This window comes from Drosophila subpulchrella, unplaced genomic scaffold, assembly GCF_014743375.2.
Source record: "Drosophila subpulchrella strain 33 F10 #4 breed RU33 unplaced genomic scaffold, RU_Dsub_v1.1 Primary Assembly Seq50, whole genome shotgun sequence".
NCBI lineage: Eukaryota > Metazoa > Arthropoda > Insecta > Diptera > Drosophilidae > Drosophila > Drosophila subpulchrella.
This window is the reverse complement of record NW_023665687.1, coordinates 98,364-386,721: the sequence shown is the minus strand read 5'-3', so window position 1 is coordinate 386,721 and position 288,358 is coordinate 98,364. Positions and strand designations below refer to the sequence as shown.

Genomic DNA, 288,358 nt, shown 5'->3' with positions numbered 1-288,358 from the left:
CAGAGGTGCGTCCCTAGCTTCGCGACCATCGTTCAGCCAGTGACCACGCTACTGAAGAAAGGTCGGAGTGGACCTGGGGACGGGAACAGCAAACCGCCTTGGAAGAGATTAGAAGATTAGAACCCGGGGTGGCAACGCCAACCGATAGTTCGCCAAGACATGTTAAATACTAGAAAAGCAAAGGAGCTAAAATCCCAGTAGTAGGAAAATACTAGAAATCCCGAATGAAGGGAAATGGCGAAAAAGGGAAGGCGGTCACACAGCGATCGTGGCGTAGGTTCTACTCTCGGGATCGCGGATCGGGTAAGACGTGTGATTTGGACACGGCTTAGCGAGGCTTTGAAAACCACGTGTGCTCCTCGAGCTTTTCCGCCGGTGGAGAATCGCAGCACAGGCCAGCCTTGACGCCTGACGCGACCACTCTCGGCCCTTCTGATCGCGCGTGTTCCGACAGTCGAAGGCGACCAAGTTCTACGCGGGTGATTTTAAGGAATATATATATATACAAACAAGTCAGCTGAGGTTAGTACGACCAGATTCTCATGTGCTCAAAACGGTGTAGCGGACCCGAAAGAGGATAAATTGAGTTTCCTTCTCGTAGTCAGGTACTAAGTCTAACATAACCTTACCTCATTCACACAGCTGCTTCTGACCTGAATGTGGACCCCATTCCCGTTTGGTTCAGTAGTTTTTGCTGCCTCTTCCGTAGTTTTAGGATTTGCGCGTGGACACCCTTCTCGTCTTATCCGGAATCCTAGTTTTTCCTGCCTCTTCCGTAGTTTTGGGATTTGCGCGTGGACATCCTTCCCGCCTTATCCGCAATCCTAGTTTTCCTGCTTCTTCCGTGGTTTGGGATTTGCGCGTGGACACCCTTCCCGCCTTATCCGCAAGCCTAGTTTTCCTGCCTCCTCCGTAGTTTTGGGATTTGCGCGTAGACACCATTCCCGCCTTATCCGAAATCCTAGTTTTCTCGCCACCTCCGTAGTTTTGGGATTTGCGCGTGGACACCCTTCTCGCCTTATACGAAATCCTAGCTCCTTCGCCTCCTTCGCCGTTCTGGGGCTCGTGCGCGGCCCCGCCCTCGTGCTACCTGACGCCCGCAAAGTATCCTCCCGGCTTGGCGTAGCCCAAAGGTCCAGCCCAGTGGATTTTTCGCCTCTGACGCGAAATACAAGACTCTTACGCCCGCAAAGTATCCTCCCGGCTCGGCCTCGCCCGAAGGTCCAGCCCGGGGGATTTTTCGCCTCTGACGCGAAATACAAGACCTACCCCCGCAAGGCATCCTCCCGGCTTGGCCTCGACCGAAGGTCCAGCCCGGTGAATTTTTCGATTCTGACGCGAAGTACAAGACTCTGGTCACCCCGTCAGGTCGCAGCCCAGGAATTGGATTCTGCATAACCAACGTCGGCTGCGTTTTCCTCGACGCAAATAAGGACCTCTGGTGAAGACTCCTCTCAAAATTACCCATTACCCTGTGGAGTGGTACCCTCTAGTCCGGCGTTTCGGTGATTTACAAATTTTCTTGTAAAGGACTCTGGATCCGACTGAGATCTGTATCCCGGCCTAGAAAGCATCCTTACAAGTGGCGCCCGAACAGGGACGCCGAGACTAGCTGGACATTTATCCAAGTGGCCTAAAGAACCACCGTGAAAAGGGAAGAGTCTCCCGGAGATTCGAGACGACTGCCCCTATCCAGAGTCGGGAAGGAATAGGAGGATTTAAGAAGGAAGTCCGCCCAGGAAAACAAGACGATGAGTACCCCTAAGGAATCAGACGGTGAGTCCGAAGAAACTGATTTTATCAAAAACCCTGGTGTAGGAGTTCGCTGGATATATGCTCGCCGAAAAGACGAACTCAACTCACTCGCCGTTGAGTTTGGCTTTAAAGCGGATGGTACCGTCGAGGAGGCCAGGGAGGCGTTCGCTAACCTAGTCAGCTTTTTTTTTTTTTTTTTGTGCTAATATTTATTTAAGCGTTGATCAGCCAACTTAATGGCTATAAAACGCATGGAAATAACAAAGGAAAAATAACATGAAACATAACAGAAAACCTAGTCAGCGCAGGATCCTTCCCACAGCGGGTGTGGACCCGACTAGCTCAGTTACAGGAACAGTATAGCAGTCGGGCCCCGAGCCCCTACCCTGCGGGGAAGAACGATGAGATGGGACAATTTGCGGAGTCCCTCCGGATCCCCGTCGGCTCTGACGCCGCGCCGATCAAGGTTCCAACGCGTCATCGAGGGATACATCCAGGAACGACACACGGCGTCTGGGTGCCGCCATGAGATGTTCGCCCAGCCACCGGCCTACAGGAACAAAATGTACGAAGTAACACGACTTCCACTCAGCATTTGCTCCCCGAGAAGATGCATAAGTGGAACCTACGGTTCGACGGTAGCTCAGATCCGTTGGCTCTCGTCGCCGCACTCGAGGAGAAGATGACGACATATAGGATAAATCCGGATGAGACCCCCCGGGCTATGTCCGAAATTTTCGAGGGCCCGGCGGCACGGTGGCTCCGCACTAGCCATCTGCAATCTGCCTCTTGGGAAACTTTCCGAAGGGAATTTCTGGATTTCTTCCTACCTTCTCGATATTTCGAAAGGTTAGAGGACGAGATTCGCACTCACATGCAGAGGAAAGGAGAGTCTTTCAAAACATAACTGATCGAGCTTAGGACGAAGATGCAACAGGCTGGGTACCGAGAAGAGGAAGAGCTGTACCGGGCATACGAAAACATGGCTCCCGAGTATCGGCTGTACATCAAGCGCGGCGAATTCGCGTCATTGAAGCAGCTGACACACATGGCTACCGAGTACGAGAGTGTCAAACAACTCGAGTTGAGTCGAGGTGGAGCCCCAGGGGTGACGGGCGGAAACCGCGAGGGATCGCAACATCGACGGTCGCCGAATCCCTTCCGGAGCTCGGAGAGTACTACACAGGCAGGTCACGTGACCCACCGCATGATCGAGCAAGGAACCTCCCGAGTAGACTTGCAGCGGGCCTGAGGTGAGAACGGACACTTCCGTCGAGACTGTCCCAACCCACGCCGCGACTTCTGTTGGGATTGTGGCCGAGTAGGAGTTCTAACCATAGAGTGCTGCCGTCAGGATGCCTCGGGAAACGGAGGACGTCCGCCGGAATCTGGGTGCGGCGGAGACGAACAAAGCGTCGGCTCGACCCCAGCAAACCCCCCATGCGTATCGATTTAGCGTCGCTTGTGAACAGATGTGTTTACTTTTGTGCTCTGAGTTTTTGTCTTTTTCGGTGATTTTTTGCGAGTTTCTTGTGTTTGTTTTTTAACAAAGCTTAGCCTAATAGTTGTGTTAGTGTTTTTGACTTGATCCCCCATTAAACGGGTATGTGGTTATAGATAAAACTCTTTTTATTTCCACTCTCTCTCCCGCTCTATATTACAACTGTAGTTTAAACTCTCTTGGAACCTGCCGATTTTCTGGTAGATTTTTGGAGTGCTTTTCTCTTATTCTCTCTCTCTTGCTTGCTTTACATTGTAACTGTTCGTGCGTAAAGTTGTCAGTGTCCCCACAAGCAACGCTCAGTCGATAGAAGATTTATTCTCTCGTGCTCTCTTACATTTAAACTAAAACGCGATCTCGCGCTCTTATTTTTTTTCGTGTTTTGTGCCTTTGTGGTTTTGGAATTTGATCCCAGTGCCAAATTTACTTAAGGTATTTTTCATATTTTATTTTATTTTTATTTCATCTCCTAAAATGGCTCTTGTCTGCTGTAAGAAAAATTGTACTCTTTCGGCTTCAACTAAAGACCCTTTTATTTTCTGCTGGCTCTGCGAATCGATGATGCACGTTAAATGCGCAGGATTTACTGGCAGAGTCAAAGACTTCATTGATCTGAATTCTGGTCTCATGTGGTCATGTGGATCCTGCAAGGAAATGGTAGTTGAGATGAGCGGCTTTATGAAGCAGACTCGAGACAGCCTTTTGAATCTCTCAGGTGCTTTTAAACAGCTCAATGAGGGGTTCAATTCCGTTTGTGCCCAATTTAATTATAAAAAATTACTAACTGAGTCGCCTAAACGCAAAAAAGCCAGCTTAGCGGCAGTTAACACGGTCACGGTATCCTCCCCTAATCCGAACTTGGTAGCTGCAGCAGTTTCTGTCGACACTGGGGTAAGCGAACCAACTGCGCCTAGGGATACAGCTGATTCAGGTGGAGTCACTGTTTCTCGAAGTCTGGTGGTAAAAAAACCTTCAGTGCCGGCTACGGTGCCGACCGTACCTATAGGTACAGTAGGAACCGATTCTGGCTCTCAGCTTAGTGTGGTTCAATCTGCTGCTGGGGGACGTAAGAAACTGTCAGTTGTTCCTCATAGGAAGCAATTATTTGTTTCTAGGTTCACCCCAGATACTACATCTGAGGATGTTTTGGAATTTATACGTGAAAAATTCCCATCCGAGAACATTTCAGTTGAACAATTTCGATTTTCATACGCTCGTAGTATATCCTCTTTTAAAATATTTGCACCGCCTGATGTGTTTAAGGTACTACTTTCTGAAAGCTTTTGGCTTATTGATGATTTAGTAATAAAAGAATTTGTTCCCAATAAACCGAGAACAAATAACAGACCCTCCACTGCGCCAAAAAACTAAAATGTTTATTTTTGGCTTATCAAAATGTTAGGGGACTAAATATGAAGCTACCCAAGCTTTATGCTGACTCCTCTGCATTTACTGCAGATATTTTGGCTTTTACGGAAACTTGGCTGAAACCAGAGATATCTGACTCTGAAGTTCTGTCTAATAACTTTAATGCCTATAGGACCGATCGCTCCTCACGTAGGGGAGGCGGTGTGCTGATTGCCGTTACCACTAGCCTCACACCTGAAAAAATTTACTTTGATACCCATAACGAAATTGAATTTGTTAGTGTGAAAGTTTCCTTGCAATCCATATCTATTTTTGTAACATGTTCCTATATTCCACCTGGCTCTGATTTAATAATTTATGAGCACCATCTGTCTGCCATAAAATCTGTTCTATCCCTTCTTTCTAACAGAGACCTTTTGATTGTTTTGGGTGACTTTAATCTCCCTGATATCTCTTGGTCTTCTCCTACTGACTCACTTGTCGCTATACCTCTATCCGCCCATGATTTTGTAGATGGTCTTCTAGAATTATCGTTACAGCAAGTAAGCTTTATACGGAATTCATTAAATAGACAACTAGATCTCGTGTTTGTTTCAGACCCGTCTGAAGTCACGGTATCTAGAATTGACGCTCTTGTTGTACCTGAAGACCGATATCATCCAACAATGGAATTGACAATCTGCCTCCCATGCGTTGATACCCTCTCTCCTTTAGTTCCTCAAACTAAAATGAGATGTTTTCGAAAATGTGACTATAAAAAACTTAACGATATGATTTCTCAATATAATTGGACAGACTTGTACAATTGTATGGATATTGAAAGTGCCACTGAACTATTCTATATAGTGTTAAATACTTTTTTTAATGAATGCGTTCCTGATAGGCTTCCTTCAAAGCTAAACAGGCCTCCTTGGTTTACCAATGCGCTTCAAAGACTTAAAAACCTTAAAACAAACACCTATAAAAAGTATAAAAAATCGGGTAAGCCATCTGATTTTTCGAAATATGTGGTGGCTCGATCGGACTTTAATGTTCTCAATAGTCATTGCTATTCTATGTATTTAAGTCGATGTAAATTCGAATTTTCAAATGATCCGAAGCAGTTTTATAACTTTGTTAATGCCAAGCGTAAGTCGTCGGCATTGCCTTCATCTGTACGTTTTAACTCAATGGAGGCATCGACGGATTCTGAAATTGCTGATTTATTTGCCGAGTTTTTCCAAACTACTTATAGTTCGGTTGCTTGGTCAAATTCTAACTACCCTAATCCCTTAAATAGGGCAAACTGTATTTTTACCCCTGAAATTACGGAAAGTTCTCTCATAAGAGACTTAGCAACAACAACGCCAACTTATTCTCCCGGTCCAGATGGACTCCCCGGGTGTGTGCTTCAGTTTTGTGCGTCAACCATATGTAAACCGATTCTTAAACTTTTTAATTTGTCTATTTCATCATCAGTTTTTCCTACTATCTGGAAGGACTCTTTTATCATTCCACTTCACAAAAAGGGTGCGAAGGCGGATGCCCAGAATTATAGAGGTATTTCCAAATTGTCGGCAATTCCTAAAGCATTTGAACGTATTATTACTTCTCATTTGCAACATTTATGTTCCTCGCTAATATCACCGTGTCAGCATGGTTTTGTTAAGCGAAGATCGACCACCACCAACCTTCTTGAATTGTCATCTATTGTAATAAATGGATTTAAGAAAAAAATGCAGACTGACGTTATATATACAGATTTTAGTAAGGCCTTTGACTCTGTCAACCATTCTCTTCTATTATTCAAATTAAATCAGCTTGGGTTTCCATTTAAGCTATTAACTTGGATTTCAAGTTATTTGAATGGTAGGACTCAGAGGGTTATATTCAAGAACGCTGTTTCAAAATTGATCTACGTGACATCTGGAGTGCCTCAGGGTAGTCATTTGGGTCCTTTGCTGTTTACTTTGTTTATTAACGATCTTCCCTCTACCATAAAACATTCTCGTGTACTAATGTATGCTGATGATGTTAAGCTTTGTTTATCATATAACGATATAGCGTCGGGTTCCAACTTACAGTCAGATATTGATTGTTTTCAGGGATGGTGTGAGTATTACCTTTTAAATTTGAACTGCCTTAAATGCAACGTTATGACTTTTTATAGGGGTACTCCTACTTTTGTTAGTTACTCTCTTCAAAATACGTCACTCGACCGTATATATTCCGCTAATGACTTAGGCGTTCTTCTGGACCCAAAACTTAAATTTGACTGCCACATAATGTCCACTGTCAACAAGGCCATGAGTGTTCTTGGGTTTATAAAGCGTTGGTCAAAAGAATTTGATGACCCTTATACAACCAAATTATTATTTACCTCCCTTGTCCGTCCTATTTTGGAATATTGTTCTTCGGTTTGGAGTCCACAATATCAAGTGCACATTGACCGTATTGAGTCGGTACAAAAAAAATTTCTTCTTTTTGCCCTTCGTAGTTTGAACTGGGATCAAAACGTAAGGCTACCTTCCTATCAGAGTAGATTACTATTGCTTAATTTACCTACACTTGTAAATCGTAGAACAATGCTTGGTACTATTTTTATGCAAAATCTTATTAGAGGTGATATTGATTCTGTAGAACTTGTAAACCGCCTAACTTTCAATGTCCCTGCTAGACTAACACGAAATTATTATCCCCTAAATTTGCCACGATGTACATCAAATTTTTGTCTGCACGAGCCCTTTCGCGTTCTATGTAATAATTATAACAATCTTTACCATTTAATTTCCACATCATCTTCTATCCCGGTATTAAAAACTAATATTTTAACTCATTTGCTTCATTCTTAGTTGCTTCTTTTATTTTCATTTGTGTCCCGTCTCTATTTGTTTTTTTGTATCTTCCTCGCGAACTCGCATTTTTGCCCAAATTTATAGAAGGGCCCCGCGCGTAACAAGCACGTGCTTGGTGTCGTTGGGCCACTTGTTTGTACTGCTCGTAGTGCATCAACGTCCATCATATATGTAAAAAAAAAAAAAGGGTACACGGTGGGCTCATCACGGCAGCGATAGAAGTCGGAGGGAGATGGGTGGACGCCACCGTTGATACCGGGGCATCGAGGAGTTTCGCCAGCGAAAGTTTTACAAACCTGGTCGCCCGAGCCGGCGAGGTTCGGGATGTGGTCACTAGAATAGCGTTGGCCGATCGGTCATGTCTGGACGTGACGAAATTGTGGCGAACTCCGGTCACGTTGGCGGGCACCACAGTACTCTTACCCATGTTGGTGATGCCCAACATGTTGGATCGAGTAATACTTGGGATGGATTTCCTCAAGACCGCAGGCACGCGCGTGCGATGTGGGCAAGCCACCCTTGACTTGCAGCCCGAGCCACAAGCCAACAAGCCATTGTTACTCCCAGTGCTCATACCACCGAGGGACGATCGAGGGGAAGCAAGTTTAAGGTCCAATTGGGGACTGCCAGACAAGGAGGTCCAGAGGTTCTCAGTCCGACGGCTACGCGGGCCACGGCTGCGACAGACGACACTGGGATACCCGTAGGGATGGAAGCGGGAGAGCACGACGGAGAGCGACAAATCGTACCTTTGAGCCTGGGGCAACAAAGCTTCATCAACCGGGAGTTAGGCCATGGGTAGTCGCCAATACACGGCCTTCACCGTTCCAGGTCGGGGACTATACCAACGGAAGGTCATGCCCTTTGGGCTGCACTCCGCCAGTGCCACGTTCCAACGTGCTCTGGATAGCGTAATCGTGGCGGAGATGGAGCCGGTCGCCTTCGCTTATTTAGATGACATTATTGTCATTAGCGCTACGGAGGAACAGCACTTCGTTAACCTCGCCGAAGTGTTCCGCAGATTGCGGGCGGCAAATTTGAGGATAAATCCAAAGAAGTGTACTTTCTTCAAGCAAAAACTGGTTTACCTCGGTCATGTGATCAGTGGTGAAGGGATTCAGACTGACCCCGAGAAGGTGTCCGCGATTAATGGGTTGGAGACTCCCACCAACCTGAAGGAACTCCGCCAATGGATCGGGATGGCCTCATGGTATCGGAGGTTCGTCCCTAGCTTCGCGACCATCGTACAACCAGTGACCGCCCTACTGAAGAAAGGTCAGAAGTGGACCTGGGGACCAGAACAGCAAGCCGCCTTGGAAGAGATTAGAAGATGCCTGACTACCGACCCCGTGTTGGGTTGTCCGGATTTCGACCAGAAGTTTGTTTTACAGACTGACGCGAGTGACGTCGATTTGGGAGCGGAGCTATCTCAGGACATCGAGGGTCAAGAGAAGGTCATCGCGTATGCTAGCCGCCGGCTAACTCCTGCGGAACATAACTATACGACGACAGAGAAAGAGTGCCTGGCCGTCATATGGGCCATCAGGAAGATGCGGTGTTACTTGGAGGGCTACCGATTCGAAGTCATTACCGACCACTTGGCTCTCAAATGGTTAAATTCTATCGAGAGTCCTTCCGGCCGAATAGCGCGCTGGGCCTTAGAACTGCAACAGTTCCAATTCGACGTGCGCTACCGACGAGGGAAGTTGAACGTCGTGGCCGATACACTTTCGCGACAGCCCTGTGAGGTGCTTCAAGGCGCTGTCGAGATCGAGGACCACTGCGAGTGGATCGGTAAGATGAAGAACAAGGTACTCGACGAGCCTGAGAAGTTCGCGGACTATACGCTAGAGAACGACCAGCTGTACAGGAATATGGGTTACCGAGCTGACGACGAGGACTACTTCCCGTGGAAACTCTGTGTGCCCACTCCCCATAAAGCCCGCGTCTTATATGAGTGTCATGATTCCCCGACCGCAGGACATTTGGGGGTCCGAAAGACGATTAACCGCCTGTCACAAAGATATTTCTGGCCCGGCATGTACCGCGACGCAAAACACCATGTTCGACACTGCGAGTCGTGCCAGAAATTTAAGACCGTTCAGACCAAAGCAGCAGGGAAATTGCTAACCCGCGTAGTAAACGAACCCTTTGACATTCTTTGTGCCGACTTCGTGGGTCCACTGCCCCGTTCGAAACAGGGGAACTCTATGCTTTTTGTTTTCCACGACGTGTTCTCCAAATGGGTAGAGTTGATCCCACTCCGGAAAGCCACCGCCGCTGTAGTACAGAAAGCGTTTCGGGAACGCATACTCGGTCGAGTGGGCGTCCCCCGGAAGTTCGTGTGCGACAATGGGACCCAGTTCACAAGTCGGGCCCTAAAAGACTAATTTGCTAAACTCGGCGTGGAAGTCCAGTACACGGCTCCGTATTGTCCGCAGGAGAATCCCACCGAGAGGACCAACCGTACTGTGAAGACGCTGATATCTCAGCTGTCGGAAGACGACCAAAGTTCTTGGGATAGTATGTTGCCGGAGATTTCCCTCGCTATCAATAGTAGCATATCGGATTCGACGGGCTATACTCCCGCATTTCTCACCCAGGAACGGGAGTTACGCCTGCCTGCGATGTTGTACAACGAACTTACCCCTGGATCGGGGGTCTTACATACAGGTCCTGAAGACAAGGCGTCGCGTCTCAAAGGAATCTTCGACATCGTGCGATCGAATCTACAACGAGCACCTCTAGAGCAGGCGAGGCACTATAACCTTCGAAGGCGCGAATGGAGACCAACGCTAGGGAGTCAAGTGTGGCTGCGACAACATCTCTTATCAAAGGCCGCTGAGGGATTCGCCGCCAAACTCGCTCCCAAATACGACGGTCCCTATACCGTCGCGAAGTTTACGTCTCCAAACTTGGTTCGCCTGCGGCGTCCGGGAGACCGACAGCGACGGATCGCCAATATATCACAGCTTAAACCCTACTATGCGGTAGACACTCCCGACACGATCGACGACGGCATCACCGGGGCGAGTAACGCGGCACGGTAAGTTAGTTTTAAGATCAATGCTTGTAATAGGTTAAGATTGACGGGTCCTATGTTAGCTACACCGTTAGGTAGGGAGTTCAGAAGGTAGGGTTATACCAATAAGTCTAGACTAATATTCCAGATGGACGAGGTAATCATGGTATCCGACGACTCCGGCGACACCGAGGCCTTCCACCCGGGGGCAAACTACGGGGACGGCCGTGAAGAAGAAGAGAAGGAGGAGTCCCCCACCTCCGAAGGTGAAGCCGAGGGCAGCTCAATGGGAATGGACGGCGACGATTCCCAGGATCCCGGCGACCCGCACTTTGCTGGACTCGCGGAGGTCTGTGGAGTCCCCGACCCGGGGAGTCGCGGCGATGCTACCAGCCAACGTCGCCCCAACCAGCCTCGTACCGCCTCGACGACGACGAGGATAGCGCCAGCGACCACGATGCTGACCAATTCGGTCGACCCCCACGCTCTGGATACAGCTCACCGTACGGTCATCCACAAGGACGACGGCCCGGGGAGCCGTACTACGCCGAGTCGCGACAATCCGAATCGGAGGAGGACTGCCCGTGGACCAGGCGCGATCCCCGGGCCGGCCATCCGAGGTATTCACGGCCCAGACAACCACAATTCCCGGACGAAGAACACTTCTACCACCATTCGACCGAGGACCAGGTGTGCAGATACGCCGGACACGTGTCACTCATGCGCATCGACGTCCGCTCGGTACTCATAAAAGTACCTGGGCTACACGCACAAGGGCCATATGCGGACGAACCTCCATCCCCACCCCCATGCCCGGCACTGGAAGCCGGCGAAGGAGGTAACCTCGAGGCCGATCGTTCGCGGTACGACGTAGCAGCCCAATCAGAGGGGAAAGCTATTAAGGGGTCCGAAGGGCTAACAACTCCTCCCCGACGAGTTTCGACGACCCCAGCTACGCTTACTCAAGGGATCCAGACGTCCCCAGCAAAAGAGGACCATTCGCAGGAGGTGTCCGACCAGGGAACCCAAACCTCACCGCTCAACCGACAGGACCTACGCCGCTTGATCCAGACGCCCGAGATGCGGGTGGCTTACGACGAGGGGCCTATCAGTCCGAGACGCGACGTCGAAGCCTCAACACCGATCGTTCCGTGTTCTGAGTATCTGGCCGGCTTCGAGTTGGTCACGGACACCGAGGACGATGAAGGAGAAAGGCCCCTGTTTCGCCGTTCCTTTGTGGCGTCGCCTCAGCAGGACCAGACGGCTGAGACCATACCCTCCAGAGCCTACGTCGAACGTTCTCGCCCGGAGAGCGGGAGGAACCTTTGGTCCACGACGCGAGAAGATGGGAACCCCCAACGAGCCCCCAGTTGCGCCCACCCTGGCGAACCACTTACTGAATGGGAGTATCAGGTGCTCGAGCAAGTCCTCACGGATCTGTCGGGAGTTAGGTTCCCCGAGCCTACCGTTGACACGGTTCTCAGACGCGCGCAACCAGCGACCGAAGCGAGCGCATCACATACTTCCGCGGCGGAGGTAGATCGGTCGGCATACACGGAGGACGACCTATGCCCACTACCAGAAGGTTGGATCGGGGGCAACAATTTACCCTTCCTACCCCGACGCGTCATAAGCCAGATAGAGTCGAAGGTGGCTACCCGTATCAGTCGCGGACGTCGAGTGCGAATAGCCGTCGGAGCGGGCGCCTATAAGTTCATCGTCACCATCAAGGACGACGCGTGCCTCTACATTGCGCCGCGGGAAGAAAGGGGGGGGGGGCGTGTGACGAACCCGCCTAGAAGACACGTGCGCCACAATAAGTACTACTTTCTTTATTATAGCTTTAAGAGAAATACAGTGAATTACAATAAATATTAAGTCGAATTAAGAATAAATAAGTCATAGCTTAGTTCAGAACCCGGGGTGGCAACGCCAACCGATAGTTCATCAAGACATGTTAAATACTAGAAAAGCAAAGGAGCTAAAATACCAGAAGTAGGAAAATACTAGAAATCCCGAATATAGGAAAAGGCCGGAAAAGAAGGGGGGGTCACGCGGCGATCGTGGCGGGTCTCTTGTCTCGGGATCGCGGAACGGAAAAGACGTGTGATTCGGACACGGCTTAGCGAGGTTTCGAAAGTCACGCGTGCTCCTCGAGATCGCCAACCGGAGGCGATCAAGTTCTGCGGAGTGGCCACGCGGACGATTACAAGGCACACATATATATATATAAGCAAGTCAGCTAAGGTTAGTACGATCAGATTCTCATGTGCTCAAGACGGTGTAGCGGACCCGAGTGAGGACAAATTGAATAAACGGTGAAGAATATCTAGTTGCATCTTTCGATCTTGTGTTTCCTTCTCGTAGTCAGGTACCAAAGCTAACCTAACTTTACCCCGCTCACACCGCTGCTTCGGACCTGGATGTGGACCCCCTTCCCGTCCGGTCCAGTAGTTTTCCTACCTCTGTAGTTTTGGGATTTGCGCGTGGACACCCTTCCCGCCGTATCCACAAACCTAGTTTTCCTGCCTCCCCCGTAGTTGTGGGATTCGTGCGTGGACACCCTTCCCGCCTTATCCACAATCCTAGCTCCTTCGCCATCCTGGGGCTCGTGCGAAGCCCCGCCCTCGTGTTGTCTTACGCCCGCAAAGTAATCTCCCGGCTTGGCCTCGCCCGAAGGTCCAGCCCGGTGGATTTTTCGCCTCTGACGCGAAGTGCGAGACTACGGCCAGCCCGTTAGGTCGCAGCCCAGGAATCGGACTCTGCATAACCAACGTCATCTGCTTTTCTTCGACGAAAATAAGGACCTCTGGTTAAGACTCCCCCAAAGTTACCCGTTCCCCTGTGGAGTGGAACCCTCTAGTCCGGCGTTTCGGTGATATACAAATTTTCTTGTAAAGGACTCTGGATCCGACTGAGATCTGTATCCCGGCCTAGAAAGCATCCTTACAACTCCTACACACCCTATTCGGGTAAAGATCACTCTAAACAACCACAAAATCCTACGCATGACAAAACACCCCTATTACACACACACCTTTAGGGTGAGAAAAAGACAAGACAAAACAAGACATATCAAAACACCCCTCTCTCACACTCCTACACACCCCTTTCTAACCTAATAAGAAGGCCGCTGCGACCGCCAGATCGCTCGCGCGGATTCTCCTGAACACAAGGGGCCCAAAGCAGGAACGGAGGAAACTCATAGCGAGCGTCGTCACGTCCCAAGTACTTTATGCCGCCCCGGTATGGGCTAAAGCCGCCACGACGCCCTCGTACATGAGTGGCGTGGCTCGCACGCACAGACTATGTGCAACAAGGATATCGTGTGCCTTCCGGACAATCTCTGAGGAAGCTGCGCTGGTCATAGCTGGTCTAGTTCCGGTGCAAGAACTGGTAAGAGAGGCAGAAGAAGTGGAGGGAACGGTCACGACCACGGACGACCAAACTAGGCGCGAGGCAAGACGGCCCGCGAGAGAGAGATCCATCTCTCGGTGGCAGGAGAGGTGGGATTCCGCAACCTCTGGACGCTGGACCCACGATCTGATTCCCGTCTTGAGTCCGTGGCTGGAAAGGAGGCACGGGCAGGTGGACTTCTACCTGACCCAGATCTTGAGTGGGCACGGATGCTTCCGGTCGTACCTGAAGAAGTACGGTCACGACACGAGTGACGGATGCCCATCCTGCGGCTCTGGAATCGAGGAGAATGCACGCCACGTCCTGTTCGAGTGCGTGCGGTTCGTAGAGGACAGGACCGCCCTGGAAATAGCGACCGGTGTCAGCACTAGCCCCAGCACGCTAGTGCCGACCAAATTCGCTGCGTCTGTAATGCGAAAACTCAGGATAGCTGAGAGAGAGAGGAGAGGCCTGGACACGTAAGCTGCCGCGGTTGTGCGAAGCATTGCTTTGCGGCCGTACCGCACAACATCTGCAGTTTACGCCCATTTATCTTCTAAATGTATATTTATTAGTTGTAGTAATAAAGTTAAAAAAATGGAATACAAAAAAAAAAACCCTTTCTAACCTCATTAAGTGACTTGCGTGCAACCATGCGTGACTAATTAGGGTCACCCTTTTTTGACATGATTTATTACCTAGTGAGCCAGCTCCCGTATTAACTATCAACTAGACACAAGCGGCCGTCATTAATATTGTAACCGGGCTAAAAAGGGGTATCGTCACCCCAGCGTTAATCTCAGTGAGACAACTAAAAAAGAGCCGACTGTACGTCACGCAACATACCCTGCATGATATCTATCATGTAATGGTCTCAGAGAGACGTGCACTACTTGTATTTTAAAGTTACCGTCCATACGAACCAAATCCCAATGGATGAGAGCGATGTTGTCTACATGAGCTTTGATTAAGTCGAAGCTGCTGCTTCGCGGTATATGTGATACCACCAAAAATATCGTGTCCAGCGCCTCTGAAAGTGATACACAGATTTTATCCATTAAAGAATCATCGTTTGCTAGACGAACAGATGTAAAGCTCATATTACGCCGCACAGTAACTAGGACGCCTCCACCTCTAGGGCACTGCGTTTTTATAGCATCCCGATCTTTGCGAATTACTTGACAAAGTAGTAGAAAGACTGCGATTCGGTGCGCATACCAGCGATGTTTTGGAAATATATGCTAAAAGATGTATAATTTCGGCCTGCCTTTTCAATCTGACCTTCACTCTCAATGTTATTCTCCGCAGCAAGACCTGAGTCCGCCAAAGAGCTATTCAGCAAAGTCCCGCAACTTCCTTAGGGCTTACACAGAATCTTAAGTAACGTTGAAGTGTAAAAATAGAAAGCTGATCATCAATGCATTGGTTGGGAATTAAATCCAAAAGACTTATATCCGAAAGACTGCGAGTAAGCTAAAGAGCGTCAAGTATTAGATTGCATTGTCCTGAGAGAACGCCCTATTGAACAGAAGTAAATCCATTCCAGATGATAAGCAAAAAAGCGTCCAAAGCGTGGCGATAAAAGAAGAACGCGCAAACATGAAGAGCAAATGTCTTGGGCGGATTCCGCTCAAATTTGTGCAGGATAAAGAAGAAAGACTACTATAGGAAAATGGAGATCGGAGGATTCTGGAATTTCGTGAATCGTTTGTAACATGTATAACATTTTAAATCCCTTCTTCAGCAGAAAAAAACAAATACTACAGTATTGCTTTATTGCCTGTGAGTGGCATACCGAAAAAACTGTGTACTATTTGTTTTTTTGTAGATAGCGAGATAGGTCAAATTGAATTGAAAGCAGCTCTAAACCAGACCAAAAATAGCTAGGTCTCTGGAATAGATAGGATTTCAACAGAGTTCCTTAAAACACTCCATAAAATTTCGTCTCATGCCTAGCAACACAATCTGGAACTGAGAGCAGGTTCGGAAACGTTTAGAAAAAGCATTATTCTGCCAATCTTTAAAAACGACGTGACCGATATTATAGCTGCCCTCCCAAGAGACATGGATATAGTTGAGGAGCATGTAAAAGTTCATATGTACGCGGTCGTCATGGCAGAATCCCTGTCCATGCTACAAAAAATGACCGAAGCCGAGCAGCACTACTGCCAAACTTGGAGCCTAAGAATCAACGCGGAGAAAACCAAAGTAATGGTAATAAAGGATAACTAAGGACGCTCTGCACAAAACGAAAGCTGGCAGCTGAATGGACAGGCTCTGAACACCGTCAAAGAGATCAAATACCTTAGAGTCACACTCACACATTATGTGTCTATAAACTACAGATGGAAAGAGCTTGGTGAAGACCCAGTTCCTTCAAGTACGGAGTACAAAATTTACTCGGCCACAGCGCGCGCTCACGACATTTTACATTTACAATTTACTTTAAGAACAAGAGAAAACGCTAAAGTCGACTGCCTCGACTGTCAGATACCCGTTACTTAGCTAAAGGTAGTTCGAGATTGCACGCCTCACAAAATCGCCACCTATTGTTCGTTCCTACTCCTTTAACACGCCACCTAGGTTTCACGTATGCGGCGTATTAGTGAAATCTCGTTAGCAGCTGATTTGCCGCATGAATATATCTCCATCCTCCTCGCATTCGATGGAATTTGCTAATTATTTATTATTTTTTGGTTATACCTTTTAATAAATGGTCCGATTTTTTTTTTTTTGCTTGTATATTGGTATTGATAAAAAGAACAAAATCTCATTTACATTTTTAAAAAATATTAAAAAAAATGTTGGAGCTTGACGGGTTTTAGCGTCATGGGCGTTAGATTGGGCGTAGCACCCTGCTGGTTCCCAACACTCTAGCTCTTATAGTTTCCGAGTCAGTTCATACGGACAGACAGACATGGCTAGATCGACTCTGCTAGTGCTCCTGATTAAGAATATATGTACTTTATGGGGTCGGATATGCTTCCTTCTACCTGTTACATACTTTCTGACGAATCTAGTATACCCTTTTACTCTACGAGTAACGGGTATAAAATTGTATCGACTCCCACAGAACACATCTACCTATGCGATTCATTTGGAAACGGTGTCGCCACACCGGTAAAGTAATGGAAATGCCCTAGGATCGACTTCCAAAAAATGTAGCTTATGATCTTGTGAGCAGCAGCACCTGATATTTTGAACACTGGGAATCGCTAATGAATGAAAAAAACGTTGTCAAAACCAATCTCTGTGAAACAGTATGCAACTCCAGATTACTAGGAATGCTAACAAAGCAAGCGGACAATAAAACAGCCCGCAAAAGCACTTCAAGACCACTGTCGCCGCGAACTATTTCACCGTCTCTCTATATCGAACGCGACGCCGTGCAGGAACATGGCCTCCACCGACTAAACGTTGTGCAATATGCATTTCCTAGAAATATGTCCCATTATAAAAAGGATCCCTCAGTAACACTACGGAAGAGTGAGTCTCACTAACATCGAGATTATCCTGCTACTCAATGGCACGGGCTGCCCCAAACTGGCACAGTTCGTGAAAGATATGCTAAGATATAGAGAAGAAATGACAAGAGAAACGTTCTACATTTAACAACGTAGCAACTACATATTAAACAAACGGGCAACCATGCCATGCTATAAAATAAGTTCATTAATTATATTATATCTAAACTAAATTACCATTTTAAAACTATCTTTAATAAAGAACTACTAATACTACCTCTACTACTACTATATATAATAATTTATTTTTATGTTTTCTGAAGTAGTAGTATTAAAAAATAGTTAGTAGTAGAATGGGTTTTTTAATAAAAGCGATACAAGTTATTTTTTTAAGTTTTGGGATATTAATGAAATGCTTTATTTCTGTGAAAGCAAATTCGATGCCATTATGTATGGAACTAGATTTATTTTGCATGGCCACCACGGGCTGACTTTCAGAAGTCCAGACCCTAAACCCAATTTTCGACGGTTTCGATTTTAAAGCATATATCGGACGAGCCTACTGCAATTTCACATTGGATATTCGTATTAAGTTCATCAATCATCGCTGGCTTATTGGCATGGACTTAACTTAGCCCCACAGGAATTGGAATTGACTGGGCCATTTCGTGGTATAGCACGTTCACCAAACTTGGTTTTCAATAATAATTCAATAATGCGGCTTGTTGCGCCGTCCTGTTGGAACCACATATTGTCCAAGTTCATATCATCCAATTTCGGCAAAAATCGGTTATCATTAAGCGGTAGCTCGCCGCAGCCGCATTAAGCGGTAGCTCGCCGCAGCCGATCTATAAACCGCGCCAAACCGTAATTTTTTCGGGATGCAAGGGTGACTCATTGTGCAAGTGTGTATTGCTGACCAACAACATATTTTGCTTATTGATGAAACCATTTAGCCAGAAACGAGCTTCGCCGCTAAAGATAAAAATCCGTCTAATTTTCAAGTTGTTGCTCAGCCCAATTCACGAACTTATGACGATTCTGGTGGTCAATCGGCTTCAGTTCTTGCATCAATTTGATCTTGTAGGCTCAGACATTTTTGAAAAATTCGCCACAACGACGTCACAGAGATGACCAATGCTTGAGGACAACGTGTGAGAGACTGATTTGGGTCTTCCTCAATTGATGCGCTCGCGGTAGCAGTATTTTCGACACTACAGGCACTTATTTGTCCCACTGACACGGGAACATTTTGTACTGTACCTGTGAATTTAATTTTTTCCACAACACGTTCAATTGTTGAACTGACAGGACGATTGTAATGAGGACCATAAATTGGAGAACATTTTAATTATTTTCGTGTCGTTGCTGAATCGTATATCTTTCCAAACCTTACTTAAGAGAAACGTCAAAACAGCGTTTTGTAGCGTCCCTATTGAAAAACCCGTTACTAGAAATCGAGCTCGCATGAAACCAAAAGTAGTGGAAAGGGAGATAAAGGCCACTTGCTCGAAACCCTACTTGGCTCAACTGATTGTAGACAAGGCAGCACACCGCCTACTTGCATTAGGTAAAATGTCCCCAGAACTTGCCTAGATGTAGAAACAACGCCATTCAAAAGATCCGAAGCCGGTTCAGAGTATAGCCTGTCCACATTAAGTGTGTGTCTTAACAGGCCAAAATAAAGTGGACGAGTTATTGGGTTAACCTAACCAAACCCAACGTATGCTATAGAAACCGTATAAACCGTATAACTGCGACAGATTTGTATATGAATATACTGAAATATTTGGCAAATCAGTCGAAATCAAGATTGAAAGTTTCGCAAATAGATCGGCTATATCCTTTTTTTGTCTTGTCTTTATCTATGCTACTTGTGGTTTTACCAAGAGGCACATTCCGCGATTACTATATTTGAATAAACTCAATCCTTTTAATATCGAAGGATTACAATTTCTATAAAACTTCCCTAAAAACGATTTGGATTTTAAAATCTGAAAGCTCTCAACGAAACGAGCCAGACACCATTTCCTATGGCTTAGCTCGCGTTTGTATATAATATCGACTTAATGAAGGAAATTCCTCCTAAGGCCATTAGAATATCAGGTTCGAAGAAAAAGAGGTTGGAGAGTGCGGAGAATGCGAAGAAGAGTTTGGACAGTACGGAGCAAGAGAATTTGGAGAGAAGAACGGAGAGAGGCGACAAAGCGAAGCAGCAGTCAGCAATAGTTAAGCAGGAATTCAGCAGGCATGGCACCGATGTATCATGTCGATCCTGACGTCCGGAATCGGAGGCGATCCATCTTCTTTTTTTTTCGCGCGGTATCCCACGGTTACACCTTCCGCCCAACAGACCGAGGGGCGCTGCCGTGTGTCGTGCGCGAGATGATAGACGCGAAGAAAAATAAGGATTTAGTTCCAGGAAAAAAAGTAGGACCTAGTTCTAAAATGATTTAAAATTAAGGGAATTTAATTTCTTATTAGTCTGCATGGAACAGAAAAGTTTAGCTGGCTAACCAAGTCGGGGCTCAATTTCACCTCAAATAAGGTTATAAATAATTCCCACAAAGAACTCCCATACAAAAAGGATGATGTCGTCCAATGCCACTGGTGTCAAGCATTTGGACACACTATAATTGTTGCCAAAAGCTCTCCGACTGCGTCAGATGTGGCCTACAACACGGTTTGGAGGCCAGCGTAAAGGATGTTCACCCAGTCAAGTGCGTAAGCTGTGGCGGAAACCATACAGCAAGCTATAAAGGCTGTGTCGCCTATCAGTAGGTTGCATTTCGACGAAAAAGTGTCACATCAGTCAACTAATTTGAATGTTCGGTCAAACTTTGTGGGTCCGAACTTCCGCCACGCCACGCCGTCCGTGGTCAAGTTAGTCGTCCCCAGCACCAACAAGCTCCTATGACTTTCCCACAGAGTCAACAGCTTCCTTCAATGGGCAGCAACAATAGAAAGCAAAGTCAGCTACACCATCAAGTAGTACCACCTCGGCAGCAGCAGCAGCTATCACAGCAACAACAAAGGCCTCAACAACAGCCAAGTCACCAGCAGCAGTCTTCCCCCCAACAACTGCGACGCAGCTCGCAGCAGTTGATCAACGACCAGCAATGGCAGCGTCAAAAGCAAATGATCAAGCAATCTAACCAAAATCTGTCGGTCCTCGTCGCTCAGATTGACAAGCTGTTCCAAATGATGGTGTCTATGGTGGGACTTGTCTCAAAACTTTTGCCTCAAAATTTTCCTGGAATCTCCTGCTCAAGCATTCGCTGAGTTTCTCCCAGTCAATGTTGCACAACCATGAGTCAAATCGGCCTCAACATTGGTGTGTGGAACGCTGACGGACTTGCAAAAAAAGCCCCTGAGTTTGAGCCCTTTGTAAAATATCATAATATTGACATTATGTTGGTTAGTGAAACACACTACTGCTCGAGGTCGTACTACAAGTTGCACGGATACGATATACATCAAGCAACCCATCCGTCTGATCGGAAACGCGGTGGCTCTGCAATTTTAATAAAATCCTGTCTTCAATGTTACCAGTTCTATAGTCTACAAAGTCCAAATGTTCAATGTGTCGCCGTCAAAGTTAAAACAGACCTTGTTAAAACAGCTATTGCGTCTATCTATTGTCCACCAAACTTTCAATGTACTGCTGACGACTTCGAAAAACTCTTCGACGATCTGGGAACAAATTTCATAATCGCAGGAGACTGGAATGCTCACCACCGTCTCTGGGGATCCCGTAGCTCAAACACCCGCGGAAGAGCACTAGCAGACTTTATACAAAGATCAAATGTCCATGCCATTGCAACCGGAGGGCCTACACATTATCCGTACAGCCAACCGCCATTGACTTTGCTGTCTACAGAGGGATTCGTCCGAGAGTCTATCCATCTCAGAAAGTCTTGAACTAAGCTCTGATCACATCCCATTGATAGTGAAACTAAGAGTCGCTGCGCAAAAAACTTCCCGTAGGCCTTGCATCCCTCCTCGGAATACGAGCCTCCCACGCTTTCAAGAAGCAGTCAACCGGCTTGTTATCCCAAATATGGTGTTCCGCTCTCCTGACGCCTTCAACGACGCCGTCGAGCTATTTGTCCGGAACATCCATATCGCTGCCGAGTCCTAAACATCACATCCCATTGATAGTGAAACTAAGAGTCGCTGCGCAAAAAACTTCCCGTATGCCTTGCATCCCTCCTCGGAATACGAGCCTCCCACGCTTTCAAGAAGCAGTCAACCGGCTTGTTAACCCAAATATGGTGTTCCGCTCTTCTGACGCCTTCAACGACGCCGTCGAGCTATTTGTCCGGAACATCCATATCGCTGCCGAGTCCTAAACCTCAAGCTCAAGCCCCTCCAGTCCACCTCAGGCTCCTTTAAAACCTGGACCTGGTAAGGCTGAAACGATCCCTACGTCGCAGATATATGAGATCTCAAGATCCTGTCGACAAAAGCGCATATCGACGAGCGAAGGATGATCTTAAAAAGCTTCTTTATAAAAGCAAACGGAAATACATTGATGAGATGCTCCTGAGTGCTGACCCCACCAAACCTCTTACCTCTGGAAATCCACACGGAATATGAAACGACAGCCCCTACGAAAGATCTCCATAAAGAAATTTGATGACACATGGTGCAGATCCGACTCAGAAATTTCTTTCTTTCCTTATTCTCCTGTTTAACTCAATGCTACGTATCCACCATTTTCCCTCTCAATGGAAGTGTGTTGCGATAACGATGATACCAAAGCCAGGAAAACTGGAGAACCTTCTCCAGTCTTACCGACCAATAAGCTTGCTACGCACATTCTCTAAAATATTCGAAATAATATTTCTTAGCAGAATCATGGGAGTAAGAAGCGTGCAGGATGCCATTCCCGACCACCAGTTTGGTTTTAGGCATCATCATGGAACTCCAGAGCAAGCACATCGAGTTGTCCAGCATATTTTAGATGCTTTTGAAAATGTTAAGGGGGTATTCTAGTCTAGAGGCTCTAGTTTCGAGCCTTTTTTTTACAATTAATTTGGTTAATATTTTGCATAGATCCCGTTTGGATGTTTTTTTATCTGAAAACTCAAAATAAATAATAATTAATTTTTTTCTTTATTTTTTTATTAACTTTGCTTTTACTTATTGAATCTCCTCTTAATTTTGAGAGTAACAATAAGTTTATGAATCTAATCCAGCTTCACAAGACTCACAGCTTCATCCAGCTTCACAGGATACGCTTCTTCTTCTAGCGTCACAGGAACTTAGCTTAATCCAGCTCACAGGACTCACAGCTTCATCCAGCTTCACAGGATACGCTTCTTCTTCCAGCGTCACAGGAACGTCAGCTTCATCCAGCTTCACAGGATACTCAGCTTCATCCAGCTTTACAGGACACACAGCTTTATCCGGCTTCACACGATTCTTTGTTTCCAAGACACACAACATGACTACTTCATTCATAGAGGAAACAAGTCACACAAGAATCGATTTACACAATCGATTACTAGACACCCAAAACGAGCTGCAAGGGAAAATCCAACAGCTCATTAAGAATTATGGCAAGGATTCTGTCGACCGACGCCACCGAGACGCCTATTATTCCGGTAAGCTAACTCAGTTAAACGATCTCTGGCAGCAGTTTTGCGACCTATATGAAGAAGTTCAACAAGCGGCATTATCCACTGTAAGTGAGTACTCTTCACGACTAGTAGCACTTAAGGAGCTGGTCGAAAAATATCAGAATATCTTTCTGGACAACATGCCGACTGGAAGCGGGCTTCCGAAGGCCCCCAGACGAACTTCGGCTAACATCAAGATCACAACAAGAGATCAAGTCAAAGGAGATTCCCCAATTGACACGGTGATCCGACAGTTGCAGAGAAGATGAAACGAATTGGAGTCATCATTAACATTAGTCTCGAACGTCCCAACCGTCACCCCAGCCCTACAAAGGCACCTGGATCTCCATTGGGCGTTACTGAGGCAAGCCCACGACGAATTGGACAGCACACCTGGGGAATCAGAGCTAGCTCAATTCCACACATTATACGAGGAATACGAAATGAACCGGCTTCGAGAAAACGACGCGCCAATGAGCTTAAACTTGGCACTTCCGCCAATTAGCATTCCGGAGTTCAACGGCCAGTATCTAGACTGGCCACGGTTCCATGATCTTTTTGTGGAATTGGAACATAATAAACCATATTCGGCCAATCAAAAACTACATATTCTACAGAGCTCGCTTCGTGGTGAAGCCCCTACGAAAGATCTCCATAAAGAAATTGGTGACACATGGTGCAGATCCGACTCAGAAATTTCTTTCTTTCCTTATTCTCCTGTTTAACTCAATGCTACGTATCCACCACTTTCCCTCTCAATGGAAGTGTGTTGCGATAACGATGATACCAAAGCCAGGAAAACTGGAGAACCTTCTCCAGTCTTACCGACCAATAAGCTTGCTACGCACATTCTCTAAAATATTCGAAATAATATTTCTTAGCAGAATCATGGGAGTAAGAAGCGTGCAGGATGCCATTCCCGACCACCAGTTTGGTTTTAGGCATCATCATGGAACTCCAGAGCAAGCACATCGAGTTGTCCAGCATATTTTAGATGCTTTTGAAAATGTTAAGGGGGTATTCTAGTCTAGAGGCTCTAGTTTCGAGCCTTTTTTAACAATTAATTAAAACTAAACAATTGATATTTCTACTGTCGGGTTTTTTATCATTTGTTTATTTAACTTAGAAGAGTACATAAAATAAAATTTAAAAAAAAAAAAGTTTTTTCATCGAGTTATTCGTCCTTGAAGTAGAGGGGAAAAGAAAAAGGCCGTGTCCTCGTCGCCATGATTTCTACCCTTGTGGTCATCTTAAAAATAAAAAAAAAAAGATTCTTAATCAGTACGAATGTCGCTATGTCATGAACCAGCAAAACTAAAAAAAAAATATTTTTCATAAAATGTCGGCCACCCCAAAAAAAGGTCGATTTTTTTTACTAATTTTTTAATTTTATCGAATTTTTTAAAAATATTACAAATTTCAAATTCTTATTTTTTGTTGGTTCATGCGATAGAGAGATATTGAAAGAATATTCATGCCAAATTTTAAGTAAATCGGCTGATTAGAACTTGAAATATTATGGCTACCGTATCAGAAAAAGTAGTTTGGAGAAAAACGCGTTTATAGTTTTACGTTAAATTTCAGGCAGTGTAACTGATAGAATAGCACGTATAACTTACATTCTCTTAATCAGCCATAATTTTAAAAATAATTTGAATTTTGGAAAATCCGTTTAGGGAGACATTTTGAAATATCTAAACTATCGAATTATGAAAAAAAAAATTTTTTCGATTTTTTTAAATTTCTAGACTAGAATACCCCCTTAAGGAAGCTTTCGACCGCGTGTGGCATGATTACTTACTTTATAAGTTGAAGTCCCTACTCCCGACTAGCCAATTCCTCCTACTAAAATCGTACCTGCTTGACCGAAGTTTCATGGTCGAAGTGAGAGGGGAAAGGTCAAGAATCAGAATCGTTCAAGATGGCGTTCCTCAGTGAAGCGTTCTGGGTCCCTTTTTTTACACCCTGTTCACATCAGATCTGCCGTGTCCTAATAAGCCGGACACGATTTTGGCTACATACGCTGACGACACTGCCTTTCTTGCGACAGCCTCTTGCCCAATCGAATCGTCAAGGATCACCCAGGAATTCCTCGACTCCTACGGGAAGTGGACAAATAGGTGGAACATATCCATAAATGGAAGAAAGTCGCAACACTACAATTTCACCTTGAGAGGAAAGATCCTTCCTAGAGTAGAGCTTCTCGATATCAGCATCCCACACCCAACTATGGGGCATGGCTTCAGACTCGAACGTCATGAAAGTCCAAAGGGTCCAAAACCGTGCGCTGCGTATGATTGCAGACGCGCCGTGGTACATCAACGTCCTAACAATTGACCTTCATGTTCCCTCAGTCAGGGAGCAGATAAACCAGCACTCCAGTCGGTACAATGAACGCCTCACTGCACACAGAAACCACCTAGCAGCTTCCTTGGCCCACCCAAGGACTAGAAGAAGACTAAACCGAATGCACCCCGGCGATCTCTGGACAAAAGGACGTCATGTCTCTCGAGTCCTAAGGCAGTAAAATTGTTTTTTTTTTGTTTAATTACTGTACATATTGTTAATCACCTTTTCTGTTATGTATATTATATGTAATTAATTTTCTTCGTATTCAACGTTTTATAGCCATTAGAATGGCTGATCAACGCTAAATAAATGAATATGTTATACTAAAAAAAAAAAAAAAAAAAAAACAAAGGTTGTACATAAAACATTTTACAATTTTTTTCAAAGACGTAATATGCCAATTGTCGAAAACCGCTGTTGAAAAATGTTTTCTAAGTTTGGTTAATATTTTGCATAGATCCCGTTTGGATGTTTTTTTATCTGAAAACTCAAAATAAATAATAATTTATTTTTTCTTTATTTTTTTATTAACTTTGCTTTTACTTATTGAATCTCCTCTTAATTTTGAGAGTAACAATAAGTTTATGAATCTAATCCAGCTTCACAAGTCTCACAGCTTCATCCAGCTTCACAGGATACGCTTCTTCTTCTAGCGTCACAGGAACTTAGCTTAATCCAGCTCACAGGACTCACAGCTTCATCCAGCTTCACAGGATACGCTTCTTCTTCCAGCGTCACAGGAACGTCAGCTTCATCCAGCTTCACAGGATACTCAGCTTCATCCAGCTTTACAGGACACACAGCTTTATCCGGCTTCACACGATTCTTTGTTTCGAAGACACACAACATGACTACTTCATTCATAGAGGAAACAAGTCACACAAGAATCGATTTACACAATCGATTACTAGACACCCAAAACGAGCTGCAAGGGAAAATCCAACAGCTCATTAAGAATTATGGCAAGGATTCTGTCGACCGACGCCACCGAGACGCCTATTATTCCGGTAAGCTAACTCAGTTAAACGATCTCTGGCAGCAGTTTTGCGACCTATATGAAGAAGTTCAACAAGCGGCATTATCCACTGTAAGTGAGTACTCTTCACGACTAGTAGCACTTAAGGAGCTGGTCGAAAAATATCAGAATATCTTTCTGGACAACATGCCGACTGGAAGCGGGCTTCCGAAGGCCCCCAGACGAACTTCGGCTAACATCAAGATCACAACAAGAGATCAAGTCAAAGGAGATTCCCCAATTGACACGGTGATCCGACAGTTGCAGAGAAGATGAAACGAATTGGAGTCATCATTAACATTAGTCTCGAACGTCCCAACCGTCACCCCAGCCCTACAAAGGCACCTGGATCTCCATTGGGCGTTACTGAGGCAAGCCCACGACGAATTGGACAGCACACCTGGGGAATCAGAGCTAGCTCAATTCCACACATTATACGAGGAATACGAAATGAACCGGCTTCGAGAAAACGACGCGCCAATGAGCTTAAACTTGGCACTTCCGCCAATTAGCATTCCGGAGTTCAACGGCCAGTATCTAGACTGGCCACGGTTCCATGATCTCTTTGTGGAATTGGAACATAATAAACCATATTCGGCCAATCAAAAACTACATATTCTACAGAGCTCGCTTCGTGGTGAAGCGAGGAACGTCTTGACAGACACAGCCTTCTCACAGGGTGGCTATGACGACACCTGGCTGCGTTTAAAGGCCAGGTACCAGAACGGAAAGATAATAGTATTCGCCGCTATAGCAAAAATGGTTGCTTCTCGCGCCAACTAAGGGCCTTACACTTTCAAAAACTCAATGAGTTCTATTCAAAACCTCGATGTCAGCACGAAATCCTGGGATCCACTCTTGTGTTTTATTATCAGAAGAAAACTAGACCAGTAGTGTCTAGCTGCAGTGGAAAATTCAGCGGATGCACCAACGGAAATTCCAATGTTAAGGAGTGTACTGAGCGGCGCGCTTGCATGCTGGAGACGATAAGCGCTCAACCTACAGGAACACTCCGCTATCAGTCAGTTCACAACGAAGAGAGCTGTAAGATTTGTCATCTAGGACCACATCATCTTAGAGCATGCAGCCGATTCCAGGAAATGGACCTCAAAACACGGCGCCAAGCCATTATTCAAGTAGGAGCATGCACAAATTGTTTATCTTCACCTCATAAGGTTGAAAACTGTGGATCACCAGCCACTTGTCGAGTCTGCCAGCAACGGCATCATTCACTGTTACACCAAGGACCGACTAGCAATCCAGGGGCCGGCGCAGTAACCATTGCAGGCTACGACAACCCTAGAGGATATACTCTACTCGCGATCGTCAAGGTATCATTACAAGGGCCAACGGGTCACCTACAAACATGTCGCGCTGTAATAGATGGAATCGGAAGAAAAATATCAACAGCAATCAGATCAAAACTAAAGCTCTCATTATGCACATCAGGATTTGAAACACTATTAGAGGTATTTATTATGCCCACAGTCATTACAGACAAACCGTCAGTACCGATTGCAACCGATCTTAATATTCCCGAGGGACTGCCGTTAGCAGATCCTGACTTTCGGCAACCTGGACCCATTGACCTAACCTTAGTGGTTAAAGTATTTGCTAGTGTATTAACCGGTGAACTTCTTGAACTAGGACCTAATTGACCGTTGGCCCAAGGCACAAGGCTTGGGTATGTAATCACAGGTTTTCTCGATAAAAAAACCTCATCTGGTAGAAGACAGAGGTGATTTTGCAGAACCGAACGCTGCTTATGAGCCAACGAAAGATAAAAATCCGATGAATAATAATCAATTTGATGCAGAAGAAAGCAAACTGAAAAAGGAGATTTCACTCGATGAAGAAGGGATTCATTTAACGAACGTATCAATGATGGATCATACAATAAAAAATACTGAAGTTAGATGTCTCCAATCAAGAACTAGCGACACTGACTCGACCGATCGAGAATCAACCGATACATAAAATGGTTCATTGCAGTTGACTGAACTTTATACTGCAAGAGAAAAACCAATTAATATAGAACCGACTTTTCATCAATTTAAAACCTACAAGAAGTCTAACTTTTGTTCAACATTTCTTAACTTAACCAAGAAATATCTTAGTTTTGTAGCAGAAGGTCCACATACCATAGACGTGCCAAATGATCAAGTTCTACGAAGGCACAATTTCAGTCCCCACGGTAATGTCAATTTTATCGCAAAGGGGATAAGCAGCATAAAGAAGATGTGAAGGACCTGAATCACAACCATAACCCGAAGTTAGATGTCTCCAATCAAGAACTAGCGACACTGACTCGACCGATCGAGAATCAACCGATACATAAAATGGTTCATTGCAGTTGACTGAACTTTATACTGCAAGAGAAAAACCAATTAATATAGAACCGACTTTTCATCAATTTAAAACCTACAAGAAGTCTAACTTTTGTTCAACATTTCTTAACTTAACCAAGAAATATCTTAGTTTTGTAGCAGAAGGTCCACATACCATAGACGTGCCAAATGATCAAGTTCTACGAAGGCACAATTTCAGTCCCCACGGTAATGTCAATTTTATCGCAAAGGGGATAAGCAGCATAAAGAAGATGTGAAGGACCTGAATCACAACCATAACCCGCCGCAGTTGAAGGAAAGATCCTCCTCGGTCAACGATTTGTTAGGAGCTTTCTATACAATTCGGCCAAGGGCTGACCGACATCACGCCTTAATTGAGCGTACCCCTCAATGGGGGGGGGAGAATGTTGTGAGGAGTTGAATAACTCCCCACAAATAGAAGCAGTAACAGAAGGCCGGCCGCTTACCAGATACGCGGCGAATTCGCGTAGTAACGGCGCGGCGAAGAGAGTTTGGAGACTTGGATGGAGATCGAGAGAGTTTGGAGACCAATGAAGGAGAGCGAGAGAGATTGGAGACCAAGGAGCGGAGAATGAGAGAATGGAGACTTGGCGGGCAGAGCAAGAGTGCCGTGTGCAAAAGCGGATAACGGAACTGCACCGGACTTTGGACTCTCCCGTGAACTTTGGACCGGGAGAAGAAGTGCCACATCTCGGCAGTGGAGTGGCACACAGGCGTGCCACAAGCATCACGGGAATCAGCGGGACTGCAGCAGTGGGCGGAGCATCGATTGGAAGCGGTACGTGAAGGACAAGTGGGTCAACCAGGAGGCACGGACTTTGGACCCGGAGTGGAGAGATCCAGCGTGCCGTGCGTAAAAGGGGAATAACGGTTCCCGGAAGCCCTATAAAGGGCGCAGAGCGCTGGCAGCTGGATCAGTCGATCACGAGGAGTCAAACCTTCAAGATCAGTCAAAAGTACCAAGTGAACAACCAGTCAAGCAAGTAATCTACGAGGGAGCTACAACCAAGCGAGTCGTCGGAAGCAGCGCCGTGGGAAGCACACAAGGAGCGAGATCGCCACGTCGAGACGTTCAGGATTGGGACATCAGGAATCTCCGAATTGAGACACAAGTGGCTGAGTTCCGAAAGGCATCACACGGCTAAGTCAAGGCGTTCGTTTTCCAACTTTGTCATGACCACACCCTGGCGAGTCGCCCGGCGGGTCTGTCAGAGACAAGCGGAAGAGTCCTACGACGAGGAACCGTCAGTTTGGGGAGGAAAATTGTCTGAGACCCAGCGTACCTTGCCCGACCAAGCAGGACCTGGCGTGACGGACGAGCGGTAGATCGATTTGCGGTTTCAAGAGGCGGACGCCTGGAGAGCCCTGCTATTACCGGCGAAGTTCCTGAACAGCAACCGCCCAACTCCCCGAGTGCCAGAACGACAAGCTACTGGTCAGGAGACAACGCAGAAGACATCGGCAGCGACCATCGCCGCGCGGAGCTCATTGGGGAGCGCAGGCGCGTCACGGACGATAAGCATTAGGGTGAAGCCGGGTGGAACGTTCGTCTGCGCTAGGCGTAAAGCGAAGTGAACTGCTAGGCAGCTTCCTGGCGACAGCCTGGACTGTCAGCGCGATCTGAGCAAGAACCTAGCGGGACCGTCCGGGACAGAGCAAGGGACAGGTATTGCCTCGAAAGGCGTCGGCCTGGAGAGCAAGGCTTGTTCACCCTAGTCTGAGAACGGTGACGCTTCCCTAAGCCCACAAGGCCGAGCTCTCTGCGAGTCTAAGGCGCAACAAGCGACCCCGAGGCAGCGCGTCGGCGAGTGAGCAGAGGCGGCCACTACGAGCGTCCCGAGACCCAGGAACCAAGCGGAAGCCGAGTCAACGCGTCGACAAGCCAGAAGGAGGAGCACCAGCAGCCGGCGGAACCAGAGCAAGGAGATACAGAAGCCAGCACAGCCATACACCCGCTGTACCAATACCACGAGAACAAATCCCACTGTTGCCATTTGAACCTTTTGTTTTCTCACTGATCTACGGGGCAGTCACGTCATATAAATTTGGTGGGACGAACACACAATCTTCTGAGCTAGCCGCACGAATCTCGTAGCGAGCAGACATACAAAATCAGTTCGTTACATCTGGCGCCCAACGTGATTGTCCCAACAGTGAGAACAGCACAGTAAAAATGGGAAAGAAGTGGATTTACCGCCTCAAGAAGGAAGACTTCGCCCATGTCGCACAGAGGCTCAATGTCGCCCTGGAGGGCAGGCTAGACGACATGAGGAAGGCACTATCGGAATACCACTCCGAAACAGAGAATAATCCAAAACTCGTCGACATCTGGGCCGAGCTGGAGGCAACATACTACGACAGAGCCGGCTCAAGCATTACGCTAACGAACGCTGAAGGGGAAAACCTGGTGGCAAGCCTGAGCATTGACAACATGCAAAAAGAGGCCAACAGGAGAGAATCAAGCCAAGAAAAGAAAACTGCTGCGCTGACCCCGAGACCAAGCCAGTCGGACTATGCAAAGGTCGCTAAACAGGTCCGCGAATGGTCGTTCAGGTTCGACGGGGCGGAAAAACCATTCGAGTTCCTGGAGCAGGTAGAATGGTCCGCCAACACGTACGGTTTGGAGCTTGATATGATCCCTCGAGCGATGCCGGAGTTGCTAAAAGGAAGGACTTTGAAATGGTTCATCGCCAACAATAAGCAGTGGAGAACTTGGGCAGAATTCATTGAAAGTTTCCACACATATTTCTTGCCAAGAGATTTCTTCACCAGGCTGGCGGACCAGGTCCGGCAAAGGAAGCAAGGCTTCAGCGAGTCGTTCAAGGACTACATGATCGACATGCAGACGATGGTGAGGCCACTTAACTATTTTACGAAAGAGACGTTAAGGGTCATTAAAGAGAACTGCACCTTAAGCTTACGGATGTTCTTAAGAGCTAATGATGCTAGCCGATGAGTACGAAGAACTTGAAAAGGAACAGGTGACATGCAGAAGATGCGAGGAGACAGATAACCAGGACACACGAGGAAACGACCAATGGTCACCACCACACCAAACCAGACGGCAGCAGGCAACAGACGCACCACGCGGCCATTGAACACCACCCCCACAGCAACAGAGACAGCCAAACAATACCTTGTGGAGGCCGCCAAGCAACACACAGAGGCCACAAGATGCCACCCATATCACAGACCCGCAGGAGGCCTGTCGGAAATGCTGTGGGAACGGACACTGGGCTAGAGGATGTCGAAACCAGCGGCTGCTGTTTTGCTGGATATGCGGCAAGGTGGGTGTTAGGAACGTCGATTGCTGCCAACGATCGGGAAATGGCCAGCGATCTCAGCCGCAGAGAGGCGAGCGGGGATCGCACAATGCCACCTCTCCAAACTAACGGGCAAGCTAATCGAGGAGGAGCAGCAGTTGTCCGCAGCTGTGATGATTGGTGGGAAAAGCTACAAAGCCACAATCGACACCGGAGCAACGGCAAGCTTCGTCAGCGAAGAATTGGCGGACAATATTGCTGCTCTAGGAAAGATTACCAGGACGAGACGGCAAGTTAGGTTGGCAGATGGAAGGTGCGGCGGAATTGATGCGCAGCACGAGGTGGAGGTCAAATTCGGCAACAAACAAGTGACCATGAGCCTGTTGATTTTACCCGGGGTAGTGGATCCATTAGTGTTGGGATGGAACTTCCTGAAACAAGTCGGAACCGAGATAAGGTGTGCTGGACACGAGATAATAATACCAGCCAGGAACCGACACAATGGATGGCTCGAGGAGAAGCTATCAGTAGCCGTCGTTCAACAAGTAAACGAGTTGGACGATACTACAGCGTTCCTTGAAACAGAGCTGGCAGACTTCAGCACAATGTCGGGAACATCGAATATGGCAGAATACCAGATCAAAATGAAGGACGACAAGCCAATCAAGCAGAGATACTACCCAAAGAACCCAAAAATTCAAGGGGAAATCAACGCAAAGGTGGACGAGCTTCTCCAAATGGGGTTCATAGAGCATTTAAAGAGCCCATACAGCTCCCCCATCGTGATGGTGAAAAAGAAGACAGGCAAGTGGAGACTGTGTGTCGACTTCAGGCAGATCAACGCGAAGTCAGTGAAGGATGCCTACCCAATGCCCCGCATAAACTACATCCTAGATCAACTAAGGGAAGCGCGGTACATCAGCAGTTTGGACCTGAAGGATGGATACTGGCAGATCCCACTGGAAGAAAGTAGCAGGCAATACACACCGTTTACGGCACCAGGCAAAGGTCTGTTTCAGTGGAGGGTAATGCCGTTCGGACTTCACTCGGCGTCGGCAACGTTTCAGCGAGTCTTGGACCAAGTAATTGGCCCCGAGATGTCACCTCACGCATTCGCTTACCAGGATGACATAATAGTGATCGGTCGCACGCTGGAAGAACATAAAAGAAACCTGAGGGAAGTGTTCCGGCGTCTAAAGGAGGCAAACCTGAGGCTGAATCCAGAAAAATGTCAATTCTTCAAAAAGGAGCTGCTGTACCTGGGATATCGAGTGACTAGCGAGGGAATAGAAACAGATCCAGAAAAAGTAGCCGCCATCGCCGAACTAGAACCGCCATCGACTGTCAAAGAGCTGCGGCAATACCTAGGAGTAGCGTCGTGGTACCGCCGATTCGTACCAGATTTTTCCAGAATCGTCAAACCCCTGAACGACCTGCTGCGCAAAGGCAGTAAGTGGGAGTGGACACCAGAGCACCAGATGGCGTTTGAGGAGGTTAAGGCAAGACTCGTGGCAGATCCAGTGCTAGCATGCCCGGACTTCAGTAGAACTTTCATCCTGCAAACAGACGCCAGCGACTACGGCACCGGAGCGATACTGACCCAGGACACCGAAAAGGGCAAAAGAGTAATCTCCTACTCGAGCCGAACACTGAACGGCGCGGAAAATAACTATTCGACAACGGAGAAGGAGTGTTTGGCGATCGTCTGGGCGATCCGGAAGCTCAGGCCATATCTGGAAGGTTACCACTTTAAGGTAGTAACCGACCACATGGCCCTGAAGTGGCTCAACAGCATCGAAAGCCCTTCAGGAAGGATCGCCAGATGGGCCCTGGAGCTACAACAGTACGACTTTAGCGTACGTACGATAGCGTACAGAAAGGGTCAGCTAAACGTGGTGGCCGACGCATTATCAAGATAACCACTTCCAGAGACGCTACGAGAAGTAAAAGAGGCAACAATAACTTCAGAAGGGGGCAGCTGGATCAAGGACATGGGCGAAAAGATAAGGACCCAACCGCAGAAGTACCCGGACTATGTTATGGATGGTGAGACACTGTACAGAAACATACCTCACCGAGCAGGCAGCGAAGACGTCGCGTCATGGAAGATGTGCGTCCCAAAGTCGCTACGAGAAACAGTGTTGAGGGAAAACCACGACGCACCGTCTGCGGGACACGTAGGAAGCCGGAGGACAATTGCACGGTTGGCAGCTCGATACTACTGGCCAGGCATGCATAGAGACGCCCGAGCCCACGTACGAAACTGCGAGATTTGCATGCGGTTTAAGCCCAATCAGATGCAGGCTGCCGGGAAGATGTTGACCCAAGTGCCGGAGGAACCATGGGCCACGGTATGTGCAGACTTCGTTGGACCCCTACCAAGATCTAAGCACGGGAACCAAATGCTGCTGGTCATGATAGACAGGTTTTCGAAATGGACGGAACTGGTGCCCCTACGCAGTGCGACAGCAGAGTCGCTCAAGAAGGCGTTTAGGGAGCGCATAATAGCAAGGTACGGGGTCCCGAAGGTGGTCATAACGGACAATGGAGTACAGTTTGCAAGCCGCATATTTACAAATTTCCTGGCTGAGATGGGTATCAGACAACAGTTTACCGCACCATACACACCACAAGAAAATCCGACCGAACGAGCGAACAGAACGGTCAAGACCATGATTGCGCAATTCGCAGGGCTGGACCAGAGAAACTGGGACAAGAAGTGGCCGGAGATCATGCTAGCAGTGAACACGAGCACATCGGAATCCACCGGCCATACACCGGCGTTTCTCACCCAGGGCAGGGAACCACGTCTACCCAGCAGCCTATATGATAAGGAAACCCTAGGCACTGGACGAGCCACGGAGACCCCTGAGGAAAATGCCAACAAACTGAGGGAGGTATTCGAGATCGTACGGCGAAATATGGAAAAGGCGTCCCAGGACCAAGCCAGACACTATAATCTGAGAAGAAGGCAATGGTCACCAGCGGTGGGCGACATAGTGTGGGCCAAGGAACATCACCTGTCCAAAGCGGCTGAAGGATTCGCTGCAAAACTAGCCCAGAGGTACGATGGCCCTTACCAGGTGGTAGATTTCGTCTCTCCAGTGATCTGCAAAATTCGCCACACACAGTCGAAGAAAGAAAGGACGGTTCACGTTGGCGAGCTCAAGCAACAACAAAACGAGCACTCAGCAGAAACGTCAGATGTCTAACAACAGGTACGAGGCGACAGGATGAGGCGTCAGGCCGAAGCGAGAGTCATCCATACGCCACACGGAAAGGACAATCAGGATAGCACATGGACATGGATAAGGATTTCACGTTGATTCAGACTGCGAGGCCACAGGATTATGCGTCAGGCCTAAGCGAATGTCATCCACACGCCACGCAGAAAGGTCAACCATAAGGATAGGTTACAAGGACGTGGATAAGGATGGTTGGTGATCCCAACCGCAAGGCAACAGGATTCAGCATCGGGCAGTTGCCAGAGTCATCCGCGATTACGCCAGGCGGAAGGGACACTTACAAAAAGGCAACAGATAGGCAAGGCAACAGGTTTCAGCGTCGGGCGCGAGCCAGAGTCAACCGTTTACGCCACGTAGAAGAGAGTATGCGCGGAGGGAGACAAGCAACACAAGGCGCGCAGTCCAGGCACACCGTAGCACCCGGAGATTCTTTACGGAAGGCGTCGCACGAACCCGTCTAGTTGTTACCCGAGGAAAGGGGGAAGACGGTGCAGAATCAGATCTACACCGTAGCCAGCTGGTAACAAAAGACAGAAACACGCACCGCACCAACAGTTAACAGGAAAAAAACACGAACAAACCCTGAAAGGAAAGGAAAGTAAATGCCGGTTCAACCAAAAGTGCAACTCACCTCGGGCAGAAAAGCTCTGCTACAAACGAAGGCCAAACGTTATTCAAGGCCGCTGGGGCCATTGTACTGGAGGTTGAGGGCAACGAACGGCATAGGCTGGAAGGAGCTGAGAAGATAAAATGGAAAAGACAGATTAGCCGAAAGCTGTGCGGGCAGATCAAAAGTTGCAAAATCACCACGAGCCAGGGAAGGGGGCGCCTCGATAGGCGATCGATTGGCACTAGACGACAGTGCGATCGATGGGTACACGAAAATGGTAATATCGGCCCAAGGTGGAAATATCGCAACGAGCAGGTGGCAACGCCGCACCGTCGATATCGATAACGCACATCGACCACGCACGAATGGTGTGACCAGGCGGAGGAAGCGAATAAAAGGAGTAGAACGCAGCAATGAGCAGCGAGCTGGGGATCGATAGCACACGAGTATCGATGTCCCAGTGGAGTCAGGAAAATATCGGCGCGGGAGATTCAAGTTGCTACGAGGAGGATGACCAGCGCTGTAGAAACTCAACGGAGTAAAGAGCGTCGAGGGAGCATCGAGGGAGCAACGAGGGAGCGCCGCGGAAATCACAAGGACTCGAAGGCTAGGATAAGCAAGGAGACGCCGGAGAGTAGGAACCAATTTTAAATGTTTCCCGAAAATAGAAGCAGTAGCAGAAGGCCGGCCGCTTACCAGATACGCGGCGAATTCGCGTAGTAACGGCGCGGCGAAGAGAGTTTGGAGACTTGGATGGAGATCGAGAAAGTTTGGAGACCAATGAAGGAGAACGAGAGAGATTGGAGACCAAGGAGCGGAGAATGAGAGAATGGAGACTTGGCGGGCAGAGCAAGAGTGCCGTGTGCAAAAGCGGATAACGGAACTGCACCGGACTTTGGACTCTCCCGTGAACTTTGGACCGGGAGAAGAAGTGCCACATCTCGGCAGTGGAGTGGCACACAGGCGTGCCACAAGCATCACGGGAATCAGCGGGACTGCAGCAGTGGGCGGGACATCGATTGGAAGCGGTACGTGAAGGACAAGTGGGTCAACCAGGAGGCACGGACTTTGGACCCGGAGTGGAGAGATCCAGCGTGCCGTGCGTAAAAGGGGAATAACGGTTCCCGGAAGCCCTATAAAGGGCGCAGAGCGCTGGCAGCTGGATCAGTCGATCACGAGGAGTCAAACCTTCAAGATCAGTCAAAAGTACCAAGTGAACAACCAGTCAAGCAAGTAATCTACGAGGGAGCTACAACCAAGCGAGTCGTCGGAGGCAGCTCCGTGGGAAGCACACAAGGAGCGAGATCGCCACGTCGAGACGTTCAGGATTGGGACATCAGGAATCTCCGAATTGAGACACAAGTGGTTGAGTTCCGAAAGGCATCACACGGCTAAGTCAAGGCGTTCGTTTTCCAACTTTGTCACGACCACACCCTGGCGAGTCGCCCGGCGGGTCTGTCAGAGACAAGCTGAAGAGTCCTACGACGAGGAACCGTCAGTTTGGGGAGGAAAGTTGTCTGAGACCCAGCGTACCTTGCCCGACCAAGCAGGACCTGGCGTGACGGACGAGTGGTAGATCGATTTGCGGTTTCAAGAGGCGGACGCCTGGAGAGCCCTGCTATTACCGGCGAAGTTCCTGAACAGCAACCGCCCAACTCCCCGAGTGCCAGAACGACAAGCTACTGGTCAGGAGACAACGCAGAAGACATCGGCAGCGACGCCAGCAGACATTTCCGGCAGCCACGTTACCATCGCCGCGCGGAGCTCATTGGGGAGCGCAGGCGCGTCACGGACGATAAGCATTAGGGTGAAGCCGGGTGGAACGTTCGTCTGCGCTAGGCGTAAAGCGAAGTGAACTGCTAGGCAGCTTCCTGGCGACAGCCTGGACTGTCAGCGCGATCTGAGCAAGAACCTAGCGGGACCGTCCGGGACAGAGCAAGGGACAGGTATTGCCTCGAAAGGCGTCGGCCTGGAGAGCAAGGCTTGTTCACCCTAGTCTGAGAACGGTGACGCTTCCCTAAGCCCACAAGGCCGAGCTCTCTGCGAGTCTAAGGCGCAACAAGCGACCCCGAGGCAGCGCGTCGGCGAGTGAGCAGAGGCGGCCACTACGAGCGTCCCGAGACCCAGGAACCAAGCGGAAGCCGAGTCAACGCGTCGACAAGCCAGAAGGAGGAGCACCAGCAGCCGGCGGAACCAGAGCAAGGAGATACAGAAGCCAGCACAGCCACACACCCGCTGTACCAATACCACGAGAACAAATCCCACTGTTGCCATTTGAACCTTTTGTTTTCTCACTGATCTACGGGGCAGTCACGTCATATAAATTTGGTGGGACGAACACACAATCTTCTGAGCTAGCCGCACGAATCTCGTAGCGAGCAGACATACAAAATCAGTTCGTTACAATGTTCGTTCCCAAAGGTACTCAACATGACCACACCCAACAAATCAAGCAGTAGCCAAGTTGGGAACAGTACCTGGCGCTCAGTAGCACCTCACTGCAGATGAGAATTGCTGATCAGCATATTATATGTCTCACTAACTCACCGTCTCACCGATTCAACGGCACACTGACTCGCCAATGCAGTCAGCACATTTTGCAGTGTCAGCCGAGCCAACTACGCAAACTGCTACCATAATCGAAACTCCCTGACCTACCTACCTACTTTAGAATATAGCTTATTTCACTAATCATTACACTAAGCAGCCGTGTTCCAAGTAGTATATAAGCATGTAGCAAATGAAGAATAAATCAGTTATCAACGCACACCATATCTCAGCGGTTCTACTTCCTACCTCTGGGAATAGGGCTTGTAATACACTATCTCAACTAGCAGCTAACCATCGCCTGTGATCCGGCATCGCAGTAACCATCGTTACCATTGACGCGACGCGATCGTCCTGCCTGCAAAGCGTCCCCGTGCCAGCGACAAGTGCTCATTACCCCCTTGTCCAGCGGTGTGACCCAGAAGTGTCTACTTCGGTTAGGCACAAACATTGGTGACCCCGACGTGATCCTTTACCAACAAATGATCACACTCAAGCAACCCCCTTCCCCCCAAGTCTGAACCTCTGACCGGTGAGAACACCCGTTAAGTTCAATACGTCGACCGACGCCACCGAGACGCTTATTATTCAGGTAAACTAACTCAGCTAAAGGATCTCTGGCAGCAGTTTTGCGACCTATATGAAGAAGTCCAACGAGCGGCATTACCCACTGGAAGTGAGTACTCTTCACGACTAGTAGCACTTAAGGAGCTGGTCGAAAAATATCAGAATATCTTTCTGGACAACATGCCGACTGGAAGCAGGCTTCCGAAGGCCCCCAGACGAACTTCGGCTTACATCAAGATCACAACAAGAGATCAAGTCAAAGGAGATTCCCCAATTGACACGGTGATCCGACAGTTGCAGAGAAGATGCAACGAATTGGAGTCATCATTAACATTAGCCTAGAACGCCCCAACCGTCACCCCAGCCCTAAAAAGGCACCTGGATCTCCATTGGGCGATACTGAGGCAAGCCCACGACGAATTGGACAGCACACCTGGGGAATCAGAGCTAGCTCAATTCCACACATTATACGAGGAATACGAAATGAACCGGCTTCGAGAAGCAACGCGACGAATTAGCATTCCGGAGTTCAACGGCGAGTATCTAGACTGGCCACGGTTACATTATCTCTTTGTGGAACTGGTACATAGTAAACCATATTCGGCCAGTCAAAAACTACATATTCTACAGAGTTCGCTTCGTGGTGAAGCGAGAAACGTTTTGACAGACACAGCCTTCTCACAGGGCGGGTATGACGACACCTGGTTGCGATTGAAGGCCAGGTACCAGAACGGTAAAATTCTAGTATTCGCCGTCATAGCAAAAATGATTGACCACAAGCCTATAGACGGCTCCTCGAGCCAACTAAGGGCCTTACATGACACTATCAAAAACTCAATGAGTACTCTTAAAAACCTCGATGTCAGCACGAAATCCTGGGATCCACTCCTGTGTTTTATTATCAGAAGAAAACTAGACCAGCAGTCTCTAGCTGCACTGGAAAATTCAGCGGATGCACCCACGGAAATTCCAATGTTAGGGAGTGTACTGAGTGTACTGGAGACGATAAGCGCTCAACCTACAGCAACATTCCGCCATCAAACAGTCCACAACGAAGAGAGCTGTAAGATTTGTCACCTAGGACCACATCATTTTAGAGCATGTAGCCGCTTCCAGGAAATGGACCCCAAAACGCGGCGCAAAGCCATTATTTAAGTAGGAGCATGCACAAATTGTTTGTCTACAGCTCATAAGATTGAAAACTGTGGATCACCAGGCACTTGTCGAGGCTGCCAGCAACGGCATCATTCACTCTTACACCAAGTACCGTCTAGCAATCTAGTGGCCGGAGCAGTAACCATTTCAGGCTACGACCACTTAGGAGGATATACGCTGCTCGCGGCCGCCAAGGTTTTATTACAAGGGCCAAACGGCCAACTACAAACATGTCGCGCTGTAATAGATGGTGGATCACAGGTGAATCTTATCTCAAGGAGGATGGCAGATCTGCTATCTCTTAAGGAAATGTCACCGATTGGAATATCTGGAATCGGAGGAGAAATATCAACAGCAATCAGATCAAAACTAAAGCTCTCATCATGTACATCAGGGTTTGAAACACTATTAGAGGTATTTATTATGCCCACAGTCATTATAGACAAACCGTCAGTACCGATTGCAACCGATCTTAATATTCCCGAGGGACTGCCGTTAGCAGATCCTGACTTTCGGCAACCTGGACCCATTGACCTAACCTTAGTGGTTGAAGTATTTGCTAGTGTATTAACCGGTGAACTTCTTGAACTAGGACCTAATAGACCGTTGGCCCAAGGCACAAGGCTTGGGTATGTAATCACAGGTTTTCTCGATAAAAAAACCTCATCTGGTAGAAGACAGAGGTGATTTTGCAGAACCGAACGCTGCTTATGAGCCAACGAAAGATAAAAATCCGATGAATAATAATCAATTTGATGCAGAAGAAAGCAAACTGAAAAAGGAGATTTCACTCGATGAAGAAGGGATTCATTTAACGAACGTATCAATGATGGATCATACAATAAAAAATACTGAAGTTAGATGTCTCCAATCAAGAACTAGCGACACTGACTCGACCGATCGAGAATCAACCGATACATAAAATGGTTCATTGCAGTTGACTGAACTTTATACTGCAAGAGAAAAACCAATTAATATAGAACCGACTTTTCATCAATTTAAAACCTACAAGAAGTCTAACTTTTGTTCAACATTTCTTAACTTAACCAAGAAATATCTTAGTTTTGTAGCAGAAGGTCCACATACCATAGACGTGCCAAATGATCAAGTTTTACGAAGGCACAATTTCAGTCCCAGCATAAAAAAGATGTGAAGGACCTGAATCACAACCATACCCCCCCCCCGTAGTTGAAGGAAAGATCCTCCTCGGTCAAAGATTTGTTAGGAGCTTTCTATACAATTCGGCCAAGGGCTGACCGACATCACGCCTTAATTGAGGATACCCCTCAATGGGGGGAGAATGTTCGTACCCAAGTTCAACATGACCACACCCAACAAATCAAGAAGTAGCCAAGTTGGGAACAGTACCTGGCGCTCAGTAGCACCGCACTGCAGATGAGAATTGCTGATCAGCATATTATATGTCTCACTAACTCACCGTCTCACCGATTCAACGGCACACTGACTCGCCAATGCAGTCAGCACATTTTGCAGTGTCAGCCGAGCCAACTACGCAAACTGCTACCATAATCATAGTTCCCTGACCTACTTTAGAATATAGCTTACTTCATTAATCATTACACTAAACTGCAGTGTTCCAAGTAGTATATAATAATGTATCAAATGAAGAATAAATCAGTTATCAACACACCTCATAACTCCGCGGTTCTACTTCCTACCTCTGGGAATAGGGCTCGTAATAAACTATCTTAGCTAGCAGCTAACCACGTTAGCTCATCCTCAGCGCAGCTCAGCTCTCGACGTAAGCGTCGCTTTTCGAGGACGAGCTGTTCGATTTCTGGATTTATCTTCTTTTGGTTGTTGTTGGTCTGCCAAAAGAAACATAGTTGAGCTTGTTTTTGGCTTTCATAATTGCATTATACAGCTGCTTTCTTTATGAAGTTACGGGACGAGATCCTCAGTGTGTGTGCTTGGCATTGTAGTCTCCTGCTGCTAAGAAGTAGTCTCCCAGTGAGTTGAAAAACTCATAATCAGCTATAGTGAAGGGAGGGGGTAGTATACGGCGGCTAAGGTAAGTTGATTGCCAGTATTTAGTTGTATATTTGTATATTTATTTGAGGAGCATTACGTCAATGTGAATGTCAAGTAGGAATTGAGCTAACTCAAGTTTACGCTGTGAAACGTCGTTAGCGTTCCACGTAGATATCCGTAGGGAAGTCATTATTTGGATTGTTGTGAAACCAGCATTTGAATCAGTAGATTTTTGTTTCGCATTAAATCTTGCATAGATGTGCGCATAAACGACATAAACTCCGTAAGGCTTTGTTGCAGGCTGCATATCATAGCTTCAAAGTTGCTTTTTGACAGAGGCGTCTGCCAAGATTTAAAATCGGTTTGTATTCATGGGCGATTCTATTGCACCTAGGCTAGCATTACCTCGGATTATTTTGCGTTGAGAATTAAGGGGGCTCAGCTTCCTTTTGATTCGGATGTAGCGATCCATACCAGTCTGCACAGCCGACTTAACATATTCATTGTTTTTGTTCTGTCTCTTTTATTTATTTATTAAATTTAAAGTTATAACAGACCATAACAGCATTTTTTGTGATGTTAGGGTCTCCATATCCTTTTCTCTCGCACTAGCCTCACAGCCGTATAGTACAGCATGTCAGTATGAAGAATATAGTGAAGGGTGGGTAGGGAAGCTTTCGGTAGCAGTTTTAATTAAAAGTGCGCCTTAAGGGGGGAAATACAATTAAAAGGCCTAAAATGAGGCCTATCTTTGGGAGTGGATTGCAAGTAGGGAATTAAATGAATCTTAGCGATTCTTTTTGCATGTTATTTGGAAATTATTGGGCAATGAAAATCAGTCAAGTTTTTTAAAAAATATTGTAATTAAGCCCATTTATGATCAATAATGTGGAGTCGCGTTTTGAGGGATCAACTTTGCGCAGTGCAGTCTCCAGGCCCAGGATCACGTCTAAAACAAAAAACAGCAACTGGGCATTAATCTTAGAGGTACAGCGCACAACATGAATTATTTCATATGTAAAAAAATGGTTTTTCCATGAAAAAATGTGAAGTTGGAAAAATTTTTTCAAAAAACACACTTTTTTTTCGACTTTGTTCGTAAAAAAAACATGTTATAACAAACAAATATGAAAAATCCTTTTATTCATGTTGTGGAAAATATCATTTCAAACATAAAGCAAAAAACCGCATTCGATTAAAATGAAATCTCTGACCTGTACATTGCACGGCGACTTTGAAAACACGACTTTTCAGTAGAAGCGTTTAAAGTTTACCGGAACATGGTAAGCGCGCCTCACGCGCATTTCAGCTATTTGACACGCACTCACTAAATTGCGTATTACTTTGAAAATAAGTACCGGACGGCTTTATGCTTTTAAAGGCTTATTCCCAGACATATTTAGAGTACATTAAGACAAAAAAAAATTTTTTCGAAAAAAATAAATTTTCAATTGTATTTCCCCCCTTAAAAGGAATTTGTTTAACTTTAAATTTAAGGTGAAGAAGGGGCCTATATTACGCATTTCAGTGCAATGTGAGATAGAAAGAGCGGTGGGGTAAAGAGGTAACAGAAAGCTTCTAAAGTAAAAGTTCATCTTAAAATTGTTTTTTATTTCGCCGTATAGTATGACCTAAGTAAACGGTGCAGAAAATACCACATTCACAACACCATCGGAGGTGTACTTTTGTTGTTCTTTTCTTTTTTCGACACTGGTGATGCTTTGTTTTTATTTAAATATTTATTTAACAAAAAATATTAAAAGGGCATTTAATAAAACAAAAAAAATGTGCTGAATAAATTAAAGCCAGGCGGCAAACTACTGACAACAAGAATACTGCTAACAATATATTTCTTAATCAAGTGTCAATGCTAAGATGTGATTAAAATTCGAATCGATTTTATCAATGCCTTTAAATTACAGGGTGTTTAGTCCTTGAAGCTAGCTGAATTAAATTGTGTACTTTAATGGTCAGTGTTATGTAGCCTGATCAAGAGTAAGCTCTTCGGACTCTTTATTAAAATTATTATTATAATTCCAGCACCAGAGAGAAAATCCAAGAAAATCGTAGGAAGGAAGGAAGGAAGTCTTACAAATATTGTAAACATTTCAAAATTCATTGAACAGAGTGTAATAGGAGAGAATGTATCCTGTGAAATATACCTCTTTGAAAAAAAAAACTCTATGATGGTGTGGAAATGAGGAATGATTTATGTCCCAGAGGGCTTTCGTTACAGCATACAGATAGCTGAAGTCTTTATTAATATTAATATTAGTTTACAAAATCATAAATGGTTAATCTTTTCCGCTTACACTTGTGGTTTACCGCTCTTTAGCGTCACCTTTCTTTTTCTTACACTCGTGTTATTAAACACTAACATATTTAGGTGGTTACACACTGGCAAATAGTGTTGAACAACTTAGGAGTGTTTTTAAACATTCTAATTTTTTAATTTAAATAAATCGGCTTTTTAAATTGGACCGTTAGCACGCGGCTGTACACGTTTACCAGAATCGCAACATTCCCCACGTCGGGATTCTTCTGTGAAACTACGAAGAGTATTTGAAATCCCCATTATGTCCAACTTAGCCAGTTTGACTGCGGGGAGAATAACGAGTCCACCAGGTGTACGCACAACAGCGCTACTTGTCCATGCTTTGCTCGATCAACATGCACGACGATCCGTTTTGGCCAGGAGTTCCGCTTGCTTGTTTCGTCAACGATAAGAACCACGTCGACCATCGAAATTGGAGCTGTGTTCGGATGAAACCATTCCGAACGTCGAGTCAGCGTCAGGATGCTAGCACTCAATATTTTCGATTGCATCGATTCGACCTTGCGTACGAAGAACCAATACTGAGTCAAGGTACGGTGACCATTTATATATATGTATACATATATTTATATGGTTTTTCAGTTTCCTTTAGGCATCGGAAAATTCCTCCTGTTGACATGTTCGTATAAAAACAGTGCAACATCACAAAGCTCATTTCCGTGCGGTTTCACAGAAAGAAGACTTAGGAAAACAAACACCCTTTTCATTTCGGAGTGTCCACTCCGACTCATCTTGCAACAGATAACTTGATACGGAGAGCCATCTTACTGAACTTTTTATCTTAATATTTGTTGTTTATTTAGTTCCCTCATCCTCTACATTTAGTACCGATTATACCCAACGCCATTCCTAACTTCGGATCCTTCAAGAATTTATCTGACTCGTAAAGCTTCGAGTTGCGGGTACTTGCGAGCGTCGGATCTTATCCATAACAGAAAATCTTGAGCATCAGTCCAGAATATGCGTTTTTCAATTTCTTTCAATAGCTCAGACCTAAAACATATGGCCAGGAGCGGTCCCAAAGCCACCGCTTTTAAATTTAAATAAGACTGATGTCAAGTCCTAACATGTCAGTCTCGGGTAGCCACCACATTCCTAAAACTTTCTAATGCAGTTTCTCCTGTGTGCCAAGATACTTAAGCGGAGCTTCGTAAATGTTATGTCAGAGAGTGTACGACGCGCTTGGAGTTCGATAGCCAATTTCTCATCTCAACTCCATCCATATTGTGAATATCGGTAACATTGTTCGCCAGTTGAACCATTTAATCCTCCGTATCAATCGACTACAACCAATCGTCATCGAAAGTGTTCCGGCAAATTTATTTAGCTACTTCAAGATGACTCATCAAATTTATATGCATTACGTCTCAATATAAAGTTGGCAAGTGACAGCGAACATGCAGCGCCAAAAGTACACTGCACTATGGTGAACTTGCCCACTTTTTGTGGCATTAATTAATAACTTAAAAACGAAACAACATTTAAGTTTTGTTTTTTGAATTAGGTATATAAAATTTAAAGGAAGTAAATTAAAATAGAAAGGGCGTGGTCCGCCTTTAAAAAAATTGTTTTCTTAATTTTTTTATAAAAGACCAAACTGAATTAAAAAAAAGGTAGGCGTTTTTTCCCCAATTTTTTATGTGAAATTGTAATTTTTTGTTTTGTTATCACTATAATTCTTAACAAAGAAACTAAAATCCTTTATATCAACGTTAAGTAAGTGAAATGATGTTGTAAAATAATTTTAAAATAATCGTTATTTAATAAGAAACTGGCATTTACCAGACAAAAATGCGAGAAATATACCATATTAGGTAGAGGCCCTTAAAGCTAAATTTTAGAGAAAGTGCGCAAAAGTGCACTTTTATACTAACCGAGCTCAATGAGAATTAAATACTTTACAAGATAAAAAGGGTTTCAGAGGTGGAAACAGCTGGAATTACTTTGTAGCTCCATTTAAATACACAAATTAACTTAAAGATTTTGTTTTTTTTTTGAGGTTAGAACTAGAACACCACAATCAATAAATACAATATCAAGGTCACAAACACAAGTTACAAGTCCCTCTGATTGGATGGTATTTCTAAAACTTCAGTGCTTTGTTTAGCTTAACACTTTTTGACAATTTAAACTAAACACCTCGTTGAAATAAAATCAGGCTTTTACAGCTAATAACTTAACAGTGGTGCGCACTGTTATACCTTATGTTAGTAACATTAGATATTGATGTTATCCTTATGCATTCTGATAAACAAAATCAACTTTTAACGACTTTTAAATAATGGGTTTTGGCCATAAAAAGTGGTCAAATTCCCCATAGTGCTCTGTTCGTTCAAATACAAACCAGAACAAACTATGCACAAAGAGACGGACTACAAGGTGCCATTTAATCGTCAGGTTAAAGCCGGAGTCAACGGAACACGCCACACATAGGCCAGGATTATGGAAACCCATCGGAGAGCGAAAGAGATCGATCGGATTTCAAAGTGGACAGAACTGGTACCACTGCGTACAGCGACAGCAGGAACCCTTCACTGACAACGGGGTGCAGATCGCCAGTCGAGTGTAATAGGTTAAATTGCTGAATTTCTTGTTCCTCCAATAATACGAGTCCGATTTGGTTTCTTTTTGGTATTCTTTATTAATGATTTTTATTTAATTTATATTTGGAGCAGAGCAGCCGTTGTTGCCGCTCTGAGCTCAAAAAAGTTTCACCACAAGCCTAATTTACTTAAGAGCTTAAGAGGTCTAGGTCTCGTAGCGGCGCTGCCAACAGCGGCAGCGGAGAGATGGCCTTTATATTCTTAAGTATATAGCAATGCTCACTTAGTCTGGAGCGCGGAGGTATATGCATGTACTTGAGTTTGGCTGAGCGCCCGGCGTGCAACAGAATGCTGACACTTGCACTTTCAGTGCTTTGTTTAGTTTTACACTTTTTGACAATTTAAACTATTAAGAATAATAGGCGCTTTACCAACGCTGCCACCTCATTAAAATAAAAAAAAGCTTTAACAGCTGATAACTTAACAGTGGTGCGCACTGTTAAACTTTTCTGTTAATAACATTAGATATTGATGTTATCCTGATGCATTCTGATAAACAAAACCTATTTTTAACGACTTTTAAAAAATGGCCAAAAAAAGTGGTCAAATTCCCCATAGTGCACTGGTCGGCATAAGTATTTTGAGAAAACCAAAGTGAAATATACTCATAATTTGAACTTACTTCTTGTAAACTTTGGCATCAATGGAAAGGAAATTTAAATACCGTTTGAATGATACAATACATTTCTTAACCCATTCAGTACTTATTGAAAAGGACAAGTTTGTGTAAAATTATATTTTTAAACTTTTTTCCTCGACTTGAAAACTTAAATGTTTTGTTGCAAAAAGTTTCTTCAAACAAAAAAAATAGTAACTGCTAAAAGAATTTTTCAAAAATTATTTATTATATTTTTATGATTCCTATAATGATGGTGTACTAGACCCCACCCAGTGAAGCAAAACAAAATTTGATCAATTTATTATGATTTATTGAATGAAACCAATATGGTTACATACTTGCATTCCCACAGTTTATCAAGAAATATTTATGTGTGTGTAATATCGAATGCGCACTTATCGACTTTAATATATATAATTCGATTCCAAATAGTGATGAAAAAAATAATCTCTTTCAAATCTTTAACAATGTTATCACAATTCCTACTGGATCATACGAACTGAATGATATCACCGATTTCATTTACAATAAACTGAAAGAACATGACCTTGAAATAACATTTAAAATTAAAAGTAACAATAATACACTTTAAGCTAAAATTTCTACCATGCGAGAGTCAGTTAACTTTAATAAGGAAAGATCAGTTGGACAACTTTTTGGTTTTCATCAAAGAGTACTACAACTACACCCTACAAAAACCTATCCATCAGATCAGACTGTGAATTGTTGGAATGTAATATAATCAGCGGTTTATGTGTATACAATACACCGGTTCACACGTTACACGAGTTCGTTCCGCCTTGGTATATAATGACAGTGACACCGCATAACCTAATTTATTTACCAACTAACTGTTACGAAATGAGCACACTATATATACGCATTAGTTGACCATACCGGTGATTTGATGATTATTTATAATAAAATACCTGAGTTATACCCTCAGACGATCTATACTAATTGTAAAGCTAAAGAAATAGGATAAACAGTAAAGCTCACTTACTTTGAAAAATTAATTATTTTTAAAGTCGTTAGGACTAAAGCCTCGAGTATAATATAAAAGAACGAAAGAAAAACATTGAACGGAATTTTACATCTTCAAAAAAGAATTACTCAGATGAGAGTATTTCAAGGAAAGAGTTTCATACTTATTTATCGTATAATCAAACATTTAAACCAAACGATAAAACATTATGGTTTACTTTTTGAATGAAATTAAGTACGAAATAAATTTATGTAAGATTAAAAAAACACGATTCGCAATAATTGAATTTTAACTTTTACAAATAATTTATCAAGCTTAAAAGTTCACTTAAGTTCTGAGGGAGGAGACCTGGGAGGCATTAATATGCTAACTGCCCCAGAAACCTCCTTTTCCATCTTCTAACGTGATCCAAGATGGTGGGAAGGTTTGCAGTTGAAGATTCCAACAAAAGGATAAAAATACTTAGGGAGCGTCCGTTCATGGCAAACTGATCTGTATTACACATACTTGTACTAAAAAATAATTTCTTGGGAAAGTGCACAACACATTTTTTGGAACGGCGACGTTCTTTATAGCGAGGTATGTAAGTTCATTACGTGGAGAATGAATTGGAAAGGACGGCTCAGACCTTGACCGATTGGTGAAACTTTCTTAACAAAGTCTATTTTGTTCGGAAATAAACTCAAACTTAAATCAAAAAGATTATCGGAGGCGACGGTGAGACTGTCAAAATAAACGAATGGATTTATTTTTTAATTTGTACTTCGACGATGTTTTGATTTTAACGTATCGTTTATTTTCTTATAAATGTTCTTAGGATACTCCTCTTATGACGACGCAGCTCTTTATTATTCCGCTGTACTCGTGTGGGGGACACCATTATGATAAAAAGCGAATTGAACTTAATTTTACCTCAATGGATGTGCGAAAGTGTTCGAATTTCTAAGACTTTAATTTTTGGGGTTGATTCAATGAATTTTATCTGTTATCTATTTTGAAACCCCATAATAGATGCCAATTGTATGCTGAATACAACAAAACTGTTTTTGAGTCGCAATTCTTATCATTAGCAGTTATTTGACGTTGAAGTCAAAGTTTTCATTTTGTATAGAGAAATGAAAGCAAATGTTTATATATATAAAGATACCAATTTATTTTTGAGAATTCTGTTGCTTTGGGGAAAGTTTGTACATAACCGCGAATTATTTATAAATTTCGGTGTACGTATGACTAGACTATTTGAATATTCTTTGGGGACTAATACAGCAGACAATATTTTTTGTTAGGAAACCTACATGACTTATATGGGTACTCATGTAGAATAATTAATGTAATTACTTCTATTGAAAATACTTAAAAATCATACTTACTTAATGCTTAACGCGGGAATGTTAAAATTCAATTATAAATGCGGTTCATCGAGGATAACTTTTTCCCTAGTTTCGGGGTTAAGTCCAATCCTCTAGAGTATTACCAAAGAAAATATGTGTATAGAGCAAAAATTTAATTTTTTACTCTATAAAAATGAATCTGAAACAGTTCCTACAGGAAGTCTTACCTGAACCAGAAATCGAAATAGAGATCTGCATTCCTTTATGATAAAAACACATGTTATGGTAAAGGTTTTAAAACGTTTTTAGAAATGATTTTAAATAATTTTTATTATTTCAAATGAATAATTATTTAGACCTGTCAAATTTCGAGTTATAACATATTTTTAATCTTAAATGAATACTATTAAGATAATAAATGTTTAATAAATACTTTTCTTCTTCCCCTTCGGCATGTGATAATATTCATTTTATATGTGCTAAATATTGATTAGTTATGTAAATCTTGGTCATCCGAAAAAAAAAATGTTAATGATAAAGTCTTATTAGATGTTTCCGAAAAATCGTTTGAAAGTGATTTAGATGTATAGATTTTTAAATTGGATAGATTTAAAATTTTTAAAAATGGTTAACATTTTTGCTGCACTTTAAAGTGGTTGAATATTTTATATCTTTATAGAATGTTTTTGTTTACATCTATTAGCCTAGTTATTATTAACTATTTATATTAATAAGAAAGTAAAATATGTAAATCACATTTTATATATTAAACACAAAGAGCCAGTTTCTCACCTTCACACTTGTGTTGTATTTGTTCAATTTGACGTAAAAATTAAGTATTTGTTGTCACGGTAGTCAGTGATCAGCCGGTATAAACATTCATAGCACTTAAAGAAGATCAGCATTTATTGTAAGCTTCCGGTAATTTCACATTATGACCAGTAATTATCGAACATATTTTTTCGAACATAATGTGATTTCTTACGTATAAATTCCAAATCGTTTTATTTACTTTAAAATCTGAATGAACATGAGAAATAGGCCCTAAGCGATACATTAATGAAGCAATTGTTTTTAACTCAATACTTAAATTTTCAAAGCGCATTTTCCGGTTGTCGTCCTTTGAATTTTAAAGTTTCTTCGAAAATCATTGACTTCAAGGCATCTCGAGAAATGTCATCATTTTCCATATTTATCCGAAACGGCACTTCAGCGACAGGCTAAGTGTAACAAACACATTGTTGTTAAATTATAATATTGTTTAAAGTTCTTATCAAAATTATAAAACGCTAAATATATTTTTAATTAACTGTTGTCAAATTTGTACCAATACAATATAGAAAATAAATTTGAACACAGATCGATAGAGCTCAGATTAATGAGTATACAATAATTACCCCTTGATCCTTTCTTTAAGAAACAATTATTTTTTGACACATTTTTTGTAAATAATTTCCATTTTCAGCCCATTGGCCACCAATGATTTTTTCCAAATCCAATGGTCGAACTTAATTCAGATGTATTTTATTCTTCTATGTAACCTAAAAGAGTCTCCTTTTAACGCCTTAAATTCTTCCAAGCTTCGACGAATACGAATTTCTCTATATTCTTTTAAAAATAACTTTTTCGAAGTTTGATCGAACCATATATCCTAATAACCGAATATAGTCTTAATAACCGAATATTATGGTCAATACACATTTGAATCAAATAAGGATATTGTCCAGTTCATGAAACAGATCACCAAAGACTTTTTATAGTACTTATAGTGTGCAAGAAAGCATTATAATGCTATAAGTAGGCTATATCGGTCGATTTTTTCTCAAAATGAAGAATTTGTTCTCCAATACCTTTACAATCATATTACTTTTCATGCCAAATCTTTTAATAATTTAAGTTATACATGGTTTACAAGGACATTGTTTTATGAACTCATTTAAATTTCAGGAATATTTCCTCAACAGTTTTGAAGTAAAACGTGTAGACTACAACAAAACATAAACCACTTATTTCAAAACAAACTGCAGACTCAAAAATTGGAAAGAAATAAAGCATTTGCTATTAACATACTATAAATATAATATGTCATTTTTTTAACACTTTAAGGCCTTTATCAAGATACCTGAATTTTCATAAAATGCGGTTACACTCGAAACCCCTAAAAATGTTGCAGTGTTATAAGAGGAGAGCATGTGAAAGCGACTTCTATATATGGGCATATCCGCCAAATGGTCAACCAGGACCAAACAAAATCTTCATAATCATCGGATTTATACCCGTTACTCGTAGAGTAAAAGGGTATACTAGATTCGTCGGAAAGTATGTAACAGGCAGAAGGAAGCGTTTCCGACCCCATTAAGTATATATATTCTTGATCAGGATCACTGGCCGAGTCGATCTAGCCATGTCCGTCTGTCCGTCCGTTTCTACGCAAACTAGTCCCTCAGTTTTAAAGCTATCGGGCTGAAACTTTCCCAAAAGTCTTATATCTTTTGCAGGTAGTATATAGGTCGGAACCAGCCGGATCGGACAACTATATCTTATAGCTCCCATAGGAATAATATAAAAAAAACTTATAAAAAAAAATTATATCTTTGGTGTTTTTAGCATATAACCTCCTAAGCTTGGAAATAACATTTTTTAATTAGTTCTGTATTTCGTAAAAAATTTTATCAAAATCGGAAGACTATATCATATAGCTGCCATAGGAACGGTCGGAAAATTGGTGGGAAAATAATATGAAACAAATTATAGCTTCGGTGTTTTTTAACATATAACCTCCTACGCTTGGAAATAAAATTTCTTAATTAGTTCTGAATTTCGAATTTAATTTTATCAAAATCGGACGACTATATCATATAGCTGCCATAGGAACGATCGGAAAATTGGTGGAAAAATAATATGAAACAAATTATAGCTTCGGTGTTTTTTTAACATATAACCTCCAACGCTTGAAAATAACATTTTTTAATTAGTTCTGAATTTCGAATTTAATTTTATCAAAATCGGACGACTATATCATATATCTGCCATAGGAACGATCGGAAAATTGGTAGGAAAATAATATGAAACAAATTATAGCTTCGGTGTTTTTTAACATATAACCTCAAACGCTTGAAAATAACATTTTTTAATTAGTTCTGAATTTCGAATTTAATTTTATCAAAATCGGACGACTATATCATATAGCTGCCATAAGAACGATCGGAAAATTGGTGGAAAAATAATATGAAAGAAATTATAGCTTCGGTGTTCCTTAACATATAACCTCCTACGCTTGGAAATAACATTTTTTAATTAGTTTTAAATTTCGTATTAAATTTTATCAAAATCGGAAGACTATATCATATAGCTGCCATAGGAACGGTCGTAAAAGTGGTGGGAAAATAATATGAAACAAATAATAGCTTCGGTGATTTTTAACATATAACCTCCTACGCTTGGAAATAAAATTTTTTAATTAGTTCTGAATTTCGAATTTAATTTTAGCAAAATCGGACGACTATATCATATAGCTGCCATAGGAACGATCGGAAAATTGGTGGAAAAATAATATGAAACAAATTAGAGCTTCGCTGTTTTTCAACATATAACCTCCAACGCTTGGAAATAACATTTTTTAATTAGTTCTGAATTAATTAGTTCGAATTTAATTTTATCAAAATCGGACGACTATATCATATAGCTGCCATAGGAGCGATCGGAAAATTGGTAGGAAAATAATATGAAACAAATTAGAGCTTCGGTGTTTTTTGACATATTATCTTATACTATTGGGAATATAATTTTTTGTGTTTTTAAATGTAATAATTATAGCTGCAAGGGTATATAAGCTTCGGCTTGCCGAAGCTAACTTCCTTTCTTGTTACAGGTACGTTAAGTGCAGTTAATGTACATCAATACTAACACAATAGAGTCAAAGTGAAAAACGTTACCGCATTACATTACATTACATTATTACAAATTAAAAATTACATAATACATATTTATGTACAATGTACAAAAATATGAAAAATAAATAAAATATCAATTATATGTATCTACATTAGGGCACACATAAGTCTCTGTACATCCCTTCAGTTCTAAAAAAAAAAGTTTCACTTGTGAATCACCTTGGGAATCACGTGGGACATGTCCTCTTGCACAAGTGAAGAACAATTGACGCTCCATATAGAAAATTGTATGGGATGTCCGCATTTTCACAAGTGAAAATTCAAATGAAAATTTTTCGAAGTCCTACGGGATTTCACTTGTTCCTTATACTCATTTTTCGTATGGCCTGTCACGTGCCGGTGACACGTCCCAAGTGAATCACTTGTGAAAATCAGAATTTTTCAATGAGTTTTCACTTATGAAAATATAGAATCTAAAATACATACATTTTTATTTACTTTTAAATTCATTTTAATTAAGTAGTGTTATTTAGGTTATCTGTTAAAGGACAATTATTATAGTAAGCCTAGTTTTATGTTACGTTATTGGCTTTTTACATTGGTCATCGCTTTCCTTAAACCTTTGTCCGGGTCCTCCGAATCCTTGGCCAACGCTTCTAAAAAATGTATGGGGATATGATTAAAAAATGCGTTTTACTTGTTTATTTGTATATTTACCTTTTAGAGCTGTGTATAAACCCTTTGCGGGATTATTTTTGCCACAAAACATTTCGTCATCCACTTTCGGCTAACGGAACCCATTGAATACCTTCAAAATATACGTACTTTAAACTAAGATCAATGCACAACATCTTAAACATAACGTAGCACTTACCTGACTTTATTATATTAACTTAAAGAGACGATTAAAGTAACTCTGCTGCGCACAATTAAAATAGATGCTTCCCTTTCAATCACTCAAACAGAATGCACCAAGTCTTCTTCTCACCCCTTTACTTGATTTCTTTTGTTTTCTCTTCGCTGTTGGCTCGTGCCACTGCACTTATACCCTTTCTAAGGCGAAATATATCCGACTATTTAATTTGTACTTCTTAAGTAAAAAATACAATACGAATTTTTAACAAATGTTAATACTAATACTACTAATGTTTTAAATATTGAAATCAATTTTAACGGATTAATTTTCTATAATTACACTAAAAACATATATTGTAATAAAAATGTATAATAAGTAAACATAACATTATAAGTAAATCAACATTTTTTAATTTTACTATAATCAAATAATTTACTTTTATAAAACAATATAAGTTGTAAATTTTCAATACACAATAATGCTCCTAAAATATTAGGGCATTCACATGTCGCTGCTCCACGAATATTAGTCGCTAGCCGAACATAACGGAGAGACGCAAAAAAAAAAATAACGGACCGGCCGAAATTTGTCTCTGCAAGCGCGGAGTGCAGGCAGATTATAAGACATGAAAGAGAGGGAAATATCGGAAAATCTGCCTCTCTTTGTTGCACGATCGTTTTCGTAGGCAGTCTTCTACGCTGCGCCGACTGCTCTGCTGACGTCAACAGCGGCACAGCGTTTTAGGCACAAAAAAAGCTTTTTGCCTTGAGCCATGTCACCGCGTCCCTAATGCAGAACTGAAGGGCATATATTGTGTGTCAACTAAATAAATTGCATATTCGTAAAATATTTAAATGTTTATAATTAAATGTTTGCACCATAAGTGTATTATAAAAAAAAACTTTATTTAATTTATTCTTACACTGGTTACAATATTTTGAGTTTGAAGAACACCGACTTGCTATTGACAAATCTCAAACTGAACTCGCTCTCTAACTCCTACTTCATTTACGATCATACCTCGGTTTGTAGCTTTAGAGCTGTTTGTCAGTGGGACTTGTTGTTATTGAGTGACTCTCTAAATTTGGACTTTGGACTCCAGACTTGGGTCCCGAAATCTGAGCATCCTGAATTGTGGGAACGTGCCGATAGTGTGAACAGCGGCTCGTTCTAATTCTTTAGTCTTGTTACCTACTTTTCGACGAATCTAGTATATCCCTATTCTCTACGAGTAACGGGAACAATAAATATTCAATGGAAATCGAGAATTCCCAAAGACAAAGAGAGGCGTTTTGTACCGTCCACTTTGAAAACAGTTTTAGCGACCTCTTGTTTATTCTTAGGGAATGACTAACCTTTAGTGTGTGTCCATCTTTCTGGACTTCTGCAAAATAAAAAATGTTCCGTGAAAAAATATTTAGGGACAGGCATCTCCCAAAATTGGCCAAATCCTCGCTTAAAGTAACTATGTAAGTCAAAGATACGTATGCGAGGCAGGTGTTATAACTATGTAAGTCAAAGATACGTATGCGAGGCAGGTGTTATAAATACTTTCTAAGGTTCAGACTGATCTAATTTGTTGAAACTCCAAGGGTGTAACTTTTCCCTAAATATGTCTCAATAGTTCTAATTGCATTTTTAGAATGTTTTCTGAATAAAACTCTCCTCCTTGACCAATTTGCCAACAGCAATCATTTGCCGCGATAAGCATTCCACGAAATTGTGTTTACTTTTCCGATGTAATGCATTTTCGGAAAACTTAATTTCCATATTCTCTTTGTCTTTGGTTTTCTTGACCGATCAGCTGTTTCCGCAACAGCGGTTTCTATATGAACTACAACCCACCTAAAATTGCAACAGAGATCTCAGTATCCCAGTCAAAAATGATCGGGTCTTAATTGCAATTAAGAAATAAACCGAGTTCCATGAAAAGCCCTATTATTATCTACATAAAAAACAAAACTTTTAGAGCCTATATCTTTTAAAGTATTAATTAGATCGATTTGAATTTAACAGTGCATTAACCGTCCATTAAAATATTTTTCCCCGAAATGGTAGTTTTTTATATTTAGTACCTCATCTCCAGGATCATAATACTGCTCCAAATAGGGATGTGCCAGAGCTTCCTCGACGGGAATCCGTTTGTGCGGGTTAAAGGATAACATTTTTCCTAAAAGGTCTAGAGCCAACGCATCAGCGTTTGGAAAAAGTTTGGTCCAGGGTACATTTGGCTTATATGGCAATGACTCCAAATAGTTCCGTGCCTAAAGCCCAAAGATTCATTTAGAAATGTTAATAAATACACTATTTTACTTGCCTTTTCATTTATAATACACTCTAAGTCTTCACGTGATGGTGACCCCAATACGCCAAGAATATGGTTAAGTTGATCGAGATAATGTTTTCCAGGGAATATTGGTCGATTACTTAACATTTCAGCCAAAATGCACCCAACGGACCAGATATCAATTGATTTTGTGTATCCCTTTGAGTTCAACATAATTTCAGGTGCCCTATACCACCGAGTAGCAACGTATTCTGTTAAAAATCCTGTATGGTCGTGTTCGGGATCTGCAATTCGAGCTAATCCAAAGTCGCATATCTGTAAAATAAATAAGTAAAATTATGTATTGTATTTAATAGGGCTACTATATTTAAACCAGCTGCAAGCAGTTTCCCATTTAGCTGGAACTGCTCGTTCTCTGCCGTTACACAAACAGTGTACAACAGCAGTCGTCACACTACATCGATATGCGCCCCATGAAAATTACGGGCACAAATAAAAGACAAAATGATAATGACAAAAATCGCAGATTTGTATATATTTGATAAACAACAAAAAGTTTTATTTGTGTGTGTTTTGTGAAACTCTATTCACTTTAACCCTTGGTGATAAGAACATGTGACGTAATAAAAAAAGACCATCAGAAATATTGAGCTATGCGGCAGTCTAAGTCTGGAAGTCCAGTATCCAATTGTCTGTTTAGTGAAATCTTTTTAGTTTTCTTCTGTTCATAGATCTGGAAAGTGTGGGAGCAAGACTGTTTGTGTGAGAGTCGAGTCTTAATCTGTATCAAGTGGCAGTCATAGTAATAGAAGTACAAACAGGATTAATTTTAATATCTCAAAAAATGGTTGCGTTCTTGTTTAGTATGGGGCGTTTATTATGTCTCCAAATTTTGGCTTGGCAGGATTTAATTCTTTTTATAGACATGTTACAGGCAGTGCCCAGAAGTGTATACCCCAAAGTAGACAAGGCATTAAAATAGCTTTGAAGAGCCGAGTATTCGCCGTGATCGACAGTCCTCTGCCAGGACGAAAGAGCAATCTCATCTTCCTAGCCTTTTGCCATGTGGAAGCACAGGTAGGCACAATGTGCAGCTTCCAGGTAAGCCGTGTCGGAGTGCTTAATTGGAGTCAAGTCCAGGGTGAGGCGATAAGTTTTCAGCCTGTTAAGCAAAAAGGTGACATGCTGAGATTTTGTAAGATTAACAGCGATATGCAACCTCGACGCCCAGGCCTTAAACTCATTTAACATGTCCTGCACCATATCTTTCGCCTCTTTTCGCAGAGCACTTGTCGCAAGAAATGCAGTGTCATTCCTGCTTCTAGGCGAAAGAAGGTATGAGTATGGTATATGAGACGGGGCCCAGAACACCTCCTTCTGGGACTTCGGCAATTACAGATCTTGAAGTACACTTAGGTCCTTGAACATCCACCTGGAAGGTTCTGCCAATAAGAAATGAGCGGAGGAGATCAAAGTACGTCGGGGGAAGAATGGGTGTAAGCTTAAACAGTAAGTTGCAGTTCCAGATTCGATCAAAGGCGTGCTTGACATCGAAAAATACTTCACAACAATATGTTACGCAGGCATATTAGTGCCCGAGTCCTGAAAAGGACTTGGAGCGATGTTCATGCACCATTTCGCCGGCATAAGCAACGTCGTATTTGGGTCATGGGATCTTGGTAAGCCTCTCCCTTTTCCAATAGAACGAGAATAAGTAAGAATTTTAGAAAGATGCGCTTAAAAATCTTGGAGAAGGTTGGCAGTAGGCTTGTAGGACGAAAAGAATCTGCACAGCGGGGAAAGACGCCTTTCCTGGGGATAAGAACAACATTCGCTTGCTTCCACTGCTCCGGGTAATATAAAAGAACAATCATAGCATTGAAGATACGCGTAAGGATCAAAAAATCTGTCACTGGCAGAGCTTTAGCCACTTTCCCGTCAATACTGTCATGCCCAGAAGGCCTTGTTCGGCTTCAGTCACTTAAAGTCACTATGTCACTATGATAAAAACGAAACAAGCTTCTAAAAAATTACTGAAAAAATTTCCGACACCTACTTAGAAATAGTTCCAAACACGTTGACACTAGAGTCGGGACTATATAAATAGATCAACATCTTATTCCAGCTATATATATATATATGATTTGTTCGTTAAAAATTTGTATAGCCTTGCAAAGGTAATATAATTTTAGTCAAAAGTTTGCAACGCAGTAATATTTCCGACTCTATTATGTAAAGTCGTGGAAGGCAAGACACGATTTATTTGTTAGTTTTCTTTGATTATTTCTTTTTAGAAAAATTATAATATTTTTAAAATAAGTCACTGTGGACGACAGTCTACGTATTGTGCGAAGGCGACTACTATTACTATATCGAATATTTTAAAGAAAGAGTAGTGAAAGTGTAAAAGTAAAAAAAAGTAAGAACATTTTATTTGTTGGGGCAATTTTGGGTAAATGCTCAGTTTATTCTTGTATTTTTACTGAAAACACGCGTCGAATGACACCTCACTTGTTGGAAGCCGATACATCGTTCAAAAGTTATAGCCAAAAAAAGCTTTTGAGGGACTTATAAAAATGAAAGTTTTATTTTCTTTGGCAGTCTCAAAATGGTGTTTTTGGGTCCAGGGAACTATGAGAAACTTAATTTTTACAACTTTTGGGAAAAGCTTTTTGTGTGGCCGGAAGACAACTATAAATAGCCAAATTTCGTACGCCCATGAATACTAAAGCTACAGACTTGTTATATACAGTGCGCACAATAATTATTCGAACACTAAAATCCTTATTTCGGAGAACCTGTCAAGGTTTACCAACTTTTTTTTACTTTTTATATTTTATTTGTTTATTTGTTGAACGTTGATGCACTAAGAGCAGTACAAACAAGTGGCCCAAACGACACCAAGCAAGTGCTTGTTACGCGCGGGCCCATTTTTATTTCGGGCAAATACGGATCGCGAGGAAGGTACATAGAACAAACAAGGACAGGACAAAACATAGATCAACAAGACTAAAGCAAATGAGCTAAGATTTTAGTTTTTAATACAGGGATAGAGGTTGAGGAACAAATTAAATGATATAGGTTGTTATAATTATTACAAAGAACGCGAAAAGGCTCATGCTGACTAAAATTAGATGAACATCGTGGCAAGTTTATAGGATAGTAGTTTCGCATTAGTCTAACAGGAACATTGAAAGGAACAGGAACATTTGTATAAACGAACTTTTTCTATAAACATGTGTACAAACAAAACGCATTGTTGTTATTGTCCACAAAGAAAAAGAAAAGAAGAAAAGCAAAAAAAAAATGTAAAAAAAAAGGAGGCACAAAAATTATTCGTACATCTTACTGTTATTATCAGCTATTTATAAATGCAACGGTAATCGGAGTTTCTCTTCGAAGCTTAACTTAGAGTGACATTGCACTTCTTTATTTCTGTTATGACTGAAGTCATTTTAACTGCGTTCCTTGTTGAGATCGAGCAAAATGGGACGGGAATGCCAGGATGCTGGGCGACTTCCAGCAGCATCAGCCGGAACAACCCCGTTCCCAATCCGGCTCCCACTTCCTCGAGGTGCTATATGCCTATTGGGACTCGGAGATGGACTACAGATGGTAGGAAAGATTTCGAAGCATCCGTGGGACGAGAAGGAAGCTTTAAACTACTAATTTACATAAATAAAACATTCGTTGATTTCATTTATTTTTATTTTAATTTTTTTGTTACGTTTGTCAACAAACCCCGCTGCTTGACAGTAAGACCATGCTACAAAGAATACGATTTTTCGACTAGTGAAACTCTTAGCCGATATGATGAGTACTAGGCTTTATCCTAGTACCCACATCGGCGAAAGGCGCGAGGTAACCATAGGAGTGAGCGAGAGGCAAATACGCGGCTAACGCTTTTCGTCGGGTCTGTTTTTTAGCGCGGTACTCAGCGAATGAATTTCGATGAACGCCGTTAGCCGCGGCCCAAATAAGAAATAAGAAATTTAATCTTTGGCGGTGTTTGTGCAAAAGCGTTGTAGAAACAAAAAATTAAAAATGGAAAATAAACCACAAAAACGCCTGCAGAATGTCAGTGCAGATGAAAAGGGACGCCTAATCCAAGCTGTTGCTTCTTATTGTGGGACTTCATTGACAGGAAGCAATACCACAACAGGGCAAATCCGCTGAATATTTCAAGTGCTGGAGGAGATACACCAGAGAATCCCAGTGGGAAGGAACATACGGAACGGGACTTTGCTCCCTACATGAACATCCTACCGAGCGTGTCCTCGCAAAGCAAGAAAGAAAAAAAGAACTTGGTTACGTTGTGCTAATAGACGTATCTTTTTAGCAGAACCAGCAGAACGAGCTCTCCATTGGGGAAGCACAGGACTCCACCTCCACCAGCTATTTGGCAGCTATAGCGGATATGGAGGACGAGCTGGTTTCTATAGGGAGGAGGGCGCCTGCTAAGGTACAGCTGGAGGAGCCATTGCACAGTGGTTGGGCATGTATGGAGCCGCGGCTAAAAATATTTCTAGTGGTGATATCGCAATGAAATGTTGTCCAAAAATCTATAAAAATATTCTAAACACACTGTAACTTGATAGTAAGTTGAAGGAAGTCTTACTATTAACAAAACTACTGTGATACTAAAATGCGCGTTCGCCACAATCATTATTACTTTAAGAGAAATACCCTGAATTACAATAAATATTAAGTCAAATTAAATAAGTTATAGCTAAGTTCAGAACCCGGGGTGGCAACGCCAACCGATAGTTCGCCAAGACATGTTAAATACTAGAAAAGCAAAGGAGCTAAAATACCAGTAGTAGGAAAATACTAGAAATCCCGAATGAAGGGAAATGGCGAAAAAGGGAAGGCGGTCACACAGCGATCGTGGCGTAGGTTCTTCTCTCGGGATCGCGGAACGGGTAAGACGTGTGATTTGGACACGGCTTAGCGAGGCTTTGAAAACCACGTGTGCTCCTAGAGCTTTTCCGCCGGTGGAGAATCGCAGCACAGTCCAGCCTTGACGCCTGACCCGACCACTCTCGGCCCTTCTGATCGCGCGTGTTCCGACAGTCGAAGGCGACCAAGTTCTACGCGGGTGATTTTAAGGAATATGTATATATATAAACAAGTCAGCTGAGGTTAGTACGACCAGATTCTCACGTGCTCAAAACGGTGTAGCGGACCCGAAAGAGGATAAATTGAGTTTCCTTCTCGTAGTCAGGTACTAAGTCTAACATAACCTTACCTCATTCACACAGCTGCTTCTGACCTGAATGTGGACCCCCTTCCCGTTTGGTTCAGTAGTTTTTGCTGCCTCTTCCGTAGTTTTAGGATTTCCGCGTGGACACCCTTCCCGCCTTATCCGGAATCCTAGTTTTTCCTGCCTCTTCCGTAGTTTTGGGATTTGCGCGTGGACATCCTTCCCGCCTTATCCGCAATCCTAGTTTTCCTGCTTCTTCCGTGGTTTGGGATTTGCGCGTGGACAAATCCTAGTTTTCTCGCCACCTCCGTAGTTTTGGGATTTGCGCGTGGACACCCTTCTCGCCTTATACGAAATCCTAGCTCCTTCGCCTCCTTCGTCGTTCTGGGGCTCGTGCGCGGCCCCGCCCTCGTGCTACCTGACGCCCGCAAAGTATCCTCCCGGCTTGGCGCAGCCCAAAGGTCCAGCCCGGTGGATTTTTCACCTCTGACGCGAAATACAAGACTCTTACGCCCGCAAAGTATCCTCCCGGCTCGGCCTCGCCCGAAGGTCCAGCCCGGGGGATTTTTCGCCTCTGACGCGAAATACAAGACCTACCCCCGCAAAGCATCCTCCCGGCTTGGCCTCGACCGAAGGTCCAGCCCGGTGAATTTTTCATTTCTGACGCGAAGTACAAGACTCTGGTCACCCCGTCAGGTCGCAGCCCAGGAATTGGATTCTGCATAACCAACGTCGGCTGCGTTTTCCTCGACGCAAATAAGGACCTCTGGTGAAGACTCCCCTCAAAATTACCCATTACCCTGTGGAGTGGTACCCTTTAGTCCGGTGTTTCGGTGACTTACAAATTTTCTTGCAAAGGACTCTTGGATCCGACTGAGATCTGTACACCGGCCGAGAAAGCATCCTTACAAGTGGCGCTCGAAAAGGGACGCCGAGACTAGCTAGGGATTTATCCAAGTGGCCTAAAGACCCACTGTGAAGAGAGAAGATTCGCCCGAAGAGTCGAGACGAAACGACTGCCCCTACCCAGCGTCGGGAAGATATAGGAGGATTTAAGAAGGAAGTCCGCCCAAGAAAATAAGACGATGAGTACTCCTAAGGAATCAGACGGTGAGTACCAAGAAGCCGATTTTATCAAAAACCCTAATGTAGGAGTTCGCTGGATATATGCTCGCCGAAAAGACGAACTCAACTCACTCGCCGTTGAGTTTTGCTTTAAAGCGGATGGCGACGATACCGTCGAGGATGCCAGGAAGGCGTTCGCTAACCTAGTCAGCGCAGGATCCTTTCCACAACGGGTGTGGAACCGACTAGCTCAGTTGCAGGAAAAGTATAGCAGTCCGGCCCCGAGCCCCAACCCCGCAGGGAAGAACGATGAGACAATTTGCGGAGTCCCTCCGGATCCCCGTCGGCTCTGACGCTGCGCCGATAAAGGTTTCAACGCGTCATCGAGGGATACATCCACGAACGACACACGGTGTCTGGGTGCCGCCAGGAGATGTTCGCTAAGCCACTGGCCTACAGGAACAGAATGTACGGGGTAACACGACTCCCACCCAGCATTTGCTCCCCGAGAAGATGCATAAGTTCGACGGTAGCTCAGATCCGTTGGCTCTCATCGCCGCACTCGAGGAAAAGATGACGACATATAGGATAAATCCGGATGAGATCCCCCGGGCTATGTCCGAAATTTTCGAGGGCCCGGCGGCACGGTGGCTCCGCACTAGCCATCTGCAATCTGCCTCTTGGGAAACTTTCCGAAGGGAATTTCTGGATTTCTTCCTACCTCCTCGATATTTCGAAAGGTTAGAGGACGAGATTCGCACTCACATGCAGAGGAAAGGAGAGTCTTTCAAAACATACCTGATCGAGCTTAGGACGAAGATGCAACAGGCTGGGTACCGAGAAGAGGAAGAGTTGTACCGGGCATACGAAAACATGGCTCCCGAGTATCGGCTGTACATCAAGCGCGGCGAATTCGCGTCATTGAAGCAGCTGACACACATGGCTACCGAGTACGAGAGTGTCAAACAACTCGAGTTGATTCGAGGTGGAGCCCCAGGGGTGACGGGCGGAAACCGCGAGGGATCGCAACATCGACGGTCGCCGAATCCCTTCCGGAGCTCGGAGAGTACTACACAAGCAGGTCACGTGACCCACCGCATGATCGAGCAAGCAACCTCCCGAGTAGACGTGCAGCGGGCCTGCGGCCGCTGAGGTGAGAACGGACACTTCCGTCGAGACTGTCCCAACCCACGCCGCGACTTCTGTTGGGATTGTGGCCGAGTAGGAGCTCTAACCATAGAGTGCTGACGTCGGGATGCCTCGGGAAACGGAGGACGTCTCCGCCGGAACCCGAGTGGGGCGGAGACGAGCGAAGCATCGGCCCGACCCCAGCAAACCCCCCGTTAAGGGTACACGGTGGGCTCATCACAGCAGCGATATAGGTCGGAGGGAGATGGGTGGACGCCACCGTTGATACCGGGGCATCGAGGAGTTTCGCCTGTGAAAGTTTTACAAACCTGGTCGCCCGCGCCGGCGAGGTTCGGGATGTGGTCACTAGAATAGCGTTGGCCGATCGGTCATGTCTGGACTTGACGAAATTGTGGCGAACTCCGGTCACGTTGGCGGGCACCACAGTACTCTTACGCATGTTGGTGATGCCCACCATGTTGGATCGAGTGATACTTGGGATGGATTTCCTCAAGACGGCAGGAACGCGCGTGCGATGTGGGCAAGCCACCCTAGACTTGCATCCTGAGCCCCAATCAGTAGCAGATCCGTTGTTACTCCCAGTACTCATACCACCGAGGGACGATCGAGGAGAAGCAATAGGCCCCGTCGAGTCCAATTGGGGACTGCCAGACAAGGAGGAGCAGAGAGACCACGGACACGACAGGCGGCACTACCTTTGAGCATGGGGCAACAAGGCTTCATCGACCGAGAGTTAGCTTTGTTCGAGAGTCTCCAGGGGGTATCGCATGTCGCCGAACACCGTATCGTCATGCGCGACGATAAACCATTGAAGCAAAGGTATTATCCCAGGAACCCCGCGATGCAACATGTCATCTATACCCAAGTAGACGAACTGCTCCGCGCAGGTGCCATCGAGCCTTTTGGTGAAGAAAAAGGGTTGCGATTGGCGCATGTGTGTCGACTACCGACAGTTAAACGCACACTCGCACAGCGCACATTATTGTCATTAGCGCTACGGAGGAACAACACTTCGCTAACCTCGCCGAAGTGTACCGCAGATTGCGGGCGGCAAATTTGAGGATAAATCCAAAGAAGTGTACTTTCTTCAAGCAAAAACTGGTTTACCTCGGTCATGTGATCAGCGGCGAAGGGATTCAGACTGATCCGGAGAAGGTGCCCGCGATAAATGGGTTGAAGACCCCCACCAACCTGAAGGAACTCCGACAAAGGATCGGGATGGCAACATGGTACCAGAGGTGCGTCCCTAGCTTCGCGACCATCGTTCAGCCAGTGACCACGCTACTGAAGAAAGGTCGGAAGTGGACCTGGGGACGGGAACAGCAAACCGCCTTGGAAGAGATTAGAAGATGCGCGACCACCGCCCCCGTGTTGGGTTGTCCGGATTTTGACCAGAAGTTTGTTTTGCAGAGTGACGCGAGTGACGTCGGCTTGGGAGCGGTGTTATCTCAGGACATCGAGGGTCAAGAGAAAGTCATCGCATACGCTAGCCGCCGACTTACTCCTGCGGAACATATCTATACGACGACAGAGAAAGAGTGTCTGGTCATCATCTGGGCCATCAGGAAGATGCGGTGTTACCTGGAGGGCTACCGATTCGAAGTCGTTACCGACCTCTTGGCTCTGAAATGGTTAAATTCTATTAAGAGTCCTTCCGGCCGAATAGCGCGCTGGGCTTTAGAACTGCAACAGTTCCAATTCGACGAGGGAAGCTGAACGTCGTGGTCGATACGACAGCCCTGTGAGGTACTTCAAAGCGCTGTCGAGCTCGAGGACCACTGCGAGTGGATCGGTAAGATGAAAGACAAGGTACACGACGAGCCTGAGAAGTTCGCGGACTATATGCTAGAGAACGGCCAGCTATACAAGAACATGGGTTACCGAGCTGACGACGAGGACTACTTCCCGTGGAAACTCTGTGTACCCACTCCCCATAGAGCCCGCGTCTTATACGAGTGTCATGATTCCCCGACCGAATGACACTTGCGGGTCCGAAAGACGATTACCCGCCTGTCACAAAGATATTTCTGGCCCGGCATGTACCGCGACGCAAAACACCACGTTCGACACTGTGAGTCGTGCCAGAAATTTAAGACCGTTCAGACCAAAGCAGAAGGGAAAATGCTAACCCGCGTCGTAAGCGAACCCTTTGACATTCTTTGTGCGTACTTCGTAGGTCCACTGCCCCGTTCGAAACAAGGAAACTCTATGCTTCTTGTTTTCCACGACGTGTTCTCCAAATGGGTAGAGATGATCCCACTCCGGAAAGCCACCACAGCTGTAGTACAGAAAGCGTTTCGGGAACGCATACTCGGGCGAGTGGGCATGCCCCGGAAGTTCGTGTGCGACAATGGAACCCAATTCACAAGTCGGGCCCTAAAAGACTACTTTACTAAACTCGACGTGGAAGTCTAGTACAAGGCTCCGTATTGTCCGCAGGAAAATCATACCGAGAGGACCAATCGTACTGCGAAGACGCTGATATCTCAGCTGTCGGAAGACGACCAAAGTTCTTGGGATAGTATGTTGCCGGAGATTTCCCTCGCTATCAATAGTAGCATATCGGACTCGACGGGGTATACTCCCGCATTTCTCACTCAGGGACGGGAGCTACGCTTGCCTACGACGAATTTACCCCTGGATCGGCGGTCGTACGTACAGGTCCTGAAGACAAGGCGTCGCATCTCAAAGGAATCTTCGACATCGTACGATCTAATTTTCAACGTGCAGCTCTAGAGCAGGCAAGGCATTATAACCTTCGAAGGCGCGAATGAAGACCAACGCTTGGGAGTCACGAACCCGCCTAGAAGGCGCGTACGCCACAATCAATATTACTTTCATTATAATAGCTTTAAGAGAAATACCGTGAATTACAATAAATATTAAGTCAAATTAAGAATAAATAAGTAATAGCTAAGTTCAGAACCCGGGGTGGCAGCGCCAACCGATAGTTCGCCAAGACATGTTAAATGCTAGAAAAGCAAAGGAGCTAAAATACCATTAGTAGGAAAATACTAGAAAACCCGAATGCAGGAAAAGGGCGAAAAAGGAAGGCGGTCACACTGCGATTGTGGCGTGGGTTCTTCTCTCGGGATCGCGGAACGGGTAAGAAGTGTGATTTGACACGGCTTAGCGAGGCTTTGAAAACCACGTGTGCTCCTCGAGCTTTTCCGCCGGTGGAGAATCGCAGCACAGGCCAGCCTTGACGCCTGACGCGACCACTCTCGGCCCTTCTGATCGCGCTTGTTCCGACAGTCGAAGGCGACCAAGTTCTACGCGGGTGATTTTAAGGAATATATATATAAACAAGTCAGCTGAGGTTAGTACGACCAGATTCTCTATAAGCAGTTTTTATAAAGCATACGTGTTTTTTACTTCCAGACGAACAATTTCGGGATGAACTGCATTTAAATTAAATAAGAAAATAAAACTAAATTATAATTCGTATATTCGTGTCAATACTATTAAGTCCTGCACTAAATATACAAAAACATACCAAACAAATAAGAGACAACCAAGACTTTATAGCCTCTGCACTCAGAAAAGGTTCACATAGAGAATCGCTGAGACGAACAGCTGATCGGTATAAGGAAACCGAATCCATATTTCAGTTGCTCCGAAAAAAAATGCCAGAAAATGCAAAACCAAAATCATTTTGAACGCTAGCATGTGAATATTGTTCAGCTTCAAATGATTATTTCATTCATATTAGCAAATTGATGATATTTCCTTCAAGCAAGCAATATGGACAATAGAAATTTTCACTAGTTACAACCGTTTGAACTCTTTCAAGTATTTATAGCACTTTTCTCGCACAGAGTTATTTGATTATAACCGTTCTTTAACAATAAATAATTTAAATGTATAAATAAATAATGTTCGTTTTGTGGAACAGGTGCCAGTTCTTGCCAAGAAGGACATAAGCTGGAGGCTGATCACTTCTTTTAAAAAAGCACAGCAATATTTCTTTTGAAGATAATATCAATTGCTGAGTTCCGAGCCGTTAAAAGGCTCCTTGGTCCAACAACGCACAAGCAACAATTTTCTTAAACCGGCTCCATTGCACTTAAAATGCATTTCCTTCTCAAAAAGATCCCGAAACGCCAAGTAAAAAACAAGAGAAAAAGCTATAGTCGAGTGCCTCAACTATCAGATACCCGTTACTTAGCTGAAGTGACCAAGTGGAGATGGAGATATGTAGGCAGATAAGCGCCTATGGGCGCCACAGTTTTGGGCAGTTTGTGGGCGTGGCAAACTTTTTTTCGATAGGAGTTGACAAGTCCAATGCATTTCAGTGAAAGAATTTTTCTAGCATGAAAATTGTGGGCGCCACAGGTTTGTGCGGTTTGTGGGCGGTAGAGTGGACGTGGCACACTGATGAAACAAACTTCGGCTGCGCAGGAATCTCAGGGATCTGCAAGCCTTATCTTAGTATTGTAGCTTGTATAGTTTCTGAGATAACAGCGTTCATACGGACAGATGGACAGACGGTCATGGCTAGATCGACTCGGCTTGTGATTCTGATCAACAATATATACACTTTATTATGGTCTTAGGGTCCTTTACTTGCATGAAGTTCGAAATAAGAAGCTTGATCTATTTGTTCAACCACTTTGGAAAAACCCGCTAGTTCGGTGGGTAACGTAAGAAACGACAGATTTCTCTTGGAATCTGAAACGATACAGCCCTTGACATTCAAAACTTGTGCTATTAAAATAGGTAATTGAAGCAAAAAAACTTGTTATTAAAAAGTTTAATATTCATATTAGATGTTTTATTCTTATTACAATGTGAATGTAAACTACCCATACCTTATTAGAAGTGGAACGTGAAAGTTTATTATAGTCTTTATGCATGTTTTGGAATTATATATTTATTTACTTAAAACTTATGAAAGAAAAACTTTTCTTACAATTCTTAGAGCATTTTAGTAGCTAAGTAAAAATGACATAATGTAATATATAAATATATAAATATATAAATATATAAATATATAAATATATAAATATATAAATATATAAATATATAAATATATAAATATATAAATATATAAATATATAAATATATAAATATATAAATATATAAATATATAAATATATAAATATATAAATATATAAATATATAAATATATAAATATATAAATATATAAATATATAAATATATAAATATATAAATATATAAATATATAAATATATAAATATATAAATATATAAATATATAAATATATAAATATATAAATATATAAATATATAAATATATAAATATATAAATATATAAATATATAAATATATAAATATATAAATATATAAATATATAATATAAATATATAAATATATAAATATATAAATATATAAATATATAAATATATAAATATATAAATATATAAATATATAAATATATAAATATATAAATATATAAATATATAAATATATAAATATATAAATATATAAATATATAAATATATAAATATATAAATATATAAATATATAAATATATAAATATATAAATATATAAATATATAAATATATAAATATATAAATAAATATATAAATATATAAATATATAAATATAGAAATATAGAAATATAGAAATATAGAAATATAGAAATATAGAAATATATAAATATATAAATATATAAATATATAAATATATAAATATATAAATATATAAATATATAAATATATAAATATATAAATATATAAATATAGAGATATAGAAATATATAAATATATAAATATATAAATATATAAATATAGAAATATAGAAATATAGAAATATAGAAATATAGAAATATAGAAATATAGAAATATAGAAATATAGAAATATAGAAATATAGAAATATAGAAATATAGAAATATAGAAATATAGAAATATAGAAATATAGAAATATAGAAATATAGAAATGTATAAATATATAAATATATAAATATATATATATATTTACTTAAGTTATTTATTTATTTATTTATTTATTTATTTCGCCAACAGTTGGATTCACTATATTGAAACACATCCAGACGGCCGCACAATGAACTGCACCTAGCGCGCACTTTTGCCTTGAAAAATTGTTATGCGTGCCGTTTTGGGTAAAAAAAAAAAGATATAAGACTTTTGGGAAAGTTTCAGACCGATAGCTTTAAAACTGAGAGACTATTTTGCGTAGAAACGGACGGACAAACGGACAGACGGACAGACGGACATATAAAAACGGTATAAAAATGACATATCACTGTGGACGGCAGTATACGTAGAGGCAAAACGCCCAAGAGAGCGTGCGAAGACAATTACTATATATAGCCGCAGAATTGAAAATCTGCCATTATGGTCCGATCGTAACGAGTGATACGCCAATCGAAAGGTATCGCAAAAACTAAGAAGAATGCATACCAAGACTTTCGAAATATAGATTTGTTTGGGAGAAAAGGCGGTGAAAGTGTAAAAGTAAAAATTTTAGAAAATTGGAGCTGCTGGATACGGTGGGGATAAAAGCCCCCGGCTGTTAAGCTAGTTTTATTCCGATGTCCCTTTTCAAAGTAATTCAAAAAACAAGATTTTCTTCTTCCCAAAATGAAAATGTTTGTCCCTTTGTTTGTGGGTTTGTATGCATCCCATCTTAGTTTTAGGGTTTTGGAAACCCTATGGGTGTATAAAGTAGCTTGAAACAGAAAACGTTTGTTTTACGACTTTTGGAAAAACCCGCTAGTTTAGCGGAAAATCAAAAAAAAAGCCAGATATAAAATACTTATAGTATCTAAACAACTAATGCTACAGAAATGTGCTATATATTTCTGAAAAGATAATTTAATTTGCTAAATACTCTTTATACAGTAAAATTGTCTGAATATAATAAATTTAGAGTTATGACAAAAGGTTATTTTTTAAAACTACTTTTTGACTATTTTCTCAAAATTGAGTCGAACGATTTCTATTTCAGTTTCAAATCATATAGCCCTTGAGATTCCTCAAATTTTGATATATAACACTTTTTGCCCCAAAAATTATCGTTTGGAAGATATTAGGCGATAAAAAGTGCAACTCGTTTCAGCTCCGTATACGAATTATTTATTACTTATTGGAATAAAGAAGAAAAAAAACCAATTTGATGAAATATATTCTTATTCGATTTTTTCAAACGGAAAATCTGTTATGGTTTTAGGGTCCTTTACTTGCATGCAGCTAATCGAAATAGAAAACTTGATCTATTTGTTCTACCACTTTGGAAAAACTCGCTACTTCGGCGGGAAATGTAAGAAACGACAGGTTTCTCTTGGAAATTGAAACTATACAGTCCTTGAGATTCCAAACTTGTGCTATTAAAATAGGTAATTGAAGCGATAAAACTTGTTGTGCCTAATTTAAGGTGGCGTTCAGCTAAGATTAGCCAAGCCATATGGGGACGACTCCTAGTCATGGTATTGGGGTACTTAAACTCTTGTGCAAAAAAACTTCTGATATCAAACAAAAACACCTCTTAACGAGGTAAAAGTAGTGGCGAACGCGCCTTTAACAAAAATGTCTGATATCAACAATTGTGACGAATGTGACGAATGAAATTACATTCGATAAAATAAAAAAACTATATTCAATTTATGTATTTGCCCCCGTTTTCTTTTACTCACATTCGGTTTCTTTAATAGGTTGCCATTTTTTGTTTTTTTAACGTAAGCACTTTGCAGCAAGTTGTCCCTCTCGCTCGCTCTCATTAGAACGTTATGGCGTTAAGAATGTGATCAATAATTGATAATGTATCAACAGTAGATTAACTAGCTTAGACAATGGACACATGTTGACAGAACTACATTACAACTAATGATATCCCCTCTCGATGATTTTTTGGAAAATTCAAAACGGGATTGGAAAAATTATTACTACATTCATTTTTATTAAGAAAGCAAAATGACCCTTCAGTTTCAAAAAAAAAGTTTCACTTGTGAATCACCTTGGGAATCACGTGGGACATGTCCTCTTGCACAAGTGAAGAACAATTGACGCTCCATGTAGAAAATTGTATGGGATGTCCATATTTTCACAAGTGAAAATTCAAATGAAAATTTTTCGAAGTCCTACAGGATTTCACTTGTTCCCCATACTCATTTTTCGTATGCCCTGTCACGTGCCGATGACACGTCCCAAGTGAATCACTTGTGAAAATCAGAATTTTTCCATGAGTTTTCACTTATGAAATCACTGGCGAGTGACACGTCCCAAGTGAAATCACTTGTGAAAATCAGATTTTTTCCATGAGTTTTCACTTGTGAAATCACTTGCAAATGACACGTCCCAAGTGAAATCACTTGTGAAAATCAAAATTTTTCCATGAGTTTTCACTTATGAAAATATTGAATTTAAAATACATACATTTTTAATTACATTTAAATTCATTTTAATTACATCGTATTATTCAGATTTTCAATAAAGGGACAATTATTGTTAGTATTTCTGATTTTTTGTTTTGTTAGTTTGTTTTTCACGTTATGCATCGCGCTTCTCAAACAACTTAGTTATTTTTTAAAAAAAATTTTAAAAATAGAGCGACAAAATTAATTCTTTCACTAATAATTTACGGATAAATAACGGCAAAATACCAGTTAAAAACATTTTGAAAAAGTTCAAGTTTAAGAAGTTGTACTGCTAACTTGATATCAACTTAGCAGAACAACTAAGTTTTTTAAAAAAATTAAATTTTAAAAATGGAGCGACAAAATTAATTTTTTCACAAATAATTTACGGATACGTAACGGCAAAATACCAATTAAAAACATTTTGGAAAAGTTCAAGTTTAAGGAGTTGTACTGCTAACTTGATATCAACTTAGCAGAACACCTTATAATTTTTAAAAAAATTAAGCGGCAAATTTATTTCTTTCACGAATAATTTACGGATAATTAACGGCAAATTGTCAATAGGAAAAAAGTTTGGATATCAAAAGTTGTTTTGCTAACTTGATGCGTATGAATTTTTTATTTTTATAAATTAGAAGTTTAACGCTTCCTTCTCGTCCCACGGATGCTTCGCCATCATTCCCGCGCCATCTGTAGTCCCGCTCCAAGCTGGCCTATAATGGCTGGTGATGGCTCCTCCAACTGGCCCTTAGCGGGCGACCTTATTTCCTCCTCCCTATAGAAGCCGGCGCATCCTCTATCTCCGCTACTTGGCAGCTGGTGAAGGAGGAGTCCTAAATGGAGAGCTCGTCGGAGATCGAGCGATGTCCCGTGTTCCTTCCCACTGGGATTCTCTAGTGGATCTCCTCCAGCGCTTCAACTATTCTGCGGATTTGCCCCGTTGTGGTATTGCTTCCTGTCGGTAAAGTCCCACAATAATGGGCATCAGCTTGGATTAGGCGTCCTTTTTCGTCTGCACTGAGTTCCTTAAGCCGTTTTGGGTGTTTTTTCACCATTTTTATACCCGTTACTCGTAGAGTAAAAGGGTATAGTAGATTCGTCGGAAGGTATGTAACAGGCAGAATGAAGCGTTTCCGACCCCATAAAGTATATATATTCTTGATCAGGATCACTAGCCGAGTCGATCTAGCCATGTCCGTCTGTCCGTCCGTCCGGATGAACGCTGAGATCTGGGAAACTATAAGAGCTAGGATATTGAGATTTGGCGTGCAGATTCCTGAGCTTCTTACGCAGCGCAAGTTTGTTTCAGCAGAGTGCAACGCCCACAACGCCCTTTATCGCCCACAAACCGCCCACAAACTTCAAAAAATCTTAAGTATGAACGTGGATATCTCGGAAACTACCTAAGATAGAGAATTGAGATTTCAGATTCCGTAGCCTTGGGCGCAGCGCTAGTTTGTCACGCGAATATACCACGCCCACTCTAACGCCCACAAGCTGCCCAAGCCTGTGGCGCCCACAATTTTCATGCTAGATAAAATAACTAAAATGTATTCGTCTCGTCAATACCTATCGATTGATCCAAAAAAAAATTTGCCACGCCCACTCTAACGCCCATAACGCTTAAATCTGTCTACCGCCGGTAGGTGGCGCATTTCAATCACGCTTTGCTGCTTGCATATCTCCATTTCCCTTTGGTCCCTTAAGCTGAGTAACGGGTATCTGATAGTCGAGGTACTCGACTATAGCTTTCTTCCTTGTTTAACATTTTAAAACTAGTTTTGAATTTCGAATTAAATTTTATCAAAATCGGACGACTATATCATATAGATGCCATAGGAACGATCGGAAATTGGTGGGAAAATAATATGAAACAAATTATAGCTTCGGTGCTTTTTGACATATTATCTTATACTATTGGGAAACAAATTTTTTGTATTTTTAAATTTAATAATTATAACTGCAAGGGTATACAAACGCTTGCCGAAGTTAACTACCTTTCTTGTATTATTATGAAAACGATCGGTCAAGTCGTTTTTGAGATATCGTGGCTAGCAGTCAGAGAATCGTGCTTTCGAGATATAGAAGGTCTGTTATTTTCAAACAACTTTAAATATTAAATAAATATTAACCAATATGCTACATATTTTATAAAAAGTTTAGCTGCAATACATTTCACTAAAAAATAAGTGTTCAAGCCTAGACATGGATCAACCTCCTTAAAAAGTGCTGAATTATACGCCATCTCTTTATAATCAACGCGCTGTGATGACTAAATACGAGATAAATATCAAAACTTGGTAAGGCCGACAATTTTGTTGGCAAGTCCTTGGAGGATCGCAACATTGACATTCTACTAATCTCTGAGACACTTTTAGCCAGCTGTTCTTCCTGATATGTAGTGCACCGCCCCAACCACCCTGATAATAGAAAAACAGTGTTGGCGTTCCTGTCATCAAATTGACTTGGGCTATAAGCGAGTAGAACAACATCTGCAATAGGCACATATAAGCAATTACCTTCAGCTTGGTCACCGCGCTTGTAAGAAATATGTTCGGCGTTGTTTATTATCTTCCTGATCACCTTATATATTTCTCTGTTGTTACCTCGGGGTTTAGATATTTCAAGTTTCGGTGAAAGGCTTACAGCTTTGGCTGAGAATAGCCCTTCGCTTGCCACTACGAATTATGTTGGTCCCTTTGTCCAGGTCTTGATAGTGAAGATCTCTCAAGCTGCCCATCCTCCTCCACCAACCTGTGCTTCTTCAAAACCCGAAATTGCAGTCTTGGTTAAAAAAGTCATACACTTCGCCGCGTTTGGATAAGGAATACCCTAGACACAGTAATTCTATAATAGCAGAAATATATGTAGACGATTTGAAAAGCGCAAACACTGCCCTGAACCTTGGACATTTTCAATCTTCTTAAAAACGTGCGGTAATTACAATTGTTTCAAAAAAAGAAAAAGACCCGTGGTCCCCAGAGTCTTACAGACCAATAAGTCTCCTATATACTTCCTCCAAGAGTTCGCCGTATATTAGGCGAAATCTGCTGTGATAATCCGATCCTAACGAGTGACAGAAAAATATAATTTTTTCAAAAACTAAAAGGGTTGCATATCATATATTTAAGTAAAATCATTTGGTTCGGGAGAAAAAGTAATGAAAGTAAGTGTAAAAGTAAAAACATAAAAAATATGCTATTTTCTTGATTTTGTGGTTATATACATTTGCTAAAAATAAGCTTAAAATAAAGCATATTTTATTCAAAACGATGCTACTTTTCAAAATGATAATTTTGTGACCTTTCGTTCTCTGTTTGTGGTAGTCAAATCGCTGTTTTAGGGTCATGTACTCATTTTTATTGTATTCAGCAGCTTAAAATTAAAAACAGTTCTAGAAAGAAGAAAGAAATAAATAAATCTAGATGTTTACATTTATATCTACTTTAAATTTTATACATCTTACACCTTTAATTTTTGCATAATGGTTTTTTTTTATCCCTTTTAAGAACTCTGTTCGTCCGTATAAACGCTGAGATGTCGTTGGAATTAAGCACGCAGATTCTAGAGATTTTGCCCAGTGCAAGTTTATTTCAAGAAATATACCTTATGTTTCCATGTGTTTCGAGTGCCTCGACTATCAGATGGGCGTTATTCAGCTAACCAAATTCGAAATAATTATTCTTTTTACATTTTATCTGATTTACAGTTTACATTTCACTTTTATCTACTGGCGTGAGCGCCAAGAGAGAACGCTATAGTCGAGTGCCTCGACTATCAACTTCGAAATAAATATAATTTTTGAATACTCTTCACTTTTATCTAGGGGCGTCATTGGCGATCTTCTTTCTAGATACGGTCATAAAACCATTACTTAATGGTTCGATTTTAACAATTTTCGTCGCTCCTGTAGGTATTGACAAGCAGAAAAAATTAATATTGTTTTAAATTTTAATCTTTGAAAATGCGTAAAAAACAGTTTTAATCGGTTTGTAGGCGTTAGAGTAGGCGTGGCATGTATTGTATGAAAATGTATTATTAAAATATACCAAATTTAAGGAAATATCGATAAGAACTCATTGTACTCATCCCTTATCGTGTAGTTCTCTAAGTCTTTTCCAACAGCGCATGTGTCGCGCGTATTATTGAATAAAGTATATATTATAATCTTACTACTCGATCCCTCGACTGATTTTCATCAGATCTACTATATAAATACACTTTCTAAATTTTCTCATTCGGCACGCCGCAAGACATTATGCCTATGCAAGCAATTAGCTGTACAATTTTAATGAAGTCTGTAGCTATTGCAGTCCACAAGATACGGGCGTTCGAAATTAAGGTATTTATAATTGTTTTCTCGCAAAAATATCGGTTTTTTCAAAAGTGGTGAACTTAAGTATCCTAACATTTCCAGGATCCTAAAACAACGTTTTGGATAAACTGACAAACAAAATAAAACTTTCATTTTGATAAGTCCCCCAAAATTAGGTTTTGACTATAACTGTTGACCGATGCATCGGATTTTAACAAATGAGGTGTCAGAAAAAATGTTCTTTCTCCCAAATCAATTCCAATTTTTCTTTTCCATCCACAGTTATTAATTGTCTTTCATTGCTGGATAACAAGACAAGATAATGCGCTTTATACTACTTTCTTTCTTAAATCTTATAAAAGGCGTGCCTATTATTTTCCAATAAATATAACCTAATACTGTCTCAAAAATTGTACCTGCTAAAGTAGTACTCGAAAAATCTAAAAAAAAATGAGACTACCCAGTCGTAAGTTGCGGAACGTGTTTTAAAAAAACATAGTTCTGGGTCGTACCTTTTTTACGCAAAACAGCACGCATGCAAATTTTTCAAGGCAAATGTGCGTGCTGGGTGCAGTCTTTTGGGTGCCATCTGGGTGTATTTCAATATAGTGCATCCAGAAGCATGCCCAAACGGTATTTCGGGAACATAAAAATAGTTCTGGATCGTATCTTTTCTACGCAAAACAGCACGCATGCAAATTTAACTAGCAAATGTGCGTGCTGGGGGCAGTCTTTTGGGTGCCATCTGGGTGTATTTCAATATAGTGCATCCAGGTGTATTTTAGAGGGAATGTAAAAAAACCAAACTCAAACCCGAAGTTTGCCGATGCCCATTTTTTTACAATCGTCTTTTTTCGGTACTGTTCTCTTGACAAACAAATAATAAAGACCAAAGGGAACACGCAAGAAAGCGCGCGGTTTTTCTTGTCTCTTGCATTTCTCGTCAGTTGCATTTTTAGTTCTGAAAAGTGAAGTTCGTGCCTCGTGTTTTGAAAAAGTTTGTTGCTTTCTGCCACCAATTTTACATCAATATTTTCACAGGTAAGCAAAGTGTAGATAATTTAGTTCAATATGAGCACAACAGTACATTGAACATTCAAACTAATAACAAATTAAATTAATAAAATAATAATTATTTGAATGTAAATCGTACAAACAACAGTGTTAATGTGACAAAATAAATATATTGTATATTTGTAATATATATACACATGTTTCAAAATATATAATATTAAATTTCCTTTATATCTTTCAGAATCGCAAGAAATGAATGGGCACACCAAGGACTGAACTGCGTAAAGCCTAGTACTCAGATCGGCTAAGAGTTTCACTAGTCGAAAAATCTTATTCTTTCTAGTGTGACCGAAGTTTTCAAAGTTCACCCACCATGCATGTGGCATGGTCTTACTGTCAAGCAGCTGGGTTTGTTGACAAACGGAAAACAAATCAATTGGAGCAATTTAAAAAAGAAGAGTCTGCTGGTGCACAAAGAAATTAAAATTAAAATAAATGAAATGTTCAACGAATGTTTTTATTTAGGTAAATTAGAAGCTTTAGGCTTCCTTCTCGTCCCACGGATGCTTCGCCATCTTTCCCGCGCCATCTGTAGTCCAGCTCCGAGCTGGCCAATAATGGCTGGTAATGGCTCCTCCAGCTGTCCCTTAGCGGGCGACCTTATTTCCTCCTCACTATAGAAGCCGGCGCATCCTCTATCTCCGCCTCCATCACCAGCTGCCAAGTAGCTGGTGAAGGAGGAGTCCTCAATGGAGAGCTCGTCGGAGATCGAGCGATGTCCCATGTTCCTTCCCACTGGGATTCTCTAGTGGATCTTCTCCAGCGCTTCAACTATTCTGCTGATTTGCCCCGTTGTGGTATTGCTTCCTGTCGGTCAAGTCCAACATAATGGGCAACAGCTTGGTTCAGGCGTCCTTTTTTATCTGCACTGACCTCCTTTAGCCGTTTTTCGTCAATTTTTAATTTTTAAATTCCCCACCGCTTCTGCACGAACACCGCCAAAGATCAAATTTCTTATTCTTTGGGCCGCGGCTAACGGCGTTCATCGGAAATTCACTCGCGAAACCTGGTATTTTTTCTGGTATTTCCTTAGCTCATCTGAGTACCGCGCTGAAAAACAGACCCGACGAAAACCTTTAGCCGCCTATTTGCCTCTCGCTCACTCCTATGGTTAGCTCGCGGTTTTCGTCGATGTGAGTACTAGGCTTAAATGATAAAAGTACATCAACAAGAAGGAAGCAGCAAAGCCCCGTACAGAAGGAGAGTGACTCCGATCAAAAATTAGTTGAGTTCTTGAATATTGAAAAAAAAAATAAATATGAAATTGAAATCCAGTCTTATGTATTCCTGGGGAAAACTTCCAGATATTTGATTTTTGAATGCTTCTAGGTGCATTCCTGGGTACATGTTACAGGTGCATTAAAAAAGAGTACACCCAGAAGGAGTTTAGTATGTTGCTTCCAGGTGCATTAAAAAAGAATACACCCAGAATGTGTTTAGTATGTTGCTTTCAGGTGCATTAAAAAAGAATACACCCAGAAGGTGTTTAGTATGTTGCTTCCAGGTGCATTAAAAAGAGTATACCCAGAATGTGTTTAGTTTGTTACTTCCAGGTGCATTCCAGATATATGCTTCCAGAAGCATGCAACGGGTGCATTCTTTTTTGTCCCGCACCCGTGTAAAAAGAATGGACAGACTCATCACTTCCGGAACACCTTTTTGATGCCAGTTCATAATGAAAGAACGCATGCTGGAATGCTGTCATTTACGACTGGGTAGTCAAAGAAGTGGGCACACCCTCTAATTTTCTATTTCTTATAGATATTTCCTATATTTGTACCTGCTAAAGTAGTACTCGAAAAATCTAAAAAAAAATGAGACTAGTCAAAAAAGTGGGCACACCCTCTAATTTTCTATTTCTTATAGATGTTTCCTTCAATAGATAAAGATGTATTATACATAATAAATACTTCAATAAGTACCTGCTCTTTGAACCCCTCTGTGATAATAACTTTGTTTTATTGTGTCCAACCGTGTGATATTCTTTACAGTTTATAAAATTGTTGGAAATAACCACATTATAACGAAAACAACTAGGAGGAATTTCGTGGCCCCCAACTTTTTTTCCTACACAATGAAACTTGATGTCGGTGCGATCGTTGCCGAACTATTTATTGTTCTCCTGTTCACATAAAAGATCAGGTGTTGAATTTGCTTGCAGACTTATTGAAAGAAAGAGACGCGTTCTGTGCGTGCCAAAATCAAGAGCAAGAAGTGCGTTAGGTCTGCTAAAAAGTCACCGTTTTGTAGCACTAGAAACAGTAGTTGTGACGCGTTAGCTTCAGCCGACAGAGTTACAAAAGGTATTTTAATATTACGTTATAACTCAATTGTGCGCCAGCATAATCCCTATGTTGAAAGTACGCAGATCTTTCAATTACAATCAAAAGGAAGAGGATCTAATTTGTGAATTGCACTGCGCAGAGGCCCTTTGGCGGTATGCAGATCCACGACTCGTACTCGTTGGTCTTGCCCAAGAATGACTCCAGTGACTTTTGGTAAGTTCCAGCATTGCGGAGGAAGATTGTCTTCGTGTACTATTACGAGTTGGCCGACCTGGATATTAGCTTGCGGCTTATCCACTTGCCACGATCTTGAAGAGAATGGATATAGTCCCTTTGCCAGAAATGTTGCTTCATGAATGTCAGGCGATGCCATCTAGTGAGGTAACGCAACTTGGAGTCTTCCTCTGCTGGATTTTGAAGAGATTCACCTGGTGCAGACAATAAATGTGACCCAATTAGGAAATGGGCGACACTGACCCGATGGGGCGTGAATTTAAAATCTCTTCCACTTCACCGAAGGTGGATGGCTTCGGGCTTTAGTAATGTAGTTTGGAACTCCGTCATTTTGTTGGCAACGAAGTTTTTGCATTGTCACAGTAAATGCGTTGCGTCGATACGCGGGCAATGAACCTCATATGCAGGACTAGAAGGCATTAGTTGTCAGCTCGGAAACTAGTTCGATGTGAGTAGCTTTCGTTGCAAAGCAATCAAGTATTGAGGTTTTATTTTTTATTTTATTCGGGGACTTGCTTCGAATTTTGTGCAAGAAATGGGCGCTCGCCGTCAAGTACATCCGAAAGGAGATTTTCCAAGATTTGGGACATGATGCGAGGCTTTTAGTGGAAGCAGTGAGTGCATTCCCGTACCACTTTACCCATTAACGCTCTACCGTTGATGACCTAAACTTTCTCGCGAAGTAACGAGAACAAGAACTTCACTCCTGCGTGTAAATTGGAACGATGGATGAATTCGGCTCATAGTCTTGTGAAGCGATGTTGACTAGGTAGAATGCCTAGATATTTAGCGCTGTATTCCTAGACGCATCCTCGGGATACGATGTCTGCAGGATTTTTGCTTGTTGAAACGTAGCGCCATTCGACGTTATGTGTGTATGACTGCAGGTCAGAGATCCTGTGAGACTCGAAAGTTGGCAATAGAGACGAATGCGGCAATCCAAAATTGTACCTTTGAGATGTAAGGCTTGAGCTTGTGTTTAAAGTTTTGGTACGTTCTGTTAAGCAGCACCGCTGCTCAGAACTCCAGCTTTGGGATCGATAAGGATTGAATCGGAGACTCTTGATTTTGAAACTAGTAAGCTAATCGTTACAACGCCATTGATTACACTGCGAATGTAAGGACAACAGCCTTATCCACGTGTCCTGCAAACCCGTGAAGCTCGCTCTGGTATTGTTATGAGGTTAATGCAAAACGTTAATGTTTCACTGTAGATAAGTTAAGTAAGTCATTTTTCAATTTGCCGTGTACAATACCAAGATGGTTGCGAATCGGCTCATTCCACGAAAGTTTCCGGATAACTAAATCCCGAATAAACACTTTGCCATTCATGATAATGGGGGCGATAAGTCCAAGCGAGTCGAATATCCGTGAAACTTCAGATAAGACAGTCCGTCTAGTAGAGGTCTCAGAAGACTTGAATTTGGCACTCCAAGCATTTTCGTTGATTTTATTTCCTTGCCGTCTGATAAATTGCCCAATATGGATGAATTGCTGTTGAGTTTGGTCATCGTCAGTCCATTCTTACTTAGTAGGTTTGAGACTTCCTCCTTCTATTGTAGTGCGGAGTGCAGAATATCTGCGCCTGTTAAAAGATCATCGACTTATAGGTCAGTTCATAATACTGTGAGAGCGCGAGGATATTCTAGTTCGATTAAATTGGCTATATGAAACAGACTTTAGAATGTCAGTATCGTTCACTCTCCAGAGAATCAGATTAAATTTTCTGTCCCGCTCGTCGACCACAAATTGCCAGTACAACTGTGAGGAGTTGAACAACTCCCCACAAATAGAAGCAGTAGCAGAGGGCAGGCCGCTTACCAGATACGCGGCGAATTCGCGTAGTAACGGCGCGGCGAAGAGAGTTTGGAGACTTGGATGGAGAACGAGAGAGTTTGGAGACCAAGGGTGGAGATCGAGAGAGTTTGGAGACCAACGAAGGAGATCGAGAGAGTTTGGAGACCAATGAAGGAGAGCGAGAGAGTTTGGAGACCAACGAAGGAGAGCGAGAGAGATTGGAAACCAAGGAGCGGAGAATAAGAGAATGAATACTTGGCGGGCAGAGCAAGAGTGCCGTGTGCAAAAGCGGATAACGGAACTGCACCGGACTTTGGACTCTCCCGTGAACTTTGGACCGGGAGAAGAAGTGCCACATCTCGGCAGTGGAGTGGCACACAGGCGTGCCACAAGCATCACGGAAATCAGCGGGACGGCAGCAGTGGGCGGAGCATCGATTGGAAGCGGTACATGAAGGACAAGTGGGTCAACCAGGAGGCACGGACTTTGGACCCGGAGTGGAGAGATCCAGCGTGCCGTGCGCAAAAGGGGAATAACGGTTCCCGGATGCCCTATATAAGGCCGCAGAGCGCTGGCAGCTGGATCAGTCGATCACGAGGAGTCAAGCCTTCAAGATCAGTTAAAGTACCAAGTGAACAGTCAGTCAAGCAAGTAATCTACGAGGGGGCTACAACTAAGCGAGTCGTCGGAAGCAGCGCCGTGGGAAGCACACAAGGAGCAAGATCGCCACGTCGAGACGTTCGGGATTGGGACATCAGGAATCTCCGAATTGAGATACAAGTGGCTGAGTTCCGGAAGGCATCACACGCCCGGTGGGTCTGTCAGAGACAAGCGGAAGAGTCCTACGACGAGGAACCGTCAGTTTGGGGAGGAAAGTTGCCTGAGACCCAGCGTACCTTGCCCGACCGAGCAGGACCTGGCGTGACGGACGAGCGGTAGATCGATTGAGGTTTCAAGAGGCGAACGCCTGGAGAGCCCTGCGATTACCGGCGAAGTTCCTGAACAGCAACCGCCCAACTCCCCGAGTGCCAGAACGACGAGCTACTGGTCAGAAGACATCGGCAGCGACGCCAGCAGACATTTCCGGCAGCCACGTTACCATCGCCGCGCGGAGCTCATTGGGGAGCGCAGGCGCGTCACGGACGATAAGCATTAGGGTGAAGCCGGGTGGAACGTTCGTCTGCGCTAGGCGTAAAGCGAAGTGAACTGCTAGGCAGCTTCCTGGCGACAGCCTGGACTGTCAGCGCGATCTGAGCAAGAACCTAGCGGGACCATCCGGGACAGAGCAAGGGACAGGTATATGGAGAGCAAGGCTTGTTCACCCTAGTCTAAGAACGGTGACGCTTCCCTAAGCCCACAAGGCCGAGCTCTCTGCGAGTCTAAGGCGCAACAAGCGACCCCGAGGCAGCGCGTCGGCGAGAGAGCAGAGGCGGCCACTACGAGCGTCCCGAGACCCAGGAGCCAAACGGAAGCCGAGTCAACGCGTCGACAAGCCAGAAGGAGGAGCACCAGCAGCCGGCGGAGCCAGAGCAAGGAGATACAGAAGCCAGCATAGCCACACACCCGCTGTACCAATACCACGAGAATAAATCCCACTGTTGCCATTTGAACCTTTTGTTTTCTCACTGATCTACGGGGCAGTCACGTCATATAAATTTGGTGGGACGTACACACAATCTTCTGAGCTAGACATACAAAATCAGTTCGTTACACAACTATGATATGCCATCTGATAAAGCGTAACGATGGAGGCGAAATGTAAATGTAATTAAGTTTTGTTCAATGTTCGATGCTACGCCGGACGACGTTTTCGCGCTAGCATCAAACACTACTCGTAGTTATGTGGTTAAGCTCTGAGGCCGTAGCACACAATGGTGGGTAATACAAAAAATGGGGCACTCCTTTATCAATCCCCTTTATTAATGATATGATGGCTGCAAAAAGTTTTTAGTTGCTGTTGGTACAGTCGAAGTGTGACAATTTTTAACTCGGTAGTCGGGAGTGGTGCGCGATTGTAGCTGTGTTGAGAAAATTAGAGTCGTGGAAGCTAAGGCGCCGGGTTCTGTTGATAAGTGATTTTAATTTCCTTTTTGTTTTAATAAATAAGATTTCACCTACGGCGCGTCCGTCGTCTTCGAAATCTAACTCTTCGATTCTAATTTGCAGCTGAAAAAGCTACCGAAAGTATGACTCAAGAATTTGCACATTGCCATCTAGAGATTTTGCTGTTTCCCTTGAGTTGGATTCTACGCGGTCAGCTTGTCGTTTTATGTTTTCCTCGAATTTTGATCGTTGTTGCCGCAAAGAAGGCAGCTGTCGCTGGGGTTCGTGTCACCTTTGTTGGTTGGACTCATGCTGTTAAGCGTGATTATTACTTTGTTTATGCGATGCCGAATTCACGTTTTCATTTTGCGATTTCAGCAGATTCGTGTGTGCATAAGCGCCATTTCGTGAAATCGGAAACACACGAAAGATGACTATGATTTTAGCCTCAAAGCATGAATTGGTGATGCGCAACCAACTTAACGCTATACAAATCAGGTGGCAACTCCGTGCATAAAAGTTGAAATTAAAACGCAAATTAAAGAAAGAAAAGGGAATTGTTATTGAAATAGCCATGGAATCGAACAGATCGTTTTGGTCAGACGCTGAGATAACCGAGCTGCTTGGCCTGGTGAAGGAGAATAATATATTGAGCAAGCTCGATGGGAAGACCAAGCGAAACAACCTGGCCTCGCAGAATCGATGACGGCTAAAAATATGATCAAATCCGGAGATCAAATCAAAACCAATCTGCGAGTGTCAAAGAAAACATATTTTGAAGTGAAACGCAGCAATGCAGTCAGTGAGGCTGCCAGGAAAACGTGCACCCAATTCGAGGAGCTCGAGGAGATGTATGGCACTCGCCCGGTGTCTCAGGCTGTAGGTGTGGACACATCGGAGGAGGGATTTGTGGCAATCGATGGCTTCGATGACCTGGTCAATGAAGTCTTTACTGAAAAAGAGGAGATTGATGAATCCAGTTCTACTGTTGATGAACCTAAATTCCTGGTAGAGACATATATGCCTACGAGCCGCCAAACTTCAAGTAAGCATATTAATTCTCATCAACGGTAACACGATGGTAATTTTTAACGATTTCACTTGATTTTTAGACAAGGCAAACGTCGTGCAGATGGCAAGACAAGACAGATGACAAGAAGGCGTTGGACGGGCTAGAGGTGCAGAACCAGGAGTTCCTTGAGGCTCAACGGGAAATCAACGCCACCTTTGTGCAGAGCATGCACGATGTTCTTGCGAAGGATCTTCAACTCCAATTAAAGCTGAAATATTTCGAAACAAAACTAATAGTGAAATTTTCATTTATTTTGAACAGCTTCGCAAAGGAAAGTTGGAATCAATGTACTTCTTAAGGTGTTCCCTAAGATCAGATGGATCGCATTCAGGATATTCCAATACTTGGATAACTTGCCAGTCTGGTGGTTGCTGGTTACTTTCATATTCGTTGATTGGCGTAAAAATCTTCTTTCTTATTTCCACGAAGTTATGAAGTGCCGCGCAAGCCAAAGCAACATATGGAACAAATTTATAGTGAATATCTATTCTTTTGGCCAGGCACCTCTAGCGTCCTTTCAATCGACCAAAGGCATTCTCCACTACCATTCTGCCCGAGTTAAGGTAGCAGTTGAACGACTCTTCCTGTGGAGATAGGTGTCCAGTTTTAGAGGCCACGGTAGCAATGGGTATGCAGAATCTCCCAGAATAATGAAGGGAATCTCTTTGTTGCCCACCAGTTTAACAAATTCCGGAATAATTCGGCTATGATTCCTGAAAATTCCAGATTCTTTAAAGACCGTCGCGTCGTGGACACTTCCGGGAAATTTCATGCTGACGTCTCTAAACCTAAAAATAAATAATATTTGGAAAAACAGCCAACATCTAAATAAGTTTTTACTTACTTAATTGTTGTCGACTACAGCTTGCATGACCATCGATGTCCATCCCATTCGATTAACGAAATCCAATCTTTGCCAATCTTTGGGGCTTTAACAGGAATGTGTGTTCCTAAATAATTGACACATAGCGTTTATAATTTGTAATTAATATTCTAAAAGGCATTTTACCGTCAATAGCTCCAATCACGTTAGGAATGTGACACATTTTTTTAAATGCACTTGCATTTTGAATGCTTTCATCCAGTTTTGGGAATGAAATTAATACACTCGTAAGTTTCAATATTGCAATAACAACAATATGAAAGTATGTACTTGTGCACAGTACTTTTATGTACTCCAAATACGCCAGTTTGTATACGCAGATCGCCTCTTGTTTCTCCAAGGGAACTGGAACGGTTACAAACATGCTCTGTACCGGTAAGTGGGGAACACTGGCACACTCTAGGTGTCCTCAGGCTTAGAGTCGCGGTTGCAGCCGGGTAAACCTGCATCAGCATCCTGTGACTCCTGGCCACCAAAAACCGCCTCGCTTTTAATAAAGCCATCGATCTTCTGTGCCTCCGCTCAGCGACTTTGGAAATAAATTTTCCTGTTCTTATTTGCCGATTGTAAATGAAGAATGTAAGTTTATCTATCGCGTTGTTTGGTTTGTTAACTTTGTGTGAAAGTGTGACCAGACTAAAATACATAATTTTTCACGTCTGGCATCTCTACTATATCTCGCTTTCAAGAAATCGTGATTCCCATAGCATAAAAATGGTATATATCTTGTGGGACGACTTGGTAATAGAGGTCTAAAGTTCGAAAAACAACAGTTCTGCTACAGGGAATCAATACCTGAAGTGCAGCTTGGCGTTAAAAATTTGGCAAATGCGTAGACACAAATTTCAGCAAAAGCTCCCTGGAAGCGGTAAGGCGTATGCGAGTTATTTGACACATTATTTAGGGGCATTTACCCAGTTCATAAACAACTTTGAGCCGAAAGCCAATCTCCAAATAACTCTGCCTGACTCCGAGATAAATCCGTGGTGTACCTATTTCTCTCAACTACGCCTCTAAATTATTCCCACCCAGATCAGTTTCACAGACTGCGCACCAAACGATTACTGTAAAAATTCAAGCCGATATCGTAAACATCAGAGTCCCAGAGTGAGCCCTACAGTCCGCTAACGTAAACACCAATCAAATTGCATCATCCTATTTTTCCGACTCTCTTGAGTCAATCTCTTCATCAATATTGAGATCAACAATTTTTAAATAAATCTCTTAAGCCGAGGTTTGATTATTGATCATTGAACTCTAGGTAGGGAAGTCCGTTTTTGAACATCTTATCGAGCAGTTAAAACGAGTGTAAAATAAAGAGCCGTGACTAAAAAATTAGTTCGACCTATAAAATTGTTGAAAAATATAAATACACTTTTTTAACAAATTCACAAGTGAGAAAGTTAATTTGCAGGTATCTATTTTCAGCGGTATGCACATTAGGGAACAGCCCAATCGTAAGTTCGGAAACGCATTCCAAAAAAAAAAACGCATTCCAAAAGCTAAAAAAAAAGTAGTTGCACAAAATGGCATGCATGAACATTTTCCTAGGCAAATGTGCGTGCTAGGTGCAGTTCATTACAGGGCCGTCTGGATGTGTTTCAATAAAGTGCTTCCAGATACATTCTTAAACGAAAATTGCATCCTGGTTCATTTCGCTGAGAAACCAGAAGGTTGCCAATGGTCGCTTTTCACGATCTTTTTTTTTTGGTACTGTTCCCTTGACAAAGATATAATAAAGACAATAGTCTCGTTAGTTGCACTTCTGAAAAGTGAAGTTCGTGCCACGAGTTTAAAAACATTTTGTTGCTGTCTGCAACCAATTTCACATCAATATTTTCACAGGTAAGTTAAGTGTAGATAATTTAGTTCAATATGAACACAATAAAATAACATAATACATATGTACAATTGTACAATTGTACTAAAAACAAATTAATTAAGCAGAATAATAATTATTTGTATGTAAAGTGTACATACAACAGTGTGACTGTGCCAAAATAAATAAATTGTATATTTGTAATATATATACACATGTATTTAAATTTATAATATTCAATTTTCTTTATATCTTTCGGAATCGCAAAAAAAGGATGGACACACCAAGGACAGAACTGCGTAAATGATCAAAGAACAAAAATAAGAAGGAAGCAGCAAAGCCCCGCACATATGGGGAGTGATTCCGATAAAATATAAGTTGCGTTCTAAAATTTTGAAATAAAAAAAATATGAAAACCAGTTTTATGTATTCCCTGAAACAGGGTACAGTTTATGGGCTTAATTCAAATATACAAGGTGAGTTCCAAAGTAAACAGGACTTTTAAAAAAAAGACAGAAAAAATAGTTTTTTCGGCAAAATCAATTTATTTTATTCAAAATAGTCTCCGTCGTTTTGCACCGTCCAAAAGCATGTCGAACGAGTTTTTTAGCTCGTTGCCCGGTATGGCCGCCAGTATGCCGGTGCAAGCCTTTTGAATGGCCTCTACGTCTGCATAACGCTTTCCTTTCATCGGCAAATGCATTTTTCCGAAAAGGTAGAAGTCGCACGGTGCTATATCAGGTGAATACGGGGAGTGGTTGATGGTTAAAATGTGATTTTTGGTCAAATAGTCGGCCAGAAGCGTTGATCGATGAGACGGCGCATTATCGTGCAACAAACGCCAACTTCCATCTTCGCGATATTCGGGCCGAACACGTCGAATACGGCGCACCAAACGCTTCAAAACTCCAAGGTAGAATATCGCATTAACGTTTTGGCCGGTTGGAACAAATTCTTTGTGGACAATACCCTTGGAATCATAAAAACAAATCAGCATTGTCTTCACTTTTGACTTCTCAAGGCGCGATTTTTAAATGTTCGGTCAAAATGCGATAAATCGATGTTTTGGAGATGTTCAATTCTATTTCCATGAATTTCAATGGTGATTTCGTCTGATTTCTTATGAATTCACGCACAGTTTCGATGGAATTTTTGGTGATCACGGATTTTGGTTGGCCCACATGTTCATCGTCATTTATGTCCTCACGACCACTTTGAAAACGTTGAAACCACTCGTGCACTCTGCTACGGGATAGGCAATCATTGCCATAAACTTGTTTCATCAATTGAAACGTTTCGGTAAAAGTTTTACCAATTTTAAAACAAAATTTAATGTTGGCTCTTTGTTCGAAGCTCAATTTCGCACCGATGACAAAAACATACTGACACTTAAAATGCAATAACCTCACTTCCAATAGATGAAATGTCATGAAATTTTTACTGGAAGTCGATAAACGATAACAGATTCTAACGCACCAGTTGACATATAGATGGCGCCACTAGAGGGCGCTAGATTCAAAAAGTCCTGTTTACTTAGGAACTCACCTTGTATGCGTACAGAATATACCTTTTTGGTGCATACAGCTGCATTCCTTTTACGCCTTAAGGGCGGTTTCTGAATTAATGGTTGCCAAAGTGTGTTTAGTTGGTGCATAGAGGCGCATTCCAAATATATGCATCTAGGTGTATGCAACGGGTACCTTCTTTTTGTCCCGCACCCGTGTTAAAGGAATGGACAGGGTCATCACATTCGAAACACCATTTCGGTGGTCATTTCATAATGAAAGATCGACGCTGGCGATGATTCGGAATGTGGGGGACCTGTCTTCAAACAGGCGGACAATGCTGCTGATGTCTCTCCGTTGATGATGGACTCCTTCTATGTTTGGGTTACGCAAAATCTACAGTCAATTTGCGTCCTGTCACGGTCGCCAAAACGTTTGATCGCTGCCAATATTGTTATAGTTTATAGTTACAAAAAGTATTTTAATAGTGCGTTACATTTCAATTGTGCTCCGACAATGTCTATGTGTATTTTACGCCTATGATGGATCGGGTTTTTTGCAATACGTTGCAAGCTTATACTTTGTGCCTAACAGAAGTAGACACTTCTGGGTCACGCCGAGGGACAAGGGGGTAATGAGCACTTATCGCTGGCTCGGGGACGCTTGGTTGGCAGGACGATCGCGTCGCGGCAATCGTAACGATGGTTACTACGATGCTGGACCACAGGCGATGCTGGAAGTGCTCTGAGGCTAAGCTAACATAGGTTAGCTGCTAGTTGGGATATTGTAGGACTACGAGCTCCGGAGGTGGAAAGTAGAACCGCGGAGTTATAAGTTGCGTTGATAACTAATTTATTCTTCTTTTGATACATGCTTTTATACTACTTGGGACACGGAAGTTTAGTGTAATGATTAGTGAAATAAGCTATATTCTTAAGTAGGTCAGGGAATTTTGATTATTGCAGCAGTATGCGTAGTTGGCTGGGCTGACACTGCAAAATGGGTCAAATGGGACCCGCATTGGCGGGTCAATGTGCCGTTGAGTCGGTAAGACGGTGAGTTAGTGAGACATTTAATATGCTGATCAGGAATTCTCATCTGCAGTGGGTGCTACTGAGCGCCTGGTTGTGTTTCCAACTTGGATACTGCTTGATTTTTTGGTGCTGGTCATGTTGAGCTCCCTTGGGTACGAACGCTGATGTTATCTCCGAAGATAGTTACTGTCCACAGGTTGGGCCAACCCATGTTTCCAAGAAGTCTTCTTAGATAAAAAGGTGTTGCAGCCAGTCGACTTGTTGTAATGCCATACTGATCTAACAGGCAGTGAATGTATCTCTGTTGACAAAGAGTTATATGTCCCGTATCACCATCTTTGTGGATTTCTCGACCCAAAAAGTAGTTCAGCTTGCCTCCGTCTTGCATGTCGAAGACGACAGAGATCTGGCCTTTGACCACGGGGATGATGATGACGGCAAGCACGAACACGGCTACGTAGCTATCCTTATTCTGACTTTCTTTGATGTACAAACACGGTTCGTTTCTGCTTCTTTAAAATCCAATACTCTGCAGGGCCTCGTCTAATGTGCTGTTCCATGCCCGTCCAAATTGTTTAACGTAGCTTTTAGCCGAAGTTTGGAGTTATTAAGATTGTCAACAAAGTTTGAAGGTTCTTTCTTATATATGTTCAGCATATGTTCATATACTTATATTTGCAGCAGGCAAATCTTAATTCTAAACTTAAATCTAAACAGGCCGAAATAACTACAGAACTATTACGATTTAAATTTTGTCTTGTTATTAAGGAAATAAGTCTGCCAAAAGGCAGCGTCAACACACATCTTCATCAAGTTCGGCTGTTAAGTATGCGTTTAACATAACAACGTGATCCAAATGCAGCTGCTTTTCTGCGGCTAAAGCATTACTCATAGCGAATTACAGGAGAGTACGTTTCTCACTCAGTAGCTTATACCAACCTCTCGATTTTGACGTCCTTGTTTCTTTTGATGCGAAACACCCATTTGAGCCCTTCTCCCGATGGGGAATGCATTGCATTGCCTTTTCCAGTTGTTGCTTGACCTGGCCAGACAGTGCATCCTCCGCTGAGTTGGGAGTCTCGGCGTCTTAAATGCTGTGCTGATGATTTGAAACTCCTCTTTCTGTCTGCCAGGAATGCCGGAATGACGGACTGCGAGTTAAATTTGTCGTCGTGGACTTCTTGCTTATCATCTTCCTGCTCTCAAGTACAAGGTGAGTTCCAAAGTAAACAGGACTTTTGGAATCTAGCGCCCTCTAGTGGCGCCATCTATATGTCAACTTGTGCGTTAGAATCTGCTATCGTTTATCGACTTCTAGTAAAAATTTCATGACATTTAATCTATTGGAAGTGAGGTTATTGCGTTTTAAGTGTCAGTATGTTTTTGTCATCGGTGCGAAAATGAGCTTCGAACAAAGAGCCAACATTAAATTTTGTTTTAAAATTGGTATAACTTTTACCGAAACGTTTCAATTGATGAAACAAGCTTATGGCGATGATTGCCTATCCCGTAGCAGAGTGCACGAGTGGTTTCAACGTTTTCAAAGTGGTCGTGAGGACATAAATGACGATGAGCATGTGGGCCAACCAAAATCCGTGATCACCAAAAATTCCATCGAAACTGTGCGTGAATTCATAAGAAATCAGACGAAATCATCATTGAAATTCATGGAAATAGAATTGAACATCTCCAAAACATCGATTTATCGCATTTTGACCGAACATTTGGGATTACAAAAGGTGTGTGCACGGTTTGTTTCGCACAAATTGACTGACGTCCAAGAATTGCTCAGAATTCAACATTCGAAGTACATCATTAAAGAGGCAAAAAAAGACCCGAACTTTCTTTACAAGATTGTGACTGGTGACGAAACGTGGTGTTTTCAATATGATCCCGAAACGAAACGCCACAGTGCTGAATGGAAGGCGCCGGACGAGCCGAAACCCAAAAAATCGCGCCAGGAGAAGTCAAAAATGAAGACAATGCTGATTTGTTTTTATGATTCCAAGGGTATTGTCCACAAAGAATTTGTTCCAACCGGCCAAAACGTTAATGCGATATTCTACCTTGGAGTTTTGAAGCGTTTGGTGCGCCGTATTCGACGTGTTCGGCCCGAATATCGCGAAGATGGAAGTTGGCGTTTGTTGCACGATAATGCGCCGTAACATCGATCGGCGCTTGTGTCCGACTATTTGACCAAAAATCATATCTCCTGACATGGCATCGTGCGACTTCTACCTTTTCGGAAAAATGCATTTGCCGATAAAAGGAAAGCGTTATGCAGACGTAGAGGCCATTCAAAAGGCTTGCACCGGCATACTGGCGGCAATACCGGGCAACGAGCTAAAACACTCGTTCGACATGCTTTTGGACCGTGCAAAACGCTGTATAAAAGCAGAAGGAGACTATTTTGAATAAAATAATTTGATTTTGCCGAAAAAACTATTTGTTCTGTCTTTTTTTTAAAAGTCCTGTTTACTTTGGAACTCACCTTGTATATCCTCCTCTAAAGCCGCTGTGTGTAAAATCGCAGAGTGCTGCTGGTCCTCCAGGGTGTAGTCCTCTGGATTTGGGAATCGTCCAGCATCTTTGTCTACTTCAGAATGACACTAGAAGCGGATAATATTTGTATCGAAGTTGGATATTTGAGTAATATAATTTTTCTTGGCAAGCTCGCCTTCAACAAATTTGACATCTCGTCGCTCAATTATGCTTCTGCACCCTGTGTCATTTGCTGAAAGAGCAACCGCCGAAAATCATGTGTTGCTTTACTTAAGGTAAACGCTTTTTTCACATCTCGAATGTTGTTTTTTCGTCTAGTGATTTTGATGGGCACCAATTTCTCATATAGCCATCTGTGCAAATGGCTGCAGCCCACAAAATTCATACAGGTATGCTAAATATGCAAACGTATTGCCATCCCTACGATGGTGCGGTTTACCTGTGCAGCGACACCGTTCTGCTGAGTTGTGTAGGGTACAGTCAATTGTCGTTTAATTCCGGAAGAATAAGAGTATTAAGAAAATCCGTAAATTCATTATTAAGTACTCGTTAAGTTCTTAAACAGCTCATTTTTCGCACGCATTTTAACATGGATTTTTCTAGAATAGTAATCTATGAATATATCGAAGTAGAGGTTTGCGGCCAATGACTTCACAATAATAGACCCGCAGGCATCGGAGTTAATCAAATCCAACACGCTTGTTAAAATCATGTCTGCTCCTTGTGGGTGTGGCACCGAGCATATTTTCGAATTGTTACATGTATCGCAGTTAATGTTAATTGGCCGTAGTTTCCGTAAAGGTGTTTATATAACTGCTGACATTATCACCAGTGCTGCCAGATCTATCCTATTTTAAACTGCCTCAGACGGAAAAAAGTCAAACATCCCATAATAACGCAGCAGATTGTAGTTGATGGCTTAATCGTTATTATAGAACTGATCTCGAATTTGTACAGAGTACACACATATGAGTGATTCTTTGTGAAACGTATCGAGATTTTCTTTATGGTCTCAAAACGGTTTCATATTTTTATCACGATATTATACCATTTATACAGGATTTTAAAAATAATAAAAAAATTTATCCATTTGACAGAAGCAAAGATATGGCGATACCTTTTTTTTGTTAAGATTGTGTATAACTTTAAATTACATGGCGTAAAAAATAAAAAAAAAATCTCCTTAATTATTATTTTTGCCAACCTTTCAGATAAAAAAAACTCCCATAACAGTTCTCAAGCAACTTATAGGCCAAACTTAAAAAAAAAAATTCAATCGCGGTTTTCTGCAAATCGGCATTTTTAATTTTTATAAAAAATTAGTATAATGTTCTAAACATAATCCTTGTTGAACCCTACAAATTTTGACGTGGGACCTCCATGGGTTTCCCCAGAATTAATTAAAGTAGTTTATATTAAATCAAAATCAAAGCAGTCTTTTCTTGTTATTATTTTTAAATTATGATGTAACGAACTGTTTTCGAACGTTCTACGCTCTACTTAAACGACGCGACTAACCCAGAGATATTGTACGTTCGTCCCACCAAATTTATGTTGCATAGCAGCCCGTGACCCAAGAAAATGCAAGATATCCGATTGGGACTAATGGGTAAACTTTATTGTTTGTCTTGGGCTGGAATTTTGACCTGGTCAGCTCCTTCTCCTTCGGTTCGTGACCCTCCTTTTTTCCAGTCTCAAAACTCGCCTTCTCCGCTGTTGCTTGGCGCTCTCCAGTCTTGATATTTATGAGTAGTTTTAGGACTCCCTACAACGTTTGTGTTTTGGGAAAACTTTTTAAATTACCTCCTATGCCATCACATGCACCTTTTCCATGAGCAGTTCCAAACGGGTTAGTCGTGTCGTTTAAGTAGAGCGTAGAACGGTCGAAAACAGTTCGTTACATCATAATTTAAAAATAATAACAAGAAAAGACTGCTTTGATTTTGATTAAATATAAACTGCTTTAATTAATTCTGGGGAAACCCATGGAGGTCCCACGTCAAAATTTGTAGGGTTCAACAAGGATTATGTTTAGAACATTATACTAATTTTTTATAAAAATTAAAAATGCCGATTTGCAGAAAACCGCGATTGAATTTTTTTTTTTTGTTTGGCCTATAAGTTGCTTGGGAACTGTTATGGGAGTTATTTTTATCTGAAAGGTTGGCAAAAATAATAATTAAGGATATTTATTTTTTTTTTTTTACGCCATGTAATTTAAAGTTATACACAATCTTAACAAAAAAAAGGCATCGCCATATCTTTGCTTCTGTCAAATGGATAATTTTTTTTAATATTTTTAAAATCCTGTATAAATGGTATAATATCGTGATAAAAATATGAAACCGTTTTGAGACCATAAAGAAAATCTCGATACGTTTCACAAAGAATCACTCATATATTAGGTTGTCAAAAAAGGTCTGGGGTATTGTTATTGAATTTTCATCTGTTCATAAAATAGGTTACAATAATGCGATTCAAGTCAAATATGCGTTTTTTTCAATGACGCGTTCCCAACGAGATGCCAACTTCATAATGCCCCTCTTATAGAAACTCGCTTCCCTATTGGCAAAAAACTCGGAGTGCCAATTTTCACAGGACTCTCTTGTGGCCAACTTCAGTCTACCAAGGGCGTTCGCCTTGTACAGAAACAGGTGGTAATCACTTTGTGCAAGATCCGGACTATACGGTAAATGCAAAAGAACCTCCCATCCGAGTTCACAGAGCTTCTGGCGCGTCTCTTAAGATGTGTGTGGCCTGGCGTTGTCCTGATGGAAGACAATTCGGTCTCTGTTGATCAAAGACGGCCTCTTCTGCATGAGTGGTGCCTTTAATCGATCCAGTTGTTGGCAGTACAGGTCCAAATTGAACGTTTGGCCATAGGGGAGCAGCTCATAGTGGATGATTCCCTGCCAGTCCCACCAAACACACAGAGGAACTTTCCTGGCCGTCAATCCAGGCTTGGCCACCGTCTGGGCCGCTTCACCGCTTTTCGACCACGACCGTTTGCGCCTTACGTTGTCGTAAGTGACCCACTTTTCACCATAAGCTTCAAAAACGGGTTGATTTTGTTGCGATTCAGATGCGACTCGCATGCGTCGATACGGTCAAAGATGTTTTTTTGCGTCAATTCGTGTGGCACCCATACATCGAGCTTCTTAGTGACTCCAAGCTTCTTCAAATGGTTTATAACGGTTTGGTGACTCATTCCCAGCTCTTGACCGATGGTACGGCTGCTACTATGCCGGTCTCTTTCGACCAATTCAGCGATTTTAACGAAATTCCGGGCTTCCGGAACGTGGCGCATCTTCGACCACCTCTACACTAGAACGAAAACGTTAAAACCATCGTTGTGCGGTGGAAAAGGAAACTATATCGGGTCCAAAGGCTGCACATATTTTATTGGCGGCTTGAGATGCATTTTCCTTTACCGTAAAAGTTTGAAGAAACAAAAATCAATCAAACACGTGCTAGCGCGTGAAAAGAGCTTTCCAAAAAGGTATAGCATGACCCGATGCGACGAATAAAACTAAACTACGCGCTGCAGCGACAACTAGCGAAAATACCGACTTTTGTGACAACCTAATATATATAAGTTAACACCCAAAATGATATAAAGATCCAGTCTTAAGTAGAAGTAAGCATTGATTGCACAACCAATGCCCCCAATAAAGTTCACACGAACTAAGCCACGTGCGCTGAGCTAGCACCTTTTGATTAGCGATCGTGGGAATGCAGAATAGCCAAAGTTGACCGAAGTAGAAGTAAGCATTGATTGCACAATCAATGCCCCCAATAAAGTTCACACGAGCTAAGCCACACGCGCTGAGCTTGCACCTTTCAATTAGCGATCGTGGGAATGCAGAATAGCCAATTTCCAAAGTTGATCGAACCCAGCCAAGTGCATACAACAATAACAATAACAATAACTTAAATGCATTGGCCAACGACAACTAAATTTGGTCTACAGCGACAGCGATGAAGAGCAGCAGCCAATGACAATGAAGAACGCTGGCAGAAACAGCAGCAGCGGCAGAGACGGTGGCAGCGATGGATCGACGCGAAGTCATAATGAATAATTGTTATCTTAAGTAAAATCAGTTCTTAATCCAACTCAATAAAGTGAAGTATGATTTTTTTTATACAAAATTAATAATCATTCTTTTAACTTATATATATAGTTCAGTTTTTGATACTTCTAAAGTAGACATTTTTTCAGTGTACCGTTCAATTTGTATTCCATTTTTGTACAAAGTTTCAACCATTCTTAAAGAAAAAAACAAAAATTTTTCACATCTGCATGGAGTTTAAGTGCGTAATTATCAGTTCTTCACTTTACTCTACAACTTTTAAAAGTGAAAAATATATTGGTTTACGCCAAGGGCTGTAGTATTTAACTCTACTGGAATTTTTCTATCGATCCTTTACATAATGTCAAAAGATGTCATGCTTTTAAAATTTTGAAAAAAATTGATTTTTGGAAGTGACATTTAAAAAACGAATCGATTGTCACTATACCATAAACTCCCCTACATATGAAGATATGGTTACCGAACACTGTTATATACAATTTCAACAAAAATGTAAAATCTCAAGCGGTGAAGCAAGAAAGCAATTGCTCAGTTTATAAACATCCTAATACCATGAACTACATATATTTTTCTGGTTGCTGTAAAGTTGGTAAACTAATTCCACTACCGAATACTAACGGAGAGTCTACCCTATTTCCATTCTACCATTCTTGTCAAAGGAAATGGGCGAATTCTTTTGAAATTATATGAACGACCTTCCCGTCATATATCTAATTGTGTTGTCCATTTGTACGCAGATGGTGTCTAAATGTATGTCAGTAAATTATTGTGTAATATCACTGATTGTATTAATGTTAGTAATAATATTCTTTTGAATGTCAGTGGATGGGGCATTAAGAATTAAGATTTTTGCTAAACATCGATGCGTACAGCTTGAATAAACTGAGATTTCGATCGATACTGGAACAATCTACCAATCTTATATAGTTGAACAGTATTAAAAATGCAATACTATTACATAAATATTTTTTCAAAAAAAACAAATTTAAAAAAATAGATTATACTTAGTAGTCTACTTTTAATATACGAATGTTAATTATAAGTCCATATACCTTTGTACCCTCAAATGAATTAATTGTGACCAATACTCTGCCATATAAGAATATAATTTATCCATGCAATCATTTTCAATTGGGCAAGACACTAATTAGTGACTTAAAGAAGTTGAAAACGATCGTCCGCGATATTGCACTCTTGAAAAGATTGACCACTGTGGCGACACTTGTTAAAGTCACGTACGCTGGAAAGGCACTCAGTAGATACCTAGATACCCGACTTATAGGAAAATATTTCTTAAGGTTTTTAGCATTATTTCTTTTACGCATAAGTTTTACTATATACTCGTGGGCATTTACAAAATACTGTCGTGCATTTTATTTATTTCCAGCTCTGTGATATGCGAAAATTTTATAATAGGCATTTCTCAAAGAAAGGAGAATATGTTCTTTTAATTGTTTAATAAGAAACCGGTAAAGATTTCCTTTATAATCAAAGTGGAGTAGATTAGAATGTTTGGTTTTTCCAGATTCCCACGCCACGTAACGCCTTTCCCTATCTGAAACATTGCTTCCTTCAACTTTTTTTATACACGCCATGTTCGTATGAACGCTGAGATCTTGGAAACTATATAATGTTGGGTTAGGGATGCAGATTTTAGAGATTCTTGCACAGTAAAAGTTTATTTCAGCAGGGTGCCACGTCCAGTGGCAGCGCAGTGGCGTGGTGTGCAATCTTGGTATCAGTCGCTTTGCTGCTTAAATATCTCTATCTCTTTTGTACTCATTTTAGCAAAGGTAACGACTATCTGATAGACAAGACCATCGACTATAGCGTTCTTACTTGTTAACTTTGATCTATTAGGATAAGCACAAATTCCATTATCAATTCACTTCACATTTCATTACAAGGACAGACATTTAAAACAAAATTGCACTAGTCCTAACAGAACTCAAAACGAATTGACGCTTGAACACAGAGAAACAACGAACTTTGTGGTAAAAAGAGATAGCTGAATCGGGGACTGTAGGCCAGAAAATACACAGAACCAAATAGATGACCTGCAAGTCCCTTTCTATTATCTTTTATAATTCCAAAAGTGATTCGGGAGATATGCTGTTCCACACATTATGTTTTTATACCCTTGCAGAGGGTATTATGATTTCAGTCAGAAGTTTGCATAAAGTATATATATTCTTGATCAGCATCACTAGACGAGTCGATCTAGCCATGTCCGTCTGTCCGTCCGTTTCTACAAAAATTTGACGACTATATCATATAGCTGCCATAGGAACGATCGTAAAATCGGTGGGAAAATAATATGAAACAAATTATAACTTCTGTGTTTTTTTTACATATAACCTCCTACGCTTGTAAATAACATTTTTTAATTCATTCTGAATTTCGAATTTAATTTTATCAAAATCGGACGACTATATCATATAGCTGCCATAGGAACGATCGGAAAATTTTTGGAAAAATAATATGAAACAAATTATAGCTTCGGTGTCTTTCAACATATAACCTTCTACGCTTGGAAATAACATTTTTTAATTAGTTCTGAATTTCGAATTTAATTTTATAAAAATCGGACGACTATATCATTTAGCTGCCATAGGAACGATCGGAAAATTGGTGGAAAAATAATATGAAACATATTATAGATTCGGTGTTTTTCAACATATAACCTCCAACGCTTGGAAATAACATTTTTTAATTAGTTCTGAATTTCGAATTTTATTTTATCAAAATCGGACGACTATATCATATAGCTGCCATAGGAACGATCGGAAAATTGATAGGAAAATAATATGAAACAAATTATAGCTTCTGTGTTTTTTAACATATAACCTCCTACGCTTGAAAATAACATTTTTTAATTAGTTCTGAATTTCGAATTTAATTTTATCAAAATCGGACGACTATATCATATAGCTGCCATAGGAACGATCGTAAAATTGGTGGGAAAATAATATGAAACAAATTATAGCTTCAGTGTTTTTTAACATATAACCTCCTACGCTTGGAAATAACATTTTTTAATTAGTTCTGAATTTCGAATTTAATTTTATCAAAATCGGACGACTATATCATATAGCTGCCGTAGAAAAGATTTGAAAATTGATGAAAAAATAATATGAAACAAATTATAGCTTCGATGTCTTTTGATATATTATCTTATACTATTGGGAATATCATTTTTTGTATTTTTCAGAATTTCGAATTAAATTTAATACTTATAGCTGCAAGGGTATACAAACTTCGGCTTGCAAAAGTTAACTTCCTTTCTTGCTCTGATTAACCGCTGCTAATTGAAATCAAACCTACTGTATTCTCTCAGTTTAAAGGCTATCAGTCTGAAACTTTTTCAAAAGTCTTATTTCTTTTGCAGGTAGTATAAAAGTCGGAGCCAGCCGGATCGGACAACTATATATTTTGGCTCTCATAGGAATAATCGGAAAACAAATTTTTTTTAATTAATTATTTTGTGTTTTTTAACATATTACTTCCTACGCTTGGAAATAACATTTTGTAATTAGTTTTGAATTTCGAATTTAATTGTATCAAGATCGGACGACTATATCATATAGCTGCCATAGGAGCGATCGGAATATTGGTGGGAAAATAATATGAAACAAATTATAGCTTTGGTGTTTTTTGACATATTATCTTATACTATTGGGAATATCTTTTTTAGGTTTTTTTAAGAATTTCGAATTAAATTTAATAATTTTAACTGCAAGGATATGCCTACTTCGGCTTGCCGAAGTAACTTCCTTTCTTGTTTTAGAATGTTTTCTATCGTGTTTTTATCATCTAAAGGCGACATATTAGAAGTAGATGTATTTGTTGTCTTCTGTCAATAAATACTTAGGAGTACTTTATCGCGATAGATATATATTTTGTTTCTAAAGCTAATTCTAAAAAGAAAATTCTTTCAAATTAGCAGATTATTTTTTCCAACTAAAAGTCTTACAAAAGAAAAAGAACAGTAAACTCTGTTGAACGACTTTGAGAGCTAGTTGATTTTAATTTTCTTTCGAAAATGCCATGAAATGGATAAATTCAGTGATAGCAGGGTCATCCGCTCAAAAAAGATCAAAAGATGTTTGGCCAAGCTGTCATTTTAAAAGGTGGCAAACAAAAGTAATTAGTTCGGTACTGTTTTAGAAAAATTTGTGGTTTTTACATATATATGTTGATGTGAATACGCTCAGTAGCACCCACTGCAGATGACAATTGCTGATCACTATCTCAATGTCACCACGGTACACTGACCCGCCAATGCAGTCAGCACATTTTGCAGTGTCAGCCGAGCCAACTACGCAACTGCTACCATAATCAAAATTCCCTGACCTACTTTAAAATATAGCTTATTTCACTAATCATTACACTAAACTTCCGTATTCCAAGTAGTATATAAACATTTATCAAATGAAGAATAAATCAGTAATCAACGCAACTCATAACTCCGCGATTCTACTTCCTACCTCTGGGAATAGGGCTCGTAATACCAGTGGCGGATCCAGAGACGATTCTTGGGGGGGGAAATTGAACTTATTCTTCGATTTGGGGTTCAAACTTATTATTGCGAGAGAAATACAGTACAAATTATAAAACAAAAATTATCCATCCCAATTTTTAGGTAAACAAAGTGGTTACAGAGAATATTTGCAGAGAATATTTTTCTAGCAAACAAGTAAAATTTTCAGGTTCTATGGTTCCAAGGGATGGGAAATTTCCCTAATTTCCCCCCTTCTTTATCAAAATATTAAAGTTTGTTTTTTTTTAAGCAGTAATTTCACAAATATCACACGTTAGGATCAAAAACTAAGTATGCAGATATGCTTAAATACGTCTATATTAACATAATTTAATGCCCACAGGACTGGACCAAAAACACTTCCGAGCAGTGTAATTCTTAAATCTAGTCATATTTGTACTATAAACAAGTTCGATTTATTAATAAAGTAAGAAAGTTGCAGGCATGATTTAGGGACGGATAATTCTTAAATCAATATACATATATTGTAAGTTTAAATTTGGAAAGAAAGAGGAATAAGTATTGGAAACAGAAAATTAAATAATTCCGCTCATGGGCATTAATTTTGTGTATTTTATACGCCTTATATACCGAACAGTTTTACAATAAAAAGTTGGGAATTTTTAGAGTTGACAGATATTTAAATCCATAATTAACTCATTGTAAGACCTTTTTCAGAACCAACGGTCTTAAAATGGCAAGCATGAATCGTTCTTAAATCAAGACTGTACTTCATTTTAGCACGGTGTTTTTCCCTGAGTGTAACATGTAATCTCCGCACGCATGGCTGGGCCTTTCGGCGGTGATCATCTTCTCGCTGCAGTATGTGGCCGTATTTGTGGCCTTTTTGGTCTTAGGGAAAACTACAGAATAGTCATTATGCCGCTGCACTCAACTTCGTTCTCTTTGGCTTTGTGTTGGCCATTGCGAGTGCCCTGATGGGAATTACCGAGAAGGCTATCTTCGGCATCCGAAACCTGATTTGTAGCAAGTAACGACTATGTAGAATTCGGAGTAACTCTTACTTATAATAAGATCACCACCAGTGCTAGGGCATTTCAGCGAGTTCTCAAATCGTACGGTATATAACTTCATGAAGAACATTGGCTTTAAGCTGTTAAAATATGTGTTATATATGCTGAAATAAAAAATCACTCGGGTTCGATTAAATTAAAGAAAACAAAGTGTTTCACCAAAAAATTTTAGTGGTGAATCAAGTAGAGAAAAAAATTAAAATAAAATAAATATTCTAATCGTAAAATCCTTCAATATTATTTTGTCTTTACTTTTAAGCCCGAGTGGGGATCTATACCATCACCCGCGCATGGTCAACATAGAAAATGTAACTTTAATGCCATCATTGATTTCATATTTTTGACCTGTTCTTTGACGGATAGAAATTAGTGAAGTCATTCCAAATTTTTCCAACATGGCAGAAAATGTAGCCGCTGGCGGACAAGGAAAAAAAATGGGAAATTTTTCCTGCAGCCATATCGACTTTACATAGGTTTGACCGTAAGTATGACCGTATATTTGCAATATACTTTTTCACTCTATATAATTATTTATTTATTTAATTTAGGATATTTATTTTTTCAACTTTTACAATACTGGTAATGGTTGCTTTTTATTAAAATCATCGGTTGGCAGCGTCTCATCAGCGGACATAGGAAATAGCTCTGCTTAGCCTGTTCCTGTACGCCTACAACGTAGGACAGCAGTCGTTACACAAACATCGATAAGCTAAGCCACGGTTTGAACGCGTGGAAATTACGCACACAAATGAAAGACAAAATATCATTGTATTCCGTGCCGGCCGCTGATTTAAATATATATATTTAAATATTTAAGAATTTTAAATTTACTTAAATATCTTAATCTCCCTCGCATTTCCTGAGGTCTCCCAGTACACTTAGCTGAGTAACGGGTATCTGATATTCGATGGCACCGACTACAGGGTTCTCTCTTGTCCTAAATGATTTTTACTAAGATACTGTAAACGAATAAACAATGTAATCTACTCTTATTTTACTAGCACCCGCCTTTGGTTTTATTTTGTCTGTATAAAAGAAAGTAGGGTTTTAAAGTCAATAGCCTTCTTTTCTAAAAAAAAAAAGAAAACGAATTTGGCAATAAAGAACTTTTAACATTTAAAAAAAATCACCCTGAATTTGATAAGATCGCCCTACTTTTGGTGTCCAGACAGTTACCCTTAATTTTTAAACAAACATATTTCTAAGGCCTAGTATTCAACCTAACAAAAGGTCGTCGAAAAAATCTTTATATAAAAATAAGTAACAAAATTGTTGTGCCCTTCCAACTTGTTGGATTTGGCTCGTCTTCGAAGACCCACGCGGTCGATTGCTGTTTTCTTTCGGGCTGTTTTCTTTTCGGGCTCCGTGATTCGTCACCTGTGACGACTTTATTAAAGTCTTTTTAAGCACCTCACTTGTACCAATCCACACGAGCCTTTTTTGAGCGATTGTCAAATAGCGCAAGATCCAACTAGAACAAACCTTTTTTATAACCTTAATTATAATAAAAATTGAGAATAAGACTTATTAGTCAATTTCTGAAAAATGGACATTGATCAAGAAGACACACTACAAAAACAAAATCAGTCCATAAAAACGGTCTTTAAAATCGCTTTTTGAAGTTGAAAAGATAGAACGGGATTCTGGTACTGGTACTTTTTCGGCTGGAACTTCATCTCCTTAGATGAAACAAGGAAGAACGCTACAGTCGAGTACCTCGACTATCAGATACCCGTTACTCAGCTAAAGGGACCAAAGGGAAATGGAGATATGCAAGCAGCAAAGCGTGATTGAAATGCGCCACCTACCGGCGGTAGACAGATTTAAGCGTTATGGGCGTTAGAGTGGGCGTGGCAAATTTTTTTTTGGATAAATCGATAGGTATTGACAAGACCAATACATTCAGTTAAAATTTTTTATCTACCAGAATATTGTGGGCGCCAAAGGTTTAAGCGGTTTGTGGGCGTTAGAGTGGGCGTGGCATATTCGCGTAACAAAATTGCGCTTCGTACAAGGCTACGGAATCCAAATTTGAGATCCCAATTCTCCATCTTTGATAGTTTCCGAGATATCCACGTTCATATTTACGATTTTTTCAAGCTTGTGGGTGGTTTGTGGGCGTTAAAGTGGGCGTGGCAAACTTTTTTTTTTGGTCAATCGATAGGTATTGACGAGAGCAACATACATTTCAGTTAAAATTTTTATTCTAGCATCAAAACTGTAGGTGCCACAGTTTTGGGCGGATTGTGGGCGTAAGAGTGGGCGTGGCACTCTGCTGAAATAAACTTGCGCTGCGTAAGAAGCTCAGGAATCTGCATCCGGACAGACGGTCAGACGGACATGGCTAGATCGACTCGGCTAGTGATCCTGATCAAGAATATATATTCTTTATGGGGTTGGAAACGCTTCCTTCTGCCTGTTACGTACTTTCCGATGAATCTAGTATACCCTTTTACTCTACGAGTAACGGGTATAATAACATGAAACATAACAGAAATAAGGAAAACTTAACAATTTTATAACAGGGATACTACGACGTTCTCGAGCCCAAAGATCGCCAGGGTGCCGGCGCTTCATTCTTCTTCTGGTAGTTTGATTAGGCAAGGATGCTGCTAATTAGTTGGTGTGGGCTAGTACACGGTCATTGTAACGGCTAGAATGCATGTTGATCTGCTCTCGATCCGTGGGGATGTGTGGATGTCGCTAGCTAGGACCTTGCTCTGACATACCACATCGCATTCGCAATCGTACGTAGCGCCCAGTTTTGCACTCTTTGGACCCTCATTACATTTGAGTCTAAGTGGTACCCAATATTTGGATGCAATATGTCATCGAAGGCTCCACAATCGACTTGTACAGCAACATCTTGTAGCTGAGGCTGAGTTTAATTGTTCCTTTAAGCATCCAATTTAGCTTTCGAAGCTTAGCACGACATGTTGATGTAAGCTTCGTTATATGCTGCCTCCACGTAAGTCGTTTGTCCAAAATCAAGCCCAAGTACTGAGCCTGGGAAGATTGCGGTACAGCTGTGTCCTGGAATTTTACTCTGTGGAGGATTTGCTTTCTAAGAGAGAACTTGCAGTGCTGGGACTTATTCTAGTTTATCGAGATGTTCCATCTATTCGTCCATTTGCAATACAGGTTAAAAAAGTTTTGCGTGATTTGAGTCGCTTTAATTCAACACGTGGAGTTGGCAATGAAGGCTGTATCATCAGCTTATTTAGCCAAAAGGGGTTTCCGGTTCCCTAGGGTACGGCAGGTTAGCGGTAAAAATTGTGTATAAGCCGGACCAAGTACGCTACCCTGAGGTAAGCCAGCTCGAATGCATCTGATAGATGGCCTTTCGCCTCTCACGCCTACAAAAAATGTAGTTCTAAAAGATACAATTTCAGGAGAAGATATTCGTTCTTTAACAAACCAAACGGATTTGGCAAAAATATTTTTTCACATTTTTGATTTGCCTGATACTTTTTTTACGTATACTATTCGGAAAATAAGTAAACACGTGTATCAGGATCTGACCGAAAAAAAATTATTTATTTCGTTAGAATTTTTTAAAGTTTGTAAAAAAAACCGCAAGATTTCTAAAAGTACCCTCTGTTTGAAAATTTATATCTCCAGCTGTAGTTATCCGATTGACTTCATGTCTTTTGTTTAAAATCCTCTAAAACCCCTTTTTTTAAATAAAATTTTTTTAAAAACACAATTTTTTTAATTCCTAAAAATAAAAACAAATTTTAATTGAAAAAATATTTGAAACTATTCCCCCAAAACATAAAAAAAATTTTATAATTTTAAAATATGTCCTCGTTTGTCACCTACAATCCAGTTTTTTTATATGTTGGAGCCATCTTTATTTTTAAGATATCGAATTTAATGTAATAAGCCCTCTGGTATTTTCAACGAAAACACTTTTCAGCAAGTTGTCCCTCTTGCTCGCTTTCATTAGAACCTTATGGCGTTTGAATTTCTGAGTTGTTAAAGAGTCTGTTGATAATTTCTAAATAATAAAAAGGAAACATCTATTTAAGAACAAAAAAATATTTATTTAACCAATTCGATATTTATACAAATTTTATTTAAAAATTAATTTAATTTGTTTTTGTAAGTCTTTTTTAATATACTTACTACCTTAATTGTGCAATTATTTTAACATTAGTAGATTTTTCTTGTGAAGAATAGAGCTTGGCTATAGCTAATTTTTGGGTTTTTGGTATGAAGCAGTGAAAGGATTAAGTTCCTTTAACAGTCATCGTTTTTTGGAATCTTTTTTCCAACTTTTTCTCTTCAACAGCATATTCCGCGTTGGTTGAAAATTTAACAGTTATAATTGGTAGTCACTTAGAAGCCCATTCAAATAATTCCCACGGCGTTTGTATTAGGTTAGTTACTCTTTGCAGACTAGCTCTGGCGGCTAACCTTTTAACTGTGCCGCATAAGCCATCGCACCCATCTTTCAGGTGATGCGATAAAATTGCAAAAAATTTTGGTTTTTGTGTTGTGCGCCATCTCCATCCGAAAAATATGTTGTTTTTTACTTTCGTCAAATTTTCTTTTAAAAAATCTACTAAGTGTCGTTGAAAAACATGTACAGCTGTTGTATCGTGATTCAAACATTCGGAAATAACTACCAGGCTTTTGAATCCGATTTCTCTTTCATAATTCCTGAAATAAATCCCTAACAGATGCACTGTTGCTTGGTTGTTATTCCAATGAACACCCTGCACCGAATCTTGAAGTACAAAAACGTAATTTTCTGAAAAGTCGCAAATGACAATGCACCCCTCTGTTGTTAGATCTTCCTTTTTTTTGGTCATAAACTCCCCTTCAGTTCTGCAGTAGGGACGCGGTGACATGGCTCAAGGCAAAAAGCTTTTTTGTTTTTTTCTTGTGCCTAAAACGCTGTGCCGCTGTTGACGTCAGCAGAGCAGTCGGCGCAGCGTAGATGACTGCCTACGAAAACGATCGTGCAACAAAGAGAGGCAGACATTCGGAGATTTCCCTCTCTTTCCTGTCTTATAATCTGCCTGCACTCCGCGCTTGCAGAGACAAATTTCGGCCGGTCCGTCGCCAACAGCGAAGAGAAATCAAAAGAAATCAAGTAAAGGGGTGAGAAGAAGACTTGGTGCATTCTGTTTGAGTAATTGAAAGCGAAGCATCCATTTTAATTGTTCGCAGCACAGTTACTTTAATCGTTTCTTTAAGTTAATATAATAAAGTCAGGTAAGTGCTACGTTAAGTTTAAGATGTTGTGCATTAAAGTACGTAAATTTTGAAGGTATTCAATGGGTTCCGTTAGCCGAAAGTGGATGACAAAATGTTTAGTGCCGAAAAAAATCCCGCAAAGAGTTTATACACAGCTATATAAGGTAAATATACAAATTAAAAAACGCATTTTTTAATCATATGCCATAACATTTTTTCAGGAGCCTTGGTCAAGGACTCCAAAGACCCGGACAAATGTTTGAGAAAGGCGATGACGAACGTGAAAAACAAACTAACAAAAAAAAAAAACAGAAATACTAACAATAATTGTCCCCTTATTGAAAATCTGAATAATACGATCTAGTTAAAATGAATTTAAATGTAATTAAAAATGTATGTATTTTAAATTCTATATTTTCATAAGTGAAAACTCATGGAAAAATTTTGATTTTCACAAGTGATTTCACTTGGGACGTGTCATTTGCAAGTGATTTCACAAGTGAAAACTCATGGAAAAAATCTGATTTTCACAAGTGATTTCACTTGGGACGTGTCACTCGCCAGTGATTTCATAAGTGAAAACTCATGGAAAAATTCTGATTTTCACAAGTGATTCACTTGGGACGTGTCATCGGCACGTGACAGGGCATACGAAAAATGAGTATGGGGAACAAGTGAAATCCTGTAGGACTTCGAAAAATTTTCATTTGAATTTTCACTTGTGAAAATATGGACATCCCATACAATTTTCTACATGGAGCGTAAATTGTTCTTCACTTGTGCAAGAGGACATGTCCCACGTGATTCCCAAGGTGATTCACAAGTGAAACTTTTTTTTTGAAACTGAAGGGTCATTTTGCTTTCTTAATAAAAATGAATGTAGTAATAATTTTTCCAATCCCGTTTTGAATTTTCCAAAAAATCATCGAGAGGGGATATCATTAGTTGTAATGTAGTTCTGTCAACATGTGTCCATTGTCTAAGCCAGTTAATCTACTGTTGATACATTATCAATTATTGATCACATTCTTAACGCCATAACGTTCTAATGAGAGCGAGCGAGAGGGACAACTTGCTGCAAAGTGCTTACGTTAAAAAAACAAAAAATGGCAACCTATTAAAGAAACCGAATGTAGGTAAAAGAAAACGGGGGCAAATACATAAATTGAATATAGTTTTTTTATTTTATCGAATGTAATTTCATTTTTCGTCACAATTGTTGATATCAGACATTTTTGTTAAAGGCGCGTTCGCCACTACTTTTACCTCGTTAAGAGGTGTTTTTGTTTGATATCAGAAGTTTTTTTGCACAAGAGTTTAAGTACCCCAATACCATGACTAGGAGTCGTCCCCATGAATATTAAACTTTTTAATAACAAGTTTTATCGCTTCAATTACCTATTTTAATAGCACAAGTTTGGAATCTCAAGGGCTGTATAGTTTCAATTTCCAAGAGAAACCTGTCGTTTCTTACATTTCCCGCCGAAGTAGCGGGTTTTTCCAAAGTGGTAGAACAAATAGATCAAGTTTCCTATTTCGATTAGCTGCATGCAAGTAAAGGGCCCTGAAACCATAACAGATTTTCCGTTTGAAAAAATCGAATAAGAATATATTTCATCAAATTGGTTTTTTTTCTTCTTTATTCCAATAAGTAATAAATAATTCGTATACGGAGCTCAAACGAGTTGCACTTTTTATCGCCTAATATCTTCCAAACGATAATTTTTAGGGCAAAAAGTGTTATATATCAAAATTTGAGGAATCTCAAGGGCTATATGATTTAAAACTGAAATAGAAATCGTTAGACTCAATTTTGAGAAAATAGTCAAAAAGTGGTTTTAAAAAATAACCTTTTGTCATAACTCTAAATTTATTATATTCAGACAATTTTACTGTATAAAGAGTATTTAGCAAATTTAATTATCTTTTCAGAAATATATAGCACATTTCTGTAGCATTAGTTGTTTAGATACTATAAGTATTTTATATCTGGCTTTTTTTTTGATTTTCCGCTAAACTAGCGGGTTTTTCCAAAAGTCGTAGAACAAACGTTTTCTGTTTCAAGCTACTTTATACACCCATAGGGTTTCCAAAACCCTAAAACTAAGATGGGATGCATACAAACCCACAAACAAAGGGACAAACATTTTCATTTTGGGAAGAAGAAAATCTTGTTTTTTGAATTACTTTGAAAAGGGACATCGGAATAAAACTAGCTTAACAGCCGGGGGCTTTTATCCCCACCGTATCCAGCAGCTCCAATTTTCTAAAATTTTTACTTTTACACTTTCACCGCCTTTTCTCCCAAACAAATCTATATTTCGAAAGTCTTGGTATGCATTCTTCTTAGTTTTTGCGATACCTTTCGATTGGTGTATCACTCGTTACGATCGGACCATAATGGCAGATTTTCAATTCTGCGGCTATATATAGTAATTGTCTTCGCACGCTCTCTTGGGCGTTTTGCCTCTACGTATACTGCCGTCCACAGTGATATGTCATTTTTATACCGTTTTTATATGTCCGTCTGTCCGTCCGTTTCTACGCAAAATAGTCTCTCAGTTTTAAAGCTATCGGTCTGAAACTTTCCCAAAAGTCTTATATCTTTTGCAGGTAGTATATATGTAAGCCGGAACCAGCCGGATCGGACAACTATATCTTATAGCTCCCATAGGAATAATCGGAAAAAAATTTTAAAAAATTATATCTTTGGTGTTTTTTGGCATATAACCTCCTAAGCTTGGAAATAACATTTTTTAATTAGTTCTGAATTTCAAACTTAATTTTATCAAAATCGGACGACTTTATCATATAGCTGCCATAGGAACGATCGGAAAACTGGTAGAAAAATAATATGAATCAAATTATAGCTTCGGTGTTTTTTGACATATTATCTTATACTATTGGGAATATCATTTTTTGTGTTTTTAAATTTAATAATTATAGCTGCAAGGGTATATAAGCTTCGGCTTGCCGAAGCTAACTTCCTTTCTTTTTTTTTTTACCCAAAACGGCACGCATAACAATTTTTCAAGGCAAAAGTGCGCGCTAGGTGCAGTTCATTGTGCGGCCGTCTGGATGTGTTTCAATATAGTGAATCCAACTGTTGGCGAAATAAATAAATAAATAAATAAATAAATAACTTAAGTAAATATATATATATATTTATATATTTATATATTTATACATTTCTATATTTCTATATTTCTATATTTCTATATTTCTATATTCCTATATTTCTATATTTCTATATTTCTATATTTCTATATTTCTATATTTCTATATTTCTATATTTCTATATTTCTATATTTCTATATTTCTATATTTCTATATTTCTATATTTCTATATTTCTATATTTCTATATTTCTATATTTCTATATTTCTATATTTCTATATTTCTATATTTCTATATTTCTATATTTATATATTTATATATTTATATATTTCTATATCTCTATATTTATATATTTATATATTTATATATTTATATATTTATATATTTATATATTTCTATATTTATATATTTATATATTTATATATTTATATATTTATATATTTATATATTTATATATTTATATATTTATATATTTATATATTTATATATTTATATATTTATATATTTATATATTTATATATTTATATATTTATATATTTATATATTTATATATTTATATATTTATATATTTATATATTTATATATTTATATATTTATATATTTATATATTTATATATTTATATATTTATATATTTATATATTTATATATTTATATATTTATATATTTATATATTTATATATTTATATATTTATATATTTATATATTTATATATTTATATATTTATATATTTATATATTTATATATTTATATATTTATATATTTATATATTTATATATTTATATATTTATATATTTATATATTTATATATTTATATATTTATATATTTATATATTTATATATTTATATATTTATATATTTATATATTTATATATTTATATATTTATATATTTATATATTTATATATTTATATATTTATATATTTATATATTTATATATTTATATATTTATATATTTATATATTTATATATTTATATATTTATATATTTATATATTTATATATTTATATATTTATATATTTATATATTTATATATTTATATATTTATATATTTATATATTTATATATTTATATATTTATATATTTATATATTTATATATTTATATATTTATATATTTATATATTTATATATTTATATATTTATATATTTATATATTTATATATTTATATATTTATATATTTATATATTTATATATTTATATATTTATATATTTATATATTTATATATTTATATATTTATATATTTATATATTTATATATTTATATATTTATATATTTATATATTTATATATTTATATATTTATATATTTATATATTTATATATTTATATATTTATATATTTATATATTTATATATTTATATATTTATATATTTATATATTTATATATTTATATATTTATATATTTAAATATTTATATATTTATATATTTATATATTTATATATTTATATATTTATATATTTATATATTTATATATTTATATATTTATATATTTATATATTTATATATTTATATATTTATATATTTATATATTTATATATTTATATATTTATATATTTATATATTTATATATTTATATATTTATATATTTATATATTTATATATTTATATATTTATATATTTATATATTTATATATTTATATATTTATATATTTATATATTTATATATTTATATATTTATATATTTATATATTTATATATTTATATATTTATATATTTATATATTTATATATTTATATATTTATATATTTATATATTTATATATTTATATATTTATATATTTATATATTTATATATTTATATATTTATATATTTATATATTTATATATTTATATATTTATATATTTATATATTTATATATTTATATATTTATATAATTATTTATTTATATATTTATATATTTATATATTTATATATTTATATATTTATATATTTATATATTTATATATTTATATATTTATATATTTATATATTTATATATTTATATATTTATATATTTATATATTTATATATTTATATATTTATATATTTATATATTTATATATTTATATATTTATATATTTATATATTTATATATTTATATATTTATATATTTATATATTTATATATTTATATATTTATATATTTATATATTTATATATTTATATATTACATTATGTCATTTTTACTTAGCTACTAAAATGTTCTAAGAATTGTAAGAAAAGTTTTAAGTAAATAAATATATAATTCCAAAACATGCATAAAGACTATAATAAACTTTCACGTTCCACTTCTAATAAGGTATGGGTAGTTTACATTCACATTGTAATAAGAATGAAACATCTAATATGAATATTAAACTTTTTAATAACAAGTTTTTTTGCTTCAATTACCTATTTTAATAGCACAAGTTTGGAATGTAAAGGGCTGTATAGTTTCAGATTCCAAGAGAAATCTGTCGTTTCTTACGTTACCCACCGAACTAGCGGGTTTTTCCAAAGTGGTTGAACAAATAGATCAAGCTTCTTATTTCGAACTTCATGCAAGTAAAGGACCCTAAGACCATAATAGATTTTCCGTTTGAAAAAATCGAATAAGAAAATTTTTTCATCAAATTGGTTTTTTTCTTGTTTACTCGAATAAGTATGAAATATTACGTATACGGAGCTGAAACGAGTTGCACTTTTTATCGCTTAATATCTTCAAAACGGTAATTTTAAGAGTAAAAAGTGTTATATATTAAAATTTGAGGAATCTCAAGGGCTATATGATTTGAAACTGAAATAGAAATCGTTCGACTCAATTTTGAGAAAATAGTCAAAAAGTGGTTTTAAAAAATAACTTCTTATCATAACTCTAAATCTATTATATTCAGACAATTTTACTGTATGAAGAGTATTTAGCAAACTAAATTGTTTTTTCAGAGGTATATAGCACGTTTCTGTAGCATTAGCTGTTTAGATACTATAGGCATTTTAAATCTGGCTTTTTTTTTGGTTTTCCGCTAAACTAGCGGGTTTTTCCAAAAGTCGTAGAACAAACGTTTTCTTTTTCAAGCTACTTTATACACCCATAGGGTTGCCAAAACCCTAAAACTAAGATGGGATGCATACAAACCCACAAACAGAAAAACATTTTCATTTTGGGAAGAAGAAGAAAATCTTGTTTTTTGAATTACTTTTGAACGGGACATTGGATTTCAACGAATAAATGTCAGACGACGCGTATTCTCAGTAAGAATAAAACTAGCTAAACAGCTGGGGGTTTTTATCCCCAACGTATCCAGCAGCTCCAATTTTCTAAATTTTTACTTTTACACCTTCACCTTGTTTTCTTCCAAACAAATCTATATTTCGAAAGTCTTGGTATGCAATCTTCTTAGTTTTTGCGAAACCTTTCGATTGATGTATCACTCGTTACGATCGGACCATAATGGCAGATTTTCAATTCTGCGGCTATATATTGTAGTTGTCTTCGCACGCTCTCTTGCGCGCTTCGCCACTACGTGTACTGCCGTCCACAGTGATAGATAATCCAAGCCAAAATCGTAAAATTTTACATAATTTTCGGTTTTTTATTTAAAAAAAAATAACTAGAAGACCCACTCAATCCATTTCCATACACGATTAAGTAAGAGAGAAAACTAGTTTAAAGAAAATAGCTCCACTATAAAATACTATGTCGTTAAAGATTTATGAAACGTTAAAAATTGCTACTTTCGGAGGCTCCCACTTCAACGTTTATTTAATAATCGACCTAACCAAATTTTCTATTTTTTTCTTCTTGTTATTTCTTTAGACTTTTATAATTAGAAAAAAATTGTTTATAAAATATTGTTTTTAATTTGTTTAATGTTAATTTGACATGTTCTGAAGTCAGCACAAAAGAATGATACATTTATATTTGTATAATATATTTTAGTTCTCATCGGAAGGAAGTACAAGGAATGCAGCATACCTTTAGGCATACTTAAGTCCTCCCTTAAGCGCTCTTCCAGGCATTTTATCTCTGCGTTGTAATTTCCTGTTTAATAGTTTTCGCATGGAAACTATACAGACTTCGAAAGTGACATGAACGGTTAGCGTTCCAATCACATGAAATCCCACATAAACGGTCATCGTGGCGCTCACAACATTTGTCAACAAAGAAAACGAAAAAGTGGGATTAGATTCGCTTGCTTTTAAGCTCAGCTCGCAAGCGGTATTGTAACAGAAACTGACAGTCTGTCTATTCTAGTGATCATGATCTTTCTGTCATATGTTGTGGGCGCCACGTTGACCGTTTATGTGGGATTTCGTGTGATATTTATATATTTATATATTTATATATTTATATATTTATATATTTATATATTTATATATTTATATATTTATATATTTATATATTTATATATTTATATATTTATATATTTATATATTTATATATTTATATATTTATATATTTATATATTTATATATTTATATATTTATATATTTATATATTTATATATTTATATATTTATATATTTATATATTTATATATTACATTATGTCATTTTTACTTAGCTACTAAAATGTTCTAAGAATTGTAAGAAAAGTTTTAAGTAAATAAATATATAATTCCAAAACATGCATAAAGACTATAATAAACTTTCACGTTCCACTTCTAATAAGGTATGGGTAGTTTACATTCACATTGTAATAAGAATGAAACATCTAATATGAATATTAAACTTTTTAATAACAAGTTTTTTTGCTTCAATTACCTATTTTAATAGCACAAGTTTGGAATGTAAAGGGCTGTATAGTTTCAGATTCCAAGAGAAATCTGTCGTTTCTTACGTTACCCACCGAACTAGCGGGTTTTTCCAAAGTGGTTGAACAAATAGATCAAGCTTCTTATTTCGAACTTCATGCAAGTAAAGGACCCTAAGACCATAATAGATTTTCCGTTTGAAAAAATCGAATAAGAAAATTTTTTCATCAAATTGGTTTTTTTCTTGTTTACTCGAATAAGTATGAAATATTACGTATACGGAGCTGAAACGAGTTGCACTTTTTATCGCTTAATATCTTCAAAACGGTAATTTTAAGAGTAAAAAGTGTTATATATTAAAATTTGAGGAATCTCAAGGGCTATATGATTTGAAACTGAAATAGAAATCGTTCGACTCAATTTTGAGAAAATAGTCAAAAAGTGGTTTTAAAAAATAACTTCTTATCATAACTCTAAATCTATTATATTCAGACAATTTTACTGTATGAAGAGTATTTAGCAAACTAAATTGTTTTTTCAGAGGTATATAGCACGTTTCTGTAGCATTAGCTGTTTAGATACTATAGGCATTTTAAATCTGGCTTTTTTTTTGGTTTTCCGCTAAACTAGCGGGTTTTTCCAAAAGTCGTAGAACAAACGTTTTCTTTTTCAAGCTACTTTATACACCCATAGGGTTGCCAAAACCCTAAAACTAAGATGGGATGCATACAAACCCACAAACAGAAAAACATTTTCATTTTGGGAAGAAGAAGAAAATCTTGTTTTTTGAATTACTTTTGAACGGGACATTGGATTTCAACGAATAAATGTCAGACGACGCGTATTCTCAGTAAGAATAAAACTAGCTAAACAGCTGGGGGTTTTTATCCCCAACGTATCCAGCAGCTCCAATTTTCTAAATTTTTACTTTTACACCTTCACCTTGTTTTCTTCCAAACAAATCTATATTTCGAAAGTCTTGGTATGCAATCTTCTTAGTTTTTGCGAAACCTTTCGATTGATGTATCACTCGTTACGATCGGACCATAATGGCAGATTTTCAATTCTGCGGCTATATATTGTAGTTGTCTTCGCACGCTCTCTTGCGCGCTTCGCCACTACGTGTACTGCCGTCCACAGTGATAGATAATCCAAGCCAAAATCGTAAAATTTTACATAATTTTCGGTTTTTTATTTAAAAAAAAATAACTAGAAGACCCACTCAATCCATTTCCATACACGATTAAGTAAGAGAGAAAACTAGTTTAAAGAAAATAGCTCCACTATAAAATACTATGTCGTTAAAGATTTATGAAACGTTAAAAATTGCTACTTTCGGAGGCTCCCACTTCAACGTTTATTTAATAATCGACCTAACCAAATTTTCTATTTTTTTCTTCTTGTTATTTCTTTAGACTTTTATAATTAGAAAAAAATTGTTTATAAAATATTGTTTTTAATTTGTTTAATGTTAATTTGACATGTTCTGAAGTCAGCACAAAAGAATGATACATTTATATTTGTATAATATATTTTAGTTCTCATCGGAAGGAAGTACAAGGAATGCAGCATACCTTTAGGCATACTTAAGTCCTCCCTTAAGCGCTCTTCCAGGCATTTTATCTCTGCGTTGTAATTTCCTGTTTAATAGTTTTCGCATGGAAACTATACAGACTTCGAAAGTGACATGAACGGTTAGCGTTCCAATCACATGAAATCCCACATAAACGGTCATCGTGGCGCTCACAACATTTGTCAACAAAGAAAACGAAAAAGTGGGATTAGATTCGCTTGCTTTTAAGCTCAGCTCGCAAGCGGTATTGTAACAGAAACTGACAGTCTGTCTATTCTAGTGATCATGATCTTTCTGTCATATGTTGTGGGCGCCACGTTGACCGTTTATGTGGGATTTCGTGTGATATTTATATATTTATATATTTATATATTTATATATTTATATATTTATATATTTATATATTTATATATTTATATATTTATATATTTATATATTTATATATTTATATATTTATATATTTATATATTTATATATTTATATATTTATATATTTATATATTTATATATTTATATATTTATATATTTATATATTTATATATTTATATATTTATATATTTATATATTACATTATGTCATTTTTACTTAGCTACTAAAATGTTCTAAGAATTGTAAGAAAAGTTTTAAGTAAATAAATATATAATTCCAAAACATGCATAAAGACTATAATAAACTTTCACGTTCCACTTCTAATAAGGTATGGGTAGTTTACATTCACATTGTAATAAGAATGAAACATCTAATATGAATATTAAACTTTTTAATAACAAGTTTTTTTGCTTCAATTACCTATTTTAATAGCACAAGTTTGGAATGTAAAGGGCTGTATAGTTTCAGATTCCAAGAGAAATCTGTCGTTTCTTACGTTACCCACCGAACTAGCGGGTTTTTCCAAAGTGGTTGAACAAATAGATCAAGCTTCTTATTTCGAACTTCATGCAAGTAAAGGACCCTAAGACCATAATAGATTTTCCGTTTGAAAAAATCGAATAAGAAAATTTTTTCATCAAATTGGTTTTTTTCTTGTTTACTCGAATAAGTATGAAATATTACGTATACGGAGCTGAAACGAGTTGCACTTTTTATCGCTTAATATCTTCAAAACGGTAATTTTAAGAGTAAAAAGTGTTATATATTAAAATTTGAGGAATCTCAAGGGCTATATGATTTGAAACTGAAATAGAAATCGTTCGACTCAATTTTGAGAAAATAGTCAAAAAGTGGTTTTAAAAAATAACTTCTTATCATAACTCTAAATCTATTATATTCAGACAATTTTACTGTATGAAGAGTATTTAGCAAACTAAATTGTTTTTTCAGAGGTATATAGCACGTTTCTGTAGCATTAGCTGTTTAGATACTATAGGCATTTTAAATCTGGCTTTTTTTTTGGTTTTCCGCTAAACTAGCGGGTTTTTCCAAAAGTCGTAGAACAAACGTTTTCTTTTTCAAGCTACTTTATACACCCATAGGGTTGCCAAAACCCTAAAACTAAGATGGGATGCATACAAACCCACAAACAGAAAAACATTTTCATTTTGGGAAGAAGAAGAAAATCTTGTTTTTTGAATTACTTTTGAACGGGACATTGGATTTCAACGAATAAATGTCAGACGACGCGTATTCTCAGTAAGAATAAAACTAGCTAAACAGCTGGGGGTTTTTATCCCCAACGTATCCAGCAGCTCCAATTTTCTAAATTTTTACTTTTACACCTTCACCTTGTTTTCTTCCAAACAAATCTATATTTCGAAAGTCTTGGTATGCAATCTTCTTAGTTTTTGCGAAACCTTTCGATTGATGTATCACTCGTTACGATCGGACCATAATGGCAGATTTTCAATTCTGCGGCTATATATTGTAGTTGTCTTCGCACGCTCTCTTGCGCGCTTCGCCACTACGTGTACTGCCGTCCACAGTGATAGATAATCCAAGCCAAAATCGTAAAATTTTACATAATTTTCGGTTTTTTATTTTAAAAAAAATAACTAGAAGACCCACTCAATCCATTTCCATACACGATTAAGTAAGAGAGAAAACTAGTTTAAAGAAAATAGCTCCACTATAAAATACTATGTCGTTAAAGATTTATGAAACGTTAAAAATTGCTACTTTCGGAGGCTCCCACTTCAACGTTTATTTAATAATCGACCTAACCAAATTTTCTATTTTTTTCTTCTTGTTATTTCTTTAGACTTTTATAATTAGAAAAAAATTGTTTATAAAATATTGTTTTTAATTTGTTTAATGTTAATTTGACATGTTCTGAAGTCAGCACAAAAGAATGATACATTTATATTTGTATAATATATTTTAGTTCTCATCGGAAGGAAGTACAAGGAATGCAGCATACCTTTAGGCATACTTAAGTCCTCCCTTAAGCGCTCTTCCAGGCATTTTATCTCTGCGTTGTAATTTCCTGTTTAATAGTTTTCGCATGGAAACTATACAGACTTCGAAAGTGACATGAACGGTTAGCGTTCCAATCACATGAAATCCCACATAAACGGTCATCGTGGCGCTCACAACATTTGTCAACAAAGAAAACGAAAAAGTGGGATTAGATTCGCTTGCTTTTAAGCTCAGCTCGCAAGCGGTATTGTAACAGAAACTGACAGTCTGTCTATTCTAGTGATCATGATCTTTCTGTCATATGTTGTGGGCGCCACGTTGACCGTTTATGTGGGATTTCGTGTGATTGGTAAAGAAACCGAGAGTTGAACGGACGAATAGATGGATTTTAGAGATTGAAAGCCTTTAAGATTCTTCTTCTGACAATTCTAGGCAATTTTGGTCCTCTGAGTCTGAATCGGAAAAGTCTTAGTCGCTTATGTATAAATTATCATTTGGGTTTAACTTGCAATTTTTTAAACGTAATGAGGAAATAAGAGGAGGTCGGAACAGTCCATTGATCTATAGAACAGGTCTGACATCGTTGATATGCGATCACACTTACTGGTATGGTTTATCGATCATCTTTGTAAAATTTGTTTTTAGCCTCAGAGGCTTCTTCGCCCAACATACCACCCGTAAAATACTGGTTCGAACTATATCTGCTCCATAAACCAATATTTTATGTAAAGTATCGGTCATTGGGTGCCACGGATATGCATCTATATAAAGAAGAGCTGTTTGTGAAGCATATTTTTCAAAGTTTTGATCATTTATGTCATGTTTTGAGTTAATAACTATTAAAATAATTTTTAACTTATAAAGGAGCTCGGTATTAAAGCCCGTTATTTTTGAAAGAACGTCGATATCCTTGAAGGCTCTTCTGGCAGTATTTCCTGTGTTGGTGTTGCCACACCCGCCGGGCTTTGGCTGGCTTACCCTTAGGCTCAATTTTAACCCAAAATTGATTTTGAATATAAGTCTTTCTGGAATTAAATTCCAGTTTGTCCTCCTCGGATCGAACGTGATGTTTTATATTCAGCCTGTACGATATTTGTAGGCACATTTCAAAAATCTGAATGTAGGCATGCAATGGGCTTATGCCGAAGGTATGTGCAGATTTTATTGGAACAAAAGGACGTCCCTCAATATTGGCCTTTACATTAAAATCCTTGGGATTTCGATGACAAATGGGACATGTTTGCATGGATTTTGTGCCTGTCAAAAAGTTAAGAAGTTTTCCGTCTATTAATGTAAGAGAAAGCACGAGTTCTACTGAAATATTGGTATTTTCAGTAATCATTTGGAACAGTTGTAGACTAGAAATCTCTTTTTACAAATTATTGTACTCCGATAAAATCAATTCTTTACTTTCCTTCAAGAAACTGTAACTTTATTGGCCTACAAAATTTGACGGACTGAGCCGATTTGTTGTTCCAAATTATTTCGCCGGATGGTCTTACTACAATTCTAAGAGGAATAGGAGTTGTTGCGAACAAATTTTCATCCATTCCAGGCCCATTCAAAAATTTTTGGTTGTAAGCTGAATGTCCCCTTCTACCGTCAAACCCATAGGAAAATATAGTCTGCAAGTAAAGTGAATTACTGCCTAAACTTATTATTTAGTCCGAACATAAAGTTAAAAGCCTTTGGGTCGTGTGATTCACTAAAGCTTGTAGCTTAACTTCAGCTCTGTCTTCGGAAATTATCAGTTTAGCCTCTCTTAAAGTATTATAATTTCTTCGACGATATTCGAATGGCAGTATATTGTGCTTTAGAAAACGAATTATTTAAAACACCTCTTTGCAGCATATGTCCCAGCTTCAAGAAACTTCTGTGAATCATCATTATGCTTGACACTTATATTTGAAATTTCTCGACGCTGCGTCCGGTTAGACATTTGCGAAAATTTTAATTTCGGACGACCCCTCTCTGATGGACCACGTTTTAAGGGCATTGGAACAAGAATAATGAATTTAACCAATTCGAATGACGTTCGTTAAATTGATATTTGATTTTTTCATATTACTCCTTTTAACATGGTATTTGGACCTCAGTTTCATACTTTAAGTTTTATAGCTTTAATGCAATTGTCATCCAAAATTCCAGCTTTAAATGCAATGAAACCAGCAACTAAAGATTTATCATTGTAGTATTTAGAAAGTAAATCCACAATTTCCGCTTTATTACATTCGATTGTTTGGTTTCAGAAATAAAAGAAGCGGGAATGAATGAAAAAAAGTAGAATTTAGATGTTAGCCAAACTAAAATCAAATTTTTGCGGGCAAAATGTACATTAAACCTGAAGAAGAAAAAATGCGGCATACTTTTGGGCATTCTTAGTAAAGCTCACCAAAATGGTTCGACTTTAAATTAAGCTTCAATTAAAACTAAAATTACTGAAAACTAAGGCAAAACCGCATCGAGTCGGCGATAAGCGATTTTAGTAAATTAATCAAAGAATTTATTTTTGATGTAATGACTCCATTTGGGGATGGCACTTAAAAGCAGTCGAAAAGCAAAGTACTCATTTTCTAAAAAAAAACAGTAGAAATCAACGAAACAATTTCTTTTAGTAAACAAGTAAGACATAGGAGCTATTTAATATTTTTTACTTGTTGAAAATAATGACTTCCAAAAGTTTTGTTAAGAAGTCGAACAGCTACATCAGCATCTTTGACTTCTAAATTTTTTTTTTCATTTCCCCCAAAATATGATGAGTTTTTCACTTTGAAAATACGGTAAAAGAAACTTCTTGCCCGAATTCTTTGAAACTTTGGCATAAATTCCTTTAATGTATAATAAAAAGGACTCCATACTCGGTCTGGTCATTTTCTTAAAAAAAAAAAGTATTTTTGGCCAAAAATCGGATCGGCTGGCCCAGTGTGCAACGTGGCAAACTAATTAAAACCCGAATACTGAAAACAAGATATCCCTATGTAAATTAAAATTCCCCAAAATTTAACGCCGTGCAACTTAGTCAAAATCTCTTTAATTGTTTGATAAAAAAAGAAGATACGCTGCAGTCGAGTGCCTCGACTATCAGATACATTTTACTCTGTTTCTAATTTCAAAGAAAAAAAATTCCAGATTCCTGAGCTTCTTACGCAGCGCAAGTTTGTTTCAGCAGCGTGCCACGCCCACTCTAACGCCCACAAACCGCCCAAAACTGTGGCTCATACAGTATTGATGCTATAATATGCTGAAATGTATTGTTCTCATCAATACCCACTTTAACGCACACAAACCGCCCACAAACTTCAAAAAATCGTAAATATGAAAGAGGATATCTCGGAAACAATCAAAGATAGAGTATTGGGATTTCAGATTTAGATTCCGTAGCCTTGAGCGCAGCGCTAGTTTGCCACACCGAACGCCCACAAACCGCCCAAACCTGTGTAGCCCACAATTTTTATGATAGATAAACAGTTTTAACTGAAATGTATTAGTCTCGTCATTCTCATCAATACCTATCGATTGAACCAAAAAAAAGTTTGCCACGCCCACTTTAACGCCAACAAACCGCCCACAAACTTCAAAAAATCGAAAGTATGAAGGTGGACATCTCGGAAACTATCAAAGATAGAGAATCGGGATCTCAGATTTAGATTCCGTAAAAAATTTTATCTGAAATGTATTGGTCTTGTCAATACCTATCGATTGATCAAAAAAAAATTTGCCACGCCCACTCTAACGCCCATAACGCTTAAATTTGTCTACCGCCGGTAGGTGGCGCATTTCAATCACGCTTTGCTGCTTGCATATCTCCATTTCCCTTTGGTCCCTTAAAGTGAGTAACGGGCATCTGATATTCGAGGTACTCGACTATAGCGTTCTTCCTTGTTTTAGTTTAGTTTACTATTAAGAGACATCAATGAAGTTAGTGGCATTAGATAAAAAACCTAGGCGCAAAACAAAAAAACCTAATTATATTACTCGATAGGTAGAACGGAGCGACGAGAGAGGGAAAGAGAGGCAAGGCCCAGAATCCATCCTATGCAGTTGCCTAAGAAATTCACCCCAAAAGAGCGCAAGAGAACGAGCGAAGTGGAACACAAAGTTCACCTCAGCGGATGCGCGTCTGTCGGCAAACGGAGAGCGCGAGAGATCGCCGAAAGCGTGTCAAAAAAACGAGAGTTGCTGCTGCCAAACGGAGAATTAGGAGTCCCGAGGGCGTCGAAATGTCAGCCTCTGCGAGCCCGGCCCATTAAAATGCCGAGATCAGAAAAAACAGATGTCACAAGCGAGAAGAAGCGAAGGATTTTAGGGGATTCAAGAGCGAGCATCGGAGCCGAGTGGAAGTATGTGAGACGACAGTCGAATTTATATTTTAGCAAGACCACACGGTTTTAGTCGGTAAGCGAAGAACACAAGAAAATTATAAAACGAAAACGTATTGTGAAATTTTGCGAACAAAACGAGGAGGGCGAAAAAAGCCAATTGTTACGTACGCCCTCCACATAGAAAGATTCACATAGAGAAACAACGACGTATCTTTAGACAGGAGGAGGGGTGCATGTGACTAACCAGACTTATACTGGTAAAGGCAGAAGAAAATGCAAATAGGCAATTCTCGGGTGTTGCGTAGCCAGAACAACGGCCACGATCGACCTACTGGTAACCATACTCCAGTAGCTTGCAAAGTGCAACAGCCAGCCGTTGACTCCCATGATAGCAGATATCGAGGAATAGTAATCCTAACTGGGAACACCTAGGTGATCCGGTGCATACCGGCAGCCAAGCAAAAGCTCTAGTCTGGTATAAAAGACCTTAGACAATTAGAGAAGAAGAGAGAATCCATTTGTGTGTCTTGCTGACGGAAGCCGGCAGCTCCGAGGGAAGACGACTTTCCCTGGGGTAGTCGTCCACGGAGTCTTCTGCCACCAGGACCAGCCACCATATCCAACAGTCCTTGAGAAGGACACAAAATCGCAGCTCGAAAGGTTCTAAGGTGTCGGACTAGCGCCGCCATTGTCATCAAAGAACGTGGAGAGGATCAACAATAAGGACGACATCTGTCATACTGTGATGTTTTGTAGCCGCAGTACCCGTGATCCCCATGCTCCTGAAAATTGTTCAGCTGTAGGAGCCATCCGTTCAGAGGCGTAGCGACCAATAGCATACGTCGGAGAAAGTTGTGATGCAACATAAATGTTTTAATCGAGCCAACCAAAGTGAACTCATGCATAACCAAAGACCAATATCCTCTAATAATACAATTGGAGAACAAGTGAAAATCAACAAAAAAACATTGGAAGCATTCAAACATGCACTGAAATACATTTAAACCAACCGAATCGATAGACAAAGTGCGAATCATGGTGAACAGCCGTTGAAGAAGTCGCATGCCTCTGGCATAATATAACTATATATTTTGTGTTTAAGTGAATTGGTATACTTAAGAACAGCCGTATTTTGGTGCACGTATATTTATATATATATATATCCAATATAATATTTTCCAAAGCCCAGGATCCGGAGCGTCGAGATCTCATCGCCCAGGACTTAAAGAGGGGGTAAATTTGTCGGAACACGGTTCCTTTCTTATAAACATACATATATAAATATCCGTGCAGTATCCTACAGTTTTATAGACTACTATAAACTTTTCCAGCGGCGAGTATCAGCCTTGTTGTTGTATGTACAATTGCAAGAGCTCTCTGAGCGACGTATTGTAGTCGTGAATAGTCAGCATTTTGCTGATGTATGCACCTTCACCGGTGGTAAAATCGATACTCTCTGCTAAAACAATAATTGTCAATTAATTTAACCCCCATATGAATTAGCCAAAATTATGTTACTCAACACCGGCACACGCCGACCTAAATATTATCCAATAAATTTGTAATGTGAAAAAGTATTCAAAATCATGGTGTGCTAAAGCTTTATTAAAGGGGTGTGCTGACGCGAGAAGTGGAGTAGGTCAAGAACCATGACATAACTTTTGACGGACAACCTTGTCAATAGGGGATCGTATTGCGCGGCCTGCGACGATCCATTGGCACACGAATGTGTGGAGGGGAGGGAATATGGCCAAAACACAGCCCGATCGTATTGCGATCAAGCTACAGCTAAGCTTGTGGGGCAGTGTGGACTGACGACTGACGAACTTTACGAACTAATATTATTTTCAAGGCACTTTTAATATTTATTCTCGTTATGTTGGAGATGAGAGGCTTACCAAGATCCCACGACCCGAATACGACGTAGCTTATGCCGGCAAATGGTGCCAGAAGATCGGACGCCTCTCCCTCGGCCCAAGTCCCAGTCAGGACTCGGGCACTAATATGCCCACGTAACACAATATTGAATAATAGTACGAAATGGTGGATTATAATTTTGACTAACGAGGGTGTATTTATTTTAACCTCCGACCCGACGTCACCAAGCTTGTCGAATAAATAAATAAATATATTAAGCGATAATAAACTTATCCCAAAAACTGCTCAAAGATCAAAACGTAACGGAACCGTAACCCCAGCATGCAATTTTGATTAATATACCGGTTGTTAATCAAGATTTATCGTAGTTAGTAATGAAACCCAGGGTTCGCCTGAGTTTTTATTGTAATTAGTAATAAAACCAAGGGTTCGTCCGAGTTTTATCGTAATTAAACCCTGCGTCGAACGAACTTGGTCGTAGTTACTAATAAAATCTGAAATTTTATCGCCTTAACCCCTCAACATATCCTGGCTGCGAAAACATCCTTACAAATGGCGCCCGAACAGGGTCCCATGTGGGTCTGATCACGATCGATCAGAATCAAAAACATCAGGCGAAATAAAGACTCGTAAAGTGTGAGGCTGGTTAATATAGTTAAGGAGTGAAAAACACGATCGAGACGGGGACCGCAAACGAAGCACACAGGACATAACGCAGAGGCGGAAAACGAACCAGATAAGAAGACTACTTTAGGTTCGACGGACAGTCGGATAGGGACTCGCTGGATTTACACGATAGGGAAGGACAAATTACCCATCTTCGCACAGGAATTCGTATTCGACAGCATAGAAATGGTGAAAGGAGATGAGAAGGCGTTTCGCAAAAATCGTCAAAGCAGGTGAGCTCTTTCCAATTCAAAGGGCCCGATTGGCCAAATTAGAAGCCGGATTCGCGGCTGGGGATCAAGTGCTGGCGCGCAACGAATAGATGAAGCCGACCTAGACACCAAGTCAATCCAGCTACAGGTAACTGGACTTTTCACCCCTAGGAGCGAGAGTCCTGTTGACCACGAACGTGCAAATACTACGGAGAGAGCCGCCAACCGTAATAACACCAAGCGGTATCCTACACACGAGAACGAAATGGCTTGTGGAAGCAACTATGGCCGGGCCACAATGACGGCGTCGTAGCAGAGCAATTCCGAAAATGGGGGCACAAATTCAACGGTCATACCGACCTGTTGGGGTTCCTAGAGGAGCTAGAGGAGAGCGCTACGTCGTACGCCCTTCCCTTAGCCCAACTGCCCAACAGAGTCTCCGAGGTCACAGACGGTGTCGAACCCCATCCAGGCGCGCAACACTTTCCGAGGTAACTCGCAAACTCCCTCACAACCACGTCCCATCATCATACCACGGGGAGGAGTCTCTAATAGGATGATGAACCAAAAGTCGCTACAGACACCACCCGATAGGCAGAGTTGTTTCAACTGCGGCGCAGAAGGTCACTTTGCGAGAGAGTGCTACTATCCCCGACGGTTGGTGTGTTGGGATTGTAGAAGGAAAGGGATCAGGACTATTGATTGTTGTAGACGTCCAGAGTCGGGAAACGACCAGTGTCCTTGACCAACCCGGGAACAGTTGGGGACGAGAATACCCGAGAACCAGGAATTGGCGCGGCCTAGTAGGCTTAGAGGGTGGGAAGATTGTAGCACAAGTATTAGTCGCCGACATCTCTGTGTTAGCCACTGTCGATAGCGGGGCCACGGAGAGTTTCATCAACGAAACAGTCTTCAAACAGCTGAGGGCATCAGTGACGGTGAAAGAGGTGTGCACCTGCATACGCTTGGCGGACGGGACCAGCGTCAGTACAACAGGAATGGTAGGTACCAATATTAACCTTGGAGGACAGATAATAAAACTAGCGCTGCTGGTTCGATCGGCACTACGATAAGATGTGGACGAGCACGACTCCATCTTCGGGAGGCGAGGCCCAGAATCACACGAACTAACAAAAACCACCACACAGGGAACCAGCCGTTCGTGGCTAACTTACAGGGATTCGGAGCAGAAGAGGCCCAAGAAGGATCTGCCGCAGACAAGGAAGACGCGTTCCCTCGGCGCGAAGGGAACTGGTGGGCTGCTGAAGGATTCGAGGGGATATCGGGGGTATCACACATCACGCAACACACGTTCACAATGCGAGACGATCGACCGGTGAAACAACGATCCACTCAAAGAAAGCCCATACAGTGCACCCATCGTCCTAGTACGTTAAAAGAACGGCGAGAGGCGGATGTGTGTTGACTTCCGACAATTAATCGCGAGGTCAATTATAGACGCGTACCCGACTCCTCGTAATAATTATATCCTAGAACGTCTCCAGGACCGAGTCTTGTCGAAATTATTCCTAAAAAGTGACTACTGCAAATACTCATGACCTCGGACAGTAAACAGTATACTGCGTTTACAGTCCCTGGCCAAGGTCTCTTCCAGGGGCGAGTCATGCCATTTGGGTTACACTCCGCAGCTGCTACGTTTTAACGCGCCTTAGATAGTGTCATCGGGCTCGAGCTAGATCCGTTCGCGTTTGCGTATTTGGACGACATAATAGGGAGAGACTTAGAAGAGGTATTTCGGAGACTCAGGGCAGCAAACCTACGTATTAGTTCATTGCTCAATGTTCATTCCTTAAAGGGAAACTCAAACACCTCTGCCACATGGTAAGTGAAGACGGCATTCATACGGATCCCAAAAAAGTAGCGGCAGTAAGGAGAGGACACTGGCAGTCAATTCCAGCCTTTCTGATACCACGAACTTCAGCCCAATTTTTTTGATCCAAGGTTTCGAGCCAAGGATGCCCAAGGCTCTGTACGAAGAAAATACACGAGGGAACGGGAATACCCCAGAGGACTTTACAAACAAGGCGACCAAGATGAAAGAAATGAATATTTATTTAAAAACTCACCCAGTTAACCCACATCGTCCACTGAAAATTTGTTAGTTTGGTTGCTTATGTTAGCTATTTATACCAATGTTGGGTATTGATGATAGCAAATCCGAGCAAATTACGAGTCTCCGCTTTTGTAACACAGGGTATTCGCAAGCTCAATAACACCAGTTTACAAAAAAAAAATCGATGAAATACGCCTTCAAGGAAACCTGATTAAAAAAAGGGCACTTAAAATTTTTTCTATGGTAGCAATTTTTTTAAAGTGTAAAAAACGTTGGTAGGACGATGATCTCGTAGCGATAACTTGACGAGCGTTAATGAGATACCGGACCATGGAGGTAGTAAACTGCGGAAGTATAAGTTGCGTTGGCAACTGATTTATTCTTAAATAGATACATGCTTATATCAGGTCAGTGAATTTTAATTATGTTAACAGCTGACACTGCAATATGTGTTGACCCCATTCCGGTTGAATATCGAATCGTTTTCGAGACTATTCTTTGAAAAACGGTGTTTTTAGAAAAACGCGTTTGAAAGTTCAAGTTCTCCTTTGAGCGTCCTGCAGGGCATTTCTACTGAGCGCTGTACATTGAATATTAAAAATAAAAAATGCTTTAATCAGTTACCGAAACTATCGAAAAACGGACTGGGATCTATATCTAAACACCCTTGGCAGACTAATCCCAGAGACTCCTACACCAACACCCGTATCTTCAATAAAGTCCAATCTACAAAACTGTGAAGGTACCTTTACCAGGGCGTTGGAAAAGTTATGTTCGATCTGCGTAATCAGGGGGACCAAGAAAATTTGGCCACCATGGGGGTAGTATGAACTTGTAGCCCTTAGGAAAAGCGCCAGCCAATTTTTAATCAAGCCAAATCACATAACACTGAGGACGCCTGGCAACTATACAAAGCCAGTCTCGCAGCCTGACATAGAGGAGACTTCCGAGGCATCCTGACTCAGGAAATCCTATCCAGAACTCCATCCAATGTGTGATACAGCAAGCGCTTTGACAACTCATAGACTACCTCTAGCAAGGAGTCGCTAGAAGTCCTTTCTGATGTCCACTTTCCAGGTTGCCCCGTGTCTTAGCGGACACAATGACCCCAAGCGCGTCGGGTAGCTCAAACCTTGACTATCTCCTTAGAAACAAAAATCTTAGATGGACTATCAACAGCTTTAAGCGCTCAGCTCGCCATCGCTCAAAAGTTCTCCATAAATTAGTTTCGTCAGCTTTTCAAAATTGTCTTCGATACCGGTATTATCCCGAAAATGTGGCTACGCAGCAAGGTGGTGTTCATCCCAAAAACTGGTAAACCATCCCACTGCATGCCCAAAAAATTTTAGACCGGTCGGTCTCTCATCACTTATGCTTAAAACGTTGGAAAGACTAATCTGTCTTCATATTCGATACCGCTTCCCACGGTCCGCTTTCTCCGGCGCGCAACCCGCTTACAGGAAGAGTAAATCTACCGGAACAGGATAGTCACGATCATAGGAAAGTCGCTCCATAAAAGGGAGATCACCCTTGTAGCCTTTTTAGACATAGAGGGAGCTTTTAACAAGATTCTGTCAGAAACCTGTCTAACTGAGTTGGATGTTGACCAACACATAGAGCAAGTGCAGGACCGTTGAGGGGACGCTGTAGTAGAGGCCACCGTAAGGCGGTGTACTCTCACCACTCCTGTGGAACGTAGCAGTCAATAAACTGCTGCGAAACATGAAAGGACGTGGCTGTCAATTGTCTTGCAGTTGTCTTCATAGGAAAGTTCCCACAGACTCTCTGTGAATGATTCACCGTCAGCCTAAGGTACTTATCAGACTGGACAGGTAAGAACAGACTGGGTGTGAGTCCAGCCAAAACGGAATTAATCCTCTTCAAGACAAAATCCTACAACAAATCTCCCACCCCTTTCCAGAGAAACTCTTTGACAGGGCTTAAAACCTTGTTCTTATTTTTGAAAAAAAGTTAGATTGGAAGTCCAACGTCGCCGATAAGGTGTTAAAGGCAACAACTGTACTCTACACTTGCCGGAAGGCCATTGGGTTATTCTGGGCATGTCACCAATGAGATGGCTCTACACAGCGGTTTTACGACCGATATTTCTAAACAGTGTATCGATTCGGTGACCTGCAATGGCCCAAGCGTCGTTGATGTACTTCTCAAATTAACCATAGGAAAATTATCGGCTACCCAATCCGATGAATGAAAGTTCTGGCCACAACGGATGCCGAAGCTCTCTATAGAACTATACACCGTCCACAAACCAGAGCGCGCCCAAGCCATTAGGGCTATCACGGGTCATTGGATAACTGGTTGGTGATTTACGCAGCCAGACTCTTGATACCCCATAACGACCTCTGTAAAAGCTGCAGAGATAATGACAAAGAGGAGACGATACAACACCTCTTCTACCACTGTCCAGCTCTAAGTACGGTCTCCCAAAAGCTTCATACGAAGGTCAGGCAGGCAATCCAAGTTCACTAACCACTCATAATCCAGCGAGTACTCTCTTCTTAGGCATAGGGGAGGAGAAGCGGTCAACCAAGCGTTAAAAATTATAATTGGAAGTTGGGAGCACCAGGGCCAGCTGTTTTAGTACGAGTTAGAATTACTGCGCTCCATTGCCTCTTTTCTACACCTTTGCATGTGTAGCACTTCGACTTACTATAGTCTTGTCTACAAGATTGGCTTTATTTAAGAAAATTTAAGCTTTTTAATGCTGAGTCGCCACCATACATATGCTCATCCAGAAGAGTTTTTATGCAGTTGGCCAAATAAAAAGCACAAGTAAAATAGGTGGAACAAAATGAAATATTTTAAATATTTTAACAGAAATGTTTCTGATATAAACGTCAAGATTCTTTTTTATGTTCATACTATCAAAGTATAGTCTACGGAACAGCTCTTCATTACGATTTAAGAATTGCGGATAACAAAATTCGGATAATTAATTGGGAAATATTGGGATAATAACACCAGTTTACAAAAAAAAATTGATGAAATACGCCTTCAAGGAAACCTGATTAAGAAAAGGGCACTTAAAATTTTTTCTATGGTACCAATTTTTTTTAAAGTGTAGAAAACGTTTTTCGCACTTTTTTATTTTCTAACTCGAGTTCTGATAAACCGAATTCGGACATTTTGGGTATATACATTAAAAATTGAAAAATCTGTAAAAAATCGATTAACCAACGGATTGTCGTGATCAACGGCGCATATTCTCCGTTAAGGTTCAGCCTTCAAGAAAACAACATAAAACTAATTTCGGTTTTTAGGCGCGTATTTTTAAAGAAGCCATTTATAACACCGTTTTTGCATTTTTTTCAACTTTTTCAACTTTGACGAATTGTAGCTTCTAAACTAATGAAGTGAACTCAATGATGTGTATCAGAAAGTTAAAGGGCAGTCTATTACCTGTAAAATGAGTCTTTAATGACCGAATTCGGTTTATCAGAACTCGAGTTAGAATATAAAAAAGAGCGAAAAACGTGTTTTACACTTTAAAAAAAATTGGTACCATATAAAAAATTTTAAGTGCCCTTTTCTTAATCAGGGAGATGTACCTTACCGGAAATCAAAGGTTTCCTTGAAGGCGTATTTCATAATTTTTTTTTGTAAACTGGTGTAATTAGCTGCCACTTCTGCCGTAAATATAGAACTATGTGCTGGTAAGAATGCTGTTTTCATTATTCGCGTAACAGTACCGATACTAAAAGATATTCAGTGTCCGTACTTGGATTCATATGTGTATCTGAATGTGTAGTTATTGTTTTTTATGTTAATAAAGTACTATTGAATATAGAATATATAATATACTTAACATAACATTACACAACTAAATCGCCCTCCTCGTAGCGATACTAAAAGATATTCAGTGTCCGTACCTGGATTCATCTGTGTATCTGAATGTGTAGTTTTTGTTTTTTATGTTATCTGCAAGGGTATAAAAAGCATCAAGGTGGATGCTTTTGCTTCTTTAATTTAACTGTAGTTTTGATTATTCCATTCTCATTAACGAATTTCCATACTTTTTGTAGAATTTAAAGGATTGTTGGTTTTCTTTTGGAATTCTTTATCTTCTGTAGGACGATTAAAAGTGGCCTGTTTTTGGCAAATGATAAAATCTTATAAATCATCGCTGTGGTCAGCTCAAGTCTAATCTCGATATCTCGCCTTTAAGTGCAACGGGGTGCTCCAAAGACAAATCTTAATGCTGCATAATAAACAGTTTTCAGTTTTCTTAGACGTGGGGGTGGGCAATTTCCATAGAAAGGGAGACAGTAAGTAATAATCCTTGGACATTATAAGAGCATTTGTTGTGTTTAGTAGGAATCTGATATCGCAGTTGAATTTTCGATTACCTAACCATTTAATTATGTTGAGTATTTTTAATGCTTCAACTGCCAAATAGTCTATATGTTCTCTTCACCTGTATTTATTTGATATAGTAAGAGTTTCGCTCCGGAGTATTCCCACCAGCTTAATATGTTTGAGAATAGACTGTTACCATTGTGTTACCATTTTTTTTTATGTTCTTCATTATAGTTGTCTGCAAAGGAAAATAATTTGAAGCCCCTATGGTGCGGTTTGTTATATGAAATTAGGAAGTGAAATACACACAGCGGGGAACTTTGTGGGATCCCATTATACAGAAGTCTGTTTTCAGAAAAAGTGTTAATGACTTCGGCTTTGATTTATCGACTCGTTAGAAAATTCTTTGCGAGTTTCAGCAATTTTGGTCCAAAGTGTTGAACGATATGGGACGATTACAGGTTACAGATGTTTTGGAAGTGTTGGGTTTATGGATCGGTATTATGGTACTGTTCTAAAATTGCTTTGGGATGTGGTTATTTAGGATGTTATTGAAAAGATTTATTAAGCGGTTTATTAATGGCTGACTGAAGTTTATAATCATGTGATATGAAATGCGACCAAGACCAGGCGTCTTTCCCTTGAAGCTTGTTAGTGCTGCACTGAGCTTTATGTACGTAATTTTGGTTTCTATTAACAATACCTCGGGTGATGTGTTGTGAGTGTAATTGAATAAATTAATTTTAATTAAATTCCTTTTGCGTTTATTCCACGGATTTAATCAGTTCATTCATTAGATCAATTTTTTCTCAGACTATACAATTTTACGTAAAAGCGAGAAATACAGACATACCCTAGCTCCCATGAGCAATTAATGAGCAAAATTGTCAAAACCGATAGGCACTTTAGGTATTATTCCTGGTATTTTAAAATTTCTCAATACGGTACTACGTGGACCGAAAGGTCAATGAGCAAAATGGAATCTAAAAGTAGAATTTTGCTCATTTATTAGAGCTACAGTAAAAATGTGATCGAGTATAATAACTTATTTTATTTTCTTTGCTTGATTTTTCAGCTTCTTGAGACCAATTTGGTTTTGGAAACAAATAAAAACAACAAAAGTCCGGGGCGACCAAAAAATTACGCTGCTACTTATAAAAAAGACTAACTATATTATAGCATATGGAAATAAAACTCGAAGGCTTTTTGAAAAAATTACTGCCGGAGATGATAAAATTACAAAAATTTACAAGTCTTTTTCAGCACCAAAATATTTTGGAGACGAATTAGTTTCCAACAATTTCATACCTATTTAGAAGTTTATTTTAAAAACTTTGAACATTAAAATGAGCTGTTTGAAGTTACTTGAGTTATAAAGTTATGGTTGAAACGCTTAAGTGACCATGACTTCTTATCCAAACAAATTCCAGTAAATGATATACAAGGGTGGTCAAAAGTATTTTCACAAAAAATAAGTTAAATATATTCATAATTTGAACTTACATCTTGTTAACTTTGGCATCAATGGAAAGGTAATTTAAATGCCGTTTGAATGATACAATACATTTCTTAACACATTCAGTACTTATTGAAAAGGACGAATTTGTGTGAAAATGTCCTTTTTGAACTTTTTTCCTCGACTTGAAAACTTAAATTTTTTGATGCAAAAAGTTTCTTCAAACAAAAATAATAGTAACTGCAAAAAGAATTTTTCAAAAATTATTTTTCTTATATTTTTTATGATTTTTTAAAGGTGACACTGTCGGAAAAAATTTGTATGAAAAAGAGAAAAATATGGCTAAAATGCATGTTTCTAAGCATTTTCAAAAAATCATAAAAAATATAAGCAAAATGATTTTTGAAAAATTCTTTTTGCAGTTACTATTATTTTTGTTTGAAGAAACTTTTTGCATCAAAAAATTTAAGTTTTCAAGTCGAGGAAAAAAGTTCAAAAAGGACATTTTCACACAAATTCGTCCTTTTCAATAAGTACTGAATGTGTTAAGAAATGTATTGTATCATTCAAACGGCATTTAAATTACCTTTCCATTGATGCCAAAGTTAACAAGATGTGAGTTCAAATTATGAATATATTTAACTTTTTTTTTGTGAAAATACTTTTGACCACCCTTGTATATTTTTGTATCTTTCTTAGTCTGTATTGAATGCACTAATAAATGAACTATAAAATCCCGTGGAATTACCGCAGATAAGCGTTCCATTTAGAAAATGTGTCGTATAAAGATATCTGTATGAGAAAGCAACGGGCATATTTTTAGGCAATTGAGCGCGAAATAGCTTGCGTGAGAAACAGCAAGGATTTTTGTCACTGGCTAGAAAACTTAACGGAAGCAATCTTATCAGAAAAATACAATCTGACGCTACTAGTCTGGTCGAGCACTTTAAAGCAGTCCTACATGATAGCTTCCCTATCGATCGAATATCAGCGGAATTTTTAAAATTTTCTTCATCACTTTGTGTCCAGCTGTTAATGTGGGCTTTTAACCGAATCCTGTTTTCAGAACAAACCGCCAGCACTCTTAAGGAAAGCATAATATTGCCTATCTATGTATTCTTGATCAGCATTGCAAGCCGCTTGAACGCTGTGATCTCAGAAACTATAAGAGCTAGAAGGGTTGAGATTCAAGATTAAGATTTCTTATTTTCGTAAGCAGCGCAAGTTATGCGAACATGCCACGCCCACTCTGAAGCCCACAAACCGCCCAAAGCTGTGGCTGCTGCAGTTTTCATGATAGAAAAAAATGTAACTGAAACGTATTGTTCTCGTCAATACCTATCGATTGATCTAAAAATCTAACGCACACAAACCGCATACAACATTCAACAAATCGCAAATTTGAACGCTGATCGGAAACAAGGGAGAATTGGGATTTTAGACTTAGATTTCTTAGCTTTGTGCGCAGCGCAAGTTTGCCAGCCGAACATGCCACGACCCTTCTGACGCCCACAAAACGCCCAAAATTGTGGCGCCCAGTGTTTTCATACTAAAACATTTTGTCTTGTGAATACCTATCGATTGACCCGAAAAATGTTGCTCTCGCCCACTTTAACGCCCATTACGGGTAAATCTGTCTACCGTCCACATAACCATATATTGATATCGGGGGTAGATGGCGCTTTACAATCTCACTTTGCTGCTTATACATTTCCAGATCCCTTTTGCTCCCCTTAGCTGAGAAAAGGGTATCTGATAGTCGAGGAACTCGACAACAGCGTTCTTTCTGTTTTACATAACATTTATACAGTCCCAAAATATTTTCACAACAATTTTATACCTATTTATAAGTTAATTTTAAAATCTGCGAACATTAAAATCAGCAATTTAAAGTTGCTGGATTGTCAAGCCCGTTTATAGGTCCGATCGCGATTTGGAACTTATTAAATTTCGGGGGATGATCTTGGTCACAGTAAGGTCAACTAAGTCCGGAGTAGGTTTTGTTTTAGCAAAGCTATTAGTTGTTTCGTCAGTGTGCCGCGCCCACTCTAATGGCCACAACCCGCCCAAAACGGTGGCTGTTTCAATGCTATAATAAAAATGTTAACTGAAATGTATTGTTCTCATCATATGATTGACCCAAAAGTTTGAAACGCCAGCAAGCCGCCCATAAACTTCAAAAATTCGTACATATAAACGCGGATATTTCGGATACTATCAAAGATAGAGAATTGGAATTTCCGGTTTAGATTCCGTTGCCTTATACGCAGATCAAATTTTTTACGTGAGTATGCCACGCCCACTCTAACGCCCACAAACCGCTTACACCGGTGGTGCCCACAATTTTCATGCTAGAAAAAAAGTTAAATTGAAATGACTCTTCAATACCTATCGAACGCTTAAATCTGTCTGTAGCGTTGGATACTTCCACTGAAAACCGTGATATGCAACGGACGAAAACGTTTAATTTTTTTTTTGTTCAAATAAAATAATGTAGTTTTAAGCACTGTAACGTTATCTTTATTGCAAAGCAAGCATGTTAAAAGTTATTTTTGGAATCCGTTCCGTAAATTGTGTCAGGGACACCAACTAGATTTTGCTGGACATTCAGTTGCAAGGGCGGTTCAGTGTATAACAGTACTTATAGAATTTTTTTATTCGGTTAGTTTTTAAGTATTTTAAAGAAATTTGACTAGATCCTGAATTAAACTGCTGTTTTTGCAATACTATGCCCTATACTTAAGAAACTCATTTTTTTGCGCATAGGTATGCGGCAATGAATTTCGAAAGTAGTTCTTGATATTGTCCGATATATAATAGTTTACATACTTTTAAATCACAAGTCTTGTTTAGCAGTAGATTACTTGGTTTTAGGTCCCGATGCAAGACGTTTGCTGAATGTATGTACTTCACTCCTCGCAATATCTGGTACAAGAAATAACAGATGTGATCATTACTCAGCCTCTGAAATAAACAAATATAAAGTAAGCAATTTATATTTTATTTTATAAATTTATAAATTTATTCATTTTTCATTTCATTTTTGATTTTTCAATGTCTTGTTAAGCTTATAGTCAGAAATTCGTCAGAGAATGTTACGGGGTAACAGCCTGTTTAAAAAGATGTAGGCACTTATACTACAGATGCAGCTTCTTAACGTTAAAATAGAATAATTTCAAATGGACATTTATATCAAGGGTCCCTTCTCAATATACTGAAATATACACTTACATTTCCGAACAATCATCGAGCATTCAAATACGTGTCCTTTTAATACACTTGCAAAGGGCAGTGAAAGAGACTTTTCGACTCTATAAGGTATATATATCTTGATCACGATCGCAAATAAGTCTCTCAGTTGTATTGCTATCGGGATATAACTTTCTCTAGTCTTCTTTTTATTTCAGGTATATAAGTCGAGCCGGATCGATCCACTTAGTCCAAATGCTCCCATACAAATAATCAACAAATAAAAGAAAAAATCGCTGTATTTGATCATGTTAATTTCATCTATGGGGTATTTATACCCGTTACTCGTAGAGTAGAAGGGTATACTAGATTCGTCGAAAAATATGTAACAGACAGAAGGAAGCGTTTCCGACCCCATAAAGTATATATATTCTTGATTAAGATCACTAGCCGAGTCGATCTAGCCATGTCCGTCAGTCCGTCTGTCCGCCTGTCCGTATGAACGCTGAGATCTCTGAAACTATAAAAGCTACAATATTGGGATTAGTTTGTTTCAGCAGAGTGCCACGCCCACTTTAACGCCCACAAACCGACCAAAACTGTGGCTCCTACATAAAAATTTTAACTGAAATATATTGTTCTCATTAATACCTATCGATTGACCCAAAAAAAAGTTTGCCACGCCCACTTCAACGCCCGCAAAATCAAAAGTTTGAACGCCGATATCTTAGAAACTATCAAAGGTAGAGAATTGGACGTCAGTACTAGATAAGCCTTGTACGCAGCGCAAGTTTCGTTCGAGAATATGCCACGCCCACTCTAACGCCCACAAACCGCCCAAGCCTGTGGCGCCCACAATTTTCATGCTAGATAAAACACTTTAACAGAAGTGTATTGGTCTTGTCAATATCTATCGATTGATCCAAAAAAAATATTGCCACGCTCTCTCTAACGCCCACAAGCCGACCAAACCTGTGGCGCCCACAGTTTTCATGCTAGATACAAAATTTTAGCTGAAATGTTTTGGTCTCGTCAATACCTATCGATTGATCCAAAAAAAAGTTTGCCATAACGCTTAAATCTGTCTACCACCCACATAACCATATATTGAGATCACGGGTAGGTGGCGCATTTCAATCTCGCTTTGCTGCTTGCATATCTCCATTTGCCTTTGGTCCCATTAGCTGAGTAACGGGTATCTGATAGTTTTTTTTTAAGATTTTGCCGCATATTCATCCTAACATAACGTAGCCAATGAAAATACAACTTTCATCGGATTATTTCTCGACGGCCCGATGACTAAACCAAAAAGACAAATGTAAGCAAATGGATACTGCATTACTAAAAGGATTAATTAACGACAACGATCTTGTTGGATTAATCCGTTTGTGCTTTTTATTTTTTGTAAACTTTGCTTTAATTTTTAGGTCTTCTCTTGACGAGACTAACAAAATGAATTCAAATCTTTAAATAGTATATTATTATTTCAGTTTATCTGAACTTAGTTACTAATATATATTGCTGGATAGGAATGTCATTACGGCGAACACGTGAGCGGCTGCTCACCCTGGTTAGGGCTCTAGCGAGGTGGTTTGGGTGTGCTGACAGTTTATTGTAGTATCTTTCCATGGTTTGCGCTATTTCATCTCTGACGGGGAGTATATTCAGATCTCTCTAAATGTTGTCGTTCCGAACGTACCACGGGGCACCGGTGATGGTTCTGATGATCTTCGAATAAGTTCTCTGCATAAATTCTACGCTGCTGTTACTGGAGCTCCCCCACTACTTGGAGCCATATGTCCAGATTCGTTTTAGGACTGAGTTGTAGCGCAGTACCTTGTAGTCCAGACTAAGAAGAGAGCGGGAGTTTATAAGCCAATACAGGCTAACAGCCTTCAGCTTTAATGTTCTCTTGGCTTAGATGTGTCTGCGCCAAGTGAGTCGTCTGTCAAGGTTTACGCCAAGGTACGTTTCTTCGTTTGCTTGAGGCAACACATTATGGTTAAATGTAAGCGGAGGGATATCTAATCTGTTTAATGTAAATGTAACGTGTTTACACTTTTGCTCATTGACCTTTATTCGCCAGTCGACCAGCCATTTTTTAACAGCAACTAGGTGATCTGCTAGTTGCGCTGATGCTTTTGATCGACTAAGGTTTGCAGTATCGTCAGCAAACGTAGACATAGTCAGTCGTCCGCTCCTGGGAATGTCGGAAGTATAGAGGAGGTAAAGGTTGGGCCAAGAACACTGCCTTGAGGAACTCCAGCTTCGCTGTTATGGTCAGCAGATATGGTGTTCTGCGTACTTCCTATTGTATAGGTATGCCTTTAGTAGTTTGTGAGTGCTGCTGGGGAGCATTAAAGTAATTTTATGCAGTAGGCCGTTAAGCCATACCCTGTCAAAGGCCAGAGAGACGTCCAAAAATATGGCAGAACAGTATTCCCCGTTCTCAAATGCGGTTCGAATTTTCGATGTTATACGGTTTACCTGCTCGACGGTACCATGTTTTTCGCGAAGCCGAATTTATGTGCTGGGATTATGTTGTGGTTTCTTAAAGCATTTGAACGTATTATAACTTCTCATTTGCAACATTTATGTTCCTCGCTAATACCACCGTGTCAGCATGGTTTTGTTAAGCGAAGATCGACCACCACCAACCTTCTTGAACTGTCATCTATTGTAATTAATGGATTTAAGAAAAAATGCAGACTGACGTTATATATACAGATTTTAGTAAGGCCTTTGACTCCGTCAACCATTCTCTTCTATTATTCAAATTAAATCAGCTTGGGTTTCCATGTAATCTATTAACTTGGATTTTAAGTTATTTGAATGGTAGGACTCAGAGGGTTATATTCAAGAACGCTGTTTCTAAATTGATCTACGTGACATCTGGAGTGCCTCAGGGTAGTCATTTGGGTCCTTTGCTGTTTACTTTGATTATTAACGATCTTCCCTCTACCATAACACATTCTCGTGTACTAATGTATGCTGATTATGTTAAGCTTTGTTTATCATATAACGATATAGCGTCGGGTTTCAACTTACAGTCAGATATTGATTGTTTTCAGGGATGGTGAGAGTACAACCTTTTACATTTGAACTGCCTTAAATGCAACGTTATGACTTTTTATAGGGGTACTCCTACTTTTGTTAGTTACTCTCTTCAAAATACGTCACTCGACCGTATACATTCCGTTAATGAATTAGGCGTTCTTCTGGACCCAAAACTTAAATTTGACTGCCACATAATGTCCACTGTCAACAAGACCATGAGTGTTCTTGGGTTTATTAGGCGTTGGTCAAAAGAATTTGATGACCCTTATACAACCAAATTATTATTTACCTCCCTTGTCCGTCCTATTTTGGAATATTGTTCTTCGGTTTGGAGTCCACAATATCAAGTGCACATTGACCGTATTGAGTCGGTACAAAAAAAATTTCTTCTTTTTGCCCTTCGTAGTTTGAACTGGGATCAAAACGTAAGGCTACCTTCCTATCAGAGTAGATTACTATTGCTTAATTTACCTACACTTGCAAATCGTAGAACAATGCTTGGTACTATTTTTATGCAAAATCTTATTAGAGGTGATATTGATTCTGTAGAACTTGTAAACCGCCTAACTTTCAATGTCCCTGCTAGACTAACACGAAATTATTATCCCCTAAATTTGCCACGATGTACATCAAATTTTTGTCTGCACGAGCCCTTTCGCGTTCTATGTAATAAATATAACAACCTTTATCATTTAATTTGCACTTCAAATTCTATCCCGGCATTAAAAACTAATATTTTAACTCATTTGCTTCATTCTTAGTTGCTTCTTTTCTTTTCATTTGTGTCCCGTCTCTATTTGTTTTTTGTATCATCCTCGCGAACTCGAACTGATAAAAGGGCCCCGCGCGTAACAAGCACGTGCTTGGTGTCGTTGGGCCACTTGTTTGTACTGCTCGTAGTGGTATCAACGTCCATCATATATTAACAAAACAAAACTTAACAAAACAAAACTTAACAAAACAAAACAAAAAATCCGTTTGTCTGTAATTGCGGTTCAGAAAAGGAAAAAAGCATTTTTCAACTTTCAGGTCATTTTCCTCAGAATCCTTTAGGCAAACACATTTCAAAACAAGAAAAACGCTATGGTCGATAGCCTCGACTATAAAATACACGATACTCAGTTTAAGGAAGTGCGAGAAAAATGGAGATATGCTTAAAGCATCTCTGCTTTTTTCACTAACAAACCTAGCCTCTTGCGCAACCTATTTTCTTATTCTATAACGCCACTTATAGTTTCACAGATCTCACCGTTCATACGGACAGAAGGACTTGGTTAGATCGACTCAGCTAGTGAACCTGATTAAAAATAAATATACTTTATGGGGTCGGAAACGTTTCTTTCTACTTCTTACATACTTTCCGACGAATCTGTTAAACCCTTTTACTCTTCGAGTAACGGGTATAATGACCTTATATATGTGAACGAACAGCTTTCAAAAGAGAACTATGTGATCTTTAAAGATGTGATGTGAATGAAGAAACATAAGCTTCAAGCTGCTGTTTTTTCGCCATAGCTCCTTTTGCATGTGAATCTAAGTAAGAAAGGCAGTGTAATATGCGTTGAAGGCTTGCAGAAACTATTGCAACTGCACAATGAATGCTCATTTGAACCTAATCAAGAACCCAACTCCACGGTCCATATAAGAAACTCAGAAGCTCCTCAAGCAGATGAGCACATTTTACGTGAATAGTGTTAGAACCATAGCTTGCAAATATCTCTTAACCGTCTTTCGTTTTGCGGTCTGCACTCTAACACAACTGAAAAAGACGATGCGCGTGTGCTCTCGCTCTAAACATAACTTTTCGTTTCTCTTTGTTTTGATTTTCGGTAAACTGTTCTCAGTTGCGTAGTTCTTGTTATGCTCACTCAGCAACAACTTAAAGAAAGCGAAAAAACGAAAGAATAATCGTAAACGGTATTTTGTCTTCAGTGCCTTTTTAACAACGCTTAGCATTAACTTTAACATACTTATTAGATCTAAACATTTGATTTATTACTTGTTCAGTATTAAGCTTTACAACTAGTAGGCTTACAAGTAGACCTATAATTCGCATATACACACTCATAGAAATTTTATTGTAAAATCGCCCTAAAAACAAGAAAATCGCCCTAAAACGGGGGTCCATGGCGACTAGGTAACAAAATAAGGGCAACATTTTCTAAAAATAGGCATGTATTGGTCTTACATTTAGGGCTATTTTTCTTAGATCTAGGGTTAATTTTCTTAAGTCTAGGGCGATTTTTCTGTTTTCAAAGGTAAATACCCTTAACATATGAAAAAAAATTGTAAGCATCTACGGCGGTATTTCTTAAAATTAGGGTGAAGCGCCCTAAAAAATTATAAAAAAATCGTGTTTGGACATGTTTGCTGGTTCTCGGCAAACATTATCTGCGGTACTTTTTCCAGGATTTTTTTTAGGATTATTTGACTTAGTGTCATTTTTTCACTATAATTTGAGAGGGTGAGAAAAGGGCAAGGTTATTATTTGGCCGCTCCACTCATGTTGGTAAACTGCTAATGAGAGTCATATGAACAGAATCAGGGAAATGACATTAATATAAAACAACTTACTTCTTGAGAAAAATTCTCGTGGTCGCAGCGAGAATCGAACTCACGACCGCTGGGTTCGCAGTCGAGAGCACTACCGCTGTACCGAAGACGCATCGCGCTAGGCGACACGCAAAAAGGGTACATATCTCAATTCAAATTCTCAATATAATTCTAAGAAATATTCTCACTATCGACAACAAATTATGTTTTATTTTACCCAATTAGACTAAATACATTAAAAAACTATTATTTTAATGTAATATACATTTTTTTATTTGTTATTTTGACGTGTTCTAAATTTTTTTTAGCCTCTGCACACAAAATTGTTTAAGAATTCAATTCTTAAAACTTGCACAAAAAAGAAAAATAAATGTTGACTCTTTGTGGGCTCGAACTCACGCCATTTAGATGAGTTTGAAAGTTTAGCGCATCAAGGGCGATTTTCTAGTTTCAAGGGCGATTTTGGATGATTTTTTGTTCTACGAAATAAGGCGATTTTCCCTAAATATGAGAAAATATTAAAAGCATATGATCGGAAAAATTCGCCCTAAATAATAGAAATTTAAGAAAACTTAACCCTAAAACATATTTTCTATGGCGATTTTTCCTATATTTAGGGCGATTTTTCTTAACGTTAGGGCGATTTCATGTTTAGGGCAATTTTTCTAGTATTTAGAAAAATAATTTTATGAGTGCACTCATAGAAATTGTACGGTAAAATCGCCCTAAAAACAAGGAAAACCGCCCTAAAACGGGGGTCCATGGCGACTGGGTAACAAAATAAGGGCAACATTTTCTAAAAATAGGCATGTATTGGTCTTACATTTAGGGCTATTTTTCTTAGATCTAGGGTTAATTTTCTTAAGTCTAGGGCGATTTTTCTGTTTTCAAAGGTAAATACCCTTAACATATGAAAAAAAATTGTAAGCATCTACGGCGGTATTTCTTAAAATTAGGGTGAAGCGCCCTAAAAACAAGAGCAAGTGCCCTAAATATTAAAACTAATTTTTATAAAAAAAATCGTGTTTGGACATGTTTGCTGGTGCTGGTTCTCGGCAAACATTATCTGCGGTACTTTTTTCCTGGAATTTTTTTAGGATTATTTGACTGACTTAGTGTCCTTTTTTCACTATAATTTGAGAGGGTGAGAAAAGGGCAAGGGATTATTATTTGGCCGCTCGATGGATGTTGGTAAACTGCTAATTAGAGTCATATGAACTGAAAAGTAGTCATTAAACAGAATCAAGGAAATAACATTAATATAAAAAAACTTACTTCTTGAGAAAAATCTTCGTGGTCGCAGCGAGAATCGAACTCACGACTGTTGGGTTTGCAATCGAGAGCACTACCGCTGCACCGAAGACGCACCGCGCTAGGCGACGCGCAAAAAGGGTGCATACCTCAATTTTTTCTAAGAACAAATTCTCAATTTAATTCTATCAAATATTCTTACTAACGACAACAAATTATGTTTTATTTTACCCAATATATATAGAAATATATTAAAAAAAAAACTATTATTTTAATGTAATATACATTTTTTTTTTTTTGTTATTTTGACGTGATCTAAAATTTTTTTTGCCTTTGCACACAAAATTGTTTAAGAATTCAATTCTAAAACTTGCACAAAAAAGAAAAATAAATGTTGACTCTTTGTGGGCTCGAACTCACGCCATTTAGATGAGTTTGAAAGCTACCGAATATCAAATTTCAAGGGCGATTTTCTAGTTTCAAGGGCGATTTTTGATGATTTTTTGTTCTACGAAATAAGGCGATTTGCCCTAAATATGAGAAAATATTAAAAGCAAATGCTCGGAAAAATTCGCCTAAAATAAAATGCAAATGCAAGACTTTTATTTTCTTCGCTCGTTGCAAAACGGTCAGCGATCAAGCAGAGCGAAAAAGGAAACGCGAAATTGGTTTTTGGTTAAGCACAGACCGTTCGTATAAGAGACACGGATGAACGGTTCTTGTCCGACTTTTTGCGCAAGAAGTGTGCAAAAAACAGTTTTTGGTGACTGCAAGAAACGGTCAACGGAACTGATAGGCTCTTAGTTAATAAAAGGAACTTAGCGTAAAAGCAACTATTATCAATATTGTAAGATGTTTAAACAATGAGCTATCCTTCTAATATAACATGGATTTTGTTAGTAAGAGGTCAAACTTAACGTCTTGGCTTTTTCCATTTGCCAGAGAGTGAGACAGGAAGATGTGGAGGCCATTATGTCACAAAGGACAAAAGGGACTCATTTATTTACTTAGTATAGATGTCGGATACAGGTGTGAGGAAAAGCCGTGAATCTATTTGTTCTAACATTTATATTTGTTTAAGCATTGGAATGCAATTTTAGTTAAAGACTAACAATATTAGTTTTTAATTTAAAATTAGTTTTGCCCTTTGAAAGAAATATGTTAAATCCGATTCGAAGTCTACTACAGGTGTGAGGTAAAATCGAAATACTATTTGTTCAAGCATTAATATTTGTTTAAACATAAGAATGAAATTTCAATTTGAGAATAACAACATTAGTTTGTATTTTAAAATTAGTTTTTCTCTTTGGCGGAAATTTTGTAAATCTGTTAAAGATTTGCAAATGAAATATTTTTTAGGAAAAAGGATATTAGAGGTAATTGTATTATTAGTATTATGTTAGTATGCGGTCACACTTAAGGGCTTGGATATTTCTATATGACAGAGAAGGAGACAGCAAGATGTGGAAGCCATGAAGTCACAATGCCCAAAACGTAATAGAACAATTCCAGCGATCTTATATTGGAAGAAATTTGAGTTCGAGTTTTATTTTCAATCCAAACTAGAAGGGAACCGATATTTATATACCCTTGCAGGTCGTTCTTATGTGAGTAATATACAAGGGTGGTCAAAAGTATTTTCACAAAAAAAAAGTTAAATATATTCATAATTTGAACTTACATCAAAAAGAATTTTTCAAAAATCATTTTGCTTATATTTTTTATGATTTTTTAAAGGTGACACTGTCGGAAAAAATTTGTATGAAAAAGAGAAAAATAGCCATATGTTTTTAAGCATTTTCAAAAAATCATAAAAAATATAAGCAAAATTTTTGAAAAATTCTTTTTGCAGTTACTATTATTTTTGTTTGAAGAAACTTTTTGCATCAAAAAATTTAAGTTTTCAAGTCGAGGAAAAAAGTTCAAAAAGGACATTTTCACACAAATTCGTCCTTTTCAATAAGTACTGAATGTGTTAAGAAATGTATTGTATCATTTAAACGGCATTTAAATTACCTTTCCATTGATGCCAAAGTTAACAAGATGTAAGTTCATTATGAATATATTTAACTTTTTTTTTGTGAAAATACTTTTGACCACCCTTGTATATACAAAACTCTCCGACTTTTAGAAAATTAAATATTATCAAGGAAATATCAAGATAATGTTACATTTCAATACACTAGCGTATAGCGTTTTTTTTACATTAGTTTTGCGATTTTTCCTATGGCAGCTGAGAGACTAGTTTGCGTAGAAACGGACATGGCAAAATCAATACGTCTACTGATGCTGATCAAGAATATATATACTTTATGGGATCGGAAACGTCTCCTTCACTGCGTTGCAAGCTTCTAACTGAAGTCATTTAAATCAAAAAGTAATCTTTATTTGTCAAGCGAAAAATAAAACTCAAAATAATAATGATTTATAGAGCTGAAACATAAACTTAACATATAATCATTATTTTTGGACAATTATATGAAACTTGAAATATAAGGATTATATTTGGATTAAAATATAAAACTCAAATAATAATCATTAGAAAATGATTTTTTTGATAAAACATCATTGCGGGTGGACGCTTTCTTCTACCCTTTACATTCTTTCCGACAAATCTAGTATACCCTTTTACTCTACGAGTAACGGGTATAACTAGTGCTCTAGTTGTTCTACGATCTTGTTGGGAAGAAAAGTGTACAACGCGACATTTCGCAGAGTACGAAGGGACCGGGTCATTACAATTTAAAGAGAGAAGGGCTAAAGGTAGGAATATTTTTGAACACGCTCAATCCGATTGATGTGGGTAGTACCAGTCGGACTCTAGACAAACTAAGCATATTCCAATCTGGATCTAATGAACGATACAAAAATTGGCTTAGTTTCGTGTACGGATCTTTAAATTGCGTAGAATTTCGTTTTACAAACCCAACACCTAGCGTATGCCTTTGGAGTTATGTAATTTATGTGTTAAATGAAAGTAAATTTGGTATCAAACATAACTCTAGGTCCAGGGATTCATTTCTTAAGGAAAGATTATGGGAACTAATGGAATACGTGCAAGGCACATTAATTATTCGTTTGCTGTACCTAACGAAGAAACATTTTGACTATTTCAGAGGCAACTTATTACGAGAACACCAATTTCCCACTCTTACTAGGTCATTTTGACTATTGATTTGATTTTCACTATCGGAGATTTAATTCACAGACCTAAATATTTTGAGATCGTCAGCAAACAACAGGAATTTAGAATTTTTTATGCAAAAGCTTATATCATTAATGAAGATGATGAAAAGAAACGGACCCAAGGCACTTCCCTGAAGAAGGCCAGAAGTTGCCACATACGGGTTTGAGAAAATACCATTGCACTCTACTCTGTAATTCCGGTCATTTAAATAAGATTTAAACCAATTTAGTATTGATGAATGAAATACCATTTTCTGCAGCTTTCGTAAAAAAGTATTATGGGAGACTTTGCCAAATGCTTTGGCGAAGTCGCTGTAGACTACATCAACTTGATGATGATGCAAAAAAGATTGAGCGTAGCTAAGTTAGTGGTAGTCGACAGTCCAGGCATGAAACCATGTTGGTTAGGACTGATGATCCGGTAAGCAAGATGAGTTAGCTGCTTAGCTACAATTCGTTCAAACATTTTTGAGACGTTACTTAGCTTTGCAATTGGCCTACAATTTAAAACAATACTTTAGAAACCAGACTTGAATATAGGAGAAACTGTGGCAAGTTTCCATCTATGCGCAAATACGCCAGTGGAAAGAGACTTGTTAAAGATCATTTTAAGGGGCTCACAAAGAACACATATATTTTTCCAAAATAAATGGACAAAGGCCATCGCAGTCTAATTTTCCTGAGTCGTTAAAACTCTCAGCCGCCATATAGCAGTCAGAATCAGTGCCATCTAAGCACCCAATATTTAGCATCGTGGCAATGGCACTGAGTGAATCATCGTCATTCCACAGCGAGCTCGGTTAGAGGAAGCTGAAAGACTTTCGAATGCCATATGGAAAGAAAAGTAAGAGGTTGTTCGTTTAAATTTGACAAAGAGCCGGAATAATTTAGGATTGGTAATAAATTTTCGCTCTATATCAGCAATATATTGGCTGTATAAGAATTTATTAAGGAACTCAAACTTACGCTTATGTTGCTTGTAACGATCAAATTCAGCAGCATCACCGCTTACTATGTAGCGCTTATAGAATTTATTTGTGAGATTTTTATATTTCTTTAGTCTTTGTGTGTACCATGGTAGTCCATAAGAATTTTGAACTCTAGTTTTAGCGTATATGCCTATAATAGTAGAGAGAAAAGATATAAAAACTTCATAGGTTGTATTCACATCCGCATGCGAGAGGACTTCCGCCCATCTGATATTAGAAATATCACTACGGATAGAATCTAAACTGCTAGAATTAATATAGGTAAGAGGCAAGCGAGAATTATTTGGTGAGAAAATATAACAAGTAATTAAGATTAATAGGGGCTTGTGATGAGCATCACACGCGGCTAGAGGATTATCGTTGCAACATAAATTAAGGCTTAAATCAGGATGTACAAAAATTAAATCTAGAAGCTTATTAAAGTTATTACATTCATGGTTAATCTGGACTAATCCCATACTAAGAAACTCATCGATGACTAAGATTTCGTAGGGCAGATGCAAATTACTGGGAACCATTGCTGAAGACTGAACATCATGAGCCCACGCGAGCGAAGATAGGTTGAAGTCGCCCAAAACACATATATACTGGCCATCTTCCAGCTCCTGGTATAGTTGGGCAATGTTGTCCACATGCGCTTTATATAAAACAAAACTGCTGCTTGGGGGTATGTATGATACTGTCAGGAAAATTGTCTCCGTGGGAGCAGAGAGAGATACACAGATTTGATCGAGCAGCATCGTCGATGTTTTGGTCGATTGTATGTGTCGAATATCGATAATAGACAAAAATTTTGGCTATAAAAACATATTTTAAAATAATAAAACAAATAAAATAAAATACAAAATTTATCAAAAATATCATTAAAAAAAATTATCAAAAAAGTACAGCTAAAAAAATATTAAAATAAAAAAACTTATAAAAAACAAGAAAGGAAGTTAACTTCGGCAAGCCGAAGTTTGTATACCCTTGCAGCTATAATTATTAAATTTAAAAATATAAACAAGGAAGAACGCTATAGTCGAGTACCTCGACTATTAAATACCCGTTACTCAGCTAAAGGGACCAAAGGGAAATGGAGATATGCAAGCAGCAAAGCGTGATTGAAATGCGCCACCTACCGGCGGTAGACAGATTTAAGCGTTATGGGCGTTAAAGTGGGCGTGGCCAACTTTTTTTTGGATCAATCGATAGGTTTTGACGAGACCAATACATATCACTTATTCTGGGCGTCGTAGGTTTGGGCGGTTTGTGGGCGTAAGAGTGGGCGTGGCATATTCGCGTAACAAACTTGCGCTGCTTACAAGGCTACGGAATCTAAATCTGAGATCCCAATTCTCTATCTTTGATAGTTTCCCAGATATCCACGTTCATATTTACGATTTTTTGAAGTTTGTGGGCGATTTGTGGGCGTTAAAGAGGGCGTGGCAAACTTTTTTTTTTGGATCAATCGGTAGGTACTGATGAGAACACATTTCAGTTAAAATTTTTATTCTAGCATCAAAAGTCCATAGAATACCAAGATGCGTAACGAGGAGTAAAAAAGGGTACACAGGCGGCGTAATTTTTGCAAAGCAAGACTCACACGAATGGGAATCTATTTTTAGAATGCCGTCGCTTTGCTTCCTTTTCTCTCCCTCTCTCCACCTATCTCACTCACGACACTCCGCGCTGTGAAAAAGTCAAAATCATTTTTTGTCTCAATTGTCGATTCTTGAATTATGTTGACGAAAAGGAATCGTTCTAAAAGACGCAATGCTCATGTGGTTTATAAGCGGGCTGTGGCGCTCTGCGTATGTTGGTAACCCGTGGATAGAGGATTTTAGTTCTAGTTCCAGGTTCGAATCCACTCTGAGGCGGGATTTAACTTAATTTTATTTTATAGTTTATTTTATTTTAATATTTTTTAGCTGTACTTTTTTGACTATTTTTTTTTAATAATGTTTTTGATATATATTTTTTTTATTTTAATGTTATTTTATTATTTTAAATTATGTTTTTATGGACGAACATTTTTTTAGATGTACCAATTGGGACATTAGGAATTAATCGCTCCTATAGATATACAAGGGTGGTCAAAAGTATTTTCACAAAAAAAAAGTTAAATATACTCATAATTTGAACTTACATCTTGTTAACTTTGGCATCAATGGAAAGGTAATTTAAATGCCGTTTGAATGATACCATACATATCTTAACACATTCAGTACTTATTGAAAAGGACGAATTTGTATGAAAATGTCCTTTTTGAACTTTTTTCCTCGACTTGAAAACTTAAAGCTAACAAGATGTAAGTTCAAATTATGAGTATATTTAACTTTTTTTTTGTGAAAATACTTTTGACCACCCTTGTATTTTTTTTGTGAAAATTACATATCAAAGTATTTAAAAAAATATATCTAATAACAATAAAAACATGAACACAATAAGCAATTCACTTTGAATCAAAGCGTAATGTGTACTGTGAAAACGATTTTTAATTATATTTTGATAAATATGGCATAATGCATATTTTACATACATTTAAAAATATATCTGAAGGAGCACTTAACTTTCCAAAGTCCGAATCGTTAGAGAAATTTTTTCTGCAATAAAAATTTCGGAAGGCGAATTTAACATTTCTCCCTGTTTTAAAATAATTGCTTCACATCTTTTGCAGTTGTTTGTTTCCTTAGCAATATAACCTACAAAATATCGGCTTGAGGTCAATTCAATGGGTATATTGGTGCAGACAAATTCATCTGCGGAGCTATCAAAATAAGCTTGAATTTCCTTCAAAATTACGGAAAAAAAAACTGTTTCATCATCGCTTGCAACTTTATTTTCATTAGGCTCGTAAATTATAGAGCCTAGCTCTAAGATGGATTCAGTTGTTTGCATTTTTAAAACAAGGGAGAACGCTATAGTCGAGTACCTCGACTATCAGATACCCGTTACTCAGCTTAAGCGACCAAAGGGAAATGGAGATATGCAAGCAGCAAAGCGAGATTTAAATGCGCCACCTACCGGCGGAAGACAGATTTAAGCGTTGTGTGCGTTAGGGTAGGCGTGACAAATTCATTGTTCAATAGAATAAGTTAGCCGCGCACTTTGCTCTCTCTGAGCGCCGGCAGTGCTTTTCTCTTTGCCGCTAAGTTCGGCCGGCAACTATTTACATACACACACATACACGCGTAAAAACATTTCGCACTGTCTGGCTCTGACGTCATAGCTTTTTTTCTTGGGAGGTTTGTGGGCGTTAGAGTGGGCGTAGAAAAATTTTTTTTGGGTCAATCGATAGGTATGGACAAGACTAATACATTTCAGTTAAAATTTTCTATCTAACATCAAAACTGTAGGAGCCACAGTTTTGGGCGGTTTGTGGGCGTTAGAGTGGGCGTGGCACTCTACTGAAACAAACTTGCGCTGCGTAAGAAGCTCAGGAATCTGCTCGCCAAATCTCAATAGCCTAGCTCTCATAGTTTCCGAGATCTCAGCGTTCATCCGGACAGACGGACAGACGGACAGACGGACAGACGGACATGGCTAGATCGACTCGGCTAGTGATCCTGATCAAGAATATATATACTTTATGGGGTCGGAAACGCTTCCTTCTGCCTGTTACATACTTTCCGACGAATCTAGTATACCCTTTTACTCTACGAGTAACGGGTATAAAAATCAATTGAAACATGGGCTGAACACCATAGAGATTGTTTAAAACACCATGACCACCACGTTCATTTTATTTAATTGTTTAACAAAAAGACCGATTGCAAAAAAAAAAAAAAGGTTGTTCCCAGTCGGAGGTGAACTCCGTCCTGCAATTCCAGCGGTTGAGCGACTAGACCCTTGGCCTACAGGCCATTGACATCTCGCGTTAGTCAAATGCGACATTGAGCCCTTGTTGCAGCAGACCACACGAAATGATACACCACCACAACCAAAGAGCTTTACACGGACAACGCACACTAGCAAGATCGAAAATCCACATCAAAAATTTTGCCGTACATTCCGTTGTATGGCTGTTACTCATCTTGTAGTTTATATTATCTTTGGTTTTGGGCGGTTTGTGGGCGTTAGAGTGGGCGTGGCACTCTGTAGGAACAAACTTGCGCTGGGTAGGAAGCTCACGAATCTGCATGCCAAATCTCAATAGCCTAGCTCTTATAGTTTCCGAGATCTCAGCGTTCATCCGGACAGACAGACGGACAAGGCTGATCATATATCATATAGCTGCTATAGGAACGATCGGAAAATTGGTTGAAAAATAATATGAAACAAATTATAGCTTCGGTGATTTTTGACTATACTATTGGGAATAACATTTTTTGTATTTTTAAATTTAATAATTATAGCTGCAAGGGAATACAAACTTCGGCTTGCCGAAGTTAGCTTCCTTGTGACATATTATTTTTCCACCAATTTTCCGATCGTTCCTATGGCAGCTATATGATAAAGTCGACTGATTTCGATAAAATTTAATTAGAAATTCAAAACTAATTAAAAAATGTTATTTCCAAACTTAGGAGGTTATATGCTAAAAAACACCAAAGATATATTTAAAAAAAAAATTTTTTTTCGAATATTCCTTTGGGAGCTATAAGATATAGTTGTCCGATCCTGCTGGTTCCGACTTATATACTACCTGCAAAAGATATAAGACTAATGGGAAAGTTTCAGAGTGGATTCGAACCTGGAACTCAAATCCATTATCCACGGGTCACCGACATACGCACAGCGCCACAGCCCGCTTATAAACCACATGAGCAATGCGTCTTTTAGATCGATTCCTTTTCGTCAACATAATTCAAGAATCGACAATTGAGACAAAAATTGAATTTTGACTTTTTCACGCCTGTGTACATTTTCTTACTCCTCGGTACGCATCTTGGTATTCTATGGTCTTTGGTCATGCTATCCATAACTGGTCCAGAATCATAGCCCGAATCCGTAAAAGGCCTCGCTGGGATTCTATCATAATTACTAGCAGATGTTATTGGTGATGATGAAAGCGCAACTCCGAGTAGCGCGCCAATATTAGAGTCAAGCGGACGGCGAATGTCGCACAAAGTGGATAACAAAAGCTCCGGCTGATGTTGTTGATAGAGTGTCAGGAGAGCGACGGAAAATTATGTGAGCGCAACTCCGAGGAGCGCGCCGATATTAGAGCCAGGCGGACGGCAAATTTCGCACAAAGCGGACAACAAAAGCTCCGGCTGATGTTGTTGATGCAACAGGAGAGAAGCGCAAGATGATGAGAGCGCAACTCCGAGGAGCGCGCCAATATTAGAGCCAGGCTGATGTTGTTGATTGTGCGTTAGGAGGGAGGCAGAAGATGTTGAGAGCGCAGTGAGAAAGGCAAGCAGCTGCCGATGTTGTTGCGAAAACGCCTCGGACAAATGCGGAAAGGCTTGCAGAAGATTTCCCGTAAAAGTCTCGACGTCAGTGGCGCCGAATACTAGGGGTTTTTGATGGATGGCTTGATGTTGAAGTTCGTCCAGGCTCCGGCTAATTGGATAAGATTCCGTCCCCTTCCACAATGGCCCGTTCTCTATAAATAAATCTTTCTGCCAGAAATCGTTTTTGAAGACTGAATCGTAAAGCTGATCGGGGATACCAAGCTAGAAATTTACAAACTTTAAAGTTGTAACGTCAACATCTTTTTTTTACAAGTTTTACCCAAGTGAAAGAATTAGCATATACTTCTAGCTCGGTGGACACATATTTTAAAACAGCATTCGGCTCTGTATCTGTTGCAAACTTTCCGACAGGCAAAAATTTCTTGCTCTGCAAAACATGAAGATCTTCGGCATTAGAAGCCACTCCAACAACATGTTTATTGGGCTTGTTGTTGTTCATTCTCTTCTTATTTCGAACTTGTATGAAATTGTCTCTCTCAATATCCAGAGCTTGATTAGAAGGGTCAACGACCGCGGAAAGACGTAGCAGCAGCAGCCGCATACGACTGGGGAGCTGCAGTTACGTTGGTAGGCCCCAGGAGACGAGGTCTGAGACTTAAATTTAAATTTTGAATTAATGCATTATCTTTAGGTGGGAACGCCTCCAAGAATTTATTATGAAGGCCCAGGGCTTTCAATTTATCATCAAGTTCAAATTGGATTTAATAGAAGTTTGAGCACAAAAACATGATTAAATTATCCTCCTCACAGCGAAAATATAATATTATCCCTATTAAAGCTAACTTAGCTTATTCTGATGGGAATTTTTATACCCGTTACTCATAGAGTAAAGGGTATACTAGTTTCGTCGGAAAGAAAGAAAGAAAGACCCTATAAAGTATATATAGTTATGTCGATGCTAGGGCCCAGTTTAGTAGAGGTCCCAGACGCGCCAGATCCTCTTCGATCTCCGTGTCTTTTAGGATTAGCTATTTCAGCCGGGTCCGAAGTCGATTGTAAAAGAGTTGATGCTTAGATGGCTCAATTGCTAATTGAGTTTCACGTTTTTAGACAAAGAGAAGGTTGCTAGACTCTCAGTATGACTTTATTGTTACGTCCGAATTCTTGTACGGTCTAAATTCCACTAACTACTAGCAGCGATCAGAAAGAGCTTAAAGTCTACTTACAGTGGATCTTATCTCTAATCTTTTGTGTATGTGTAGGTTACAATTAAGGGGATTAATTAGACAAGTTATAATTGTAGGTACAGTTATAGTTATAGTTATAGGTCTATGTGCCTCCCCCCGACAATTTTCGACAATATTAATTGATGAAAAGTAAATAATTGTTATACATATACATACGTTCAATATATTGTTAATATACTTGTATTTTCTTAATTTTGATTTTGGAATTTGTATTTTCTTTTTGCTTGATCTTTGTATATTCTCTTATTTATATTGTTGTTTGTGCCTAACCGAAGTAGACACTTCTGGGTCGCACCGCGGGACAAGGGGGTAATGAGCACCTGTCGCTGGCACGGGGACGCTTTGCTGGCAGGACGATCGCGTCGCGGCAATGGTAACAATGGTTACTGCGCTGAGGTTGAGCTAACGTGGTTAAGTGCTAGTTGAGATGGTGTGTTACGAGCCCTATTCCCAGAGGTAGGAAGTAGGACCGCGGAGTTATTAGGTGTGTTGATAACTGATTTATTCTTCATTTGATACATGCTTATATACTACTTGGAACACGGAATGATTAGTGAAGTAAGCTATATTCTAAAGTAGGTACAGTGGCGAAAAAAATAATAGCACCACTTCAATACATTTTCTTCTGGGTAACATAAAATTGTTTTCAGTGTTTGTTTTTTAACACAAAATTTTTTGTACTCTTTAGTATTCTTTCTAACCAAAAAATGTGTTTCCCTGTTTTTAAACCCTTCCTATAAATTTATTTTTAAGTGTTTTATTAAAAAAGCCCAAAAAATGGAGAAAAATAAAATAGCACCACTTCCACATTTATTAGCAAAAACCCCATATTTTGCCGAATAGCCTTAAAACAAAGCACGGGTCAATTAGATTTATCTATAATTTAAATATTTTGAACATAAAAAGTTTGATAATACCATTGAAATGGAGCGTGGAAAGCAATGCACTGAGAAAAAGCGTGATATCATACAAAAGTTGATAAAGGATGAAAAATCTTACAGAGAAATTGGTCGATTGGTCGGATATTTAAATAAAATGTTTAAAAACGCTCTAATCTTTAAAGAAAAACCTGAAACACGAGGACGAAAACTATCTATGACCCCCCTTTACGTCAATCGATTGATTCGTCAGAACAAGAAGGATCCTTTTTAATCTGCTACTGCGACGGTGCAAACTGTGCGTACATATCTCAGGGAATATAACCTAAAAGCCTGCAGCCCGAGAAAGGTACCACTTTTAAATGCCAGACATATTTCTAGGCGAATGAAGTTTGCCAAGGATCATGCAAATTGGTCACCCAAACAGTGAGGAATATTTTATGGTCAGGTCAGAGCAAGGTGATTATGTGATTATGTTTGGTGGAAAAGGATCAGGATCGTGTGTCTGACGTCCAAAGAACTCGGAATTTTAGCCCCAGTAGACCATAAAGCATGTAGGGCGTAGTGTGATGGTATGGGCCTGCTTTTCCTATTACGGAGTAGGCCCGATACAGTGGATCAAGGCCATCATGGATCAGCACGTATACGTGGATATCATGGATACCATTATGCTACCTTTCGCAGAGAATGAAATGCCGCTCGTGTGGGTCTTCCAACAAGGTAATGACCAAAAACATAGCAGCAAGAAGGCAAAGAAATGGTTTGGGGACAACTCTGTAAACGTTATGGAGTGGCCTCCGCAGTCTCCAGACCTTAATCCAATAGAGAATCTGTGGTCGGACGTCAAGAAGGCAGTCGCCAACATCCATGGGATCCCTTTGCGGAGTAATTAAGGAGTCCTGGACTCAAATTTCTATAAAGCGATGCCAGGACCAAGTTGTCTCCATCCCAAAACGCTGCGCAGCTGTTATTTCCAATAAAGGATACACCACAAAGTATTAAATGAAGAATATAAACATCGATTTAATAGTTCCATATTGTTATCTCATTAATATTGGTAGTTCCTATAATTTTAAACCCATTTTTGAAAAGTGGAGCTATTTTTTTTTTCGTAAAGTTTTTCGAGTTCTATGTTGCAATACGATTCAGAAAAGGTATTGCATGTTTTGACAGAGCTAAAAATATAAGTAGGGTGGCTATCCAAACATTGCTCGAGTAGGTGGTGCTATTTTTTTTTTCGCAGCTGTAGGTCAGGGTTTGCGTAGTTGTCTCGGCTGACACTGCAAAATGTGCTGACTGCATTGGCGGGTCAGAGTACCGCTGAGACGGTAAGTTAGTGAGACATATAATATGCTGATCAGCAATTTTCATCTGCAGTGAGTGCTACTGAGCGCCTGGTACTGTTCCCAACTTGGCTACTGCTTGATTTGTTGGGTGTGGTCATGTTGAGTACTCTTGGGTACGAACATTCTCCCCCTATTGAGGGGTATCATCAATTAAGGCGTGATGTCGGTCAGCCCTTGGCCGAATTGTATAGAAAGCTCCTAACAAATCTTTGACCGAGGAGGATCTTTCCCTCAACTGCGGCGGGTTATGGTTGTGATTCAGGTCCTTCACATCTTCTTTATGCTGGGACTGAAATTGTGCCTTCGTAAAACTTGATCATTTGGCACGTCTATGGTGTGTAGACCTTCAGCAACAAAACTAAGATATTTCTTGGTTAAGTTTAGAAATGTTGAACAAAAGTCAGACTTCTTGTAGGTTTTAAATTGATGAGAAGTCGGTTCTATATTGATTGGATTTTCTCTTGCAGTATAAAGTTCAGTCAACTGCAATGAACCATTATATGTATCGGTTGATTCTCGATCGGACGAGTCTGTGTCGCTAGTTCTTGATTGGTGACATCTATCTCCAGTATCTTTTATCGTATGATCCATCATTGATACGTTCGTTTAATGAATCCCTTCATAATCGAGTGAAATCTCAATTTGCCGTTTGCCTTCTTCTACATCCAATTGATTATTATTCATCGAATTTTTATCTTTTTTTGGCTCATAAGCAGCGTTCGGTTCTGCAAAAAACACCTCTGTCTTCTACCAGAATAGGGTTGACTTCCGTATCAGATGAGGTTTCTTTATCGATAAAACCTGTGATTACATACCCAAGCCTTGTGCCTTGGGCCAACGGTCTATTAGGTCCTAGTTCAAGAAGTTCACCTGTTAATACACGAGCAAATACTTCAACCACTAAGGTTAGGTCAATGGGTCCAGGTTGCCGAAAGTCAGGATCTGCTAACGGCAGTCCCTCGGGAATATTAAGATCGGTTGCAATCGGTACTGACGGTTTGTCTGTAATGACTGTGGGCATAATAAATACCTCTAATAGTGTTTCAAACCCTGATGTACATGATGAGAGCTTTAGTTTTGATCTGATTGCTGTTGATATTTTTCCTCCGATTCCAGATATTCCAATCGGTGACATTTCCTTAAGAGATAGCAGATCTGCCATCCTCCTTGAGATAAGATTCACCTGTGATCCACCATCTATTACAGCGCGACATGTTTGTAGTTGGCCGTTTGGCCCTTGTAATAAAACCTTGGCGGTCGCGAGCAGCGTATATCCTCCTAAGTGGTCGTAGCCTGAAATGGTTACTGCTCCGGCCACTAGATTGCTAGACGGTACTTGGTGTAAGAGTGAATGATGCCGTTGCTAGCAGCCTCGACAAGTGCCTGGTGATCCACAGTTTTCAATCTTATGAGCTGTAGACAAACAATTTGTGCATGCTCCTACTTGAATAATGGCTTGGCGCCGCGTTTTGGGGTCCATTTCCTGGAAGCGGCTACATGCTCTAAACTGATGTGGTCCTAGGTGACAAATCTTACAGCTCTCTTCGTTGTGGACTGTTTGATGGCGGAATGTTGCTGTAGGTTGAGCGCTTATCGTCTCCAGTACACTCAGTACACTCCCTAACATTGGAATTTCCGTGGGTGCATCCGCTGAATTTTCCAGTGCAGCTAGAGACTGCTGGTCTAGTTTTCTTCTGATAATAAAACACAGGAGTGGATCCCAGGATTTCGTGCTGACATCGAGGTTTTTAAGAGTACTTATTGAGTTTTTGATAGTGTCATGTAAGGCCCTTAGTTGGCACGAGGAGCCGTCTATAGGCTTGTGGTCAATCATTTTTGCTATGGCGGCGAATACTAGAATTTTACCGTTCTGGTACCTGGCCTTCAATCGCAACCAGGTGTCGTCATAGCCGCCCTGTGAGAAGGCTGTGTCTGTCAAGACGTTTCTCGCTTCACCACGAAGCGAACTCTGTAGAATATGTAGTTTTTGACTGGCCGAATATGGTTTACTATGTACCAATTCCACAAAGAGATAATGTAACCGTGGCCAGTCTAGATACTCGCCGTTGAACTCCGGAATGCTAATTCGTCGCGTCGTTTCTCGAAGCCGGTTCATTTCGTATTCCTCGTATAATGTGTGGAATTGAGCTAGCTCTGATTCCCCAGGTGTGCTGTCCAATTCGTCGTGGGCTTGCCTCAGTATCGCCCAATGGAGATCCAGGTGCCTTTTTAGGGCTGGGGTGACGGTTGGGGCGTTCTAGGCTAATGTTAATGATGACTCCAATTCGTTGCATCTTCTCTGCAACTGTCGGATCACCGTGTCAATTGGGGAATCTCCTTTGACTTGATCTCTTGTTGTGATCTTGATCTAAGCCGAAGTTCGTCTGGGGGCCTTCGGAAGCCTGCTTCCAGTCGGCATGTTGTCCAGAAAGATATTCTGATATTTTTCGACCAGCTCCTTAAGTGCTACTAGTCGTGAAGAGTACTCACTTCCAGTGGGTAATGCCGCTCGTTGGACTTCTTCATATAGGTCGCAAAACTGCTGCCAGAGATCGTTTAGCTGAGTTAGTTTACCTGAATAATAGGCGTCTCGGTGGCGTCGGTCGACGTATTAAACTTAACGGGTGTTCTCACCGGTCAGAGGTTCAGACTTTGCAGGCAGGACGATCGCGTCGCGTCAATGGTAACGATGGTTACTGCGATGCCGGATCACAGGCGATGGTTAGCTGCTAGTTGAGATAGTGTATTACGAGCCCTATTCCCAGAGGTAGGAAGTAGAACCGCTGAGATATGGTGTGCGTTGATAACTGATTTATTCTTCATTTGCTACATGCTTATATACTACTTGGAACACGGCTGCTTAGTGTAATGATTAGTGAAATAAGCTATATTCTAAAGTAGGTAGGTAGGTCAGGGAGTTTCGATTATGGTAGCAGTTTGCGTAGTTGGCTCGGCTGACACTGCAAAATGTGCTGACTGCATTGGCGAGTCAGTGTGCCGTTGAATCGGTGAGACGGTGAGTTAGTGAGACATATAATATGCTGATCAGCAATTCTCATCTGCAGTGAGGTGCTACTGAGCGCCAGGTACTGTTCTCAACTTGGCTACTGCTTGATTTGTTGGGTGTGGTCATGTTGAGTACCTTTGGGTACGAACATTGTAACGAACTGATTTTGTATGTCTGCTCGCTACGAGATTCGTGCGGCTAGCTCAGAAGATTGTGTGTTCGTCCCACCAAATTTATAGGACGTGACTGCCCCGTAGATCAGTGAGAAAACAAAAGGTTCATATGGCAACAGTGGGATTTATTCTCGTGGTATTGGTACAGCGGGTGTGTGGCTGTGCTGGCTTCTGTATCTCCTTGCTCTGGTTCCGCCGGCTGCTGGTGCTCCTCCTTCTGGCTTGTCGACGCGTTGACTCGGCTTCCGCTTGGTTCCTGGGTCTCGGGACGCTCGTAGTGGCCGCCTCTGCTCACTCGCCGACGCGCTGCCTCGGGGTCGCTTGTTGCGCCTTAGACTCGCAGAGAGCTCGGCCTTGTGGGCTTAGGGAAGCGTCACCGTTCTCAGACTAGGGTGAACAAGCCTTGCTCTCCAGGCCGACGCCTTTCGAGGCAATACCTGTCCCTTGCTCTGTCCCGGACGGTCCCGCTAGGTTCTTGCTCAGATCGCGCTGACAGTCCAGGCTGTCGCCAGGAAGCTGCCTAGCAGTTCACTTCGCTTTACGCCTAGCGCAGACGAACGTTCCACCCGGCTTCACCCTAATGCTTATCGTCCGTGACGCGCCTGCGCTCCCCAATGAGCTCCGCGCGGCGATGGTAACGTGGCTGCCGGAAATGTCTGCTGGCGTCGCTGCCGATGTCTTCTGCGTTGTCTCCTGACCAGTAGCTTGTCGTTCTGGCACTCGGGGAGTTGGGCGGTTGCTGTCCAGGAACTTCGCCGGTAATAGCAGGGCTCTCCAGGCGTCCGCCTCTTGAAACCGCAAATCGATCTACCGCTCGTCCGTCACGCCAGGTCCTGCTTGGTCGGGCAAGGTACGCTGGGTCTCAGACAACTTTCCTCCCCAAACTGACGGTTCCTCGTCGTAGGACTCTTCCGCTTGTCTCTGACAGACCCGCCGGGCGACTCGCCAGGGTGTGGTCGTGACAAAGTTGGAAAACGAACGCCTTGACTTAGCCGTGTGATGCCTTTCGGAACTCAGCCACTTGTGTCTCAATTCGGAGATTCCTGATGTCCCAATCCTGAACGTCTCGACGTGGCGATCTCGCTCCTTGTGTGCTTCCCACGGAGCTGCCTCCGACGACTCGCTTGGTTGTAGCTCCCTCGTAGATTACTTGCTTGACTGGTTGTTCACTTGGTACTTTTGACTGATCTTTAAGGTTTGACTCCTCGTGATCGACTAATCCAGCTGCCAGCGCTCTGCGGCCTTATATAGGGCTTCCGGGAACCGTTATTCCCTTTTTGCGCACGGCACGCTGGATCTCTCCACTCCGGGTCCAAAGTCCGTGCCTCCTGGTTGACCCACTTGTCCTTCACGTACCGCTTCCAATCGATGTTCCGCCCACTGCTGCAGTCCCGCTGATTCCCGTGATGCTTGTGGCACGCCTGTGTGCCACTCCACTGCCGAGATGTGGCACTTCTTCTCCCGGTCCAAAGTTCACGGGAGAGTCCAAAGTCCGGTGCAGTTCCGTTATCCGCTTTTGCACACGGCACTCTTGCTCTGCCCGCCAAGTCTCCATTCTCTCATTCTCCGCTCCTTGGTCTCCAATCTCTCTCGTTCTCCTTCATTGGTCTCCAAACTCTCTCGATCTCCATCCAAGTCTCCAAACTCTCTTCGCCGCGCCGTTACTACGCGAATTCGCCGCGTATCTGGTAAGCTGCCGGCCTTCTGCTACTGCTTCTATTTGTGGGGAGTTATTCAACTCCTCACATTCCCCCTTACTTCGGGAAACATTTAAAACTGGTTCCTACTCTCCGGCGTCTCCTTGCTTATCCTAGCCTTCGAGTCCTTGTGATTTCCGCGGCGCTCCCTCGTTGCTCCCTCGATGCTCCCTCGACGCTCTTAACTCCGTTGAGTTTCTACAGCGCTGGTCATCCTCCTCGTAGCAACTTGAATCTCCCGCGCCGATATTTTCCTGACTCCACTGGGACATCGATACTCGTGTGCTATCGATCCCCAGCTCGCTGCTCATTGCTGCGTTCTACTCCTTTTATTCGCTTCCTCCGCCTGGTCACACCATTCGTGCGTGATCGATGTGCGTTATCGATATCGACGGTGCGGCGTTGTCACCTGCTCGTTGCGATATTTCCACCTTGGGCCGATATTACCATTTTCGTGTACCCATCGATCGCACTGTCGTCTAGTGCCAATCGATCGCCTATCGAGGCGCCCCCTTCCCTGGCTCGTGGTGATTTTGCAACTTTTGATCTGCCCGCACAGCTTCCGGCTAATCTGTCTTTTCCATTTTATCTTCTCAGCTCCTTCCAGCCTATGCCGTTCGTTGCCCTCAACCTCCAGTACAATGGCCCCAGCCGCCTTGAATAACGTTTGGCCTTCGTTTGTAGCAGAGCTTTTCTGCCCGAGGTGAGTTGCACTTTTGGTTGAACCGGCATTTACTTTCCTTTCCTTTCAGGGTTTGTTCGTGTTTTTTTCCTGTTAACTGTTGGTGCGGTGCGTGTTTCTGTCTTTTGTTACCAGCTGGCTACGGTGTAGATCTGATTCTGCACCGTCCTCCCCCTTTCCTCGGGTAACAACTAGACGGGTTCGTGCGACGCCTTCCGTAAAGAATCTCCGGATGCTACGGTGTGCCTGGACTGCGCGCCTTGTGTTGCTTGTCTCCCTCCGCGCATACTCTCTTCTACGTGGCGTAAACGGTTGACTCTGGCTCGCGCCCGACGCTGAAACCTGTTGCCTTGCCTGTCTGTTGCCGTTTTGTAAGTGTCCCTTCCGCCTGGCGTAATCGCGGATGACTCTGGCAACTGCCCGATGCTGAATCCTGTTGCCTTGCGGTTGGGATCACCAACCATCCTTATCCACGTCCTTGTAACCTATCCTTATGGTTGACCTTTCTGCGTGGCGTGTGGATGACATTCGCTTAGGCCTGACGCATAATCCTGTGGCCTCGCAGTCTGAATCAACGTGAAATCCTTATCCATGTCCATGTGCTATCCTGATTGTCCTTTCCGTGTGGCGTATGGATGACTCTCGCTTCGGCCTGACGCCTAATCCTGTCGCCTCGTACCTGTTGTTAGACATCTGACGTTTCTGCTGAGTGCTCGTTTTGTTGTTGCTTGAGCTCGCCAACGTGAACCGTCCTTTCTTTCTTCGACTGTGTGTGGCGAATTTTGCAGATCACTGGAGAGACGAAATCTACCACCTGGTAAGGGCCATCGTACCTCTGGGCTAGTTTTGCAGCGAATCCTTCAGCCGCTTTGGACAGGTGATGTTCCTTGGCCCACACTATGTCGCCCACCGCTGGTGACCATTGCCTTCTTCTCAGATTATAGTGTCTGGCTTGGTCCTGGGACGCCTTTTCCATATTTCGCCGTACGATCTCGAATACCTCCCTCAGTTTGTTGGCATTTTCCTCAGGGGTCTCCGTAGCTCGTCCAGTGCCTAGGGTTTCCTTATCATATAGGCTGCTGGGTAGACGTGGTTCCCTGCCCTGGGTGAGAAACGCCGGTGTATGGCCGGTGGATTCCGATGTGCTCGTGTTCACTGCTAGCATGATCTCCGGCCCCTTCTTGTCCCAGTTTCTCTGGTCCAGCCCTGCGAATTGCGCAATCATGGTCTTGACCGTTCTGTTCGCTCGTTCGGTCGGATTTTCTTGTGGTGTGTATGGTGCGGTAAACTGTTGTCTGATACCCATCTCAGCCAGGAAATTTGTAAATATGCGGCTTGCAAACTGTACTCCATTGTCCGTTATGACCACCTTCGGGACCCCGTACCTTGCTATTATGCGCTCCCTAAACGCCTTCTTGAGCGACTCTGCTGTCGCACTGCGTAGGGGCATCAGTTCCGTCCATTTCGAAAACCTGTCTATCATGACCAGCAGCATTTGGTTCCCGTGCTTAGATCTTGGTAGGGGTCCAACGAAGTCTGGTTCCTGGTTCCTCCGGCACTTGGGTCAACATCTTCCCGGCAGCCTGCATCTGATTGGGCTTAAACCGCATGCAAATCTCGCAGTTTCGTACGTGGGCTCGGGCGTCTCTATGCATGCCTGGCCAGTAGTATCGAGCTGCCAACCGTGCAATTGTCCTCCGGCTTCCTACGTGTCCCGCAGACGGTGCGTCGTGGTTTTCCCTCAACACTGTTTCTCGTAGCGACTTTGGGACGCACATCTTCCATGACGCGACGTCTTCGCTGCCTGCTCGGTGAGGTATGTTTCTGTACAGTGTCTCACCATCCATAACATAGTCCGGGTACTTCTGCGGTTGGGTCCTTATCTTTTCGCCCATGTCCTTGATCCAGCTGCCCCCTTCTGAAGTTATTGTTGCCTCTTTTACTTCTCGTAGCGTCTCTGGAAGTGGTTATCTTGATAATGCGTCGGCCACCACGTTTAGCTGACCCTTTCTGTACGCTATCGTACGTACGCTAAAGTCGTACTGTTGTAGCTCCAGGGCCCATCTGGCGATCCTTCCTGAAGGGCTTTCGATGCTGTTGAGCCACTTCAGGGCCATGTGGTCGGTTACTACCTTAAAGTGGTAACCTTCCAGATATGGACTGAGCTTCCGGATCGCCCAGACGATCGCCAAACACTCCTTCTCCGTTGTCGAATAGTTATTTTCCGCGCCGTTCAGTGTTCGGCTCGAGTAGGAGATTACTCTTTTGCCCTTTTCGGTGTCCTGGGTCAGTATCGCTCCGGTGCCGTAGTCGCTGGCGTCTGTTTGCAGGATGAAAGTTCTACTGAAGTCCGGGCATGCTAGCACTGGATCTGCCACGAGTCTTGCCTTAACCTCCTCAAACGCCATCTGGTGCTCTGGTGTCCACTCCCACTTACTGCCTTTGCGCAGCAGGTCGTTCAGGGGTTTGACGATTCTGGAAAAATCTGGTACGAATCGGCGGTACCACGACGCTACTCCTAGGTATTGCCGCAGCTCTTTGACAGTCGATGGCGGTTCTAGTTCGGCGATGGCGGCTACTTTTTCTGGATCTGTTTCTATTCCCTCGCTAGTCACTCGATATCCCAGGTACAGCAGCTCCTTTTTGAAGAATTGACATTTTTCTGGATTCAGCCTCAGGTTTGCCTCCTTTAGACGCCGGAACACTTCCCTCAGGTTTCTTTTATGTTCTTCCAGCGTGCGACCGATCACTATTATGTCATCCTGGTAAGCGAATGCGTGAGGTGACATCTCGGGGCCAATTACTTGGTCCAAGACTCGCTGAAACGTTGCCGACGCCGAGTGAAGTCCGAACGGCATTACCCTCCACTGAAACAGACCTTTGCCTGGTGCCGTAAACGGTGTGTATTGCCTGCTACTTTCTTCCAGTGGGATCTGCCAGTATCCATCCTTCAGGTCCAAACTGCTGATGTACCGCGCTTCCCTTAGTTGATCTAGGATGTAGTTTATGCGGGGCATTGGGTAGGCATCCTTCACTGACTTCGCGTTGATCTGCCTGAAGTCGACACACAGTCTCCACTTGCCTGTCTTCTTTTTCACCATCACGATGGGGGAGCTGTATGGGCTCTTTAAATGCTCTATGAACCCCATTTGGAGAAGCTCGTCCACCTTTGCGTTGATTTCCCCTTGAATTTTTGGGTTCTTTGGGTAGTATCTCTGCTTGATTGGCTTGTCGTCCTTCATTTTGATCTGGTATTCTGCCATATTCGATGTTCCCGACATTGTGCTGAAGTCTGCCAGCTCTGTTTCAAGGAACGCTGTAGTATCGTCCAACTCGTTTACTTGTTGAACGACGGCTACTGATAGCTTCTCCTCGAGCCATCCATTGTGTCGGTTCCTGGCTGGTATTATTATCTCGTGTCCAGCACACCTTATCTCGGTTCCGACTTGTTTCAGGAAGTTCCATCCCAACACTAATGGATCCACTACCCCGGGTAAAATCAACAGGCTCATGGTCACTTGTTTGTTGCCGAATTTGACCTCCACCTCGCGCTGCGCATCAATTCCGCCGCACCTTCCATCTGCCAACCTAACTTGCCGTCTCGTCCTGGTAATCTTTCCTAGAGCAGCAATATTGTCCGCCAATTCTTCGCTGACGAAGCTTGCCGTTGCTCCGGTGTCGATTGTGGCTTTGTAGCTTTTCCCACCAATCATCACAGCTGCGGACAACTGCTGCTCCTCCTCGATTAGCTTGCCCGTTAGTTTGGAGAGGTGGCATTGTGCGATCCCCGCTCGCCTCTCTGCGGCTGAGATCGCTGGCCATTTCCCGATCGTTGGCAGCAATCGACGTTCCTAACACCCACCTTGCCGCATATCCAGCAAAACAGCAGCCGCTGGTTTCGACATCCTCTAGCCCAGTGTCCGTTCCCACAGCATTTCCGACAGGCCTCCTGCGGGTCTGTGATATGGGTGGCATCTTGTGGCCTCTGTGTGTTGCTTGGCGGCCTCCACAAGGTATTGTTTGGCTGTCTCTGTTGCTGTGGGGGTGGTGTTCAATGGCCGCGTGGTGCGTCTGTTGCCTGCTGCCGTCTGGTTTGGTGTGGTGGTGACCATTGGTCGTTTCCTCGTGTGTCCTGGTTATCTGTCTCCTCGCATCTTCTGCATGTCACCTGTGTTGGTGACGCCGACTTGGTCCTTGAGAACTTGTTCTCCTGTGCGAAAACTTCCCGTTCCTTTTCAAGTTCTTCGTACTCATCGGCTAGCATCATTAGCTCTTAAGAACATCCGTAAGCTTAAGGTGCAGTTCTCTTTAATGACCCTTAACGTCTCTTTCGTAAAATAGTTAAGTGGCCTCACCATCGTCTGCATGTCGATCATGTAGTCCTTGAACGACTCGCTGAAGCCTTGCTTCCTTTGCCGGACCTGGTCCGCCAGCCTGGTGAAGAAATCTCTTGGCAAGAAATATGTGTGGAAACTTTCAATGAATTCTGCCCAAGTTCTCCACTGCTTATTGTTGGCGATGAACCATTTCAAAGTCCTTCCTTTTAGCAACTCCGGCATCGCTCGAGGGATCATATCAAGCTCCAAACCGTACGTGTTGGCGGACCATTCTACCTGCTCCAGGAACTCGAATGGTTTTTCCGCCCCGTCGAACCTGAACGACCATTCGCGGACCTGTTTAGCGACCTTTGCATAGTCCGACTGGCTTGGTCTCGGGGTCAGCGCAGCAGTTTTCTTTTCTTGGCTTGATTCTCTCCTGTTGGCCTCTTTTTGCATGTTGTCAATGCTCAGGCTTGCCACCAGGTTTTCCCCTTCAGCGTTCGTTAGCGTAATGCTTGAGCCGGCTCTGTCGTAGTATGTTGCCTCCAGCTCGGCCCAGATGTCGACGAGTTTTGGATTATTCTCTGTTTCGGAGTGGTATTCCGATAGTGCCTTCCTCATGTCGTCTAGCCTGCCCTCCAGGGCGACATTGAGCCTCTGTGCGACATGGGCGAAGTCTTCCTTCTTGAGGCGGTAAATCCACTTCTTTCCCATTTTTACTGTGCTGTTCTCACTGTTGGGACAATCACGTTGGGCGCCAGATGTAACGAACTGATTTTGTATGTCTGCTCGCTACGAGATTCGTGCGGCTAGCTCAGAAGATTGTGTGTTCGTCCCACCAAATTTATATGACGTGACTGCCCCGTAGATCAGTGAGAAAACAAAAGGTTCAAATGGCAACAGTGGGATTTATTCTCGTGGTATTGGTACAGCGGGTGTGTGGCTGTGCTGGCTTCTGTATCTCCTTGCTCTGGTTCCGCCGGCTGCTGGTGCTCCTCCTTCTGGCTTGTCGACGCGTTGACTCGGCTTCCGCTTGGTTCCTGGGTCTCGGGACGCTCGTAGTGGCCGCCTCTGCTCACTCGCCGACGCGCTGCCTCGGGGTCGCTTGTTGCGCCTTAGACTCGCAGAGAGCTCGGCCTTGTGGGCTTAGGGAAGCGTCACCGTTCTCAGACTAGGGTGAACAAGCCTTGCTCTCCAGGCCGACGCCTTTCGAGGCAATACCTGTCCCTTGCTCTGTCCCGGACGGTCCCGCTAGGTTCTTGCTCAGATCGCGCTGACAGTCCAGGCTGTCGCCAGGAAGCTGCCTAGCAGTTCACTTCGCTTTACGCCTAGCGCAGACGAACGTTCCACCCGGCTTCACCCTAATGCTTATCGTCCGTGACGCGCCTGCGCTCCCCAATGAGCTCCGCGCGGCGATGGTAACGTGGCTGCCGGAAATGTCTGCTGGCGTCGCTGCCGATGTCTTCTGCGTTGTCTCCTGACCAGTAGCTTGTCGTTCTGGCACTCGGGGAGTTGGGCGGTTGCTGTTCACGAACTTCGCCGGTAATAGCAGGGCTCTCCAGGCGTCCGCCTCTTGAAACCGCAAATCGATATACCGCTCGTCCGTCACGCCAGGTCCTGCTTGGTCGGGCAAGGTACGCTGGGTCTCAGACAATTTTCCTCCCCAAACTGACGGTTCCTCGTCGTAGGACTCTTCCGCTTGTCTCTGACAGACCCGCCGGGCGACTCGCCAGGGTGTGGTCGTGACAAAGTTGGAAAACGAACGCCTTGACTTAGCCGTGTGATGCCTTTCGGAACTCAGCCACTTGTGTCTCAATTCGGAGATTCCTGATGTCCCAATCCTGAACGTCTCGACGTGGCGATCTCGCTCCTTGTGTGCTTCCCACGGCGCTGCTTCCGACGACTCGCTTGGTTGTAGCTCCCTCGTAGATTACTTGCTTGACTGGTTGTTCACTTGGTACTTTTGACTGATCTTGAAGGTTTGACTCCTCGTGATCGACTGATCCAGCTGCCAGCGCTCTGCGCCCTTTATAGGGCTTCCGGGAACCGTTATTCCCCTTTTACGCACGGCACGCTGGATCTCTCCACTCCGGGTCCAAAGTGCGTGCCTCCTGGTTGACCCATTTGTCCTTCACGTACCGCTTCCAATCGATGCTCCGCCCACTGCTGCAGTCCCGCTGATTCCCGTGATGCTTGTGGCACGCCTGTGTGCCACTCCACTGCCGAGATGTGGCACTTCTTCTCCCGGTCCAAAGTTCACGGGAGAGTCCAAAGTCCGGTGCAGTTCCGTTATCCGCTTTTGCACACGGCACTCTTGCTCTGCCCGCCAAGTCTCCATTCTCTCATTCTCCGCTCCTTGGTCTCCAATCTCTCTCGCTCTCCTTCATTGGTCTCCAAACTCTCTCGATCTCCATCCAAGTCTCCAAACTCTCTTCGCCGCGCCGTTACTACGCGAATTCGCCGCGTATCTGGTAAGCGGCCGGCCTTCTGTTACTGCTTCTATTTGTGGGGAGTTATTCAACTCCTCACAACATTCTCCCCCCCCCATTGAGGGGTACGCTCAATTAAGGCGTGATGTCGGTCAGCCCTTGGCCGAATTGTATAGAAAGCTCCTAACAAATCGTTGACCGAGGAGGATCTTTCCTTCAACTGCGGCGGGTTATGGTTGTGATTCAGGTCCTTCACATCTTCTTTATGCTGCTTATCCCCTTTGCGATAAAATTGACATTACCGTGGGGACTGAAATTGTGCCTTCGTAGAACTTGATCATTTGGCATGTCTATGGTATGTGGACCTTCTGCTACAAAACTAAGATATTTCTTGGTTAAGTTAAGAAATGTTGAACAAAAGTTAGACTTCTTGTAGGTTTTAAATTGATGAAAAGTCGGTTCTATATTAATTGGTTTTTCTCTTGCAGTATAAAGTTCAGTCAACTGCAATGAACCATTTTATGTATCGGTTGATTCTCGATCGGTCGAGTCAGTGTCGCTAGTTCTTGATTGGAGACATCTAACTTCAGTATTTTTTATTGTATGATCCATCATTGATACGTTCGTTAAATGAATCCCTTCTTCATCGAGTGAAATCTCCTTTTTCCGTTTGCTTTCTTCTACATCAAATTGATTATTATTCATCGGATTTTTATCTTTCGTTGGCTCATAAGCAGCGTTCGGTTCTGCAAAATCACCTCTGTCTTCTACCAGATGAGGTTTTTTTATCGAGAAAACCTGTGATTACATACCCAAGCCTTGTGCCTTGGGTCAACGGTCAATTAGGTCCTAGTTCAAGAAGTTCACCGGTTAATACACTAGCAAATACTTTAACCACTAAGGTTAGGTCAATGGGTCCAGGTTGCCGAAAGTCAGGATCTGCTAACGGCAGCCCCTCGGGAATATTAAGATCGGTTGCAATCGGTACTGACGGTTTGTCTGTAATGACTGTGGGCATAATAAATACCTCTAATAGTGTTTCAAATCCTGATGTGCATAATGAGAGCTTTAGTTTTGATCTGATTGCTGTTGATATTTTTCTTCCGATTCCATCTATTACAGCGCGACATGTTTGTAGGTGACCCGTTGGCCCTTGTAATGATACCTTGACGATCGCGAGTAGAGTATATCCTCTAGGGTTGTCGTAGCCTGCAATGGTTACTGCGCCGGCCCCTGGATTGCTAGTCGGTCCTTGGTGTAACAGTGAATGATGCCGTTGCTGGCAGACTCGACAAGTGGCTGGTGATCCACAGTTTTCAACCTTATGAGGTGAAGATAAACAATTTGTGCATGCTCCTACTTGAATAATGGCTTGGCGCCGCGTTTTGGGGTCCATTTCCTGGAAGCGGCTACATGCTCTAAAATGATGTGGTCCTAGGTGACAAATCTTACAGCTCTCTTCGTTGTGGACTGACCAGCATGCAAGCGCGCCTCTCAATAAACGTCAGTACACTCCCTAACATTGGAATTTCCGTGGGTGCATCCGCTGAATTTCCCAGAGCAGCTAGAGACTGCTGGTCTAGTTTTCTTCTGATAATAAAACACAGGAGTGGATCCCAGGATTTCGTGCTGACATCGAGGTTTTTAAGAGTACTCATTGAGTTTTTGATAGTGTCATGTAAGGCCCTTAGTTGGCACGAGGAGCTGTCTATAGGCTTGTGGTCAATCATTTTTGCTATGGCGGCGAATACTAGAATTTTACCGTTCTGGTACCTGGCCTTCAATCGCAACCAGGTGTCGTCATAGCCGCCCTGTGAGAAGGCTGTGTCTGTCAAGACGTTTCTCGCTTCACCACGAAGCGAACTCTGTAGAATATGTAGTTTTTGACTGGCCGAATATGGTTTACTATGTAAAAATTCCACAAAGAGATAATGTAACCGTGGCCAGTCTAGATACTCGCCGTTGAATTTCCGGAATGCTAATTGGCGGAAGTGCCAAGTTTAGGCTCATTGGCGCGTCGTTTTCTCGAAGCAGGTTCATTTCGTATTCCTCGTATAATGTGTGGAATTGGGCTAGCTCTGCTTCTGCCAGAGCTGCGGCCCCAGGTGTGCTATCCAATTCGTCGTGGGCTTGCCTCAGTAACGCCCAATGGAGTTCCAGGTGCCTTTGGGGTGATGGTTGGGGCGTTCGAGGCTAATGTTAAAGATGATTCCAATTCGTTGCATCTTCTCTGCAACTGTCGGATCACCGTGTCAATTGGGGAATCTCCTTTGACTTGATCTCTTGTTGTGATCTTGATGTTAGCCGAAGTTCGTCTAGGGGCCTTCGGAAGCCCGCTTCCAGTCGGCATGTTGTCCAGAAAGATATTCTGATATTTTTTGACCAGCTCCTTAAGTGCTACTAGTCGTGAAGAGTACTCACTTCCAGTGGGTAATGCCGCTCGTTGGACTTCTTCATATAGGTCGCAAAACTGCTGCCAGAGATCGTTTAGCTGAGTTAGTTTACCGGAATAATAGGCGTCTCGGTGGCGTCGGTCGACGTATTGAACTTAACGGGTGTTCTCACCGGTCAGAGGTTCAGACTTTGGTGGGAAGGGGGTTGCTTGAGTGTGATCATTTGTTGGTAAAGGATCAAGTCGGGGTCACCAATGTTTGTGCCTAACCGAAGTAGATACTTCTGGGTCACACCGCGGGACAAGGGGGTAATGAGCACTTGTCGCTCGCACAGGGACGCTTTGCAGGCAGGACGATCGCGTCGCGGCAATGGTAACGATGGTTACTGCGATGCCGGATCACAGGCGATGGTTAGCTGCTAGTTGAGATAGTGTATTACGAGCCCTGTTCCCAGAGGTAGGAAGTAGAACCGCCGAGATATGGGGTGCGTTGATAACTGATTTATTCTTCATTTGCTACATGCTTATATACTACTTGGAACACGGCTGCTTAGTGTAATGATTAGTGAAATAAGCTATATTCTAAAGTAGGTAGGTAGGTCAGGGAGTTTCGATTATGGTAGCAGTTTGCGTAGTTGGCTCAGCTGACACTGCAAAATGTGCTGACTGCATTGGCGAGTCAGTGTGCCGTTGAATGGGTGAGACGGTGAGTTAGTGAGACATATAATATGCTGATCAGCAATTCTCATCTGCAGTGAGGTGCTACTGAGCGCCAGGTACTGTTCCCAACTTGGCTACTGCTTGATTTGTTGGGTGTGGTCATGTTGAGTACCTTTGGGTACGAACCATTGTCATTTGATATTAGGTAATTTTCATCTTGATGGTAGTTTTGACATAGTTTATACTTAGGATTAGACTTACCAACTTTATTATTTTTTACATAGTCGTTTATGTTCATCAGTATTGTTATTCTTTACATTTAATTGTTCCTTATGGTGCTTAACAATTTCTGAAAGATCCTGAAGTTGTTCTGAACTGAGTAAATTGTTTAAAAAATCTATTGGTCTATATTTTGTGGTAGAGTGAATAGTATTATTATAGTGGAGAATTGCTTGATATACTTTGTTTTGAATTGTATCTTTATTTTTATCATCTGCGTTAAACAATCGAATAAGTTTATTTAGTGTCAAGTGTAGTATTTCTATATCTGAGTTTCCTGTTTTTTATAGGGAGGCGTATAATGTATATTTATATTGTTGTCTAGCAGAAACTGTTTTATACAGTTTATATTAAATTCATTGTCTGTTATAATAAGTTTGGGCTTACCTAAGTTTTGTATCCTATATTTTAATGCTTTCAAAAGAGATATCCACGATCTATCTTTAAGATAATGTGCAGTAGCATATTTTGTCAATTTATCGATGGTGGTCAGATACATGATGTTTCGCATGGGAAACCAAATATCCATGTGGATTATTTCATTGTGTTGGGAAGGATTATCGGTTATGTTTAGCATATATTTTATTGGGTTCCGATCGTACTTGGCTAAGTGGCATATTTTACAGTTATTGACGTATGTTTGAATTTCTTTCTGAAGGTTAGGATAATAATATATCTTTTTTATTTCTGAAAAAATTTCGTTGATACCCCCATGGATGTTTCTTAAATGTTCCTCGTCGATTACACCAGTTTACAAAAAAAAATTGATGAAATACGCACTTCAGGAAACCTTTGTTTTCCGGTAAGATACATCTCCCTGATTAAGAGAAGGGCATTTAAAATTTTTTCTATGGTACCAATTTTTTTTAAAGTGTAAAAAACGTTTTTTGCCCTTTTTATTTTCTATCTCGCGTTCTGATAAACCGAATTCGGTCATTAAACACTCATTTTACAGGTCATAGAATGCCCTTTAACTACACATCATTGAGTTCCATTCATTAGTTTAGAAGCTACACTTCATCAAAGTTAAAAAAGTTGGAAAAAATGCAAAAACGCTGGCATAAATGGCTTCTTTAAAAATACACGCCTAAAAACCGAAATTAATTTTATGTTGTTTTCTTGAAAACTAAACCTTAACGGAGAATATGCGCCATTGATCACAACAATCCGTTGGTAAATCGATTTTTACAGATTTTTAAACGTATATACCCAAGTATAGTATTCGGGAGCAGCGGCCGTTAAACATTATTTTAAACTTTCAGTGTTGGGGAACGTAAGAATTTGGTGCAAGTTGTAATGCATAACGTCAGTTTCCTTGCTATTAGTGCTGGGCAAGCTAAAAAGTATGCGATTGCAGTTACGAGGAAATCATTTTCATATATTTTTAGCAAGGAAATAGCAAGGAAACTGACGTAATGCAAAACAACTTGCACCAAATTCTTACGTTCCCCAACACTGAAGCGCTATGGGATATACACTTGTTCTTCACTCGAGCAAGGTTACATGTCCCGCGGTATTCACTAGGTGATTCACAAGTGAAACTTGTTTTCCGAACTGAATGGTTTGTTTAAGTAGCATAGGTAAAGACAAGACAAAATATAGGATGTAGCCGATCTATTTGCGAAATTTTCAATTTTGATTTCGAAAGGCGATGCTGTGGGCAACCTTCTGTCGCAGTTATAAGTTTCTATCGCATACGTTAGGTTTGGTTAGGTTAGGTTAACCCAATAACTCCTCCACTTTATCTTGGCCTGTTACGACACACACACAATGTGGCCGGGCTATACTCTGAGCCGGCTTCGGTGGTTTTCTGATGGCGAAGACCTGGAACATGGTGCATTGGCTCAGTTTTTGTATAGTATATGCCCGCTCCTAGTCCACCTCTAGTTGTCGGATCCTTTGAATGGCGTTGTTTCGACATCTAAGCAAGTTCTGGGGACATGTTACGTAATGCAAGTAGGCGGTGTCCTGCCTTGTCTACTATTAGTTGAGCCAAGTAGGGTTTCGAGCGAGTGGCCTTTATCGCCCTTTCCACTACTTTTGGTTTCGTGCTAGCTCGCTGTCTCGTAACGGGTTTTTTCAATAGGGACGCTACAAAACGTTGCCATATTTTTCCCCGCTCTTTTGACGTTTCTCTTAAATAAGGTTTGGAAAGATATACGATCCAACAACGACACGAAAATAATTAAAATGTTTTCCAATTTATGGTCCTTATCACAATCGTCCTGTAAGTTCAACAATTGAACGTGTAGTGTAAAAAATTGAATCCACAGGCACAGTACAAAATGTTTCCGTGTCAGTGAGACAAAGAAGTGCCCGTAGTGTCGAAAATACTGCTGCCGCTAGCGCATCAATTGAGGAAGACCCAAATCAGTCTCTCACACGTCGTCCTCAAGCATTGGTCATCTCTGTGACGTCGTTGTGGCGAGTTTTTCAAAAATGTCTGAGCCTACAATATCAAATTGATGCAAGAACTGAAGCCGCTTGACCACCAGAATCGTCATATGTTCTTGAATTGCGCTGAGCAACAACTTGAAAATTAGACAGATTTTCATCTTTAGCGGCCTTAAGCACCATCACTTCCTCCTTCGTAGCTAGGTTGTCGAATGGTTGATGGCTTGCTTCGTTTACGCTTTTCCTATTATGATAGGGTATTTAAGGGCGTGCCAGAAAGTATGTTGGCGAGTGCAATAATGTTATTCGTCTAAAAAAGCAGAATTTGGGGAGACAAGCACTCTTGGTTTTTGCATCACGGTAATGCACCGGCTCTTCGTGACCATTTCGCCCAAAATTCGACGCGTATCGTTCAGCAACCACCGTATTCGACTGATTTAGCTCCGTGTGACCTCTGGCTATTCCTAAAACTCAAGAAAGGGACTATTTGCCACGTTTCGAGGATTGAAAAAACCTTTTGCATTATTGTATTTTATCTTGAGAAGTTTACTTTAAAAGGGATGAAATGATTGAGAACAATACAAAATTTTCATTTAAGAAAAAAATTATATTACTTTTTGCCCATAGTAATATTGTACACTTCTTGTAGGGATATATAGGAAATACAAAAGTATTCAACGAAAAAGTATGCTGTAGTCGTTTTATCTGTCAGAGGCTTTTGCATACCATAATCGATTCAGCGTCGCTTGTCATAAGATGTGCTTACTCTTGTGCTCTGAGTTTTTGTCTTATTTCAGTGATTTTTTGCGAGTGTCTTGTGTTTGTTTATTAACAAAGTTTAGCCTAACAGTTGTGTTGATGTTTTTAACCAGATCTTCCAGTAAACGGGTACATGGTTATAGTTATTTTAACATCTCTATTAGATTTGTTTAATCTCCTTGCTTTATTAGTGTAATTTAAACTCTCTAAACTTGCTAATACTCTTTTATTCCCTCTCTCTCTCCCGCTCTATATTACAACTGTAATTTACACTCTTTCTGAACCTGCTGAACTTCTGGTAGACTTTTGGTGGGCTATTCTCTCTCTCTTGCTTGCTTTACATTGTAACTGTTTGTTCGTAAAGTTGTCAGTGTCTCACAAGGCACGCTCAGTCGATAAAAGATTTATTCTCTCGTGCTCTCTTACAATTAAATTAATAAGCGATCTCGCGCTCTTATTTTTTTCGTTTTTAGTGCTTTTGTGGATTTGGAATTTGATTCCAGTGCCAAATTTACTTGAGGTATTTTTCATATTTTATTTTATTTTATTTCATCTCCTTTAAATGGCTCTTGTCTGCTCTAAGAAAAATTGTACTCTTCCGTCTTCAACAGAAGACCCTTATATTTTCTGCTGGCTCTGCGAATCGATGATGCACGTTAAATGTGCAGGATTTACTGGCAGAGTCAAAGACTTCATTGATCTGAATTCTGGTCTCATGTGGTCTTGTGGATCCTGCAAGGAAATCGTAGTTGAGATGAGCATCTTTATGAAGCAGACTCGAGGCAGCCTATTGAAACTCTCAGGTGCTTCAATGAGGGCTTCAATTCCGTTTGTGCCCAATTTAATAACAAACAAGGAAGAACGCTATAGACAGATTTAAGCGTTATGGGCGTTAGAGTGGGCTTGTCAAACTTTTTTTTTTGGTCAATCGATAGGTATTGACGAGACTAATACATTTCAGTTAAAATTTTTTTTCTAGCATGAAAATAGTGGGCGCTACAAGTTTGGGCTGTTTGGGGGCGTTAGAGTGGGCGTAGCATATTTTTTTTGGAGCATTCGATAGGTGTTGACAAGACTAATACATTTCAATTAAAATTTTTTATCTAGCTTAAAAATTGTGGGCTCCACAGGATTGGGCGGTTTGTGGGCGTTAGAGTGGGCGTGGCATATTTGCGTAACAAACTTGCCCTGGGCTCAAGGCTACGGAATCTAAATCTGAAATCCCAATTCTCTATCTTTGATAGTTTCCGAGATATCAGCGTTCATACTTACGAAGTTTGTGGGCGTTAGAGTGGGCGTGGCACGCTGCTGAAACAATCTTGCGCTGCGTAAGAAGCTCAGAAATCTGCATGCCAAATCTTAATGGCCTAGCTCTTATAGTTTCCGAGGTCTCAGCGTTCATCCGACGGACAGACAAACGGACATGGCTAGATCGACTCGGCTAGTGATCCTGATCAAGAATATATATACCTTATGGGGTCGGAAACGCTTCCTTCTGCCTGTTACATCCTTTCCGACGAATCTAGTATACCCTTATAACGGGTATAAAAATTACTACAGCTGCGAAAAAAAAATAGCACCACCTACTCGAGCAATGTTTGGATAGCCACCCTACCTACATTTTTAGCTCTGTCAAAACATGCAATACCTTTTTGGAATCGAATTGCAACATAGAATCAGAAAATAAAAAAATAATGTAGATTATTATTTAAGAAACTTTACAAAAACTCGAAAAACTTTACGAAAAAAAAAAATAGCACCACTTTTCAAAAATGGGTTTAAAATTATAGGAACTACCAATATTCATGAGATAACAATATGAAACTATTAAATCGATGTTTATATTCTTCATTTAATACTTTGTGGTGTATCCTTTATTGAAAATAACAGCTGCGCAGCGTTTTGGGATGGAGTCAACTAGGTCCTGGCATCGCTTTATGGAAATTTGAGTCCAGGACTCCTTAATTACTCCGCAAAGGGATCCCATGGATGTTGGCGACTGCCTTCTTGACGTCCGACCACAGATTCTCTATTGGATTAAGGTCTGGAGACTGCGGAGGCCACTCCATAACGTTTACAGAGTTGTCCCCAAACCATTTCTTTGCCTTCTTGCTGCTATGTTTTTGGTCATTACCTTGTTGGAAGACCCACACGAGCGGCATTTCATTCTCTGCGAAAGGTAGCATAATGGTATCCATGATATCCACGTATACGTGCTGATCCATGATGGCCTTGATCCACTGTATCGGGCCTACTCCGTAATAGGAAAAGCAGGCCCATACCATCACACTACGCCCTACATGCTTTATGGTCTACTGGGGCTAAAATTCCGAGTTCTTTGGACGTCAGACACACGATCCTGATCCTTTTCCACCAAACATAATCACATAATCACCTTGCTCTGACCTGACCATAAAATATTCCTCACTGTTTGGGTGACCAATTTGCATGATCCTTGGCAAACTTCATTCGCCTAGAAATATGTCTGGCATTTAAAAGTGGTACCTTTCTCGGGCTGCAGGCTTTTAGGTTATATTCCCTGAGATATGTACGCACAGTTTGCACCGTCGCATTTATTTTAAGCTCCCTTTTTAAGCTCAGTAGCAGATTTAAAAGGATCCTTCTTGTTCTGACGAATCAATCGATTGACGTGAATGGGGGTCATAGACAGTTTTCGTCATCGTGTTTCAGGTTTTTCTTTAAAGTTAAGAGCGTTCTTAATCATTTTATTTAAATATCCGACCAATCGACCAACTTCTCTGTAAGATTTTCCATCCATTATCGACTTTTGGATGATATCACGCTTTTTCTCAGTGCATTGCCTTCCACGCCCCATTTTAATGGTATTATCAAACTTTTTATGTTCAAAATATTTAAATTATAGATAAATCTAATTGACCCGTGCTTTGTTTTAAGGCTATTCGGCAAAATATGGGGTTTTTGCTAATAAATGTGGAAGTTGTGCTATTTTATTTATCTCCATTTTTTGGGCTTTTTTAATAAAACACTTAAAAATAAATTTATAGGAAGGATTTAAAAACAGGGAAACACATTTTTTGGTTAGAAAGAATACTAAAGAGTACAAAAAAATTTTGTGTTGAAAAAAAACCAACACTGAAAACAATTTTATGTTACCCAGAAGAAAATGTATTGAAGTGGTGCTATTATTTTTTTCGCCACTGTAACTGAGTCGCCTAAACACAAAAAAGCCAGCTTAGCGGCAGTTAATACGATCATGGTATCCACCCCAAATCCGAACTTGGTAGCTGCAGCAGTTTCTGTTGACACAGGGGTAAGTGAACCAACTGCGCCTATGGAAACAGCTGATTCCTGTGGAGTCACTGTTTTTGGAAGTCTAGTGGTAAAAAAATCTTCAGTGCTGGCTACGGTGCCGCCGTACCTATAGGTACAGAAGGTACCGTTTCTGGCTCTCAGCCAGAATACCATATTTGAGGATGTTTTGGAATTTGTACGTGAAAGATTCCCATCCGAGAATATTTCAGTTGAATGATTTCGATTGTCATACGCTCGTAGTATATCGTCTTTTAAAATATTTGCTCCGCCTGCTTAAGGTACTACTTTCTGAAAGCTTTTGGCTTAATGATGATTTGGTAATAAAAGAATTTGTTCCCAATAAACCCAGAACAAATAACAGGCCTTCCACTGCGCCAAAAAACTAAAAAGATTATTTTTGGCTTATAAAAATGTTAGGGGACTAAATATAAAGCTTCCCAAGCTTTATGCTGAGAAGGGGGGCAGAATGCAAATTGTTAAGATGTATGAGCCATCCGTCCAGAGGCGTAGTGACCAAAAGCATTCTTTGGAAAAAGTAGTGATGAAATAAAAATGTGTTAATCGAGCAAATATAAAGTGATCTTATATATAACCTAAGGCCGAAACACAGCCCGATCGTATTACGATCAAGCGACAGCTCAGCTTGTGGGGCAGTGTGGACTGACGAACTTCACGCACTAATATTGTTTTTCAGGCACTTTAAATATTTATTCTCGTTATATTGGAGAGGAGAGAGGCTTACCAAGACCCAAATGCGACCTAGCTTATGCCCGAGAAACTGGTGCCTGAACATCGATGTCAAGCAAGCCTTTGATCGAATCTGGCACTGCGGCTTACTGTTTAGGCTTACACCCTTTCTTCCCCCGACGTACATTGATCTCCTCCGCTCATTTCTTATTGGCAGAACCTTCCAGGTGGATGTTCAAGGACCTAAGTGTGCTTCAAGATCTGTAATTGCCGAAGTCCCAGAAGGAGGTGTTCTGGGCCCCGTCTCATATACCATACTCATACCTTCTTTCGCCTAGAAGCAGGAATGTTCTAACAGCTACTTATGCAGATGACACTGCATTTCTTGCGACAAGTGCTCTGCGAAAAGAGGCGAAAGATATGGTGCAGGACATGTTAAATGAGTTTAAGGCCTGGGCGTCGAGGTTGCATATCGCTGTTAATCTTACAAAATCTCAGCATGTCACCTTTTTGCTTAACAGGCTGAAAACTTATCGCCTCACCCTGGACTTGACTCCAATTAAGCACTCCGACACGGCTTACCTGGAAGCTGCACATTGTGCCTACCTGTGCTTCCACAAGGCAAAAGGCTAGGAAGATGAGATTGCTCTTACGTCCTGGCAGAGGACTGTCGATCACAACGAATACTCAGCTCTTCAAAGCTATTTTAATGCCTTGTCTACTTTGGGGTATACACTTCTGGGCACTGCCTGTAACATGTCTATAAAAAGAATTGAATCCTGCCAAGCCAAAATTTGGAGACATAATAAACGCCCCATACTATACAAGAACGCAACCATTTTTTGTACTTCTATTACTATGACTGCCACTTGATACAGATTAAGACTCGACTCTCACACAAACAGTCTTGCTCCCACACTTTCCAGATCTATGAACAGAAGAAAACTAAAAAGATTGCACTAAACAGACAATTGGATACTGGACTTCCAGACTTAGACTGCCGCATAGCTCAATATTTCTGATGGTCTTTTTTTATTACGTCACATGTTCTTATCACCAAGGGTTAAAGTGAATAGAGTTTCACAAAACACACACAAATAAAACTTTTTGTTGTTTATCAAATATATACAAATCTGCGATTTTTGTCATTATCATTTTGTCTTTTATTTGTGCCCGTAATTTTCATGGGGCGCATATCGATGTAGTGTAACGACTGCTGTTGTACACTGTTTGTGTAACGGCAGAAAACGAGCAGTGCCAGCTAAATGGGAAACTGCTTGCAGCTGGTTTAAATACAGTAGCCCTATTAAATACAATACTTATTTATTTTATAGATATTTGACTTTGGATTAGCTCGAATTGCAGATCCCGAACACGACCATACAGGATTTTTAACAGAATACGTTGCTACTCGGTGGTATAGGGCACCTGAAATTATGTTGAACTCAAAGGGATACACAAAATCAATTGATATCTGGTCCGTTGGGTGCATTTTGGCTGAAATGTTAAGTAATCGACCAATATTCCCTGGAAAACATTATCTCGATCAACTTAACCATATTCTTGGCGTATTGGGGTCACCATCACGTGAAGACTTAGAGTGTATTATAAATGAAAAGGCAAGTAAAATAGTGTATTTATTAACATTTCTAAATGAATCTTTGGGCTTTAGGAACGGAACTATTTGGAATCATTGCCATATAAGCCAAATGTACCCTGGACCAGACTTTTTCCAAACGCTGATGCGTTGGCTCTAGACCTTTTAGGAAAAATGTTATCCTTTAACCCGCACAAACGGATTCCCGTCGAGGAAGCTCTGGCACATCCCTATTTGGAGCAGTATTATGATCCTGGAGATGAGGTATTAGATATAAAAAACTACCATTTCGGGGAAAAATATTTTAATGGACGGTTAATGCACTGTTAAATTTAAATCGATCTGATTAATACTTTAAAAGATATAGGCTCTAAAAGTTTTGTTTTTTATGTAGATAATAATAGGGCTTTTCATGGAACTCGGTTTATTTCTTAATTGCAATTAAGACCCGATCATTTTTGACTGGGATACTGAGATCTCTGTTGCAATTTTAGGTGGGTTGTAGTTCATATAGAAACCGCTGTTGCGGAAACAGCTGATCGGTCAAGAAAACCAAAGACAAAGAGAATATGGAAATTAAGTTTTCCGAAAATGCATTACATCGGAAAAGTAAACACAATTTCGTGGAATGCTTATCGCGGCAAATGATTGCTGTTGGCAAATTGGTCAAGGAGGAGAGTTTTATTCAGAAAACATTCTAAAAATGCAATTAGAACTATTGAGACATATTTAGGGAAAAGTTACACCCTTGGAGTTTCAACAAATTAGATCAGTCTGAACCTTAGAAAGTATTTATAACACCTGCCTCGCATACGTATCTTTGACTTACATAGTTATAACACCTGCCTCGCATACGTATCTTTGACTTACATAGTTACTTTAAGCGAGGATTTGGCCAATTTTGGGAGATGCCTGTCCCTAAATATTTTTTCACGGAACATTTTTTATTTTGCAGAAGTCCAGAAAGATGGACACACACTAAAGGTTAGTCATTCCCTAAGAATAAACAAGAGGTCGCTAAAACTGTTTTCAAAGTGGACGGTACAAAACGCCTCTCTTTGTCTTTGGGAATTCTCGATTTCCATTGAATATTTATTGTTCCCGTTACTCGTAGAGAATAGGGATATACTAGATTCGTCGAAAAGTAGGTAACAAGACTAAAGAATTAGAACGAGCCGCTGTTCACACTATCGGCACGTTCCCACAATTCAGGATGCTCAGATTTCGGGACCCAAGTCTGGAGTCCAAAGTCCAAATTTAGAGAGTCACTCAATAACAACAAGTCCCACTGACAAACAGCTCTAAAGCTACAAACCGAGGTATGATCGTAAATGAAGTAGGAGTTAGAGAGCGAGTTCAGTTTGAGATTTGTCAATAGCAAGTCGGTGTTCTTCAAACTCAAAATATTGTAACCAGTGTAAGAATAAATTAAATAAAGTTTTTTTTTATAATACACTTATGGTGCAAACATTTAATTATAAACATATAAATATTTTACGAATATGCAATTTATTTAGTTGACACACAATATATGCCCTTCAGTTCTGCATTAGGGACGCGGTGACATGGCTCAAGGCAAAAATCTTTTTTGTGCCTAAAACGCTGTGCCGCTGTTGACGTCAGCAGAGCAGTCGGCGCAGCGTAGAAGACTTGCCTACGAAAACGATCGTGCAACAAAGAGAGGCAGATTTTCCGATATTTCCCTCTCTTTCATGTCTTATAATCTGCCTGCACTCCGCGCTTGCAGAGACAAATTTCGGCCGGTCCGTTATTTTTTTTTTTGCGTCTCTCCGTTATGTTCGGCTAGCGACTAATATTCGTGGAGCAGCGACATGTGAATGCCCTAATATTTTAGGAGCATTATTGTGTATTGAAAATTTACAACTTATATTGTTTTATAAAAGTAAATTATTTGATTATAGTAAAATTAAAAAATGTTGATTTACTTATAATGTTATGTTTACTTATTATACATTTTTATTACAATATATGTTTTTAGTGTAATTATAGAAAATTAATCCGTTAAAATTGATTTCAATATTTAAAACATTAGTAGTATTAGTATTAACATTTGTTAAAAATTCGTATTGTATTTTTTACTTAAGACGTACAAATTAAATAGTCGGATATATTTCGCCTTAGAAAGGGTATAAGTGCAGTGGCACGAGCCAACAGCGAAGAGAAAACAAAAGAAATCAAGTAAAGGGGTGAGAAGAAGACTTGGTGCATTCTGTTTGAGTGATTGAAAGGGAAGCATCTATTTTAATTGTGCGCAGCAGAGTTACTTTAATCGTATCTTTAAGTTAATATAATAAAGTCAGGTAAGTGCTACGTTATGTTTAAGATGTTGTGCATTGATCTTAGTTTAAAGTACGTATATTTTGAAGGTATTCAATGGGTCCCGTTAGCAGAAAGTGGATGGCGAAATGTTTTGTGGCAAAAAAAGTCCCGCAAAGGGTTTATACACAGCTCTAAAAGGTAAATATACAAATAAACAAGTAATACGCATTTTTTAATCATATCCCCATACATTTTTTAGGAGCGTTGGCCAAGGATTCGGAGGACCCGGACAAAGGTTTAAGGAAAGCGATGGCCAATGTAAAAAGCCAATAACGTAACAGAAAACTAGGCTTACTATAATAATTGTCCTTTAACAGATAACCTAAATAACACTACTTAATTAAAATGAATTTAAAAGTAAATAAAAATGTATGTATTTTAGATTCTATATTTTCATAAGTGAAAACTCATTGAAAAATTCTGATTTTCACAAGTGATTCACTTGGGACGTGTCACCGGCACGTGACAGGCCATACGAAAAATGAGTATAAGGAACAAGTGAAATCCCGTAGGACTTCGAAAAATTTTCATTTGAATTTTCACTTGTGAAAATGCGGACATCCCATACAATTTTCTATATGGAGCGTCAATTGTTCTTCACTTGTGCAAGAGGACATGTCCCACGTGATTCCCAAGGTGATTCACAAGTGAAACTTTTTTTTTGGAACTGAAGGGATGTACAGAGACTTATGTGTGCCCTAATGTAGATACATATAATTGATATTTTATTTATTTTTCATATTTTTGTACATTGTACATAAATATGTATTATGTAATTTTTAATTTGTAATAATGTAATGTAATGTAATGCGGTAACGTTTTTCACTTTGACTCTATTGTGTTAGTATTGATGTACATTAACTGCACTTAACGTACCTGTAACAAGAAAGGAAGTTAGCTTCGGCAAGCCGAAGCTTATATACCCTTGCAGCTATAATTATTAAATTTAAAAACACATAAAATTATATTCCCAATAGTATAAGATAATATGTCAAAAAACACCGAAGCTCTAATTTGTTTCATATTATTTTCCTACCAATTTTCCGATCGCTCCTATGGCAGCTATATGATATAGTCGTCCGATTTTGATAAAATTAAATTCGAACTAATTAATTCAGAACTAATTAAAAAATGTTATTTCCAAGCGTTGGAGGTTATATGTTGAAAAACACCGAAGCTCTAATTTGTTTCATATTATTTTTCCACCAATTTTCCGATCGTTCCTATGGCAGCTATATGATATAGTCGTCCGATTTCGATAAAATTTAATTCAAAATTATTTAAAAATTGTTATTTCCAAGCTAAGGAGTTTGTATGCTAAAAAACACCAAAGATATAATTTTTTTTCATTTTTTTGTCCGATTATTCCTATGGGAGCTATAAGATATAGTTGTCCGATCCGGCTGGTTCCGACTTATATACTACCTGCAAAAGATATAAGACTTTTGGGAAAGTTTCAGCCCGATAGCTTTAAAACTGAGAGACTAGTTTGCGTAGAAACGGACGGACAGACGGACAGACGGACATGGCTAGATCGACTCGTCTAGTCATGCTGATCAAGAATATATATACTTTATGGGGTCGGAAACGTCTCCTTCACTGCGTTGCAAACTTCTGACTGAAATCAATATACCCTCTGCAAGGGTATAAAAATAAAATGTCTACGTGATATTGAACCTCCCACACCCTTTTACTCTACGAGTAACGGGTATAAGTACTAAGGTACAGAATAACGACATAATGCAAAAGCAATGAATTAATAGCCTGACATCTCAGCTGATAAAATACGAGATTCTTGATTGCAGGAGTGGGTCGAAGCCACAGAGAAAAAGAAGAAAAACCACGAAACAGACAACTATGGTCCTAGGCAGATTCCTTTTGCGAAGTCATTCCATGCGTATTACGTAGTTATAATATCGTCCAAAGCCCATGATCCGGAGCGTCGAGATCTCATCTCCCAGGATTTAAAAAGCGGATAAGTTTGTCGAAACACGATTCTTTTCTTATGAACATCCAGTATCAGACTAGTATTTGTAGGTACAATCACAAAAGCCTTCAGAGCGACGTTTATAGTCGTGAATAGTAAGCGTTTTGCTTATGTGCACCGGTACATAGGGTAAATTCGATACATTCCGCTACCAAAATAATTGCCAATTAAGTTAATTCCATATGTATTAGTCAATATCATTATTACCCATCCACAGCACAGGCCAATATATTATTTCATAAATTTATAATCTGAAAAAGAATATAAAACCATGACGTGCTAAACCTTTCCAGAAGGCGGGTGCTGACGAATGGAACAATGACATAACTTTCGACGGACAGCATTGACAATAAGGGATCGTATTGCACAGCAAGAATATGTGAAGGGGAGGATATATGGCCGAAACACAGCCCGATCGTATTACGATCCAGCAACAGCTAAGCTTGTGGGGCAGTGTGGGCTGACGACTGACGAGCTTTACGCACTTATATTGTTTTCCAGACACTCTTTAATTCCTTTATTCGATCAAGAATCAGGATCAAGGAAGAAAAATTTTTAATGTTGTGCGAGTCATTTTATTTTGAACAGCAAACTACCATTTCAGATGGTGAGCTCATTTGACTTTAAAAATGTCCACCTTAATGCCGACGTAACAGATTAGTCTAACTTGACACCAGTAACAATGTATTTCTTCAGAAATGTTTGTAACAATTGTTCGTTGTTTGAGAAGGAACGGGGACTTTTCGGCAATAATGGGATAAAGTAACTTGTAATGATGAAAAGAAGTTCAATGTAGATGGCTCTGATAGTTGAAAAATATATTGGAGAGATAAGCACCAAGATCGGCGATCTTTTTTAAGCGAGGGTTTGGCGGTGGCAGTGTAATGGTTTGGGCTGCGTTCTGCTATAGGGGAAAGTCACCTATGTGCTACACCGCTGAAATGTATGTGAGTCTCCTGGAGAGTGAGTTTATAGAGTTTGGTGGCAAGTTGTATGGCGACGATGGAGCTTTTCAGCAGGTACTTGAGTTCTTCGCAAATAACTAGAATTAAGTTCTTAATTTTTAAGCAGTGAGCCAACCAGTGAACTCGGGCCAAAACATTTAAGCTACGTTACGTTAAATACTAGCTTTAAGGACAACCCATCCGATAGTACTTTTACTACCAACTCACCAAAAGCACACACGCAGGCAGAAGAAACTCACCTCTAAAATTTGGCACGCGCTAAACCAAACCCTAGGAGTGAGCGAGAGAAATAAACGATCGCGCGTTCACAAGCAAGCAAGAGCTGACAAAATCCCAAGTCAGTCCTTGAGCAGCTGCCGATTGGCACTGAGTAGGTCAAGAAACACAGTGTGTGTCCTGTGACCGTTTGGCGCCGCAAAGAGACAGCAGCAGAGACGAGCAAATACCATGACGAGGATCAGCGGGATCTTGGACAGCGAACGCGGAAAGACTCAGCAATAAGCAGCAGGACAAGATTCCCGGCCCAGGCCCAGCGGCGGGGAGCAATACCTGCAGGAGAGGAATAGATCGTGTGCTTCTGCGGAGAAGAGAAGCGGGTGAGTGCGTGACCAGAAGGTGGCCCAAAAAGAATTAGAATGGAAACAGGAGAAAGCACCGATAAGCGGCGGATAAATCCGCATGCCGGCGGTTCGCGGCCACGAACACGTGATCTTGACGCAGTGCCAGATTGGAATTGGGTTAGATCGCCACCGATGTATACGACGAAAGAAAATCAGCATGGAAAGACTTTTGCGAATACCCGCCAACGGTTTTCGACGGTTCCTTCAAAAGTACCTAAAGGGTAGCAGGGACGGCGATTGTGAGAAGGAATCGACTAGCTACAAGAAGCTGGTGAGAAGAGATAATCTAGACGCACGACGACAGTCGTCTTCGCAAATTAAGTGGGGAACAGCTAATAAACCCTGTTCTCGGGAGCTACCAGTAGGTACCCCAAACTTGGTACCTCCAATGTAATTTGTACCTAAAAAATACTAAAATACTAGATTCGTCGAAAAAATGTAACAGGTAGAAAGAAGCGTTTCCGACCCCATAATGTATATATATTCTTGATCAGGATCACTAGCCAAGTCGAACTAGCCATGTCCGTCTGTCCTTATGAACGGGGAGATCTCGGAAACTATAAGAGCTTAAGTGTTGGGACGTGGCATGTAGATACTTGGGCTTCCTACGCAGAGCAAGTTTGTTTCATCAGGGAGCCACGCCCACTCTAACGCCCACAACCGCCCAAAACTGAGGCTCCTACAGTTTTGATGCTAGAATAAAAAATTTTATCTGAAATGTATTGTTCTCATATTATAGGGCGGCACCCGTTGTTGCAGGTCGCTACTACTGTATATGCAAAGCTTTCCAATTTTTGGAAAATTAAAAAATAGTCTCCGAATTTTTAGGATTATGTTGTATTATAACTTACCAGCGTAAATTGCTGTAAACATAGAAACTATAACGGCTTTTTCTTACATTTGGTTTTTGATACTTTCTATATGACATAGAAGTCAGATTTTTATCAAATTAAATTCGTATCTAAAAAAATTCTATATACCGGAGTAGAAAATTATATGATAAACAAGAAAGGAAGTTAACTTCGGCAAGTCGAAGTTTGTATACCCTTGCATTTATAGTTATTAAATTTAATTCGAAGTTCTTAAAAATACAATAAGAGATATTCCCAATAGTATAAGATAATATGTCAAAAAACACCGAAGCTATAATTTGTTTCATATTATTTTCCCACCAATTTTCCAATCGTTCTTATGGCAGCTATATGATATAGTCGACCGATTTTGATAAAATTAAATTCGAAATTCAGAACTAATTAAAAATTTTATTTCCAAGCGTAGGAGGTTATATGTTAAAAAACACGGAAGCTATAATTTGTTTCATAATATTTTCCTACCAATTTTCCGATCGTTCCTATGGCAGCTATATGAGATAGTCTTCCGATTTTGATAAAATTAAATTCGAAATTTAGAACTAATTAAAAAATGTTATTTCCAAACGTTGAAGGTTATATGTTGAAAAACACCGAAGCTATAATATGTTTCATATTATTTTTCCACCAATTTTCCGATCGTTCCTATGGCAGCTATATGATATAGTCGTCCGATTTCGATAAAATTTAATTCAAAACTAATTCAAAAATGTTATTTCCAAGCTTAAGAGGTTATATGTCAAAAAACACCAAATATATAATTTTTTAAAATTTTTTTTTCCGATTATTCCAATGGGAGCTATAAGATATAGTTGTCCGATCCGGCTGGTTCCGACTTATATACTACCTGCAAAAGATGTAAGACTTTTGGGAAAGTTTCTGCCCGATAGCTTTAAAACTGAGAGACTAGTTTGCGTAGAAACGGACGGACAGACGGACATGGCTAGATCGACTTGTCTAGTCATGGTGATCAGGAATATATATACTTTATGGGGTAGGAAACGTCTCCTTCACTGCGTTGCAAACTTCTGACTGAAATCAATATACCCTCTGCAAGGGTATAAAAACACCGAAGCTATAATTTGTTTCATATTATTTCCCAACCGATTTTACGATCGTTCCTATGGCAGCTGTATGATATAGTCGCCCGATTTCGATAAAATTTAATTCGAAATTCAAAACTAATTAAAAAAATGCTATTTCCAAGATTACGAGGGTATATGCTAGAAAACACCAAATATATATTTTTAAATTTTTTTTTCCGAATATTCCTATTGGAGCTAGAAGATATAATTGTACAATCCGGCTGGTTCCGACTTATATACTACCTGCAAAAAATATAAGACTTTTGGGAAAGTTTCAGACCGATAGCTTTAAAACTGAGAGACTATTTAGCGTAGAAACGGACGGACAGACGGACATGGCTAGATCGACTCGTCTAGTGATGCTGATCAATAATATATATACTTTATGGGGTCGGAAATCATAATTTCCTCTGCAAGGGTAGAAAAACACCAAAGATCATTTTTTAAGTTTTTTTTACGATTATTCCTATGGGAGCCATAAGATATAGTTGTCCGATCCGACTGAGTCCGACTTATATACTACCTGCAAAAGAAAGAACTAGTTTGCGTAGAAACGGACGGACAGACGGAGATGGCTAGATCGACTCGTATAGTGATGCTGATCAAGAACATATATACTTTATGGGGTCGGAAACGTCTCATTCACTGCGTTGCAAACTTCTGACTGAAATCATAGAAACTGACGGACGGACATGGCTAGATCGACTCGTCTAGTGATGCTGATAAAGAATATATATATATCCGACCCCATCGGAGACTGCTTTGCAAACTTCTGACTTAAATCATTATACACATTGCAAGGGTATACAAGTTACGTGAAATATGGCACCAAATTCATTTTTCGTTCTTTAGAAAATGGCTGATGTATATTTCCTTAACGTATACTTACAAGGTATTAAAAACTATAATTGCATATAAGGGTATGTTCTTACCTGCGTTTTCAGTAGTTTATACAAATCAGTCTCCATCAAACACTGTACAATATAAACATCTCTCATTTGATCTATGCTATCAACTCGAAGAATGTCTCGGATATCAATAATCTAAAATAAAATAAATATTTTTAAAATTATTAAAAACATTTCAAATTTAAATTAAAGTTTGATACGAAAATGTTATTTTCTTTCATCTATAACAAACTAGTGCCAATTTTTGACTAGCTACATACAAATAACACTTCTACGCAGTTTTTGGTCCAGGCCTATGGCATTAAATTTTGTAAATTTCACGGCTGTGAACCCATATCATGTTGGCTTGGTTCGGATCGGGGCTTGAAGGGTTTTATTTTTTGTTGCTTTTCCTTTATTTATTGAATCTTTTTTTAAAGAGACTAGCAATAAGTGGATTAAGTCTTAGGTTGTCAAAAAAGTCATGCGGTATTTTCGCTAGTTGTCGCTGCAGCGCGTAGTTCTAGTTTTATTCGTCGCATCGGGTCATGATATACCTTTTTGGAAAGCTCTTTTCACGCGCTAACACGTGTTTGATTGATTTTTGTTTCTTCAAACTTTTACGGTAAAGGAAAATGCATCTCAAGCCGCCAATAAAATATGTGCAGTTTATGGAGCCGATACAGTTTCCCTTTCCACCGCACAAAGATGGTTTCAACGTTTTCGTTCTGGTGTAAAGGTGGTCGAAGATGCGCCACGCTCCGGAAGCCCTGTCGTCAAAAATTTCGATAAAATCGCTGAGTTAGTCGAAAGAGACCGGCGAAGTAGCAGCCGTAGCATAGGTCGAGAGCTGGGCATGAGTCATCAAACCGTTATAACCCATTTGAGGAAGCTTGGAGTCACTGAGAAGCTCGATGTATGGGTGCCACACGAATTGACGCAAAAAATATCTTTGACCGTATCGACGCATCGAACCGCTTCTGAGTCGCAACAAAATCGACACGTTTTTGAAGCGTATGGTGAAAAGTGGGTCACTTGCGACAACGTAAGGCGCAAACGGTCGTGGTCGAAAAGCGGTTTGAGACGCTTAACCGGGAGGTAGAAAATCTACAAGCAGCAGGTGAGAGGGTGGGTGCACTGGAGGCCAGGCTGGCAACGCAATCCAGGGAGACTAGCTCGTGTGATCTGAGGGTTCATGGAGTTCCCTACGTCGAAGGTGAAGATCTCAGAGCTCTCTATCACAAGTTATGCTTTAATCTCCAGCTGACTCCACCACCAAAAGTCTGCGATATCTTCCGAGCAAGGAAATCACAACAAACACATGTGGATCCAGTGATAATAATTAAAATGCTAAACCCACGCGAAAAGATCAAGCTGCTTAGTCAAGTCGGAATGTACAGGCGCGAGTACAAGAAACAACTTAGCTTGCAGTTTCTGGGTTTCAATTCAGAAGCGTTCATTTATATTAATGAGCAATTGTTAAAAGAGCATTATCTCATCTTTAAAGAGGCTATGCGCATGAAAAAACATAAAATCCTTACGGCTGTTTTTACACGACGCGGCCTTGTGCACGTGCGCTGCACTCGAAGAGAGGGTGTATGTTGCATTAACAGTATGGAGGAACTTTCGTCCATTAATCATTCGCCCGATCCACTTTCTACATCTCTCACTAACGCTTCGGCTGGACCTGAAGCTGATAGCTTTCGTTCTTAAGCGTATAAATCGTATGTTCTTAATTAAGATAGGTTTAAAACTAGTTTACTTTAAGAAATGTATAAGATACGCATTGAATATTGAGATTGCGCCCCTAATAATCATTGATAACAACAATGCAGGATGAGGAAGTTTGTTCCATAGTTAGTGCCATGATAAAAACTATAAGTAGTTATAAAAATGGTCTCAAAATCGTTCACTTAAATGCACAAAGTTTGCTGAAGAAGATTGATGAGTTTAGATTCCTTTTCACTCAGTCTAATGTCGATGTGATATGTGTGTCTGAGACGTGGTTTGTAAATGATCTATGTGATTCGTCTATTGTTTGTGAAGGCTTCAATGTTTATCGGTCCGATCGTACTGGTCATGCAGGAGGTGTGGCTATATACGTGAATGTGAAGCTGAAATGTAAAGTGGTACTTAAACAGCCAAGTGACAGTACTATTGAATACATTCTATTAGAACTTCCCAATAAATCCCATGGAAGAACCCTTCTAGGTTGCATATATAGACCGAATCGGACAATTGACTACGGGTCATTACTTAATGTTGTTTCAGACATTTCGTTGGAATACACTGACATCATATTGGCAGGAGAAGAACCTATGACTTTATTAAGTGTATTTATTGTTTGATTATTACCAGGTTTCTGTACCAGCCTTCTCCTTTGACAGCAAAATCAATTCTTTTACGTATAGAGATTATAAAAATATAAACTATAATGAATTAAAAACGGAATTTTTGTGTTGTGACTGGTCACGTATTTACCACCTTCGTCATGTAGATTGTCAATTAGAGGTTTTAACCAACAATGTCCAGTATTTGTTCAACAAGTTTGTGCCCCTAAGGACCAAGGTGATTAAGCCAATGCAAAATCCATGGTTCAGTAGTAAAATCAAAAACCTTACCCGTCAGCGAGATGTAGCTTACCTCCGGTGGAAGCGATACAAAACTGATGAATTCGAAAACAATACAAAGAGGCTAGGGTAAAAGTAAACAAAAAGATAAAATCAGCAAAGAAAGAGCATTATAACATACAATTTAATAACTGTGTTAACTCAAAAAACAGATGGAACAAACTAAAACGGTTAGGAATAGGAAAATGTAAGCAACAGACAGAGTCTGAGGTGGATGTCGAATTGTTAAACAAAAAGTTTTTGGAAATATATGTACCTGAAGCAACATGCAATCCGTACCTGAATACTCAACCCCTCTGTGATAATAGTTTTAGCTTTATATGTATAAACCAAAGTGATGTCCTAGCTAGTATTCTGCATGTCAAGTCCGATGCTGTTGGTTTCGATAATATGAGTCCAAAATTTGTTAAGCTTTTGCTCCCCTTAATGTTGCCTCATGTTACATATATTTTTAACACGGCTATTACAACGTCTTCATTTCCGACAATATGGAAAAACGCCAAAATTTTCCCAATTCCTAAGCTAAACAATGACTATTGACCTATTTCAATATTACCTTTTCTATCAAAAGTCTTTGAAAACCTTATGTCCTCACAGATTCAACTATACTTAGCTAATAATTCTCTACTTGATGAAAAACAATCTGGATTCCGTAAGAAAAGGAGTTGTATTACTGCAATCACTAATATTGTTGAGGATATAAGACAAAAACTGGACAGTAACTGCGTAACGTTTTTGACGCTACTTGACCACAGTAAGGCTTTTGATTCTGTGAATCATAACATTCTCTGTACCAAGCTTAGGAATATGTTTAATTTCTCAACTAATGCGACGAAGCTTATTAGGTCGTACTTAACGAATAGATATCAAGCTGTCGTCTCTGGGACGCAAGTTTCTTCTCTCCGGAACTTATCCAGGGGAGTGCTAGGCCCTTTATTGTTTTCTATATATGTCAATGATCTCCCAAGTATCCTGTCTGAGTGTGAAGTACATTTATATGCTGATGATGTCCAAATATATGTTAGTAGACCCGTAACTGAAATACATGCCTGTGTTCGTATAAGTAATAAAATGTTGTGGCTAATTGAAAATGGGCAAAGGAAAATGGCTTGGGTATAAATCCTAAAAAATCAAAGTGCTTGGTAATTGGTAAAAAGCAACTTTCAACACTTTCACTCCAAAAATTATATATAAACCATACGCCGATAAGCTATGAAGTGAATGCAGTTAATCTAGGGATAACATTTAACAATACTTTATCATGGAGCAACCATATAGTCAAAGCGACAGGGCGTACATATGCTCTGTTGAGAAAATTTTCATTCTCTAAATCGTTCCTAACTGAGGAAGTTAGACTATTAATCGCCAAAGTTATCCTCCTGCCCACTCTCTTTTACGGCACAGAAATTTTTGGAAATTGTGATGCGCGGGATTTGCGCACATTAACTGTAGCTTTCAATTCAATTGTCCGTTATGTGTTTAACTTAAGACGTTTTGACCATGTATCAGAACTGACATATAAAATACTTGACCTTAACTTGACCTCCTGGATCGATCTCAGAATTTTAATCTTCTTTCACAAAATAGTGACGAGTGGAGAACCAAAATATCTTTTCAATAAACTTACCCCAGCCACATCTGTAAGAACCAAAAATTACATATGCCCTCGAGTACAAACACTGTGTTCCAGAAGGCAATTTTTAATAAATGGTATCCGGTTATGGAACAATCTACCGCACCAATACAAAACAATTAGGAGCGCAACTCAATTTTACAATAAAGTTAAAGATCTTTTAAAATACCAGTACACATAAGTATAAAAATTAAATGAAATGAAATAAAATAAAAAAATAAAAAAAATATATTAAAAACAATAATAATAGTAACTAAGAAAATTTGATGTTAGTCATTAATATTAATTAAGAGAGCGAGAGAAATTGTTTAAATAATTTAAAAATAATAATAATATAAAATGTCAACTCAATGTGACTAGCGCGATAATTATAAGTGTGCACTTGTAGCGCTAGGATATAAACAAATAAATAAATTTGTAAATAAATTTGTAATGCTTCTACAACAGTATTACTTACAATTTAAAAAAAAAAAAAAAAAAAAAAAAGCGGTGAAGCGGCCAGACGGTGGCCAAGCCTGGATTGACGGCCAGGAAAGTTCTTCTGTGTGTTTGGTAGGGAAGAGAGAATCATCCACTATGAGCTGCTCCCCCATGGCCAAACGCTCAATTCGGACTTGTACTGCCAACAACTGGACCGCTTGAAGGCACCACTCATGCAAAAGAGGCCATCTTTGATCAACAGAGGCCGAATTGTCTTCCATCAGGACAACGCCAGGCCACACACATCTTTGGTGACGCGCCAGAAGCTCCAGGTGCTCGGATGGGAGGCTCTTTTGCATTTACCGTATAGTCCGGATCTTGCACAAAGTGATTACCACCTGTTTCTGTACATGGCGAACGCACTTGGTAGTCTGAAGTTGGCCACAAGAGAGTCCTTTGAAAATTGGCTCTCCGAGTTATTTGCCAATAGGGAAGCGAGCTTCTATAAGAGGGGCATTATGAAGTTGGCATCTCGTTGGGAACGCGTCATCGAACAAAACGCATTATTGTAACCTATTTTATGAACAATTGAAAATTCAATAAAAATACCGCAGGACTTTTTTGACATCCTAATATAAACTAGTTAACAGTCATGTAGACTGACTTTAGACAAAATGGTCCTGGTAATTATTGCTGGGGTGGTAGATCGTTTCGAAGTAGACGGGTTTTGATCATGTTAGGGGCGCAAAAGGGGGCTTAAGTTTCACTCGTTCACTCTCCCGCTCTCCATTTCTCCAACTCTCCCGCTCTCCAAATCTCCCGTCCAATTCAGTTCAAGACCCGTTTTAGACTCCTTGCGAGATTTTTTGGGTGCTATTTAAGTTTCTTATGGTAAGCCGCTTTCCTTTTCTTTCTTCATCTTTAACCGGCGGTATTCCAAGATCCCTGTGGATGTTTTCGTTCATGGTGCCCCAATGATTGTTCGCAATATTTTTGGTTGTGAGCGCTGTATAATATCAATGGTGCTGTTGCTTGCGTTCCCCCAAACCTGGGACCTAAGACTGAAATTGTAGAGCAGAATATTGAGGTCCAAACACTGGGGTGTTCGAGAATTTATAATACTGCTAGCTCTAAGTTTGACATGTATTTTCTTGCATTCAATGTGTTTCCTCCAGATTAGACGTATGTCGAGGTGGAGGTACTATTCAAAGTTAGCGGGGGGCACGATTGTCTATTAAGAGTAAACGGTGTATGCTTACACTTTTGTTTATTAATTTTGATTGGCCAGTCTGATAGCCACTTCTCAACTAACATCAGATGATCCGCTAGTTGAGCTGTTGCTCTAGTTGGGCATCTCGATGAGATCTGGATTGCGATGTCGTCAGCAAATGTGTGTGTGTATCTGCTGTGTACAGGATAAACAGAGTAGGGCCCAGGGTGGAACTTCAGCTTCAATGGTATACTCTTTGGATGTTGTTCCATTGCATCTCACCGCGAAGGCTCTCTGATAGAGGTACGAATCAAGTAACTTATGAGTGTTTTCTGGCAGTAATGTTCTGATTTTATGCATAAGGCCTTCAAGCGAATTCGGTCAAATGCTTGGGAGACATCGAGGAATATCGCGCTACAATGTTCCCGATGTTCAAAGGCCGAACGAATTTCTAATGTTATCCGGTTGACCTGCTCGCTGGTTCCGTGTCTTTCCCGAAACCCAAATTGAGGTGCCAGGGTTACATTTTGTGCTCTTAGATATGGTGTTATGCTATATATGTTTTCTTATAATTTGGACAGCCCCGATAATAAACTTATTGGCCTGTTCGATGACGAAATAGTGTGGTCTTTCCCAGGCCTCGGTATCATTATGACTTTAGACTTTTTCCATTTTTTTTTTTGGAAAGTACCAAAGTTTTGTGATCCCGTTAAATAGTTTGCATATAAAATCCACTGCACACCTTGGAAGTTCAATTATCATTTTTGGGCTTATGAAGTCCCTCCTGGAGCCGTTTTGGGTTTCAGTTGCTTTCTAATGACATTTACGATTTCACTTGCTCGAACGAAAATCGGCTCTCGGTAGATTGAAAAAGTTTGTGGTGGCGTTTGGCTAAAATACATTTCGTAGGTGTTGAGCAAAGGTTTCAGATCTGTCTTCGTCGCTACGGGCCCAAGTACCGGAGGAGTTTCTAATCGGAGTAACTGTTTCCACCGGAGAGCTTAAAGGGGGAAAGAAATAATCGTCTCTTGCGGTGTTGTGGTTTTGGCTGCTGACACTGGTACGGATTCCATCAGAGAAGAATTGTTGTAGTTAGTAGACAGAGGCGAGAGTAATACTGTCGTTGCCTGATTGTAATAATAGTCTGCAAATAATTTGAACCTCTGGTGAACTTGGTGTTTGGTGCGTTCTCTGACTAAAAGACCGATTTCGCCACGGGCTTTACCATCCGGCAATACGAAGTGTGTCCTCTTATTTGGAAGTTGTATTTACTTGTAAAGAGCGTTTCTGCCAGCAGCATTACGTCTAGGTGGTTTTCAATGAGGAATTGATTAAATTTCTAGTCCGTGCCGTGAAACGCAGTTGGACTTCCACATGGATAATTGAAGGCAAGCCATCAATTATTTGGATTGTTGGGAGGCGAGCATCTTTATTACAATGTTTTTGCATTGTTGTTTTTATAAGGGACATAAAGTCCATTATACTATGTTGTAAGGTTAACAACACGTCCTCAATTTTATTTGGTATTTGTCCTATTGCTTGCTGAGAGATTATAAAAGTCGGCTCAGCGCATCGAGTTTGTTAGATCAACGTCAGATTTTCTAGTTCTGATTTTGGGGCACTGGCGTACAGTGCTCATAGACTTAAGCCACTGCCACTACCATAAACTGTTTTCTAATAACTTTTTTGATCATATTTATTTCGACCTGAAATTTTTTGCATTTTGCAAAACTGTTATTTAAGCAGCTGATCACAGTAAAAAATGGGAAGTAGGAATTCGGGGGTTCTCAAAAAGTTGACTAAATGTCAAAAAGGAGTATTGCGCTCTGCTCATATACTTAAGCCACCTTGAGCTAAAATCGTCAAACTTGTGTTTTTCCGGGAAAGTTGTGCTAGTTATTTTCTAAACTAAAATATTGAATACTAGATACGTTACCCAAAAAAATTAGACCGCTATGGCTAAAAAAAAAAATAAAGAAAGAAAGCTAATATGGGAATATTACGAAAAAAACACAAGTACTCTATAAATTTGTAAGACTTTACATTTTTCACGTGGTAAAGTCAAATGCCATTGCATTTTATAAGAAACATGGAACCTGGAAAAATATTCCACGTGAAAAGCCCAGAAAAACCACTTTAAATGACGATAGACGGATTTCCAAAATCAGTAAAGCCGATCCGTTCTTGACTTCGACGCAAATCAGAGGTCAAATGGTGGCAGATTATGGCGTGAATGTGTCAGCTCAGACCGTAAGAAGACGGCTAAATGAATTCGGGTTATATGGACGCATTGCCCAAAAAAAACCATTGCTGTCCATTAAAAATGTTAAAAAGCACCTTCAATTCGCCAGATAGCATATTCAAAAATGTCCCAATTTTTGGAACATGATTGTTTGGAGCGACGAATCCAAGTTTAATGTCTTTGGGAGTAATGGTCCTCCCAACAAACAATTGGACCCCAAATACACGAAGAAGACACTTAAACATGGTGGCGCTTCGATTATGGTCTGGGGCTGTTTCACCGCATCGGGCGTAGGTCCCCTAGTGAATATAGAAGGCATTATGAACGGCGAAATGTACAGGGACATTCTTATTAACAATTTGTCTGGAGAATATGCCGATAATTTGCCACTTGCCTGGATATTTCAACAGGACAACGACCCGAAACACACCAGAAAGATAGACAAATCGTGGCTTAACCAAGAGGCAATCAATGTTTTGCAATAGCCATCGCAGAGCCCCGACTTGAGCCCTATATAGAACTTGTGGGAAATTCTTAAACTAGTCGTTGGCCAAAAAAAAAACAGCAAATAAAAACGATTTGTGGCGAATTTCGCAAGAGTGGAAGAAAATCACCTCTCAACAGTGCGCACGTCTTGTCGATTCAATGCCAAAGCGTTGCTCCGCTGTTCTTTAGCAGAAAGGTCATCCCACTCAATTTTAAAGTAAATTTATTAAATGTATAAGAATATTGGGCAAATTTGAACTTTTTCAACAATTTTTTTCCAGATGGCTTAAGTATGTGACGGCATGGTTCAAAATTGTGGAAACCACCGCAAGCTACGCAGACTGCCCGAAATCCACAGTGGTTTTTAGTGTGTTCATATTTCTGGCAATTTATAGGGGACCGTTCCGCTTATGCGGTTCTTCAACAGTATTCCTTCTATGCAACAGGAATTGCATTTTATAGATCGAATATACTTCGTTTTTCTTCGACGCTCTGCTCTATGGCTCAAATTAGACCTTAAAGACGGTTGCCCCTTTTCCTTTCTTTTGATTATATTTATATTTTTGCCAAAAAATTCCATTTTCTTTCACAGCCTCTATGCCCTTTCACACTACTAGCAAGATCTTGATGCTCTTAAGCTGATACGTGTAGTAGGGTTTTTTAGTCCCATCCAGGTATTTGGTTAGGACTCGGAAATGATCTTCTGTTTTACTTTGAAGCTTTGTTTCGTGAATATTCCCTTTAACAAGAGGAGTAACATAAAAATTGTCATTCCCGACCAGCGCAACAATTTTCTTTACTAGGGCATTCGAGTTTTGTTCCCTGAAGTTGGTGGGAGCTTTGACTTCTTTTGAACCGCTTGTCCAGGTTCGGAAATTTGTATAACCTTGCAGTTATAATTATTGAATTTTAAACCAGGAAGAACGTTGTAATCGAGTACCTCGACTATCAGATACCCCGTCACTCAGCTAATGGGACCAGAGGGAAATGGAGATATGCAAGCAGTAAAGCGGACAATTTTTTTGGATCAATCGATTGGTATTGACGAGACCAATAAACTTCAGTTAAAATTTTTTATCTAGCATGAAAATTGTGGGCGCCGCAAGTTTGGACGGTTTGTAGGCGTTAGAGTGGGCGTGGCATATTCGAGTATCAAACTTGCGCTGCGTACACGGCTACGGAATCTAAATCTGAGATCCCAATTCTCTATCTTTAATAGTTTCCGAGATATACACGTTCATACTTACGATTTTTTGAAGTTTGTGAGCGGTTTGTGGGCGTTAAAGTGGGCGTCGCAAATTTTTTTTGGTCAATCGATAGGTTTTGATGAGAAAAATACATTTCAGTTAAAATTGTTATCCTAGCATAAAAACTGTAGGAGCCACAGTTTTGGGCGGTTTGTAGGCCTTAGAGTGGGCGTGGCACTCTGCTGAAACAAATTTGCGCTGCGCATGAATCTCAGGAATCTGCATGCCTAATCCCAGTATTGTAGCTTTTATAGTTTCCGAGTTCTCAGCGTTCATACGGACAGACGGACATGGCTAGATCGATTCGGCTAGTGATCCTGTTCGAGAATATATATACTTTATGGGGTCGGAAACGCTTCCTTCTGCCTGTTACATACTTTCCGACGAATCTAGTATACCCTTTTACTCTACGAGTGACGGGTATAAATATAGTCCAGTAAGCTTTAAGGTCAACGCTTCTGATTTAAAGGCAATAATGAAATCATAATGAAAGCATAGAAAATTATCAGAGAAACAGTCCGGTTTTCGGAAGAACAGAAGTTGCACAACAGCTGTTTTAGAAATCACTGAAGATATTAGTCTACAAATGGCTAGATGCAATATTACTTTATTGACGCTTTTAGATTTTAGTAAGGCTTTTGACACGGTAAACCACGAAATTCTTTTAACAATACTGTTTTTAACCTCTGCAACAAGTTTTATGAAAATCCTACTTATCTCAACGATCACAATTAGTAGCTACACAATCAACTAAATCATCTATTCTGTCCGTAAAACGTGGTGTATCGCAGATTTTTGGACCTCTTTTGTTCAGTCTTTATGTTAATGATTTGCCAAATATTCTAACAAAATGTGACATGCACATGTATGCCGACGACGTCCTATATGTAAGCTGTCCTGCTAGCCAAATTAATGAATGTGTACGTGTCTGTAACAGTCAGTTAGACATGGTTTGCAAATGGCTAGAGCGAAATAGATTATCCCTAAACCCCCTCAATCAAAATGCATAGTAATACATAACCGATGTTTTAACACAGATCATCTGGAAAAACTTTCCTTAAATGGTCAACAATTAAATTAGGTAGACAGAGCGAGCAACTTGGGGTTTACAATAAATTCCACTCTATTCTGGAGTAATCACGTGAATTGTACGGTTGGGAAAATGTATGGGATACTTAGACAACTTAACGACACGAAAAACTTTATCAATAAATTTTAAAATGCTTATTGTGAAAACTATGCAACTTTTAAAATTTTTGATATGCCGCTAAAAGTCTGGATTGAGTACAAAACACTACTGTTGCACAAAGTAATAACAACTGAAGAGACAAAATATCTCTTTAGCAAACTAAAAGCCAAATTACACACACATCTTCAAAGCAGTATACAATTTAAAACAAAACTTAGTCCTTAAGAATTTAATGTTTCATATGTCAAATGTCATAGCTTTAATGTCTTGTGTTATAACTAAATAGTTAAGAAATTTTTATTATGTTCATGAAGTAGATTGAATTGTAACTATCGCACTAATTTATAAGTATTCTTGTACTTGTAGCGTTAGGAAGGGTTACAAAAAAAAATATATGTTGATTAACAGATGTCTTGATTTTAATATCCTTGTTGTCAATAGTTTTCAGCCGGGTAAGATTTGTTCAGCACATTTTCTGTTTTATGAAATATCATTTTAATGCACTACCAAAATTGTAAACGGATAGAAAACAAAAATACACCTCTGATGGTATTGAGAATGTGCTATTTCCTACGTTGATACTCGTATACTCATACTATACAACGAAATAAAAACAAAATTGTACTTAAATTACTTTCACCTTAAATTAAGTTAAACAATTCATTTTAAGGGACACAGTTTAATTAAAACCTCTATCGAAATTTCCCCTACCTCTCCTACCACTACATTCTTCACACTGACATGCTGTACTATACGGCTGTGATCACGTCAGAGCGAGACAAATAGATATAGAGACCTTGACGTCACAATGGACAAATCAGAGGTAGTAAGTAAAGGGTATACATATAAAAAAAATTTTACATGCTGTTATGGTCGGCTATTCCATAAGATTGTAACGAACTGATTTTGTTGGTCTGCTCACTACAAGATTCGTGCGGCTAGCTCAGAAGATTGTGTGTTCGTCCCACCAAGTTTATATGACGTGAGTGCCCCGTAGATCAGTGAGAAAACACAGGGTTTGGGTTCGAATGATAACAGTGGGTTTTATTCTCGTGTTATTAATACAGCGGGTGTGTGGCTGGGCTGGCCTCGGTATCTCCTTGCTTTGATTCCTCAGGCTGCTGATGTTCCTCGTCCTGGCTCGTCGACGCGGTGACTCGACGACCGCTGGCTCCTGTGCCTCGGGGTGCTCGTAGTGGCCCGCCTCTGCTCGCTTGCCGACGCGCTGCGTCGGGGTCGCTTGTTGCGCCTTGGACTCGCAGAGAGTTCGGCCTTTCGGGCTTAGGGAAGCGTCACCGTTCTCAGACTAGGGTGAACAAGCCTTGCTCTCCAGGCCAACGCCTTTCGAGGCAATACCTGTCCCTTGCTCTGTCCCGGACGGTCCCGCTAGGTTCATGTTCAGATCGCGCTGACAGTCAAGGCTATCGCCAGGAATCTGCCTAGCAGTTCACTTTGCTTTCCGCCTAGCGCAGACGAACGTTCCACCCGGCTTCACCCTAATGCTTGACGTCCGCGACGCTCCTGCGCTCCCCAATGAGTTCCGCGCGGTAGTGGCTGCTGTGATGCTGCTGGCGTCGCTGCCGATGTCCTCTGCGCTGTTTCTTGTCTTGCGTGTCCTTGGGCAACCGCCTTTCCGGGACTTGCCGAACCGCTGGGCTTCTCCAGGACAACGCCTCTTGAATGCCTCAACGGGTCGATCGCTCGCCCTTCCTGACTGGTAGCTTGGCGTTTCTGGCACTCGGGGTTTTAGGCAGTTGCTGATCGGGGACTTCGCCGGTAATCGCAGGGCTCTCCAGGACAATGCCTCTTGAAACCACAAATCGATCCACCGCTCGTCCTTCACGCCAGGTCCTGCTTGGTCGGGCAAGGTACGCTGGGTCTCAGACAACTTTTCTCCCCAAGCTGACGGTTCTTCGTCGTAGGCCTCTTCCGCTTGTCTCTGACAGACCCGCCGGGCGATTCGCCAGGGTGTGGTCGTGACAAAGTTGGAAAACAAACGCCTTGACTTAGTCGTGTGATGCCTTCCGGACCTCAGCAACTTGTGTCTCGATTCGGGGATTCCTAATGTCCCAATCCCGAACGTCTCGACGTGGCGATCTTGCTCCTTGTAGGCTTCCCACGGCGCTGTTTCCGACGACTCGCCTTGTTGTAGCTCCCTTTGTAGTTTACTTGGTTGACTGACTGTTCACTTTGGTATCTTGACTGATCTTGATGGTTTGACTCCTCGTTATCGACTGATCCAGCAGCCAGCGCTCTGCGGCCTTATATAGGGCCTCCGGGAACAGTTATTTCCCTTTTGCGCACGGCCCGCTAAATCTCTCGACTCCGGGTCCAAAGTCCGTGGCTCCTGTTTGACCCACTTGTCCTTTACGCACAGCTTCCAACCGAGGCTCTGCCCACTGCTGCCGTCCCGCTGGTTCTCGTGATGCATGTGGCACGCCTGTGTGCCGCTCCGCCGCCGAGATGTGGCACTTCTTCTCCCGGTCCAAAGTTCACGGCAGAGTCGAAAGTCCGGTGGAGTTCCGTTATTCCCTTTTGCACACGGCATTCTTGCTCTGCCCGCCAAGTCTCCACTCTCTCATACTCCATCCTTGGTCTCCAAACTCTCTTATTCTCCCACATTGGTCTCTAAACTCTCATATTCCCCCACAATGGTCTCCAAACTCTCTTATTCCCCCTCATTGGTCACCAAAATATCTTCTATCACCCCGTACCGACTCAGCACGTCGACATCCGCTGGCCTGGAACGGGAACACTGACCGCTCACCGTGCAAGTGAGAACTGCAAGGTCGGTAAAACTTCAGCCGGCCGCTGACGCCGACGTCGACGCCGGAACGGTCACCCACCGAGCCCTGGTGGTGACGGAGCAGCGAATCGAAGGGCAGAACTATTTGGACCGGCGTACGAGCCAAACGGATAGCTTAATTTTATTGACTACTGATATATTGAATATTATATTGAATACACTTTATAACGTAAAATCATAGTCTGAAGAATTACTTGGGAAGAATTAAACTCTGGACTACTAAATGGAACCAGCTCCAAATTACTAAAAGGAGTACACTCCAAGAGGACTCGACCATATGGCAATGGCTGGGTATAAGACGGTCCTTCCCACGGACATGTGTGGGTCCTTGGGAAGGACTTAACTGGCGGCCAAACAGGGACTTCTCCATTAAGCGAAGAGGATCCCCAGGATAAGAGGTGGGAAGTGAAAATTGTGTGTGTCGTGAGAAAGGCTCAAAAAATTCACAAAAGTGCATATAAAAAAAAAAATATATATATGATAAAAAGATGTGTTCCCAGTCGATTCCAAAGAAAGATAATGAACGAGGATAAAATAATTAATTAAAATAGCCGACCCGCTGCGGTGATCTGATTCACGAGCGCAAAAGGTTATTGTGTAACAAAAGAAGCGACCAAACCGCCGCGGTGGTTTCCATTCGTGTTGCAAATATAAAAAAATATTTATTTTGATAACTTGTTTACGAGCAAAAGTGAAAAGTGGTGGTGTGTGTAACTCACTAGACACGCTCACTGTTACCAGCACAGAAAGAGCCGCCTAGTGGATTGTGTGGCAACTGTACCTTAGTAGGTGATAAACCAAAAAGGAACGATACGGCCCACCGTGCCTAACACCGGATAAAAGAGGAATCGGAATAAATTACGAAACAAAAAAAATATATACAAGCATTCACCAAGTAAAAAAGTAATAATGACGAAAAACCCACGAAACAAATATAAAAAACCCCGAACTCACGCAAGAACTCACTTTCCGCTTGAAATAATTGTACCTGTACTAAAGTCATTTTTTTTCCTAAATAGAATCTGTACTTTGTAAGTGAACGACCACTCAATACACGAAGATCGAAGGAACAAAAATAGAATTACACAAAGCACGGGTAAAAGTGAGGCTTTTTCAGCGAATTTATTGAATCAAAAACTTAACCGTCACTCCGTCGTCACCAAAAAACCCCTAATCCAAAAACATTAAAGCGATTTGTTAATATGGAGGAAATTAAGGCGACTCTTACTAAATTTGAGGCAACTTTGGCCTTGTTGCTTGGCCAGATGGTCGATGTTAAAGAGGATGTGAAAAAAGAAAAGGTTAACGAAGTTGCTCCCCAACCGAAGCCCTAGACTCCCGCCCGTACGGAATACGAGTTAAAAGAGATAGCTAGATTGCCGGATTGCGTAAAATAACTGCTGCTGGTGGCTACGACCCTTGGATGGGTAGAGCGGAGGCCATTCTGAAAGATTATCGTTCTATAGCCGTTAGCATTAGGCAAAAGATTTGGCATAACGCCGAGACGACCCTTCTGTCATACAACGTGGCAGAAGACGGCTGGCCCGAGACAAAACGCGTCCTAATGCTCCATTACGCCGATAAGCGAGATCTGCGCACACTAGAATACCAGATGGGGCAAATGACTCAGGGGGCGAAGACCATGGAAGCATTTTACTCGGGAATAAATGCTCATTTTGCCCTTATAAATTCTTGGTGCGCTGGTCGAAACTTATAGGCACAGAGCCTTGGATGTTTTTATCAGAGGTCTGAGCGGTGACCTCTCTAAGCTACTAGTAATTCGCGGCCCAAAGAATTTGCCAGAGGCCTACGCAATCTGTTTAGAGTTACAGAATCTGGACTCAATGAATCATGTCATACCCTAGTAAGTTTTCATCCCCTCAGCCTTACCGCCAGAAGTACTCTTGGCCCCAATCTAACTACTCTTCTTATAATAACCAATACCAGTATCAGGACGCAGGCAGGAATTCTCAGTCCCCGCATAGATATTCAAATCCCCGAGTAATCAAAATGGAGTCTAGCCACTCCTATCTCTCAAACCAGGGTAACGATAATTCGAGCGTTAAGCGCAGCCCCAGCACCTCATCTAACCTTAACCCTTTTCGGAAATCCCAAAAATTGTATCAATTAAATGCTGTCCCATCCTCGGGTGAGACCGCTTTAAGCCAGCATGAGGAAAAATCCGTCAGTGAGGCTAACTACGATGAAGCCTTACCAGACAATCAGGCTGGCCACCAACCTCACACGGAGGCTGGTAGTACTGGGGCGGTAAATTTTATGGCCGACGCCTCTCTAGCGTTCCACACATAGAGTATGGCGTGAAAGGTACTGGCGCGAATAAGAACTTCATTAGCCCTATAACTATAATGCTAAGCTGAAACGCTGGAAAGCGTTTATTATTTACAAGCCGGGCAAATCCAATGTGGTTGCTGATGAAGTTACAGATCTTGGAAAAATTTTATTTCCCCAGAATGGCCAGCCGCATTAGTTCGTTGGTCTCTTCTTGCCGGGCCTGTAAAATGTTTAAATATGATAGACACCCGGCTAAGACGGAACTGCAACTAACCCCTATCCCTAATTAGCCATGCGAAATCCTGCACATTGACCTTTTTATGATCAAAATTTGCCAAACTTTTCCCGATAGAATCAAAGTCGGCAGTCCATCTCCGCGAGAAGCTGACCGAAGTCCTGCATTATTTCACAGCACCAGAAACGATAGTCTCAGACTACGATAGGGGTCTACTCTGCCCCACAGTGCTCAACTACTTACAATCCCTCGGAATAACCGTTTATTACACACCCTCTCAGAAGAGTGATGTGAACGGCCAGGTTGAAAGATTCCACTCAACCTTCCTTGAAATATACCGGTGTCTGAAAAACGACAACCGTAACCTAAAGGTAACCGAGTTGGTTTTTTTTGCCGTGGACAGATATAACAACTCTATCCATTTGGTGACGAACCGCAAACCAGTCGATATCTTCCTTAATAGAACTTCCAGAATAAATTATCAGGGACTTACCAATTTTAAAGAGCAGACGCAGGAAGACATAAGGGGGTTACTCCTGCATAAACAGAAAATGTCAACCGAAAGGCTCAATAAAAACAGAAATAGGCCGATACAATATAATCAGGGGGACACTGTTTATGTCTCCAATAAGATAAATAAGCAAAGATAAACATCGATTCAAACCAGAAGAGGTAGAAGGTAATGGTAGAGTTACGGTCAAAACTAAATCAGAAAAAATCTTCCATAAGTTTCACATAAAAAGTTAAGGACCACTTCGTTGAAAACGTTTCACAAATCCTTTAAAAGAACAAATATAGAAACAAGAATAAAAAAAAAGAAAAAAAACTATAATCAAATATAGTTAACAAAAAATAGTACAATTTTAAAATAACAAACAAAGAAAAAATATATAAAAAACAAAAAAAAAACCCAATATTTAGATTGAATACAAACAAAAAAAACATAAAACTTAAAATAATTAATTAAATAATAACAATTAACAAAAATATAAAATACTAAACTAAGATTAAGTACTACATAAACAAAATTGGGTAACGTCTCTCTCCCAAGTATGGCGATAATCCAAGTCGCAACTGCTCTTCACATCCTTAAATATGATACGCCGGTCGCCCCATTTCAACAAGGTGTGGTATGGCGCGTTAATATAGTGTTCAAGCTCGCCCATGTAATTGACCTAAAACAAATACAAAATATAATTGACAAGACCACCGAAGAGACATCAGTGGTCACCGACACCAGAGTCGCATCGCTGATATGCCATTACCTGGAAAAAGCTACCCATGGCATTACAAGAATGACGTCGGCGCACCGCACGCCTCGGTCCATAGACTTGCTGAAGTCGGCATGGAAATGGGTTGGCGGGTCACCCGACGCATGGAATGGAATACCATCCTTCAGTCTCAAAACAACGTAATCCAAAACAAGGAAAAACGCTATAGTCGAGTACCTCGACTATCAGATACCCGTTACTCAGCTTAAGGGACCAAAGGGAAATGGAGATATGCAAGCAGCAAAGCGTGATTGAAATGCGCCACCTACCGGCGGTAGACAGATTTAAGCGTTATGGGCGTTAGAATGGGCGTGGCAAATTTTTTTGTTTTTTGGATTAATCGATAGGTATTGGCGAGACCAATACATTTCAGTTAAAATTTTTTATCTAGCATGAAAATTGTGGGCGCCACAGGCTTGGGCGGTTTGTGGGCGTGGCATATTCACGTAACAAACTTGAGCTGCGTACAAGACTACGGAATCTAAATCTGAGATCCCAATTCTCTATCTTTGATAGTTTCCGAGATATTCACGTTCATACTTACGATTTTTTGAAGTTTGTGGGCGGTTCGTGGGTGTTAAAGTGGGCGTGGCAAACTTTTTTTGGGTCAATCGATTACAATTTTTGTTCAAGCATCAAAACTGTAGGAGCCACAGTTTTGGGCGATTTGTGGGCGTTAGAGTGGGCGTGGCACTCTGCTGAAACAAACTTGCGCTGCGTAAGAAGCTCAGGAATCTGCACGCCAAATCTCAATAGCCTAGCTCTTATAGTTTCCGAGGTCTCAGCGTTCATCCGGACGGACGGACAGACGGACATGGCTAGATCGACTCGGCTAGTGATCCTGATCAAGAATATATATACTTTATGGGGTCGGAAACGCTTCCTTCTGCCTGTTACATACTTTCCGACGAATCTAGTATACCCTTTTACTCTAGGAGTAACGGGTATAAAAACTATAATAGAACCGTTAGAAAACAAGTGCACCGTGCAGCAGCCCAAGTGAACGAGCAATGCGACCACCGGAACTAAGTGACCCATTAACATGGGGGAAAAAAAATTAAACCTAAATACGTTAAAATTTCTCGTCAAGATAACCAATGTATTGAAAATGTGTCTCCCTTCATTATAAGAAAAGTAATTGATTTTCAATGCGGTGGTGAAGTTGAATCGGTCAAAAAAAAAAAAAAAAAAACAGGGATGGGAAGCTACTAGTTAAAACCAAAAGCATAGTCCAAGCACAAAGATAGCTTAGGCTTTCCCAATTTCAAAACTTTCTTGTCATCACATCCGAACACAAAACACTTCTAAAGGAGTTAGACACTCTAACGATCCACGTAAAATAGAAAAAGAAGACATATTAAAAAAACTAAGCTCGCAAGGAGTAATAGAAGTCGAAAAGATCTTCCAATTTAATAACATCCTTCTACAGGAAACTGGTCTGACATTTTCAGCTTTCGCAACAACAACCTTACCAACAACAATAATGTTAGGATATGAACGTGCCAATGTACGTCCTCATAAACCTAGACCACTCAAATGACAAAGCTGACAAAAATTTGGACACCACGCCAATTTCTTCAAAAGCCCCAAAGTATGCAATACTTGCTCAGAACCTGACACTCCAGACGACGAAAATTGTACCAATCCAAGGTCCTGCTCAAACTGTAAGCACAACGCCAACGTACAAACCAATCACTCTCCACTCGACACACACTGCTCAACATTCATCAAACAGAAGAAATCGTAGCCATAATATCAATAGAATGAGTCGACTTCAAAACCTCATTAAATATTTACGATAAACGCCACACACTTCAACCAACAACATACTCTAAAACCAAAGACCATAGAATAACAAGATGCGTAACTAGTAGTAAGAAAATGTACACAGGCGGGCTAATTTTTGCAAAGCAACCCTTACACGTATAGGAATCTATTTTTAGAATGCCGTTGCTTTGCTTCCTTCTCTTTACCTCTCTCTTGCTATCTCGCTCACGACACTTCGCGCTGTGAAAGAGTCAAAATTCAATTTTTGTCTCATTTGTCGATTCTTGAATTATGTTGACGAAAAGGAATCGATCTAAGGGCTGAGAGGGCTGTGGCGCTCTGCGTATGTTGGTGACCCGTGGATAATGGATTTGAGTTCCATGTTCGAGTCCACTCAGAGGCTGGATTCAACTTAATTTTTTTTATAGTTTTTTTTATTTTAATATTTTTTAGCTGAACTTTTATGATTTTTTTTTTAATAGATAGATTTTTTATTTTTTTAGTTTGTTTTTAGTTTTTTTATTATTTTAAATTATGTTTTTATAGCCGAAATTTCTTTTAGATGTACCAATTGGGACTTTAGCAATTAATCGCTCCTATAGATATTTTTTTTTGTGTAAATTACATATCAAAGGCTTTAAAAAAATATATAATAACAATAAAAACATGAACACAATAAGTAATTCACTTTGAATAAAAGCGTAATGTGTACTCGAGAAAACGATTTTTCACTATATTTTGTTGAATATGGTGAGTGCAAAATGCAAATTTTTATAAATAGATTAAAGCTTTACTGTTCAAAGATCCCCATATTTATTTATTTTTGACGAAGTATATTTAGCTTATTGCTACTTTTACATTTGTCTGGGGAGTCTAGCCACTAACAATGTTTGTACAGCAAAACTCTAATCAACTTATCTAACATTAGCATTTTATGTGAATAGCACTCATGATTTTCATTAATTTAAAAAAAAAAAACGATTGCATAAAAAAAAAAGTTGTTCCCGGTCGGAGTTGAATCCGACCTGCAATTCCCGCGGTTGAGCGACTAGACCCCTGGCCTACAGGCCATTAACACCACAAGACAAGTTCAACCTCCTCACTAAACCACTTAAAGCAAAAGACCAATCTGAAAATATCTAACACCAACCTCATAAACAAGTTACTTAAATATTCAAACTAAACTCAATTTAAGCAAGAACGAAAGTATACCTCGCCAAGCCGAAGATTGTATACTCTTGCAGTTATAATAATTAAAATTAATTCAAAATTTTGAAAAACAAAAAAATTTCCCGATCGTTCCTATGGCAGCTATAGGATATAGTCGTCAGATTTTAATAATATTAAATTCGAAATCCAGAACTAATTTAAAAAGTTTATTTCCAAGCGTAGGAGTTTATATGTTAAAAAACACCAAAGAAATATTTTTTTTAAAATTTTTGTTTCCGATTATTCCTATGGGAGCTATAAGATATAGTTGTCCGATCCGGCTGGTTCCGACTGATATACTACCTGCAAAAGAAATAAGACTTTTGGGAAAGTTTCAGCCCGATAGCTAGTTTGCGTAAAAACGGACTGTCTTATACTAAATGCCAGGGTATAACAATTATTTTATTATTTCTCTGACCGTTTCTTTGTCAGCTATATGTTAGAGTCGTCCGATTTTTATTAAATTTAATTCGAAATTCTAAAAAATATAAAAAATGTCATTCCCAATAGTATAAGATAATATGTCAAAAAACACCGAAGCTATGATTTGTTTCATATTATTTTGCCACCAATTTTCCGATCGTTCCTATGGCAGCTTTATGATATACTCGTCCGATTTTGATAAAATTAAATACGAAATTCAGAACTTATTAAAAAATGTTATTTCCAAGCGTAGGATGTTATATGTTAAAAAACACCGAAGATATAATTTGTTTCATATTATTTTCTCACCAATTTCCCGATCGTTAATATGGCAGCTATATGATACAGTCGTCAGATTTTTATAAAATTAAATTCGAAATCCAGAACTAATTAAAAAAGTTTATTTCCAAGCGTAGGAGTTTGTATGTTAAAAAACACCAAAGAAATAATAAAAAAAAATTTTTTTTTGATTATTCCTGTGGGAGTTATAAGATATATATACTACCTGCAAAAGAAAACTTTTGAGAAAGTTTCAGCCCGATAGCTTTAAAAATGAGAGAATAGTTTGCGTAGAGACGGACGGACAGACGGACATGGCTAGATCGACTATAAAAATAAGTTAGATAAACACTAACCTATTTTTAAAACTTAATTTATCTTTAAATCTTAAAGCCGATAATTAAAATTATACAGAAACGATTATATTGCTTTGCAAATACTTAGTAAATAACCCGCAAATTATTGCACTCCAAGAAACACACATTAAATTTTAAATTAAATTTTACATAATTTCAGCCTATTTCACCCCTCCAAATTCTTCAACGCAAACCATTTGGAAAATGTCCTTGATTTGCCGATCGCCCAAACCCTAGTGTTGGGTGACTTCACCAGGTGGCACCGTTCTTGGGGGACACCAAAATCCGACAAAAGAGGACTATAGCCAACTACATCCAATTACATATTACTAAACGATAAATTTCCAACACATTTCTCAGCACACAACTCATAAACACATAGATCTAACCTTTGCCTCCGCCAGTGTAGCTCCAGAGATCTCCTGGGAAGTGTTGTACGACCTCCATGGCAGCGACCACTTTCCCATACTAATCTCAATATTCCGGAACCAAACGTCCCAACCTTTACCGCAATACCCTCATTTAAACTAAAAGATGCAGATTGGAGCATTCAAGGAAAAAATCACGAGTTTTAACTCGGAAAGCATCCATAGTTTAAATGTCAACCAAGAAGCTGCTATTATCAAAAATATACTAACTCGAAGTGCTCATTCCCCAAAACTCCACGTTTACCCAACCCCGCACCGTTCCCTGGCGGAACAGCGAGCTGTCTCTATTAAAAAAAAAAATAACAAAATCAAAACCTGAAGAAAACTCAACATAGATTTAAACACACATAACATAATAGAATATTAAAAATCAAATGCAAAATTCAATAAATTCGTTAGAGAAGTAAAAAAAAAATAGTATACAAAAATTTACCTCCGTCGTAAATCCATCCTCAAACCCAAATAAAACATGTGCAAACATCGAAGACTTTGTGGGTTATACCCCCAGAAAAACATCCACTGCCTAAACATCCCTACTTCTACAATCGACCCACTAGAAATCGCTAACTCTTTTGGTCAAACCTGGTCAGAATTAGCCGGCGATCACAACTTTTCTGCAACTTTCCGACTCAAAGATCTCCTTAATCCAACCTCAAACTACCTCCCTACCAAAACAGCAATACAAATTAAAAGACATAACTTTCATAAAATTCTCCTCAGAGCTTAGCACACTGAAAAGTAGAACACCAGGTCATGGCCGCATTTCTTATTCCATGACAAAAAACTTGCTCACCACTTTTAAATACAGAATTATTAACCAGTACAATAAAATACTCCCTTCACTATACCTCAATCATTTAAACTAAGCCTGGTCCTACCCATTTTGAAACCACAAAAACCCCAAACTGACATAAAATCATACGGACCCATCTAACTAAACTCATGCCTAGCCAAAATCCTCGACAAAATAATAGCAAAAGGTTGTGGTGGTTTGTTTCAAACAACGACCTCGGTTACAGCAGCCCATCGGCTTTAAAGGAGGCAAATCTGTACTACATACAGTCAGTTTGGATCATCAATTAATAATACTAGTTAAGACCGGCTCCTATCTCTCCAATACCTTCCCCCTTAACAATCCCGCAAGGCGTTGCAATCTCTGTCATTTCAATCCTTATAGCCTACAGCTCCCTTACCAACACCATCTCTATCCTCCTCACTTAGGCTCATTCCTTTCAAAAGACAAATGCCAGATACATAAAGGAGACACTACCAAACCAATCATAGACACCCTCAAAATACTAGGACTCACAATCAACAACAGATACAAATGGAACTCACACATAGCCAAAATAAAAACCGATTTTTCCAAGCCTTTAGGCATAGTTAAACACCTTTCTTCCCACAAATACAACACCAACGCCGTTTCTCTCATCCAAGTCATACAATCAATTATTATTCCCAAAATAGACTACTGTCTTCCAATTTATGGAAACGCATCCAAGTCCCAACAAGTCCCAAGATTAAAACTTTTCTAAATTCTGCAATAAGAATAGGCCTTGGAGCATTCCGTTCCACGCCAATCAAATAGAATAGAATCCAATGACACACCCTTCAAAAAGCTTACTAATTCGACTAATAGACAACATAGATACTCCAACACAATAGGCCAAAATCAACTCAATTCCTTACCTCCCAAGCAAAAACAATAAATGCAAAACATTTCACATTGCTAACATCATTAAAGCAAACAACACCCCCCTACCTAAATACAACCAAAATACAGCACCACCAACCATTTTCCATCAACTCTCTTACACCCTCAAATCCTCTTATTCTAACCACAACTTCGTCTATACCGACGGCTCCAAATCTGTAGGCATAACAACCTACAGCATCACAACCGAAACCGATTCGATCAACCTAGGTCTCCCGGCTTTTTATTCCTTAGTACTCTCGAGTGAAATAGTAGCAATTCAGGAAGCCATCAAAATATGCCCCAAGATGCCAGGCAAACACGTTATATGCAAAGACTCCCTTTCCTCCACATCCTCGATCATCAACCATAACAACAATTCGCACTATGTCACCTCAGTCAGAAGCCTAATCAGCAAACACTTCCCAAAAATCATTCTCTACCTGGCCACATAGGACTGGTAGGAAATGAAAACATAGACGAGGCTGCTAAAAAAAAAAAAAAAAAATCATTACACATCACAAAAAAAGTACCATATAAACAATCTAACATACTTAGTTCAACATCCAACTGGTGCCAACAAATAGCAAAACTATCCACGTCTAACTTCCCCATAAAAACTCTCCCTTGAGCAGGAGGCAACAACAAATAATAACCAGACTTAGACTAGGATACACAATCATAACCAATGCCCACTACATTGACAATTCTAAAAGCATCTTGTGCCCATTGTGCAATAATGCACACATAAATATTCATCATACAAGGTGAGTTCCAAAGTAAACAGAACTTTTTGAATCTAGCGCCCTCTAGTGGCGCCATTTATATGTCAACTGGTGCGTTAGAATCTGCTATCGTTTATCGACTTCCTGTAAAAATTTCATGACATTTCATCTATTGGAAGTGAGGTTATTCCCTTTTTAGTGTCAGTATGTTTTTGTCATCGGTGCGAAAATGATCTTCGAACAAAGAGCCAACATAAAATTTTGTTTTAAAATTGGTAAAACTTTTACCGAAACGTTTCAATTGATGAAACAAGTTTATGGCGATGATTGCCTATCCCGTAGCAGAGTGCACGAGTGGTTTCAACGTTTTCAAAGTGGTCGTGAGGACATAAATGACGATTAAAATGTGGGCCAACCAAAATCCGTAAAAAATCAGCCGAAATCATCATTGAAATTCATGGAAACAGAATTAAACATCTTCAAAACATCGATTTATCGCATTTTGACCGAACATTTGGGCTTACAAAAGGTGTGTGCACGGTTTGTTCCGCACAAATTGACTGACGTCCAAAAATTGCTCAGAATTCAACATTCGTAGGACATCATTAAAGAGGCAAAAAAAAAGACCCGAACTTCCTTTACAAGATTGTGACTGGTGACGAAACGTGGTGTTTTCAATATGATCCCGAAACGAAACGCCAGAGTGCTGAATGGAAGGCGCCGGTCGAGCCGAAACCCAAAAAATCGCGCCTGGAGAAGTCAAAAGTGAAGACAATGCTGATTTGTTTTTATGATTCCAAGGGTATTGTCCACAAAGAATTTGTTCCACCCGGCCAAAACGTTAATGCGGTATTCTACCTTGGAGTTTTGAAGCGTTTGGTGCGCCGTATTCGACGTGTTCGGCCCGAATATCGCGAAGATGGAAGTTGGCGTTTGTTGGAGGATAATGCCCGACTCATCGATCGACGCTTGTGTCCGACTATTTGACCAAAAATCACATTTTAACCATCAACCACTCCCCGTATTCACCTGATATGGCACCGTGGGCCTTCTACCTTTTCGGAAAAATGCATTTGCCGATGAAAGGAAAGCGTTATGCAGACGTAGAGGCCATTCAAAAGGCTTGCAGCTAAAACACTGTATTAAAGCAGAAGGAGACTATTTTGAATAAAATAAATTGATTTTGCCGAAAAAACTATTTGTTCTGTCTTTTTTTTAAAAGTCCTGTTTACTTTGGAACTCACCTTGTATATTATTTTCTTGCGTCTCTCTCTCCTCACAACATTCTTAATCCTTCACAATCTTAAGGGGGTATTCTAGTCTAGAGGCTCTAGTTTCGAGCCTTTTTTAACAATTAATTAAAACTAAACAATTGATATTTTTAGTGTCGGGTTTTTCTATCATTTGTTTATTTAACTTAGAAGAGTACATAAAATAAAATTTTAAAAAAAATTTTTTTTTTTCATCGAGTTATGCGTCCTTGAAGTAGAGGGGGAAAAAAAAGGCCGTGTCCTCGTCGCCATGATTTCTACCTTTGTGGTCATCTTAAAAAAAAAAAAAAAAAAGATTCTTAATCAGTACGAATGTCGCTGTCATGAACCAGCAAAAAATTTTTTTTTCATAAAATGGCGGCCACTCAAAAAAAAAGGTCGATTTTTTTTTTTACTAATTTTTTAATTTTATCGAATTTTTTAAAAATATTACAAATTTTAAATTCTTAATTTTTGTTGGTTCATGCGATAGAGAGATATTGAAAGAATATTCATGCCAAATTTTAAGTAAATCGGCTGATTAGAACTTGAAATATTATGGCTACCGTATCAGAAAAAGTAGTTTGGAGAAAAAAGCCTTTAAAGTTTTACGTTAAATTTCAGACAGTGTAACTGATAGAATAGCACGTATAACTTACATTCTCTTAATCAGCCATAATTTTAAAAATAATTTGAATTTTGAAAAATCGGTTTAGGGAGATATTTTTGAATATCTAAACTATCAAATTATGAAAAAAAAAAATTTTCGATTTTTTTAAATTTCTAGACTAGAATACCCCCTTAATTCTATCTTATTTATAGCTAACCCCACTATCGACAACTTCAACATCTTAAACTTCCTGAATAAATCACAAATTATTTAAAAAAATATAAATAAAAACTATTTTTAAATATATAAAAAAATCGAAATATACTTATAATATATGTATATTATTAATAAGCATAAAAAACAATGTAAATATCTAAACCTGTAGAAGATAAGCTAGACCTAAATAGACCAAATAAAACAAATTAAAATTATATAAAACCTAAAGAGCTGAAGGCCTATAGCTGCTACAGCTCATGCTCATTGCTAGAATTAAGATTACAATTAATTGCTAGCATTATATAAATAAATAACTGAAATGTATTGGTTTTGTCAATACCTATCCATTGATTTAAAAATGTTTTTGCCAAGCCAACTCTAACGCCCAGGCATGCAGATTGTACAGACTTCTACGCTTGTGGTAGTAAAGTGCCACGAACACAAACGCCCATAACACTGAAATATGTTTGGCGCCCACATTTTTTAAGATTTTATAAAAGTGTAAATTATATTCTATAAGAATCTTGCTTGGATCTATCCAAACTTGCTTATACTCACTGTACAAAATTTATTCGAAACACTACATTTTTAATGTATGTATTTTCTGAAGTGAAATATCGTGACAAACGCGTACCTGTTTTTCATTTTTTTTGTACTCTTGTTTCTTCTTGATATCTTGCAACAACTCAGAACATTCCTTGTGAGGCAAGTACATCTTAAAGTAATACATGATAATGCGGCTTTTGTTGAAGTATATACTACTGTTTGCAAAAAGTAATGTGAATTTCTTTGTAAAACAAGAAAGGAAGTTAACTTCGGCAATACGTCTCCTTCACAAGCATTTAATTCGAAATTATGAAAAATGCAAAAAATTATATTTCCAATAGTATAAGATAATAGTAAAAAAAACACCGAAGCTATAATTTGTTTCATATTATTTTCCCACCAATTGTCCGATCGTTCCTATGGCAGCTATATGATATAGTCGTTCGATTTTGATAAAATTAAATTCGAAATTCAGAACTAATTAAAAAATTTTATTTCCAAGCGTAGGAGGTTATATGTTAAAAAACACGGAAGCTATAATTTGTTTCATATTATTAATATAGTCGTCCGATTGTGATAAAATTAAATTCGACATTCAAAAGTAATAAAAAATGTTATTTCCAAGCGTAGCAGGTTATGTGTTAAAAAACACCGAAGCTATAAATTGTTTCATATTATTCAGCTATATTATATAGTCGTCCGATTTTGATAAAATTAAATTCAAAATTCAGAACTAATTTAAAAATGTTATTTCCAAACGTAGGAGGTTATATGTTAAAAAACCAAAGATATAATTTTTAAAAATTTTTTTTCCGATTATTCCTATGGGAGCTATAAGATATAGTTGTCCGATACGGCTGGCTCCGACCTATATACTACCTGCAAAAGAAAGAAGACTTTTGGTATAGCTTTAAAACTGAGGGACTAGTTTGCGAAGAAACGGACGGACAGACAGATCGGATCGTCTAGTGGTGCTGATCAAGAATATGTATACTTTATGGGGTCGGTAACGTCTCCTTCACTGCGTTGCATACTTCTGACTGAAATCATAATACCCTCTGCAAGGGTATAAAAATAACTTGGATTGACTAATTTTTTTTTAAATTTCACATTTTTAAGACATTTTTCTTCATTTCTTTCATTTTTTCAAAGAAAATAGCATTAAGAGGTAGCGCATAATACACACGTTATGTAAGCGAAACATGTGGGTTCAACCCCACATTGAGGCGGGGAAAATTGCGTATTTTAATTTGTTTCTGAACTCCTTAATATTTAAAATGTGATAGTAATTATTTATTTATTTAATCCAATTTAAAGCACTAGCACTATTTGGGAATATTACAAACTGTAATAAGTTTAATGCAAAAAGCGATCTTTTGTGCTGCATAAGATGATCAGGTTGGGGGTAAATAAACTAATTCTCAAATATTAACAACAAGCGAAAAGAGAACCGTTTTACTTTGATCTGAAACTGCAACTGAACCTTTATTAGCAGATGAGAGATTACATGGGGTTGCTAACAGAGGATTAAACTAGTGTAAATATGTAGTCGATTATTAAATAAAATTATGTTTATATTATTGGGTACAAGAGAGAGAGACCAGCTAAGGGAAAGCTCGAGTTTGACCGAACACTATATAAAACAAGGAAGAACGCTATAGTCGAGTACCTCGACTATCAGATACCCGTTACTCAGCTTAAGGGACCAAAGGGGAATGGAGATATGCAAGCAGCAAAGCGTGATTGAAATGCGCCACCTACCGGCGGTAGACAGACTTAAGCGTTATGGGGGTTATAGTGGGCGTGGCAAATTTTTTTTGGATCAATCGATAGGTATTGAGGAGACCAATACATTTCAGTTAAAATTTTGTATCTACCATGAAAATTGTGGGCGCCACAGGATAAAGCGATTTGTGGGCGTTAGAGTGGGCGTGGCATTTTCGCGTAACAAACTTGCGCTGCGTACAAGGCTACGGAATCTAAATCTTAGATCCCAATTCTCTATCTTTAATAGTTTCCGAGATACCCACGTACATATTTACGATTTTTTGAAGTTTGGGGGCGGTTTGTGGGCGTGGCAAACTTTTTTTTGGGTCAATCGATAGGTATTGATGAGAACAATACATTTCAGTTAAAATTTGTATTCTAGCATCAAAACTGTAATAGCCACCGTTTCGGGCGATTTGTGGGCGTTAGAGTGGGCGTGGCACTCTGCTGAAACAAACTTGCGCTGCGTAAGAAGCTCAGGAATCTGCATCTCAATAGCCTAGCTTTTATAGTTTCCGAGATCTCAGCGACAGACGGACAGATGGACATGGCTAGATCGACTCGGCCAGTGATCCTGATCAAGAATATATATACTTTATGGGGTCGGAAACGCTTCCTTCTGCATGTTACATATTTTCCGACGAATCTAGTATACTCTGTTACTCTACGAGTAACGGGTATAATTAAAAACAAAACCAACAAACAAAACTAAAAAGGTAACGAAAGTAATATGAAACACAAAACCAGTTTAAAATTGTTTGTACTTTGTTTACGCTTACAGTTTGCTATAATAAAACTGTAACCCGATATTCATAAAATTAGTCATCTATTAAATATTATAAGTGGAATATAAAACCCAATTTTTTTGACCTATTCCAATATTCTAAGTGTATTCCTTCATCTTTTTATACCCGTTACTCGTAGAGTAAAAGAGTATACTAGATTCGTCGGAAAGTATGTAACATGCAGAAGGAAGCGTTTCCGACCCCATAATGTATATATATTCTTGATCAGGATCACTGGCCGAGTCGATCTAGCCATGTCCATCTGTCCGTCTGTCGCTGAGATCTCGGAAACTATAAAAGCTAGGCTATTGAGATTTGGCGTGCAGATTCCTGAGCTTCTTACGCAGCGCAAGTTTGTTTCAGCAGAGTGCCACGCCCACTCTAACGCCCACAAATCGCCCGAAACGGTGGCTATTACAGTTTTGATGCTAGAATAAAAATTTTAACTGAAATGTATTGTTCTCATCAATACCTATCGATTGACCCAAAAAAAGTTTACCACGCCCACAAGCCGCCCCCAAACTTCAAAAAATCGTAAATATGAACGTGGGTATCTCGGAAACTATTAAAGATAGAGAATTGGGATCTCAGATTTAGATTCCGTAGCCTTGTACGCAGCGCAAGTTTGTTACGCGAAAATGCCACGCCCACTCTAACGCCCACAAATCGCTTAATCCTGTGGCGCCCACAATTTTCATGGTAGATACAAAATTTTAACTGAAATGTATTGGTCTCGTCAACACCTATCGATTGATCCAAAAAAAATTTGCCACGCCCACTATAACGCCCATAACGCTTAAGTCTGTCTACCGCCGGTAGGTGGCGCATTTCAATCACGCTTTGCTGCTTGCATATCTCCATTTCCCTTTGGTCCCTTTAGCTGAGTAACGGGTATCTGATAGTCGAGGTACTCGACTATAGCGTTCTTCCTTGATTTACTTAAAAAATTGAATATTTCTGATATGCCAAAACTTGTTTTTGCAGAAGTATATTTACCAAATTTCAGATTTTACAGATTACAAACAAAAAAACTTAAAATCCGATGTCTACTAATTACTATATTAGAGTTAAAGTTGATTTCCATCATGGAAATTATGGGTTCTGAATTAAAAAAGAGATCATCCAAAGAAATCATTCCCTCTGGGCAAGTAATTTTTGCTTTTTGTTTTTGATTTTATAAGAAAAACTACTCTTGTTATGGATTTGGTAAATTTTAATTTGCAAGCTTTTTAATATTTATAGTTACGTTTTCATGTTTAAATCTTGTCAATATGGTTATTTCTCTAAGCGTCCTTTGACAATAAGTTTGATGCTCAAACGGCGAAATTTTTTTTATTGCAACTCTTTGGCTAGTTGTCGTATCATCGGCAGACCTAAAAAAAGGATAAAAACCGGTTAATAACGAGTATTAATTAAATGTTTAAAAAAAGATCTATTTAAAGGTAAATCGGCTATAGAAAGCAAATTAATATCAAGGATGTAGTTGGGTCAGACTCCTGCAGCACGAAACATAAGACTTGATGTTATTTTGAAAAATAATTTAATATAGTTTATAACTTTAAGGATATAGGTATATAATTTTAACAATGCCTTAGTGCAGGGGTCGGCAGCGGCCTATCTAGTGAGTATAGGGAAGTGTTCTGCCCATCCTCTGCTCGCTCACGTATAACGTAGATGTTCGTATGACTTCGGCAAGGGTCTTCGGGTCTTTTTTCTATCAGCTTCGGCGCGCTTTTTTTGCTGCTGCGGCAAGGATTCTCAGTGCAAAACAGAGAATCGTCAGGCTTCAGAGGGCTGCGCGCCAACTTCGTGTTTTTACACTCACACTAACGCAAGGCAAACTTGTGATGGTATGTGTGTAATGTTACTCCACGAAACAGCCAATAAAATAAACAACCCGAATTCCAGCGATATGGTCTGTTGCAATTTTTAAAACGAAAAGGTAACGTGCAAATGTTTTGGATTAAGCTTATTTTAATGTCGCTGTATGATTTGAAAATGTATTAAAAGTGTATTGAGAAGAAGAAAAACCAATGGAAGTGGCGCTCGTGAAAGAATATGTCTATATTATCGTTGAAAAGGTGGCATTTCGAACTGAAAATCAAGCATAAAATCATTTTATTTTATTGAGTTCCTTAGTTAAAGCAAATAAATAATGCATATATTTACTATTCTAAGAACTCATAATACCGTGTAAGCGCTTGAGCTGCTGGGCTGACTATCGCTCTGCTGGCCTAAATTGAAATCTACATTACTAAGCGACTCGATTTCCAGATCATCTTATTAATATCGCTTGCCTAAACTAAAACTACCTACATTCGATGGAATTCAATTATGAAAAATCATGCGCGCGATTAGAAGCTAGGGCTTGGCTTCAGATTGTCAAGTTTAGTTCATAAAAGTGGATCCAGAAACTAAAAGCAATCACGATGAGCAGCAAAATTACAATAAACTGCCTCCATGGGACGATTGTTGCAACATCTTTACATGTCGATGCCAATTTCTTGAAACACAGAGAGCGCTCGAAAGCACAATTTAATGGTGTGCCGCATGCAGTATACAGATCATATACTCTCTTGTCAATTGTTTGCAAACTTATTGCTCCAACAACGTCGAGAGTGTGTAAACCAATCTGGGATGTGTATTAATTGCTTAAGGACAACTCATCGCGTTTAAGAATGTCAGTCTAGATAAACACGCAAGACATGTAGAGGAAAGCACCACTCATTGCTGAATAAATCCGAAGTGACAGGGGAAGTCCCGTCAATTTCACATTTTGAGATAGAGCAACATGCTTCTGGCAGTAACTATGGGGTGTCTGCTGATCCTTTTTCTTGCAATCAGGTCTCTTTACTATCTGTCCGAGCTACATAAGGACAAGTATCCTCTTGGCGCAGTTACTCTTACATCTTATCTGTATGTAGACGTCCTTGTGACCGGCGCAAACAGTTTAGAGGAGTTGCAACGCAAAAAGAATGAACTTAACAACCTCCTATCAACCAATGGACTCCTAAGATCAGCAGAAATACAACCAAATAAGCTTAACGTCAATGGAAGAACGGAAACCACCGACACTTTGGGCATTGCATAGCAACATACGTCAGATAAATAAGTACTTCACAATCAATTCAATGCAACAGAATCAATGTTGATGTACTGTTCTATCATTCGATTTTTAGAATTTTGTATCTCTAAGATATAGTCCGATGTAAAATTTTCCTGCGGGATCTTACACTAAAAGCCATGTTTAAGCAAAATATGGCAGGAATTAGAAGATATGGCACAGCTGACGTGTCCAAAATACGTCTTCACATCAAAGTCAATCTTTTTTAAAATTTACGGCTTATCGCAACCATTAGAAGTGCGTACGAAACGGCAAAATTTGCAAGCAATTTCATATCTCACCAACAGTTGCGGATACCGTTATAAGCAATTGTTTACATTATCATCGGATCCTATGAATTGTTTATTACATATACCGCTTTTTTAATGGTCAAGGTCAACCGCCAGTTGAAACCAGTTGACGTTCTTCTTATCCCAAGCTCAGAATTACGCTGTTTTTTTTTGGATCATCGTCGCTCATGTGCAGTACGTAACATTTCCAGGTGACATTATCGACTTGCAGGAAAAGAAAAGAGTACATTTGGGATTACAAAACCTCACACACTTCCTTTAAGATATGAAAGTTACAATAAGAACTTTACTTATCTTTATAGTGGGAGAAAGTCTGGAAAACGCACATTTACCCCGAGACTCAAAACATCCATTCCTGTATCTCAGCGAATCCAACATCGCATTCGCAGGCATTCCTTCTTTGCGTTGTAACATTCAAACGACACAGAATATAATAAAATCCTGATTATTTTGGGCTACGAATCTTAGAAACCCTGTTCTGATTTGTATTATTGACAGACCTCGCAGGTAGTGAGCTGTAGCTTATTGACTGGTTATTTTGATTGTTCCGACTGTGTTGGGGATTATTCAAAAGGTTATTTCGATGCTGGTTATTGAATGGGTTAAACCTTTGTGTATAACAGTTTTTGTAATTTGAATTTTGCTTTAGAACGCTTGTCTTGTCTTGTTGAGTGTTGGGAAATGTACTCCCTTTTTGTACCTTGAAGTAAGAGATATTAGCCAGAAATAAATACCCAGGTAAGGATACAGGTATATAATTTTGACAATGCCTTTGTGGAATGCTAATGTTACTCCCCGAAACAGCCAATAAAATAAACAACCCGAATTCCACTGATTCGGTCTGGTGCAATTTTTAAAACGAAAAGTTAACGTGCAAATGTGTTGGATTAAGCTTATTTTATTTTATTCTTATTTTTATTTTTATTATTTTTATTATTTTTATTATTATTTATTTTTATTTATGATTTGGAAATGTATAAAGGGGGTCCACCTGTGTAATACTTTTAAAAAATCGTTTTTTTTATTGCAAATTTTCAATCTATAACATGTCAAAAAACGTTGTGTAAAAGGATTAGTGTGAAACCAGCTTAGTTTGTTAGCTGCTGGGCCAGGAAGCGTTAGCGTCCGGTTTGGCCGCCCACCGCTGCACAATGGGGAATTTGCCCACTTTTTGTGGAATTAATTAATAACCTAAAAACGAAGCAACATTTAAAAGATTTGTTTTTAGAATTAAGTATATTAAATTTAAAGGAAGTAAATTAAAATAAGATAGGCGTGGTCCCGCCTGTTTTAAAAAAAAATTTTTTTTTTCTTGTCAATCATAAAAAAATTTTTTTTCTTGATTTCTTTTTATTTCACATTTTTTTTAGTGAATTTGTAATTTCTTGTATTTTTATCACTATAATTCTTAACATAAATACTAAAATCCTATGTTGATATAAGTAAGTGAAATGATGTTGTAAAATAATTCTAAAATAAACGTTATTTAATAAAAAATATAGTTGAACACTGTTTCTTTTAAGATAACATCGAAACTGGCATTTACCAGACAAAAATGGGAGAAATATACCGTATTAGGTAGAGGTCTTTAAAGCTACATTTTAGAGAAAGTGCGCAAAAGTGCACTTTTATACTAACCGAGCTCAATGAGAATTAAATACTCTACAAGATAAAAAAGGTTTCAGAGGTGGAAACAGCTGGAATCACTTTGTAGCTCTATTTAAAAATTCAAATTAACTTAAAGATTTTGTTTTTTTTGAGGTTAGAACTAGAACACGAATATACGAGCACCACAATTAATAAATACAATATTAAGGTCACAAACACTAGTTACAAGTCCCTCTGATTGGATGGTATTTCTAAAATCTCAGAGCTATGTTTAGTTTTACACTTTTTGACAATTTAAACTACTAAGACTAATAGGCGCTTTACCAACGCTGCCACCTCGTTGAAATAAAAACAGGCTTTAACAGCTGATAACTTAACAGTGGTGCGCACTGTTAAACTTTTCTGTTAAAACCATTAGATATTGATGTTATCCTGATGCATTCTGATAAACAAAACCTATTTTTAACGACTTTTAAAAAATGGGTTTTGGCCAAAAAATGTGGTCAAATTCCCCATAGTGCGCTGTACTCGACGCGGGCGGTTTTTCTCGAATCCGTGTTTTTCAAGGTGGTGTGCAGGATTGCGCAAAATCTATTCGATGAATCAAGCTGAAATTTTGAGGGGTCAATTTGAATGTATAATCCGAGGTACTGACGTAGAGGTTTCTTATACAAATTTTTCCAAATTGTTTTTCACACTTTAATATCTTATAAAAAACTGTTAAAAACGAATTTTGTCTTCCCAAAGTACGCCATTTTGACAATTTTCAAAAATTTACGAAATCCCTACGTCTGTACCTCGGCAACTTGATTACGAATAACGGAGTATTTTCGTTTTTTGTTTCAGACGACTTATGTGTGGTGTATCCTGCCCACCGTTTAGGTCCGTAAATTTGGGAAAGCTTCCAGCTTCGGTCACCAGTACACTTTCTTGGTAAAGCTGTTGTACATAAAAATATATAAACTTAAATAATAAACTAACAAAATAAAAAATAATTATTCAAAAACTTGAATGGTTAACTTACACGAAATATCCGAAAAAGCGATTGAAAATCGACATGAACCCCCTTAAAAGCGTATTGAGAAGACGAGGGACCAATGGAAGTGGCGCTCGTGAAACAGTATGTCTAAATTATCGTTAACAAGAAAGGAAGTTAACTTCGGCAAGCCGAAGCTTATATACCCTTGCAGCTATAATTATTAAATTTAAAAACACAAAAAATTATATATCCAATAGTATAAGATAATATGTCAAAAAACACCGAAGCTATAATTTGTTTCATATTATTTTCCTACCAATTTTCCGATCGTTCCTATGGCAGCTATATGATATAGTCGTCCGATTTTGATAAAATTATATTCGAAATTCAGAACTAATTAAAAAATGTTATTTCCAAGCGTAGGATGTTATATGTTAAAAAACACCGAAGCTATAATTTGTTTCATATTATTTTCCTACCAATTTTCCGATCGTTCCTATGGCAGCTATATGATATAGTCGTCCGATTTTGATAAAATTAAATTCGAAATTCAGAACTAATTAAAAAATGTTATTTCCAAGCGTTGGAGGTTATATGTTGAAAGACACCGAAGCTATAATTTGTTTCATATTATTTTTCCAAAAATTTTCCGATCGTTCCTATGGCAGCTATATGATATAGTCGTCCGATTTTGATAAAATTAAATTCGAAATTCAGAATGAATTAAAAAATGTTATTTACAAGCGTAGGAGGTTATATGTAAAAAAAACACAGAAGTTATAATTTGTTTCATATTATTTTCCCACCGATTTTACGATCGTTCCTATGGCAGCTATATGATATAGTCGTCCGATTTTGATAAAATTTAATTCAAAAAAAATTCAGAGCTAATTAAAAATTTGATTTCCAATTTTACGATCGTTCCTTTGGCAGCTATATGATATAGTCGTCCGATTTTGATAAAATTAAATTCGAAATTCAGAATGAATTAAAAAATGTTATTTACAAGCGTAGGAGGTTATATGTAAAAAAACACAGAAGTTATAATTTGTTTCATATTATTTTTCCACCGATTTTACGATCGTTCCTATGGCAGCTATATGATATAGTCGTCCGATTTTGATAAAATTTAATTCGAAATTCAGAACTATTTAAAAAATGTTATTTCCAAGCGTAGGAGGTTATATGTTGAAAAACACCGAAGCTATAGTTTGTTTCATATTATTTTTCCACCAATTTTCCGATCGTTCCTATGGCAGCTATATGATATAGGTGTCCGATTTTGATAAAATTTAATTCGAAATTCAAAACTAATTTAAAAAAATGTCATTTCCAAGCTTAAGAGGTTTTATGTTAAAAAAAAACACCGAAGCTATAATTTGTTTCATATTATTTTCCCACCAATTTTCCGATCGTCCCTATGGCAGCTATATGATATAGTCGTCCGATTTTGATAAAATTAAATTAAAAAAAAATTAAGAGCTAATTAAAAATTTTATTTCCAATTTTACGATCGTGCCTTTGGCAGCTATATGATATAGTCGTCCGATTTTGATAAAATTAAATTCGAAATTCAGAACGAATTAAAAAATGTTATTTACAAGCGTAGGAGGTTATATGTAAAAAAACACAGAAGTTATAATTTGTTTCATATTATTTTCCCACCGATTTTACGATCGTTCCTATGGCAGCTATATGATATAGTCGTCCGATTTTGATAAAATTTAATTCGAAATTCAGAACTAATTAAAAAATGTTATTTCCAAGCGTAGGAGGTTATATGTTGAAAAACACCGAAGCTATAGTTTGTTTCATATTATTTTTCCACCAATTTTCCGATCGTTCCTATGGCAGCTATATGATATAGGCGTCCGATTTCGATAAAATTTAATTCGAAATTCAAAACTAATTACAAAATGTTATTTCCAAGCTTAGGAGGTTATAAGCTAAAAAACACCAAAGATATAATTTTTTAAAATTTTTTTCTTCCGATTATTCCAATGGGAGCTATAAGATATAGTTGTCCGATCTGGCTGGTTCCGACTGATATACTACCTGCAAAAGATATAAGACTTTTGGGAAAGTTTCAGCCCGATAGCTTTAAAACTGAGAGACTAGTTTGCGTAGAAACGGTCAGACAGACGGACAGGCGGACATGTCTAGATCGACTCGTCTAGTCATGCTGATCAAGAATATATATACTTTATGGGGTCGGAAACGTCTCCTTCATTGCGTTGCAAACTTCTGACTGAAATCAATATACCCTCTGCAAGGGTATAAAAAAATGGCCACATTTACCTGTTCCAAACATTGCCTGAACATTTGAACTTTTTTTGTGCGTATCCAAACTCTATTTGACACTTTCTAAAATTTACTTTTTCGGCACGCTACAATAGAAAATGATCGTGTGTGTAAGATCTTAAATATTTTTCTGAAGCGGGCCGAAAAAATAAGTTTTAGAAGTGCTTTTTCGAATGTAAAATTATTTTTCGTCACAAACATTTGTATGTTAACCGCACCGGTCGTCACTATTTTTTTACCTCGTTAAGAGGTGTTTTTGTTTGATACAATTGGTATACAAAAATATCGATATTTTGAAATATAATCAACAACCAGAAATGTGAGTCGTTTAACGTTCCTTGTGGTTTTAATTGTAAATTGGTAAATATACTACAGAAAGGTCGGAAAACCAACTAAAATTGATTAAATTAACAAAAATAAATATTTTTTAGGTATTAGGAGTACTTTTGAAGTCCGATTTATTGACTTTGATGTGTCCCAACTTAAAGACCTTATCTACAAATTTTCCAGTTTTGGCACAATAAGAAAAATATTTTGTGTCTTCTTAGAAAAAACTATTTTGGTTTGTTTTTTTCGAGCGTAAGCCTAGATATCACACCGCTCAATAAGTTCCCGGCCTAACAAGGAAAAACACTTTTTTTTTTGAAAATTTTGTTTTATTCATCAATATAGTTTCCATCTACGGCTATACACTCAGCCCAGCGCTTCTCCAACCTTTCTATGCCATTTTTGTAGAAAGATGAACTTTTACCCTCAAAATAGGTCTCAGTATCGACAATCACCTCTTCATTTGATCGATATCTCTTGCCTTGGAGGTGCTTTTTGAGATCTGAAAAAAGCCAGTAGTCACTGGGGGCCATATCTGAAGAATAAAGTGGGTGCGGCAGAAGTTCGAACCTCAATTCACTCAATTTCACCATTGTTGCCATAGACTTGTGGCATGGTGCATTATCCTGGTGAAACAGTGGTTTCTTCTTGGCCATATGTGGACGTTTTTCCTTGATAACGCGATCCAATCGATCCAGCAGTTTTATATAATATTCGCTGTTTATTGTTTTACCTTTTTCCAGGTAGTCTATAAATAAAATCCCATGTGCATCCCAAAATACAGAAGCCATAACCTTACCCGCCGATATTTGTGTTTTGGGACGCTTCGGACGGCTTTCACCGGCTACCACCCACTCAGAAGACTGACGACTGGATTCTGAAGTATAGTGGTGTATCCAGGTTTCATCGATGGTTACGTAACGGCGAAAAAATTTGTCCTATTGCGCTTCAACATGCTTAAACACGTCTCGGAAGCATCGATGCGTTGTTGCTTTTGGTCCGGTGTTAGCAATCGCGGCACCCACTTCGAGCAGAGCTTTCTCATGTCCAAATGTTCATGTAATATCGTAAACACACTGCCTTCCGATATCTTTGAGGCATCAGCTATCTCCTTTAATTTCAATTTGCGATCGGCCAATACCATTTTTCGGATTTTTGCCACATTTTCTGGCGTAACTGCTGTTTTTGGGCGACCACTGCGTTCAGCGTCTTTGGTGTCCACACGACCACGTTTAAATTCATTGTACCAATCTTTGATGGTTGATTTTCCCGGAGAAGAATCTGGGTAATGTTTATCAAGCCAAGCTTTTGCTTCTACTGTATTTTTTCCTATCAAAAAACAGTGCTTAATCAGGACACGAAACTCCTTTTTTTCCATATTGTAGAAAAACCCAAAGGTTGTATTACTTAAAAATTTGTAACTTAAAAGCACGTGGTCACAGAGTTGTATAATTTTTACACAGAGCTTATAATAATCGACACTTTCGATAAAAAATATCTATATTTCCTTACTACTGGTCCTTATATGTCGGGCCGCGAACTAATTGAGCGATGCGATAAATTAAACCGTTCGCTGCAGATAAGTAAGAAAGCACTTACCTCAACGGGTGATGAAACGACGAAGTAAACATTTGTGAAAGGCATGCTAAGCTATTGAATCATATTACATACGCCAATTATCCAATACTGATGTGGCACGATAATTGCAGCTGATTTGCGTACAATGCGTGTACGATCTCGGTATAATTGCAAAATATTGATTATTATTTGGTTATAACTATTTAATGACTAGTCCGATCTTAATCATTATTGTATATTGATAATAAAAACAAAAGTTATTTTAGATTTTTACGAATCTAGTATACCCTTTTAATCTACGACTAACGGGTATAAAGATTGCACCCATCAGACAATAGGTTACTTGGACGGCCCGCAAGTGGTAGAATCTTTCCAGACTAAGAGGCATGACTGCCATACTGCACAATTTTTGTAATAGGGTATTTTTCTATTATACTACTTGATAAATTTACTATGAGTGAAAGTGAATGCAGCTTCCATTAACATGCTCCAAAGTTCAAGGGTTTGCTGCTTCAAAGGAGAAACGAGTGTTTTGGCTGTGATAAGTGTCAATGCGACCATTCCATCTCTAAGGGTTAAACGGAAGAAAACGCACGTAGTTCGATTCTTCCTAGTTTGTTGAATATGTAGTTTAGTATTTTCAGTTGCTAGTGTCATCGCAATAAGTTTGCCTCTGCACAGCCAGCTTCGAATGAAGTTTTGAGTCCCAGACCATGTCCAGTAGCCACTGCTTTCTGTACAGATTCTTCAAATGGAGCACCACAGGCTTCAAAAACAGTGGTGCCCATTTTTGGGGCTAGAAAAAAGTGGTCAATACCTACCGATTGACCTAAAAAAAGGTTTCCACGTTAACCTTTTCGCCCATAACGCTAAAAGTTGTCTTTTGCCAATATTCTTAAAGATTTGTATAAGTGTAAATTGAATTTCATTTCCTTTATCAATACTTATCGATCTACCTATATATTGTTCAGTTCGGCTATTCACTAAGAAGGTATGACTCTATGCCATGTCGAAATAAGTCGCTTTGCTGCTGGCAGATTTCCATATTCCTTGCGCTTCCTTTGGTGAGTAACGAACCTAACCAAACAAGTATAAATGTTTATGTATTTACACGTCCCTGTCGAAATGTTGTTGTACTTCTCTCTTGTTCCACATGAAGTAGTTAATAAATAAAAGACGCGAATTCTTTAAAACAAAAGTGAACAACACTTTACACAAATACCAAGATTTTTTAATACCTTCAGATATGTTAAAAATGATCCACACAAACTATAGAAGCTATTACTCTTTTTCTTAAGAACCCAGAGATCCACAAAATCTAAAGATAAAAAGTTAGTTTGGCTTAGAATCCGCGGATCATCCTTAGCCAAGTTACATTTTGTAAAACTTAGTAAAAATTTTAATAATATTTTATATATTGAAATCAATTTTGATTATTGTGGTCCAATTAACTGCTACCTTAACATACCCTATTTGTAGATCTCATTACAATGCAATTTATAAATTTCAAGCTGGGAAAACCTGAACAGCATTTTCAGACTTTCTTTAGTCAATTCTGACCCAACCCAATGAAAGTCAGCCGATTTATCGACAAGGAAAGGTCAATTGTTAATGATAAACTTGTGGATTTTGAAAATCAACAAAATTTTTTAAAGATGTTTCGATTGGTACTTAATATGGTCTTTAGATATTTTTTTTGTGTGAAAATACAAAACAAGGTTTTTAATGTATTGATGGACGTTGATGCACTACGAGCAGTACAAACAAGTGGCCCAACGACACCAAGCACGTGCTTGTTACGCGCGGGGCCCTTTTATCAATTTGGGCAAAAATACGAGTTCGCGAGGAAGATACAATAAACAAATAGAGACGGAACACAAATGAAAATAAAAGAAGCATCTAAGAAAGAAGCAAATGAGTTAAAATATTAGTTTTTAATACCGGGATAGAAGTTGAAGTGCAAAGTAAATGATAAAGGTTATTATAATTATTACATAGAACGCGAAAGGGCTCGTGCAGACAAAAATTAGATGTACATCGTGGCAAATTTAGGGGATAATAATTTCGTGTAAGTCTAACAGGAACATTGAAAGTTAGGCGGTTTACAAGTTCTACAGAATCAATATCACCTCTTATAAGATTTTGCATAAAAATAGTACCAAGCATTGTTCTACGATTTGCAAGGGTAGGTAAATTAAGCAATAGTAATCTACTCTGATAGGAAGGTAGCCTTACGTTTTGATCCCAGTTCAAACTACGAAGGGCAAAAAGAAGAAATTTTTTTTGTACCGACTCAATACGGTCAATGTGCACTTGATATTGTGGACTCCAAACTGAAGAACAGTATTCCAAAATAGGACGGACAAGGGAGGTAAATAATAATTTGGTTGTATAAGGGTCATCAAATTCTTTTGACCAACGCTTTATAAACCCAAGAACACTCATGGCCTTGCTGACAGTGGACATTATGTGGCAGTCAAATTTAAGTTTTGGGTCCAGAAGAACGCCTAAGTCATTAACTGAATATATGCGGTCGAGTGGCGTATTTTTAAGAGAGTAACTAACAAAAGTAGGAGTACCCCTATGAAAAGTCATAACGTTGCATTTAAGGCAGTTCAAATTTAAAAGGTTATACTCACACCATCCCTGAAAACAATCAATATCTGACTGTAAGTTGAAACTCGACGCTATATCATTATGTGATAAACAAAGCTTAACATCATCAGCATACATTAGTACACGAGAGTGTGTTATGATAGAGGGAAGATCGTTAATAAACAAAGTAAACAGCAAAGGGCCCAAATGACTACCCTGAGGCACTCCAGATGTCACATAGATCAGTTTTGAGGCAAAGTTCTTGAATATAACCCTCTGAGTCCTACCATTCAAATAACTTGAAATCCAAGTTAATAGATTACATGGAAACCCAAGCTGATTTAATTTAAATAAGAGAAGAGAGTGGTTGACAGAGTCAAAGGCCTTACTAAAATCTGTGTATATAACGTCAGTCTGCATTTTATTCTTAAATCCATTAATTACAATAGATGACAATTCCAGAAGATTGGTGGTGGTCGATCTTCGCTTAACAAAACCATGCTGACACGGTGATATTAGCGAGGAACATAAATTTTGCAAATGAGAAGTAATAATACGTTCAAATGCTTTAGGAATTGCCGACAATTTAGAAATACCTCTGTAACTCTGGGCATCCGCCTTCGCACCCTTTTTGTGAAGTGGAATGATAAAAGAGTCCTTCCAGATAGTAGGAAAAACTGACGATGAAATAGACAAATTAAAAAGTTTAAGAATCGGTTTACATATGGTTGACGCACAAAACTTAAGCACACACCCGGGGAGTCCATCAGGACCGGGAGAATAAATTGGCGTTGTTTTTTCTAAGTCTCTTACGAGAGAAATTTCCGTAATTTCAGGGGTAAAGATACAATTTGCCTTATTTAAGGGATTAGGGTAGTTAGAATTTGACCAAGCAGCCGAACTATAAGTAGTTTGGAAAAACTCGGCAAATAAATCAGCAATTTCAGAATCCGTCGATGCCTCCATCGTACCGATGAAGGCAATGCTGACGACTTACGCTTGGCATTGACAAAGTTATAAAACTGCTTCGGATCATTTGAAAATTCAAATTTACATCGACTTAAATACATAGAATAGCAATGACTATTGAGAACATTAAAATCCGATCGAGCCACCACATATTTCGAAAAATCAGATGGCTTACCCGATTTCTTATACTTTTTATAAGTGTTTGTCTTAAGGTTTTTAAGTCTTTGAAGCGCATTGGTAAACCAAGGTGGCCTGTTTGTCTTTGAAGGAAACCTATCAGGAACGCATTCATTAAAAAAGGTATTTAACACTATATAGAAGTGTTCAGTGGCACTTTCAATATCCATACAATTGTACAATTCTGTCCAATTATATTGAGAAATCATGTCGTTAAGTTTTTTATAGTTACATTTTCGGAAACATCTCACTTTAGTTTGAGAAACTAAAGGAGAGAGGGTATCAACGCATGGGAGGCAGATTGTCAATTCCATTGTTGGATGATATCGGTCTTCAGGTACAACAAGAGCGTCAATTCTAGATACCGTGACTTCAGACGGGTCTGAAACAAACACGAGATCTAGTTGTCTATTTAATGAATTCCGTATAAAGCTTACTTGCTGTAACGATAATTCTAGAAGACCATCTACAAAATCATGGGCGGATAGAGGTATAGCGACTAGTGAGTCAGTAGGAGGAGACCAAGAAATATCCGGGAGATTAAAGTCACCCAAAACAATCAAAAGGTCACTGTTAGAAAGAAGGGATAGAACAGATTTTATCGCAGACAGGTGGTGCTCATAAATTATTATATCAGAGCCAGGTGGAATATAGGAACATGTAACAAATATTGAAAATGATTGCAAGGAAACTTTCACACTAACAAATTCAATTTCATTAGGAGTATCAGAGTGAATTCTCTCGGATGTTAGGCTAGTGCTAACGGCAATCAGCACACCGCCTCCCCTACGTGAGGAGCGATCGGTCCTATAGGCATTAAAATTGTTAGACAGAACTTCATTGTCAGATATCTCTGGTTTCAGCCAAGTTTCCGTAAAAGCCAAAATATCAGCAGTAAATGCAGAGGAGTCAGCATAAAGCTTGGGTAGCTTCATATTTAGTCCCCTAACATTTTGATAAGCCAAAAATAAACTTTTTAGTTTTTTGGCGCAGTGGAAGGTCTGTTATTTGTTCTCGGTTTATTGGGAACAAATTCTTTTATTACTAAATCATCATTAAGCCAAAAGCTTTCAGAAAGTAGTACCTTAAACACATCAGGCGGAGCAAATATTTTAAAAGACGATATACTACGAGCATAAGAAAATCTAAATTGTTCAACTGAAATATTCTCGGATGGGAATTTTTCACGAATAAATTCCAAAACATCCTCAGATGTGGTATCTGGGGTGAATCTCGAAACAAATAATTGTTTTCTATGTGGAACAACTGATAATTTCTTACGTCCCCCAGCAGCAGATTGCACCTCACTAAGCTGAGAGCCAGAAACAGTAACTTCTGTACCTATAGGTACGGTCGGCACCGTAGCCGGCACTGAAGGTTTCTTTACCACCCGACTTCGAGAAGCAGTGACTTCACCTGAAACAGCTGTATCCATAGGCGCAGTAGGTTCACTTACCACAGTGTTAACAGAGACTGCTGCAGCCACCAAGTTCGGATTTGGGGTGGATACCGTGACCGTATTAACTGCCGCTAAGCTGGTTTTTTTACGTTTAGGCGACTCAGTTAGTAATTTTTTATTATTAAATTGGGCACAAACGGAATTGAACCCCTCATTGAGCTGTTTAAAAGCACCAGAGAGATTCAAAAGGCTGTCTCGAGTCTGCTTCATAAAGCCGCTCATCTCAACAACCATTTCCTTGCAGGATCCGCATGACCACATGAGTCCAGAATTCTGATCAATGAAGTCTTTGACTCTACCAGTAAATCCTGCGCATTTAACGTGCATCATCGATTCACAGAGCCAGCAGAAAATAAAAGGGTCTTTAGTTGAACACGAAAGAGTACAATTTTTCTTTGAGCAAACAAGAGCCATTTAAAGGAAATGAAATAAAATAAAGTAATATATGAAAAATACCTCAAGTAAATTTGGCACTGGGATCAAATTCCAAAACCACAAAGGCACAAAACACGAAAACAAATAAGAGCGCGAGATCGCGTATTATTTTAAATGTAAGAGAGCACGAGAGAATAAATCTTTTATCGATTGAGCGTTGCTTGTGGGACACTGACAACTTTACGCAGGAACAGTTACAATGTAAAGCAAGCAAGAGAGAGAGAGAGAGAGAGACAAGAGAATAGCACACTAAAAGTCTACCAGAAATTTGGCAGGTTCAGAGAGAGTTTAAGTTACAGTTGTAATATAGAGCGGGAGAGAGAGTGAAAATCAAAGAGTTTAGTGAGTATAAAATTACACTAACAAAGCTAGGAGATTAAACAAATCTAATATAAATGTTAAAATAACTATAATCACTGGGAGATCTAGTAAAAAACACTAAACACACTTACCCAGCGGTTAGACTGAGCTTTGTTAATAAACAAACACAAAACACTCGCAAAAAATCACAGAATAGACAAAAATTCAGAGCACAAGAGTAAACACAACCGTTCACAAGCGACGCTAAATCGATAGATAAAAATATATCTAATAATAATAAAAAACATAAACACATTCAGTAATTTTAAGTGAATCAATGCGTAACGTGTATTTGAGAGATCGATTTTTCATAATGGTTTATGAATATGATATGTGCTTTTCACATAAAATGAACATGTTCAATAAATAGAGTCAACTTTTGTTGTTTAAACATTAAAATGTCGCCAGATATTTGTTTATTTATGGCGTACACAAGAAGCTTATTGCTACTTCTACAACTATCTGGAGAGTCTAGCCATTTGCAATGTTTATACAGCAAGACTCTTATTAATTTATCTAACATTTTCATTTTATGTGAAATCATTCAACATATTCATCAAACCGCGATTAAAAATCGGTGTTCGAGTACTCGTTACGCATTGATTTTATTATAAATTTCTTAATGCATTCTTGTTTTATTGTTAGCGAAAACATTTTCAAAAACCTTGATATGTATTTTACACACTTTAAAAAAAATATCTGAAGAAAAGTCCGATTCGTTAGAAAACTTTTTTTTCAGCAATACAAATTTCATAACGCAAATTCAACGTTTCAACCTGTTTTAAAATCATTGCTTCACATCTTTTCCAGTTCGATCCCCTAGCAATATATCCTACAAAATATCGGCTTGAGGTCAATTCAATGGGTATATTGGTGCAAACAAAATCATCTACACATCTATTGAAGTAAGAATGACATTTCCTTATGATTTCCAAACGAAAAAAATTTCTTTGATTTTCTAGCCGACAGCGCTTTGTTACGACGCGTTAGTTAATTGCGACGTTAAGCCTTTTTTGTAGCAGAGCACACGAAAATCTACATTTTTGCGCTTCTGGCGTGGGCATACCCAAAATACTGATACTACTATCAAAATCAACATCATCTGGAAGTTCTAGGAGATTCCGGCTTAGCGTTAGGACTTAAGAGTTTAGCAAGTGCTCTCTAGTACTTGGCGCTCTGCAGCCTCTATAGCGATCGTTCAGATATAAGTCTATGAAATGCATTGGTGATCAGCTTCTTATTTCTATATATTAATTATATATTAATTAAAGTTCTATGTAAGCCCCAAGAAATTTGTGGGACCTTGTTGGATAGCTCTTTGGCGGACTTGGGACCAACAGTGAAGCATATCATGGAGGCGGAACTTGCTTTCTGCGTTGGTTCGTCTGGCAAATAAAGATTCCCCTCTGGATCAAGTTTGAGTATTTTTCTATGGATCCCTGGTATTATACATACCGCTAAGCAGCTGCTTCGACTTACTACTGTGGGCTAAAAGTAAGGTGTTTTTTTTTTTTTGATTTTCGTGTTCTTGTGCACTATGAATTCGTTCCATCCGGCCAAACTGTTAATACTAACTGTTTGCGTGAATAAATTCGTCTAAAAGAGCAATGAAGGACAGCAACAACTCTTGATTTTTGCATCACGATAATACACAGGCTCACATTTCGCTCGATCTCCAAAAATTCGACGCATATGGTTCCGCAACCACCGGAATCGCCTGATTCGGCTCCGTGTGGCTTCTGGCTGTTCCCAAAACTCAAGAGACCATTGCGGGGAACTCGTTTCGCTATACCGAAAGAAACTATTTGGCATATTTCGAGGATGTTTCGCTTTGGGATGAAATTGATTTAGAAGAATAAATAAAGATTTTACATTTTACAAACAAACATAGCTCAGGTGGACAACATCGCTCACATCCATCAGGATTTATAAATTCACCAGTAATTGATTTAGAATATTTTATTTGATGAACTATTTGGAATGTTTCGAGGATGTTTCGGTTGGGGATGAAACTGATTTAGAAGAATAAATAAAGATTTTACATTTTACAAACATTTCTCATGTGAACAACATCGCTTACATCCATCAAGATTTAGAAGTTCACGTTCTGGGCGATCATAATCTGTCGTCGCTGGTGTGGGTTCTGGATGAAAATACCTCACCTATGGTTCCCAGTCATATGCATCTGCCTCATGAAATTTTATTCATAGATGATCCTTTGAGTATGGGCTTAACTAAGGTTAATTATATATTCAATATGTTAAATAGGGTTTTAAAAGGAATAAAAATAAGGATTAGTGATAATCTACAGCTGTGTTTATTGAAATAGCAGTGCGACAGAAGCGAAACTATATAACGGTTTATTAGCATATTCCTTTTGGTTAGTTAATCGCTAGTACATTTTTTTTGTATAATTGATCATAGAGATACAAAACAAGCAAAAACCCCTTTAGATTTGTTCTGTTTTTGGGTTATTTTCTTATTTTTGCAAACGGGCACAACATTTTGGCTGTTCACTGAAATAGCAGTTTTTAATTTTCTTCCAGGAAAAGTCCCGAAAATGTAAAAAAAATTGGTGAAAATTGGGTTTAATAAAGACCATTATTATAAATTGAACCATAATACACTATAACTATGGAAAATAATTAACTTTAGTGGGTAGAGGACCTCATTGCTTCAAGGGGGAAAGGAAACAATGATTGAGCTTAGAAAGGAGGGCAAATTGTATCAATATATTCAGTGTCCCTAAAAATTTTCAGCCAATATGGTTTACAATGACATAAATTATGAACCGAAGCCCGAAAAACGTTATGCGATACGGAAAACCCCAATTGTAGAGGACGTACGCAAAGTGCGCTTCAGCAAAGCTTTTCCTTTAGCATCCCGTAAGACTATAAAAGCGGATCTGAGCTTGGGAATCTGTGATGGCACTGTTCTCCGAGGTCTGTTAGATGAAAATTTGAATGCTAGAAGTCCACGAAAGGAGCCGTTACTTGGTTAAAGACACCCCAAAGATATGTTGAAGTTTGCCAAATGCCACTTGAACTAGCCACTTTCAAAAGGTCGATTTATCCTTTGGACAGATGAGTCTTAGCTGGTGTTTTTTGGTGGAACAGGTTCAAAATAGTATTTTCGTCGACCACCAAACACCGAGTACCACCCAAACCATACGCTCAAGATCGTTACGCAGGTTGCCTTACAATCATGGTATTGGCATGTTTCTCTTACAGCGGTGTGGGCCCCGTACGTTCGATCGATGGGATTATGGACCAACATGATTACGTAAATATACTGAGAAACGTCATTCCGTCGTTTACTGATGATAAAATGTCCTTAATATGGACATTTCAGCAGGACAATGATCCTAAACACACCAGCAAATTGGCCAAGGAGTGGTTTAGCCAAAAACAAATTGACGTAATGCCGTGTCCAACACAGTCCCCGGATTTAAATCCGATTGAGAACTTATCGGGGGACATAAGCATTATGTTGCCAAGAAATCAGCGACTTCTAAACCGCAGCTTTGGCAAGTTGTGCAAGAGGAATGGGGTCAGATTTCCCGCAAACGTTGCGAGGACTTGATTGACTCCATGCCACGTAGGTGTTAGCCTGTAATAGCCAATAAAGGCTATACAACGACATATTGGGTCGTAATCAAATCGATATATAGTAGGATTAAGTTATTTCTGAGCCATATTAAATTTTATCATACATTTTTTTTTTAATGAACACCATAATTCAGTCTTTCTTTTTTGTTATTATCCATATTTTCTAAAATATTGAAGTATCCAACAGGAAAAAACAGCTAAATTATTTACAAATAAATAATTAAAACTGTTGTATCTAAGTTTTGTCCTAATGTTGTGTTTATATTAGTGTTTTTCGATTTCCCACGTGCAGGTCGTATGCACTGATTTTTCAATGAACAGCTGTACAATAAGAATGTGATGCCCATCACCAGCCCTTATCAGTATTGATTACTTGTCGTCGATTTTAAGCATATAAATCACGTGCGCCTATAATCTATATCAGTGCTAGCAGGTTAAATTCTGTTCGCAATGATATTTCGAGTTTTAATTGGGTGGATAACATCTTGTATGCTAATGTTGATATTTGGTATGAACATTTTATTTCTTCACTTCCTCCTGTTATAAGGTATGCTAAAAATTGAGTTCAAAATTTTTATAAAATATCCTGGTACACACGTGGACTAAGGAAACAACTAGAGAGAACGCCATGCCGTTACTCAAAAAAATAGCTTTTTAATGGATGATTCGATATAAACAATTTTTGGCGAGTAAATGGATATTAATAATATAAAATGTTTTTTTCAAGTTTTTGAGTAGGTCTCGAACAAAAGACCTGTAGTTTTCAGCCTTCGTGTTTCCGTGAAAAATAGATACACCCAGCTAAAAAGAATTCCAAGCAGCTGCTTTTACAAATGAAAGAAAAAAAACTATAAAGCAATGGGTAAACTATTTTAAAAGATTCTAATATGTTAATATTATATTTTGTTATGTTAACGGGAAACGATTTTATTAACAAATGAAACTAATATTTATATTTTTACTGCAATTTCGGTATACGTATTTTTAATAATTATAATTATTATATGTTTATTTATTAAAATAATTTTTTTTTATCTATATTTATAAAAACCTACAAATAAGATTGCCACGCCCACTCTAACGCTCACAACGTTAACGTCCGTCCACGCTGAGATCTCGTAAACTACAATAGCTAGAAAGTTGGGATTCGGCATGTAGATTCTTGAGCTTCTTGCGCAGCGCAAGTTTGTTTCAGCACTCTAAAATATACAGCACTCTAAATATATATACATATGTCTCGAAGCCAAGTTTTCGCCCACTCTAAAACCCGTTTAGCACCTGTTCGCATCAGACCGCCAGCACCTAGTGAGCTGCTCGTAGGTGTACCAACCGCACCTGCAGCGCCCTTGTGCGCTCTTACCTCTTTGCCTCTCTCTTCTCTTCTCATCTCGCTAAATCTGTCGCGTTATCTATTCAGCAAAAATACTTGTAAGCATATCCATATATCTCGAAGCCAAGTTTTCGGCAGCGACCAGTAAAAGCTCATAAACACGGCATATATATTTAATTAAACTCGTCGTGCGTTTAATTTTCGAAAATTTTAAAAGAGAGTTTCTTTTGATTATCAATACGTACCGAAAATTGGTTAGATCGGGCCATTCATTAAAAAGTTATAGGTAAATCAAGTGTGCTACTTGTGAACAAACGCATTGCTACTTGAATATCTCTATCTCCCTCACATTCCCTGGGGGCTCCCAATACACTTAGCTGAGTAACGGGTATCTCATATTCGATGGCATCGACTATAGGGTTCTCTCTTGTTCTAAATGTTTTTTAACAAGATACTGTAAACGAGCAAACAATGTGATCTACTCTTATTTTACTAGCACCCATCTCCTTGGCACAAAAAATTTTATTCTTTGTAGAGCACATAATTCCTAAAACACATATGGGCGTTTCGCGAACGTACGTACGCACTTAGTGCAAATAAAAAAAGAAAATAAACGTTTTCTGAATTTTTTTTTGCTATTCGATAGCATTTTGTTAGCTCTTTGCTTAGTGTAAATGATGGGGTTTATTGAGCTATCATTTTCATAATATTGGCAAAAAACATGCGGTCGCGAACGTACACAAAATGGAACTCGACTTTGGCTTAACCTAGTAAAATGCAATAAATTTACTTTTAAAATGGATTCATGTAGCTTTCTATCGAGTGTGTTCCCAAGGAAATATTTCCATTTGTTTTTTTTTATTGAACTAAGTACCGGTCGCGAGCGTACGGGTCGCGGACGTACGATTTTTCCATGTTTTTTTATTAACAGTTAATTGAACGTTTTATCGCCCTCTTTGGATTTTTATCTTCTTATTAGATTGCAATAAAAAGATTTGGTAGAAAAAGTGCAAACAAATCATATGTTTTCCTTGCTAAATAATTAAACATAAAAATGACTTTAAAATTAGCTAAAAATGAAAAAAAATTACATTTTTTAAGTTTTCAGGCAAATTTCTTCAGCAAAACAAATATAATATGCTATGGTTCCACTGTATTATGAAAATGTGGCCATTTATTTATGAAAATACGCAAAAAATACGATGATTATGAAGATTTTATTGTTTCGGTATTGGTTGACCACACTCAAAATAAGACACAAAAATCTCCTGTGGTTTTATTTTGTCTGTATTGAAGAAAGCTGTATTTTTAAGTCAATAGCCTTCTTTTCTAAAAAAAAAAAAAAATAAATAAAAACAGAAATCGAATTTTGCAATAAAGAACTTTTAACAACATTAAAAAGATAGCACCCTGAATTTTATAAGATCGCCATATTTTTGGTTGCCAGACAGTTACCCTTAATTTTTAAACAAATATATTTCTAAGACCTAGTATCCAACCTAACGAAAAGTCGTCCAAAGCCAAAATCGTTATATAAAAAAAACCTCACAAAATTGTTGTGCCCTTCCAACTTTCGTTGGATTTGGCTAGAGTTCGAAGGCTTTCAGGCTCACCTGTGACGATCTTATAAAAGTCTTTTAAAGCACCGCGGTTGTACCGATCCACACGAACCTTTTTTGAGCGATTGTCAAATAAAGAAAGATCCAACAAGAACAAACCTTTTTTTGCCATAATAAATATATTTTTGTTATATTTATAAAATTATAACACAAATTGGAAAAGACTTTTAGTTTTTATTAAAAAAAATGGTAAATAAAACTCATTTTTGATCTATATAATAGAATATGAAAAAAAAAAATGTTTTTCAAGTTTTCCCATTTGCCAAAAAAAAAAATAGGTAAGTCGTATTTTTCAAATTTTTTGGACGCCGCTTGGGCTTTAATTTTTTTAACTCATAACACTTACTTGCAATTCCTGATAATAACATAATTTATTGCCCACAGGCCTGCACTTTTGAAAAAAAAAAATCAATTTTGTTGTCCAGTGAAATTTGATTGTTTTCTGTCCGAGAGTAACAGAAAAGTCTAGATTATGTCTGTTTTGCGAGTTACGAGACAGTCTCAGAAAATTTGTTTACCGTTACTTACAAATGTTTTTCACGTTTTCCTATTTGCCAAAAAAAAAAATATAACTAAGTCGTATTTTTTCCACTTTTTTCTACGCCACTGGCTTTAATTTTTTAAACTCATAACACTTATTTGCAATCCCTGATAATAACATAATTTATTTCCCATAGGCCTGCACATTTAAAAAAAATTAATTTTGTTGTCCTGTGTAATTTTATGGTTTTCTGTCCGAGAGTAACAGAAAAGTCTGGATATTGTCTGTTTTGTGAGTTACGAGATAGTCTCAGAAAACTTGTTTACCGTTATTTACAAGCTGTGATTTTCTACACATTAATATCTTTTGAAAGATAGACAATTTCTGAAAAATGGGCATTGATCAAGAAGACACTTTTTGGGAAGTCAATAGAACACATTTTACAAAAACAAAATCAGTCCATAAAAAACAGTCTTTAAAATCACTTTTTGAAGTTGAAAAGATAGAATGGGATTCTGGTACCGGTACTTTTTCGGCTGGAACTTCATCTTCTTAGATGAAACAAGGAAGAACGCTATAGTCGAGTACCTCGACTATCAGATACCCGGTTACTCAGCTAAAGGGACCAAAGGGAAATGGAGATATGCAAGCAGCAAAGCGAGATTGAAATGCGCCACCTACCGGCGGTAGACAGATTTTAGCGTTATGGGCGTAAGTGGGCGTGGAAAATTTTTTTTGGATCAATCGATAGGTATTGTTGAGAACAATACATTTCAGTTGATTTTTTTCTAGCACAAAAATTGTAGGCGCCACAGGTTTGGGCGGTTTGTGGGCGTGGCATATTCGCGTAACAAACTTGCGCTGCGAACAAGGCTACGGAATCTAAATCGGAGACCCCAATTCTCTTTCTTTTATAGTTTCCGAGATATCCGCGTTCATATCTACGATTTTTCGAAGTTCGTGGGCGCTTTATGGGCGTGGCAAACTTTTTTGGGTTAATCGATAGGTATTGATGAGAACATTACATTTCAGTTAACATTTTTATTATAGCATCAAAACTGCAGGAGCCAAAGTTTTGGGCGTTTTGTGGGCGTGGCACATTGCTTAAACAAACTTGCGCTGCGTAAGAAGCTCAGGAATCTGCATGCATCTCAGCGTTCATACGGACAGACGGACATGGCTAGATCGACTCAGCTAGTGATTCTGATCAAGAATATATATACTTTATGGGGTCGGAAACGCTTCCTTCAGCCTGTTACATACTTTCCGACGAATCTAGTATACACATTTACTCTACGAGTAACGGGTATAAAAAGTGACTAAAGTTATGTTGTTTAATTTTCTTCAAATAAAGAAGTTGGGGTTTCACAAAACGGAGGTTCTTCATTGTTGAAGTTAAAGGTTCAATGTACCACCTCAGGTGTACTCTGGCTCTGCGCTAAAATTGCTTTATCTGCTATTAAGCCGCAAAAAGTGTCTATAAATCCAAATTTTGTTTTGTTTTGCTGCTTGAGTATCTCCATCTCCCTCATACTCCCTTTAGATGAGAAACGGTTGTTTGATAGTCGAGGCCATCTACTATAGCGTTTTTCAAATAATGCCATCCTTTAATACCTTCGTAAACTTTAATTTAACAGCTACGTTTTCGTATCTGATTGCGCTGCTACCTAAGTCTAAATCCGCTCGTTTTGACCCATGCACGGCCATGAACACATCGGCCGGGTTTAACATAATCACGATTTAGAACCAACCGTCGCTGGATGAACGAATATGTTTTGTTTGGAACTGTGGACCAGGAACTTGAGTGTTATTCTAAGGGGTCGCTTAAAATAAGTTTGTTGTTTGAATTTTAAGGATGATGGATCTAAATCCATGGGCTCTGGTGACTGATATGGTCTGTCCCAATCTTTGCGCCACGAAGCATTGTGTTGTGAGGAGTTGAATAACTCCCCACAAATAGAAGCAGCAGCAGATGGCCGGCCGCTTACCAGATACGCGGCGAATTCGCGTAGTAACGGCGCGGCGAGGAGAGTTTGGAGACTTGGATGGAGAACGAGAGAGTTTGGAGACCAAGGATAAAGAGCAAGAGAGTGTGGAGACCAAGGATGGAGAGCGAGAGTTTGGAGACCAAGGATGGAGATCGAGAGAGAATGGAGACTTCGCGGGCAAGGCAAGAGTGCCGTGTGCAAAAGCGGATAACGGAACTCCACCGGACTTTGGACTCTCCCGTGAACTTTGGACCGGGAGAAGAAGTGCCACATCTCGGCAGTGGCGCGGCACACAGGCGTGCCACAAGCATCACGGGAATCAGCGTTACGGCAGCCTTCAAGATCAGTTAAAGTACCAAGTGAACAGTCAGTCAAGCAAGTAATCTACAAGGGAGTCACAACCAAGCGAGTCGTCGGAAGCAGCGTCGTTGGAAGCATGGAGCAAGATCGCCTCGTCGAGACGTTCGGAATTGGGACACCAGGAATCTCCGAATTGAGACACAAGTGGCTGAGTTCCGGAAGGCATCACACGGCTATGTCAAGGCGTTTGTTTTCCAACTTTGTCACGACCACACCCTGGCGAGTCGCCCGGCGGGTCTGTCAGAGACAAGCGAAAGAGGCCTACGACGAACCGTCAGCTTGGGGAGAAAAGTTGTCTGAGACCCAGCGTACCTTGCCCTACCAAGCAGGACCTGGCGTGACGGACGAGCGGTAGATCGCTTTGCGGTTTCAAGAGGCGGTCGCCTGGAGAACCCTGCGATAACCGGCGAAGTTCCCGAACAGCAACAGCCCAACTCCCCGAGTGCCAGAACCCCAAGCTACTGGTCAGGAGACAGCGCAGAGGACATCGGCAGCGACGCCAGCAGACATCTCCGGCAGCCACGTTACCGTCACCGCGCGGAGTTCGTTGGGGAGCGCAGGAGCGTCGCGGACGTCAAGCATTAGGGTGAAGCCGGGTGGAACGTTCGTCTGCGCTAGGCGTAAAACAAGGTGAACTGCTAGGCAGCTTCCTGGCGGTAGCCTTGACTGTCAGCGCGATCTGAGCAAGAACCTAGCGGGACCGTCCGGGACAGAGCAAGGGACAGGTATTGCCTGGAGAGCAAGGCTTGTTCACCCTAGTCTGAGAACGGTGACGCTTCCCTAAGCCCACAAGGCCGAACTCTCTGCGAGTCTAAGGCGCGACAAGCGACCCCGAGGCAGCGCGTCGGCAAGCGAGCAGAGGCGGCCACTACGAGCGTCCCGAGACACAGGAGCCAACGGACGTCGAATCAACGCGTCGACAAGCCAGGAAAAGGAGCACCAGCAGTCGGCGGAACCAGAGCAAGGAGATACCGAAGCCAGCCCAGCCACACACCCACTGTACTAATACCACGAGAATAAATCCCACTGTTACCATTCGAACCCTGTGTTTTCTCACTGATCTACAGGGGGCCGTCACGTCATATACATTTGGTGGGACGAATCTCGTAGCGAGCAGACAACAAAATCAGTTCGTTACAGTGTTGATACCTGTTAGGTCTCCTAACAAGTGGGTTTTTCTTCTGATTGCGGTTGGCGTCGTTCTTTTTTCCTTGCTTATCTTCTCTTTGTTCCATGCCACGTATTCTTCATGAACGCCAATAATTCGAATTGACTTGTCTATATCAAGTGGTTGATAGCCGAATGATAGGCCCTACTGCGTTAGTGTTTTAAGTCTAACCAATTGTTGCACTCTAAGTCAAAGCTTCTAGTGCTCATTTTTGCTTTTTTCTCCTGATGCACCTGGAATTACATATTCCAAATTAAATATATTGGACTACTGACTAAAATATAATCTGGCAGGGACGTTGTCCAGGTGGAGTAAGCTATTCCGGAGAGCCTCAAGCGACCCCTACGACGTTTTCTACGACAAGAAAGGTTTTTACGACAACCACGTCATTAACAGGAAGTGGCAAGGCCAGTGATCAACGGCGCTGATCAACCTTAAGCTGCTGACCCAGATGTGCGGTGGTGGACACCTGGATTGAGCAGCACTTTGGGGGTCTAGGGGGAATCTTTAATGCTCATGGCCATCGGGTTCATCTATATATATGGAAATTCGAATATGATCTATCGTGGCTTTCGAACCACGCGGAAAAAGACTCTTGGCTACAACTTGGCCAGTCCACCGATACCTACACTCAGATAAAAAATCAAGTATTTCGTGCTTAAATCAAGTATTTAAACTTCGCCAAGCATGGAAAATGCCAATCTCGAGAACAAGGTACAGCCTTCAAGTACGACTTTTAAAGACAGAAAATACTCGATTTTATAAAATTTTTTTAATCTTTCAGTATACAATCATGTATAAATAACACTTGGCAACAAAATTGACTTTTTTAAAAGGTGCAGACCTGTGGGCATTAAATTATGTTAATATATGTATGTATACTAGGTTGGTCCAAAAAATTAAAACTAGTTCTCACCAATTTACATGGTATATTAAGGTCTGTAAAAAATGTCATCAAAAATAAAAAAAATTTAGTTGAGACTTAGACCTTGCGAATCATCCTGTAAGTTTGCTTTAAAATTACTCATACGACAGTGTTCCAGCCAGAACTTTTTTCGAAAAAAACCGATTTCCCACCCCCAACATTGTCAACATTCTAATCTCAATCAATATAAGTAAAAACAAGAAAGGAAGTTAGCTTCGGCAAGCCGAAGCTTATATACCCTTGCAGTTATAATTATTAAATTTAAAAACAAAAAATTATATCCCCAATAGTATAAGATAATATGTCAAAAAACACCGAAGCTATAATTTGTTTCATATTATTTTCCTACCAATTTTCCGATCGTTCCTATGGCAGCTATATGATATAGTCGTCCGATTTTGATAAAATTAAATTCAAAATTCAGAACTAATTAAAAAATATTATTTTCAAGCGTAGGAGGTTATATGTTGAAAAACACAGAAGCTATAATTTGTTTCATATTATTTTTCCACCAATTTTCCGATCGTTCCTATGGCAGCTATATGATATAGTCGTCCGATTTTGATAAAATTAAATTCGAAATTCAGAACTAATTAAAAAATGTTATTTTCAAGCGTAGGAGGTTATATGTTGATAAACACAGAAGCTTTAATTTGTTTCATATTATTTTTGCACCAATTTTCCGATCGTTCCTATGGCAGCCATATGATATAGTCGTCCGATTTCGATAAAATTTAATTCAAATTTCAAAACTATTTAAAAAGTGTTATTTCCAAGCTTAGGAGGTTATATGCCAAAAAAACACCAAAGATATAAATTTTTTAAGTTTTTATTTCCGATTATTCCTATGGGAGCTATAAGATATAGTTGTCCGATCCGGCTGGTTCCGACTTATATACTACCTGCAAAAGATATTAGACTTTTGGGAAAGTTTCAGCCCGATAGCTATAAAACTGAGAGACTAGTTTGCGTAGAAACGGACGGACAGACGGACATGGCTAGATCGACTCGTCTAGTCATGCTGATCAAGAATATATATACTTTATGAGGTCGGATATGTCTCCTTCACTGCGTTGCAAACTTCTGACTGAAATCAATGTACCCTCTGCAAGGGTATAAAAATGTTATTTCCAAGCGTATGAGGTTACATATATGTTAAGGAACACCGAAGCTATAATATGTTTCATATTATTTTTCTACCAATTTTACGATCGTTCCTTTTGGGAAAGTTTCAGCCCGATAGCTTTAAAATTGAGGGACTAGTTTGCGTAGAAACGGACGGACAGACTGACATGGCTAGATCGACTCGTCTAGTGATGCTGATCAAGAATATATATATACTTTATGGGGTCGGAAACGTCTCCTTCACTGCGATGCAAACTTCTGACTGAAAGCATTATACCCTCTGCAAGGGTATAAAAACACCGAAGCTATAATTTGTTTCATATTATTTCCCACCGATTTTACGATCGCTCCTATGGCAGCTTATGATATAGTCGTCCGATTTTGATGAAACTTAATTCGAAATTCAAAACTAATTTAAAAAAATTTCATTTCCAAGCTTAAGAGGTTTTATGTTTAAAAAAAAACACCGAAGCTATAATTTGTTTCATATTATTTTTCCACCAATTTTCCGATCGTTCCTATGACAGCTATATGATATAGTCGTCCGATTTTGATAAAATTAAATTCGAAATTCAGAACTAATTAAAAATTTTATTTCCAAGCGTAGGAGGTTATATGTTAAAAAACACCGAAGCTATAATATGTTTCATATTATTTTCCCAGCAACTTTACGATCGTTCCTTTGGCAGCTAAATGATATAGTCGTCCGATTTTGATAAAACTAAATTCGAAATTCAAAATGAATTAAAAAATGTTATTTCTAAGCGTATGAGGTTATATGTTAAGGAACACCGAAGCTATAAGTTGTTTCATATTATTTTCCCACCGATTTTACGATCGTTCCTATGGCAGCTATATGATATAGTCGTCCGATTTTGATAAAAATTAATTCGAAATTCAGAACTAATTAAAAAATGTTATTTCCAAGCGTAGGAGGTTATATGTTAAGGAACACCGAAACTATAATTTGTTTCATATTATTTTCCTACCAATTTTACGATCGTTCCTAAGGCAGCTATATGATATAGTCGTCCGATTTTGATAAAATTAAATTCGAAATCCAGAACTAATTAAAAAAGCAAGCGAAGGAGTTTGTATGTTAAAAAACACCAAAGAAATAATTTTAAAAAATTTTTTTTGATTATTTCTATGGGAGCTATAAGATATATATACTACCTGCAAAAGAAAACTTTTGAGAAAGTTTCAGCCCGATAGCTTTAAAAGTGAGAGAACAGTTTGCGTAGAAAGGGACGGACAAGGCTAGATCGACTCGTCTAGTAACTTTATGGGGTCGGAAACGTCTCCTTCACTGCGTTGCAAACTTCTGACTGAAATCATTATACTCTCTGCAAGGGTATAAAAACACCGAAGCTATAATGTGTTTCATATTATTTCCCACCAATTTTCCGATCGTTCCTATAGCAGCTATATGATGTAGTCGTCCGATTTTGATAAAACTTAATTCGAAATTCAAAACTAATTTAAAAAAATTTAATTTCCAAGCGTAGGAGGTTATATGTTAAGGAACACCGAAACTATAATTTGTTTCATATTATTTTCCCACCGATTTTACGATCGTTCCTATGGCAGCTATATGATATAGTCGTCCGATTTTGATAAAATTTAATTCGAAATTCAGAACTAATTAAAAAATGTTATTTCCAAGCGTAGGAGGTTATATGTTGAAAAACACCGAAGCTATAGTTTGTTTCATATTATTTTCCCACCGATTTTACGATCGTTCCTATGGCAGCTATATGTTATAGTCGTCCGATTTTGATAAAATTAAATTCGAAATTCAGAACTAATTAAAAAATGTTATTTCCAAGCGTAGGAGGTTATATGTTAAGGAACACCGAAGCTATAATGTGTTTCATATTATTTTCCCACCGACTTTACGATCGTTCCTATGGCAGCTATATGATATAGTCGTCCGATTTTGATAAAATTTAATTCGAAATTCAGAACTAATTAAAAAATGTTATTTCCAAGCGTAGGATGTTATATGTTAAGGAACACCGAAACTATAATTTGTTTCATACTATTTTCCCACCAATTTTACGATCGTTCGTATGGCAGCTATATGATATAGTCGTCCGATTTTGATAAAATTAAATTCGAAATTCAGAACTAATTAAAAATGTTATTTCCAAGCGTAGGAGGTTATATGTTAAGGAACACCGAAGCTATAATTTGTTTCATATTATTTTCCCACCAATTTTACGATCGTTCCTATGGCAGCTATATGATATAGTCTTCCGATTTTGATAACATTTAATTCGAAATTCAAAACTAATTGAAAAATGTTATTTCCAAGGAAAGGAGGTAATATGTTACAAAACAGCAATTATATAATTTTTTACATTTTTTCCCGATTATTTTTATGGGATATAGATATAGTTTTCCGATCCGGCTGGTTCCGACTTATATACTAGCTGCAAATGATATAAGACTTTTGGGAAAGTTTCAGCCCGATAGCTTTAAAACTGAGAGACTAGTTTGCGTAGAAACGGACGGACAGACGGACAGACGTACATGGCTAGATCGATTCGTCTAGTGATGCTGATCAAGAATATATATACTTTATGGGGTCGGAAACGTCTCCTTCACTGCGTCGCAAACCTCTGACTGACCCTCTGCAAGGGTATACAAATGGACAATTCCGAAATGTTTTTGGTTAGACGTCTAAAATCCGAATTTGACACAACGGATTTACAATCAAAAAACTTTGTTACAAAGCGCCAAAGATGTAACACAATTCTAGTTGCCATTTGAAGTCAAAGGGGTATTCCAGTCCAACCTCACCATTATATTATTAAATCCATATCGCGGATTCACAAAGATTATTTTAGCCAAAAAAAAAATGTTAATAAAAAGGAGAGCCTTCTTTGTCCTTCCTCATTTGGGTATATAAGTGTTTACAAAAGGTCCATTTATGAAATGAATCCAATACCATCTTTTACGACCATGAAAATTCTGGTTTTAGCAACTAGAAAAGGTTTTCAATTTGTAAAGCTTATAAAGTAGTTCGGAAAGGTGACAAACGAATTTGAGAAATAAAACCAAGTCAAGGCCTCCCATATGAAAATAATATACTCTTACTTGATCAAGGGCAACAGTGCGTATGAGTTATAAACTTTGAAACCAATTCGCAGACCCTAAAACGCGTTTTTTTTTTTAAATTTCTTTTGGTATACATTAAATACCTCAAAGCGCACCGTATAAGCGGGTGAGAGTAGGACCTTAAAAATTTCCTTACAAATCTGGACCGCCCTAATGTATACCCTATAGACATTTAAGTATTCTGTTTAATTCTATTCACAAAAAATTGTACGTGGTGAACCGGCTTTTAAAAATATGAACCCCAAAATATTTTACATTCATTTAGAGAAGTCTTTCCCTAATTTTTTACCATATACTTCGAGGGATGGAATTTATGGAATTTTTTGTCAATAACCCTAAGATGTAGGTGGTTAGAAAATTGGAACTAGAAATGTGTGATTTAAAGTAGTAGGCTTTAGAACGACGACATACATTTAACGGAAAATTTAAAAAGGCGTTTAATGGAACACATAAAATGTGTTAATAAATCGAATCAACTTTGCAAACTAAGATTATAAATGTGATTATATAGCGAATATTTTTCTTTGCGCCATTTTTCTTAGCTAAATGGTAAATAATAAAATATTGGTGGAGCTACAGAATCCGCTTTAGGCTGATTTCGGTGGATTTTTTATGAACATATATATAAATAAAAATAATCAAAACTTGTACAATTTGTTGATAAAAAAAGGAGAAACGCTGCAGTCGAGTGCCTCGACTATCAGATACCCGTTACTGTATCTAACTTCTAATAAAATAAAATTTCAGGCCTTTTTTTGGTTCGGCAACGGTAGTACTGACCATTCCCAAGCCTGCATAACTTTGTTAGTCATAACTTTAAAAAAAATAATGCGATTGGTTTTTAAAATAGGTATTGATCAATAAAGTCAGTTTCTATTTACACTGAAGGAGTATCTTCAACAATGTGGGCGCCAGACAAACTATAGCGTTATGAACGTTTGTGGGCGTGCCACTTTACTGAGACAAGCTTGGGCTTAATCCCAACTGTTCGGAGCAGAACCAAAACTAAATTATTTAAATGTGAGCATAAGCTGATGTTTGACTTGACTTGAAGCCCACAGTACTTAAAGCATTTACATGCCAGAGTTTATAAGCATCTCTCGTCAACTCGTATTCATCTCTTATACTATCTTTATAAGCCGAGCGCTGCTTCGAATAGCCGCCGGTTTTTCAATGTACCTTTTATCTATTCAGTGCAGCTTAGATCTTGAACAATAAAACACGGCTTTTCGTAAATGAAACCTATCGTGAGTTTTTAATAATATATTGACAATAAGGATGGCTAATTCGTTGTTTTCCCCAGAACACCAACTTTGTAGCTTTCCGAGATCTCAGCGTTCATACGGACAGACGGTCGGGCGGACTTTATGGGATCGGAAACGCTTTCTTCTGCCTGTTACATACTCTCTGACAAATATAATATACCCTTTTACTTTTCGAGCTTGGAAATAATTGGAGGACGAGTGTTAGCCATGAATTGGAACAATACGCGAATGATTAATACACGACCCAAAACTGCCCCAAAATTCGAATTGTTTTATTAAATATTTTTTTGTCATTTCTCTGTAATAAGTGGGCATACCCGACCACAACAGCATTTACATTTTTTTTATTTAGCCTCCTTTACTAACACTCCAAAGCTTTTTCTTATTTCGCTGTCCATTGTGACTTCAAGGTCTCTTTTTGTATTGCTCTGACGTGGTCAGATGTTATGTTTACTACGGCATGTCAGTGTGAAGAATGTTGTGAATTTTTTCTTTCAATTTAAATAAAGGTGAAGAAATAGGACTATTTTATTTACATCCTTAAAAGAGCATAAGTTTATTTTCAAGTGTCAAGCATTTTTAAAAGGTTTTTGATTTTTTTGAGTGGCAATTCACTGCATTATGCCAAATAAAAAGCGGCGAGGCAGGAAGGTAAAAGGAAGCTTCTAAACTAAGAGTTCGTCCGAAAATGATTTTTATTCTGCGTAAAGTATGTCCTTAGTATCAATGTAGGAAATATCACATTCACAACACCATCGGAGGTGTGTTTTTGTTTTCTACCCTTTCACAACACTGGTAATACATGCTTTTTATATTTTATACATTTACTTAACGGAAAAAAATTGAAAGGAAATGTCTTAAAACAAAAAAATGTGATGTCTAAATCTAATCCAGGCGGATAACTAATAACAAGGATATTGAAATCAAGACATCCGATAATTTATTGTCAATGCTTAGATGCGATTAGATTATGAATTGATTTCATTAATGCCTTCAAATCACAAGGTTAGACCTTTAAGCTAGCTGGACTTTTTTTTTTACTTTAATCGTCAGTTATATGTAGGCTGTTAAAGAGTTAGATTTTTTCAGTATTTTATTATTGCAACAGAAAAAAAATTGTTTATATGAAAGGATTATAGAAATTGTAAACCTTTTAAATTAAAAGAACAGAGTTTTATAAACTATATTCACTGTGGAATGTGCCCTTGGTAAAACCACAAAAGGTCAGATAAAAAAATACACATAAGATCATAAGCAACAGTTCTTGGTACTTTGTTTTATTCTTTTGCGCCTTATGAAAGTGGCACCATCATATTTCCAACAGTACCTTGTAAGGTATCGTGACTAATTTGGTGTTTTTTGGTATTTGTTGACATTATACAGTTATTTGTTTCTTTTCTACCGATAACTAAAAATAACAATTATTTTTTATTGAATTTTGTGAACTAGAAATTCAACAACTACTTTGTTTCATTACGGTACATTTTCAACTTTTCTTGATGAAAAAATAAATAATTTTCACAACTTCACAGAGTTTTGGTGTGAATTTCTCAGTTTTTCACCTTACCCAAGAACTTTGAAAAGTGAAAAAATTTTTTTGAGAAATATGCCCAATAGATGTCAGCCACTTTCTGCTTTTAAACCTTTAAAAAATATATATTTTTGGAAAAGTGACATTCAAAAATCGAATCGTTCGTCGCAATACCCTACAAATTACACAATGTAACATCATTAACCTCGATGCCTGCTAGAAAATTTGTTTCGCTTTGAGTCGCCAACTTAAACTGTGTTCGCCAAAAGTTTTCTTATGCAAGGATTCTGAGAAAATGGAGATCAAAGATGGAAAAGAACTGTTTTTGCTATATTTGAAACGCAATTACAGACGAACCCGTTCTTGGTTTGTTAGTTCGTTAAAGCATTTGAAAAGTGCAACTCTCTAACTTCCGAATCCCACACTTAAAATAATTAAAGATTTTTATTAAGAGAGTTATAAACAAAAGAAGACATAGTCATAGACATACAGCTGCGGTCATAATAATAGTATTTCCAACGCCCTTCACTTTTACAATTTAGTTCCTGCTCTCCCAACCTGCTCACGCTTTCTTCTACGTCATGGAGCGAGCAGTGTAAGACACCGCCTTCGCCTTCGACCCCTGGTGCACAAACCGATAGCACCTCAACACTTTCTGCAAACACACCAACAACAGGAAGACGTCACCACTATTAACTTCACCGAAAAATAAAACAATAACATCTATTGTAAATTGCAGTGCCATTATCGGCAAAGACAACATTAGCAGCATTATCAATCAGCGGTCCCAACTACCTAGACTGGATTGATCGCTACATTAAAATTAAACGGAAACTTAGCCCTCAAAATGAAATAAGTGGTAATAAGCCAAAGCCGCCTTAGCAAAGGCAACGATATACTTGGTAAAACCAACAATAGATTTGCTCTTCTGGCAGAGTCTGAGAATAATCAACCCGGACATGGATAAGAGGTTCAAGGAAAACAAAATCTCCCGCCAATATATGTAAGGGAAAAAACTTGGAATGCCCTAGTTACTAAAATGGTTGCGCTGGTCGGGGATAATCATTTTCATGTGACTCCGATCCCTAAGGGAAACAATTGATTGATTTGCCGTGACAAAAAACATCTCACGCAATCTGATAGATGCCAAATCGCTCTCGGATCTATCATCGGACCACTCGCCTGTCTTTATAACTCTCTGCCAAAGCCCTGAAAAAGCCGAGCAGTCTCAAGCTAACCTCGTCAGACCTTAACACGGAGGCGGACATTGACCGTTCCGCGGGCGATCTGCAACCAATACTCGAGGCAGTGGCCAAAATCTCAACTCCACAAGGAACGGATGTGCAGACCTACCACAACAAAACAAAGCAAATCGAACATCTCGTTACGGAAAGGAGACGCCTGCGAGGAATTTGGCAAGCCAGCAGATCGCCGCACTACGAAAATCTAACAAGGGTCCTACAATGGGAAGAAGAAAATGCACAACGGCGGTACATCGAGATGCTATCGCCAACCGCCAATTCAACTAAAACTGAGAGCCAACAATCTTTATTGGCTTATTAACACAAGGATCACCCATGTGTCTAGACTTCAAGGTTCTACTCTAACACTTCACCCTAAAGCCAAGTTTAACTTACGGATCCCAGCTCTAGGGTAATGCGAGCAGCAGAAATATGAACATCACACAATCCAAAACACTGAGAACCATCACCGTTCTGAACGAAAACATCCACATTGCCATTTCTCTGCTATAAATTATAAACTATAAAAAATGTGTTGTTCATAATCTTCCTGGAACTTATACCATACGAAGCTAAGCCTATACAAAAGGAAATAAGAAGATCAAGCATGGGCTAATTTCTATAGTAGCATAGAATGTACTGCGGAGGCATCCAGACTCAGAAGAGTTTTAGCAAAATCTCCAGCAACCATTGGCTATCTAAAAACCAATGCTGACAGCTGGACAGAAAACAGTCAGGAAACCCTTGAACTACTGTTAGACACCCACTTCCCTAAAAACATCCAAGTAGTGGAGTACCTCTACATAGAGGAGAACTATGACGACCAGAGTATAGACAACATCTCGAACCCTGGCCGCATTAAGTGGGCTGTTAACTCTTTTAAGCCCTTCAAATCCCCCGGCCCGTATGGGTTCTTACCGGCCCAGTTACAACGGACACTAGATATTTCCCTATCCTGGCTGACAGCCATCTTCCACGGCTGCCTTGCTCTAAACCATATACCAACAAGGTGACTGGATGTTAAGGTAATTTTTAGGACTTCCGCCCGATTAGTGTCTCTTCCTTCTTGTTGAAGACCCTGGAAAGGCTAATTGACATCCATATCAGGCTAACCATCAACCAAAGCCTACTCTCTGACGCACAGCACGCGTACCATAAGGGTAGATCAACAGATACCGCCCTCCACTCTCTAGTATCCAGTATAGAGAGAGGTTTCCGCAATAAGGAATACTTACTGGCAGCGTTTCTAGACATAGAAGGCGCCTTTAACAACGTCACTCCAACGGCGATTACTGGTGCTCTGACTGAACTGGTCATTGAGCGGCCCATACACACCATGCTAACCAGCAGAGTAGTTTACTCCACTATGGGATCAGCCCACGCGACCAGGAATATCAGCGGAGGAACCCCACAAGGGGGTGTACTCTCACCTCTTCTATGTGTTATAGTGGTCAACAAACTGCTATCACTTCTAGAAGAGGCGGGCACTAAAGTGGTAGCCTACGCGGATGACGTCGTTATCCTACTGCAGGGCAAATTCCCGCAAACTCTTTGCCATCTAATCGAGACAGCCTTATCCACCCTTTCCAGGTGGACGGCTGTCTGTGGACTGGGAGTTAGCCCAGAAAAGACCGAACTAGTTCTCTTTACACGGAAGTATAAGGTACCAAATCTAATTCTCCCAAAACTACACCAAACGCGCCTAACCCTTAGCAATCAAACAAAGTACTTAGGTGTCATCCTTGACAAAAAGCTTCTCTGGACAGACAACATCCTAAATCGCACACGCAAAGCGGCCATAGCCCTCTTCGCTTGTAAATAATAGGGAGGAAGTGGGGTTTCTCTCCCATGATAGTTCACTGGCTATACACGGCAATAGTCAGGCCCATTCTCCTCTACGGAAACATCGTATGGTGGCCTTCCCTTTCTCTACCGAACTGGACATAAAAGTCTCATTCCGCCTACCAGACCACTGTAGTGTTTTCCAAGCGGAAGTCATGGCAATTCAGGAAGCCATGTCCCATCTGGATACAACGGAACATCACGACATAGACATTTTTATCTTTTCGGATAGTCAAGAAGCCCTCAGGGCCCTCGACTCCTACACAACAAACTCAAAAAACTATCTCTGAATGCCGCAAATTTCTGAACGAGAATGCCACTCATCTGAGAATCAACCTCATCTGAGTGCCTGGACACCAAAATATTGAGGGCAACTGCATAGCAGACGAGCTAGCAAGACAAGGGACAACCGCCGACATCCTTCGCGATACGGAAACGGTGGGTATGCCCATGGCTACCTGCAAGCTCCACCTCAGGCATAGACTGTTCACCCTCTCCAACAACCGTTGGAACTCAATCTCAACATGCCACAATTCTAGACTTACGTGGCCAAATTACAACTCGAAAAGATCTAAAACTCTCCTTCAAAGTAATAGGAAAGACATCTCCACTCTCCTAAATGCCCTCACGGGCCATTGTCTTCTAGGGACTCATGCGCACAGGCTGGGACTCAGTAACCACGACTTCTGCCGCAGCTGCAAGCAGATAGACGAAGAGGAGAGCATTGAACACCTGCTATGCTTCTGCCCAGCGCATAGCCTAAACCGCTTTCAAACCCTAGGGAGCTACACACTTCCGAACCTTGAGGCCATTCAGGGCGTAAGCATTCCAAAACTCTTGTTTCCTAAAAAGAACAAACTATTTCGTGAAAACAAATAACCCATGAGCTAGGGAAAAGGATCTGCACAGAGATCACGTGATTTCACAAGGGGCCCAGTGTGGCCTAAGTGGGGGGATTAGTTATCTAATCTCCAACCACACCTACCTAAGCTAACCTACAACAACAAAAAAGATCTGAGTGAGTTGAGTGATGTGATGGGAAAGAAACGCGGAGTGCAAAAAACAATAAGTTAAATCAAAGAATAGCGCATCCAAAATAGTTACTCTATGCAAAAATTCAAGCATGGTCGACGACTCAAAAGCTACAAGCTGAGCTCGTTTTTTGATAGAAATAAAAAAAAATTCCCAACACGTCTACTAACTCAAAAGAAATTAAGACCACATTGGAACAAACAATAAATAAACAACATACATAAAAAAAAAGCTTCCCTAACTGAAGGAGAGGAGACCCAACGACTGCAAAGGACCCCTGGAATCATAATTTTGTGAATACACCTGTGCCAGCACCGGTTCCCCAACAGTGAAGTCATTGGAGTAGTAGCAGCCTGTGCAGCCAGCACCGGTACCATCCGGCGCACCAAGCCGGAATACGGAGAAGTGAAAAGCGCACAGCTATAATTTTTATATATATATATACATATATACATAGATATATATCTATGCATCTACGATGCAATTTATAATTAATTCAAATTACCAGGCAGTTTCTAGGTGCGGGTCTTAATTTTTTTTTACCTAGGTAGGGATACATATAAAACTATATACATACATTGGTCGGCATAAGTATTTTGACAAAACAAAAGTTAAATATACTCATATTTTAAACTTACTTCTTGTAAACTTTGGCATCAATGGAAGGTAATCATTTCATTCAGTACGTATTGAAAAGTACGAAGCCCACAGGCTTGAGCGGTTTGTGGGCGCTAGAGCCGTGGCATATTCGCGTAACAAACTACCGCTGCGTACAAAGCTACGGAATCTAAATCTGAAATCCCAATTCTCTATCTTTGATAGTTTCCGAGATATCCACGTTCAATTCACGATTTTTTAAAGTTTGTGGGCGTTAAAGTGGGCGTGGCAAACTTTTTTTTGGGTCAATCGATTACAATTTTTGTTCTAGCAATAAAACTGTAGGTGCAGTTTTGGCCGGTTTGTGGGCGTTAGAGTGGGCGTGGCACTCTGCTGATGGCTAGATCGACTCGGCTAGTGATCCTGATCAAGAATATATATACTTTATGGGGTCGGAAACGCTTCCTTCTGCCTGTTGCATACTTTCCGACAAATCTAGTATACCCGGGTATAAAAATTAACTATAAATGCCTAATGCAAAAAAAATTATTAAGAAAAACAAGATAGAGAGTTAACTTCGGCAAGCCGATGTTTGTATACCCTTGCAGTTATAATGATTAAATTTAAAAATATAAAAAATGATGGTCCCAAAACTATAAGATAATATGTCAAAAATCACCGAAGCTATAATTTGTTTCCCACCAATTTTCCGATCGTTCCTATGGCAACCTTATGATATAGTCGTCCGATTTAGATAAAATTAAATTCGAAATTCAGAACTAATTAAAATATGTTATTTCCAAGCGTAGGAGGTTATATGATAAAAAAAACACCGAAGCTATATTTTGATTCATATTATTTTCCCACCAATTTTCCGATCGTTCCTATGGTACGATCGACTATATGATATAGTCGTCCGATATTGATAAATTTAAATTCGAAATTCAGAATTAATTAAAAAATGTTATTTCCAAGCGTTAGAGGTTATATGTTAAAAAACACCGAAGCTATAATTTGTTTCATATTATTTTCCCACCAATTTTCCGATCGTTCCTATGGTACGATCGACTATATGATATAGTCGTCCGATATTGATAAAATTAAATTCGAAATTCAGAACTAATTAAAAAATGTTATTTCCAAGCGTAGGAGGTCATATGTTAAAAAACACCGAAGCTACAATTTGTTTCATATTATTTTCCCACCAATTTTACTATCGTTCCTATGGCAGCTATATGATATACTCGTCCGATTTGATAAAATTAATTACGAAATTCAGAACTAATTAAAAAATGGGTTTTCCAGGCGTAGGAGGTAATATGTTAAAAAACACCAATGATATCATTTGTTTCATATTATTTTCCCACCAATTTTCCGATCGTTCCTATTTGATATGGTCGTCAGATTTTGATAAAATTAAATTTGAAATCCAGAACTAATTAAAAAATGTTATCTCCAAGCGCAGGAGCTTATATGTTAAAAAACTCCAAAGATATAATTTTTTTACATTTTTTTTCCGATGGGAGCTTTCTATGGGAGCTGTAAGATATAGATTTCCGATCCGGCTTGTTCCGACTTATATACTACCTGCAAAAGATATAAGACTTTTGGGAAAGTTTCAGCCCGATAGCTTTAAAACTGAGAGACTAGTTTGCGTAGAAACGGACGGACAGACGGACATGGCTAGATCGACTCGTCTAGTCATGCTGATCAAGAATATATATACTTTATGGGGTCGGAAACGTCTCCTTCTGACTGAAATCAATATACCCTCTGCAAGGGTATAAAAAAGAGAGGAGGTCAGAAAAACTTCCGAAATCTAAAGATAGAGGAATAAAATAGGCAGCTACATGCTGAAAAAACCTCCCCAGTACCCTGGGAGGAAAATGTAAAAATTAAGAAAGAACTAGAGAATACGTATAGAGAGTTAGATGCGTATAAAAATAAGAAAGACATGAAAGAAGCACGAAAACCAAAGTGCCCTGCAAATTGTAAAGGGCCTTTTGAAAATACAGATTGCGAATATACATGTTACAGCAAAAACTAAATATATGAAAATAAAAGAAACATTTCATATGAATAAACATTTTTTACAGAAATAATACCCAAAATGGGTCTAAAACAGTGGACTCCTTTTCTAACATAATTAATAAAATCGAATCAAGAACTATTGATACCGAACTAAAAAACATATTATTATCAATAATTGTTTTCATTATGAGTGCATACATTTTGTATAAAGCCTATATGTACCACAATAAGTGTGTATCAATCATAAACAGAAGCCAGGCGAAGGATCTGGATAAGATCTAAGTTAATAAAGCACAAACAATTGTTAAAAAAATATGTTTTAAAATAAAAATAAAATACAAAATATGTATATGTACATAGTGACATATTAAACAGGGAGAATTAAATGTTTTCTAAGAAAATGTCCCATTTTCGAATTAGCGTCGCTATTGAACAGATGTGTTTACTTTTGTGCTCTGAGTTTTTGTCTTTTTCTGTGATTTTTTGCGAGTTTCTTGTGTTTGTTTTTTAACAAAGCTTAGCCTAATAGTTGTGTTAGTGTTCTTGACCAGATCCCCCAGTAAACGGGTATGTGGTTATAGTTTTTTTAACATTTCTATTATATTTGTTTAATCTCCTAGCGTTGTTAGTGAAATTTTACACTCACTAATCTCGCTAAAACTCTTTTATTCCCACTCTCTCTCCCGCTCTATATTACAACTGTAATTTAAACTCTCTCGTAAACTGCTGAATTTCTGGTAGACTGTTGGTGTGCTATTCTCTTACTCTCTCTCTCCTGCTTGCTTTACATTGTAACTGTTCGTGCGTAAAGTTGTCAGTGTCCCACAAGCAACGCTCAGTCGATAGAAGATTTATTCTCGTGCTCTCTGACATTTAAATTAATACGCGATCTCGCGCTCTTATTTTTTTCGTGTTTTGTGCCTGGAATTTGGTTTTGGAATTTCATCCCAGTGCCAAATTTACTTGAGGTATTTTTCATATTTTATTTTATTTTTATTTCATCTCCTTAAATGGCTCTTGTCTGCTGTAAGAAAAATTGTACTCTTTCGGCTTCATCTAAAGACCCTTTTATTTTCTGCTGGCTCTGCGAATCGATGATGCACGTTAAATGCGCAGGATTTACTGGCAGAGTCAAAGACTTCATTGACCTGAATTCTGGTCTCATGTGGTCATGTGGATCCTGCAAGGAAATGGTAGTTGAGATGAGCGGCTTTATGAAGCAGACTCGAGACAGCCTTTTGAATCTCTCAGGTGCTTTTAAACAGCTCAATGAGGGGTTTAATTCCGTTTGTGCCCAATTTAATAATAAAAAATTACTAACTGAGTCGCCTAAACGCAAGAAAGCCAGCTTAGCGGCAGTTAATACGGTCACGGTATCCTCCCCTAATCCGAACTTGGTAGCTGCAGCAGTTTCTGTCGACACTGGGGTAAGCGAACCAACTGCGCCTAGGGATACTGATTCAGGTGGAGTCACTGTTTCTCGAAGTCTGGTGGTAAAAAAATCTTCAGTGCCGGCTACGGTGCCGACCGTACCTATAGGTTCAGTAGGAACCGATTCTGGCTCTCAGCTTAGTGTGGTTCCATCTGCTGCTGGGGGACGTAAGAAATTATCAGTTGTTCCACATAGAAAACAATTATTTGTTTCGAGATTCACCCCAGATACCACATCTGAGGATGTTTTTGAATTTATTCGTGAAAAATTCCCATCCGAGAATATTTCAGTTGAACAATTTAGATTTTCATATGCTCGTAGTATATCGTCTTTTAAAATATTTGCTCCGCCTGATGTGCTTAAGGTACTACTTTCTGAAAGCTTTTGGCTTAATGATGATTTAGTAATAAAAGAATTTGTTCCCAATAAACCGAGAACAAATAACAGACCCTCCACTGCGCCAAAAAACTAAAAAGTTTATTTTTGGCTTATCAAAATGTTAGGGGACTAAATATGAAGCTACCCAAGCTTTATGCTGACTCCTCTGCATTTACTGCAGATATTTTGGCTTTTACGGAAACGGCTGAAACCAGAGATATCTGACTCTGAAGTTCTGTCAAATAACTTTAATGCCTATAGGACCGATCGCTCCTCACGTAGGGGAGGCGGTGTGCTGATTGCCGTTACCACTGATGATACCCATAACGAAATTGAATTTGTTAGTGTGAAAGTTTCCTTGCAATCCATATCTATTTTTGTTACATGTTCCTATATTCCACCTGGCTCTGATTTAATAATTTATGAGCACCATCTGTCTGCCATAAAATCTGTTCTATCCCTTCTTTCTAACAGAGACCTTTTGATTGTTTTGAGTGACTTTAATCTCCCTGATATCTCTTGGTCTTCTCCTACTGACTCACTTGTCGCTATACCCTTATCCGTCCATGATTTTGTAGATGGTCTTTTAGAATTATCGTTACAGCAAGTAAGCTTTATACGGAATTCATTTAATAGACAACTAGATCTTGTGTTTGTTTCAGACCCGTCTGAAGTCACGGTATCTAGAATTGACGCTCTTGTTGTACCTGAAGACCGATATCATCAAACAATGGAATTGACAATCTGCCTCCCATGCGTTGATACCCTCTCTCCTTTAGTTCCTCAAACTAAAATGAGATGTTTTCGAAAATGTGACTATAAAAAACTTAACGATATGATTTCTCAATACAATTGGACAGACTTGTACAATTGTATGGATATTGAAAGTGCCACTGAACTATTCTATATAGTGTTAAATACTTTTTTTAATGAATGCGTTCCTGATAGGCTTCCTTCAAAGCTAAACAGGCCTCCTTGGTTTACCAATGCGCTTCAAAGACTTAAAAACCTTAAAACAAACACCTATAAAAGTATAAAAAATCGGGTAAGCCATCTGATTTTTCGAAGTATGTGGTGGCTCGATCGGACTTTAATGTTCTCAATAGTCATTGCTATTCTATGTATTTAAGTCGATGTAAATTCGAATTTTCAAATGATCCGAAGCAGTTTTATAACTTTGTTTATGCCAAGCGTAAGTCGTCGGCATTGCCTTCATCGGTACGTTTTAACTCAATGGAGGCATCGACGGATTCTGAAATTGCTAATTTATTTGCCGAGTTTTTCCAAACTACTTATAGTTCGGCTGCTTGGTCAAATTCTAACTACCCTAATCCCTTAAGTAGGGCGAATTGTATTTTTACCCCTGAAATTACGGAAAGTTCTCTCTTAAGAGACTTAGCAACAACAACGCCAACTTATTCTCCCGGTCCAGATGGACTCCCCGGGTGTGTGCTTAAGTTTTGTGCGTCAACCATATGTAAACCGATTCTTAAACTTTTTAATTTGTCTATTTCATCATCAGTTTTTCCTACTATCTGGAAGGACTCAATTATCATTCCACTTCACAAAAAGGGTGCGAAGGCGGATGCCCAGAATTATAGAGGTATTTCCAAACTGTCGGCAATTCCTAAAGCATTTGAACGTATTATTACTTCTCATTTGCAACATTTATGTTCCTCGCTAATATCACCGTGTCAGCATGGTTTTGTTAAGCGAAGATCGACCACCACCAACCTTGAATTGTCATCTATTGTAATTAATGGATTTAAGAAAAAAATGCAGACTGACGTTATATATACAGATTTTAGTAAGGCCTTTGACTCTGTCAACCACTCTCTTCTATTATTCAAATTAAATCTGCTTGGGTTTCCATGTAATCTATTAACTTGGATTTCAAGTTATTTGAATGGTAGGACTCAGAGGGTTATATTCAAGAACGCTGTTTCAAAATTGATCTACGTGACATCTGGAGTGCCTCAGGGTAGTCATTTGGGTCCTTTGCTGTTTACTTTGTTTATTAACGATCTTCCCTCTACCATAACACATTCTCGTGTACTAATGTATGCCGATGATGTTAAGCTTTGTTTATCATATAATGATATAGCGTCGGGTTTCAACTTACAGTCAGATATTGATTGTTTTCAGGGATGGTGTGAGTACAACCTTTTAAATTTGAACTTCCTTAAATGAAACGTTATGTTTTCTAAGAAAATGTCCCATTTTCGAATTAGAGTCGCTATTGAACAGATGTGTTTACTTTTGTGCTCTGAGTTTTTGTCTTTTTCTGTGATTTTTTGCGAGTTTCTTGTGTTTGTTTTTTAACAAAGCTTAGCCTAATAGTTGTGTTAGTGTTCTTGACCAGATCCCCCAGTAAACGGGTATGTGGTTATAGTTTTTTAACATTTCTATTAGATTTCTTTAATCTCCTAGCGTTGTTAGTGAAATTTTACACTCACTAATCTCGCTAAAACTCTTTTATTCCCACTCTCTCTCCCGCTCTATATTACAACTGTAATTTAAACTCTCTCGTAAACTGCCGAATTTCTGGTAGACTGTTGGTGTGCTATTCTCTTACTCTCTCTCTTCAGCTTGCTTTACGTTGTAACTGTTCGTGCGTAAAGTTGTCAGTGTCCCACAAGCAACGCTCAGTCGATAGAAGATTTATTCTCGTGCGTCGGGTTTCAACTTACAGTCAGATATTGATTGTTTTCAGGGATGGTGTGAGTACAACCTTTAAATTTGAACTGCCTTAAATGAAACGTTATTACTTTTTATAGGAGTACTCCTACTTTTGTTAGTTACTCTCTTCAAAATACGTCACTCGACCGTATATATTCAGTTAATGACTTAGGCGTTCTTCTGGACCCAAAACTTAAATTTGACTGCCACATAATGTCCACTGTCAACAAGGCCATGAGTGTTCTTGGGTTTATAAAGCGTTGGTCAAAAGAATTTGATGACCCTTATACAACCAAATTATTATTTACCTCCCTTTTCCGTCCTATTTTGAAATATTGTTCTTCGGTTTGGAGTCCACAAAATCAAGTGCGCATTGACCGTATTGAGTCGGTACAAAAAAAATTTCTTCTTTTTGCCCTTCGTAGTTTGAACTGGGATCAAAACGTAAGGCTACCTTCCTATTAGAGTAGATTACTATTGCTTAATTTACCTACACTTATAAATCGTAGATCAATGCTTGGTACTATTTTTATGCAAAATCTTATTAGAGGTGATATTGATTCTGTAGAACTTGTAAACCGCCTAACTTTCAATGTCCCTGCTAGACTAACACGAAATTATTATCCCCTAAATTTGCCACGATGTACATCAAACTTTTGTCTTCACGAGCCCTTTCGCGTTATATGTAATAATTATAACAACCTTTATCATTTAATTTGCACTTCAAATTCTATCCCTAAGTAAAACACAATAAAAATGAATTATTGGCTGTGGCTTCTTCAAATGGGGGCCGCATAGTCCATTCTGTGTTTAAGCTCCCTTTAGATTTAATAAATATTAAAATACACCATGTTGCTAAATAACTAGTCGGTCAAATATGTCTTTGGTTTTTTAAGACTTATTGTTTGGAACGAATGTTCCATGACTCATAAGGGTGGAGTTGAAGATTTGGATAACATGTTGAAAGATATTCGTGGTTATTTTTTTTTTTACGTTGATGCACTATGCTCTGTACAAAGAAGTGACCCCACGGCACCAAGCAATGTGTGTTATGCGCGGAGTCCTATTCCCTTTTGGGCTTAAGAAACGAACTGGTTAATTTAAAAAAAGGCTGCTAGAGTAAAACGGTAGTATTATTCCAGTTCAGTCCCCGTATGGCAAATATCAAAAAGATTATTGTACAGACTTAATCCGGTTTATATGTACCCGAATTGGGGCTACAGACGGGACCGGACTAACGGTCGGACTAATTAAATGAACAAGATTTTTGTGATGTAATGGTCATTAAATTCCTTGGACCACCGTTTTATGGTAGTAATGTGGTCATAAAATTTTAGATTGGGATCCATCCAAGGTCATTAACATGCGATATCCTGTCCAACTCAGAGTATAATCGGTGTAGTACGGGCTTACTTTGAACTTAGACCCATTTAAGTTTAATTTATTATCATTGCACCAAGTTTGAAATGCATCAAGACTTCCTTGTGGTACACCTGAAGAAACTCGGACTAGGGAAGAAAACTAGTTCTTAAAAAATGACTCTTTGTGTCCAGTCATTCAAATAACTTGAGATCCACTTAAGGAGATCACACAGGAACCCCAATTGGTCCGATTTCTGAACTAGAGGCGGATGATTTACAGAGTCAAACACTTTGCTGAAATCGGTGTAAACCACGTCACACTGAACATTGATCTTGAATCCATTTGTCGCAAATGAAGTAAACTCCAAAAGGTTCGTTGTCGTTGACCTACGAATTTTTTGTGTTGGCATGAGAAAATAAGAGACCAACAACTATCTTGCAAATGGGACTCTGTCAGGTCCCGGAGAGTAGACTGGCTTACGCCTTTGCAAGAATAAAAGAAATGAGCTTTTACTTATTCGCGGACAAAAAATAAGGTTTGATTCAAACATGGCATATGGGCATATGGGCGCTGAGTAAGTCGTTAGAAAAAATTGCGCAAATAATAGGTAGGAACGCATGTACCAAATAATGAGTCTAATACATTATAAAATATACCAACAGCCTCAGTCATATAAGTGCATGAGTAAAGGTCAGACCAATCAAAGCAAGCTATTATCCTATTTATGTGTTGGAAGATTACTTTACGAAAGCAGTAAATTCGTTTAGCTGACTTTTCAGATATTTTATTCAGTTTTAGTCCCGTGTCAATAGTAACGTAATTGCAGAGGTTCTGACTATACAAACACAATCTGGACTGGAAACAAAGCAAAAATCCATTAAGCGGTCTAAAATATTTCGAATATGGTTTACTTGAGATAGCGAAATGTCAAGCAATCCGTCAAGAAAATCATGCAGCGCCGAAGGTAATAATATGTTGATGTTTCTACGGTGTACCATAACTATTAACTGAACAGTATCTGAATGCTTATTTGAGATAGTCTAGATAGCGGACAGGTGATTCGCATATATTGGGAATTCAACTGACGGCGGAATATAGGAACATATTAAGTATATAAAACTATCGGGAAGAAATAGTTTTATAGTGAGTGAGTCGGCGTTAAACGAAACTCCACCTCCACGTCGGGTCGGACGATCAAGCCAATAAGTTGTGTACTTACCTGGAAAAACTTCGGAACTAAGAATATCCGGATTTAGCCAGGTTTCTGTACATACAATAACGTGGGAAGACAAGGAAAAACTATTAGTGTACAAATTAGTCAGCTTACTTAGTAAACCTCTTGTATTCTGATAGGAAAGCAGTATGAATGAATCTAGTATTTTTTTCTAGTAGAGGGCGCTGTGGACGACTCATTAGAGGGATTTCCAACTTCCTTTGAACGAATTTTCTTTCTGTAGCTTCGCACTCTTTACAGGTCAAAATTTGGTCGAGCACACAGAAGCAAAATGAATTCCAATCTTAAGTGATGACATATTCCTAGCACATGATAATTTAAATTGTTGAACCTTTACGTCATCAACCTGAATTTTTCTACGGATATAGGCCATAATATCCAGGGATGAAAGGTCAGGACTCAGCCGTGAAACAAATATTTTTTTTCGCTGCGGTACACAGGTTATAGATTTTAGTACCACGCATGTGACAGGTTTTGGAACTACAGCATTAATGGCCGCACCACCAGTTTCCGGCGGTACTCCGGACGTAAAGTCAACATGCGGCGTTGGAAATTTTTAATTTTTTTATTAACCGCAGATTTGCGTCTAAGGCGGCAAAATATCGCGAGCTGCACATTTGGGAACCGAATTTTGTTTAGCCTTCAACCTCAGTACCATACTAAAATCAATTGCCGGGCTGTAGACCCCGGATCGCAAGAGGTAGTTTCACTGACGACAGCCATGGGCTGCCTATCGATTGCGATCTCTTTTCGCTTAGGGGAATCAGGCTCAATTAGCATGCGGCTATTGAGCTGCGAATCAATCGCACAATGCAGATCCGTTTTCTTACGGCTGTTGCGGATAACTTTTATAACAGTGTTGTTAGTGAGCCACCTTATATAGATTGCCTGGTCTTCATATGCAACGGAATCATTACAGTAGTAGCGCAAGCCACTCCTCTTGTCAATTGCATCGCGTACCAGGCCCGAAAAATTAAGGTTCATTGCATGGTAAATATTTTCGCATGTATGGCACGGGATACGCCGTTGTCCAGCAAAGATAACCGCCTTGCATTTCTTTGAAGAACTGACTGCCGTTATTGTGTTATATTGGACCACTGTACAATTAAAGCTCCAAAAAGATAAGGGTGAATTAAAAAGCGGTAGAGAGTAAGCGGGACGTAGTGAGCGGGAGTGACTTCGCGGAGTAGAAAAAAAAAACAACAAAGTTAGCGCGTGCAGCAATATACCGAGGTACTTGGCATTGTGTTAGCGACGATAAATCCTCTACTAATGCCCTCCAGCGTGCATTCAGGGCTTCAGGAATAGGTTCGTTCCAGTGTATTACAGCGGTCCAACTTTCTTGGAAGATGAGCTTGAGAAGCACGGTGGTAGGCACTGCAATCCCGAGTGGGTCATAGATCTTGGAAAGTTGCGATAATAGTTCTCATTTCGTGGGGACAGTGTTGAGATCGAATTCTGTAGGTTTGACGAACATTACATCACGACCTGGATTCCACTGAATTCCAAGGACCTTGAACTGGGTCAAAACATCGATCCTCTTCAGGTAATGATTGCAGAAGGTTAGAGCTTCATTTCCGTACTTTGAACTTCGCTTTTCCTAAGAGTCCAATCAGCTCCGTCTTTAGAACCAAAAGATCTTCTACCGAATCGCATCCAGTTGGGATATCGTCTACATAAGCATCTTGTGATAATGCTTGTGATGCGGCCGGGTACTCGAGGTGATGATCGTCAGCTAGTTGCTTCAAAACTCGAACGGCCAGAAATGGAGAGGGCGCTAGGCCGTACGTGACTGTTAACAGCCGAAAATGAAGCATAGGTTCATTCTCATTTTTGCGCCACACAATACGTTGAAAATTGGTGTGACGCCTGGAAACTTGAATCCCTCTAAACATCTTTTCAATATCTGCGCATAGAACATATCGGTGTTGGATGTACCGAGGTACATACCGAGGTACTTGGCATTGTGTTAGCGACGAGAAATCCTCTACTAATGCCCTCCGGCGTGCATTCAGGGCTACAGGAATTGGTTTGTCCCAGGGTATTACAGAGGTCCAACTTTCTTGGAAGATGAGCTTGAGAAGCACGGCGGTAAGCGCTGCAATCCCGAGTGGGTCATAGATCTTGGAAAGTTGCGATAATAGTTCTCGTTTCGTGGGGAGAATACTGAGATCGAATTATGTAGGTTTGATGAACATTACATCACGACCTGGATTCCACTAAATTCCAAGGACCTTGACGGGCGATTCCATGGGTGAATTGTTGCTGAGCTGTACTGGGTCATAACATCGATCCTCTTTAGGTAATGATTGCAGAAGGTTCCAGCAGTTAGAGCTCCATTTCCGTAGTTCGAACTTCGCTTTTCCTAAGAGTCCAAACAGCATCGTCTTTAGAACCAAAAGATCTTCTACCGAATCGCATCCAGTTGGGATATCGTCCACATAAGCATCTTGTGATAATGCTTGTGATGCGGTCGGGTACTTGAGGCGATGATCGTCAGCTAGTTGCTTCAAAACTCGAACGGCCAGAAGTTTGTGCGAGGCCGGTGCTGCCGGAAACGTAGGCAAACCCCGAGCAAGTCCCGCTGATTCGGTGGCCCAATATGAAGTCTGTCGTTTAAGGAGATTCCAGAACTGTCTTTCCCAGATCCATCGAAGACCACCCGACAGCTTGGTGCGGTAGATAAACGCAAGTGTCAGGGTCGTCCATTACTTGGGCTGATGTCAGTTGTTCCATATAACAGCGTTGCAAGTAGTCATCCAAAAACTCCTCGTATTGTTTTTTTAGTTCCGGATGTCGACGAAACATTCGCTCCACTTAGATTAGGAGGTTGGTGGCCTGGGGAAGAGTTGAGTCGATAGGCGGAGCTCCATTCTTGAAGGGATACTCGACGATATAGACCCCACCTTCGGAGCGCGTGTGAGTGCTTGCAATAGGACTGTCTGTGGGATCACTGTAGTCCAAGAGACTGGTTTGGTTGCACATTGTCCATTTCCATGAACGATTGAACGATCGAACGATCCGCGTGATGGGTCACGGCCGGAGTGTCGTCGCATGTACTGTACGAGCCTGCAATAATCCAACCAAAAATTGTTTTGAGAGCTATGGGATAGTCCTTACCAAAATATTTTCGTTATCCGGTATATAGAGACCATAGTTGATCAGATCGAACGATAACATCTATAGATCCCGGCGTGCAGAACGTGGCATCTGCTAAGGGTGCTGATATTTCCTTCCAGGCTGAAGATGATGTGTCAATAGTTTGAACTGGAAGCGATTACGTCAGCGAGGACAAAATGAAAGAGTCCATCTCGATGATATGATCCGAATGCCGAGAGCGCAGCTTAAAGTGTGCGCGTTCTCGAGTATGGCCGGCGTTGCTTTCGGCCAGACCAAGAATTGAAATTCGTGCATGCGTTCGATGCGAGCCAATCCGCTGAACAAATGATTCCGATGCCAAAGTAATGGTGGATCGTGTCTAAGAGCATTCTGCATTTTGTTGTGTTTCCCCAAACCTGCAAACGGAAAATTTTCCAGGGTATGATGAGTGTAATTGTTCCCCACAGAAGGAACGCTGCCTGATGGTGTATCTTCTTGAATGCAAAGTTGATTGTTTGTGCGGAAAGATCTCGCTCGGGGTGTTAAGGGCAGATTGCCGGTGCTTACGCTAGGCGACTCATTGGCCTCTACAGTTCGTTAAGGCTGTGGCGTGTCGCGGACCAATGTATGGTGTTTGCGGCGGCAGACCCGGCATGTGTGTGAAGCGCTGAGGCAGTTAAAACAGAGCTTTCTGGTTTTCAGGAATTCTCGGCGAGTTGCGATGTCCAACGTTAGAAATTGGTCACACCTGTACAGTTGATGAGTCTGCTGGCAATATATACACTTGGTGGGCGTTAGCATGATGAGTAGCAGCAGATCGTCGAGCTTTAGGCGCGCGAGCGAGTTGGCAGGCTTCAAAGGTGTCGTAGTGAGATGCGAGTAAAGTTAGAAATTGGTCCATAGTCACACTGGGATTTTCAGATTCTGTGCACTGGGCCCATGATTGCCGAGTTTCAGGATCTAACTTTAATAAAAATATAAAAATTAGCCACGGATCTCGTTCATCGCACTGAAGTGCCTTAACCCACGAATAACTTTATCTGCGCCGTCAACCAATTTACGCACAGTTCTGATGATACTGGTTGTGGCACTAGGTATCGTTAAAAAACTGTTCAGAAATGATCGGATACTAAGTGGTTTTTTTTGTACCGCTTTTCCAACTTGTACCAGGCTTCACTGTAGTTTTCATTAGTCACGGGAATATGTTTCACTAATGTGAGCGCCTCGCCAGACAGGTAGGATTGCGTTTGATGCCGTGAACATGTCCGAAAAATGTTTCCAATCCTCATAATTTTCTGAAAAGGTTGGGTGCTTGATTCGCTCGAACTGAAAGTCCACATGGCTTCTGCGAGTAGTGTTGAATGATTGATCGGAAACAAGAAGAGTGTTCTTAGCGACTTCAGCTTTTAAATCTTCAAGCGTATTACTGAGAATAGCGTATGTAGCGTAGTGTTTTTCCTCGTATATATCAACGTCTTCTGCAGGGTCTTCCCATCCCTCTTCAGACTCATAGGCGTACAAATCCTCCGTGAGCCGCACAAACCGCAAATAGTTGTCCTGTAGCTGGGTCAATCGCGCGACTAATGTCCAGATTGACTGAATATCTTCCACAAATTTCGAGGCATTGTTATACGCACAAGTGATTTGGCTTTTGCAAAAGCCCCGCTGTTGAATCACACTCCGCATGACGTTTGAGGTTAGAGGACGGTTCTATACGATGCAGATATCTATAGATCACCGTTGACAAGTACTAATTATACCCGTAGTCGTAGAGTAAAAGGGTAGGGGCCCACAATTTTTATGCTAGATAAAACATGTTAACTGAAATGTATTGGTCCCGTCAATACCTATCGATTGATCCAATTGCCACGCCCACTCTAACGCCCATAACGCTTAAGTCTGTCTACCGCCGGTAGGTGGCGCTTTTCAATCTCTCTTTGCTGCTTGCATATCTCCACTCCCCTTTGGTCCCTTTAGGTGAGTAACCGGTATCTGTTAGTCGAGGTACTCGACTAAAGCGTTATTCCTTGTTTTAATTAAAAAGTCCCGAAAACAAACGCGATCCTGGCTATCCGCGTTCGAAGGACAAACAATTTTATGTTAACAAATTAGACGCCAGAAGTGTAACTGTTTAAATTGATTTTTATTTGTCTTCACCAAACATTCAATATAATTTAGTACAATCTTTAGTAGAAAAAATATGACTGACTGTAGCGGGGTATATTACTATAATAGGCTGAATTAAATCGTAAAAACGTTACCGTAAAAAATGATTGGAAAAGTACTGGCAATGCATTTGGGCAAAGCTCTTGCACGTTCATACAAATTAGGCTGCGATTCATGCGCGTGTATGTGTAAATAGATAACACAAGCGAGCGAGAGATAACGTTTACAAGAATAAATGAACACGGTGTCTGGTTCACCAACACACACACATTGTGAGAGAGACATTTTGTAGTGATTTTGTAATGCATTTATTATCAGGAGATTTTCGACAATCGAACAAGGGCTGATGAAATACAATCCTGTTTAATTTCATTCTTTGGCCTACTATTCAAAAATTGTGATGTACTAAAAACATGCGTGTGGTGATCGAAATGCAGGAATTCATGATTAGAAACGATTGTAACTTCCCTTTGAAATGCTCACACCAAAAATGTTTCCTAAAATTTGTAAAATTTTTATAGTCATTACAATGGTTTTCGGAAAGAGCAATATTAACTGTTAGAAATTACAGAGCTGTGTCAATAAATAACACACTTTTAAAGTTATATGATGGTGCTGAATATTGAGAGATTAAAAGTCCAACCCGTGTCAGTTTAGTTGATTTAGATTTTTTGCTTACTTGAATGCTCAAAAGTTATACAATTTTAATTTGATCAAAAACAAGAAAGAACGCTATAGTCGAGCACCTCGACTATCAGATACCCGTTACTCAGCTAAAGGGAACAAAGGGAAATGAAGATATGCAAGTAAAAAAGCGAGATTGAAATGCGCCACCTACCGCGATCTCAATATATGGTTTTGTGGGCGGTAGACAGATTTAAGAGTAATGGGCTTTAGAGTGGGCGTGGCAAACTTTTGTTTTGGGTCAATCGATAGATATTAACGAAACTAATACGCCACAGGCTTAGGCAGTTTGTGGGCGTTAAAGTGTGCGTGGCAAAATTTTTTTGGGTCAATCGATAAGTATTGATGAGAACAAGACATATCAGTTAAAATTTGTATTCTAGCATCAAAACTGTAGGAGCCACAGTTATGGGCGTTAGAGTGGGCGTTGCAACCTGCCGAAAAAATAAATCTGCATGCCACATCCCAAAAGTCTAACTCTTATAGTTTCTGAGATCTCAGCGTTCATACGGACATGGCTAGATCGAGTCGGCTAGTGATCCTGAGCAAAAATATATATACTTCATGGGATCGGAAACGCTTTCTTCTGCCTGTTACATACTTTCCGACGAATCTAGTATTCCCTTTTAGTCCACGAGTAACAATTAAAAAAATGGATATTATAAATTTTTTTTGGCACTCATGGACAATAATAATATCAATTTAAATCGATATAAACATAACATTTAATATGGAAACTATACTTTTTTAATATGGTCTCAATGTTTCGGTATGAATTGGGTGAATTCCCGGAATTAATGAGCTCTCTGGGATAAATTGTGCATTGTTGTATTGCTAAGACTGCAAACTCGGCTGGTCAACAATATAGGTGTATTAAGCAAAACATTAACCTGTAGTTTATAATTACAATTATTTGGTTGCAGAAGGTAAGGTATTAGGAAAATATACCTAAATGGGGACCATTGATATTGTATTAGATGGGCCGTGAGCGTCACTGTAGTGCGGCTCATTCGACGACTCCGATGGAGCAAAGGAACCCTGTCCTTTGCTTCGGTCGGCAAATGTACAGGTGATGAAAAAATTTCGTGGAACCGGGTGCGGTCCGGAGGGCGAGAAAAAATGGCGTAGTATCCTTTGAAGTAACGAAACCAAAATAAATTTATTTGGAAATGATGCCAAAAGGAAAGTTCGTAGTCCGAAAGGCAAAGAATTTGAACCTAAGTAAACATATAAAACTGTGAAACATGGAGGAGGGTGGTAGCCTAATGGTATGGGGCTGCTTTTCATGGTATGGTGTTGGTCCTATTCATCGTATTGACGGAATAATGGACAGAGTTGTATACAAAATTTATTTTGGGAACGGTGATGCTACCATATGGCGAGGATAATATGTCACTTTTATGAAAGTTCCAGCAGGATAATGACCGGAAGCACGCCTCTCGAGTAGTAAAGGACTGGTGCCGAGAGCAAAATGTGTATGTTCTTAAGTGGCCAAGTTAATCCCCGGACCTCAATCCCATCGAGAATCTCTGAGGTGAACTTAAAAGAGAGGTCGGAAAGAACTTGTTAAAATAAATAACTTTGGGATATTGTCCAAAGAGCATGGTACAACATTCCAATTAGAACATGTCGCAAGCTAATATCCTACATGGCAAGACGAATGGAGAAAGTCTTGCAAAATAATGGCGGATATACCGGTTATTAGGTGCCAGATGCTTAGTTTAATATAAAACAAGACCAAACATAGTGAAATATTAATTTAATCTAATCATTTATCTTCGAACACCTATTATTGTGTCCAGCCAAAATTGGCGGATTTAAGGAAATATTTAATTTAGTTTTTTATTGAGGGGTTTGTGAAACTGTTGTTACTTTTTGTTGAAAGACAATTAATATACGTTTTGAAAAAATTGGCTACAGTTCCTAACTTTAGCTGGCGTTCATCTAAGAGTAGGGGTCAGAACACTATGGTCTGGCTTTTTCAAGCCATATTGAGACGACTCTCAGTCATGGTATAGGAGTACTTGTTCTCACGTCAAAATAAAAACTGTTGATATCAAATAAAAACCTCTCCTAGGACGTTTTTGCTAAAGGAAGGATACATTTTATCAGGCGGCAAATCGGTAAAAGACGTACCATTTTTTCACTAGGTGGCAGCACCACACCAGAGGAGTTACCTAATTGTCAAAAAATTTGTCGAAAAGCTATCGAAAAATACCATAAAACAGTCATAATAACACAAGTTCACCGCCAAAAATGTCCATAAGCCATTTTTTCTTTTCTATGAAATGTGAGTCCTCCTAAGCAAAAGTCCATTTGGTTTTATCACATACACGTTGCGTCGTATAGCTAACAAAACAAAAACCGAATTTGAAATGTGGCCTAAAATTTTGGACGTATCTAAAATAGTTTTGCTGAAAAATACTCAATACAAGAAGGCTTTACTAAAAAATAGTCACTATCTTAAACCATTGCCCGTGCCTTTGGATTTTGATGACAAAGTTTATATTTTCAAATTTGTCTCGAAAAAAACCTAAATGGAAATAATTTTTATTTGTTTGGAATCTTTATGACTGTATGCTCTTATTTCGGTTTAAAGCGATTTCAAGAGGCTATTTAATTGGATTTGTTACAGCAATAAAATTATTTTTTATTATCTGCACCTACAGCTGCGAAAAAAAAATAGCACCACCTACCCGAGCAATGTTTGGATAGAGTTAGATAGAGACAGAGTTGTCCCCAAACCATTTCCTTGCCTTCTTGCTGGTGTGTTTTTGGTCATTATCTTGTTGGAAGACCCACACGAGCAAAAAAAAAAAAAATATTCCTCCACTTCATTCGCCTAGAAATATGTCTGGCATTTAAAAGTGGTACCTTTCTCGGGCTGCAGGCTTTTAGGTTATGTTCCCTGAGATGTGTACGCACAGCTTGCACCGTCGCATTTATTTTAAGCTCCTTTTTAAGCTCAGTAGCAGATTTTAAAGGATCCTTCTTGTTCTGACGAATCAATCGATTGACGTGAAAGGGGGTCATAGATTGTTTTCGTCCTCGTGTTTCAGGTTTTTCTTTAAAGTGTAGAGAGTTCTTAATCATTTTATTTAAACATCCGACCAATCGACCAACTTCTATGTAAGATTTTCCATCCTTCATCAACTTTTGAACGATATCACGCTTTTTCTCAGTGCATTGCTTTCCACGTCCCATTTCAATGGTATTATCAAACTTTTTATGTTCAAAATATTGAAATTATAGATAAATCTAATTGACCCGTGCTTTGTATTAAGGCTATTCGGCAAAATATGGGGTTTTTGCTAATAAATGTGGTAGTGGTGCTATTTTATTTTTCTCCAGTAGTGGTGCTATTTTATTTTTCTCCATTTTTTGCGCTTAACACTTAAAAATAAATTTATAGGAAGGATTTAAAAACAGGGTAACACATTTTTTGGTTAGAAAGAATACTAAAGAGTACAAAAAAATTTTATGTTGAAAAAAACAAACACTGAAAACAATTTTATGTTTCCCAAAAGAAAATGTATTGATGTGGTGCTATTATTTTTTTCGCCACTGTATGTATCTCTTATCAAAATTTAAGTAAGTTATGTTATAATGTAACAAAATTGGAAACAAAATTTAAGAAATTTCGTGAAAAAAAATGATACGGTGGAAACACCAAAACAACACTTAATAACATTCCGTGTGCGAATTTAAGTCATAACAGAGGTTTTTAGCTGCTTATCGAGGACTTAGTAACGGATTTATCATGTATTTGCTGTTTTTATCCACTGTCATTAAAGATGACATTATTCTCAAAATGACCACTCTTTAATACAAAGTTCAGCTTATAATGAGATTATCCTGGCCACCTTGTCAGCAAATTCTGAAGCTTTAACATCGCTTTGGAGACCGGTTGCGCATTTATAGAAAAGTTACCTTCTCTGTTTCAATATATCTCTCCTAACTTTGCGCTCCGGGGGATTGAATTTTACATTGTCGTTTCCCTGATATAGTAATTTCTAATTTAGCAAGTTCTTTATCTCCAATGGTAGAAGTAATTTGTTAAAAGCTTGCAAAATGTCTACACCCGCACAAACTAAAAGGTGGATGAAGTAGTCTAATAAAATTTGTCGCTACCTGTGCTAACATAGGGACGAATAATCTATTTCCGGATTAAAAAATTGCCCTACACGATGTAAAAAAAATGTTGACGGCAACGAATAAAAATTCTTAAATATACTACTTACAATTTATTCATTCGGTACGCTACAACAGAAAATTTCCGTGAGAATAAATATAAAAAAAAATTTTGTTGAAGCGGACCAAATATGCAAATTTTGATTGTGTATTTTTTTACTCGAATGTAATATCATTTTTCGTTACCAAAGCTGATCAAAAAAACAGATTGAAATATATATCCGAGCAAATACTTAGGGCCGGTTTGTCGACTACGTGAGGAAGTCCCTAATATCTATATCCCTAATATCAGTGGCGGATCCACGGGGGGGGGGGGGGAAATAGGGAAATTACCCCCCCCCCCCCCTTGGAACCACAGAACCTGAAAATGCATGCACTCTGTAATGCATGCATATGGTTGACTTTTCAAATATAACCACTTTGTTTACCTAAAAATTGGGATGGATAATTTTTGTTTTATAATTTGTACTGTATTTCTCTCGCAATAATAAGTTTGAACCCCAAATCGAAGAATAAGTTCAATTTCCCCCCCCCCCCCCCCCCCCCCCCCCCCAAGAATCGTCTCTGGATCCGCCACTGCTAATATCTGTCCGGAAAAGTGAAAGACCAATTAAACTTGTAAAAGGAAATCGATCTTTAGACCTTTTGTTATCTGATTAACAAACAATGACCTAGTGCTGTTAGTCAAAAATGAATATTGCATTAGCTGTTTGGGCTTTGCATTAGCTGCTTAGGTTTTGGATAAGCTGTTCTTATGCCTTGTAAAATCAGCTGCCATTTTATCGAGTAAAATACTTATGCGGTTTTAAGGAATTAATAAGCAAATTTGACAAACCGATGGCACATCTGATATTCAAAAATTTCTCTATAATTTATTAGAGCTACCCTAATAATGCGACCGATTATATAAACTAAATTAATGCTTTTTGCATCAACTTTTAAACTTTTGTCTATGTTCCATTTTATATTTATATAATTTCATCTAACTAGGCTTTGTGAAAATAGCTTTCATTTTATCGAGTCGCAAAAGACTTATCAGGGAGTCTGAGTCCCTGTCAAGGTTAGCTCTCACATTGAGGCTCGAGGATGCCAAAATCGCTTAGCAGGGACTTTTTCTGTTCGTGAAATGTTAGCCGGTACTCGAGAAACCGGCCCTTAGCAACCAGTCTTACATGTAAAAAAAAAATGTAGCGTGGGGGTTGTACAAAATCTGTAAAGAAGTTTTCAGTGTACAAGGATACTTACACAACCATGCCATAAGCTCCTTCTCCTATATATGCCAGCTTTGTATATCTCGGACCCACTTCAAAAATTTGTCCCCGTATTATTTCAGCGTAAGGATGGGGCATATCCATAGACAAGGTACCTTCAACTCTTGATCCATTCGAATTCAAATCCGCCATATTTGACATTATTGCTTTCTCTGCAATAATTGACAAGTCGCATTGTATGCAATTTTTTATTACAAATGCGCATTTTATGAATGCAAACAAAACAGAATTCTTAAAATTGAGCACATTTAAATTTCGGTTTTTTGTTGTAAAAGTTTAAAAACACTCATTTGTACCTAGTTGTTACCTAATCGACAAAACTTAAAAGGAGTATATTAATGTGTAAACTTATTTCTTTGAATTATGGAAACTGCGTAAACTTGTTTTAAGAAATATCAGTTTTAAAAATAATCAAGAATTTGTTAAGATGACGTCAGTGCGTTTATGAACACGTTAAGAAGTCCAAGCTTCCTAACACCCTTTTCAGACTGACAGCGCTTCTGAAACAGCGAGCAAAGTACGCAACAGCGAATTTTTCCTTGAGAGGGTATTGCACACATCCGCTGCTGCGACTTTAAGCGGCTTTCTGCCACACAAATCTCTTACAGCCATCATTTCCAGTGAAATCAATTTTTAGTGTTACACACTTCTTCTTCGGACGGTTTTTGAATCTCCTATACTTTCACATACACTGTTGCTATTTCACATAGAGAATCGCTGATCGACATAAGAAGCCCGTAACCCGAAGACGTAAAAATTGAGTTTTTACGAAAAACTAAATTTGTCAATGATATGAGTTCCGATGGCTTCTTCTTTAGATAAATTATGTTTGATTTGGTGCAACCGTTCCCAGGTTTTGCCAAGGACATACGCTGGAGGTTGGTCGTTTCCTTTAAAATAAAGCACAGCAAAGTACCTTTTTCGATGAGATAACTTGATGAGTTCCGAGCCAAAGTTTATTTTGGTTTGCAATTTTATTTTATATTTAGTAATTTTTTGCCTATTGTGGGTGGTTCAGAGCTTGACTTAGATTAGCACAAGTAGTGATTGGATTATTCTCGGCATTTAGTTCTTCTTATATAATTTAAACGCAACACACAATCACAGGCATTTCCTACTATTCACTAATCCCCCAAAAAAGTAGCACACATTGAGTTCCTTTAAGCCTAGTACTCAGGTCGGCTAAGAGTTTCACTAGTTGAAAAATCTTATTCTTTGTAGTGTGACCGAAGTTTTCAAAGTTCACCCGAAATGCATTTAAGATGGTCTTACTTTGGGTTTTTTGCCAGCTGGGTTTTTTGCCAAACGGAAAACAAATCAATTGGAGAAATTAAAAAAGGAGGAGTCTGCTGGTACACAAAGACATTAAAATAAAAACAAGAAGGGAAGTTAACTTCGACAAGCCGAAGCTTATATACCCTTGCAGCTATAAATTTTAAATTTAAAAACACAAAAAATTATATTCCCAATAGTATAAGATAATATGTCAAAAAACACCGAAGCTATAATTTGTTTCATATTATTTTCCTACCAATTTTCCGATCGTTTATATGGCAGCTATATGATATAGTCGTCCGATTTTGATAAAATTAAATTCGAAACTCAGAACTAATTAAAAAATGTTATTTCCAAGCGTAGGAGGTGATATGTTAAAAAACACCGAAGCTATAATTTGTTTCATATTATTTTTGCACCAATTTTCCGATCGTTCCTATGGCAGCTATATGAGATAGTCTTCCGATTTTGATAAAATTAAATTCGAAATTTAGAACTAATTAAAAAATGTTATTTCCAAACGTTGAAGGTTATATGTTGAAAAACACCGAAGCTATAATTTGTTTCATATTATTTTTCCACGTCCGATTTCAATAAAATTTAATTCAAAGCTCAAAACTAATTAAAAAATGTTATTTCCAAGCTTAGGAGGTTATATGCTAAAAAACACCAAAGATATAATTTTAAAAATTTTTTTTCCCGAATTTTCCTATGGGAGCTGTAAGAAATAGTTGTCCGATCCGGCTGGTTCCGACTTATATACTACCTGCAAAAGATATAAGGAAAGTTTCAGCCCGATAGCTTTAAAACTGAGAGACTAGCTTGCGTAGAAACGGACGGACAGACGGACATGGCTAGATCGACTCGTCTAGTCATGCTGATCATGAATATATATACTTTATGGGGTCGGAAACGTCTCCTTCACTGCGTTGCAAACTTCTGACTCAAATCAATATACACTCTGCAAGGGTATAACAAGAAAGAACGCTATAGTCGAGTACCTCGACTATCAGATACCCGTTACTCAGCTTAAGGGACCAAAGGGAAATGGAGATATGCAAGCAGCATAGCGAGATTGAAATGCGAGATTTAAGCATTATGGGCGTTACAGTGGGCGTGGCCAATTTTTTTTTGGATCAATCGATAGGTATTGACGAGACTAATACATTTCAGTTCAATTTTTTGTTCTAGCATGCAAATTGTGGGTGCCACAATTTTGGGCGGTTTGTGGGCGTGGCAAACTTTTTTTTGGTTCAATTGATAGGTATTGACGAGACTAATACATTTCAGTAAATATTTTTTATCTAGCATGAAAATTGTGGGCGCCACAGGCTTGGGCGGTTTGTGGGCGTTAGAGTGGGCGTGGCATATTCGCGTAACAAACTTGCGCTGCGGCAAGGCAAGGAACTTAAGGGGGTATTCTAGTCTGGAAATTTAAAAAAATCGAAAATTTTTTTTTTTCATAATTCGATAGTTTAGATATTCAAAAATATCTCCCTAAACGGATTTTTCAAAATTCAAATTATTTTTAAAATTATGGCTGACTAAGAGAATGTAAGTTATACGTGCTATTCTATCAGTTACACTGCCTGAAATTTAACGTAAAACTTTAAACGCGTTTTTCTCCAAACTACTTTTTCTGATACGGTAGCCATAATATTTCAAGTTCTAATCAGCAGACTTACTTAAAATTTGGCATGAATATTCTTTCAATATCTCTCTATCGCATGAACCAACAAAAATTAAGAATTTAAAATTTGTAATATTTTTAAAAAAATTGATAAAATTAAAAAATTAGTATAAAAAATCGACCTTTTTTTTGAGTGGCCGCCATTTTATGAAAAAAAAATTTTTTTTTTAGTGTTGCTGGTTCATGACATAGCGACATTCGTACTGATTAAGAATCTTTTATTTTTTTTTTTTAAGATGACCCCAAGGGTATGAATCATGGCGACGAGGACACGGCCTTTTTTTTTCCCCCTCTACTTCAAGGACGCATAACTCGATGAAAAAAAATTTTTTTTTTCTTTAATTTTATTTTATGCACTCTTCTAAGTTAAATAAACAAATGATAAAAAACCCGACACTAAAAATATCAAATGTTTAGTTTTAATTAATTGTTAAAAAAGGCTCGAAACTAGAGCCTCTAGACTAGAATACCCCCTTAAATCTTTTTTTTGGATTAATCGATAGGTATTGGAGGACAATACATTTCAGTTAAATCTTTAATTCTAGCATCAAAACTGTAGGAGCCACAGTTTTGGGCGGTTTGTGGGCCTTAGAGTGGGCGTGGCACTCTGCTGAAACAAACTTGCGCTGCGCAGGAATCTGCATGGCTAATCCCAGTATTGAAGCTTTTATAGTTTCCGAGATCTCAGCGTTCATACGGACAGACGGACATGGTTAGATCTACTCGGCTAGTGATCCTGATCAAGAATATATATACTTTATGGGGTCGGAAACGTTTCCTTACGCCTGTTACATACTTTCCGACGAATCTAGTATACGCTTTTACCAAAGACCAAGAATACCAAGATGCGTAACGAGGAGTAAGAAAATGTACACAGACGGCCTAATTTTTGCAAGGCAAGACTCACACATATGGAAATCTATTTTTAGAATGACGTTGCTTTGCTTCCTTCTCTCTCCCTCTCTCTTGCTATCTCTTTCACGACACTCCGCGCAGTGAAAAAGTCAAAATTCAATTTTTGTCTCAATTGTCGATTCTTGAATTATGTTGACGAAAAGGAATCGATCTAAAAGACGCATTGCTCATGTGGTTAATAAGCGGGCTGTGGCGCTTTGCGTATGCAGCGTGCAGATTCCTGAGCTTCTTTCGCAACGCAAGTTTGTTTCAGTGGAGTGCCACGCCCACTCTAACGCTTACAAACCGCCCAAAACTGTGGCTTCTACAGTTTTGATGCTAGAATAAAAATTTAAACTGAAATGAATTGTTCTCATCAATACCTATCGATTGACCCAAAAAAAGTTTGCCACGCCCACTTAAACGCCCACAAACCGCCCACAAACATCAAAAAATCGTTAGTATGAACGCGGATATCTCGGAAACTATCAAAGATAGAGTATTGGGATTTCAGATTTAGATTCCGTAGCCTTGTACGCAGCGCAAGTTTGTTATGCGAATATGCCACGCCCACTCAAACGCCCACGAACCGCCCAAGCCTGTGGCACCCACAATTTTTATGCTAGATAAAAAATGTTAACTGAAATGTATTGGTCTCGTCAATACCTATCGATTGATCCAAAAAAAATGTTGCCACGCCCACTCTAACGCCCATAACGCTTAAATCTGTATACCGCCGGTAGGTGGCGCATTTCAATCTCGCTTTGCTGCTTGCATATCTCCATTTCTCTTTGGTCCCTTTAGCTGAGTAACGGCTATCTGATAGTCGAGGTACTCGACTATAGCGTTCTCCCTTGTTTTTAAATAATATTTTGATAGATTTTTTATGTTTTTTAGTTTGTTTTTCGTTTTTTTATTATTTTAAATTATGTTTTTATAGCCGAAATTTTTTTTAGATGTACCAATTGTGACTTATGAATTAATCGCTCCTATAGATATATTTTTTTTTGTGTAAATTACATATCAAAGGTTTTAAAAAAATATTTAATAACAATAAAAACATGAACACAATAAGCAATTCAATTTATGACGAAGTATATTTAGCTTATTGCTACTTTTACATTTGTCTGGGGAGTCTAGCCACTTACAATATTTGTACAGCAAAACTCTAATCAATTTATCTAACACTAGCATTTTATGTGAATAGCACTCATAATTTTCATTAATTGTTTAAAAAAACACCGATTGCATAAAAAAAAAGTTGTTCCCAGTCGGAGTTGAACTCCGACCTGCCATTTCCGCTGTTGAGCTACTAGAGCCTTGGCCTACAGGCCATTGACACCTCGCGTTAGTCAAATGCAGCATTGACCCCTTATTGCAGCAGACCACACGAAATGATGCACCAACACAACCAAAGAGCTTTACACGGACAACGCTCACTGCAAGATCGAGAATCCACACCGACAATCCACACCAAAAATTTGGCCGTACATTCCATTGTATGGCCGTTACTCATCTTGTAGTTTATATTATCTTTGCTTTTACTCTACGAGTATCGAGTATAATAAATGGAATGTTCAACGAATGTTTTTATCTATGTACTTGTATGTTAGTAGTTTAAAGCATTCTTCTCGTCCCACGGATACTTCGTCATCTTTCCCGCTCCACCGCAGTCCAGCTCCGAGTCCCAATAGGCATATTGTACCTTGAGGAAGTGGGTGCCGGATTGGGAACGGGGTTGATCCGCTGGTGCTGCAGGATGTCGCCCAGCACCCTGGCAGTGGCTGGCTACGGCTTCTCCAACTGTTTATTAGCGGGCACCCTATTTTCCTCCTCCCTATAGAAGCCAGCGGGTCCTCCAGCTTCGCTTAAGCTCCCAACTAGCTGGTGGTGGTGGTGTACGGAGTCCTAATGGAGAAGTCATCGAAGATCATATTACTGGTGGTTCTGCTAAAAAGATACTTCTATTAGTACAACGTAGCCAAATTCTTTTGGCCAAATCTTACTTTCTTTGCGAGGAAACGCCCGACAAGATGTCCATGTAGAGAGCGAAGTCCCACTCGGCATGTTCCTTCCCACTGGGATCTCTAGTGGACCTCCTGCAGCACTTCAACCATTCTGCTGATTTGCCCCTGTTGTGGTATTGCTTACTGTCGGTGAAATCCCACAATAAAGGGCAACAGCTTGGATTAGGCGTCCTATTTCATCTGCACTGACCTCCTGCAGTCGATTTTTGGGTTTTCCTTCCATTTTTATTTTGAAGATTCCACATCGCCTTTGGACGAACACCGCCAAAGATCTAATTTCTTATTCTTTGGGCCGCAGCTAACGGCGTTCATCGAAATTCACGTGCTAAATCTGGTATTTCCTTAGCTCATCTGAGTACCGCGCTGAAAAACAGACCCGACGAAAAGCTTTAGCCGCCTGTTTGCCTCTTGCTCACTCCTATGGTTAGCTCGCGGTTTTCGTCGATGTGAGTACTAGGCTTTAAATAAAAATTGATGGGAACGTTGTAGTAAGGTAAAGGACTCTTTTAAATCGGGTAACCCAGTGTAAACACTTTTTGAAGTACATACACTATAGTGCGACAAGGCTTTTACGTACCCCTTTGTATGGGTTGTTGTATGGGATTTGACTGTTGTAAATGAACGCAACCGCGACGCTTCCATGGTGGTAACGGATAAAGCGTAAATAGGTTTTTAGGGTACTGTCTATACTAGAGTCAAGGCAAAGATAATACAGATATAAGAAAATATATATATGTGGGGTATTACAAATTAAAATTTTTATTTTGGGTATAGTTAAGAAAATTAAAGGAAACTCCACGACTTTCACACTCTATGGATGACACGACTTCCTCTGACAAAATATCCACATTAACTGACTTGCTTACATGTATAAGGCGAAATTTCTAATGAAAGAGGGTGATGGATATAGATCACTTTATTGAAAAGGGATAAAAACTGATTTGCTTCTTTTGCTTATGAAATATGCTATGAGGTTGTGGAACTCAGAACAGTGTGTCCCCAAATGAAAATAAATAGGTTGCTGTAAATACCTCAATGTATCCATATCCAACAATCGGCTATCCTGAATCTTCATTCACCCCTGAATGAACACCATTTTTACATATATAAGGCTGCTGTCGTAGTAATATTTGGTCCCTCCTGATTGCCTTCTTTCCTTACTTCATAGCGCCCGTGATTAAGATTTTTAGTTACTTTATATGGGCCGAACAATTTTGAACGGAGTTTTATTCCAGTTCCATACTGTGTTCTTTTTATGGCAACCAATTCACCTACAGCATATTCAGTTTCTACACTCCTTTTTTCGTTAAAACACCTTCTGAGCTTTCTTTCGTATTCACTTCACTTTCGTCATTTAGTTTTTCTATTTCTAAGTTTTCAAAATGTTTTGAGAATTCTTCGTCCCTGTTTCCATATTCAATCCGGTCAAGATTTGGAACGAACTGTACTTAGTTGTTCGAGGTAGAGTGTTGTTAATTATCTGCTGAACTCTATCTACGTGCTTATACCAATTCAGAGGGTTTTCCTGGCACATTTTGCTGAGCATCGGGATGACAATTTTGTGAATTCTTTCCACTTGGCCGTTACCTCTGGCTACGCCTGTGGTGAAGTGTAGAAGCTGTATTCCTTCACGAATGCAGCACCCGTTAAAGAGTCCTGAAGTAAAAGCGGTTCCCCTGTCAGTAACTATGCGGCGAGGATTGCCAAAAACTGCTGCTTGCTTTTCCAGTTCTTTGGTTCCAGTCGACTTTGTTGGATAAAGCCAAACCAACTTGGAAAATC

General features: G+C 39.6%; 1 protein-coding gene across 4 annotated transcripts; it reads right to left on the bottom strand.

The window, feature by feature from the left end:
* Positions 1-50,595: 50,595 nt before the first annotated feature.
* LOC119562471 (mitogen-activated protein kinase ERK-A) lies at positions 50,596-281,131 on the bottom strand. Of its 4 annotated transcripts, none has more exons than XM_037875663.1 (8): positions 280,998-281,131; positions 280,665-280,842; positions 221,973-222,099; positions 191,057-191,167; positions 137,681-137,815; positions 57,016-57,300; positions 56,774-56,962; positions 50,596-51,169 (listed from the first exon to the last, which is right to left on the bottom strand). In XM_037875663.1, the coding sequence occupies exons 2-8, from the start codon at positions 280,829-280,831 to the stop codon at positions 51,044-51,046; spliced, it is 1,140 nt and encodes a 379-aa protein (XP_037731591.1). In that variant the 5' UTR covers positions 280,832-280,842; positions 280,998-281,131; the 3' UTR covers positions 50,596-51,043. The 4 variants fall into 4 exon arrangements, with proteins under 4 accessions (XP_037731591.1, XP_037731590.1, XP_037731592.1 ...); XM_037875662.1 differs by having other exon boundaries at positions 280,987-281,123; XM_037875664.1 differs by lacking the exon at positions 137,681-137,815 and having other exon boundaries at positions 280,987-281,123.
* Between the last annotated feature and the right edge of the window lie 7,227 nt (positions 281,132-288,358).

Excerpts from the sequence above, each read along its gene's own strand:
- LOC119562471 (XM_037875663.1), bottom strand. The coding sequence starts at position 280,831 with ATGTCAAATATGGCGGATTTGAATTCGAATGGATCAAGAGTTGAAGGT. Across the intron at positions 191,168-221,972 it reads CAAGATTTAAACATGAAAAC|ATTATTGATATCCGAGACAT; the intron begins GTAACTATAAAT and ends ATTTTATTTTAG. Across the intron at positions 57,301-137,680 it reads ACAAGACTTGTGATTTAAAA|ATATGCGACTTTGGATTAGC; the intron begins GTATGTAAACTA and ends TTTATTTTACAG.